Source organism: Aphidius gifuensis, linkage group LG1 (assembly GCF_014905175.1).
Source record: "Aphidius gifuensis isolate YNYX2018 linkage group LG1, ASM1490517v1, whole genome shotgun sequence".
NCBI classification, from domain to species: domain Eukaryota; kingdom Metazoa; phylum Arthropoda; class Insecta; order Hymenoptera; family Braconidae; genus Aphidius; species Aphidius gifuensis.
The window spans coordinates 22,562,888-22,783,017 of NC_057788.1; the positions used below are offsets into that span (position 1 = coordinate 22,562,888).

The 220,130-nt window shown below is 25.2% G+C and overlaps 26 protein-coding genes and 3 long non-coding RNA genes across 39 annotated transcripts; 18 read left to right on the forward strand and 11 right to left on the reverse strand.

Annotated features, from left to right (window-relative positions):
* Positions 1-327: 327 nt before the first annotated feature.
* LOC122860802 (probable WRKY transcription factor protein 1) lies at positions 328-4,588 on the forward strand. The gene is made up of 6 exons (XM_044164798.1): positions 328-689; positions 1,362-1,792; positions 1,876-2,364; positions 2,439-2,906; positions 3,124-3,333; positions 4,585-4,588. The coding sequence occupies exons 1-6, from the start codon at positions 543-545 to the stop codon at positions 4,586-4,588; spliced, it is 1,749 nt and encodes a 582-aa protein (XP_044020733.1). The 5' UTR covers positions 328-542.
* Positions 4,589-6,894: 2,306 nt separating this feature from the next.
* LOC122853281 (neurogenin-3) lies at positions 6,895-7,962 on the forward strand. Its single transcript, XM_044153647.1, has 2 exons — positions 6,895-7,218; positions 7,323-7,962. Exons 1-2 carry the CDS (start codon positions 7,033-7,035, stop codon positions 7,842-7,844), a joined length of 708 nt encoding a protein of 235 aa, XP_044009582.1. The 5' UTR covers positions 6,895-7,032; the 3' UTR covers positions 7,845-7,962.
* Positions 7,963-16,313: 8,351 nt separating this feature from the next.
* LOC122853167 (cadherin-23) lies at positions 16,314-24,625 on the forward strand. Its single transcript, XM_044153463.1, has 5 exons — positions 16,314-16,785; positions 18,514-18,827; positions 18,955-19,226; positions 19,307-24,048; positions 24,160-24,625. Exons 2-5 carry the CDS (start codon positions 18,524-18,526, stop codon positions 24,374-24,376), a joined length of 5,535 nt encoding a protein of 1,844 aa, XP_044009398.1. The 5' UTR covers positions 16,314-16,785; positions 18,514-18,523; the 3' UTR covers positions 24,377-24,625.
* Positions 24,626-30,269: 5,644 nt separating this feature from the next.
* On the forward strand, positions 30,270-33,586 carry LOC122853184 (vitamin K-dependent gamma-carboxylase). Of its 2 annotated transcripts, none has more exons than XM_044153497.1 (4): positions 30,270-30,417; positions 30,924-31,245; positions 31,323-33,264; positions 33,346-33,586. In XM_044153497.1, the coding sequence occupies exons 2-4, from the start codon at positions 30,951-30,953 to the stop codon at positions 33,521-33,523; spliced, it is 2,415 nt and encodes an 804-aa protein (XP_044009432.1). In that variant the 5' UTR covers positions 30,270-30,417; positions 30,924-30,950; the 3' UTR covers positions 33,524-33,586. The 2 variants fall into 2 exon arrangements, with proteins under 2 accessions (XP_044009432.1, XP_044009423.1); XM_044153488.1 differs by having other exon boundaries at positions 30,292-30,351.
* A 568-nt stretch (positions 33,587-34,154) lies between these two features.
* Positions 34,155-37,381, forward strand: LOC122853217 (organic cation transporter protein-like). The gene is made up of 5 exons (XM_044153547.1): positions 34,155-34,806; positions 34,875-35,114; positions 35,195-35,453; positions 35,541-36,005; positions 36,605-37,381. Exons 1-5 carry the CDS (start codon positions 34,618-34,620, stop codon positions 37,138-37,140), a joined length of 1,689 nt encoding a protein of 562 aa, XP_044009482.1. The 5' UTR covers positions 34,155-34,617; the 3' UTR covers positions 37,141-37,381.
* A 986-nt stretch (positions 37,382-38,367) lies between these two features.
* Positions 38,368-39,304, reverse strand: LOC122853293. The gene is made up of 3 exons (XR_006373901.1): positions 39,117-39,304; positions 38,703-38,803; positions 38,368-38,456 (listed from the first exon to the last, which is right to left on the reverse strand). It is a non-coding gene; the product is annotated as an uncharacterized LOC122853293 (long non-coding RNA).
* A 521-nt stretch (positions 39,305-39,825) lies between these two features.
* LOC122853175 (protein lin-54 homolog) lies at positions 39,826-45,613 on the reverse strand. The gene is made up of 6 exons (XM_044153477.1): positions 45,132-45,613; positions 43,589-44,271; positions 42,706-43,503; positions 41,802-42,619; positions 41,287-41,530; positions 39,826-41,196 (listed from the first exon to the last, which is right to left on the reverse strand). Exons 2-6 carry the CDS (start codon positions 44,207-44,209, stop codon positions 40,807-40,809), a joined length of 2,871 nt encoding a protein of 956 aa, XP_044009412.1. The 5' UTR covers positions 44,210-44,271; positions 45,132-45,613; the 3' UTR covers positions 39,826-40,806.
* A 713-nt stretch (positions 45,614-46,326) lies between these two features.
* LOC122853240 (COP9 signalosome complex subunit 4) lies at positions 46,327-48,421 on the forward strand. Its single transcript, XM_044153593.1, has 7 exons — positions 46,327-46,530; positions 46,604-46,680; positions 46,801-46,919; positions 46,984-47,120; positions 47,196-47,500; positions 47,576-47,953; positions 48,035-48,421. Exons 1-7 carry the CDS (start codon positions 46,448-46,450, stop codon positions 48,169-48,171), a joined length of 1,236 nt encoding a protein of 411 aa, XP_044009528.1. The 5' UTR covers positions 46,327-46,447; the 3' UTR covers positions 48,172-48,421.
* Positions 48,422-49,196: 775 nt separating this feature from the next.
* On the reverse strand, positions 49,197-51,264 carry LOC122853270 (voltage-dependent anion-selective channel-like). Its single transcript, XM_044153635.1, has 6 exons — positions 51,134-51,264; positions 50,125-50,448; positions 49,928-50,049; positions 49,731-49,839; positions 49,443-49,651; positions 49,197-49,334 (listed from the first exon to the last, which is right to left on the reverse strand). Exons 2-6 carry the CDS (start codon positions 50,442-50,444, stop codon positions 49,243-49,245), a joined length of 852 nt encoding a protein of 283 aa, XP_044009570.1. The 5' UTR covers positions 50,445-50,448; positions 51,134-51,264; the 3' UTR covers positions 49,197-49,242.
* A 450-nt stretch (positions 51,265-51,714) lies between these two features.
* LOC122860811 lies at positions 51,715-56,522 on the forward strand. Its single transcript, XM_044164811.1, has 11 exons — positions 51,715-51,980; positions 52,064-52,122; positions 52,296-52,515; positions 52,594-53,239; positions 53,323-53,533; positions 53,628-54,004; positions 54,248-54,383; positions 54,511-54,709; positions 54,790-55,311; positions 55,374-55,872; positions 55,929-56,522. Exons 1-11 carry the CDS (start codon positions 51,966-51,968, stop codon positions 56,192-56,194), a joined length of 3,150 nt encoding a protein of 1,049 aa, XP_044020746.1. The 5' UTR covers positions 51,715-51,965; the 3' UTR covers positions 56,195-56,522.
* LOC122853223 (protein 5NUC-like) lies at positions 56,214-59,096 on the reverse strand. Of its 3 annotated transcripts, none has more exons than XM_044153560.1 (7): positions 58,775-59,096; positions 58,563-58,701; positions 58,290-58,503; positions 57,458-58,225; positions 57,297-57,401; positions 57,057-57,209; positions 56,214-56,990 (listed from the first exon to the last, which is right to left on the reverse strand). In XM_044153560.1, the coding sequence occupies exons 2-7, from the start codon at positions 58,691-58,693 to the stop codon at positions 56,688-56,690; spliced, it is 1,674 nt and encodes a 557-aa protein (XP_044009495.1). In that variant the 5' UTR covers positions 58,694-58,701; positions 58,775-59,096; the 3' UTR covers positions 56,214-56,687. The 3 variants fall into 3 exon arrangements, with proteins under 3 accessions (XP_044009495.1, XP_044009514.1, XP_044009505.1); XM_044153579.1 differs by having other exon boundaries at positions 59,012-59,087; XM_044153570.1 differs by having other exon boundaries at positions 58,757-59,033.
* A 4-nt stretch (positions 59,097-59,100) lies between these two features.
* On the forward strand, positions 59,101-60,671 carry LOC122853246 (erlin-2-B-like). Its single transcript, XM_044153605.1, has 4 exons — positions 59,101-59,279; positions 59,359-59,500; positions 59,575-60,023; positions 60,103-60,671. The coding sequence occupies exons 2-4, from the start codon at positions 59,393-59,395 to the stop codon at positions 60,536-60,538; spliced, it is 993 nt and encodes a 330-aa protein (XP_044009540.1). The 5' UTR covers positions 59,101-59,279; positions 59,359-59,392; the 3' UTR covers positions 60,539-60,671.
* Positions 60,672-60,798: 127 nt separating this feature from the next.
* Positions 60,799-61,475, forward strand: LOC122853291 (ragulator complex protein LAMTOR3-A). Its single transcript, XM_044153659.1, has 3 exons — positions 60,799-60,936; positions 61,041-61,268; positions 61,338-61,475. Exons 1-3 carry the CDS (start codon positions 60,928-60,930, stop codon positions 61,473-61,475), a joined length of 375 nt encoding a protein of 124 aa, XP_044009594.1. The 5' UTR covers positions 60,799-60,927.
* On the reverse strand, positions 61,084-63,793 carry LOC122853256 (glyoxylate reductase/hydroxypyruvate reductase-like). 2 transcript variants are annotated; one of them, XM_044153626.1, is made up of 5 exons: positions 63,616-63,793; positions 62,951-63,216; positions 62,734-62,861; positions 62,472-62,661; positions 61,749-62,413 (listed from the first exon to the last, which is right to left on the reverse strand). In XM_044153626.1, exons 2-5 carry the CDS (start codon positions 63,019-63,021, stop codon positions 61,843-61,845), a joined length of 960 nt encoding a protein of 319 aa, XP_044009561.1. In that variant the 5' UTR covers positions 63,022-63,216; positions 63,616-63,793; the 3' UTR covers positions 61,749-61,842. The 2 variants fall into 2 exon arrangements, with proteins under 2 accessions (XP_044009552.1, XP_044009561.1); XM_044153617.1 differs by having other exon boundaries at positions 61,084-62,413; positions 62,951-63,793.
* Positions 63,794-64,080: 287 nt separating this feature from the next.
* Positions 64,081-73,111, forward strand: LOC122853299 (tudor and KH domain-containing protein homolog). Of its 3 annotated transcripts, XM_044153697.1 has the most exons (10): positions 64,081-64,100; positions 65,538-65,565; positions 66,293-66,395; positions 66,483-66,891; positions 66,963-67,178; positions 67,238-67,395; positions 67,490-67,710; positions 72,073-72,253; positions 72,318-72,554; positions 72,625-73,111. In XM_044153697.1, the coding sequence occupies exons 3-10, from the start codon at positions 66,300-66,302 to the stop codon at positions 72,868-72,870; spliced, it is 1,764 nt and encodes a 587-aa protein (XP_044009632.1). In that variant the 5' UTR covers positions 64,081-64,100; positions 65,538-65,565; positions 66,293-66,299; the 3' UTR covers positions 72,871-73,111. The 3 variants fall into 3 exon arrangements, with proteins under 3 accessions (XP_044009632.1, XP_044009616.1, XP_044009624.1); XM_044153681.1 differs by lacking the exon at positions 64,081-64,100 and having other exon boundaries at positions 65,442-65,561; positions 66,289-66,395; XM_044153689.1 differs by lacking the exons at positions 64,081-64,100; positions 65,538-65,565 and adding an exon at positions 65,950-66,077 and having other exon boundaries at positions 66,289-66,395.
* On the reverse strand, positions 67,712-71,473 carry LOC122853314 (speckle-type POZ protein-like). The gene is made up of 6 exons (XM_044153712.1): positions 70,943-71,473; positions 69,344-69,572; positions 68,976-69,274; positions 68,639-68,839; positions 68,137-68,287; positions 67,712-68,061 (listed from the first exon to the last, which is right to left on the reverse strand). Exons 2-6 carry the CDS (start codon positions 69,519-69,521, stop codon positions 67,793-67,795), a joined length of 1,098 nt encoding a protein of 365 aa, XP_044009647.1. The 5' UTR covers positions 69,522-69,572; positions 70,943-71,473; the 3' UTR covers positions 67,712-67,792.
* Positions 73,112-73,496: 385 nt separating the features above from the next.
* Positions 73,497-75,031, forward strand: LOC122853322. 2 transcript variants are annotated; one of them, XM_044153724.1, is made up of 3 exons: positions 73,497-73,589; positions 73,762-73,914; positions 74,678-75,024. In XM_044153724.1, the coding sequence occupies exons 2-3, from the start codon at positions 73,903-73,905 to the stop codon at positions 74,966-74,968; spliced, it is 303 nt and encodes a 100-aa protein (XP_044009659.1). In that variant the 5' UTR covers positions 73,497-73,589; positions 73,762-73,902; the 3' UTR covers positions 74,969-75,024. The 2 variants fall into 2 exon arrangements, with proteins under 2 accessions (XP_044009659.1, XP_044009668.1); XM_044153733.1 differs by lacking the exon at positions 73,762-73,914 and having other exon boundaries at positions 73,500-73,589; positions 74,678-75,031.
* Positions 75,032-75,455: 424 nt separating this feature from the next.
* On the reverse strand, positions 75,456-85,615 carry LOC122853336. The gene is made up of 8 exons (XM_044153744.1): positions 85,349-85,615; positions 82,939-83,462; positions 80,915-82,122; positions 80,443-80,800; positions 79,946-80,330; positions 79,592-79,854; positions 79,315-79,499; positions 75,456-79,100 (listed from the first exon to the last, which is right to left on the reverse strand). Exons 2-8 carry the CDS (start codon positions 83,089-83,091, stop codon positions 79,037-79,039), a joined length of 2,616 nt encoding a protein of 871 aa, XP_044009679.1. The 5' UTR covers positions 83,092-83,462; positions 85,349-85,615; the 3' UTR covers positions 75,456-79,036.
* A 222-nt stretch (positions 85,616-85,837) lies between these two features.
* Positions 85,838-87,679, forward strand: LOC122853344 (5-methylcytosine rRNA methyltransferase NSUN4). The gene is given in 6 exon segments (XM_044153757.1): positions 85,838-85,972; positions 86,037-86,814; positions 86,848-86,902; positions 86,904-87,093; positions 87,187-87,449; positions 87,527-87,679. Coding segments are annotated over 6 exon segments (1,518 nt in total). The 5' UTR covers positions 85,838-85,885; the 3' UTR covers positions 87,672-87,679.
* A 4,670-nt stretch (positions 87,680-92,349) lies between these two features.
* On the reverse strand, positions 92,350-95,997 carry LOC122853869 (sialin). Its single transcript, XM_044154283.1, has 7 exons — positions 95,349-95,997; positions 94,202-94,389; positions 93,891-94,124; positions 93,508-93,816; positions 93,135-93,417; positions 92,783-93,024; positions 92,350-92,704 (listed from the first exon to the last, which is right to left on the reverse strand). Exons 1-7 carry the CDS (start codon positions 95,371-95,373, stop codon positions 92,528-92,530), a joined length of 1,458 nt encoding a protein of 485 aa, XP_044010218.1. The 5' UTR covers positions 95,374-95,997; the 3' UTR covers positions 92,350-92,527.
* A 69-nt stretch (positions 95,998-96,066) lies between these two features.
* LOC122854187 (sperm flagellar protein 1-like) lies at positions 96,067-96,933 on the forward strand. The gene is made up of 2 exons (XM_044154638.1): positions 96,067-96,338; positions 96,428-96,933. Exons 1-2 carry the CDS (start codon positions 96,221-96,223, stop codon positions 96,931-96,933), a joined length of 624 nt encoding a protein of 207 aa, XP_044010573.1. The 5' UTR covers positions 96,067-96,220.
* LOC122854240 (U6 snRNA-associated Sm-like protein LSm3) lies at positions 96,844-97,937 on the reverse strand. Its single transcript, XM_044154723.1, has 3 exons — positions 97,591-97,937; positions 97,355-97,465; positions 96,844-97,277 (listed from the first exon to the last, which is right to left on the reverse strand). The coding sequence occupies exons 1-3, from the start codon at positions 97,609-97,611 to the stop codon at positions 97,095-97,097; spliced, it is 315 nt and encodes a 104-aa protein (XP_044010658.1). The 5' UTR covers positions 97,612-97,937; the 3' UTR covers positions 96,844-97,094.
* Positions 97,938-100,839: 2,902 nt separating this feature from the next.
* On the reverse strand, positions 100,840-105,562 carry LOC122854300. The gene is made up of 5 exons (XR_006373951.1): positions 105,450-105,562; positions 104,929-104,974; positions 104,280-104,499; positions 102,158-102,325; positions 100,840-102,042 (listed from the first exon to the last, which is right to left on the reverse strand). It is a non-coding gene; the product is annotated as an uncharacterized LOC122854300 (long non-coding RNA).
* On the forward strand, positions 105,465-110,653 carry LOC122853731 (wiskott-Aldrich syndrome protein family member 3). 3 transcript variants are annotated; one of them, XM_044154166.1, is made up of 8 exons: positions 105,465-105,738; positions 105,825-105,978; positions 106,070-106,184; positions 106,376-106,408; positions 107,206-107,504; positions 107,835-108,139; positions 108,218-108,526; positions 108,612-110,653. In XM_044154166.1, the coding sequence occupies exons 1-8, from the start codon at positions 105,465-105,467 to the stop codon at positions 108,791-108,793; spliced, it is 1,671 nt and encodes a 556-aa protein (XP_044010101.1). In that variant the 3' UTR covers positions 108,794-110,653. The 3 variants fall into 3 exon arrangements, with proteins under 3 accessions (XP_044010101.1, XP_044010086.1, XP_044010093.1); XM_044154151.1 differs by having other exon boundaries at positions 107,835-108,526; XM_044154158.1 differs by lacking the exon at positions 106,376-106,408 and having other exon boundaries at positions 107,835-108,526.
* LOC122854311 lies at positions 105,882-112,853 on the reverse strand. The gene is made up of 4 exons (XR_006373953.1): positions 112,550-112,853; positions 112,424-112,462; positions 111,977-112,203; positions 105,882-105,985 (listed from the first exon to the last, which is right to left on the reverse strand). It is a non-coding gene; the product is annotated as an uncharacterized LOC122854311 (long non-coding RNA).
* Positions 112,854-113,392: 539 nt separating this feature from the next.
* On the forward strand, positions 113,393-132,287 carry LOC122854032 (low density lipoprotein receptor adapter protein 1-A-like). Of its 2 annotated transcripts, none has more exons than XM_044154454.1 (6): positions 113,393-113,536; positions 128,360-128,568; positions 130,218-130,330; positions 130,420-130,667; positions 131,607-131,740; positions 131,841-132,281. In XM_044154454.1, exons 1-6 carry the CDS (start codon positions 113,494-113,496, stop codon positions 132,021-132,023), a joined length of 930 nt encoding a protein of 309 aa, XP_044010389.1. In that variant the 5' UTR covers positions 113,393-113,493; the 3' UTR covers positions 132,024-132,281. The 2 variants fall into 2 exon arrangements, with proteins under 2 accessions (XP_044010389.1, XP_044010381.1); XM_044154446.1 differs by lacking the exon at positions 113,393-113,536 and adding an exon at positions 118,876-119,191 and having other exon boundaries at positions 131,841-132,287.
* A 1,231-nt stretch (positions 132,288-133,518) lies between these two features.
* Positions 133,519-136,195, forward strand: LOC122853811 (venom metalloproteinase 2-like). Its single transcript, XM_044154234.1, has 10 exons — positions 133,519-133,600; positions 133,680-133,808; positions 133,878-134,083; positions 134,157-134,249; positions 134,320-134,712; positions 134,789-134,937; positions 135,024-135,079; positions 135,149-135,275; positions 135,369-135,509; positions 135,591-136,195. The coding sequence occupies exons 2-10, from the start codon at positions 133,685-133,687 to the stop codon at positions 135,853-135,855; spliced, it is 1,554 nt and encodes a 517-aa protein (XP_044010169.1). The 5' UTR covers positions 133,519-133,600; positions 133,680-133,684; the 3' UTR covers positions 135,856-136,195.
* Positions 136,196-136,709: 514 nt separating this feature from the next.
* LOC122860819 (venom metalloproteinase 3-like) lies at positions 136,710-139,059 on the forward strand. Its single transcript, XM_044164822.1, has 9 exons — positions 136,710-136,827; positions 136,898-137,109; positions 137,186-137,278; positions 137,374-137,760; positions 137,825-137,973; positions 138,057-138,112; positions 138,198-138,324; positions 138,410-138,544; positions 138,630-139,059. Exons 1-9 carry the CDS (start codon positions 136,710-136,712, stop codon positions 138,898-138,900), a joined length of 1,548 nt encoding a protein of 515 aa, XP_044020757.1. The 3' UTR covers positions 138,901-139,059.
* Positions 139,060-174,911: 35,852 nt separating this feature from the next.
* LOC122853912 (beta-1,4-N-acetylgalactosaminyltransferase bre-4-like) lies at positions 174,912-219,732 on the forward strand. The gene is made up of 7 exons (XM_044154323.1): positions 174,912-175,290; positions 210,378-210,668; positions 216,484-216,737; positions 216,834-217,070; positions 218,414-218,597; positions 218,677-218,889; positions 218,955-219,732. Exons 2-7 carry the CDS (start codon positions 210,514-210,516, stop codon positions 219,094-219,096), a joined length of 1,185 nt encoding a protein of 394 aa, XP_044010258.1. The 5' UTR covers positions 174,912-175,290; positions 210,378-210,513; the 3' UTR covers positions 219,097-219,732.
* The last annotated feature ends 398 nt before the right edge of the window (positions 219,733-220,130 follow it).

Consider the following 220,130-nt stretch of genomic DNA (forward strand, 5'->3'; position numbering starts at 1 on the left):
ATTTACATAGCTAATAATAGATCAATAGAAAAAAAAAATACTATTGATTGCATGCATATGATTGCTAGAAAATATATATTCTATTTTTTTCTTTCACTTCCAAAACATTATACCAACATGTTACATTGATTATTATGTTACATTCAAGTATGTAATTTAAACACTCATCAGATAATTAAACTGCAAAAATCATTTGGTAAGTAGCTCATGCATTTATCACGTATTCTCCTACCATTCAATATCCCCCCCGTCGAAACAAAAAAAAAAAGAAAAAGAAATAGAAATTTCATTTTTAACTGGATGTAACCATCAGTGAAAATTTTATGATATAGAATAGTCTATGCGTAGGAGTCAAGTGAATAGCATCACCATTCTTACAAGATCCATTAAAAAATAATTTATTTCAATTATTCATCGCTCAATAAAAGAAACAAAATACTATTTAAAATATTTAACAAAGTGACAAATCAATACAATCAGTAATGACTGATTGATTTAAAAAAGTGAAACGATTTGTTTCTTTTTTTATTTTTTAAAAAGAAATGTTTGAAACTGAACGAAGATCAGCAATAAGCAGTTCAGAGCTTGGTCTTTACTCTGATCGTGCTGATCGTTATAATAGAAATAATTACGGTTTTATTATAAGAAAATTTGTCATTGTTGTCATGGCAATTGTTGCTGTTATTTTGGTAAATATTTTAACAATATTATAATAATAATAAAACACGTTAATTACTAAAGCATTGATTTTTTTTAAATATATAGTTCAGTTACCAATTAGAGCTCTAATTAGCAGAACAACATTAACGTGGTTTTTTTTTTTATTTAATTTAATCTCTTATGAATATCATTATTTTTAAATCCATTCATTTCGTGAGAATTTTTTCGAACTTTCCTTTTTTAATTTTTATATGTCATCAATGGTCTTCTTTGTTAGCTTTTTTTTTTTTTTGTTTTGTATTAAAAAAATTGTTTAAAATCATGATGAAGTTGATTAATAAAAAATATAAAATTATAATTATCATGTTAAAATTGATAATCAGTAATCAAAACTGATAAATATTTTCTCCTAGTAAAATTATTTCACGCTTACAATGCATGACGATATATCATGATTAAAATTTTTAAAATTTCTGCAATGTTTAACATATAGGGCGTTAACAGTGCTTTGACACGGATTAAAAAGCTTTAAAACAATTGTTAATTTCAATTTTTATTTTTCATAAATATGTGTATATAGAATTGTGTGTTACTCTCACTATTATATTGTTAATTATTTACGCTTGCAATTTCACGCTATTGATGACACAAAAAAAATTTTAACGATATTGTTGTTAATAATATTTAAAATTGTCAACTAGGCTGGAATTTTCATTTACGATTTCGCTGCTGGTGCATCAGCGAGCAGCAAGGTCAGTCAAGAAACAAAACACATTTATATATTACAAAATGCATTAAAAAAATCAAATTATTTAACTAAAAAAACAACAACAACAACAACTTTGACACCTTTATTGTCAAGTGATTTACAAAAAAGATCTGATGATGATGTACAACAACTTGGTTTCATTGATAATGATGATGACAACAACAACAACAACAACAACAATAATAATGATGAAAAAAAAAGAAATTTTGATATTGATTTACCAGAAATGAGAGGTCAAAGTTTAGAAAATTTTAAATTAAGAAAAAAATTATTACAACCAAATGAAGTTGATGAAGGAGATGGAGAAGTTGAAGTAAAACAAACAGTCAAAAATCATGCTGTTGTTTATCGAGTTAAACAAATGTAAAAATATTTAATATTTTTTATATATTTAATAGCATATGATTACCAATTAATTATTTTTCTTTTTATAAATTTATTTCAAGGTATAAACCACCAAAAGACAATGAAAAAGAATCAACTGAAGAAACTAAACCAGCTCCATTTCATTTTGAATTTAGAGCTCCTCGTCCAGAGGCATTTAAACGTCCAAAATTTCCACAATTAACACAATACAGATATCCTCAATCATCAAAAAATATACAAGATATTATAAAATATCTTGCACATGATCCTGATGCTACAAAACGTGGTATAAAATTTACTGGTGTTTATATGAATCCACAAAAATATGATCGTCATTCAGAAATTGGAGAAACAATGTCAAATAGTGATAAAGCAGAATATTCATCATATTCACAAAATTCTGAAGAAGATAATGAAGATGAAGAAGAAAATAAAGAAGAAAATAATAATGAAAATTATCAATATTCACAACAAACAATTGGTGATTCATTTTTTCCATATAAACCAAGACATCCAGCTGATGTAAATCTTCTTGCTCCACCTGCAAGTTTTGTACCTTCAAATGTCAGGTAATAAGTAAACAAAAAAGAAAAGAAAATAATAATATATAATTATATTTAAATAACCGTTAATAATTTTATAGATTTTCACAAGAAATAAATCGTCATCATCCATATATAGAATCATATCATCATCGACCAATGTTAATTAAACCTCAAACACAAATTGAACAATCATATGAAACAAGTGCTTTACAATCATCAAATTATGGAAAAAAAAAATCAAAACCAAAACCAAAACCATTTAGTGTTATGCTTGATATATATCCAATGACTGAACTTAATGATCAATCAATAACAAATAATCAAAAAATATCAACAAGACCAAAAAATGTTATTAATACAGATGATTATATTGATTCAAGAAGACCTGGAGGTATATATGGTCGAGGAGGTAGATTTTATCCAGGTAATTTTGCTGTACCAACACAACCAATACCTATTGTTGCAATACCAACAAATGATCCAACTAATACTGATGATGATGAAAAACAACAAATGATATTTCATTTAAATTTATATCCAAGAAAAAAAAATAACAAACAAAATAGGTAATTGTATTTTTTGTTTTTAATCATCAAAAATTTGATATATATATATAAAAAGTGATAGAAAAAAATTCAAGTAGTAATTTTAATGATGAATCAAATACCATATAATTTTATTGATCAATTTGATTTTATTAAACTTTCACGGATTAGGTATAACAAAAAAAAAAAAAAAAAACCATATGGAATGACATTCATAAAATAACTTTGTTATTTTCAGAAATGATGCAGTGCAACGATCAGAGATCATACATGAAGATAGTCAAGAAAATTTAATGAAAAATATAATGCTACCATTTAATACAATAACTAAACAATTAGCTGTTCATTCAGCAATTGAAAATGCAAAATTTGAAAATAATGAAGAATTAAATGATGAAAATAAACAAACAAAAAATTATCAAGAAAATGAATTAAAAAATAATAATGATTATGAAAGAAAAAAATATCAAGTATCATTAAATCGTAAAAATGATAAAATTGATAATAATAATAATGAAATTGAAAAACCAGAATCTAATGATGATAAAAATAATATTAATAATCATAATCATAATTTAAATGTCACTGTGGATAAAGTTGAAAATTTTCAAAAGTATGCCGATGGTTTAGTCGCCATGGATTAAAATTATCATAAACTATACTAATTTAAAAAAAAAAAAAAAATTGACTGAACACAAGTGACCTTGGTAATTCGTCTTTGTCAGTGCACACAGAGTAAAAATTCAAGATATCATTTGATGATTAATCTTCATTAGCAATTGGTTTAATTGCTCAGTTTCACTTTATTAAAAATAATATAATTATATATATATATGTATGTGTGTGATATCGTGATTCTCTAGTTTCTTTTTTAATTTTTTACATTTCAAAGATAAAAAAAAAAAAAAACAAATAAAAAATAATAATAACATAAATATATTTATATGAATAAAATAATAAAATCATCATTGCATTAAATACTTGCACGAATATTTTCTTATTTTTTTTTTTTATACTTTTCAAATGTCAATTATATTTAATTATTTAATTGTATTTTATATTATTAAATGAGCATAAAATAAAAATTTAAATTATTAATTAAAAAAAAAAAAAAAAGCTCATGAGTTGTTTTTATTATTAATTTTTTTTTCGTCAAGTAAAATAAACAACTGGCTTATTTCAATGTCATCTATATATATTATATTATCTAATAAAATTGATTTGATAGTTTAAAAGAAAAAAAAAATATAAATATATTTTTAAATAAAGACCCTTGAGACTTTCTGATTAATCAGATGATCATACTCAATCAATATGGCCCATCCGTCAAGTAAATATATAATGTCAGGAGCAAAAAAAAAGCAGAAAAAAATCTAAAAATAAATATATAGAAAGTTAAAGTTAGTCCTTGTTGAAATGAGTGATCAATCATTCTTGACCCAGTGATCAAATTGCTAGGCTATTGTCAGAGGGCTCAATGACCTCATGCCAAACAATATACACATATTCAGGTAAAATACCAAAATAAATTTAAGAAAACAAATTGAAAATAAAATTTATGTATATATGAAAAATTATCATAAAGCATTATTTATTTTTTATGACAAATAACATGTCAAATAAAAACGTAAATAAAAACGACAACTGTCATCGGTTAGTCTTTTAAACATTTGAGTTGTTAATGTTTTTAAATATGTAGGTGATACAAACACACCTATGACCTAGATAATACCCACAATATTTCCTCTTTCACTTTGACTATGATTTTTCCAACTGTAAATATTTCCTTCCTCAACAAAATTTACACCAAAAAAATCATCATCACTTTTTATATAACACCAATTTTTATATTTATTTTGTAAAAAATTTTTCTATTTCTAACATCTGGCTAATCAATTTACACCCTTTAGGCCCTTTGGAAACCAATAAATTATCCAATCGGAGCGTATCATTTACAACACTAAAACTTAACATACATACCACCCTTTTTTTTATATATATATTTTCCATTTCCTTATTTATTTTTTTTTTTATTTAACAACGTGTATCATGCGAATATCTGTGTATACCTGACTGTCCTATTTGATTTTCAATTATTCACGCTAAACGAACAAATCTCTCGTGTAATTTCCAATATTTTTTTCATACCATGTGTCAACATGATCAATTTCACGCCCAATACTGATATCAATTTTTTTTTTCTTTTCACTTTTTGATTTTTTAACCATTATTTTCATAAAATTTATTGCAAAAAACGAATCGAAAAAAGGTCGTTTAAACCCTTTCTTATTTTTTCAAACTTTTGGAATTTTTTTTTTTTTAATATTAATAAATCGATAATAATAAATTATTTTTTAACAAAAATTTGTCTTAATATTCCTTTTGTTTAATACAGCTCTTCATTTTATATTATTTTTTTTTTTTTTATGAATAAATGCAATTTAATTAAATAGTGAAAGTAATTTTTAAATGAAAAAAAAAAATTAAAAATTTAGTAGGCTAATTACTGTAAATTTCATAACACCTTTTAAAATTATATAATTTAATAATACATGATTTTTATTTTTTTTTGTTTAATTAAGTAGAAAAAAAAAAATATTACACAAATGATTTGTTAAAAAATATATACAAGTATAGGCAACTTGATTTTACAGTAAAAATTCGTTACAGTATGTTCGAGTTTATATATTGAAATGGTACAGATGTTTTTTAAAAAAATTATTCATTTTATTTATATATTATTAATTTAATATATGAATAAATCAAATAAATCAGTTGCATGATAATGAAAACACTTGTGAAAAAACATGAAAAATAATTATGTTGAATGTTGCGATCAAGGGACTTGTTATAATAATACGAGGAAAATTAAATTTATGTAAATACCCCAATGTAAAACTTGTACTTCAAATAAATATATAAAATATTTATCTTTTTTTTTTTTTTTTGAATATATTAAATGCAAATATTTATCATTGATACTTGTCGTTATATATATTGATAAATAAAAAATTTTAAATATATAATAACAGTGATAACGATAAGACACCTACTTGATGTGAAAAAAAATAAATAAAACTCTTTTTTTCTTTTTTATTTCGAGGGTGTTGATTTGTACAGTGGTTGTTTCTATAGAAATTAGATAAAAAAATTTGATGAAACAGGACATATGGCATTTTTTATCAGATAATCTTTCACTTGTTTATCACAGGTTTTATTAAAATATCATTCGTGTCTAGTTAATCAAAAGAGTAACATCAAAAATATTTTTAATAAATTAAATAAAACAAATTAAAAAAAAAAAAAGAGTAAGTTAAATATTTTTAATTATAAAAATTTCATTACATTAAAAATTTTGTATGTATATTTAAATTATTACAACTAAATAAATCGATGAAAAAAAAATTAATATACTAATTCAACTGTAACAAGCGATTATCTCTGATTTTTTGAAAGGTAATAACAAAAATAAAAAAATAAATAAATAAAAAGAGGTCAGGTCCAATCGGGCAGGAAACCTCTAATCCTAAAACGAGGCGTCTCGATTTTGTGTGTTGGTTTGGCACGCGTCATAGATTCATACTGGTAAAAGTAGAGAGGGGTACACATAAAATAAAAAAAAAAAAAGCTAAAGATAGAAAGGAATAAAAAAAAAAAAAAAAAGGAAAAAAATAATGGGGCGGATACCCCTTGGACTATTACAGGGTAAATGCAAGATATTCGTGTCTTTTTTTAAAATATATTTATTTCTCTGTCTTATATTTTGGTGCCCCAATGTTATATGGACTCTATGTGGGGGCAAATATATAGGGATTTTTAAAATAAAAGTAGGGGGGGATTTCTACCCCCAATAATTCTGCATCTATATATGTATATATATCGCATAAGAACCCTTGGCACATTCACAGTTCTCAATTGTACCCTGTGATTGTCGGTTCGTGTGGGACTTTGTAACAAATAAACGACCTCATATAATTTATTTTTTTTTTTGAATAAATATAGAGTACATTATAGAGAAGTTTATCAAAGAGTTCAATAGAAAATAAAAATAATTTTTTTAAAGTGTTTTTTAATATAATAAAAAAAAAAAGAAAATAATTAATTTTATTGTGAAATTATTTGTTGGATTTTAAAGATAAAGAAAAATATGTCTTCTGAGTATTCATTCTGCAGTGAAAATGGATTTGATGAAATGTCAAGTTCATCAGATTCTGGTTTTGATGTTAGTTTTGAATCATCAAAACATGATATTAATGGAGAACAAGTATTTCAACAAACTAAAGATGAAAAAAAGAAAAAAACAAGAAATACACGTTGTAAAAGTCCCCAACAGGTAATAATCCAAAAACAAAAAAATTATTTAAACCTTTATTATTTATTTTATTTGTCAATGTTAATTAATAATAATAAAATTTATCTATTATTTATTTGTTTAAGGTACTTCGTTTAAAAAGAAATAGAAGAATGAAAGCAAATGATCGTGAACGTCATAGAATGCATACATTAAATGATGCATTAGAACGTTTAAGAATGACATTACCAACATTTCCAGAAGATACAAAATTAACAAAAATTGAAACATTAAGATTTGCACATAATTATATTTGGGCATTATCACAAACACTTGGTAATACTGATAATGGTGAAATAACAGTTAATGTTGGTAATGTAACAGTTAGTATAAGTGATAGTGGAAATATGATAACATCATCAACTGGTAGTTGTGCTGTTGCTGCACAAAAACGTCTTGGTCCTGGTTTAACAACATATCCATATCCACAAGAAAGATTTATGCCTGAATGGCAAGAATATGATTGTTATAGTGATCAAAGTGTATCACCACCAGTACAATATCAAAATTGTTATGATCATGGAATGTATAATCATCATCAACAACATCAAATGATGCCACAACAACATTTTATGGGACATCAAAGTAATATGTATCAGTGTCTTTGAAATTTTTTAAAGTGATTTTATATATATATTTTTTTTTTCTCTTAGTGTCAGTGTTAAATATCAACTTTTCAAACAATTATGTTAATTATTATTTCTTGTAATTTTTAAGTCAAACAGTCATTGGAGTCATTTTTTTACAAAAAACAGTGTAAAAAATAATGCGAATATCGTTAACTACTTTGTAAGAAAATGATTTTATTTAATGAAAAAATAATAATAATAATAATAATGATGAAAAAAAAAAATTAATAATAATAGTAGAAATTAGAAGTAGATTTAGACTGAACCAGCAATTTTTTTTTTTTAATTTTTTAAATATTTTAATTTGATTATTGCTATAATATTATTATTAAAAATTTTTAATTTAAGATAATATTTTTCAGACTGCATTTTTGTAAAATATCTAGTCAACTTAGTTTTTGTTTTTTACAAATAATAAGAAAAAAATTATTTTAATATTAAAGTCAATTTAAATTAATAATAAAAAAAAAATAAAAATAAAATTTTTTTTTCTGCTCATTTGAAAAGAATAATTAAAGTTCTAAATAGAATTATTTTTTTTATAAATATTAAGAAATTGCCTATTAATCAGTGCTCTTATGATAAATTTTATCAGGGAAATATTTTCGATAATATGTACAGAAAACTATATATAAATAAAATGATATTTTAAAAAAAAAAAAAATAAATAATACGCTATATTGTGAAATTAATTTTTAACTGTTATAATTTATTTCTTTGAATTTATTGTATTTTTATAATTCATTTTGCGGAAATGATTATTGAAAAATATAATTGTGGGTGGCTTGTGCCGACGGCACGTGTATCCATTTTAACGCTATTGTATTATGGCAATCATGATAATGTTAGACAGATGTATCAATTCAAAAAATAAAAAAAAGAATTTTATTGCTACATTTTATTCAAGTGTTAATCTTCAGGATTACATATTCCTCATGTTTTCAAAAAAATTCCACAATGAATAAAATTCCAAAAGATATCAAAAAAAAAAACATATATATTTTATACAAATAAAAGAAAATAAATTTTGAAAATAAAATTACTACCAAAAACGAGGGATTTAAAAGTACATAGATGCAGCATACAGATGAAGATTGCAAAAACACTCGAGTACGATGATACCCATGAAAGAAATATCGATCAAAAAAAAAAATATTAGAATAACAAGAGAAAACGGGTGTAACCAATTTCAAGTGTTAAAATAATAAACAACAAACGTCAGCCACTCAATCAGACTTTTCGATCAATCAAAATAATTTTCCCTATATATATTTTCAATAGAAATATGAGATCAATATTATTGCGCAATAATTTTATGCCTTACAAAAATTAGGAAAAAAAAAGAGTTTATCTTACAGCATCTGAATAAATTCAAAATATAATATTTCAAAAAATATAACTCAATTGTAATAATTCGACATAGTTATTTAACCCTCAATATACATATAATAATACAAAAAAAAAATTTATCATTTATTTGCAAAACACCGAGTGCAAGCTGCAACGAATCCGTTAGATACACACATTGAAAAATTTATTTTTATTCGTATATTTATTTATTTATTTTTTCCCTAAAAGTTTAGATTTTTCTCTTAGCTGTCCACTGGCTAATGCCAACGATATATATACACACAATAAATAGACGATATATCTTGTATGTACACACAAAAAAAAAATTTTAACAGACGGCTACTGTTTTGTTGTAAAAAGGTGTCAGGAATCTCCCTCTTATTATATATCCCTAAATATAAAAATGAAAAAGAAAAAAATATATATACCCCACCTATTTGATTGAAGTAAGAAAAAAAAATTGGCAATCGATAAAATATTGACTTTAAAAAAGAAGAAAATTTTAGAGGGAAATAAATTTAATAAATTTTATATATTTTTAATTTTTAAATATAGGTGCAACAATATATATTGTATAAATTTTGATTTTGATCAACCTCGAAAGTCGTTACCGTCGAGTGCACATATCGATCCTGATATAACTTCAATGCTCATTGTACAGGGGTGCTGTACTGTATGGTGACATACTGGTGGCATTGCCATATAACACATATATATACATGCACCCTATATATACGTATGCACAATTCATGTAGACAACTTATACAAAAGGGTCTCTACCAACACCAAGTACCATGTAGACCATGCAAAGTCGTTTTGGGGTGGAAAAAAAAAAAAGGAAAAAAAAATTTAACGTTTCCCTAATTCACGGAAATTCATGAAATTGGCCTGACCAATCGTTGAGCACTTAATCGTTGATTAATGACTATTTTTATTCTTGCAATAACAAATCAAAAAAATAATATTAAATAAAAAAAAATACCCAAGATTTAATGATGATATTTAAAAAAAGTCAAATAAATACTTTGATTTAATCGATATAAAAATTTGTAATCATAGAAAATCTTCAAAGACATTAAAGTCACTAACAAGCCTGACAAAAGAAAAAAATAAAAAACTAAATAAAAGATTGAAATAAAAATAAAATACAAAAAATATATATAAAGAAAACAAATAAAAAAAAAAACTGACAAGAATCTCAAAGCTTCGAATTTCTGCATCTGTTTGGTTGTTTAAATGATGATGAAAAAAGAATGGAAAAAAATAATAAAAAAAAATCAGAGATGATAAAGGGGCATATATATAGTGAAAAAAGAATAGTCGCGGCTTTTCACTGCAACTTTGGCATTTACAGGCTTTTGTGGTTTACCACGGAACAAAGAAACACACAGTAAGGCATTGGATGGACCACACGAAGCCTAGGGCAATGGCCATGATGTACATTCGATATCCAAAACTTACCCCCCATCAAATATACAAAAAAAAAAAAAAAATAGAAAAATAGAAAAAAAAACATACAAATTATGGAAAAATTCTCTATTTATTTAATGGATTGTCTTAATCCTGAATTATAATTTTTTTTGTGAATTATTCATAAATATATATGGCAAATTTGGTAAACAAATATAGTATATGAATTTATTTATTTTATATTTGTTAGTTTAGACTTATGATTTTGACTTCAATGAGAGCATTTTTGAAGAGACAGATGTCTGTATGAAGGGGGCAGGTGTAGACTATGAACGCGTGCCAACCAACCTCCCGTTGTGTCACCATTCAAGACTATAATTTACTTGAAGAATGCTACCCTATATACATTTGCAAAGGCCAGTATTCATTCATAATGACATTTGAAAAACGATCGTCATTCATTTATCAATATATTGATTACAATTTTTATCATATAAATTATTTTTAATCATGATAATATGAAAAAATAAAAATTGTTTTATATAATGATTAATGAAATACAATTTTTAATTATAATAAAAGCATAATATTATTTTTTTTTCATAACCATTGAAGTATATTGCTCTGTTGATTAAAAAAACAAATATCAATTGAGCAAATTAAATTCAACAAAATATATATACTTAATGAAAAAAAAAGATGGAAATTTTTTTTTTAATCACATGTAAACGAGTATTTAATCTAGTCGTATGAAAAATAAAATACAAAACAAATCGATGATTTTAGTCGGTGTGTCAAACGAGAGGGTGATATATATTTAAAGAGTAAAAAAAAAAAAAAAAACTGTTTTATTGGACTTGGTGTGGGGCTAGAATTGAACTTAAGCTGGATTACAAGCGGCTAGATTTTTATCTCGTATTGCACTGTATAAATTTTCAATGGAGATAATAAAAAATAAAATATATAAAGTACACGATAAAAAATACTGTGATGGGGAGTGATGAACTGGACAAATTTATTTCAACAAGATGAAAGAAAAATAAACTAAAGGATCAAATTTACAAGTAGAAATTGTATCTCTTAAAAAATTTAATTTTTTAAAATAACGCGTCCATCGAATGGTTTTTTTTTTCTATTTTATAACTGCGTTTTAGTCAAAAACAAATATTAAATTTCATTTTCAATTTTTGCATTCATATTTTATATAAAAATAAATATATGAATGAAAAAAAAAAAAAAAATTATAATATACAGTTGCAAAACTAAGTGGCGTTTACTTGGAAAATATTTGATTTCATAATTGGAAAAAAATTATTATATTGTAATATGAGATTTTCTTTTCAATTTATCTATTATTTTTTTTTTTTGCTTCATTCATCTTGTTGCTCTTTATTTCATCCTATTATTCTTTACTTCATCGCCTTATTTTTTCTTACAACTTAAGGTGATGAATGAATCAGTCAAATCTTGTTAACATCATGCTAAATATGTCCATTTTTTTTTTAAGAAGCTAATAAATACTATTTTTACTTAAAAAATTACCGAACAATTAAATGTATATTTTTGTTTTAAATATATCTTAACAAGTATGAGTCAGTCTGATGATACAACCCCCTATTAAAAATATCCCTCAATTATATATAATATTGTTTTAAAACCTAAATTTAACAAATAATAATTTTCAACGATAAATAATTTTTACCTTTGATAGCCGTAAAAAATCAAAATAATTTTTATTAATAATTCATGGAATGTTGTTTGAACACTTTACACGCAGTAGTCAAGTGTCATGCGTATATTCCTTCCGTCACGACATCCGTTTTCGCTACTATATATGTACATTTATACAAATATATATATACCCAAATATATATACTATATAGTTATATTATTTGAAAAATTTACCCTCAAGCAAGGCAGCTCATTAAACACCCACGGCACCCCTCAACCGACCCACACCCTGATTTAACTATTGTTTAGCGCTACAGCAAGTATTTTCCCCTTTTTGATATATCAACACACACACATACACAAATACATAAAGAAAATTTACATGTATATGTAAACTTACATTTATATATATGTACAATAATACTGGTGGTATAAGCCATGTCCTGAGGACGATGATGGGGTAGATGAAATGCTTTAGTTCATATATAGTTGGTATAGTTTTTAGTAGTAGTAGTAGTAGTGGCGAATAGACTCCCGATGAAGGATTGGGGGTAAAAAAAAAAAAAAAAAAATTATGCCATCTGTCCATATATATACACTGGATTGAGTTCATGACGTTGTACAAAATTACCAGTGGTTCTTGTTCATTCTTCTGTCAACGTTAAGTCAACTAGATTCTCTTAAATATTCATCAGTTGACACTAAATTTTAACTATACCCTAAAGAATTTTTTTTTTTCTATTATTTGTATTATATATTAATTTTAAATAAATATCAAATATAAAAAAATTAAAAATTTGTTATTTATTTAAAATTAGGTTTTTATTTTCTTTTAAAATGAGCACCATTATTATTGCAATATTGTAAATGTATATATTTTTTTTTTTTTTATTATTATAACTGTAACCACCCCTTCATTCTATCAATTTCCTCCCTCACAGTATACACTCAATTATTATTTCATAACAATTGCACCATCGTAAACCAAACGACATAACTGTTATGCTTTGGTGAAATCACACACTTACAAAATGAGTTCTGATATTTAATGTTAAAATGACAAAAAAAAAAAAAAATAAATAATTTTTATATTATTATTTTATACCAATTGACATCTGACAAAATGTATATCATTATTATTATTCTTATTGTTTTTAATTTTTTAATTTAATAAATTTTATTTAGCAAAAAGAAAAGAGAAAGAAAAAGAAAAAGACATAAATTTAAAAATTCTTGGAATATTGTTGACTAAAAAAATTATTTTCTCACAAAATATCATATTGCATTTATATATGAGAGAGGGTGTTGACTAGAATTGATAATTTTTCATGGATATTTTAAAGGACCACCATCAAATCCAAGTTGGTGGCAAGTGCGGTCATTTGTATGTGGGAGTTCTTATATGTAACGGTATACACACAGGAAAATTTTGTGGCGGTATCTTTTGAAAATTTATCACACGGCGGTAAAGATCCAAAGTTAGATACTATGAGGATTTTCGCACTCTTGAGTTTTTCTTTTTTGGGTAATTCATAAAATATATAAATAACATATTGAAAAGTTATTCAAATCCTTCAATATGTTAACTTTATATTTTTATTAGAAAAATTTCTTTATATATATAGGGGATTTTTATTTATAAAATTAAATACTATCAATATTATTTTTTTTTTATTAGATACTCGTTAGTCTAAGCGTGTGATTTCAAGGACCAACTTCCTTGGGAAATAAAAAAAAATAATAATTTTAATGCGGAAGTCCTGTCTATATCATTTTAAAAAAAAAAATTTTTTTTTTTTTATAAAGCATTGATATAAGTTTAAAAAAAATTTAGATACAAATTTTTTTTTAATTAATAGAATTTTAAAAAATGTGATTAATGACCGGAAAAACCCCATCTTGATTTTTTTTTTTCCATCCGGTTATGTGGTGAGAATAAAAAAAATACAGGTCTTGTAATTTTTGTTTTTTTTTATTTTCCCTTATCGTAATAATTTATTAAAAATTGTTTTTTTTTTTTTATCAATGATATAGTCGATGGGTAATATACTAAACATCAAAGAGCAATGTCAAATCAATTCGACAAGGTTTCACCCTAAATTTTATTCAACAACCAGCTTGTCTAATTTCAAGGTATTTTAGTATACAAAAATTTGTTATTCTCACTCATTTAAAAACCTCCCTCACTAAAAATATGGGAAATACAGTTTGACTATTATAAATGCATGAAAATTTCTAATATATATTAAAAATTAACTTAAAAAATTAAAGATAAATTTAAATGTGTAATATGATAATGGGATTTGTTTAATTTCGTTAGTGAGAGTGGCTTTTTTTTTTTTTTCAAAAAATAAATAGAAGGTACTGGTGGTATATAGTATTTTGAATCGACGCGTGACCGACACGTGTCCTTTTGCTAACAGGCACTTACTCTTGGTGTCAACCTCACACCATCATCAGTACGAAATACACTACATGTATGACACTTTGACACGTGTATGTTAATTTATTAAAATTGATAAAAATAATACAAAATTTAACCACAAATAAGAGGATTAAATACTGATATGATATCACTTGTTTTCACTTAAGAAAATATATATAATAAAAATAATATTAATCTTATATATCACGTGCCATTTTAAGAGGTATTTAGTTTAATAATATTTTTATTATATATTTTCATATATGTGAATACTTATCAACACATGTCAGTATATATATTTCTTGTTTTTTCGAGTAAAAAATAATAAACTTGAAAAAAAAAGAAAATATATATTTTTCATATTAAATTTAAATTAAGATTGAAAAAAATTTTAAATAATCCTCATGATGATAACTCATTACTGATAAAATAAAATATAAAAAAAATTAGACACAAAAGTAAGCCACTGTATTCCCTCAAATTATAGGGGGATGCGATGAATATAATTTTGTGTTTTTTTTTTTTTTGATATTCTTGATAAGTGAAACAAAAGATTGATGGAGCAAAATATATAATGATAATAGTATATTAATAAAAGAACTAATGTGGTAGATTTCAATCGTCAAGCTTATTGTTATAATCTCAAATATGAGTGTACGTAAAAAAAAACCCTATACAAAGCTTTTGATGGGCGTCAATGTCAAAAGGCGTTATTCGCTCGGATTGCCTCACCTGGTTTTGGCAACAATATCAATACCTATTTCAATACATTTTAATTTTATATGTATATATTTATTATTTATTTTACCCGTATTATCAAATGTAATCAAAAAAATAATATAACAATAATAAATACAATTGAATTTATTAAAAAATAAAAAATTATTATATTGTTTTTATTTATTTATGATAAAAATAAATATATACATATATCGCTGCTTGTAGTAGAAAAAAAAATAAAAATAAATATATCCAAAAAATATAAAGGGACTTGAAATTTGTTTAAGACTCATCTCTTGTTTGTGCTCTAATTGAATGACAGCAAATGTAAACGCTATAGGCTATTCACGTGGTGAACAAACATTTGCGGTGTTGAACAAGCCTAAATATCCTCTAGCCAATTTTTTATTCTATTTATTTTTTTCTTTGGCTGATTTAAGTTAATTCAACCATATAATTATATTCATTTGTTTATAAATTTAAAGATAAAAGAAAAAAAAAAATTATTTGATTATTTTAATTGAATTAAAAATAATAAAATAAATTTATTTTACTATGTATTATTGAATCGAAATTTTCGAATCATTTATCGAATTTCTAGTACCTATTTTTTCTATTCATTATTAAATTTTAATAATTATATATTTTTAAAAGGAGAATGATTTTAATATCACAAGTACAAATGATATTTATACCTCTCTATTTTTCATCCTTATTTCTACATGATAATTTAAATATTTCTTTCTTCTTTGCTCTTATAAATAACATGCAAGATAGAAATTCTCCATCACCACGAAGAATCGAAAGGTGTATAAAATATATATATATATATGTTACACGAAATGGTGTATAGTATAGAGTGACTTACCTTATTTTTCAAGCAAACAACTATTTCCCTTTTTTTTTCACCTCCCCTGTGTAACCACAGTCGATCCACTCCACCAAACTGTATATACAGTCACTGCATACCTCAAGACCTTCCTTCTTTCTTTATTTCAGGCCAGTGTCTGTCGGTCCAGTATGCTACATCGACATCACATTATAACTTTTACCTGCAACAAATAATTAAAACACACCTTGAATTAATAAAAAAATATTTACACTAATATTTTTTTTAAATATAAAAAATTTGTTTTTTAAAATTACAAAAAAATATCAATATCGTTTTTTTTTTTTTTCTTTTCTTTTAATATTTCATGATAAATATTTAAAAGGTCACTGTGTGTGCATGTGTGCATGTGTGTGTGTATAATTTTAATACAAAAAATGTGAGGTAAAAATGTTGCGATTAACGTGTTGGTTGTTTATTTGGATTTAAATATTATTAAACTTTAATTCAACACGGTAAGTTAAATTATTAATTTCAAATTGTTTTTTTTAAAAAAAAGATTTTTTTAAGGTTTAAAATATAAGCTACTCTTGGAAATACCAAGTGAGTAACGTAATCCAGTGCATAACGGTTTTTTTTTTATTTTTTCTATATAGATTTTTTTATATATATATTTTTCTCGTGACGATTAAAAAGTCTGGGACACGAGGTCGCAAAGCCGGTTGAAGACAGTTAGATGAACATGCCGTTAATCATTTCTCATGTATGTGATGTGTACTCTATGTTGCATTATGATGAGACTCGTTTTCATTGAATTATATATCATATGTTTTAGCGTATCACAGAAAAAAACATTAAACATTAAAATAATATATAAAAGATTTACAATCCGCGGTTTATATATGATTTTAAAAAATATTTAATTAATTTTTTTTTTTTACTCATTTTAAAAACATCCGGGATGATGTTTTTATCTTGGAACGTAAGTCGAACGATGAGTCAAAATATAATACGTGACCTGGAGATTTTAATGCTTATAAGAAATAAAAAATTTCCATAACAAAATGAAATATATTTATATATTTTTTTGTTATAAATTTTTCTTTAGTTTAAAATAATCTTATTTCCCTTTTTTCAATTTTACTATTTTTTTTTTTTTTTCGGCTATGGAATGTCACGGTTTGAACAACTTCCTTACAAAAAAAAAAAAAATAATAATAAGAATTGTAAATTTATAAACACATCAGGTTTAATAACGGGAAATTTTGTTATAAAATTCGTTACGTTTCGTTGATTTTATGCTTCTTTACTTGCAGTCTGTATAATTATTATTTTTTAATATTGATATAATATTTAACTAGTAGTATTATTATAAGTTAAAATATTATATTGTCTAATAAATGAATATATTTGTTTTTAGTTGTGTATATAGGCTACATACTAAATGCTAATAATTACGCGAATTTTAATAAACACATAGAAAAAAACTCTCACCACAAGAAGTGAGAGCCTCATCGAGTCAGGGAATAATTTTTTCATTATTATTTTTTTTTTTTTCACCTAATCTAGACATGAAACACTACTGTACATATAATACACGTCTTCTGTTTACATCCAAGTACAATTACAATTGCGAATTATGCAACACTGTTACCTTTACAGCGTGTAGTTTTCATAAACCATTCATTAGAAAGCTAAATAAGATGCGTCTTCAACAATATAATTATTTTTCTTTGTTATAACAAGTACAAATCATTGCAAAAATCAAAAAGAAAAATATATATTAATCATAGTATTTGTACGCAAGCATTGTCATCCATAATAATTTATTATATTTGTCAAATTTTATTTTATTATATTTTTCTCTCACGAGTGAAATCTCTTAGAAAGTTTAGTAAACATTTTTCAAAATATGAATATGTTCGACATATATTATCACTAATGATAATATATTTTATCGTTTATTCTTTTATTTTAAAATTGAAAATATTGATCAACAATCTAGAAATGGAATCTGATTTCTAACGGCATTTTATTTTTATTTTTATTTTTTTATATAAAACATTTAGCCTTTTTTTCATGGCTAAGTAATCAAACCGGTAGCAAATTTTTTTACTTGTTTTTATACTATTAAAAATGCAGTTTATACAATATTGGAAAATTGCTGTTAAATCATCATCTCAGTCAACATTGTTTCCAGTTTAGTTATTATAAAATTTATATAATTATTTTTTAATTTTCAGGATAATAAAAATGAAAATAATTTATTTACTGTGGATATTCAGTGTAATAACAACAACAGGATGGAGTCAAGTGATAAATCGTGCACCTCATTTTATACAAGGTGGCGATATGGCACGTCTTGCTGTATCAGAAGGTACACAACCAGGTATTGCTGTTTATACACTAAAAGGTGAAGATCCAGAAGGCTCAAAACTTCATTATTCCATCAGCGGCGAATATTTTCGTGTTAATCGAGAAACTGGTGTTGTTACACTTAGAAAATCATTGGATCGTGAAACTCAGGATCTTATTGAAGTCATTATAAGCATTACCGGTAGTTAAACTTCATACAGATCATTAATTTTTATTATACAATTATTTTTTTTTTTTTAGTTGGAAACTAAAGTATTGCGAGTTTAAATTATAATTTTCAATTATTTTTTATTTTATAAAAACAATAGATGAAGGTGTTGCTGGCTCTGAGCCAAATACAGTATCTTTGAGACGTGAAATTGCTGTACTAGATGAAAATGATAATCCACCAGTTTATCAGGGACGACCTTATGCAACAAGAATACCAGAAAGTGCTAAAATTGGTGGTTTATTATTAGATGAAGGAACAATAATAGTTAGTGATCTTGATGGTGGTGTAAATGCTGATGTAGATGTAAAATGTATACCAACATCATTTGACGATGATACATGTGCTGTGTTTGACATAGTTACCGAAAAGGTTTGAATTAAAAGAATAAAATAAGTAATTTGTCGTGTTGTTTTTCTTTTTTCTAATTATTTAATATATTATAATTATAGATATCTGAAGGAACCTACGATGTAAAAATTACACTGAGTCAACCATTAAATTATGAACGTAGAAATTCTTATCTTATAACATTACTAGCAACTGATGGTGCAAGTGATCCAACAAAAAGACTACAAGCACGTGCAACAGTTGCTGTTGATATACTTGATGTTCAAGATCAACCACCAATATTTTTAAATGCACCATATAGTGCAGCAATACCAGAAAATACATCACCAGGACATACTGTATTAACAATACGTTCACGTGATGGTGATACTGGTGAATCACGATCAATTTTATTAAGTTTAGAGGGTGATGATTTAAATCATTTTGATTTAAAAACATCACGTGAAGGTGACATCACTGTGGGAACATTAGTGACAACGGATGTTGCATTAGATCGTGAAGAAACAAGAATTTTACATGATGGTGGAATTTATACATTTAAAGTACGAGCAACAGAATTAATTAATGATGAAATACCAGCTGACTCAACATTGTCTGTAATAACAATTGTCGTAACTGATGTTGATGATCTTTTTCCAGTATTTAATGAGCCATTTTTTCATGTAAAAATTTTTGAAGATATTGGTTTTGATACACCACTACCAGGACTCAATATGGTAGTAAGTGATGATGATGTTGGTGATAATGCAAAATTTAAATTAGCTCTTAGAGATGCACCAGGTTATCCTGGTATAAGTAGAGCATTTACTGTAACACCAGAAAATGCACAAGGACGAGTACCTGTTGTAATAAGACCACGTAATCTTCAAGTTCTTGATTACGATGTTCATGATATATCAAAACGTGAATTAGAATTTGATGTAACAGCATCAGTTAATAATCATGTATCAGCATTTTCACGTGTTCATATTAAACTACTTGATGCTAATGATCATAGTCCATTATTTTCAGAATCAGTTTATAAATTAACTGTTCGTGAAGATGCTAAAATTGGTACTAAATTTGGTGATATTATTGCAACAGATATGGACAGTGGTTTATTTGGAGAAATGACATTTACACTTCGTGGATTTGGTGCTGATAAATTTAAAACTGATTCAAAACAAGGAGGTATTTGGGTTGCTAAAAGTCTCGATTATGAAACACAAAAATCTTATTCATTGACAATGGAAGCAAGAGACGGTGGTGGTAAAGTTTCAACTGTAAGTGTACTTATTGAATTAGCTGATGTTAATGATAATCCTCCAGTTTTTGAACAACAAGAATATTCACGAACTGTAAGAGAAGGAGCAACTAGTTTTGATCCACAAATGTTTGTTAGAGCAACAGATATAGATGGTCCTACTCATGGAAATGGAAAAGTAACTTACTCAATTAGTCGACACAATGGTATGTCTGAGGGTATTTTTAAAATAAATCCAGAAACTGGTGAAGTAATAATAAATTTACCAGCAAATTCTGGAGATACAGAACGAGGTATTTATGAATTAGATATCAGAGCAACTGATCATGGCTATCCACCTTTGTATTCAGAAGCTAAATTTTTTGTACGTGTTGGTGTACCGGGTAATCAAAAGCCAATATTTCGTGGTAATTACAAAGGAGCACCAGGACCAAATAATTATCGAGCAAAACTACTAGAAAATGCAACACCAGGAACAGAAGTAATTAGAGTTGTTGCTAATGATCCAGATGGCCGAGATAGTTTATTACAATATTACATTGCATCAGGGGCTAAAGATAATTTTGTAATTGACTCAAATTCTGGAATAATTACAGTTTCACCTGACACAAGATTAGATCTAGAAACTGGTGGTGATAAATATGATGTTATTGTTTATGCAGTTGATTCAGGAACACCCGTACGTGAAACAGCAACAACAACTGTTTCAATAAATATTCTTGATATTAATAATAAACCTCCAAAGTTTAAATACTCAACCTACTCAGTTTATGTTTTAGAAAGAGCTCCAATTGGAGAAACTGTTTTAAGAGTATTAGCGATTGATCCAGATTCAGATGCAAATATTGAATACAGTATTATTGAACCAATAAATGCATCTGATAAAACTGGAGTGGCATTAAAAAGTACAAATCCTTATGATTACAAATCAGCATTTAAAATTAATTCAACAACAGGCTCAATTACTGTTAATAAAGTATTAGATTATCAAGTTGCTGCTGTAATTATTTTGACTGTTCAAGCAAAAGATTTAAATGCCATAATTGATAAGGAAAATCAAGTGGATAAAGTTGAAGTAACAATTTACATTCAAGCATTTAGTGATGATAATCCAATTTTTTTGAATTCTGGATGGTCAGCTAATAATCCTACAATTAAAGTCACTGTTCCTGAAGAACAACCACTTGGTACAACTGTATTAATGCTATCAGCAAAAGAATCAAGTGGTCGACCAGTACAAAGATTTGAATTAATGCGTCAAGAAAATGATGAAGGCTATGTAAACGTTGGTGTACAAAGTGGAAACGTTGTATTGAGCAAACGACTTGATTACGAAACATTAAAAGATAAATTAATTAAATTTAAAGTACGTGCACTTGCTAGGGATTATGAAATAACTCGAAAAATGTCTGAGACAACTGTGATTGTAGAAATTAATGATATTAATGACAATAGCCCTGTTTTCGATCAAAAAGATTATAAAATTTCAATATTAGAAGATTCAAAACCTCACAAAACTGTATTAAATGTGAAAGCCATTGACATTGATAGTTCAAATAATGAAGAAGAAACTACACGTGGATATGGTGAAGTAAGATATTCGCTAACTGGTGAAAATGCAAATTTATTCGAAATAAACTTAATCAATGGAACTATTTCAATAGCCAATGATGTTAAACTCGATAGAGAACATCAATCTGTGTTACGTTTTTACGTTATCGCTTCAGATATGCCTCAAGGTGGTGCAGAACAAAGAACAACAAGAGCATTAGTCACTGTTAATGTTCTAGATGTCAATGACAATGCACCAAATTTTCCTCAAGATTCTTATACAGCAGTAATTCCTGAAAATGCACCACTTGGAGTAAGTGTTGTAAATATATCAGCCTCAGATCCTGATGAAGGAAAAGGAGGTCAAATACACTTTGAAATTATTGATGAAGGTGAAGCAAATGGACTTTTTAAAATAAACCACACGAGTGGTGAAATATTTTCAAATAAAAAATTAACTGGAAAAGGAAGAACTGAACCATATATTATGAGAATAAGAGCACAAGATGGAGGTCAACCTATTCTTCATTCTGATGTTTTATTAACACTATATATTGGTGATGTTGTTAGTAATGATGGTGTACCACTTTTTATTCGACCAACTCTTGAAGAAATTGCATATATTTCTGAAAATTCAACAATTGGAAGTCCAGTTTTTCAAGTTGTTGCTTCAGATCCAGATGATCCAAATCTTCCAAATGGAAAAATAACATTTAAATTTTTAGAAGATGGTAATTTTGGAAATGATGCAAGTTCTTTTAAAATTAATGGAGAGACTGGTTTAATAACAACTAGAAAACTTTTAGATCGTGAAACAAAAGATAGTTATACTCTTATTTTAGTTGCTCAAGATCTTGGTGAGCCACCACAGCAAGCTTCTAGAGTTCTTCAAGTTGTAATTAATGATATTGATGATCATAAACCTCATTTTAAAAGAAAACTCGACAGTCCACCAGTAGAATTATTTGTCGAAGAAGAAGTAATGACAGGAACAAAAATTGGAATCATAGAATCAATTGATGAAGACATTGATGAAAATGGAAAAATTGATTATGTAATTATTTATGGTAATGAAAAAGGGTTATTTGAGATTGAAAGACTTGAAAATAATTCAGCTGTTATCAAGACTGTCGGTAGAATTGATAGAGAAATTTCTGATCGACATTTATTGACAGTAAAATGTTTTAAGTATCCAGCAAAAAATACTGATATTATTTTAAAGCCATACAACAGACAAGATCCATCAGAACGACAAGTGTTAATACGAGTTATTGACATTGATGACAACTTGCCAAAATTTCGAAAAGACAATATAACTATTGGAGTTCGATTGAATGTTCCAATTGATACAAATGTGATTACTTTGGAAGCATACGATGAAGATGTAAGTGCAAATCCTATCAACTACATAATGGGAAAAGTATTTTTTACATCACTTGCCGAATCAAGTATGTTCAAAAGAGAAATACCTTCTTATTTATCATTGAATAATCAAACTGGTGAAATACGAACAACTGGATCTATGGCTGGTTATGCTGATGGCTTTATGGAAATTCCAATCATTGCAAACAATACTCAATCAACCGATAGACAAACGCATATGATTCTTCGAATATTTTTACTTCGAGACAGAGATATGTTAAAATTTGTATTTTCAAAACCACCAGTTGAAGTTAGAAAAACGTTAGAAGAATTTGAAAAAGCTGTACAACAAGCATTATCACTTCCAATTACAGTCAATGTTTATGATACACAATTTTATGCTAAAGATGATAATTCATTAGATTTTTCATCAACAAGTTCATGCTTTCAAATGGTCGGACGTGAAGCATATGATCTTGATGAAATGAAAATATTATTAAGAGATCAAACAAATGAAGAATTAAGAAAAGTATATCAACAATATCATGTTGAAAAAGTACAACATTGTGCAACACTAGTGACACGTGCTGATGCATCAAAGACACAAAAATGGGTACTTTTTATATCTGTATTCATTGGTATTGCTACAATTATTTCAAGCTGTACACTTTGCTGTATGCACTCAAAGTAAGATTTTAATAAAAATTAATTTTCTATATTATTCAAATAACAATTTAATCGACTCTATTCTCGATTCAAATTTACTTAATTTATTTTTTTTTGTTTGTCTTAATCAAGGTATAAAAAAAAAGTTAAACATGCTCGATTGAGAGAACAAACAAGACCTCCATTGAGTTATGTATCATCAGGACCAGGAATGATTAATGCTCAATCACACACAACTTTGGGTACTCTTGGACCTGGGACAATTGTTACACTTGGACCTCATGATGGCTCATATGAATGGGGAGCTGATACAACACTTTATCATCCAAGTACTTTATCAAGAGCGTGATTTTAATTTATATAATTGTTGATGATAATAATAGTAAAAAAACTTTATATTTGGTGCTGATATAATTTTCAATATATTCGGCTTTTTAATGTATATTATTTTCAAGTAATTGAGTGATTTGAATTAAATTAAATTCTTGAAAAATATATGTTACTGAATAGAGATTAGTTCTCAATAAATTTGTATATTATATAATATTATATAAATTATGGTAAATATTTTTTTTACCATTTAAATTGTTGCCAATTTTTTAGTAAATAATTTTAAACTAATAAAGATATTTTATAGTAAAATAATAATAATTTTATTATTTTAACATTAAGAATAAATTATTAATGACTGATGGATATATTTTTTTTCATTGATTTTTCTCATCATATTATCATTTAAAATAAAAAAAAATTAAACGCCACGTGACTTGAGTAGGCGTGATAATTTGTGGCAAAAATTATACTTGAAGGAAAAAAAAACTGTTCTATTTATGACACGTGTTGTGGATAAAATACACAAATAGAACGATGAAAACGATAATGATATCTCAATTATACTTGAATAATAATACCAGTGAGGTGAATCTATTTTATTTTATGTATAACACTTTGCCACGCGTTTAATATCGATTACAGAACAAAACTAACACCATAACGAATAAAATTGTGCCACGTGCTTAACACTATTCAACCATGTAACATCACTGTTTGGTCACGTGTTATACATATCGTTGCATAAAATATTTATTAACGTATGATTGATCAGCTATAACAAATTATTAAATAATATATTATGAGAAAAGATAATGAAAACAAAGCTTGTCACAAATGTAGGTTATCATAATTTTGTTTTTCAAATTTTTATAATAATAATAAATACGGTGAGAAAGTTTTGTAATTTTATCGCATATACAAATACTAATCTCTGTTGTGTGTAAATAAATAATTTAATATATAGATCACATTTAAAAAATAAAATAATAATCGTTATATATATTTTTTTGAATTTTAAATTATACTATAAATTTGATTTTAAGAAAATTGTTTTCAACTACACCCTCACTACACTCTTCTTTTATTTTATCCCTTTCTTTTACTGTAGATTACTACACAATCATCCCCAATAGTCCCCGGGGACTTTTAACACAGTAAAAACCTTTCTATCAAAAAAATACTGATCACTATCAATCTCGATCAAAATCCTCAAGTACCAATGACGCGTATCATCAAAGCATATATACATTTTTTCCCTTGCTCATTCAAATCTTCTAATTTACAGATATCTTATCAAAGACCTTTGAATAGACATAATGCATTTGTTGAACTAAATTTTATCTCATGACTCATCAACCAATAAATTAATTCCCTCGAGTGTACTACTGTCATTATATTTTTTTTTTTTTACATTAAAATTTTATTATTATTTCATTTAATTTTCAAGTACATATATATATAATTTTATCCTATTTATACTAGATGATTTTTCTAAATATTTTTTTGACCTTTTAAAAGAAAAAAACAAACTCCCACCTGGTTAATGTGCAATGAGGCTTAAAGACAAGTACATTTATTTACATTCAAGAACCATTCGATCATCCCAGATGCATCATCAACATCATCCAACATGAATAACAACACTTAAATAATAAGTGGAGCATCAAAACGTTTTTACTTTTATATATATATACCGGTTTGCAAGTTAAACAGTTGCCATAAAATAATACAAAGTAACAAAACATTTTTATAAAGCACGCGTTATTGCTCACTCCCTCTCTATTTTTTATTTTGCCCTTCAAGTATATTTTTTTATTACTTTTACTATTTTTTTTTTTTTTTTTTTACTTGTAGAAATATATAAATAAATAGTTTTCCCCTTTTTCTTTTTTATATTTTAGTCTAAGGGGTATTCCCGAAGGATTTTTTTTTCCCTTTCCTCAAAATGACACACACAAACAACACATACAAGGGAAAAAAAAAAAAAATAGAATAATAATTTTAGCTCGAAGGGAGAAGATAGGGAGTTACCTGCACATCCCTAATGCACTGGTCTAGTCTACTGTACAATTGTTATCATTATTTTGTATATAAAATATAACGTTGTTCCCCACATTGTAAATGGATGGGATTCACTGTACCTTGGAACATGTCTTTACGGACGAACACCCAGGAATAATAAAATTGGCAAAAATACGAATGACACAGAGGGTGGAAAAAATATATATTTTTAATCTTATTTTTTATATCATGATGCCTAGTTATCTTAACAAGCTGTTAATACGTTTTTAAATCAAATTTATTTACAAGTATAAATAAATTTTTTTTATTTTAAAATTGATTGCAAACAATATTTTATATTATTTTCGTCATCGAAATATTGATTTATTTTATAAGAATAATTAAACAATTAGTGTGATAATTTTAGCTATTATTTTTCTGAGAAAAATTATCAAGATTGATTTGATGGAATAAAAAAAAAAAAAAAATATCTACGTGAATGAATAAAATAGGAATAACAATGTGTTTGATCAGCTGGAGACGCAATTGGATGATGATTAAAATTTAACGATGAAATTACTGGAAGACTGAGCATAATATTATTCAAATAAATTCAAAGAATATTAATAAGCTGTTTACTATTTTATATTACAGTGATAATCGGATAAACATATTTTTATTTTAAATAAGTCATTTAAGATCAGTGAATCTTCCAGGTCATAAGACAATCTATTCAAGTGAAAAATTAAAAATAAAATTTTTATATATACCTAATTGTACATTTTTCAGGAAAAAAAATGTTTTTGTTTTTTAATTTTTTATAATTTAAAAATAAAGAAAAAAGATAATTTATTATATAAATGTTTAAAGGGTCAAAAACCACTATGAAAAATCAACTAACCAACTCATCGACCCCAAAATAAATGTACATACCACCGTCACGGATTTTGAAGGATTACACGTCGATTACAAGGATTAATTTTTTAACTCTCAAGCATCAACCCCGAATTATTGTTCATGTTTTAAAAAAATAAAATGAAAAAAAAAAATTTTATATAAAATAAAAAATGAAGAGTAAAGAAAGACAGATAAAAAAAAAAAAAAAGAACCCCTTTTTGCGGGTTACTCTATGGTTTTACAATCAGTCATCCATGATGTGACACAGTGAAGGGGTTGCCTTTACTTCTAAAAAGCCGGATTAAACCAGCATGCACATCCTCCAACTCACATGATACACGTTAAAATATTTTATGTCCATTTTTTAAATCTTCAACTAATACACATAACCCAACACACATTATATATTTTCAAAATTTAAAATCATCATTTATTATTTCTACCCTTTTTTTTTTTTTTTCTTCATTTTTTATAATTCTTGCGTATCATTGTTTACGTTACGCTTCAACCATGTCACAAGAGTTTGTTTGAAAAATTATTTGACCCTTAAAAATAATTTTTTAAAATTACTCAACGATGATAATTTCGTTTCATGTTCAACAGTATAAAAAAAAAAAAAAAATAAGGAAAAAAGCAAAGCTGTTGAATATAATTTTAAAAAAAAATAAAAAATAAGCATTTTAACGTAGTTAGTGCTCTGTTTTTACTACCTCAAAAATTATTTAAAAATTACTGAACGTTAATTGCTTCGTGCTCAGCAATATCGGACGAAAAAAAAAGGGTCAACATTGTTAAATATTAATGTTTTTATAAAGAAATAATAAATGAGGATTTTTACATTGTAAAAACAATAATATTTTACAGCATAAAAAATAATAATCGGATCATTAATAAATAGTGCAAAAAAATTCATTTAAAAAATTGATTATTCTTTTAAAATGTTAATTTGTATATATATATTTTTTTTTTATTTTGATTTTGAATAAAATATAACACGGGTACCAGCAGAAAGTGTCAAAAGCATTTCAGGTACTTGTGCAAAATATTCTCTCTCTTTTCTCTCTGTCTATAAAATTTCCCCCGTCTTTCATTTAAGAGTTTTTTTTATATTTTTCAATTTTTTTTTTTTTACAACAAACCAGCATGAATGATGATGTATAGATGCTGGATTGCTTGAAGGGAGAGGGAGCTCGGTAAAGGGTTCTATTGTTGCACCTAACCCGTCAAATGCAAAAAAAAAAAAACTACCCTTACTGAAATAATGCTGGGCCCCGTGGGCCTCGTAAAATATTGCTTGGCTAAATATATAACGGAAGTTGTTTTCTACCCTTCATTTATCTCTTAGTACCATTTAATTTTTTTTCTTTTTTTCATCATCAAACATCAACAGCAACAACAAAAACAACAACATAATATTGAAAACAATTTTTCACTAATAATAATAGCTCCAAAAAAAAATATCCATAAGACTTATTTTTTTCAACTAAACATTAAAATAAAAATCATCAAATAACTTGATAATAATGAAAATCATAATACAATGAACACCCACAATTAATAGCCCTTGAAATCGGATACTCATACACGAAAGAAAAAAGAAAAAATACATTTATAATATGCAAATCCATTTGGACATGGTTTTATAAATTCTCCATTACACTCTCCATGTTATATAGCATATATAAAAAGTGCGCCCATTCGTTCATTTATGTGTTTTATTTTTTATTTTATTTTTTCACCCCCTACCTTTCGGGGTTGTTCATTATATACACAAGAGGCAAGAAAATCAACAACAATAGATGACTCCAAGCCTACGCTCACCAATCAACAATGCAAAGTAATAATAATAATAAATAATAAAGTAGAATAATAATATTTAAATAAAAAAAAAAAAAACCGTGATAAATGGGCAAGCAAATAGTGCTGATTTAACTATACCAGGTGCATCACTATATATACACATGAACATTGGAACTTCTTCGTCAAGTAAATATTCGCCCTTTGTCGGTTTAAAAATTTTGATATGCCAGAGAGAATTGTCAATTATTATATTTATTTAAATAAAAATAAAAGGGGGGTAGTTTTTTAAAATCCATATATAGTTTACTTATTTGACTTGTATATTAATTTGACACATGAATGATTTTTTATTTTATCTCTTTTTAAATGTCAAGTGATTTGAAAATTTAATTTTAAAAAAATAAAAATAATACAAAACTAAAATTATATTTTTATCAAAAGCTTTTTTTTTTTTTTGTTTTTTCTTATATTTTTTTAAGTGAGAATGTCGATTAAAAAGTGGTCTACGCAGACAGATTGAAGGGCGTGCTGAAATAAATCATACTATTGTTTTGCATCCCTGAAAACGGCTGTTGAGGACTTTTTTTTTTTTTCAATTTCTTCTTTTTGTTATTTGTCTATGGGACTTTGTATTTTGTTTGAGAGTAAAGTGACGGGTATATTCATTAAGATACCATGCCATTTAAAAAAAAAAATACAGCTTTACAATTTATTATTAATTTTTAATATAAAATAAATAATAATTATTATAAAATTTATATTTTTATATATAAATTAATTATTGAAAGGTAATATATATGACTGTGATAAATTGAGTAAAAAAAAAGGGTTGAAAATTATATGGTTTACTTGCATATATAATATTGGAATTTATGAGCCATTAGTTTCTTTACCTCACCAGACATGTTTCATCATTTTCCTTTTATTTTTTTTCGTAATTATTATCATTTTTATTATAAAAATAATTTTGATAACCCTATTTGTTCAACAAAAATATTAATAAACTTTATTTTAGTATTTTATAAATTAATTGATGGAAAATTTATTTGTTTGATATATGTCAAATAATTAATTGATATATATATATTTAAATAAAACAAGTACAAAATGCACACACACGCATCAACGAGAGATGAGGTATTGGAGATAAAATATATAATTGCGCTGGCGCGGGTCAATAATCGCCGGGTGCACGTTGCCGGGGCGACGATAGTAAAGGCAGAAAGGTTCCTTCCTCGATACCCGTGACTTACAGAAAGCCGCAGGCATTCAAACTGAGCATCTCAAGTCAAAGTTAAGTGTCACAAGTATAACAATAATATTTTAAAAAAATAATAATATTCATTTTATTATTAACAGGTAAAAATATAATTGAATGTTTTTTTTTTTTTTTATTCATTATTATTTTGTGTTAAATTATATTGCAAGGGTAATTTATTTCATTAAATTATTTTTTTATTTTTCTCGAGGATGTTTGTGTCGAGATGATGATGATGATAAAGGTGGTAATTTACATTAATCTGGGTGAAATATTATTTTTAACTTTGATTGAATAAAGCTATCGTCCTCGTTGAGTCATTAAATATATTATTTTTTTTTTATTATTATTATTTTTATTCTTTGACACATAAAGTATATATAAATCAAAGTCATGTGTCCATCATCATAATTAATAATTATATATATTGGCAAGAAAATTATTGTGAATAAAGCGACCTTAACTTGAATAAACGAAAAAATAATTAATTAAATATTTATTTTAATTATACGAAATTACTGCTTTAATATATTCAAAGTGTAATTTAACAATAAAATTTATCAAATTTACATAAAATCAATAATAATACAATTTTTATTTTTTTCAGAGTTTAAGTGATATATATCTCAATAAAATGCGGAAAAATAGTGCTAAAAAAAGAGAAACAAAAAATTTAAATGAAATTCTAATAAAACAACAACAACAACAACAACAACTGCCACAACAACCACAACAACCACAAGTGCAACAACAACAACCAAAAAATATAAAAAAATGGAAATTAATATTATCATCAATTGATAAATTAAAAAATAAATTTGAAAATTCATTAAATTTAAAATACGATGAAATATCATTTGATAAATTTGTTAATTATATGTATAAGCCAACTGATGCAGCAAGTCTTGGTGTTTGTCGTGCACTATTTGGTAAGTTAAAAAAATTAATTAAAAAAAAATTATTTATAAAAAAACAAATGATAATAATATTGATAATTTATAAATAGGATTGTGCATGGTACTTGATGTCGTTGAAGAACGTGGTCTAGCAGATATTGATCTTAAATGGGGTGATCCTTATGGTTGTCATTTTCCATTAATAAATGGTATGAAACCACCATCATTAGCATGGATGATTGTAATATATACAATAATGTGGATAGGTTCATTTGGTATAATGCTAGGTTTTTTTTTTAAACTATCATGTGCATTATTTTTAATACCATATTGGTATATATTTTTACTTGAAAAAAGTTATTGGAATAATCATACGTATCTTTATGGTTTAATATGTTTATTATTATGGGGAACAAATGCAAATAGGTATTTTTCAATTGATGCAAAATTAAATAATAAAAATAATGATGATAATAATAGTGTACCATATTGGAATTATTTTATAATTAAATTTCAATTTTTTATACTTTATTTTATTGCTGGATTAAAAAAATCAAGTAAAGAATGGCTTGAAGGTTATTCAATGACAAATTTATCACAACATTGGGTATTTGATCCATTTAAATTATTTTTAACAAATGAACAAACTGATTATTTTATTGTTCATTGGTTTGGTTTTATATTTGATTTAACTGTTGGTTTTTGGATGTTATTTGATAAAACAAGAGCACCAGCAATGTTTTTTTGTGCTGCATTTCATTTTATGAATTCACGTTTATTTAGTATTGGAATGTTTCCATATGTTTGTTTAGCAACAATGCCATTATTTTGTAATGTTGAATGGCCAAGAAAAATTCATTTATATATTAAAGATATATTGACATTTAATAATAATAAAAGCACAAATATTTGTGAAAATGAAAAAGAAATAAATGCTGATACTTTATCATCAAGAACAACAACAATACTATCATCAACATCATCATCATCATCTTCATCAACATCATCAGTTTATGATGAAAATTTATATCAAGAAAAAAAACCAAGTGATGGTAGAATGTATGATAAAATACAAAAAGAATTAAAAACTAAAAATGATAATAATAATTGTTTAAAACCAATAATACCATGGTTACCAAGACCAGAAGGTTATACTATGAAAAAAAATGATAAACCAACATTTAAAAAAAAATTTGTTGTTGTATTATTATTATTTTATATTGGTATACAATTTTTTTTACCATATTCACATTTTATAACAAAAGGTTATAATAATTGGACACCAGGTTTATATGGTTATTCATGGGATATGATGTTACATTCATGGGATCCAATATTAATTGTTGTACGTGTACATGATAATAAAAATAATGAAGATCATTTTATTGATTCACAAGCATGGGTACCAAATGATCGTTGGACAAGACACGGTGATATGGTTATACAATATGGACAATGTTTAAAAAAAAATATATTACGTAGAAAAAATGAAACATTAAAATATAATAATAAAAAAATAACAACAACAACAACAACAACAACAAAAACAAAAACAATTGATGAATGGAATAAAATATCATCAAATATAAGTATTTATGTTGATATTAGATATTCATTAAATGGAAGATTTCAACAACGTATATTTGATCCAACAGTTGATATATTAAAAGTTAATTGGAATCCATTTAAAAATGTAAATTTTTTAATGCCATTATTAACACAATTTAGTTCATATAGAAAAAAAATGAATGAAATAACAAAACATGTTTATTCATGGTCAAATTATACTGATGTTATATTTGTTGCTGATTATCCTGGTACTAAATTTGAAAATTTTTTTAATAAAGAATTTACAAATGTATCATTACAAGTATTAACTGGTGAAGTAACATATTCAGAAGAATCATGGAATGATAAAATAACTGTTAATAAAAATCAACGTGTTATTGTTGCAACTGATAAATTACATTATATTACAACAACAAGTGTTTATCCTGCTTGTTATATGTATACATATACAAATAGAACAAAAGAAGAATTAGAAATAAATGGGTAAATTATAATATACTACTATTATTTTTTTATATATTTTTAATATGATTTTTTTCAATTTGTTTTTTGTTTTTTTTTTAGAACTACTGAATCACCAAAAAAACGAACTGGTTTTCCATTGTTAAAAGAATTAAAATATAGAATAAACAATTGGTGGCAGGCACTTGGCCAAATTGCAAATGCCTTTCTTCATCTTATTTACGATGTACCAATGATGAGACGTGTACCAAAAACTCCAAACTACCATGACAATTACTAAAAATACTAATCATCCAAAAAAAAAAAAAAAAAAATCATTTATCGACCAAAACAGTATTTTTTACACCACATGCAGCATCATCGCTGTGATTTATTTTTAAAAAAACAAAAAAATAATAAAACTATGTAATTTTTAAGTCAAGTCTGCGTCGTGGTGTTTGTCATATTATATTTATTTGTCAGCTAATTTATTATATTATTTAATTAATTTGATAAATCAGTGAAACAAAAAAAATAAACAACGTAACGTAACAAGAAAATAATTATAATAATATATATGTATATTTTATACGCGTTGTAGATAAATATATATATATATAAATGAGAAAAAAAAATAAAAAATCAAACAACGCGAGTTAATAGGAAATGAAAAAAAAATTAATTAATATTAATTTAATGTTTAAGCATATTTGATTTTTTTTTTCTTTAAATCCCAATTAGTCAAATGAAAATTAAAAAAAAAAAAAATTAAAACTGTTATTTTAAGTGATAAACAATCATGTCTTGAATGTTATATAAAAAAAATAAAAATCATACGATATTATTATCAAAAAAAAAAAAGAATCAATTAATTATAGATAATTAAGTTTAAGCTTTAATTCTTTAAATTTAATTATATTATTGGACCCACTTGTAGTGAATGATAAAAAATAATTATCAGTATGATATTTTTTTTTTTTTGAGACAACAATCATTTGGTAAAAAGATAACGGAAGTTCAAGCACAACTCTCTCACATGGTCTCATTTAAATGGAGTAAGTGGTGAACACAAGAGGGCTTTTACTATCCCAGTCAATTGCAATCACTAGTGTCATACAGACGGATGTAAACGTTCCATTAGTTTTACTTTAGTAACAACAATGACACGGAAATGACAAATACGATTAAATAAATTTTTTGAGACAACTAAAATTATCATCATTATCATCATCATCATCATCACCATATTATTATTTGTACTTGAAATATTTTATCACGAGTGTTTTATATTTTTATTATAAAAAGTTATAAATAGAGATTAGATATTTTTTTTGTTTTATATTAAATATAGTGCAGTATAAAAATATATTAAAAATTAAAAAACATTTTTTTAATATGGCAAAACAAGATAATGATGAAGAAAAAGCTTCATCATCATCAACAACAACACCACCAGATCATTTGTTAAAAGCACTTGATGAACTTAGTGAAGGATCAAAATTTTTATGGATTGTTTTTTGTTTAACTTTTACTTCACTTATGTTTAGTGGAATGCAATCAATGTCTTATGTTTTTACAACTGAGGTATGTCTATTATTTTTTTATTTAAAAAAGAAGAAAAAAAAATACTAAAATTATTTTTTAATAAAAAGATACCACCACACTGGTGTGAAATACCAGATTTAATAACAGCAAACTGGACACAAGAACAAATTAAAAATATATCATCAAAAGATAAATGCAACAAGTACGACTATGACTATGAATATCTAAGTCAGTTGGGCTATGAGGCAGCACTAAACTATGTTAAACGTCTTGGCAAACGTCCAAATTCATCTAGCTGTGATTCATTTAGCTATGGTAACACTGATAGATCTTCAATTGTTGCTGAAGTATGTCACTAATAATAATAATACAAAATATTATTATTAATTTAATTTAAAATATTATTTATATGTATTTTTGTTTCAAGTGGAATTTAGTTTGTGATAGAGCAACTGATAGAGCAAATACTTATATGGCATTAGCATTGGGTAAATTATTGGGTGCAGCAGTATTTGGTGTTATTGCTGATAAATATGGAAGAAAACCAACACTTGTTATTGGAATAATAATGCAAATAATATCAGGACCATTGAGTGCAATTGTACCTTGGTTTTGGGGATATATGTTTTTACGTATGGTAACTGGAATAAGTTTATCTGCTGTTGGATATCCAGCATTAACAATGTGTAAAATTAAATGAATGATATAATAATAATTAATAATTTTGTTTTTTTAAATAAATTATTAATATATTTATTTTTTTGTTTGTTTAGTAACTGAAGCAAGTGGAAGTCGTAATAGACAATGGCTTGGAATAGCATTTAATATTGGTTTTCCAGTTGGTATAATAATGCTATGTGGTGTTGCAATGTTTTTTTATAGTTGGAGACAATTACAAATGGCAATATCAATTGTAACATTAATATTATTATTTCATGCATGGTATATGCCTGAATCACCAAGATGGTTAATATCACAAAATCGTCGTAAAGAAGCAGAAAAAATTGTTACTAAATTTTATGGTGAACTTGAAGAAACAACAGCAATACCAATGATTGAATCAAATGATGATAATAATAAAAAAGATTTAATAAATGGTGATGGGCCAATCAAAGATACATTTGTTAAAAATAAATTAATGGGTTTTACAATTATTTATACAAATCCCGAATTAAGAAGTCGATTATTTATCATGTGGATATCTTGGTTATCATCGTCAATATCATATTGGGCTTTAGGTATGATCAAATAATTTTTTTTAAATAATATTAACAACAAACTAACAAAAAACAAAACTATAATTTGTTGGAAAATAAATAATAAAATGTTTGTTTACTTTTGTTTTGTTTTTCATTTTTTTTAACGTCAATAATAAATTGCGGTTAATGAACTTGATATATAATCATAAAATTAATACATTCATAAAATGTTGACTGGTTCATGGTTACACTCTCAATGTCATTTGATACTTTGATCGACACAATTGACCCTACTGACTTTACACTATCATATATCAAACGGGTCACATACATTACTTGTTTTATAAATCAAACAAATTACCATCACAACAAAAAAGAGACACATTAATATTATTATGATGATAAAGTTTTGTAAAATAATTTCTTGACGCATGTTGAAACAACCGACGTAATGTTTATATTATGATTGAATGATAAAATGTATATACAAAGTAGAAGTTAAAGTTTCCCAATCAACTAACCAACGAACCAACCAAACAAACATTCACCCACTTACCAAATATCTCAAGAAAATTTTACTTTTAATTCGCGTAAATGTACCATGTAATAATGTATCTTTTAATAATTTTTTTTTCTAGCTTTGAATGCTGATAATTTTACACAAGATCGTCGTATTTATGTTTTGATAATGGCGCTAACGGAAATACCAGCTTATATACTTCCCTCGATAATGTTGATGTTTATGGGAAGAAGACAAGCTGGTGCATTGTTATATTTAATTGGAGCAATATGTTTATTATGTATATTGGGAATTCCAAAAACAAATAATAATGCAATAATGGCTGTTGCTGTTATTGGACGTTTTTGTTTAGCAGCTGTTTATGGAATTATTATATTATATACATCAGAATTATTTCCAACAGTTGTTAGAAATTCAGCAATTGGTACAACATCAGTTATGGCACAAGTTGGTACTGTATCAGCACCTTATATTGCTGATCTTTTAGGGGCAATTGCATGGTGGGCACCAAGTACTATTTGTGGTGCATTAGCACTTGTTGCAGGATTATCATCATTAGCATTACCTGAAACACGGGGACGACCTTTGGCTGATACAGTTGAAGAAGAAACTGCTCCAGATAGGGAAGGAGTATCATTTCGAAAATGCTGCTAGTATTATTGACAGTGACGTTTTTTTTTTTTTTTTACGTTTTGTTTTTTTTTTTTTTTATCGATATTATTAAATAAATATTAATAGTTCAAAACTTTTTATAATTAAATGAAGATGCAGAATAAAAAAAAAAAATGTAAATTTCAACGACAAATTAAATAATACAAAATAATATTAATATAATTTGTGTTGTTTGGCTACTTAATTTAAAAAAATAAAAAATAGAGCTGAAAAAAAAATACATGTATCCTACTTATCCCTATCGATGTACAGTTTGATAGATCTATTTTGACCTATGATTTATCTACTACTACTATTTGCTATTAGAATAACGAGTCGCATAAAGAAAACATATATACAATTGATACAAAACAATGTGTAAGAACAAAAAGACTTACCTTTTGAAGTCTCAGGCAACAAGTTTGATAAAAGCTGCAATGTGATGATGTCCAGATGTTTTTAGGTAGCCCCAGGGAGTGGTTGATGTCTTCACACAGGTACCACTAACACACTCACTTACTCTACTACTACTATTTAACTTTGAAAATAACTTACGAAAATTCAAAACTCGCGCATTTAGTATCATCAGTTCACGTTGAACACTCTTAACGAACTTTTACAAACACACAATCTGTAAAAAAAGAATGAAAACAAAATTATTATTAGTTATAAATAATATTAATAAATAAATTGAATCAATCACTTTAAATTGTTGGACATTTTGATATGCTCAAATTGAAGTTCATGATTAAATATTAATATGTTAATTATGAACTGTCAATTGATCAAAGTACTTAATCAATTTTAAAAATATTTATTGAAGACAAATCAAAGTTAACTTACCACTTTACACTTTATCAGCACCATCAACATATATATTAACTAAATTTGCCATTCAATACAAACAGTTGTTGTTTTAATTGACATAACATGTTGGATTTGAGCTTCCGCAAACTAATTGAGATACCTAAAAAATATAAAAAATCAATTATTAATATTTTTTTGTATATAAAAAACAAAAACACATGACAATTATTTAATTAATCAATTATTATTATCATTTAACATTAATAATAATGATAATGTTTGATAGATAATTATTGTTTTAATCATTTTTATGAGTTAAAAACTTTTTGTCAAACAGCCATCTTGTTTTTGGAAAAATAATAAATAAATAATTGAATAACTAGATAAATATTTAAATAAATAATTAATTTAGCATCGATTTACCTTTAATATCATCATGTTTAACAGTTTTCTTTGTTATTGCTCCATTTATGGTCAAAATTGTATTGCCATTTTTTAGCATTTGTTGTAATCTGAAAATTAATAAATAAATACTAATTATTACACTGAAAATATTGTTAATGTTGTAAAAATTGTTTGTTAACATGAAATCAACACAATCCCGGTCTTTTTGAGTATTTTGTTTTCATTAAATTTCATTAAATAAAATAATTCATTGGTAGACAAAAAAAACAAAGAGGTTAGATTGCCGGCTAATACAAAGTTGACTCATATTAACTTTAATAAATAAATAAACTATTATTATAACATTGATTTACCTCAAATATCATCGTGTTCAACAATTTTTTCCATTATTAGTCCGTTCAAGCTGATTTATGGTCAAAATTGTATTGCCATTTTTGGAGCATTTTGTTGGAATCTGAAAATTATAAAATAAAGGCTAATTATTGCTCTGAGATTATTGTTAATGTTGCAAAAATTGTTTGTTTACATGAAAACTGCACAACCCCCCACTTTTTGATCATTTTTTTTTGTTTTTTTTTTTTCAGCAAATAAGTTCAATGTTAATCAAAATGACACAAATAGGTTAGATTGCCTGTCATTATAAAATGAAATTAATAACACATTTAATTGTTTGCTATCATGTTAATTATTATAAATAATTGTTCTAATAATTAATTTGAGCTTGTGGAATGCAAAAATAAATCGCAAAACGATATACGTATACTTACATGTCCATTTTTGTCAGCGTCATTTTGTCGACAACTTAACTTGCCGACATCCATTGTTTAAAGCAAAATTGAGCAACAAAAATGTACTCAAAAGATTCGCGAGAGTTTATTCAACAATAATTACATCAATTAATAATTATTTGAACACTTTTATACCCGAAAAAGTCGAGAGTTGCGACGGACGTTGCGTACCGTGGCTCATCAAAAGGAAAACTGAAACTTAGCAACACATCCGCCAGAGAGCACCACATCCGGAAAAAATTTTTTAAAACAGACAGCATTTATTTCTGATGGTAATTTTGATAATAATAATAATAAAAAATTAATAAACAATTATCAATAAATTATTATTATTATTATTATTATAAAACAACAATTCAATATAATAATATTAAGTAATATCTGGAGAAATTGTTTGTAAAAAAATGACAAAATAAAAGCGGTGATTAGATAAATAATAATTATTATTAATAATAATAATAATTAATAATAACTGTAACAATAAACATATCCACAATGTTGAGAATTAATTAAAAAAATTAGCAATTGTTTCAAACAGAATTGAACTGTAAATTCATAGATAATTTTGAAAAAAATTTTAGATATAATTTTTTTATTTTAATTAACAAATTAATTATGTAATTTTTGTGAATATATATATTTTATCTTTTTTTTGAAATATAATAAATGAATTTATCAATAATTGCAAATTTTTCCTTTTTTTTTTTTGTATATTAATTTTTTTAAATAATTATTAAATTTTTATTTTCTTAATTTAATTATTTTTTTTTCTATTAACCACTTCAATAAGACGTACATAGTAAACATGTGCAAATAAAAACTGAAAAATATTCTTATTAATAATTAAAAACATTACGACAAAAATTTTGTACAATATTCATTTTATGTTTTTTTTTTTTTAAATAATGAACACACCACTTTATCTTAAAGATTTTTTTTCTTTTAAAAATTAAAGTTTTATTTTATTCTACGACTTAGCATGTTATTTAAATCTTAATATTATTTAAAAAAAAAAAAAAAACTTTTAATTTCATTAATATATTTAATATATATTTATATCTTATTTTACATTTATTTATTTTTTATTATTATTTTTTTTTTCCTAGCTTAATTTTAATTATCATTCCAATAAATCTTCTTGTATTTCATTTATGCACATTTATTTATAAGCACATTTTCTTCCTTTTTCTTCATAACGCATATTCACATATATTATATAACATAAATTTCTTTTGCTAACAAATATTACTGCTAATTGATTAAACTGATAATTTATTTTTGTGTTAATCATTATGACGTTTAATCAAATGAAAGAAACAAGAAAAAGTCTACTCGTGTTGAGAATGAATAAAATAAATAACTCATTATTATTAATAATAATGAAATACACTAATATCAACTGAATTGATTGGTAGAAAAAAAAAAGAAAAAGAAACGAATAATCCAACAATTATTTTGATGTGAATTAAATTGATATTATAAATTTTTATTTTTAAAAAAAGTGATTGTTTTAATGAAAATTGAATTTGTAAATTGTTAATTATTATCATTTTAAAAATTGATATTAATTAAATAATAAAAAACATACTTGATAAATGAAAGGTGCTTATGTGAATCAACTTATTGAATTTTTTTGAATAAATGAGAAACGATTATTTGTAATAATCTGCTATGTATTTGTTGATTCAACTTTTTGAGCAGTTTCAATAATTTCCTTGAAACATCTACCAAATTCTTCAATAATCAGTCTTTGTGATGTTTCTTCATCAAACATACCACGTTCAGCATCTTCAGCTTGTGCTAATAAACATTGACAAGTTGATTCTATAACTTTATCAGTCAAGAAATTAAAAGGTTGTCTTAGTCCAGTATTTGATGAAGCTGATGGTCTAAATGCTGATGGAAATTGTCTCATTCTTGCATTATCCATCATAATTTGTGTTGTTCTTGCTTCAGCAGCATCAGCAAGATCTTTTAATGCTTTATTATCCTGTATCACTGGTTCTTCAACATTTCGACATCCTATACATTTACAATTTCCTGAACATGCTATTTTAGCCTGTAATTGAAAAAAATTTACATTAATTTATATTAACAAAAATAAAACAACAAATCATATATTTTATGAAATTATTATAACAATTATTACCTCATAACATTCACAATAATTTTTTAAACAACCAGATCGTTTACAATTACATCCTTTATTATGTCTACGTATATCATCACCACTTTCACGTGCTTTACCAATTTTTGGACGAAAAGCATTTGGATTTCTTTCGAGACATAATTTAATAGCTTTTTGTCGTTCTTCTTCATTTACCAAATTATTTGAACAATTTGTACAATTACATGAATTACAAAATTCACCATTTGCAAAACAATCACAATATCTAAAAATAAACATTTTAAAAATATTATTAATTAATTAATTTTTTAGAATTAATATTATTCGATGAAAAACGCTCTAGAAGGCGATTGTCTTTTCTTTTTCTTTTTTTTTTTTACAATAACAATATTAAAACATCTTTAATAACGTCAATTTTTTTTTAATCAAAATAAAAAAAAAAAATTGACGAAAAAACAATTGATAGTTTATTCGAAAATAGAATAAAAGTATTGCTTGCTTTTTTTTTTTTTTTTAATAAAAAATTATTTACTTACAATTTAAGACACTGTGATTTTGTACAGTTGCATGGTTTTCTTTGTCTAACACCATTTGAATCAACTGGTGATGATGGTGTTTTTGATGATTTTGGTGTTGGTGTTGATGGTGCTGAAATAAGTGATGATTCAGATGTTGTTGATAAATTTCCAGCAATTGAACTTGATGAATTTTTTGGTGATAATGATTTATAAATATTTGTTGTTGTTGTCGTTGTCGTTGGTTTATTTGGATCCAAAAAATCTTTAGGTGGTGGTGTAAATGCTGATCTATGTTTAAGTTGTTTATGTTGTTGATTTTGAGAATGTTGTTGTTGCTGTTGTTGTTGTTGCATAAAACCAGATGGTAAAAGAACAATATTACCAACATTTGAATTTGTTGATAAAATTGTTTGACCAGATGTTAATTGACTAATACGAGATGCTGGTATACCAACTGTATTTTTATTTTGTCCACTAACATTCATTGATGTTGCTGGTATTAATATTCTTTGTGTACCAGACATTGTTGTTTTTGGTGCCACGTGTCTTAATTGTTGTTGATTTGATGCATTTATTGGTACAACTTTAAGAAGTTGTTGTGGTACACATCCCATTCTTTGTGTAACACCCATTGTTTGAGTTTTTGGTTTACTTGTACTTGGTGATGATGATGATGATGATGATGATGATGAATTAACAATTCTAACTAATTGTACTTGTTTACCACCAGGTATTTGTTGTATTTGATGTACTTGATTTGAATTAATAATATTTTGATTTGATGGTATTCTTATAACATGACCACTTCCAAATACTGTTCCTGGTTTTAATGAAGCCTGTGAAAAAACAAAATATTAAAAATACATTTAAATAATTAAATATTTATTAATTATTATTAATAATTTTTTTTTTTTTTTCATACCTGTCTTATAAAAACTTTGTGTGGATTTTGTTGTGAAGGATTTTTGGCTGTTGTAAATTGCATTTGTTGTGAATTTGATATATTTGCTGGTCTTATTTGTGTTGTCATAATTGGTGCTGGTAGTATTTTAGTTGGTAATGATTTACTTGGTATTACTGATAGCTTTGGTGGTTGAGCTGTTGATTGTCCAATTTTATGACTGTACACATATTGTTTTGGTGTTGTTGTCATTGGTATAATATTTTGAACTTTAGAAACTGTATGTTGTTGTTGTTGTTGTGGTTGTTGTTGAACAAAACTCATTTGTGGTTGATTAATAGACATTGATTTTGTTGAATTTGTATTATCATTACCACTTGATGATGTTGTTGTATAATATTTATATGTTTGTTGTTGATTATCTTTACTATTTGCTGGAACATATATTTCTTGTCCTTGTTGATTTCCACTACTTAGTAACATTTTAGTATATAAATTACGATTTTGTTGTTGATTTGTATTTTGTATTGTTCTTTTAATTGTGTTTGTCATTATTTTTGGATTTTGTACATTTTGAATTGTTACATTAGCACCTTGACTTGTTGCAACAAGAGGTTTACCAGTTTGAGCTGATCGTAAATGTATAATATGACCATCAGGTGTTTTTGCTGTTATTATTGATTGTGCAATTGATTGTAATTGACTTTGTGTTGTACCTGATGCATGTGATATTTTTAATACTTGATTTGAACCTTGTCCATCAGGTACAATCATGAATGTATTCTGACTTTGAGATGATTGTGATGGAATTGGTTTTACCTTGAAAAAAAAAAAAAAAAAAAAAACATCATTAATATTTAAATTTTATTATTTATTTTATAAAAATATAAAAATTAATACTTACAGATATATTTGGAGTTGAAATTTTTTGAAATGTTGGTTTTGCTTGAAATACTATATTTTGATTACTTGTATTTGTATATGAAACTTGTGGACTTGATATTTCATCAGCATCTAATTCATCTGATTCATCTAGTCCTTCTTCTTCTTCTTCTTCTCTTTCTTCTTCTACTCTGTCTTCTTCTTCTATTAATTCTTGATTGCGTGGTTCAGTCATTACTACATCATCTTGTTCTTCATCAGCTTCAAAATCAGCATCAAGGTCAGGATCAAGTGCAGCCTCAACTTCATCAGTTTCATACTCAATTTCATGATTATCATATTCATGCTCAATTCCTTCATCACTTTCACGTTGAAGTTGTTGTATAATATCATGTTCAGCTTCTTGATCAGGATCATTATCAATTTCAATATGTTCCATTAATTGATGATCTGATCTTTCCATAATAATTGTCTCTTCTGTTGTCATGACTTCTTCATTTGTACAATCTAAATCTTGATATTCAATTTCTTCAAAATTATTTGTTGGATATTCATCAGATGAATGAGACATACGAAATTCATTTATGTCATGTTCATCAAGCATTAATGAATCCGATAAATGATGTGTTGGTGAATCAGACATTTTGCCTCAATTAAATAATAATTTAAAAAAAAAAAAAGTATATATATATTTAAAAACAAAATCTGAAACAAATAAAATAAACAACATTAGTAAATATTTTTTTAAATATATTTTGAGGTTATTGGTCAATACTTGATATTTATTTTTAATAATAATTTCAAACAAAATTAAATAATTTAATAAAAAAATTAATTTAAGACAAATTTTAATATGACAAAATAAAAAATATATATAAAAAAATTGAAAATATTGTTACGATGATTTGCCTTGACCCCCTCAAGCGTAATTATTGTGCCATCAAAAATGAAGTCATTCATTGGGCCTAAATTTAAAAATTCAAAAATTCAAATAATTTATAAAAAAAATAAATAAACCTTTTTCCAAATCTTGTATATATTATACTTAAAATTATTAAATTAATTAAAGTATTGTTTAACAATAACACTAATAACAATGAATATATACAGTAGATTGAAAACAGAATAAACATAAAAAAATTCGTTGTCTATCTGATATGTTGACCATTAGCGCCATTTATTGTTGGAACGCGCCATTTTCCACATAAAAATAAAAAAATTTGGAGCCAAAATAAAATAATAAATATGAATATTTTCAACTAAATTTGTTTAAACAACAAACACAATTACCAATTATTTAATAAATAAATTGTTGTTAATGTACAACAGAACAAATAACAACATGAATTAATTAACAACTGATTAATTTAACAAATATATACGTAAACTTAACCTCAAAATTTTAAGATTCATATGGATTAGTAATTTTAGTAACTCGGGGCGTGTGCCATTTTAAACATTTGTACAATGATAAACTGTTGATTAACTATTCAATGTTTATAATAATATTATAAACACATTACAATGAAAAATTAATATAATATTAATAGATAAATAATACAAACCTCAATTGAAATGTTAATATGTTTATAAATTTGTTTAAAATCACGCGCCCACCATTGATAACCCAGTGCCTGCGCGCCACATTGGTACTTTAGGTATAAACATCAGCCACACACTAAAAAATATATTTCACACTATTTTGTTGTTGACAAACAATATATTATAACCACACTTAATTTATTATCACGTATTAATTAACAATAGTCTTATTGTAATACACCATATAATAACATAGACAATAATTATTTAACAATTGTTAATATGAAGCTTTACAACAACACCAAGTATCGAATGTTTCCGCGCACTTCTAAATTTTCGATTTCACCATATTTTTTTCATGTCCGCGGCTAAAAACACGTCAGCCTATTAACGCCCTCTTGGATTCACAATCAAACTGACACATAATATTTTTATCTTTTTTTTCTCTCGATTTTTTTTTTTTACAAACAAGTTATTTACTTTTTTTTATATTTCTATTTAAATTATTGATAATATAACAATTATCTGTACTTAATAATTTATTTATTTCGCTTTTTTTAATAACATTAATACGTGGTTTTATTTGTTTATTAATATTAATTATAATTAATTTAGGTTCAGAATTGGACGCTGTTCTCGCGGGAAACGGAAAAAACAATAAAAATAGAGGGGATAATTATTATTTTTTTTTTTTTTTTCATATCAGGTATGGTTGGGTTTTGTTTATCGAAAATTTATCAAGGTCGATCTATTCGATAAATATATATCGAAATTGTTTATATTATTTTTCAAATTCAAACAAAAATATGTGTTATATTTAAATTGAATAATTAAATAAATAAATAAATATTTGATTAATTATCTTTTTATGAACAATTTACTTGACTGATGATTGTTATATATTGATAAATATGTTTTATTACAATTTCAATTTGAAACGAGATACATCGTCCGGGGATTCAAGGATTTTTTTTGTTTTTTTTTTTTCATTTGTTTGAAATACACTGTCAATTATCATTTTTTGTATTCTAATTAATTAATCGTATTCGCATCGTTGAATTGTTAAATAATCATTGAAATGTAACGTCATTTCAATAAACAATTATTCAAATATTGATAAGTTTTAATATTGTTATTATTATTATTAATTTTTGTCGTTGTATGGTGCTGCCATCTCGTCTATTATTATTTTTGTTTCTCTCTTTCTCCCTCTCTTGCTCTCTCTCTCTCTGGGGGTGTTATTTTCAAGAAGACTAGATAGAAAAAAGAAAAAAAAAAAACAGTCATATTGAAAAGGCTGAAAAATAAATATATAAATAATATAAATAATTGTATAAAAATGGTGGTGACCGTTGCTTACGTTCGCCAACAATTAACAAATTTACATAATTCTGGTGGATCTCATAAAGATCAAGCTGAAAAGTAAGTTTAATTTGTATTATTAATTCATTGATTAATTGAATCTTGTAATAATAATTGACTGTCAATCTCATAGATACCGAACAATTTTGGAAGAAATATTAGCATCACCAGAGGAACTTGTTGAAACATTAAAAGTTCTTATTGAAGCAAGTAAGTTGTTATCAATATAATACACTAATTATTCCATATTTTACAATGATATTTGTTTGTTATAAAAATTGAATAATTAAAATGAGATATAACCTTAAATAAAAATATATATTTTTACAGTTGTTAATGAAAATGTTAGCCTTGTAATATCAAGACAAGTTTTGACTGATGTCAGTCATAAATTACAACATCTTCCTGATGAAATATCAAAAGCTGTTTCTCATTATACACTGGAAAAGGTAATTAACCTATAAACTAAATGTTTTATTCGTACAGATTTATAATGAGTATATATTTTTACAGGTACAACCTAGAGTAATTTCATTTGAAGAACAAGTAGCCATTATTAGACAGCATTTGGCTGATATTTATGAAAGAAATCAAGTATGGAGAGAAGCTGCTAATGTTCTTGTAGGAATACCTTTGGAAACTGGACAAAAGTAATTAAACAAAGATAATATATAGCTTTGTTAAATTACAAATTTTATAATAATAATAATCTATATTTTTTTTAGACAATATGCAGTTGATTACAAACTTGATACATACCTTAAAATAGCAAGATTATATTTGGAGGATGATGATCCAATTCAAGCTGAGGCATTTATAAATCGTGCATCATTACTTCAAGCTGAATCAAAAAATGAACAATTACAAATTTATTACAAAGTTTGTTATGCAAGGGTACTTGATTATCGAAGAAAATTCATTGAAGCTGCACAAAGATATAATGAATTATCATACAGATCAATTATTCATGAAGATGAACGTATGACTGCTCTTCGTAATGCTTTAATTTGTACAATTCTTGCATCAGCTGGTAATTATTAAAAATAATATTATTATTTATCTGTTAAATTTTAAATTAACAAAATTTTAATTAATATTTTTTTAGGACAACAAAGAAGTAGAATGTTAGCAACACTATTTAAGGATGAACGTTGTCAACAATTACCAGCTTATTCAATACTTGAAAAAATGTATTTGGATAGAATAATTCGTCGTTCTGAACTTCAAGAATTTGAAGCACTTCTTCAGCCTCATCAAAAAGCTTCTACAACTGATGGACTTGGTTCAACAATTCTTGATCGTGCTGTTATTGAACATAATTTACTTTCAGCAAGTAAACTTTATAATAATATTGCCTTTGAAGAACTTGGTGCATTATTGGAAATTCCACCAGTTAATGGTGAAAAAATTGCCAGTCAAATGATTGTTGAAGGCCGTATGAATGGATACATTGATCAAATTGATTCAATTGTTCATTTTGAAAGTAAGATTATTATTTTTCCATCATCATCATTATCATCATTAGTCTGTACTTGATAATTAATATTTATTTTCTTGTTTACAGCCAGAGAAATGTTACCAACATGGGACAAACAAATTCAATCACTTTGTTATCAGGTTAATCAAATAATTGAAAAAATTGCTCAAACAGAACCAGACTGGGTGGCAAAATGCACTGAAGAAAACAAACTGGTTAATTAATTATAATTAGCAATCAAATAAAAAATTTTTCTAAGAAAATAACAAAAACAAAAAAAAAAAAAAAAAAAAAAACTAAGCAACAACGAACAAAGCTTAATTTTAATTCAGTGCCTGTTCGTTGATAACATTCGTTAATGATTTTTCACGCATTTTTAATGAAATCAAAGAAAACAAAAAGAAAGAAAAAAAAAAAAAAAAACTTATTGTAAGCTTGTTTTCTTTCAATGTAAATAAACATTATCCATAAAACTTGTAGTAACAATCATTTTTTCATAATTTTATTTAATCAACTGGTCCAAGTTGCTCTACAAGCATTAATACAATTCAATGATGATTATTATTTTTAATTTAAGTATTGATTATACTTGACAAATTATTTATTTTGAAAAATATTTAATCAACAAAGGAAGGATAATGTAGCCAACAAAAAAGCATATTTTAACAATTACAAATAGTTTATTTTAATTATTGATTCAATTGAATTCGATAATTGTACTAACTGTTTTATGTTGTTACTTATTAATTAAAAAAAAAGAGTTAATTTACGAGTATTTATGACAGATCAAGGTGAAGGAAAAAAAAGTTATTGCAGTTTTTAAAATAATCATATTGTTAATAAACAATACTCGTGAATTAATTTTAGATTAATATTAATACAATGACAAAAATCAATATTGATTAAAAATCATGACAGATCAATTTTATTAATAGTTTTTATAATTTGCAAGTAAATTTATCCTGCTAGTTAATTATTATTCAAACACCAGTTTAACTGGATTATTAAAATTTTTTATATTTCACATAATAATCAACGTGTTGTCCCAACTAGATTTCGTGATATTTGATTAAAATATTTATCCAATAAATTAATGATTAAACTATCTTTCTAAGTGCGCAATTATCATCATGGTGATATGATTTAATGTTCACCATAATTTAATTTAAATAATAATCATTCGAGCAAGACATGATATAATAATCAACTTTTCATTTTATTTTGTTTCCTTTATTATTAATTGATAATGTTTTTTTTTTTTTTTCTTTTTTTTATTTCAAGATGAATGATAATATTTAAGCCTCGAGTTCGAGAGCAACACCAATTTTGTGGCCACCAGATCCAAAGTTCTTTCCATCAATGTTTGTTGAAAGACTGAGTGTAACTCCTAAAAGTAAAAAAATAAATAATTAAATAAATATTTAAAGAAAAAAAAGAAACCAACATCATCTTGGTATGAAAAAACTAATGCTGTTTAAATAAAAATTAAACTTACCATCACGTAATTTTTGTTGATATCCCAAACCAATTTGGAGTTGTGAGTTAACCTTGGCCCTCAATGAAGCATCATGATCAAGATCATACTTGGTACCAAGACCAAATTGTGTTGCATTATTACCAGCATTCCATGCAAGATTAATTGCACCCTCTAGACCAGGCTTAACTTTGTGATAAATTGAGCCATTGAAGTCACGACCATTGTCACTGTAATTTAAAATAATAATATATTGTTTGATCAATAATAAAGTTAATACAGTTGTTTTAATAATTTAAATTAACTTACACTGATGCATGCATAGCAAAGTCTTTTGCAGTGAAGCCAAGGGCAAAGTTATTTTTAGTGATTTTGCTTCTCTGGGAATCAAATGATGTCTGGTAACCAGCGAGCCATCCTAATTACATAAAATAATATGAATTAATTAATATTCAAGTCATTAAAAATAATTAAAATTTAAATAATGTTGTTTAGGTATTTTTTACCTTGATATCCAACAACAGCTGTTGAGTGAATCAATGGACCAGCATTAAGATTGAGGTCAAAATCGGCAGTGGCTGATACGAGATCATGTTTGTAAGTTGTCTTCAACTTTCCAGTCTTGTTTCTAAATAACATAGGTATATTTTAAATTAAACAAAGTTTGTTTGTAAATATAAAATATAAGCTAAATAATAATTACCCAGTTTGTGGTGAGAATGTACAATTAAAACCAACACTAAGTCCTTGTACTAATTTATCAGCAATTGTTATATCAGTACCAAGAAGATTATCTGTATTCCATTTTTCCGAAAATGTCAAACCATATTCTTTGATCTTATATTTTGTCTCCAAATTACCAACAACAACACCAGTATCTTGGTTTGAAAATCCACCACTTGAAAATTCAACACCTGATTCAGTTTTAGTTTTAACATCTAATTTTAATAAACCAAAATGAAATCCTTTTCCAAATACATCACGTGCATTTTTTCCCAAATCACCATATGTTGGAGGTGCCATTTTTCTATAAAAAATAAACAAATTAAAATTAATAAATTATTCATGATTATTTATTATCTTGTTGTTTTAATCTTTAATAAGGAAATATTTAAAAAAATAAATAATCAGATCATGGGACAATTTAGCCAAGTTGTTTGTCCTAATTTTTATATTTTGACCTTGACAACAAAAAATTGATTATTGCATCACTCCAATTTTCATCAAAAACTGCATAAAATAATTGTTAAAAATAAAATAGTATTGTTAATAATAATATTTATATATTAAGTAATAAAATAAAAAAATTATACAATTATTATTTGTCGTCACATAGGCGCCGACAAATATCAAGGCGTTATTGACTTGGAAACTTCATACACGTATTACATAAGGCGTAAATCAAGATTTTTTTTTTTTATAATTTTTTCATCACTGTTTGTTTTAAAATGAAATAATTAAAATTATTATAAATTATTTAAACTAAAATAAACAAATAATTATTAATTATTTAATGAAAATGAGTGATGATTTTAATGATTATCTAGATGATAAAATTGTTTGAGATCTTTTCATGGTGTCGACATTGCCAGGGCCATTCTTCTTCGTACCGGCATTTTTAATTTACTCGTTATCAATTTTAATATTACAAAAATATATAATAAATAATAATAAATTAATTTTTTATATTATAGGTTAATAAATAGACTCACCTTTGTTTTAATTGTTAACTGATTCACCCTTATAAAAATGAAATTCACTCAGATGCCTGTGTGTCTGTATGAAAAGCTTTCTGCCGGTCAAGGTTCTGTACTTAGTGGTGCACTTTACTACGCATGCGTTAATTTTTTTCTCCCCTCTTTCCGCCCATAAATTTATTAATAATTGTTAATAATAATAAAAAAATTATAAATAATATATATTCATATTTAGACAATTAAAATAAATGAAAACAAAAATTAATCAATTATTTAAATGTTATTTATTTATCATTTTTTAATATTGAAATTTTTTTAAGGGGAAATTGGTTCAATTCCGGTTTCCATTAAAAAATAATAATAATAATAATAATAATAAAAACATGTTTATTATTATTAACAATTTTATTCAAAAATATAGATAAAAATTATAAATGAAAAATATTTTTAATAAAACCAATGTATTTTTTAAATCTAGAGAAAAAAAATATTGCTGTTGTTGTTGTTGTTGTTGTTGTTTTGATTTGATTTTTTTTGTGTGTTTATTATTTTGATTTTTGATATAAACACTCAATGTAAACAACTTGTAAGGAACATCATATAGGAGTAAAATTAAATATTGGTTCCTTGTGCAAAAATTTATATTGTATTAAAGAATACAGTAGAATATATTAGTAAATTCTAGATGTTACTTTTGGCAATCACTGTACTGGCTTATTTTTAATTTTATCCAACATATATAAAACCAAGCAATGATTTCATTTATTCAATCAGTCCAACAAAAAGTGCCAAACTTGAAAGCAAACATTTTCAAACATTCTAAAAAGAAAAGAAAATATTATTAATCATGTCAGAAGAAAAGGTATTTTCGAAAAATATAAACTTGAGTAATAAGTAACTGTTAAAAAAAATATAAAATACTTATAGATCTATTTTGTTTTTTAGAATTCAGTTGAATCAGTTGGTGAGACATTTAAGATTCTTCAAAATGACCAAGTTGGAAAGTAAGTTAAACAACAGTAGTTCATTGTCCTCATCAGACTGTTTCTATTTATTACACATCTAATTTTACTTTGAAACAAATGCTTTTTTTATTTTTTTTCTCCTGGAGTAACTGTTGACTAAAGTCACTTAAAATTCTTGGTAATAAAATTAATAAATAAACGAATAATTTAAGGTACATGGTAGCTGATAAAGATCTTGAACCTGGTGATGTTATTGTTAGTGAAAAACCATTTATTGTTGGACCAAAATCATCAACATATCCACTCTGTTTATCATGCTATACACCATGGCCACCAACTGAAGATAGTCAACCACTTTGTTCAAAATGTGGCTGGCCAGTTTGTGGTGAAGAGTGTGGAAATGCACCACAACATTGTGACTACGAGTGTTCAGTGAGTAAATAAACAATAACAAAATTATCAACAATATGTTTTCTTAAATACCAATACATTTTTCCTTTTTTTAAACAGATATTTGCAAATGCACGTGAAAAATTTAATGTAACTGAAATATTAGAAGGTACATATGAAAATGGAATTCCTCATTTTGAATGCATAACACCACTTAGATTACTTTTGGCATCAGAAAAATATCCAGATAAATGGAATAATGAAATTAAAAATAAAGAATCACACAATGAAAAAAGATCAACAAAAAATCAATGGAAAACAGATCATGTTAATATTGTAACATTTATCAGAGATCGTTTAAAACTTGATAGATTTACAGAGAATGATATACAAACAGCATGTGGAATACTTGAAATAAATACACATGAAGTTAGAACAAAAAGTGGCTATTCAGCAAGAGCACTATATCCAACAGTTGCATTGACAAATCATTCATGTGTATCAAATACAAATCATAGTGTTTATCCTGATGATTATAAAATTGTATTAAGAGCATCAGTAAAAATACCAAAAGGTAGTGAAATATATGGTAGTTATGTATCATCATTGTTACCAACATTATTAAGAAGAGAACAATTATTAGAAGGAAAACATTTTTCATGTGCTTGTAACAGATGCTCAGATCCAACTGAACTTGGTACACATTTGTCATCATTAAAATGTAGCAAATGTGATAATGGAATTGTCATAACTCTTGATTCACTTGGTAATTTTATTTATTAATTTACATTTGAAATTGTTTTTAAATTGATTTAAAAATAATATTGATAATGATGATGATGATTATAGATCCAGAAAGTATTTGGAAATGTACACACTGTGAATTTACAACATCAGCAGCTGCTGTTAAAAAAGTATTTACAATAATAAATAATGAAATTGACAATGTTGAAATGATAACAATGGCTCATGGTCCAGAAGCTATTCAAGCTAGAGAACAAGTTATTAAAAAATATCATTCTGTTTTACATCCACGTCATGCATTTCTTGTTATGCTTAAGTAAGTCTAATTGAAAAAAAATACAGTAATACTTGATAATTAAATTTAAGCATGCTTTCATTTATCAATTAACACATATTTTTTTTTATTTTAGATACTCATTGGTACAATTGTATGGACGTGTTGATGAATACATGCTTGATGATCTACCAGATATTATATTAGAACATAAAGTAGAAATGTGCCATTTAATTCTTCAAGTATTAAATTCTGTTGAACCAGGATATACAAGAATGAGAGGATTAACATTGTATGAATTACATGCTCCACTTTTATTTATTGCAAAATCACAATGGAATGCTGGTGTTATTGATAATGATGGTTTAAAACCAAAAATGATTGAAGCTGCTAATATTCTTAAAGAAGCTGCAACAATTTTATCTTTAGAACCTGAAGATACTCCAGAAGGACAAATTGGAATTGTTGCTAAACAATCCCTGATACAACTTGAACAATCAATTCAAGAACTTTAAAAACATATATTTCAAATGAAAATTATTGTTTTTTATTGTATCAAATTTATATAATAAATATATATAAATAACACTAAAAATTGTTTTTGATTTATTGTTATTTTAAAATACCCAATTGCTATGTACAAAATAAAATTGCAAGACTGTATTTATTTTAGTTTATATTTAGTTTATAGTTTATCTTGATGAAAGTGCAGTCATTCAGAGCAGTTAAGTTTCTAATTTTAAAATTAAACTTACTTGTTATATTTGGTACCGAGACTAGAAGAGCAGTCGTATTACTTTCTCAATGTACAAACAAACTGTTTCATTATGAAAATTGAAGAAATTTTTAATATCAGCAAATACAAAGAATCCCACTCTGAAAAATATGGAAGGTAAATTTTTTCATTTATATTATTTTGATTCCCAGATTTATTCAGTTGAATAAATTTAAAACGAATCAACTTTTTTATTCTTGATTTTTAATATGAAATTCATCCATGTATATATTTTTTGTTCCAGGTATTTAATAGCAGCAAAAAAATTATTACCAGGAGAAGTAATTTTACGTGACAATCCAATTGCCATTGGACCAGCTGTGTTCAATTCAAATTCACTTTGCTTTGCTTGCATCAGGGTCATCCCTCGTATTGACATTATTGATTTTAAATATCTATGCAATGATTGTGGGGTTGCTTTCTTTTGTTCATCATCCTGCAAGGTCATACTAAACAATATCCTTTATTAAATACCAAACTAATTGATAATAAATATTAAAATTTAATTAATATTTTATAATAGGAAAGAAAAAATCATCATACTACTGAAGAATGTGAATTATTTAAATTAAAAAATTCTAAAAAAGTACTTTCACAAATGACAATACATGAAACTCGATCAATTCTTTTATTTTTACGTTTGTATTTAGTAAAAAAACGTGATCCAAGTGTTTGGAATAAAATATTAAAATTAGAAGGACACTTGGAGACAAGAAGAGACACAAAAATTTGGTTTGAAAGTCAAAATAATGTTATTGACACCTTGAAAAAATATGATTTAATTGATAAAAAAGATGAGGAAGATGAAGAACTTTTACAAAAAATTTGTGGTATTATTGATGTTAATTCTTTTGAATTACGATCACCTGGTACTCTTGATGAATCACCATTGCGTGGTTTGTACACTGAGGCATCATTGATGGCTCATGACTGTCGAGGAAATACACATATAACTGTTGATGATGATTTTCAGCTAACTGTTTATGCTAGTTGTCCAATTGATGAAGGACAAGGAATTTTTTATCATTATACTTCAGCTCTTTTGGTAGAAAAAAAAAACATAATCTATTTTAAAATTACACTTGTTGATAATATATTTATTTGCAGGGTGTTGTTGACAGAAGAGAGTATCTTCGTGAAGGAAAATATTTTGATTGTGAATGTAAATTATGCAGTGATCCATCAGAACTTGGTACAAATTTAAGTTCAATTAAATGTCCATGTTGTAAAATAGGATTAATACAACTTAAAAAATTAATTAAAAATCCATATGATAAAGATAAAACTTGGCAATGCTCAAAATGTTTAAAATATTATTCTGGAAGTTTAATTAAAACAACATTATATTTAACTAATGAAAAAATTAATGAATTTATCAATAATACAAATACAAAAGATTTAGAAAATTTATTAAATAAATTATCATTTACTTATCATTCAAATCATTTTATTATGATTAATTTAAAACAAAAATTACTTATGAATTATAGAATGGAATTAATTTCATTAAATCCACAAAAAAAAATTTTAAAAAGAATGCTTGAACTTTATGAAGATATACTTGATGTTCATGAAATTATTGAGCCTGGAATTTCAAGATTAAAAGGTATTTTAAAATGTATATTAATTTAATATAGATATTAATTTGTTTTTTTTAATTAGGAATAATTTTGTATGAAATGCATTTGCCAATTGAAATTTTGGCTGATCGTGATTACATGTCCGGTGAAATAACACCAGATGAATTGTCAAAACGTCTACAAAAATCAATGGATTTATTAAAAAAATCCCTGAGCATGTTGCTGCTAGAACCATCAACAAATCCAGAAGGTTTATTAGCTAAAAAGGCACTTGAACAATATAAAAATATCAGAGATAAAATTGAAGATGTTAAAGCACTTGCACGTGTTGATAAATTGAATCAATAAATGCTCGATGATGTAGAAATATCGTATTTATTAATTTTTTTATTCAATTGAATTCCTACGAATGTAAATATATTAATGAATGATAAACCTTGACTATAATCAAGTCAATGCTAATCATGAGAATCATTTATCTGTTTCATAGAAATACTTGCAATATTAAATAATATTTCATCAAAGTGTTATTGAAATTTGTATTATGACTTTCGGCCAAGGACATATCTGTTAAATTGGAATATCGATACTGTGAGTTCATCCAGGATTTTCATGGGAATACCTGGGAAAATTTATTGACAAGCTTTCAATGTCAGTATGAACGATTAAAACTTTTTCTATTTAATAATAATAATAATAATAAATCAAGTTTTTTATGATTTTAAATTCAAATTATCTCTTCCAATAAATTTTAGTATTAAAAAATAGATTATTTTTTCTTAATAAATTGTACGATAGATTAGTAATTTTTAAGGCAAAAAAAAAACAAAGATTGCTTTGATTAATTGTTAGTTGAGTTTTGAGTAGAAACAAAGTTAATTCTTGATTCAATACCCGGATACACAGGGCTGTGTATTTGTAAATATTGAGCAAGAACTTCAGCTCCTGTTATATTCAATGAATACCATTCTAAGTTTTTAAACATTGTGTAACCATCACCACCAGTATGAATATAATCTGTGGTAATTGTAGTATAATTTTTATCCTTGTCAATATCTTCAAAGTGGGGAATTCGTCCTTTAAAAGAACGTACCTGTGCTGAAATAACTCTCGAACCAAAAGGATTTCCTAAATTATATGTCACCTAAAAAATAAACATGACATATATATATATAGATATTTTGTATTATAAATGCGCATCATCTGTTACCTTGATACCGGATAACTGCAGAAAAGCATAGTTGGATTTAAAAGCGTTATATGCACTCCATTCGAGTGCATCGAGAAGTAGTTTACCAGGAATTTCAACAAGTAAAACTGTATCAACAAATGGAAAAACTGTTAAAACTTCACCCATTGTTATCTACAAAATAAATAAAATAATTAAATCATGGTAAAATAATTTCTTTAAATATTAAATGTCTAAGGTCAATACAAAAAAATAATATACCTTATGACTTGGAAGCTGATCAATAGAATCTCGAATATAGCCGGCTCCTACAAATGCAACTAATGGATATTTCCATTTTCCAGTCAAATTATCTTGTCTATTTGCCTGAAAAAACAAATAACTTTGAACTAAATCATAAACATTAACATTTCAATACGTACATAGTCAATCATCGCATCAGTTATAAGATTTCCAAAGTTACACTCTTTAAGTTGACAATTTTTTAATTTTCCATCAAGGAGAACTAAACTAGAGCCAACAATTTTTTCTTCTACATCTTTTATTGGCAAACGAAATTCTTCAAATTCAGCCACAGCATCTTTGTCATTTTCAATGCTATCATCAACTAAAATTGGACTTCCTGTAATATTTATTACTTTTTTTTCTTTCTCATCATAATTAACGACAACATGTCCCATGTACTTGGTGTAAGCTGAAGCCTGGACAACATAAACAATTTTACCATTTTTTTGTTTGATTTTAGTTGGATATGGTCCTTCAGGTGTATCATAATTTGACTGATTTCCACTGTATAAAAAAGTATGTGAATGGCCACCAATTACAAGATCAATACCATCAACTTGTTCAGCAATTATTTTGTCCAGTTTGTAGCCAGAGTGACCCAATGCTATCAGAATATCTATACCATCAGCTTTAAGTTTATTAGCTTCTTCTTGAATCACTGTAACTTCATCAAGAAACTTGACATTTCTAGAACTAGAAGTTAGTTTTGTTTGGTTTGTCAGATAACCAATTATGCCAATTTTATAATCATTTACTGTTAGGATTGTACTATTTTTTATTCCAGTTACAGCTAATTCAGGTTCTTCTGTTAAATCCAAGTTTGCTGCAAGTACAGGATATGATGCATTTTCAAGAAAAGGAATAAGCCCATTTATACCATTGTCAAATTCATGATTTCCAAGACACTGAAAATATTTTATTTTTATTATCAATTGTTGTAATAATAATATTGTGATAATATTAACTTACCATTGCATCAGGTTTTAACATATTTAAGCCTCTTGCAACAACTTCCCATTTGTATTTTGTAAACCAGTAAGTACCTTGATATGTATCACCAGCATTTAAAAATATTGTTGAATTATCAGACTTCTTTGCTTGATTTATGAGAGTTACAAGACGAGGAAATCCACCATAGCATTTTTCATTTGATGTATTTTTATTTATACAAGTTTCCAAAAATCTAAAAAAAAAAAAAAAGAGATATAAACAAAGCATTGATTTTATATTATCATATTTTACCTGGAGTGCATATCATTTGTGTGCAAAATATTGAGTTTAAATGATTGAACATTTAATGGTGCTTCAAAAAATATACCACTCAATAAAATGAATAACAAGATGGCCCATTTGATTCCTTGTATTAGAGACATATCTGATACTGAAAAATATAATTTATTATTAGTACTTATATATTTAAGAGAGTCAAAACTAACTTGTTTGTTTTTTTTTACTTCAAAGAATGATAAATTATCATTGACAATATACAAAATCTTCTTTTCCTTATTTATTAAAAATTAATGAGAAAAAAAAAAAAGTTGCTGTGTTGCCAAGGCGTGTCTCTCAAACTTTAGCCTTGACTATTTGTCATTTTAATGATAGTTATAATGTTATATCACATTGAATCCAATTAAGGTACTTATAAATAAATAAAAATAAGTTGTCAATAATAAAAATAATCAAATGCCAACGTGTTTGTCACATGGAAAGCACCGGATCTCGAAAATATTCGAAGAATTATCGGGTTTCTCCGTAGTTGATAATAACAAATGTATAAGTGTAAGTTCATGTGTTTGTATAAGTGATTCGTGGTCAATGGCGACTGGTTAAACTACCTAAAAATTATTATTTATCAATTTATAATAATTATGTATTAATACAATAATTAAATAGACAAAACAACATTTATATTACTATACAATCATTTAAATTTATATACTTTCAATAATCATCAATCAGGTTTGTTAATTTACATATTTTTAAAAAATATTAATAAAATAAATAGCCTTGTGTATAAATAAATATTTATTGTTTTTAGATTTAGACAATTGAAATAATAATTTCAATAAAAAATGATTAATCAAAATATTGTTGGTGTCACTTTATTAATTGGTCTGGCTTCTGTTTTTAATTTTGCCATTCATCGAATTGATGAAGGCCACGTCGGTGTTTACTTTAGGGTATTTATCATTTTGTTGTTATTCTTTTTTATTATTGTTATTAATTATTAATAATTGTATGTTATAAATTATAGGGAGGAGCATTATTGCCACATGTAAGCAATCCTGGTTTTCATATGATGATTCCATTGTTGACAACATATAGATCTGTTCAAGTAACTCTACAAACTGATGAAGTTAAAAATGTACCATGTGGTACTAGTGGTGGTGTTATGATTTATTTTGATAGAATTGAAGTTGTTAATATTCTTGATTCAAATGCTGTTTATAATATGGTCAGAAATTTTACAGCTGATTATGATCGTACATTAATATTTAACAAAGTACATCATGAATTAAATCAATTTTGTTCAGTTCATAATCTTCATGAAGTATATATTGATTTATTTGATCAAATTGATGAAAATTTAAAGACAGCATTGCAAAGAGATTTAAATGAACTTGCACCAGGTTTAAATATTCAAGCTGTTCGTGTAACTAAACCAAAAATACCAGAAGCAATCAGAAAAAATTATGAACTAATGTAAGATTAATAATAATTAAAAATAATTATTATAATGGTTTTGTTTAAATAATTTATTTAATTATTATTATTATTTTAGGGAAGCTGAAAAAACAAAATTACTTATTTCTGTACAACATCAAAAAGTTGTTGAAAAAGATGCTGAAACAGATAGAAAAAAAGCAATTATAGAAGCTGAAAAAGAATCAGAAGTTGCACAAATACATTATAATCAAAAAGTTATGGAAAAAGAATCATTACAACGTATTGCACTTATTGAAGATGAAATGCATTTAGCAAAAGGTAAAAGTCGTAGTGATGCTGATTTTTATCAAATGCAAAGACAAGCTGAAGCAAATAAATTATTATTAACTAAAGAATTTTTAGAATTAAAAAAATATGAAAGTTTATCAACAAATTCTAAAATTTATTATGGACAAGATATACCAAAAATGTTTTCAATGGGTAGTTGTTCAGATTCGACAATTGAAAATTACAATGATAAAAACAAAAAATTACAAGAAACAAATAAATAACATTATTTAATTGTATTTTTATTTCAATTAATTGTGATAACATTCATTTTAATTTTCATTACATTTTATTATTAATTTACATTATTCAATTTAATTTATATATTAATAAATAAATTAAATTAATTTAAATTTAGCTATACTTTATTTATTTTTCATTATTATTATTAACAAATTATTTTTGTTGTTAAACTATGAGGAAAGAAAAAAACAAACAAATATACATATGTGTGAGTCACAGCGGTGTATGTGTGTATTATAAAAAAAAAAAAAAAATAATAAAAAACATTTGTCACTGCACAATAATAAAAACACAATTGTTTGTCATTAGATTAGTTGTTAATTATTTCATTGTTTTGTACATTTAAATAATATAGATTAATTTATTAAAAATGACAGTGGTAAGTTGATGTTCAAGATCAACGTTATAATTAAAAAAAAATATTTGACAATTAATTTTTGATAATAATAATAAGGTTATGTTTTATTTTTATTTAAACAAAAGGAGTTGAAAAATTTTTTACAACAAATTATGCAAAGTGTTGATGGTCTTCATGGTATATTGATAACAGACAGAGATGGTGTACCAGTTGTATCAGTTTCGAATGACAATGTACCAGATGTAGCAACAAGACCAAGTTTTTTATCAACATTTGGAATGGCAACTGATCAAGGCAGTAAACTTGGCCTTGGAAAAAATGAAACAATTATTTGCATGTACACTGGTTATCAAGTAATAATTATTATAATTAATTTAATAACTTGATGATGATAAAATATTTTAATATTTAATTATTTCTAGGTGGTACAGATGAATAAATTGCCTCTTGTTGTCAGTTTCATAGCATCAATTGAAAGCAATACAGGTCATATATTATCACTTGAAGATAGAATTGATCCTATTCTTTGTAAACTTAAAAATGCTGTTGTAGAAGCTTGATGATTATCAGTGGTTTATTATCGGTGATAAGTTAATTAAATCGCACGACATCCCAAAAGCATTATGTGATTTAACATATTTTAAATCTATAATAAATATTGTAATCATAAAAATGAGGCTGATACTATGTGGAAAGACAATTGTTCCAAAAATTAAAAAAAAAAACAAAAACAAAGCTGTTTATCAAATAATATAAATTTTTTACTCAATTGTAAAAATAGTTGAAAAAAATAATCATAATTTTTAAATTTTATGCTTTAAGTTATTTTTATTATTATAATGGTATATTAAATATGTATATTATAAAAAAAAAATATTCATAGCATTTGGAATGATTGAGGTCAGAAAAGTTTTTTTTAATTTTATTTTAAAGTGGATAAATTAATGGAAGACCATCTAAACCATTTAATATATTTTTTGCAGCAACAGTTGACATGTCATTTCGTGTTTTGATAGTTGCACTTCCAAGATGTGGAATAATTTCAAAATTAGGCAAGCTCAATAATTCATGATCTCTTGGTAAAGGTTCAGGATCAACAACATCTAATCCAGCAGCAAAAATTGTTCCATTTTTAAGTGCTTTAAGTAGAGCATCAGTTTTAACAACACCACCACGACCAACATTTACAAAAATAGCATTTTTTTTCATTTTATTAAACATGCTATCATCAAATAGTCCACGTGTTTCAGCTGTCAAAGGTGTTGCTACAATAATAAAATCACTTTCTTCTAATAATTGATCTAATGATACAAATACAGCACCCAAATCATCACCAGCTTTTTTCTTTGAATGACCAGTATATAAAAATTTTTTAACTTCAAATGGTATTAATTTTTTAACAGTTGCTTGTCCAATACCACCAAGACCAACAATTCCAACAGTTGAACCACGTAAATCGTGACCCAATAACCATGATGGACTCTTATTTATTTGACCACTTGAATAAAAATAAACAATTTAAATTTAATTTTTAAATTAAATATTCTATTACTTACGCTTCAAGAAGTTTTCGACCTTCATGTGCACGTCTTGCAGCATTTAATAAAAGCATCACAGCAATTTCTGATACTGCAGCATTTAGTACATCTGGTGTATGTCCAACTTTAATACCTCTACGTTTTATTTCAGGTACATCAAGATGATCATATCCAGCTGACATTGTTGACACTACTTTGAGACTTGTTCCTTGAGAAATAATAGAAAAAAAAAACAATTATACAAGTTTAACAAAATACGACTAGCAATGAAAAAAATTACCGGCAGCATTGAGAAATTCAGAGTTAATTGTCTCATGAACAGCAAGAAAAATAGCATCGTGTCCTGGAATAGCATCTAAAATTTGTTGACGTGTTGGATTACAATCTGGAAGAATAGTTAAATCACACCTGAAAAAATAAAACATTAAAATAACTTGACAATATTTTAATGTTCTTGTTGAAGAAAAAAATATATATTTCTTATTTATTTAAATTACTTGGTACGAAGAAGATCAAGACCAGCTTGTGGTGCATCACAGCTATTAACAAGAACTTTTGGTTTTGTCATAATGATGTTTAAAATTTATAAATTATTTTATTAACTTTAACAAAGTAAAAGTTATATTTCTCAAGTATGTATCTCTTGGCTATCAGTATAACTTTATAAAACTGTTAACTGATATCAAAGTATCAACCCGGTGTATTTATATAACCACTCGTGAATTAATCAACGTCAAACAAGGATTTACCACGCAGGCGTATACTGATAACAAAAATAAAGAAAAATAAAATAATTAGAAGTGGTTTGCCACACTAATATCTTGGTTATTCCAAAAATATCAAAATAATATTTTTGTTTACGAATATTTTTTGTTTTTACAAAAAAAAAAATGTGACTAAAGTATCATGTCCTTGTCCTGGATGATCATATTGATTTCACATATGTGTTCATTTAATATTAACTGGGTCTAACCCAATGATACGTATCACCAATAAAATGAATAAACAAATAATGATCTGATTTTTTAAAAAATATCAAAAATAAATATCAAACAGTATTATTTATTGAACAAAAATTAATATCAAAATTAATAAATATTATTTGTTTATTTAACAAAATATTATCAAGGTTATTTGAAAAATTTAATCGAAATGATTGTACATGCTGTTGTTGTAGACGTTAATCAAGCCACTTTCTCGTTGTCATGTCCAACTGGTCCAAGAAGACGTTACTTTTCTCTGAGTGACGGACATTTCACTCAGTAAAATTCATTCATCATTAACATGTCACTTGACAAGCCAACAAAAAAACCAATAGAAATGGAAAAAAAAATCGAAATTTAAATAACAAAATAAAGCATATAATCGAAATAATTTCGAAAAAATATAATTTCTATTTTTTTTTCATTTAGTTTTTTTTATAAAACTATTATTGTTATTATAAAAAAATATATATATTATTAATAAAAAATTATATTATTATATTATTACTGATGATAATTTTGCTATTTGATAAGATAATAAAAGTCAAATAGATTTGACATTAATATTAATAATTTAAAATAATTTAAAATTTTTAATAATTTATTAATATTAATGTCAAATCAATATGACTTTTATTATCTTATCATATTGCAAAATTATCATCAGTAATTATAAACGATAGCTGTTGTTTGAAATGACGACGAATCGTTTCTATAAAATCAGGATAATATGCGAGTACAAAAAGCTCTTGCATTACTATTGACATAATTTTTATGATTTTTTTTTTCCACATATAGCATGTATGTGAACTGTGTGTTACAAAATAGGATATATAACATAATAAATGTATACCTATTGTGGGTGAATTGTAACGCTTCATAGACATTTCGAAACGTCGCGTAACAGGAAAACAGAAGCCAATGGGTCTAGAATAAATTCCATTGTTACAACAACGACGAAATCGAAACTGTATTTTTCGTTGTAGAAAAAATAAAAAAACATTAGCCCAACTGCAAATAATTGATAAGAAGAAAATTAAAAAATCGAAATTTCGAAATAACTTGAACTAAGATTTTGAATGATATTATTTATTTATTTATTTATTTATTTATTCATTTATTTTTTTATTTTTTTATTTATTTTTTTACTTATTAAAATGTCAATTGATTTTGATATGTTTGTGGGATACTTGTACGATAGAAAAAAAAATTTCTATCTACTACAATACAAGGAGAGCAAAATGCAGGTATTGAACTGACTCATGATAGACCTTAACAGGACAACATAGAATAAAAAGAGTTGTAAATTATTAGTACATAGGTACCCACAAATATATTTATATATATAAAACTAATACACACTTTTTTTAAACATAAGTATATGTTAGTCTATGATGTGTATTGTAGAAGAGTTGGTACATGCAAAAAGTATTTTATTTACATTATTATACAGTGATGTGTAAGCACAAATGCTTAGACATTATCAGGAAAACAGAACAGCGAAATAACTATTTATATATACATGCGTATATTTTATCTTATAAATGATTGAAGTTTGAAAATTTATTTATAATTAAAATGATACTTGAATAAATTTTTTAAAAATATATAAAATCGAAATTTTATAATTTACTATTATTATTATTTTAAGCTCTAATATACATTTAAATTATAATTTTTTTTCTTCTTTTGATGTATTATTTTAACAACAACTAAAAATAAATAATTAGGTCAAATTAATTTTATATATTTTGCATAAATATTAATGATAATTTAAAAATAGAAAAAATAAAAATAAATTAAATATTTTTAAACTCAAATAAAAACAATTAATTATATATTATAATATTATTTTTTTAAAGCTATTTTAAGGCTTCTGGTTAATTTTAAAAATAAACAAATCAATGGGTATTTTGATTGATGGATTAGTTGAGCCAAATAAAAAACGAAAAAATAAATAAAATTAAAATGTGTGTGTTGTGTGTGTTTTAAAATTTTTTTTTTATCTTGGAACTCGTCTTGGGAAATGGTTTACTTGAGGTTGCTAGTAAGATTCTAAACTTGTTTATTACGTCAGGTGTATTCATTGCAAAATTATCATTAACATCAACTAGATAACTTGAATGTAAGTAATAAAATAATAAATTCATAAATTCACTGCGTTTTGAATAGAAATTTTTTTACTAATTTAATTACATGAATGTACTTGAAAAAAAAAACAATTTAAACAATTCAATTACATATAGGTATAATCAAATTTATTTATTTATAAAAAGTGTTTAGTTTAATGACTTATGATGTCATAATTTATGACTCATTTAAATGACTCAACGTTCGTAGACTTTTACATTATTGTTGTGGTTATTTATAAATTTTTTTCAGCACTCATTACTCATTATTAATAAGCAATATAAAAAAAAGAGATAATACATTGAGGAAAAAGGGAAAAAAAAAATTTTCATAATAATCACAATAATAATAATAAAGTCCCGCGCGCGGATGAGTCAAGGCCATTGGCAGCACTGTTCACTTTCAAACAAAACGGTTTTATGTTTTCATTTTTTTTTCTCTCCTCTTGTTAATATTTAAAACAATAAACAATAATTCAACAATTAATTGTCAACTTTGAGTAATTAATTTGGTAGGTACTAGTAAATTAAATAATAAATATAAATTAATAATAATGTCTTTGTTGATTATTTATTTGATCAAATTTATTTGAAGTTTTTCGAATATTTTTGAGGTTACATTCAAATTACATCACCTAAAAATTATAAAAATTAATAAATTGATAGATTTATTATTGATATTATAAATAATATAAATATAATTAAATTTATTATTTTAATTAGGTAACAAAAAAATGAAGTTATTATTTAAACAAATAACTTTACCAATTTTAATTGGTATTTCATTGTCAGGCATTAGTGTTGGTGTACTTTATTTTCTCTTAAAAAAGGTAAATAAATATTTTATTATTATAATTTTTATTATTAGTGATAGTATTATTATTATAATAATTGTTTTTTTTTTTTAATTTTAATAGGATGAAAATGATTCGAAAAATTCAATTAGAACAAAATCAAAAAAAAGAGATCAAGTACTTTTGGAAGTTCCTATACTAAGACAATTTATACCAATGATTATTGGACGTGGTGGACAAACAATTAAAAATATTGAAAGTAATACATCAACAAAAATAAATTTTGCTGAAGATAATGTTGAAAAACCAACTCGTGTTTGTTATATACGTGGTGAACAAGAGGGTGTTAAATTAGCTGAAGCAATGATTAAAAATTTAATTAACAATCAGCCATTAGTCACTAATTATGATTTATATGTGCCAACAAAATTTTATTCAATTATGCAAGCTGATAGATGTCAAATGGCTAATGATATTCAAGCAATAACAAGAGCTAAAATAATATTGGATAAAAATTCAAGTCCAAATGATGGTAGACACTTTTAAAATAAATATATAAACCTCATTGTAAATAAATCATTTAATTTTTTGTTTTATTTTTAGATGATCAACGAAGATTAATTATCGTAGGAACAAAAGAACAAATAAAAAAAGCAACTGACTTGATTGAAGATAAAATTGAAGAATTTAATTTAGCTAAAAAAAAACTAGAAGCTGGACAATTATCACGACCAGTACGTGGTAAAAATTCAAGAAGAAATTCAGCTGTTAGTCAAACAGAGGCTCAAGTTCATTCTGAAGATAAATTGGATATACATGGTATTATTAATAATTATTAAATTAATGATTCAATTATTAATTCAATTTTTTTTAATCAGAAGGAACTATGGAAGTTTATGTAAGTGCTGTTACAACACCAAATCAGTTTTGGATTCAAGTTGTTGGTACAGGTACTTTAGCTCTAGATGCACTTGTCAAAGAGATGACAAGTTATTATGAAAACCAAGAAAATCAAGAGATGCACAATTTAAAAGATGTAAGAATTATAAAAATGATAATAATAATAATAATAGTTGTATTATACACAAGCTCAAAGATTTAATTACATAAAACATTATATTTTTTTTCAGATAACACAAGGTCAAATAGTAGCAACAAAATATACTTTTGATAACAAATGGTATCGTGGTGAAATAATGGACATTAAAGATGATGATAAATACGAAGTATTTTTTCTTGATTATGGTGATCATCAAATTGTCAAACGTGATTCAATCATGGAGCTAAGAACTGATTTTTTAAGTTTAACTTTTCAAGCAGTTGAATGTTGTGTTGCCAATATTAATCCAATGTAAGTTTTTAAATATATATTTACTTTATTTATACATACATTAACACAGTCATAAATATTTTTTTTATTTATTTAATTTTAATTAATTACTCAATTCACTGTCATCAATATTACTTGAAGTTGAACTTCCAATACCAGCTTCACATACTTCATTAAATAATTCTGGATTAACTTGTTCCATAATTTTCCATGTAAAATTTTTATGAATACACATTGCATTTTCTTCACAATATGCAAGACTAGCACGTTTTAAAGAGTCACAACTAAATTCATCAGCAATTAAAAGTAATGATGCTACATTATCTGGCACCAATGATTCGATTAAATTTCTCTCACAGTGTTCTTTAAGACCTATATCATTATAACACGTCTGTATTATATTTTTATCTCTATAAAATTCTGGAATCCTGATAATATTGATTTTACCTTCTATATGAAATCTCTCGGCCAAGGACAATAGTTGACTTGCCAAGTTATCCAAGTTATCAATATGATCACTGTAAATATATCTCAGCAATTCCTCAGTTAATTCACGTGAAAGATCAGGTAGTGCCAAAGTAAAACGATAGGAAGAAACCTGATAGGATTCAGTAAAATTTAAACAAAATTCTCTCTCTTAAATTTAATAAAATAAAATAAAATAAAAAACCTTTTGAATCGTCTTCACACATAACACTGAACAACAAACAAAGCCAATAAATTCAATTAAACAAGCACATATAATAATAAAAAAGAAAAAAATTCGATAATATTTTTTTTATTTGAAATGCAATTTGAAAAAAAAAAAAAAATAGAATAGCACATGCTAAAAATTTTTATTAAATTATTAAATTATCAATGATAAAAATTAAATTCAAAGAAGATGAAATAATAAAAAACATATTTATAACAACAAAATGAAAAGTAAAATCCTGTATCATATATTCACTCGTTCGTTTGATTCATCATCCTCTTTATTATGACAATTACTTGCAATACCAATATCATCAACAGGTATAATCATATCAGCAAGTACATTGCTACGTGCAACAATAATACTTCCATGAACAGGAATTTCTATGTGACTTGATCCACCACATGTTAGCTTTGTATCAGCAAATTTTGGATGTTTAAGCAATCTTGCCATATCCTAAATTAATATTCAATGTCATTTTTTATTTAAAAAGTAAATTATCATAAAATATTTGACCCAATTAAATTATACTTGAAATTATTTTTAATTATAAATCAAAAATTCATTAATTTTTTTTTAATTTTTATTATACCTGTGATAAATTGTGCTTTTCATTGTCACATTGTATTATTTGAATTTTAACTGTTAATAATACATCACCATTCTTTTTAAAATGTTTATCAACAATTGATAAATCACGATAACCAAGTGATATTATATTTGATGTTGTTTTTAATTCTAATATTGTACGACTAACTTGACAATATTCCCAATGATTTGTTGCTGTATTAAATATACCAAATTGAAAACGTATATTTGCCTGTTCAATCTCATCAACTGTACAATTTAACATATTCAAACACAATACAACTGGATTTGTTATTCTTTTTCCTGTAAATGAAAAAATATTTATTGCTTTATATGTTTTCTTAAATTTATAAAGGTTTTTTCTTTTCATACCTTCGGGTCCTTTCCAAAATCTTATTGACAAACTCCAACTGCTGCTTATATTATTCACATTAATATCGAAATTTGGACTATCAATTGTATGGTTTTTCGATATTGTTTTTTTATAATTTTTAATTGTCCATGAGTATTTAAAAATAATATCAGATACTGTTGGTACTAATAATTCCATTGTTGATATTTATTCTAATTAATATACAGTGTTTATTTAATAAACAAATATCTGGAATATTAAAAATTTTATTATTTCATATTTCAGTGAATTCTATGTTGTTTGAAATATAGTAGACTTTATTGGCAAATAATTTTTTTACATTCTATCAACCTTGAGTAAACATAGTGCACAATTTTCACTCTAAAAAAAAAAAAAAAATATTTATACACTCTATTAAATATAAAAATTGAATAATAATTATTATCGAGTATCAGATGGTATTTTTTTTAAAAGTGTTTTTTTATTTTTTTATGGAATTATATGGGGATGGATAATTTGAAGAGTAAAATTTTGATTTTTAGTGGGTCGAATACATGAGAGGTAAAATTATTTCGGTCATGCATGATTGTAGTGTAATTGTAAAATCATCAAGTTTGAACTAGTGTATTAGTGAATAGTAAAACACATCGTGTTTTGGCACGCGCAGTAATTAAACCGGCTTAACTTTTCGTGCCTATCACTAAGAGTGCCAACAACCACACGATAAACTTTTGAAAATTAAAATTGCTTATCAGACATTATAATAGTTGTTGGTTTTTTTTTTTTCTTTTTTCATTATCATTTTATTTTATGCTTTTTCTCAATACCTTCATAAATATTAAACCACTGTTTAATTTATTTAAAAACATTTTTTTTTTTTTTTTTTACTGCTTCAGTCATATCTAAATAAATAAATATTATATTTTTTAATTTTATTATTGAATCAGGAAATGCGCACAATGCGATTATTATAATATTATTTAGATTAATTTATCAGCTTTTAAATATCATAAATTTCATTCTTGTTTTTTATGTTTGGCTATATTCCAAATAACTCTTTGGCAATTGAAATGTATGCAAATGTAGTTTACAAATATTTTTTTTTTCTATTTTCTATTTTATTTTGAAAAAATATATATATGTATTTATTTTTCTCTGATTGCTTTTCTTTTCTATAAATTTTTTTATTTAGTTAATTTTAAATTTACATGAGTTTATTATTTTTAGAAATTTAATTTAACAAAGTGCATTCCATTGTATTTAAAAAAAAAAACAGTTCATTTATTTTTAATTTAATTAAAAAATTACTATTCACAAAATAACGATATTAATTCAAGGAAAATTTGATTAAAAAACACAATATGAAAATAAATTGACACAGTATTTTTCAGTGAAAAGATAATAATAATTTATCAGCGAGGAAAAATGACAAAAAAAAAAAAAAAAAACAGGTGGTAGATAAAGCATGCTAAATAAAAAAAATAAAAATGCAATAATCTATTAGATGTTCATGTGCTGTTGATTTGATATTTAAAATAATTAATATATTTATTTGTTAAATTTAATTATCAAACAAATACACCATAAAGAATAATAATTATGTGTAGTCCTTGACTCACCTCGAATTAAAATTACTGTTGTTGTGGTTGGATCGATTCCACACACCACAAATTAATCGCTGATTTTAGAATAATTTATCAAAAGCGTCACTGAAATTCAATGAGGCATAATCTACCTCGATATATTAAGCTTTGTGGTTTTCACTAATTTTTAATCAACAAATATATAAACATATATTCTCATTCATCAATCACAATATTTGATTGAAATTAAAATAAAAACAAATTAATTATTCAATGATAATTATAAATAATTAAATTATTATATATATTTTATTGATGAGTTTTTTGATGAATCTAATTAAAAAAAGGTCATGCTAACGTTTATGAGTTCAAAACACGACTGAAGATCAGCCTGAAATTCCAAGTCATTTTGTATTAAAAGACACTTGCTGAATACACGCATTTTCATTCTGGCACACACTTGAAATGAAGAAAAAAAAAAAAAGCATATAAAATACCACACACGAGATACTTGTATGCTTATTTTATAAATGGCATATAGTCAACCTCGAGGCATCATTTACCTGCCATTCACTCATTCTATTTATTTGTCATAATAAGGATTTATTCACTATTATTATCTTAAATAAATATATAATTTTCTATCATTTTTAATATCATTGTAAATATTTATTTCTTTTGATCTAATTGTTTTTTTTTTTTTACTTATATTCATATCATTTGTTTGTTTATTTTTTTTTTTATTAAAACTAAAATTGAGCTTCATATTAATTTAAAAAAAACTTTGATAATATATAAGAAACCTTGAGTATGCAAGTTTATTAAACAGCAAAAAGAAAATAAATAAATAAAATGAAAGAAAATAAAATAAAAATTAATTTTTTAAAGTTTTCAAGGTTTTTATATTATTTGAATAATTTTTATTTATTTTTATTATTAAAATATTTTAATTATAATAGTGATTTTCCACGTGTATTCTCGAGAGACAATGTATGTCGATGTATTGTTGGTTTGAGCAATCCCAAGAGAAATAATTATTCACAAATTTCATGATTTTCTATCAAACATTTATCATGAATTTGTGTTTTAAAAAATATATATATATTCAAATTTTGTTTTTTAATTTGTATATTAATATATTTAATTTAATTTTTTAATTTTTACAGATCTAAAACATGGAGTAATGATGCAATAACAGCATTTATGGATTTAACATGGTGTGCTGATTGGAAAGTGTTAATTGCCAAAGTTCGTAGATACAAAGAGCGTACATCAGGTGTTGGTTGTTCACGTAGAGAAGGATCACCAATACCTTGTGTTGATTTATATGATAAAAATGATGGACAAGTAAATAATAATAAATATTTTATACAATAAAATAATTGATATAATTTATTGATAATTTTTTTAGGATATTAATGTAGGAAAACAAATGGTTGATGATGGCTATGCTGTAGTGGAATCAGAAGGACTTTGGTCAACATCAAGTTCAACAATTTCATTATCTCGACGAAGTCATGAAGGTTCATTAAGTCCCACACCAATAAAATCTGATAGTAACAAAAATACAACAATGTTGGATAATGAAACACCAGAAAAATTAAAAAAATCAAAGGTCATTGAACATGTTGATCTTGTTACACCAAAGGTATTTTTATAATTTACTTAGTTATATTTTTTATTAAAAAAAAAATATTATTATTCATTATTTATTACAGAAGTCATATGACAATAGTGTTATTGAAGAAATTGACTTAGTAACACCAGTAAAATATTCTTCTCAACAATTGATTGAAGCTGAGAAAGAACAAAATATAAAGGATAATAAAATTTATAATAAAGATAGTGATAAAATTGAATATTCAACAAATGGAAATTCACAATGGAAGCCAACATCAAATGCAATACCAGGTGGTATGGAGTTTGAGGAAGAATCAGTGGAATCTGAAATGGAAATTTTCTAATGCTTCTTCAAAAGCTACCTTTATATTTTTTATTTTATTATTATTTATTTTTCTTTTCATTTTCATAAAAAAAAGTATGTATTGTCAAGGTCATCCACGTGTTGCGTATTTTATTTATTTATTTATTGGAAATAAATGTTGGATGCCCTTGATATACAAAGTATTTTTTTTTTTTTATCACTTAAATTGATATTGAGATAGAAATATTTTCTCGCTAATGTATAACTGTATTCTACACGTGCCTTAAAAATTATTGCGAATCGCAGTATACGTATTCTTAGAGTTTAAAGAAAAAAAAAAAAGAATTATTATATTAAAAAATGTTGAATATTATTAATAATTCAATTGAATAGCGTGTTATAAAGCTGCATATTTTCCAGAGATACAAATTTATTTTTTTATTTTTTATCTTTTCGTTCTCTGTGAAAAAAAGCATTATTATTTTTCATTTCTTATCATTTTCATGTCATTATACCCGGTTGACTTAATCATTAAATTATCAAATCATCGATCAATCTTAATAAGTAAGCTGTTGTTAAAATAAGAAGAAAAAAAAAAAAAAGACTCAACTTTGTTGATAATATAAATAAATAACAAATAAATATATATATATTGATTAAAAAACATTTTCAGAAAGTTTATTTAATTTTTCTTTATAATAATTTTTTTTATTATAAAATTATTTCCGGGAATTGAGAGTCGGGCTAGACAAACCACAGGTAAATAAAAAAAAAAAAACACAAAAAACATGATCATAAACAACGATACCATACAATAAATAAATAATAATAATATTTAATTAAATTTTTTTTTTTTTATATTTGAATATTTACTTGTTTTTCATGGTATTTTATATAATTTATTTTACGTATTGTTTTTTTTTACAAGTAGTATTTTACGAGAAATTCGTGAAATATAATTGAATAATCTGTGAAAGTAATATAGACAAGAAATTGTATAAAATCACTTGACTCAATGATTTTAAATTCAGTGCTAAACTCGTTGCTGCAGTGTTAAACAAATAATTGGAATATGAATTCTTTGGTAAATATATTTTTTAATTTACATTTACTTTTTTTGTTTTTAAATTAATTAATCTGTCAATTTTTATTTAATTAAAAAAAATGTTTACTAACAATAAATATTACACTGCATTGATGGCAATGAGTAAATAATTTACGTTAGCATTATTGAAACAAGCTGAAACAATTATTTAATTGAGTAAATTTGGTCTAATTATTTAATTAATTTTGACCATTTTGCCTTCCAGCATTTAACAAACATAATTATTTTTTTCTCTGTTTATCCGTGAGTAAATAATTCATCAAAATATATATGTCAAGTCAAAAATAATTAATTATCATGAATGACATTTAACATATGAAACTGATACTCGTAATAATTGTTTTTTTTTTTTTTTTTTAATTATTATATCATAATGGAATTGGGTTAACGTTCTTGTTGTATCAAGTTGTCTAAACTCAACTTGTTCAAGTGATATGTATGTGTTCAATGCTCTCTGTCTGTATAATTATTGTTGTTTCCATAACTACGTCATCATACAGGTAATCCAATGGGATTATTGTCCGGGGAATGAACCTTTATTTAAAATTGCATATCATGAACAAAATTGTTTCAAAACTAAAAACTTATAAATGAGAAATATTATAATATTAACTCATGAAAATTTAGTTTAGTTTATTTAATGTATATATATTTGTAGAATAAACTTTTGTTTTATTAATTTAATATAATTATTTACTTTTTAAATTATAAATTAATTAAAGTTTTTTTTAATTTTTTTAAGAGTTTTTTAGTATTTTTGATACTTGGAGTATCAATGACAATTGCTGGAAGAAAATATATTGCAATACCAATTGATGGACTTGATGTATTTGAATTAAGTCCAGTTGTACAACAAGTTCAAAGATTACCAAGACAAACTGAAGCCTATGTTGTTCATCAAAATGAGCCAGAAAGTCAAGTACCAAGAATTGAAAGATCAAATTCACAAATAATGGATTATGTTGATTTTGGAGCACAAACTGGTAATAATGGTGCATTCAGTTGGTTTGCTGATTATCCAGTTAATCAATGAATATAAATATTTAACAATATATTCTTGGTGTTTAAATAATTAATAATAAATCAATATATCTGTAAATAAAGGTTGTTATTAAATAAAAACATTTGAAAACAAGTTTTATTTTATTTTTTCATATATTTATTTTTTTTTTTCATCTTCGGTACATCAGTTCTTTATAAAGCCAAAACATATTCATTATCATTCAATTACATTATTCAATTTGTAGCATTTTTTTTTTTTTGTTTAAATTAATTTTCACAAACAAACTAAAATCACACACAATCAATAATTATTTTTCAATTCAATTATCTCAACACTCGTTTCGTATTCTAAATGTTTTAAATATTCAGCTTGTTTTTATTTTTTTTTTAATATTTAAATTACTGTTGATAGTTTTTTTTTTTTTTGAAAAATATATTCTTTTTTAATTTGCTGCAAGTTTTTTTTTTATTAAGTATCAGAGAAAAAGCTATTTGATGAAATATTTTCTGCTTAATAATCTGCATATTTATGTCTTTTATTTATTTATTTTTATTTCATTGTTCCATTTTTTATCTTTCATTTCAAAACCGCACAAATTAGAGAGCATTGTCAATATCACGCTTTGACAAACTTTCAAAGTTTCGAGATTGAAATCGACTAATTGAGAAAGTTTATAAGCCTTTATTATTCTCTGTCACAAATGAAAAAAAAAATAATAAATAATTTTTTAAATTTAATCATAAATTATATAAACGAAATCAATAATAATTAAGTATCATTTTAAATAATTTATCAATTATTTTTTCTATATTTTAAACTTTCTTGTTTGTTGTATAAATTTTTTATAGCATTATTATTATTAATTTTCATTTTTTTTCTTCTAAAAACTATTTCGATTTCTGACAAACTATCTCTTCTTACATAGTCAAATTTCAAACTCGAAAATACTTTTCCAATATCAAGCCTCACTACATTTATTATGACATTGAAATATATATATATATTTTTTCTTATATTTGTATTTATTTATTTTCTTTTGACATCAATATTTTTTCTCACAACTACTTTTTTTTTTTTTTTTTTTATAAACATATATTTTATTTATTTATTATTTTTGCATTAACATTAATAAAATTATTTAATTTGCATTCACAAATTTAATTATCATTTTAAGAAATGACTAATTAATTTGTTTTTAACTTGTTCTTTTTTTTTTTTTTTGTTCATAGAATCAACATCACAAATATTATACATTGATACGTATAATAAAGAGCGATTTAAAAATAATAATTTATAAGCTAGCAAAGTTTTGAATAAGATCAAAAGTAAGAAGGAGCTTTTATTCACAATTGTAAATTTTTTTTATAGCTTTTCTTTAATTTTTAAATGTATCAATAATATTTATACATTTATTTTTTTTGATCAATTAGAATTTTTGATTAATTTCAGTAATATTAAAAATTTTGGGCATAGTAGGTTCGTTAAAAAAAAAAAAAAAATTAACATGACTGAGTATAGATGCTTCTACTTGACTAAAAAATTTAAATGAGCAAATTATAAACATGCTTAAAAAGCTTTCCCAAAATATTTTAGATGTTTACACTATAGACCTTCACTACAAAAGCTCCTCGACCTACTTTTTACATAACGATGCTAGCTTATCTATCAATAATGATGATAATGATAATACAAATAATAATGAAATCTAAATATTGAAGGATAAACCGATCGTGACACTCTAAAATTTTTTTTAAATAATATAATCAATTGTGTACACGATCATCGGAACAGGTACACTTGCAACTTTTTTTTTTTTAAGAGCTTTTTTTTTCTTCCTAATATTCATTTTATTTTGTTAACTATATTATTTTTATTTTTTTTTACTCTATATTATTTCATTTTTATATTTATTTTTACACATTTATGATTGCCTGATATAATAGTAATAATAATTATTATCTATTTAATTAATTTACGGGGTTTAAATTTTATTTCAACCAATAAAAATAATGACAAGTATTAATTTTGAAAATACCAAGTATTAAATTTTTTAAATAAAAAAATAAATAAAAAGGATATGAAAAAAATCTACTGGACAATATTTGACCATTGTTATTTAGTGAATATATATTTCGATCGAAATGATTGAATGTTACGCCAAAGCTTTAATGTGACCTTGTAACAAATATTCTTTTTTATCATTTCACTCGATTGAATATCAACAAATACCTTCACTCGACTATAAATTTATTGGACAATAAAATAATTTATTATATCTGAAATATTTTTAAATACTGATGCAAAAAAAAAAAAAAGAAATTTACTCGAAATGTTCATTGAAAGTTTAATAATGACATAAATTTTTCATGATGAATCAAAAAAAAAAAAACCTACAGATCTTTCGATAAAAAAAAAAGAATATATAGATAAAAAATCCAATAAAAAAAAAAAGATTAAAAACATCCAATATAAGCCCGATTGTTTCGCAAATATTATACACTTTTGCACCATATAAAATATATAACTTTAAAACTTTACGTTGAATCTTAAAAAATAAAATAATAGTACCTCTTTTTTTTTTTTTTTTCTTTCAAATATAAGTAAACGTAAAAAAAATAATTAAAAAAAATTAAATATATATATATTCTTTGTAAGTCAATAGAAAATACTGCGTGTTGATGCTTTTTTTTTTTTTTTGTTATAATAATATAATTAAAGAATTTAAAATAAAAATAATAATAAAAAAAAAAAATAAAATTAATAAAGCACGATCACAATTGAATCATTGTACTAAATGATAATAGGTTGTACTAAAATGGCAATTTAAAAGAAGAAAAAAAAAAGTATATAATTAATTTATCATTATATACATTTTTTCCTAAAAATACCTAAATGTGTATTTTTATAAACATTTATTTACATCAATTTTTTAAAATTTAATTCTATTTTTATTAATTGATTCAAATTATTTGTGCATTTGTAATGCGTTTGTAATATATTTATAAATTATCTTTTACATGTATATTTTATGAAATTAAATTCACTCACTCATTAACAGGTGCTGTACGAAGTTGACATGCAAGATGGAACTTAATTTTGCACCCAGTGGAACGATAACGAATTTTGAATTGTTTTAAGTCGACAAGAGTTCGATATAGACAACGCGAAATTGGGATAAGAGGCGTACTATCAGTACAATTAATTGAGTTTGTAATATAACTACAGAATTTATTATATAACTTTTGAAATATCATACTAAATAAAAAATTGTATTTAAAAAAACCTAATTAAACTAAATTAAAAAAAAAAAAATACTAACATTGGAAATTAAATACTGTTGGATTATCAGAAAATACTAATTTCAATAAATAATAAAATCAAATTGTTATTTGCAAAAGAAAGAAATTATTAAAATTATTATATTCCATGGAAGCTAATACCCATTGAATTAGTCACAATTTGTGACAAATTAGATAGTAATTTTTTAATAATAAACACAATTGGCAATTGTTGGAATTTACCTGTGACATAGTTGGCAATAATTTAATATCAATAATAATATTGTACGTCCAACAATTCTTCTAATACTTTGTCTTTTATTATATATGTATTTATTTTAAATATATGTCATCATTAATTATCGAACTTTGCTGTGATTTGCCCGAAGCAAGAATCCTCAAACAATGTATTTTCTTGAAATTATTATTTAATTATCAAAGCTCTTTGATAATTCATAATTTTATAATATCTCAATTTAATTTTTCATTTAGCTTTTAATTTTTTTTGATTATTAATTTCACGAGTGAATAAAATTTAAAAATATTTACTACGTAATTTTGAAAATGATTTGATTGAAAAAGTAAATTTTATATTTGTCAATTATATATAATAAAATTGAGATATTTAGTTGTTTAATACTCACAGCAAATTTATTTTATTTTTTTTTTTTTCCCTTCGTTGACAAGCATATGCAATAAGTCGATTTATTTCCATTGATCCCAATTGCAGTTCAGTTGATATTGAAATATATTTTATGTTGGTTGAGTTGAAAATATTGCAAATTGGTTTTTCGATATATCAGAAGTTTGATGGTGAAGTTTAAATGGTACACCAGGCAAGTATGACTTTCTTGAATGGAACAAAGACTCCACAATCTTGTTCACTAGAAAATAAATAAAAAAAAAGAAACAAAGAAAGATATAAATTGAGTTAAAATCAAAGATATATATTTACTTTTTATTTTTACTATTTTTCTACTATTCCTTTTTTATTTTTATTTACTTTACTTTTCTCAATGCTTTTTTTTTTTTTTTAAAAAAAAAAGAAAATTGAATTCTTTTTTCTTTCAAATAAAAATAATAATAATATTTTATTACCAGTTGAAAAATCTTCGTCCATGAAAACTTCCATCTGTTGTGCCAGTGTCTGTTGGTAATTCAACACCAACATGAATATCTTCAGTGCCTGGAAGTGGCCCGACATATCTGACCTTGCCCTGAAGAACTTTTCCCTCAGGTGATATTACTTTCACGAGATTATCCAGTTTTAAATCGCGAGGATGCTTTGATAAAAAAAAACCAAGCAAACAAAAAAATAAGATTATTATAATAATAAAAGAATAATATTATATTTTTTTTACATTTTGATATTTACCTTTGGTAAAAATGGTCTTGCATTTTTTGGTAAAAAATCCTTACGAGTTACATCTGTTTCGGAATTTCTACGTGAACGTCTACGACGTGTTGATATTCCAGATAAACAATCACGATCTGGACTTGATATTTTAAGTATTGAATCAATACCACGTCGTAAATAAGCTTCAGCTTCATCAATTAATGATTCAGTTGAATCACTTGTCTCACTACAATTTATTTCAGATGGTAAATTTGGCATACTACCGCGTATCATTGGTCCTTCTGTAATAATTAAATTTATATTATTATTATTATGAAATTAAATAAATAAATAAATATACATATATGTGATAAAAGAAAATATATTAATTACCTTGAAATGTTACTTTTTGACGTGATTTTGTTGATGGATTTTTTGTAAATTTTTTATTACTTGAAAATGGACAAGTATGAGTTGGTGATGATGGTACTGATGACCATGTTAAACGTGATGTTGATGGCATATTACTACCATGTTTCCATGTTTCAAATGATGATGGATTTGTTGTACGCCAAGTTTGACGACGTGGTGGTGGACTACCACCAACTTCATAAACTGGTGAAGGAATTGATGCCAAAGAGCTACGAAATCTTGATGAAAATATTTCAGTTGATACACGACACTCACATGGACTATGTAAGCCAAGACGCATATTTGATTTTGGCCATTGATTACCAGTTGTTATCGGACAATCAGGTCGATGCCATTCAGGTGTTTGCTAAATTTAAATGGACAAAAAAAAAAAAACAAAACAATTTTTAAAAATCAATAATTTATTAGATATAATGTATGTCTATATATATTTTTTTAATAATTGATTAGTTAATTACCTGACATTTTAGATCAAGTGTTAAATGATCAGCGCTTCTAGATAATTCGGGTACCATACTTGTAAAACTAATATCAGAAAGCATAACACGTCTAGCTTCACGTGTTTTATCAGATAATTTTAAACGATTAGCTGAATTAATTGGTAAGGAAAATTTACTGGGTAATGTGGTAAAAGTATGTGCAACTTTATGGGCAAGATAACTTTCGGATTTCCAATGTGATGGTAATGCTGATATATCAGTTTGTACACCATTTTCTCTACGTGCACCATTTGCACAGTTATCCATAATTGGTCGCAATGGTATTAATGATTTTCGTCTTCCATAATTGCCCTGTGTCTCCCGATGTATGATCGGTCTAAAAAATATATAAAAATAAAAAGAAAAAAAAAGAAAAAAAAATGGGTCGAACTATTTTTTTTGATAATGAAATTGTACTATTTTTTTAAAATACACATTTATATATATTTACCTGTATGATGTTGATGGACCAGCAACAGTATTTCTACGTTCAGTATTGTGAACAATTGGATGATGATGATGGTGATGATGATAATGATGATGATCAATTTGATCCAATACACCACATTTTGATATATCAGTTTCAACTAAAACTGAGCATTGGGACCATATTTTTTGTAAACGTGGATTTGAGACACTATCAAAATGATCAGCATTTTCACCACGATCAACAGATGAATATTGTGATGAGCCAGCTTCGTCAACTGAGCTTGTACATGTTTTTGTTGTTATATTATTTGTTTGCTCATTGTTGTCATCGTCCTCGTCATCGTCGCCTTCATCATCATTATTATCAGCATCAGCATCTTCATCATCATCACATTCTAATTCAATGTCATGGGCAATTGTTTCATCCTGCTCTTGTGATGTTTGTAATACAATTTTTTTAGTTGGTTGTTGCCAATTTTCAGGTTCCGTTATAGATACCAGAACTTCTTGCATACTTATTTCACGACAATTTTCATCAGTTGTAAATATTAATTCAATGTCATCTAACTCTTCAGAATCATTTTCTGATTCACCAGTACAAATATTTCTATCATTGGTACATCCAGGAGATGGATTATTATCAAATCTTGAATCTGTTGTATTTTTTAAATTATCATCAATATTATTTTGATAAATAATACCAGCACATTCTTGTTCAGGAGATTCAACATCTTGTATCAATGATGTTGATGAATCTTCATTTATCTGTTGTTCAATATTTATAATTTCACATTTATTATTATTATTATCATCATCATCATTATTATTTGTTAGCACTTGTTGAACATCAGCTGTTGATAATTCAAGGATAACAGCTGATTCTTCATGAGTGACCTTGATCTTATCATCATTATTTATCTCTACTGTATTTTCCATAGTATGATCTTCTTGTTGATGTTTATCCTTTGACGTTGACGCATCAACTGACATTACTGGTATTGATACTTTCGATGTTGTACTATCGAGATTTTGTTCTGGACTGATGATACATGCACCATCAGTTATATTATCCCCACGCCTGATTATTTTCCGGCGCAGTACGTGATTTTCCAACGACAATCGTTCAACAATTTCACTGTATGTTTCACCCTTGTAATCTTTAACTATTTTACGAAGTTTATGTAATTCTTCACGTGATGATTCCAATGCTGATCTCAATGATATCACTGTCTATTTTTAACAATTAAAAAAATAAAAATTAAATACATTCAATTATTATTATTAGTTATATATTTTTTTTTTTTTTTTGTAATTATGTAACTGATATTTTCATAGCGTATATGTTACATATGAAATAAATAAGTTTAACAATATTCACAAGATAAAACTTGAAATTGTGTTTATTCATTTTTTATTTTGTATTTCGATTGACGATTTTTTTTTTTATTTTATTTTATTTTATTTATACCCAGGTTTTTAGAGTAAACGTCCTTGACTCTTGCGATCAAAGGGTAGAAATAAAAGTAATAGAAAATAATAAAAAAAAATATAAATACATATCCAACAAATGTTTTTTTTTTTTTATTTTTTTACCTGGGCTTTTACCGGAATTTTCATATGTATTATATTTTATATTATTTTGCATTTTATCTTCCAGGCATATGAACAAAAATAATATTTAAAAAAAAATGCATTATTATAAATAAATTTCTAGATGAAAATATATAAAATAAAAAATGATAATGAAAAATTAAAAAGACAATAGTGTCTATTTGTTTAATGACTTTCACTCTCAATTTAAATGTATATAGCTTAATGAGAATATCAAATAACTATTAAAAGCATTTTATGAGAATTTAATTTAATTTGATAAAAAGTAAAATAAAAAATATAAAATAAACTTGTTAATATTTTAAATTAAATATTTTTTATGTTAGTATTAATTATATAAATGTATATTTATTTATATTTTAATTTTTTTAATTAATAATTTTTTAAATATAATATATATATTTTTTTGTGTTGTTATTTATTTGAATGACGCACCTGATGCAGGGCTCTTACAACATCGAGTCCTGGTATACCAGTGTTGGATAGACTAAGTTGATGATGATTTTGTTGAATGTGATGATGATGTTCATGTTGATGATGATGATGATGCAGCCCCTGATGTGCCAACCGGCTATTTTCAGCTTCCATGCCTCCCCACCCAGTATTTTCAATAAACCATTACAATGATTCATTCCGAAATTTAAATTTTTTTTTATCTTTCGTTATTTTGATTAAAATGTTTTATATACATATGTTTATGTGTTTATTTATGTATCAATCAATATACCCTTTAATTAACTTTTCAAATATCTCGTTTAATAATTGGCTTCTTTTTTTTTTTCTTCTTCATTAAATGTTTTTTTTTTCTTTTTGTTTTCCAAAAATGAAACAAATAAATAATAAATAAATACTCGCCTGTTATTTGTATTGTCCAATGATGTTTTAGTCAAGATGTCATCTTGTTATATATTCATCAAATGTTAACTCCAAATATTTGATGATGATTTGCCTTATTTTATCTAAAAAAAAAAATAAAAAAAAAAATCATTATATATTCAAGGTCTAGTTTATGCGTTGCTATTGAGAAATTTATAATGAGCTTTTAAATGCAAATTTACACGGGATTACTTAATCAAATTGTTTGCTGGTGCATTGTCGACAATGTACACACATGAACCGATTGAAAATTTTATCTTTGTCCTGCAAAAGACCAGTAGCATTGATCTATATTTTTTTTTTACTATTAGTTAATATACTGAGCTTAAAATACTATGTTAAAAATCACATAAGCAACAGATTTTTTTTTATTGTTTTTTAATGTTTTTTAGATTGTTCAACATCAAGGTCATAAACAACATTGACCATGAACTTTTATATTATTAACATTCATGTTTGTATATAAATTTTATAGATTAATTTATTGTGATAAATTTATTAATGTTAATATGAATATTTTGTTTTATTGTTTATATATGACCTGATGTTTATTATTCAATATGGAAATTTTATTTGATACAATAAATTTATTGATGAATTGTAATATCATAAATTTGATTATATCAATTTATTTAATAATTATTTGCAATCAATAAAATTATGAATTATTGTTTGATATTTTTATGACTTTTATTATATAGAAAACAAAAATTAAATGTATATTTAATATTAACAAAAAATAACTGTTTATATTTTATTTTTAAAAAAGTCTCTTGTCATTATTTAGACCTACAAATGAGTTATCATTTTTAGTTTATAGTATTTTAAAAAATGCGGTGCATAGATATTTTTTTTTCAATTAAATTTTATAGGTAATAAATACTTGTATCAATTTGGAGCAACATAAAAATATAAATACATCTATTGTCGGTTTAAAAAGTCATAAAAAAAAACAAGATACTATTTTTAAAAACCAACTAAATTATAAAAGCAACACTCTAGTTCTAGTTCTAAAAGTTAAATAACAAATCGATTTATCATAAGTTAATATTTTAAAAAATTAATCTCTTTACACGATAATCCACCACAAACTTTACCCCTTGTACTTAAAATCCCCTCATTGTGTATCATATAAAACATCCATCAAAAATAGTTTTCCCCTTAAACAATTTAACTATCAACAACAAACTACAGCCTTCTTATATCAATCAAATTTTATTAAACAGTAATTCAACTGTCTACTCAATGACATGAAATTAAATGATCAAATAAACACTTACATCATTGTCATAGAAAAAAAACATAATACATAATTTTTGTGTCATAAATATTAACGTATGTTTTAAATTCAAAATAAGGAGTGGCCAAGTTTTAAAAACAAAAAAAAAAATAAATAAAAGGGGTTGGTGAGGAGAAAAAAAAATAGTAGAGGCAATATCGTGTTTTGTACTCACACTGTACAATGTACATAGTACTTGTAGGTACTTATGTACTTTGTATTGTATATAGTACATAAAATATATACACAAAATAATAATAGTAAAATTGTGGAAAGAGTTTTGAAGCATATTCGCACGATGCAATCCAGACAATACACAAAACACGAAATATATTTTAAATTTAATTTTTTTTTAAATTTATTATATTATTTTTTCTTTATATTTTTTAACTATTTATTATTATTTTTTTGTATGATAAGATTATTCATTTATTTTCAAATATATGCATGTATTTCAATGTAAAATTTAAAATCAATATGAAATTATTGGTAACATTTATAAATTGTAGATAGAAAATCTTTAAGTTTATGTATTACACTTGTTTTGTTTAAGATGAAAGAGTTTATTTTTTTTTTTATTTTTTTGTTTAGTTGATTATTGCGTTTAAGCTATTCATTGTTTGAGATAAAAAAAAAAAAAACAATGAAAATAGAGTAAAAAAAAATATGTAACAACAGTAATGAACTTACCTTGAATTTTTATTTTCTAGTTTTACGTGGTTTAATGTTATTGTCTTATTTATTATTAACATTTTTGATTATTTATATTGATGTTTTATTGTCTTTAAGAAGTATAACATATATGTCAACACAAACCGACACTATAAGAACCGCTAAGAACTGTCACTTTTGCGTGTAATGTTATTTTTTTTTTTTTTATTTTCTTTTTTTGTCTTTACTTAATATGCATGTGTGCGTGTGTGTGATGCTCTCTCTGCAACGAGAGGAGAGAGCACTGAACTCTTGCAGGCGTCGTCGCTGCAACGCAAAATTAAATCATCTGGTGTTTAATTATGACAACAGGTGGCAGATTACACTTACCGAGTGTCAATAATAACCAGCGAGTTATCATCAAATTACGACATTACCGACTAGAAAAATAATAATAACAATGTGTTCTAACCTTTAAATATTAATAACAAATGTGTGTGCATTCAAAACAATATATTTATACTTTAGATAAATATTTATAATTTTTATATTTAATTTAAATAATTAGCATTGATAATGTCACAAATATTTTGTAGAACAAATATAAATAGATTAATTAAAATATGTGTTAGAAATAGACATGGACATGGACCTGATCATTGGGTAAATATTTTATAATCAAAATTATCACAAACAATTGTTATTATTAAATTGTTAATTATTTTAGAGTATGGCTAAAAAAAAAGTACGTGCAAGAGACAAAGCACTTCATCATTTTGATGATTTTTATGCATCAGTTTATGCTGGAATATGGCCACACATTAGAGCAGCATTATTAAAAGAGGATTCAAAGTATGTTGCTGTTGTTAATAATTTTGGTGATGTTGAAGAAACTGTTGACAAGTTACAATTACTTGGTGCAATGAATATAAAAGATTTATACAATGCTCATAAACAGGCTAAAATTGAAAGAGACACAAGAAGTGGATTTATTAATCAAAAAAATAATGATGATAATGATGAATCAAATGATGAATCATTTGGAAGTTTACTTGAAAGAAAAACAAAATCTGAATTACAAACATTATTTCCAAGTGATTATGAAGCAACTTCAAATATGGTTAAACAAAAAAATAATAATAATAATGATGACGATGATGATATTATTAAAAAATCACATAAACCATTAGATCCAGTTAAAATGAGAGCATTAGAAAGTGATATTGCTACTGCTAAAATTGATGAACATAGAATTGTTAAACCGTCAATTGGTTTGACATCATCAAGTCTTTATGAATATATACCTGCAACAAAACTTAAAGGACTTGATGATTATGTTTTTGAATCAGATCATTATAATTATTATACTAAAAGTGCTGATTTTAATATAAATGTTGTTAAAGAAAATACATTAAATTTTCCTGAACATTTAAAAATATATACATTTGATTCTGATAATTATTCAAGATTTCCAATTCCAAAAAGAAGCAAAACTGATGTACTAAGTAAGAGCATTAATTTTATTATACGAAAGGTTGATTACTATTGCATGGATGGAGGATCAATATTACATTGCTACTACAATGCTGATATGTAAATCTCTTGTTGCACTTCAAACATTAATGCCAAAAGTTCTTGTTTCTAATGATAATAAATTGGGTAGAGTTAATCAGATGAATGTTGTGATGAATGAGTATCTTGGTGATTTAAATGTTTGGGAAGGAAGATTATTTATTACTAATGCAGATGGTCGTGATTTGGAAGATGTCAATGTATATAACAAAGTAAGAACATAATGAATTTAATTATTGTTAAAATTGCTACAAGATTGTAGTGATTTTTCTTTGTAAATAATATTTGTAAATATTTTTATACAGATTTTAGTTGATGTTCCTTGTACAACTGATCGTCATTCTTTACATGAAGATGACAATAATATTTTTAAACCTACGAGAATCAAGGAAAGACTTCAGTTACCAGAATATCAAGCTAAAATTTTACTCAATGCTTTGAAACTTATTGCACCAGGTGGTACTGTTGTTTATTCAACTTGTTCATTAAGTCCAATTCAAAATGATGGTGTTGTTCAAATGGCATTAAAACAACTGTGGGAGGAAAGTGATTCAGTCATGATTGTCAAGTAAGTAATCACCCATCAAAAAATCAAATTCATATGAAAGTTGATATTAAATTTATTTTATTTAAATTATTTTACAGAGATATGAAAGAAGCACTTGGACCATTAAGCTGTATTTATAAATTTGGCAATGATTTTGGATTGAAATATGGACAAATTGTTTTACCAGTTAAAAAACATAATTGGGGACCAATGTATTTTAGTAAAATAGTGAGAATTAAGTGAATTATTTGTAATTTAAATATTTCAATAATGTATGTGTTACATTAAACTTGTTGGCGATTTTAATTGTAAATAAAAAAATAAATATAAATATTTTCGATATAATTTAAATCCATTAGCAATTCTAGAGATAATATTAAAAGATTTAAAAGCTAATTGCTAAAAATGATTCTATGTTTCTGGTATAAATAGCGAAGTTCTTTTTTTTTTTTTCAAAAATGAGTTACTTGTTCAAAAAATTTCGAAAAATATCAAATACCTCTTTGCTCATTCTATGTTCCTGATACTCCAAAATTTTTTTTCCTATCAAATTTCAAAAAATTTGAGGAAAAAAAAATTATTCGGGTATCAGGAACATAGAATGACCGAAGAGGTATTTGATATTTTTGAAAATACCTCCTTGCTCATTCTATATTCCGGATACTCAAAAATTTTTTTTTCTATCAAATTTCAAAAAATTTGTGGAATAATCTTGGATTTGTATTAGGAACATAGAATGAGCAAGGAGGTATTTGATATTTTTAAAAATACCTCCTTGCTCATTCTATGTTCCTGATACTCGAAATTTTTTTTTTCTATTAAATTTCGAAAAATTAATGGTAAAAAAAAAATTTTGGAGTATCAGGAACATAGAATGAGCAAAGAGGTATTTTCAAAAGTTTTTTATAATAAATTTAAAAGATTTTATAGGATAATTCTCGGAAAAAACAATAGGTAGCGCTGAACTTGTTAACTCAAAAAATACCTCTTCTCTTGTTCTATAACCCTGATAAAACAGCTCTCCTCTATCAATGATATTTCAATGTGTTTACTCTATAGTTCCTAAGAAAAACAACAGATGGCGTTTCGTAGTGTGGCGCAAAGAATACCTCTTCTCCTGTTCTATAACCCTGATAAAACAGCCCTCCTCTATTTACGATATTTCAATGTGTTTACTCTATAGTTCTTAAAAAAAATAATAGATGGCGCTGAACTTCTTGACTCAAAAAATACCTCTTCTTCTGTTCTACAACCCTGATAAAACAGCCTTCCTCTATCTATGATATTTCAATGTGTTTATTATATAGTTCCTAAGAAAAACAGCAGATGACGCTAAACTTGTTGACTCAAAAAATACCTCTTTGCCTGTTCTATAACCCTGATAAAACAGCCCTCCTCTATCTATGATATTTCAAAGTGTTTACTCTATAGTTCCTAAGAAAAACAACAGATGGCGCTTCGTAGTGTAGCGCAAAAAATACCTCCTTACCTGTTCTATAACCCTGATAAAACAACCCTCCTCTATCTACGATATTTCAATGTGTTTACTCTATAATTCTTAATAAAAATAATAGATGGCGCTAAACTTGTTGACTCAAAAAATACCTCTTTGCCTGTTCTATAACCCTGATAAAACAGCCCTCTTCTATCTATGATATTTCAATGTTTTTACTATATAGTCCTAAAGAAAAACACCAGATGGCGCCAAACTTCTTAACTCAAAAAATACTTCTTTCTCTGTTCTATAATCCTGATAAAACAGCCCTCTTTTATCTATGATATTTAAATGTGTTTACCCTATAGTTCCTAAGAAAAACAACAGATGGCGCTTCGTGGTGTGGCGCAAAAAATACCTCCTTACCTGTTCTATAACCCTGAGAAAACAGCCCTCCTCTATCTATGATATTTCAATGTGTTTACCTATTATAGTTCCCAAAAAAAAACAATAGATGGCGCTGATTTTTCAAAAATATAGAATACCTCTTTGCTCATTCTATGTTCCTAATACAAATCCAAGATTTTTCTATAATTTTTTTTAAATTTGATAGAAAAAAATTTTTTTAGTATCCGGAACATAGAATGAGCAAGGAGGTATTTTCAAAAATATCAAAATACCTCTTCGGTCATTCTATGTTCCTGATACTCAAAAATTTTTTTTCTATCAAATTTCAAAAAATTTGTGGAAAAATCTTGGATTTGTATCAGGAACATAGAATGAGCAAGGAGGTATTTTCAAAAATATCAAATACCTCTTCGCTCATTCTATGTTCCTGATACTCAAAAATTTTTTTTTCTATTAAATTTCGAAAAATTATTGGTAAAAAAAAAATTTTGGAGTATCAGGAACATAGAATGAGCAAGGAGGTATTTTCAAAGTTTTTTATAATAAATTTAAAAAATTTTATAGGATAATTCTCGGAAAAAACAATAGGTAGCGCTGAACTTGTTAACTCAAAAAATATCTCTTTTCATGTTCTACAACCCTGATAAAACAGCCCTCTTCTATCTATGATATTTCAATGTGTTTACCCTATAGTTCCTAAGAAAATAATAGATGGCGCTAAACTTGTTGACTCACAAAATACCTCTTCTCCTGTTCTATAACCCTGATAAAACAGCCCTACTCTATCTATGATATTTCAATGTGTTTACTCTATAGTTCCTACGAAAAACAACAGTCGGCGCTGAACTTGTTGACTCAAAAAATACCTCTTTTCCTGTTCTATAACCCTGATAAAACAGCCTTCCTCTATCTACAATATGTCAATGTGTTTACTCTATACTTCTTAAAAAAAATAATAGATGGCGTTGAACTTGTTGACTCAAAAAATACCTCTTCTCCTGTTCTATAACCCTGATAAAACAGCCCTCCTCTATCTATGATATTTCAATGTGTTTACTATATAGTTCCTAAGAAAAACAACAGATGGCGCTAAACTTGTTGGCTCAAAAAATACCTCTTTTCATGTTTTATAACCCTGATAAAACAGTCTTCTTCTATCCATGATATTTCAATGTGTTTACCTTATAGTTTCTAAGAAAAACAACAGATGGCGCTTCGTGGTGTGGCGCAAAAAATACCTCTTCTCCTGTTCTATAACCCTGATAAAACAGCCGTCGTCTATCTATGATATTTCAATGTGCTTACTCTATAGTTCCCAAGAAAAACAACAGATGGCGCTGAACTTGTTGACTCAAAAAATACCTCTTTGCCTGTTCTATAACCCTGATAAAACAGCCTTCTTCTAACTATGATATTTCAATGTGTTTACTCTATAGTTCTTAAGAAAAACAACAGATGGCGCTTCGTGGTGTGGCGCAAAAAATACCTCCTTACCTGTTCTATAACCCTGATAAAACAGCCCTCCTCTATCTACGATATTTCGATGTGTTTACTCTGTAGTTCCTAAAAAAAATAATAGATGGCGCTGAACTTGTTGACTCAAAAAATACCTCTTCTCTTGTTCTATAACCCTGATAAAACAGCTCTCCTCTATCTATGATATTTCAATGTGTTTACTCTATAGTTCCTAAGAAAAACAACAGATGGCGCTTCGTAGTGTGGCGCAAAAAATACCTCTTCTCCTGTTCTATAACCCTGATAAAACAGCCTTCCTCTATCTACGATATTTCAATGTGTTTACTCTATAGTTCTTAAAAAAAATAATAGATGGCGCTGAACTTCTTGACTTAAAAAATACCTCTTCTTCTGTTCTACAACCCTGATAAAACAGCCTTCCTCTATCTATGATATTTCAATGTGTTTACTATATAGTTCCTAAGAAAAACAGCAGATGGCGCTAAACTTGTTGGCTCAAAAAATACCTCTTCTCCTGTTCTACAACCCTGATAAAACAGCCCTCCTCTATCTATTATATTTCAATGTGTTTACTATATAGTTCCTAAGAAAAATAATAGATGGCGCTAAACTTGTTGACTCAAAAAATACCTCTTTGCCTGTTCTATAACCCTGATAAAACAGCCTTCTTCTAACTATGATATTTCAATGTGTTTACCCTATAGTTCCTGAAAAAAATAATAGATGGCGCTTGGTAGTGTGGCGCAAAAAATACCTCTTTTCTTGTTCTATAACCCTGATAAAACAGCCCTCTTCTATCTATGATATTTCAATGTTTTTACTATATAGTCCTAAAGAAAAACAACAGATGGCGCTTCGTAGTGTGGCGCAAAAAATACCTCCTTACCTGTTCTATAACCCTGAGAAAACAGCCCTCCTCTATCTATGATATTTCAATGTGTTTACCTATTATAGTTCCCAAAAAAAACAATAGATGGCGCTGATTTTTCAAAAATATAGAATACCTCTTTGCTCATTCTATGTTCCTAATACAAATCCAAGATTTTTCCATAATTTTTTTTAAATTTGATAGAAAAAAAATTATTTGGGTATCAGGAACATAGAATGACCGAAGAGGTATTTTGATATTTTTAAAAATACCTCCTTGCTCATTCTATGTTCCGGATACTCAAAAAATTTTTTTTCTATCAAATTTCAAAAAATTTATGGAAAAATCTTAGATTTGTATTAGGAACATAGAATGAGCAAGGAGGTATTTTCAAAAATATCAAAATACCTCTTCGGTCATTCTATGTTCCTGATACTCAAAAATTTTTTTTCTATCAAATTTCAAAAAATTTTTGGAAAAATCTTGGATTTGTATTAGGAACATAGAATGAGCAAGGAGGTATTTTCAAAAATATCAAAGTACCTCTTCGCTCATTCTATGTTCCTGATACTCAAAAATTTTTTTTTCTATTAAATTTAAAAAAATTTGTGAAAAAATCTTAGATTTGTATTAGGAATATAGAATGAGCAAGGAGGTATTCGCTCATTAACTATTTTTTTTTTTATATTATTAACTAACTGGGACTGGGTAAATAAAAAGAAACCAAATAATAATTATTTTTATCTATAAAACTTTAATTCATTATTTTTAAAACTAGTACATAGCACTTGAATATTATTTTTTTATTATCTTATATAAGTATTGTTTTTTTTTTTTTTGTTTTAATATGTATTATAGATGTAATCGACGAATTTAAATAAGAAAACTCAATACTTTAGTTACATTTTAAATCTAATTGTCATTACTTTTATCTAAAGGTATTTCTTGATTTGATTCATATTTTTTATTTGACTTGTTCCACGGTTGTTCATCAGCTGAGCCCCAAATGCAATAAAATATAATCTCAATAACGTAGAATATTGAAATGGTAAAAAATACCATCCTCCATGTGAATATTTTTTCTTCATACTGTTGACAAAACATTATAATATTACCATACAATTATATTTATCGATATCATGTAGTTACATAACAAAAACAACTTACAGTTTTGGCAGAATGAGTTAATTTTCCAACTACAATTGGTATAACAACGCCAGGTATTGTTGCAAAAACATTTGTAAGTGCAACAAGTGTGCCAGCAAAATTAGGTGCAATGTCAATGTGATTTGCCAAAAAACCACTGTACATACCACCAATAAATGTAAGAGCTATGGTCATAAGAACAACAGCTCCAAATTGATCAGCATAAGAAACAACCATTAAACAAATCATCGGTACAAGTGATGCTGTAAAAAAATACATAAACATATTATATAGTATTATAATCAATGAAAATCAAGTCATTAATTAAAGTATCATATTAATTTCATAACAAAGGAATAAAAACATTATTTACCACAAATTGTTCCAATTTTTCTGGACATTGTCATGGTAATACATCCTTTCTTTTGAAATACTGCCAAGATATTACTACATATCATTGTAAAAAGCCACATGGAAATATATGGTAATGCTGATAATGCTGCATTATCTTTTAATTTGAAATTTAAAACTGTTGCCATGTATGAAGGCAATAAAGTTAACAGCATGTAAAATCCACAATTACTACAAAAATGAGCAATAAAAATTGCCCAAAATGGCTTTGACTTAGCTACTTCTTTCCAAGGAAATGCAATATTCTAAAATAAAAAAAATATGCATTAATTAAAATAAACTACATCTCAATTTACAAAATTAATTTTTAAAAATAATAAAAAATTATAATATACCTCATCTTGATGCTCAGATTTTCCAATTGAATTAAGAATATATTTTTTTTCTTCTTTAGTTATAAATAATTTTTGTTGTTGTGGTGAATCAGCAATAAAAATCCAAGCTGCACACCAAATAAGACAAACACTACCCTCAACATAAAAAATTGCTTGCCATCCCATTTTATCAGCAATAACACCAGTACAAATAATAGCAATTGCTGTACCAAGTGCTGTACCAGCATAAATAATTGATGCAATAATATTACGTTCTTTTGTTGGTGACCATGCTGCAATCATAACGTGCATACAAGGAAAACTAGCACCCTAAATAAATAATTAAATAAATTAATAAAGTTAACAGACAATTATTATAATAAATTATTTAATTATTAACTTACTCCACCAAGTCCTTGTATAAATCTCATTAATGCAAAACCCATCCAATGAAAATTAGCTGCAAATGGACTTAACAATGATGCAACAATATTAGCTAAAACTGCAACATTCATGACCCATTTTGCTGATACTTTTTCAGCTAATTGTCCACTTGGAATCATTGATACTAAATATCCAGCAAAATAAGTTCCCAGTATATATCCTTGTATAGTTTCATTCCAATCAAATGGACCATCCTGTTTGGTAAATAATATAGTTTTTAATTTCAAATAATTGATTAATAAATAAATAAATTTACAATTAATATATTTACTTGAATATTTTTTGTTGTATTTGATTTTTTATCAACAGCAGTATGATTAACCATTGCAACAATTGCAATACTTGCATTGACCTTGAATCCATAAATAATTGCAAGACCCATTGAGCCCATTGCTGCCATAATATATCTCATGGGTATTGTAAAACGTGATTTCTTTTTATCACCTCCAATGTCATCATCTAGATAAAAACAAAAAATAAATATATAAGTATTATAACAAACATAATAGATGATATTTTTAAAAACAAATATTTCATTTTAGTGTCTTTCAATAGCAAGATGTATGACCTATTTTTTATTTTATATTTATGCGGGCCGGCTACGTGACTAACTGTACAAATTTCATCATTCATTGATGGTATAAAACTACGTGATTATTACCACGTTTTCAATCCTTTTTTTATTTTCAATATTTAATTTATATTTAAATTACATATATCAATGTAATGTTTGTTTCATTTGCTATAGTAAATTTATCCAATAGATGATGATGTTTTTCCCGCCACAAAATAAACTATTTTAAGAACAAAATCATAACTAATATTTTGCAAATTAAAAAGAAAAACACACATACAAACAGACTTACATCATATCTAAATTAAAAAATAAATAATTTATATTATTAATATTTATATTTTAACTATTTAACAAATGATGAAATTTATTTTGACATTGTGAGATAGTATGACACCCATCCACCCACTCAGTATGTACATGCTTTGAAAAAATTCCAAAAGAAATAATAGTAATTTAATTGATTGATATAATTTTTAAATGTATATTTTAAATTACATATATATTTTATTGATTTATTTTATTATTCAATTAAACACGTAAAATTTACGACATATAAATTGTATTTATTAAGCTGGAAAATTATATTGAATTTTCAAGGACAAAAGGTCACTGAGACACTCGAAAATATGTTATCCTTTTAGCTTATTAAAAAAAAATTGAAAATTCTATTTTCAATTAAATTTAGTCAACAATTATATGTTATAAATTTTTATATGTAAAACATAAAAATAAATAAATAAAATACATGATGTAAATTTTAAAAACTATTTCATAATTTTGATAAAATAAATAATTAATATTATTATAAAATTATTATTAATTATTTTTATAGTTTACTCACAGCCAGATGTAGATTCTACCGCCATAATTTAAACTTTTCACTATTACACTGTTAAACTGTTCTTATTTTAAAAATTAATTAAAATTTTTAATTATACCTGTGTATAATTATTTGAATAACCAATTTCCTATGAAAAAAAGAATTAATAAATATATTTTAAATAATTTTCAAGTATTAGAGAGCTCAAAAAATAACGTCTTGTTCCATCGAATGTCGACGAAAATTTGGTGGGTCTTTTCGACATTCAGAATGATCATTTCATTTGCCATGTGTTGAACACATCAGTATATGTTTGTGTTGTATAAATGTACCACCCATTCAACACATATACATTTTCCTCCCTACGATTGAAACTTGTTGGTTTATAATATTGTGTAAGTATTTTCTACAGTTCATCGATCCTTCCAGCTTGTAACAACCCTCGAAAATTGCAGCATTCAAAATAAAAGATAATACAATGATTTCTTTATACATCAAAAGCTATACTTAAGTATAAAATAAAATAAAAATTTAAAAAATAACAAGAGTTTATTTTTAGAATGACGAAAATATTTTTCGCATTATTTAGAAATAAATAATATCAAATTAAATGCCATCATATTTGATTCTATATAATTCTTTTCGTTAAACATTTTATATTTTCTAATAATTAATAAATTAATTATTAAAAAAGAAAATATAATTGTTTAAAAACAAGTATTTTGTCATTCTATTTTTAATTTATATAAATAAACTCTTTATGCTTAAAAATAAATATATATTGTCATTCTCTTATATATATAAAACCAAGTTCAAATAACTGGTTTCCATGGTAATTTAAATTATTTTTAAATATTTTATATAACAAACTTATTAATCATGTTTTTAACGATATGAGTTCCCATTCTGATGAAGAATTCAACGAAGTCATTGATGAAATATACACTTGGCTAGATCAACAGACATTTTCAAGGCCAAGAAAAAATATATCACGAGATTTTTCCAACGGTGGTAAGTTATCCAATCCAAAAATTAATATTATTATGAAAAAAAAGAAATTATGTAAATTAATAATTTAATTTACATTTTTTAACTTATAGTTTTTATGGCTGAAATATTAAAAAAATATTATCCAAAACTCGTTGATTTACACAATTATTCTCACAGCAATAGTTTGACAAAAAAAATTGACAATTGGTGTACATTAAATAGAAAAGTATTAAGTAAAATTGATTTAAAAATAAGTAACGATGTCATTAATCAACTTGCAAATTCACATGATAAAACAATTGAAACAGTATTAATAAAATTACGTTCAAAAATAATAAAAGATTGTAATGATGAAAGAAATTTACTATATGCTGATAGTATATCAAATGACACAAAAACAGAAGTTGAATCAGTACTTGATTTTGATGAAGTACAAAATAAAATGATACCACGTTCAGCATTTTTAAAATTACGTCAAGAATTACAAGATAAAAATGACATAATTAATTCATTAAATGATAAAATATCACATTTAGAAAGTTTAATTAAATTAAAAGATCAAAGAATTGCTGATTTATCAACACAAATTATAACACTAGATAAACAAGACATTTAAAATTAACAAAAACAAGTTTTTTTTTTTTTCTTTTGTCCAAAGACTGTTTGTATTATTATTAATATTTTTTAACAATTCTTTTTCTTTTAATGAGGTATTATGAAATTAAACTTTTATGAATATTACAAAAAAAAAAAAAAAATGAAAATTATATTCTTACTTTAAATTTGTGATCTTAAACTTGGTGGTGATACCAATATAACACCATCACCTCTTACAAAAAGCATTGCAATATTTCTTTTAGTTGTTTTATAAATTTCTTCATATGTTTCTTCATCAATTTCAATTGTTGTTACAGTCTCTTCAGCTTCACCAAGTACCATATTTAAATGTTGATCATATGCCTGTATAATATATCGAAATATATATAAACAATAAAGAAACAAAATAATTGTTTTCAAATTATTTAATTAATACATACGTGTAATCTTCCACGAATTTCTCTGTCATTTCTCATTTTGACATATATTCTTTCATCCAAACTCAGTTTAATAAGATCCAGAGGTTCTTTGACATGAATTGCCGGTGCCGGCTACAAATAAAACAAATATTTAACGATAAATAACAAATAGAAAATAAAAATTAAGGTTATAAAATATTGTTGATACTATTTTAAAGAAATTAATAACATTTTTAAATGTTAAAATTTAAACTAACCTGTTCAGCTGCTTCTGCCATTACAAATGTTATTAATTAACAAAATATATTTTGACAATAAATAACAATTGTTATTAATTAAAGCAAAAAAACTATCAACTATTGTGTACTGTTGTGTTGTTAACAAATAACAATAATAAAATGTATTTTTTTTTCTCTCTTTCTAATTTTAAAAATAGCCAAATATGGCGACACAAACGTTGTACTTTTAACACAACAGATGGCGCTGTTTTAAAATTCTCGACCGTTGATAAAACAGTTTATTAGTACATCAATTTGACGATAGAGTTTAATTTAATTTTTTTTTTTTTTCAATGCGCATTAACAACGCGCAGTTCACCAATAATCCTCATTGCCGTCATTTCTCTGCGTTGATGGCAGTTTTCTCTTCAACTTAGACATACATAAAACGCCATTTTCTGTTTGTTCGCGGTAATATAATCTAAAACTATCCACACTCATATTAATATGTATTATCATAAATTTTTATAATAATTAATTTATATAAAATGTGCTGATTATTGTCATATAATACACAACTGTTGAATTGTTTGTGAAAAAATTTTTTTCGGAGTAAACATAAGGAATATATAAAATTTGAAATAAAAAAAAAAAAAAAAATATATAGGCAAATAGTGTTTGTTGTGAATAGTGAATTTTGTGGTGTTAAAGTTTTGCTTTGAGGGCGATGCCCGGACACGCGACAACCGGGGGTGCGTCGGCGGATATGGTGAGTATTTTTAAAAAAATTTTTTTTTTTATCTGAGGAAGAGGTGTTCCCGGAAGATGTGATATCTTGTTATTGAATTTTTTTTTTTATTCCTTTTTCTTATTTTGACGTTTTCCTTGACCACATAATTCTGTCAAATATATATTTTTACATGCTCATTAATAATACATATTCAATATTACAAATTGATTGTAAAAAAATTTGACACTTACTGTTGAATGCTCCGTTAAATTACTCCAGTTTGATAGTGAAAATATTTTTCGAGGTGTGGCGTGTTTAAGGGTGGTGATTATTTACCCCTTAATTATTTAAAAAATAAAACAAACAAAATCTAATATAAATAATCTTGTTAGTATTTAGATAAATATTTTGGAGCTAAAAATATTTTTAAAGCTTTGATTTATTCATTGCTTTTTTCCATTTACAACAATGCCAAGGGTGTGTTTTAGAAAACTTTATTTTATCAAAAAAATTTACCTTAAATTCTTCAGTTTTTCCAGGGAGTCTGATGTCTATATTTTCATTTCTTTTATTATTTTTTCTACTAAGAAAAAAAACTTAAAGATATCACACATGGGTGCTTGTCTCTGTAGGGGGTGAAATTATTATTCTTATTTTTGTTTTATATATCGTCGAGTGGGTTGAACATTCTCATCTTAAAAAGCTTCTGTTGGTCTTAGTCAGTAAATATATTCTACATTTTTTTATCTTGGTAAATTTGTTGAGTAATATCATTGTTGTTGTGATTTTTATTCTTAAAAAAAAAACACAATGATTATTGATTAATCAGATTTCTTGTCTCAATTGATTAATTGTCTTATTTGTTGGAAAATAAAACTCTTCGTAGTTCAATTTACTATTTATTGATACTTGTCTTAAAATTCTTCTTCACTATATTTTTTTCATCATTTTATCTTTCATTTTTATGATCTATTGTTTATACTCATTTTTTAACACGACAATTTTTATCAAGCATTAACACATATTTAATTTTATATGTTCTAGTTTGTCAAACACTGAGTTATGTAATATTTAACACTGCCAGTTGAATCACATATAAAAAAAAAAATGAGTAAAAATAAATGACAAGGAAATAAAATAGAGAGAAGAAAATTGAGTTTGTTTGGCTTGACAGGTACTTGATTGTTGAATTATTATCAACAACACACTCGACAGTTTATTCATACATATTATCTCAATTCTATTTACTATAGATTAAAAATTAACTTGGTGGTAATTAAAATCGATATAAAAGCTAGACAAAGTAGCATACTAATTTTAAAATTACACATTATTTAATTCTTCAATAATTTTCACTTCACTAAACTTCTTTAAACACTGTATTATCATTTTTTTTTTTTAAATAAATTTCACAGTAATTTGTCCTGTCACATTTTCTTTTCTTTTTTGATAATAATTCTAAGAGTTTAGCTTGTCATCCGATAATAACAAAGTTGTCTAGATTGTTCCCTCGATATCCCCAATTTTCTTTTGCTTAAAAAATTAGAAAAAAAAAAAATGTCTATGCTCCAAGCTGATTTATTATAATCATTCGAAATTCTCAAGAAAAAAAAAAAACCAAAATAAATAAAACAAGTCTAGAGTAAATTTTTTTCTAGGTTACTAGAACAAATAAAACTAACTAACAAGTAAACACTAAAATTGATTTCTATGTTTACATAATATATATATTTTTTTTTCTATTACTGAATGAATGTTATTAATGAATCATGAGTAATGCCAAGCCGACCTTGGAAACTAGATAAGAAGCCTTTACCAGATTATACACACGAACCACCGCTTAGAACTTTACACTCAACCATTTTTCTTATATTTTTTTCTTATAATAACAATCTATATTTTTTCTATCACGTCATCATTTATTTATTTATTTATTATTATTATCACTCGTAAAAAAATGCGTGCAATGATAATTTTTTTTTTTTCTTTTGGCTTGCACGCGCTGCCTGATGGCTGTCAAGACTATTAAATAATAATAATAACAATAATAAATAAATGAATAAAATGTATATAATAATAATAATTATATAAAAAAATAAAATAGTTTTAAAAGGCATGCAATATGAAACGGTCTTGAGTTTACTCGTCCATGAAATATACCTCAACATCTGTACACATTTTGTACTAGAAGCATGACTTTTGGTTCAATAGCTCTATCATTTTGTTGCTTAAAGCATAGTAAAACTAATACAATAATAATTTTATTTTTGTAGTTATAACATTATTTTTTATAAAAATAAATAATTTAAAAACATAAAAAAAAAACATTTGTCATATAATATAATATATAATATTATTGTATAAAAAATATTTATATTTTTAAAACTTGGAAAATATTTTTTTTAAACAATAATATTAATTTTATAGTTATTTTTTTTTTATCTTTTTAATTATATATATTTTTTTACAATAGTATTAGTTTTATAAACACATTTTTTTTTATCTTAAATTTTATGGAATTATTGTTATTTTTGTTTAGATAAGAATTACTTTCTTGGGTATTGATGACATTTTATATTTCATCATCATCATCATCAATGTTAATACTTAGTATAGTCTCTCCCCACACATGCATAAATTTTTTTATTATTATCGATTAATAAGGTGTGTCTACAGACAACATTGTTTAATAAATAAAATTATCCGGTTATGGTTTTAAATTACCATTAATACAATGATATTTATTTTTAAATAATATATTAAGTAATTTTATCATGGATCATTAGAAACAATATCTTATAGACACTGTTTTTTCTATTCAATTAATATAAAAAAAATATCTATGCATGTAATTATTTTTTTTTTTAGAATAGATATTAAAAAAGAAACAGTTGCAAATGCATTGTTTTGTTAATGTTAAAAAAAATGGAAAAATTTTCTTTAAAATAAGGCCTCGAAGTTTATGATGATGATGATGGTGACACACTTGATGAAGAATTAATTCAAACGTAAACTAGTTTTTCTTTTTTCACGACAATATAAAGTTTTATATATATACACTATCCTGCGTGTTACTTTGTTTTTATTTTATTTATTTTTTTTTTTCCAAGACAAATTTATATTACCTTCGAGGTCGACGGCTTTTTGCAACACCATGACGAATGTTACTCGACACTTGCCCACTGAATTCATGTAATTTTTTTCATTCAACATTTTGTATTTCCGGCTGCTAGATACATTTCATTATTATTGTCTATATATAATATTCTAATTTCTTTTTATAAACTGATCAACAGCAGTATTTAAATATGATAAATAATATTCATAAAAAAAAGCAAACAAATCATATAGTTTACACCAAAACACATGGTATTATTTTTAACAAATAATATCCAAATAGATATACATCTATTTTAGAATAAAAAATAATATAAACTAACAGTTAAATTGTTTTTGTTTGAAAAAAAAAAACACACGTGTACATTTATCATTTTTTCTTTTCGACTGTAATCATTGATCCATAGTTGCGTGACGTTAAAGAAGAAAAAAAAAAAAAAATTGTACAAACAAGTTCATCGTGTATTGAACTTGATTTAATACAGATAATTTTTTTTTTTTTAATATTATTTTTAACTTGTGTGTTACATAGAACTGGTGAATGGTTTGTGCGGTCACTATGTTCACACACAGTAGACTTGAACAAAAAATTATTCTTGATTATTTGTATCAATTGATCCTGTTAGTCAACCTAGTTTTATTATCTGAAAAAAAAACCACAAATTCCAATTAAATATTATCAGATTGTAACCTAATTATTTTAATTAATTAACTATTATTTAGTTTACTAAAATATAATTAAATTAAAATGCTAATTACCTGATTTTTTTGATAGACAAGATCATGGTGTATAATATCCTGGTTTTTTTATTTTTATTTTTCATGTCTAGTGAGTCATAAATACCGAGGGGGTTGTTTTCCAGTGCGCCTGCCAAGCTTACTCTCAGCTTGATCAATAATTTCCAAGTCAGGCACGACATTGTCTCTCTGAAAAAAAAAGAAAAATTATAAAATATTTCATATAATGACAAAATAAAATATATCGTAGTACGTGACTGTTTTTTTTCAAGACTATTTTACTTGGCTCAACTTTTTTTTATCATCTTAATTTTCTTTGTTGTTAAATGATTTTTTTTTCTCTTGGAAATTATCCAAAAGAAAAAATGCTTGCAAAATTATTTTAAGAAAATATTAGGGAGACTAATATTGTGTAATTTGAAGAAAAAAAAAAAAAAAGGTTAAAGTTCATAAGGGTATTTTTAGTCTATATTACAATTTTCCAGATATCCGATTTCACCCTCAAATTGCAATAGGTACTCGGTGTTGATTTCCGCACGAAAGACCACCAAGAATTGCTTTTAAAATTGAGTATTATAATGAAGGGAATTGTGACATATACAGAATAATGGAAAGAGGAAAGAATGAGAGAAAGTTGATATATATATATAAACTTATGAATATACAATTCTAAATAACCCGCATAAAATTGGCCCCTACATTTTTTCTTATACTATTTCTTTGACAATTTTTTAAAATCGTTTTAATTTTTTTTTTTTTGCTAAAATTTTTAACATGGTGGCAATTGAATCTATGACTCACTCAAAATAAAAAATATTAAATTTGCTTCTGTTGAGGGAGAGGAGAGCCATATGGCCTACATGTGTTGACAGAGTTTTAAAATTTTATATAAATATATATGCAAAATGTCGGGGAGGAAACTGTTAACTCTTAGCATTGAAATAACATTTTTTTAAAAATTTAGTATTACTTCTTTGTTACAGAAAAAAAATAATATTTAAATAGTAAGCTTTTAAACAAAAAAAAAAAAAAAAAAGAAGAGACATCATACAAAGATATGAAAAAAAATTATCTACTTGTGTCTTTTTTTTTATTTTCTGCACTGAAAGATATATAAAAGAAAAAAAAAATATAAGTTATAAAAAACATCACAACCCACGATCTTGAAAAACCAAGAAAAATTAAAAAGTTCTTTGCAAGACTTCTCTTATTTCTCACAGTCTGAATAAGTGAGTATAAAGTTGTCTGGATAATTTTTTTTTCTACAACATCTTTATCAAATATTTAACGATAAAAAAATTAAATTATACTAGTGAGATATATAAAAATATCAAACACATCATATAAATATTATCCAAATATATATTCAACCGCATAACAGATGAATCCTTTCAAATATTTTATTTAAATATTTATACTTGTATTAGTATATTTATAATTTTTTTTTTCTTAAGCAAATAATATATTTTACTATGAGATTTATTTATACACGAACCAAGGCTTGATATATTTCATTGTTTAAAATCATAAACGTGAATAAAATTGAAGAAAATTGCCGATGGCATTGAACGCGTGGGAGACTTATTATAATTTTTTTTTTTTAAATTTTATTATTTTACTCAGTACAGGGCTCAAATCCAGATGGTAAAAAGAAAAAGTGTATGTAGTTGTAGTAGTTGCCCTTTGCAACAACTCACATGAGTCATAATTTCTATTTTTTTTTTTTAATTCTTTCCGTTGTATTTGTGCAAGTATTATATACATGAATGTAGAGTGTATACTGTGTACTTTAATCTAAAAGAGGGTGAGCCCTTTTTTATTTTTCCGTGGGTAGAACCCATGGATAAATCACAATAGCAATACTTATCAATTGGATAGAATTTATAAAGAAAAAAAAAAAAAAAAAACCAAGAGCCTTGGGCATATTCTCATAAACTTTTTGAATTATTGATCCATCAACAAATAAAAAAATTATATTATATTTAATTTTTTTATCAATCTCTTTGCAATAATATTTTGTATTTAATATAATTTATTTATGTATTTTTTAAATTTAAAAATTCACACACTGCAGGTGTTATTTATACTATCTGAAAGTTAAATGATGTAAAATAAAAAAAATTGACTTGTTTTTTTTACTCACCCTGACTGACTTGTAATAAAAATGCTAATTAGAGTAGGGCTCTTGATGATCATAATAGTACACGTACTCGTAACTTTTACTGTCGTGAGAATATGTATACTCAATGTTGTTTGTATTTTTCCATAATTTTCATTCATTTAAAAAATGAAAAAAAAAAACATTTCGATTTGGCCTTGATCAGAGAAAGCCTGTCGATGATCACCACTAGTAACACCACACACTAAAAAAAAAAAAAAAAAATGGAACAAGTTAATTGAGGGTAATGTTATTATGAAACAACCAGGGCAGAAAATTGACGTAATTTTTTTTTATCACAACATAAAATGAATGTGTTAAAAAACACAAAAAAAAAAACAGTAGTGAGAATAAAATTTAATTTAAAAACATAATTATTATTTAAATTTAAAAGTTTGCTAATATTGAGTAATAAAAATTTGACGAGTTTAGAAAGAAATTTAAATGTAAAAGTATCTTGTTCTTATATTGACTTTGAAAGAAATAATTTTATATTTTAAAATTGAATGTAAAAATAAAAAATTAAAAGTGATAGTTTAAAATGTGCGATATTATTCTTTCAACAGTATGTCGACCTTTCACTCGACACAACCTCCTTGTCTTGTAAATTATTATATATTTTTTTTTTGCTTACCCATAACAAGCACTGATCGAAATAGATAGGGTCAAAGATCAATCATCTGTAAATTAAAATAATAATAATTGTTATTTTCCAAAGCTAACCCTTTTTCTTTCAAGTGGGTAATGAATTATTGACTTCCTGGAACATTCAATCCAGATTTTTTTTTTTTTTTCTACTTTAAATTCTTCATGCTATATTATAATAAAAAAAAAAATCGTGAAATGAATTTTTAATTATACATTTCCGGATTCCAATCTTTTCTTTTTACTTGTTAAATATTATTTTATTTTTTGTTGATAAAGGAAGTAAATGTCATGGATATTTTGAGTTATAATTAAAAAAAAAACAAAATAATAATAATAATTAAAATAACAAATCATTTTTTAGATATTATAAGAAATGCTATTTATTATTTTTTTTTTTTAGTTGATTTTAAGTAACTGGAATTTGTCAATTAATTTATTTTATCTTTTTTAGGTCTCAAGAGAACGGTGAGAGGCCTTGATAACGGAGTTAAAGTAACTTAGACTTACCAGAAAAGTGTCAAGATGCCGCTTCCCAAGAGACTGGTTGAACCAGTCCATGTTGCACGTGGTACAATACCCGAGGCATTTCCATTACCATCAGAATTAGAAGCAGCAACAAATGGTACATTGGCTAATACCATAAGACAATTATCAAGTTTGTCAAGACATGCTGAGGATTTATTTGGTGAACTTGCTAGAGAAGCACATACATTGAGTGATCGTGCCAATTCATTACAAGCAAGAATTGATAGACTTGCTGTTAAAGTAACACAACTTGATAGTAATGTTGAAGAAGGTAATAATAATAATTATTTAATTTAATTTATATTTCAATAAAAATTAATAATTATTATTAATTAATTTTACCATTATCCTTTCTAGTTTCATTACAAGATATTCACATGAGAAAGGCATTTAAAAGTTCAATTATATTTGATCAGCAAGTTGTATCTCGTGACACAATGCCAACTGCAATGCTTGAAACATATCGGCAATGCGACACTCCTCCTCCACTTGATAAGCTCAATGTTTACAGGTTTGAACTGAAATCAATAAAAATAAAATATAAATTAATATATAATTATTTAACCAATATATTAATTTATTTTAAAATATTTTTTTTTCAGGGATGATGGAAAAGATGGTCTTAAATTTTATACTGATCCAAATTACTTCTTTGATTTATGGAGTCAAGAAATGCTCAAGGATACAGAAAAGAAAATTCATGATCGAGGGAAAAAGGTATTTATAATTTTAAATAATACATTAATATAATTATGCAAAAAGAGATTCTCTTGTTTTAAAAGCAAATAGTCAGTTTTTTATATTTTTTTAAAAATTATTTAAAAAAGGAAAAGTAATATGTAATTTTTTACTTTTTTTATCGACAATTTTAATGTTTCTAATTGTCAAAAATATACCCTTGTTTATAGACTGAATCTGAATATGACGAACCGTTCAGAAAGGCAAGTCGATGGTTTGGATCTTTGTAGTTTTACATATATATTTTATTATATATTTATTATATTTCAAGTCTTTGTCATCATCCCCATTGCTCATCCATCGATATTTTCATTTCTTAATATTAATGATGATTGCAAAAAAAAAAAAAATAAACCTACTCACATTCTGTGTGGATTATTTTCATTAACAGATAGTTTGAAAAATCTAAGTTAATTTTTTTGCGCTTTATAAAATTTTTTTTCATAGCCATTTGTTTTTTATTTTATTGTAGCTCTATTAGGTTTTTTAAAATGAATCGTTTTTTTGTTATTATGAACATCAATAAATCGATATCAAGTGACATTTGGCATTTTATTTAAAACAATGAAATAATTAACCAAACAAAAAATATATGTCACTTGATATCGTTTTACAATACATTTTGACATGTCATTTTTTTGATATATATATTAATTATTATTTTTTATTTTTACATCTGGATATTTTATTAATCATATATATATCATTTAAAATAAAAAACAACATAATTCATCCTCATATTTATTTGGACTTTTTTAGTATATAACTGCACATGTAGCATTAAACAACTATTAACTCTAAATCAGTAAGAGTCGTTGTTTGATGTTTTACACAAATTTAAATAAGTACTCACATAATTTTGATTTAAAAAAAAAATATAAAACTTTAGCTTGTCGTTTTTTTTTTTTTTCTCAATCTTAAAAATCACCTGTTGAGTTATCCTCATTTAATTACGTAAATTAAAACTGTTTAATAATATTTATATTAATAAATTTTATAGCCACATAGACCAAGAAACGACGGTGGAAGTGGTGGTGGTGGTGGAAGACACAAAAAGCGTGTAAGACAACCACACAATACACGTGAAAGACAACGACAAATTGCTGTTGGTCACGGTGAATATATAATGCCAACACAAAATGTGCAATATAGAGCTTCAAATAATATGCCAGAAGAATCATTATTGGGTATGGTTATGACTGATCCAAGACCACCAAGACCAAATAGCATTGAAATACGTAGAAGTTATCCAGAGGAACAACATATTTATAGTCCTCCAATTGGAAACGATCATTACAGGTATTTAATTTTTAAATTCAAACTTATATATGTAATTAGTTTAATTTAAACAAAAAAAAAAAACATCATCTGATTTAAAATCACCCTACTAATTTACGTATGACCCTGAATACTGGTTAATGCGTAAATAATTCTGCTTTTTCTTTTTTTTTTTTTTCTTAAAAACAGTCATTATTCATAAACCAGAAGGTAAAGTGACTATTTTATTATTTAAAACTAATATTTTTGCAGAACAATCATCATCCAAAAGTTTAAAAAAGAAAAAAACTTGTTTTAAAAAAATCGAAATTTTGTATTGAATGATTGAATGTATTTTTAATAATTTTTTAGGCCAAACTACGCACAACAAGGTTACGATGATGGAAGTATATATAGTTCTCACTATGCACCTGGACAAAGTGCAGCAGGTAGTGAAACATATCAATCACCAGGTGGTGGTACACCAAGTCGTAATAATAGACGTCCAGCTCAACCACCACCAGCACCACCAAGTAATGCATCAAGTAATTCAACACCAACAATATCATCAGCAAATAATACACCAACAAGAGGTAGATCAATGAGTACAGGTAGAGATACATTACCACCTCCACCACCACCACCTGGTGAAACAATGTCACCACCAGCAATGAATGGTACAATACCAGTAAATTTTATTAATCATAATGGCAGTAGATCAAGTAGTCCATTACCAACACATACAATGACAATAGGTATTGATGAACCAGATCCAGCACCACAGGATTTACCACCACCACCACCAACACCTGATCCAGTACCTCGTCCAGAATCACCACCTTGTAACATTCCACCACCACCACCACCTCCACCACCACCAGTACTCAATGATCCATTACCACCACCACCAATGACTAATGGAGATATTGCTAGAATGATTGCTGCTAATCCACCAAAATTAAAACCACTCAAGAGTATTAATGATGAACAATTTAGAAAAGGACAACTTCCAAATATTCCAATTGTTGATCCACGTAATGATTTGCTCAAAGCCATTAGAGATGGTAAGATATATTTATTAATTTATCTATTATTTATTATGTATTTAATCAATTGATTATTAATATTTTTTATATATTATTATTTTAGGAATTAAATTACGAAAAGTTGAAAAAAATGAACAAAAAGAAGTTGAACGTGTTAATGCACTTAATGATGTTGCATCTATATTAGCTAGACGTGTTGCACTTGAAGTTAGTGACAGTGATTCAGCATCAGAAAGTGAGTGTGACAGTGAGGGATGGGGTGAACAAGATTCAACTATGGCGTGACCCGTGTCATATCAATCGACTATTACATCTGTCACATAATTAACTAATAATAATTATATCAATTTGGAAAATATTACCAATCAATGCTCACAAACATTGTCAAGAATTTTAGGTATGCCAAGACATATATTATTTAATTATTTTTATTATTATTAATAAAAATAATAATAATAATACTAATGAAAGATAAATTTTTCATAAATTTTATGAATATAGTTAGAGAAACTGAATTTTATTATGAAAAAGAAAATTGAAAAAAAAAAGAATGCGCACAAACATAATTGCATGCAGAACTGATTTTTTTTTTTCTCTGAAAACCAAGAATTATATAAAATCATTTTTATATTTTATTATTATTTTTTTATTAAATTTTCTTTTTTTTTCTTTCTTTTGAACATTCCGCAATTTTCACTTTAACACATGTCTGAGAAATAAGAAAGAAAAAAAAAAATAAACAATTAAAATTATTCAAAGATTTTTCAAAGTTTATATATATATAAATAAATAGATAAAAATAATAATAATTAAAATATACATTTTTCTGATGCGGAAATGAAGCTCATTTTTAAAAAAGTTAAATTTTCATTTTTTTCATTACTTTGATAATATATATCCCGAAGCGGGGCTCGGTGGCGTAAAATGAAAAAAATTATATTTAAAATTTAAATTGTTGAAAAACCAAAATACTCCATTTAATCAATAAATTGTAAGAAAATTTTTTGCAACCAGGGAGAGTATCTTATCTTGGAATTTATTTTTAGAATTTTATTAATCTAAAAAAATTTAAAAAATTAAAATAAATAATGAATGAACGAAAGTAAGTAAATTAACATAATTTCTTCCAATTTACGAAGTCTCCTTGTCTCCGTTAAAAAAAGAAAAATAATAATTGTGATTTTATTTTTCATATAATATTGGTCAAGTACAACACTGATAATATATAAAATATAGAAAAAAAAAAAATTACAAAAGTATAATAGCATGTACATTGATCGTTAAGAATATGCATAATTATTTCAATAAAAAAAAATTTATATTATTTTTTTCAAAATTAAAAGCGTAATTTAATTAAAAATTGCATGTAAATTTTGAAAATTATTAAATTTTTTTTTTTTGTTATTATTATTTTAATAGATATTTTTCATTTTTATTTAAAAAAAAAATATAGCCATGTACTAAATACAAGGTTTAAATTAAAAAAAAAAAACAAAATAAAATTCGCCAAAATAATGCGATATTTACGATTTAATAAGCAACGACAACGTGTACATTTTTCATTTAAATTTTAAGCCTTAGTCAGATGTTAAATATAATTAATAAATAAATAATAATAAATAAATATAACTCTTTTATGTAACGATGTTTATATGAGTATATAAAATATAATGATACATAGCAATTTAAAAATTTATAATAGAAAAAAAAAGAAAATGATCGTCAAAATAGGATAATCTAGTGTCAAGTATGATGCAGTATTTATTCTGCTAAAAAAAAAAATACAATTTTCATCTTCGATTATTATAAATCTCGTATATATTATTTTTTTTTTTTAAATTCTTAAATCCGTTGTAATCCGATGAGATGATATATGTTTATTATGTTTATATATTACTTTATAAATTTTTGTTTCGATGAAAAAAAAAAATATACTTTGGGTGTGGCTATCATTAACGATTAATCGTACATTTAAAGAAAATAGTTGCGCACGCATGTTTAAATACATCTCTTCGTACTCATCAAAAAAAAAATAAATAAAACAAATACTAATTAACACGGTGATACTACCGAACCCTCGAATAACCAAACAAAATTTAAATAAAAAATAAACTTTAAAAATTGAAAATTTCTAATACAAAATATTTACTACAATTATAAAATAATCGTAAATGTATGTTATCAACTAATTAAATTTAAAAAAAAAAATAAAATTAAAAATTTGTAGTTAAAAAAACAAACAAACAATTGTACAGAACCAAATAAATCAAAAAAAAAAAAAAAAAAAAAAATTTCATAAATTTATACTGTTGACAGTCTTTGAAATTTCTTTATCCCTCATTTCGAAAAAAAAATGATAAAAAATGATAAAAAATAAAATAAGAATAAAATAGAAGAAAAAAAAAAAAGATGAAAAGTAAGCCAGATAATAGCAAGTGATAAGCAGCTTTGGCTCAACTGAAAATGGGTCTCGTGAGAATATAGAAACGCATATGCAATTTTAGAGCTGGTTATTTGAAATCGTATCTACCACAGGCGGTTACAATTCCCCAGCTTTAACACCCCTCAAATTTATGATTCTCGTTGGCAATGGATAATGTTTTCATGTATCGTATATACATGTACAAAATATGTTTTGTACAAAGAACATTTTGTATTTCAACTAATCAAGACTATTTACTTCATCAGCAACATACACACATATATATATATATATTTTAATAAACATTTGTTAATAAGTTTATCAGACTGTTTGTAAGTTTGTATTTGATATTGAGATAGCGATTGAAATTATAAAATTTAATTATTATAAAACAATATAGAGTGTAAATTTTCATTATATATGTGTGTATAAAATAGTTGACATTAAAGTTTTGACAAGTGTCTCATGTGTTTATTTGTTAAATATTTTAAATCAAAGTTTTATTAAAGTAGAACACAAATATCAACTGTTCTTTTCAACTGACACCTGTCATCTGCGTTAGTTGACAAATAATTTTCTTGAAAATTTTTAATTACATGAAATTTAATATGAAAAAGATTTATTTATTTAATTTAAGATGATGAAAATATTGCTAATTATAACGTGAAATAATTATGCTAATAAGTAAAAGCTTTTTATTTTAATATCAACAACTCAGCCTTTTGTTTTATTTATTTTTTCATTAGCTTAGAATTTGTGTAAAACATCCAGAAATTAAAAAAATATTCTGTCAGTAAGGATGATGAATATTATAATTTATTTTTTTGTCAACTTATAAATTTTGAATAAAGAAAAAAATTATTATAAATAATTGCACGAGTTTTAAGACAAGCAAGCGCAATTGATAAAACTTTCTTTTCAATGTTTTTTTTTTTTTTTTTTTTTCGTTTTAATTTTTAGGGATCTAAAAAGAACAGCTGACGTTTCTGTTGAAAAGTTTTAGAGTAAAAGTGTAGGTAATTTTGTGTAAAATCTTGGTTACTCACCATGTAGCCCCTGGGATGATGATGGTGATAAAGAAAAAACCAAGTAAAATGGTATGAGAGAGCATCTGTAGAAATTCGTGATACTTCTGTAATTGGCAACCTTCACATTTTATTTTTTTTTTCATTTCTTCAAGCAGCTTTTTATCTTTAAAAAAACTGAATGCTCGCTAATTTTCCAACAGCTAAATAAAAATCCAGTCATCAAGGTAAAGTATTTTTCAAACTTCCTTCATATGTTTTTTAAAAAAAAAAAAAATGCATTTAAATTAAATATAAAATAATATATAAAAATTAAATTTTAAATAGCAAAAAAAAAAAAATTATTATTAATAATATTTATTAATAAAATTCCAACATAAACTTGATAAACTTTCACGTTAAAAAAATTTGATTTTCTTTTTCTAATTTTGATTTTTAAGGATTTTTTTTATCAAAAGTTTTTGTTACCTCTGTCTTGGTAAACTTCCTGATGATGGCCTACCTCATCTACCAATAAAACAAAAAACAAAAAAAAAAAAAAACACATTAATAGAGTTAAATTCAACTGTATACTTAGATAAAAATTTTATTTACCCAATATTGGATGCATCTATGTATGTAAACGTCAATGTATGTGAGTATTGTCCAAGAGCTTTGTGATAAATTCAAACACTCTAGGTCATTTTACTTTGGAAAGAGAGTGTTCTATATATATTATATATCTATTATATACACTAAAACCAGTTGGTTCATTCTTGTTGCTCTCGGCGACCCAATTGAGTTTTCCCGCTCAATTATCTGTTCTCTGTATGGCATTTACGTTTATGGTCACATCCTTGGTTCTTGGATAAAAAATTTACACTACATTGTGCCGAGCTGAAAAGAAAAAAAAACAACAACTAAATTAAAAAGAGTGAAAAGAAAATTTAGTAACAATACTATATTTGACAATAGTTTTTCATTTAATTTAATTATTTATTTTTATATTTTTTAAATTTATTTTTATTCATTCAAATTATTATCTTATGATGCAAATTTTATTGTTGATATGAATGTTTTATTTTTGATTAAAATTTTTAAAATGAGTAAAAATTATCTCGTGTTTTGATGTGCCACTATAAAGTTTTGAGATATATAACGGTCGAGTGTGTAACCTCAAGACAACTTGAGCTATTGATACATGGTTCATGTATATAGTCGTGTAAATAAAATTGAAAAAGGAAGAAAAAAAAGTCGTGCAGACTCTTGGTGGAGACGAAAAAAACACTGCAGAATAAACGGGAAATTGTAAAATAATTGTGTGATGTTGAGTAAGATATAAGTTGTTGAGTCGTTCATTTATCAAGTGACTCTTACCAAGTACAGTTTATTTTGATAATTTTAAATTTATTTTTTTAAAAATTATTTATGATTTTAATATAAATACATATTTTTATTATTTTAATTATAAAAAATAATTAAAATAATTAAAATACATCAAGTGTTTGTTGATCTGTATAGTAACAGTGAAAATTTTATTTTTAATTTTTTTTTCAAGGATGCTATTTTTCAAGAAGTTAAACATCTTCGCTCGTAATAAAAGTAAGTTTTTTTTAAAATTAATTTCTCGTTGAATATTTACAAAAATTAATATTCAATATTACTAAGATAACAATTATAATATTAACGTTTAAATGAAATTAAAATTTTAATTATTTTCATCATTTTAAATCAGCTTTTAGAGCTATATCTCTGAATTTTTATTATTTTTGTATATTTTTTTATAGATATAATTTAATATGATGCTTAAGTCAAATGTAAAATTGAAAAATCAATTAATTAAATTGTGGAAAATTTGCTATAAAAAATTTCAAAATAAGATTAAACAAAAAATAAAAAAAAATAAAATATCTATAGAATAATTTTGCAAGACTTATTATTAACTATATCGGTTAAAACTTTCTCGAGATTAAGAGTTGCATCACGTGTGCCACAAGTGTGTGATTAATTTTTTTTTTTCTTCTCTAAGATTATTTTATTTTTTTTTAAATCGATGCACGTCTTAATCACGTTATGATTAGATCCTTTCACCCTGGCGTCAATCGACAACCTGGAGCATTTATCCGCTTCATTTATTTCACCGTTTTTTTTTTTTTTTGTCTTTTTATTTAAATATAGATATAAATAAAAAAAAAAAAAAATGTATATTTATATACTTTTATCTTTATGAAAATGTCAATTTAACTTAATCGAAAATATTTTCATGAAAATTTCAAATGTTTTTATACAATAAATTTTTTTTATATAAATAAATTTTCTTACAATTTTTTATCTCATATTTTGACATCTTGAAAGACGACACTTTTAAAGATTTATATTTTCATTCTATTTGCTTTTTTATTTGTATATATATTTTTATTCTTATATACCAATCTCAATGATTTTTTTTTTCTTTTTATTTATATATTAAAATTTAATTTATCAAACATTATATAAATGAAAAATGTTAAATTAAATAACAAATAAAAAAAAAAATAGTATAAAAACTTTAAAACGCAAACAGAATTATTTTTAAGTTTTTTATTTTAATCTTAGTCTTTGTTTTTACTTCAACATTTGTACGTGCGATTCAGCCATTCTAGTATTTTTTTTTTTGTTGAACTGATAAAGCAGATTTAGGTGAGTCTACCACCTCCTACCCTATACTAAAAATCCTCTTTCTCTTTACCACCCGGTACCTCCCGGACAGTACTCTCAAAGTATCGTTAACCTTTTATCCGAGGACCAAACTGAGGCGTGGCTAGCAAAGATAAAGTACCTAAAATTCTGTATGACTTCACTTGAGTCCACTATTATATGCCATTATTTAAAAAAAAAAAAAAACAAATATATACCTATATCTCCATCAAATGACTTGGAAAAAAAAGAAAAACAATGACTAAAAAAAAACGTGTACATCACCTAGTCATGTCAAAAATAATAATAAAAAAATAGTCGAAATTTTATTCTCAATTTGTCTTGTTTCGAGTGATAGAGTAGATAGTAATAAATGTATCACAGATGGATGCGGGTTGGCATGAGAGTTTTTGAGGTGATGAAAAAAAAAATAGAGTATAAAAAAACCAAAGAAAAATAAATAATAATAATAAATAAATGCAAGAGAAAGAAAAGTATATTCTTGATAAGAAAAAAGAGAGTTGTGTTGGTTGAATTGCATATAGTGACTTTTTTCACAATTCTATTTTCTCTCTTCTAGAGGAAAAGTGTAAAAGTGAAAAAAAAAAAGGTAAAACAACGACGTCGACGACGCCGACGATGACACACAACGACTGGTGCAATATTATTTGAAAAAAAGAAAAAATAAAAAAAAATTCAAGAGGCCAAGTAATAAAAGCAACGAGTATTATTTTTATTCAACTATCCAATTTTTTTTATATTTTATTATCATCATCTTGCTGACTTTGATCACTTATATAAAATATAATATAATGCTGAAATATAAAAAACAATTAAATCAAATTTTTAATAATTATATTATCTCATTTTATTGTTTTGAATTTTATTATTTTCGCAACATGAAATAAATAAAATAATAAGTATATATTGTTTTACTTTTAGCCAATAAAAATATATAAATTTATTTTTTCTTTTAATGATATTTTTAACTTTATATTTCCAGTGTTAAAATTGAATTATAAAAAAGTTTATTATATTTCATTCAATTATATAACTTTTATGAATAATAAGAATTTTGAAAGATTGACTAATAATTATTACATCAAAGCCGAAAGTTTTTATGATTTTTTTTTTTTTTTTACACAATATAGAATTGTAAAGATTCCAGATATCCACGTAGCTCAGTGTCTGACTTCAAACGGACCTCGATCACTGACCGATAAATGAGAAGCAAAATAGAAAGAAGAAGAAAGTAGAAAAAAAAGTATAACAAATTTTTTTTTCAAAAATAAATATTGAAAATAAAGAAAAGAAAAATGTTAAAGAATTGTGTGAAAAAGTAAAAAGGAAAAGATTTACGATGGCTTGTGCCTTTATGGTGCCCTTCAATGGATTTCTCAAGGGAAACGGAGAAAAAGCCAAACCATTAGTAAAAATTTCTCGTTAAGAAAACGCAAAAGAAAATAAAATACTCTGATAAAATATCATTTGTATACATGTTTTTCCATCACTACATACATATATTTTTTTTATCATCAACTCGTTATATATAAAATGAAATAAACCGAAAAAATAATAAATTTGGTTTTACGTTGCAAACCATATTATTTTACAAAAATAATACTATATATAAATTGATAAGTCATTGATATTGTTTGATAATTGAACCTTTTCATAAAAAAAAAAAAATGCAAAAATAAATAACTTTTTTCAAATATTATTATTACACTTTATATTTTTTCTTTTGACATTTTTCATCCCGAGGGCTTTCGAATTTTCTGCTGCAATTTCACGCGCAAACCAATCGTAAAAATTGCATCAGCCAATTCACATGGAAGATAAAAATAAAATGGTCATAAAAGAACTTAAATCGTATTGAGTTAGAATCACTCAACATATATATATATATATATATTATTGTAAAATATATATAAATATACAATAAGAAATAAAATAAGAAAAATTCAAATAATAATATAATAAATAAAAAAAAAAAAAGTCTGTGGTTGTTGTGGTTCGGCGTTTTACATGTTTAAAATGTTTTGTGGTTATTGTGGTTATTGTCTGAATATATATGCAAGTGTAAATACATATACGTATTGTTAACTAAAGTAACCAATAGCGTGACCATTAACGCCAACCTGATCCTCAAAAAAAAAAAAAAATTAAATCAAATAAAAATATGATATATATTTTTAAAATTGTCTCATTGGTTGATTAGTTACCAATGTCTTTCTCTTTCTCTTTTTGTTATAAAAGTACTCAATTTTATTCTTAAAAAATAATAATTATATTGATAAATTTATTATGTATTTTTTTTACATAAATTACATTCAAATGATATACGATTATGTCACACACACTCTACGAGTGAAAAAAAAAAATTTAATCAGGTTTAAAAAAATTAAAAATCAGTCTTAATTTTACATAAATTTTAATTTTTTTTTTTTTCGAATAAAAATACTTGTAAAAAAGAACGGAATAATTATTACTATCAAGTGTATAAATATTAATTGAGAAAAATTTAAAATAAAAAAAGCTTTTCGAAAAAAATAAAGATTTTCAAGGGAGCTGCATTACAAAATGGAATGAAACATTGAGCGAGTAATGAGAAAAGGTTGAATGTGTGCATGTACATATATGCAATTATACATATACGACATCAATAAATTGTATAGTACTTTGCTTAGATACTGACGAATGTGTGTATGTGTTGGTATTGTATATAAAGTCATGAGAGATTTCTGTCATTTAACTTCAGGAAAATTCAAGACGTGCTTGTCTTATCTTCCAACCTCAATCCTCATTTCAAAGTTTTAACTTAAAACTTAAATGTACATACGAATTTACGTTTTCATTCAGTTATTTTTGAAACTTTATATTTTTTTTTTTTTGTTTTTATATTTATTTTGATATTATTTTATATAAAAGAAAGACAAGAAAAGCTCTCAAGACTTTTACCGTAATTTCTTTGTAATCAAGTGTTTTGAAGAAATTGTTAAGAAAAAAAATTCTAAAAAATTATTTGTATAAAATGTTTTTATGCATTATACTATTATTTTATTTATTTAAAATTTCTATCACGTCACTCGATCATTCAAAGATATTGCTCAAGACCAAACATACCATCACACTGTGATGGACTTTGTCGTACATCTTTCACACACAATCTATCTAGAATAATATATATTTTTTTTTCATTTGTCAGCCTCTTTTACCTCTAAAACTATTTCTGGTACTTTCAATATATATATATTTTCTATCGATCCAACTCCATCAATGTTACCCAACCAGAATTTATTGAACTCGTGTCTATCCATAATTTTCCACTTGAATATCACCACGAACAGTACAATAATCCAAATAAAATAATAAAAAATTAAATAAACCAAAAAAAAAAAATAAAACAGATGGAATAAATAAATAATGTTATTAATAAATAAATTTTTTAAATAAAATACAAATATTGAAAAAATATAAAAAATGAATATTATAATGAGATTTTGAAATTGTATGAGTATTTTCAAACCCTTCGTGCTTATGTTAACCTTCCACAAAAATACGTGATGTTGTTCAAAAATTTTTTTATATGCGTATATACATGCTACGCTACATATATTTTTTTTTTTTATTATGTATATTATTTTCATTTTTCATACTTCCTCATATCACATAAAATAAACCTCTTTTTCCAGATTTTATAACATCCTGACGATACTCACGTAACATAGTGCAAAAAAATTTGTCAAGCATATAGGGTTGACACTTGGGATAAAGATAAAAATGTTCACCTCAGGTTACGTATATCTGATAATATATACGTATAAATAAAAAAAAATTAAAAATTAAACTTTTATGACAAAATAATATTTGCAAGTACTTCAAGGATATTTTTTTTAATTTTTTTTTCTTTTCATTTAATCATAATTTTGGAATGAAAAACTCAAGGGTTTACTGGATTACTATATGATGTATATATTTATATATTTATCTATGTAAAGAAAAAAATGCAATAAAGAAAAGATTAAATAACGTTTCAAGAGAGTAAGGTTCATGAGGTGGGTGGGAAAGGGGCAAGCAATCTTGATACGATATATAAAATTTGACCAGAGGCCATGAAATCATCAGGTTAAATATATATGGTGTAAATAAAAAATAGGCCAAAGGGAAGGGACATTCAGGAAATTTCAAGGGTCCAGTATAAACCTGCAGGGGATGCGCAAACGCAATTCAAAGATGAGAAAAAAAATTTTCGTTGTCAGTAGCAACGAAGCGCTACGGAATATTGTTGTTAGTCACATCGTGCTGTGATATCATCACGACAACACGTACTTAAAAATTATCAGTATATTTTTTAACTTTAAATAATAAATAAATAGCTATAAAAAATAAATAAAAAATAAAATAAAATAAAAAAATAATTAATAAATAAAATTTAATGAAAATTAATTAAATCAAAAAAAAAATAAAATAAAATAAAATAAAATAAATATTTCATTTTAAGTGAATTAATTACAATTAACATTCGAGTGATAATGTTGTTCTTTCGAGGACTCTGGAAGAGTAATTCAAAACATAAAAGTAAGTTTTAAAAAATTTATATTATATTTAAATTTTCCTTCAAATTTAAAATCATATTTGAATATGTAGAAAAATTTTTATATTGACTAAACGTGTTTGTGAATTTAAAATGAGATTGAAATATATAAAATTGATTGAAATAAAAGAAAAAAGAAAAAAAATATCTAAGAACAAACAGAATAAAAATGAGAGACAAAAAAAAAAAATTTAAAAAGAAGTGCATTCGTACCTGACAAAGTAAAGCCCAACTAGAACTTTGGCCATCGGTCCTTACACTATTTATTATTCATGAAGCTCTTGGTATTCGCGCGAAAAAAACGTGCACTGCTATACTGATCTACCGGACCACTTTTGCCACTCTGTAAAAAACAAAAATTTATTTATTTTTATACATGCAATAAAATGATACAAAAAAGAATAAAAATACCTATAAATATTTAAATATTTATAGCAAATTAAAATTCAAATATATTGACGAAATTTTCAATAATAAAATAAAATAGATTTTAGATAAATTGATTTTAGTTATAATTAATTAATTAATTTTTCTATGTTTAGAGATTTTAATAATATTTATTAAATATCAACTTGGTAAAATAATGTTTGACAAAATATTGGAAACTATGGTGATGACATGGTTCCTTGAATATTCAGTTAACACGATTACTTTAAATAATTTGTAACTTAAACTCCACGTCTGCCACCTGAAGATTATATCGATATACATAATATAACCACCCTTTGGCAAATTTCGATACATAACATGACCTTTTCAAACAAATCCAATTATCAATAATATTACTATTCACAACACAAGCTTTAATTTATTATTTTTTTTTTTTTTTCTAGTCATTTGCTAAAAAAGTTGTCTATAAAAAAAATATATTTCACTGTATTTTTATTTTACTATTATTTTATTATTTTCTTTAACTTAGGTAATAAAATTTTATGTTCTAACCCTGATAATATTCTCGGAAACAACTGCAGTTGTGAACTTGCATTTTTTTTTTCTGTAATTTTTTTGTTTTTTACAGTTTTTTAAAAAAAATAAAATTAAAAAAATTGTAAGAAAAACTTTGGCAATAACTTAAAAGTAATACATATATTTTTAAGTTTATTTTATTTTTTTTTTTTGAAAAACATTTTTATCATTGAAGTTGAATAGGTAAGAGTGTCAATGTAGCAAGATGAAATATGTTAAGTGATGAATGTTGCTGAGTGAATTTGTAATTTCAAGTAATCGAACATGTGCATGTATATAAATTTATATATATATTGTACATATGTACAATGAGCTTTAGATGAAGCCTCTAAATTTGTTTTCCACCATTGGGTATCCCAGAGCTTATGAATATTCAATGACACTCTAACAGACATATACACATACACTACAGTTTCACGCACAATTGAATTTATATATAACGTGTCCTTTTACCAGTTGTAAAAGCAATAAAATATCTTTAAACTCGTACACAACTATCAAGTACATTGGTAAGAGATCGTTAAACTCTTTTAATTAAATTGCGAGAGATAAAGTATAAAAAAAAAAAATAATAATTAAATTAAAACAAACAAAAAGTAGCATTAAAAAAATTATATAGAAAAAGTTTTCAATCTAAAAATAAAAAAATAAAATAATTGGAAAATAAAACAATACGGTATTGTTAAAAAAATTAATTATCTTGTTCACTGAGTATTTCATTAATGAATATCCCGAGAAAAGCTGCGTTATTGAGGATTGACACTGTGGAAATAAGATAAAAATAAAAAAAAATAAAATTTCTGCTCATTTCCTTGTTTTTGTTTTTAAAACTTTTTAACTTTTGCAGGTGTCATAAAAGTGTATACTTGTTTTTCCACTGTTTTTTTAAACTTTTATATATATACAAAAAATAAAAATGCAAAATAAGAAAAATATACTTGTTATTTTTTTGTAATAATAATACAGTCATTTTCATTGGAAAATTTGATTATAAAAGTTATTATTTTTCATATTGCTTTATCCACATAATACACCAAATATCAACGCATGAAAAATACATATAGCTCTTAATTTTAAAATAATATTAAAAAGTAAAAAAACAAAAACATCCAAAATAAAAAATAAAAAAATATCTCTATCACTAACGAACACACCTGCGTTGATGAAAAATGAAAAACAAAAATAGAAAATAATGAAAAAAAAAAACCAATTACAACATGTATTGGAAAAATAAAAATTCATCAAAATCTGTCACTTTGTATACATGGTTTATTTTGAAAATAAATTGATTATAAAAAAAAAAAGTAAATTAAATTTATAAATAGACAATAAATTAATATATACCTATATAAATGAAAATTAATTTTTTTATAATTTCAAGTGTTGTTAGCATTTTGTTTTCAACTTGTAAAACCAAAAGTTGAGTAGTTTTATACGGATGAAAACTCAATTTAAATACAAATTAAATGACACCCGGGTGCACCTGGAAGAGCGAGTAGTATAATTCTCCAGTACACATTTACCATGATCCACAAGAAAACTAGATGAGAGTTTATATATATAGCTTGATGGGGATGCTTGTTAGTCCCGGTAATTTAGCTTCATGACTTTCTAACTCAACGATCCTTATATTTTACGTAAAATTTTCTGAATAATTTATATATAAATTACATATTTTTTTATTTTTTATATTTACGTCAAAATTTAAAGAGCCTCTCTAGTCTCTCCCTATATATATACATCGACAACTACGCCTTGACAATATTCAAAGGTCTCTAATTTTTTTTTTTTTTTCATTTTAAAAAGCTGTCAAAAGCATGTAAACACTTATAGTGCTCTATCAAGAGTTGCGTTCATTAAACATCGGCCCCGTCATAAATTGAAAAAATAAAATACCTATTCACTCTTTAGTCCCTTCAACATATCAACATTAATAATTAAAATTTTCAAACTAAAAATTTCATATTTAATATATATTTATTTTAATTACATAAAACTAGATTAAAAATGAGTGCTTCATATTTAATAATAAATTTATATATAAAATATTCTTTGTCATAAATTTTTTCATGATAATCCAAAGTCACATATCAAATACTATTTTTTCTTTCTCTTCTTTTATCCAGTATGGTTAAATTAAAAAAATAAAAAATCAACATAGTTATTGTAATTCAAAAAGAAAGAAAAAAAAAAACGAAAATAATAAATTTAACGAGAAAAATTACAAAAAAAAAAAATAATAATTTAAATAAAAATGATATCCTCTTGTGGAATTTATTTTATAAAATTCTTTATATATTTTTTAAAATAATAAAAAATAATAAAAAGCAATATATTTACTTGTTCCGACTTATTGCTCGCTTAATGAAATTTTTGAACACCCTTGAGTGTAATTCTCAGAACGTCATGTACAAACTACCACTTTCATTAAATTCACTTTAAATGAATAATAAAATTAATTTTTATATGTTAATAAATTCATATCACAGCTAGACAAAATAACATTTAACTGTACATGTTTATAGTTTAAAATTTAATTGTTATGGAGGTCAGCTTTTTAAGTAATTATTAATGATTTAAAAATTTATAATCAAATAGACACATGTATACATCCAAGTAGTTAAGGTCAATCTACAGGCAGACTGTTTTCACGTCTAAATTGTCGTCTTAATGTATTTTGTACAATGTTCATTTTCACTCGGGAAATAGTTGGACAAAGCCAACAACAAAGTGAAGCTTTATGTACACTACACAATATATATATTACATAGATATTTTAACAATGTAACACAGACACATTTTGATACATGTCTGTAGTGCAATTTTCATGTGATATATAACATATATATGTACATGAAAAATTTATATATACATGTACACATTGTACATATATGTACAGGTGAAAATGTTTGTATCAGTGTGAACTGTTACGATGGGGCTCTTTCGACTTTTCTAGCAATAAATTTAAAACCGACCACATGCGATTTGCTGAGTGTCACTGTAAATTCTGGAATATACCTTTTCCTGTCTCACCAAACTTCTGTGTTATACTCGAGACACTTTTATACCATAATTTTAATATAAATTTAGCAATTTTTTAACGTTACATGTCAAAATGTACATTTTTTTTTTTCTAACATCAGTATAAATTTGTTTATTATTTTTTTTTTATCTATATAATTTCTAATTTACGTTCAACGTTTGCTATGTAATTTTATATTTTTTATATTATTCTTAAAATGTAAACCAACGAGAAAGTAAGCTACTTTAAAGTTGCTTTTAGTTACTCGTATATATATGAAAAAAAATAGAAAAAAAAAATCAAAAAACTTGCCACGAACATGGAAGTAAAAAAACTTTTTCTTTTACCACTATATTTTTATTTCAAAAAATTTGTTTTTTTTTTTTTTATTTTTAAATTTAAAAAAAAAAACCTTTTTAAATTCTTCAACTGATCTTTCTTGTTGTGATGACAAACATGATAAAAAACATGACAATACCCAAGGTACTATTCACTCTGTATATATATTTTAACAATATCACCAGGGCATATCTACTATCAAACACATTTGAATATAAAAGTTTATTTTATTTTATATTTTTTTTTTTTCAAGCAATCTAAATGGATGTATACTATTTTCCGATTTTGTATATATGTAAAATAACCAATTGCCTTCTTTGTTCGACGGATTCGACACGTTATTTTGTCCACGAATAAATAAATAAAAAAAAAAAAATAATAAAAAATAAATAAACCGAAAAACCCAATCTTTGATAAGAAAAACAGATAAAGAAAAAAATATTCTAAAAAATGACAAGTACAAAAAAATAAAAAAATAAATATACCGCAATATAAATATTTCTGCAAAGCTCCAAGAAAACAGAAAAGAAAATCGTTTATTTTTTTTATTTCAAAAATTTCATTGTCCTGATTTGTTTGTTTTTTTTTTTGTATGATTTGAATAAAAAAAAAGGAACTGATCGACAGTATTGATTTGATAATCCTTCAAGTGTAATAGGATCTGGTTGTATCGTTGCCTGGTTGTATTGTTAAAAGATTAGCCTGTTCCATGTGATATCACTTTCTGTCTAGATTTGTCTGAGACTGTGGATGAAAAGCTTTTATGTACAATGATATCAGAATATATATATGATCTGGGAAAACGTTGACTATATACGGAAGGATATAAACGGGTATGAAGACAATGACTATGGGCTAGATTAACGAGCAAAAGTTGAACAACAGTTGAGAGAGGATTACGTGAATATAGTTGGTGATGACATTGTCCACTGTTATCAATTCAATCCTGACGATTTGAAACATTAATAAATTCAACATATATTTTTTTATATAATAATAATTCAACTTAGATATGCTTATCATATTTTCAAATTTAATATTTTACATTATATATATCTAAATAGTAAAATTATACTTTAATCTTATTATCCAATTATATATTTTATTTTATCTTTATTTTTGGTTTCTTTATTTTTTTTTTTTTTTTGCTGATATTATATGATTCATAAATTCAGTGGGTATAATACTGCGGTCACATTTACCTTTTATGTTCTTTTTAACCGAAAAAACTCATCAAGTAAATGCTCCCTCAGGTTATACTGGGTTATATCATGAATTTTTTAGTTTTTTTTTTCGTCAATTGAATGTAAAATCTACTCTTTGTGTTCAATTTTTAAAAAGAATCTTTTGAATATATACTGATAAATGTCAAAAAAATGCAAAATATTCTATTTTAGTTATTTTTTTTTTTTTTACTTGAATTTTTTTTAATGAAAAATCTGATGAAATCCTTGAAAGAATGGATCTTGTATATACGTGTCCGTTATTTATTTATTTATTTTTTTCATTTCTGCATTTTTGAAAAACAAATAGAACATTCTTGATCCTGCGGGACATGCGAGAGACTTTGATATTGGAAAAAAAAAATACATGTTTGTATATATATATATATATATATATTATCTGTGAGAGACGGATGTTGCGAGTCTTTTTCTTTTTCTTAGCTACCCCTAGGGATTCGCTTATTTTTTTCTATTTGTTTTATTTGTTTTATACTCAAGAGATTCGACACTTAATTCGTCGACACTTTTCAAGATTGGGATACATAAACAAACAGCTCATAAAATATATATAAAAATATTTTTTTTAATTGATAAATTTATTAAAGAAATGAAAAAAAATGATTAATTATTTGCGCCCTTGAATGACAATAGTAATTGCATTTTTTTTTCATGAAATATTTTTCCATAAATTTTTTTATGTCGTTCTAATCATTTTTTTTTTTTTTCCTTTTATTATATAATTTATAGACGATCAAAGTATCTTGATAATTTCGAAGAAAATGATTTATCACATTCCATTTTTTTTTTTTTTTTATTCATATTATTTTTTATTACTTGAAAGCTTCTTATTGAGAGACATAAAAAGAAAACAGTCCTTTTGCAAGGTCTGTTATCTTTTTCCATTCATTCATTTATTCTTTCTTTTTATCGTTATTTCTTTATCATATTGATTTCCTTGAATTTGCTACAAATTGAAAAATGATTGATCACTTTGTTTGAAAATTTTTAAATAAATACTGACGCAAAAAAAAAAAAAAAATCAAATACTCACATGAATAAACAACTAAATAATAATATAATTAAATTTTTTTTTTATTGGTGAATAATAATAATTAAAATAAAACTCGTAATAATAATAAAAAAAAATAACACATGAGATTAGTAAGAATTGAAAATCAAGAAAAAACTATTTTATTTCATTTATCCTGCAGGTTTAATGATTATATGTTCATGAAATGCAGAATAGTAATATTTGTACGTTTCTATATATATACAAAATTCGTTGTATAATTAATTCAAAGAATCTCATTACTCATCAGAATTGTTCTCAACATTTTGGTCTTTCTCTAAAAACATTACTTGATTCTCTAATTCACTTCAACCAACTTAAAATCTTCTTCACATAAAAAGATCACTTTATTGTTGCTAATTATATACACACTGAAAGTTTTTTTATTTTTCATTGTGAAATTAGCTACAATAAAATAATTTTAGAGAAGATTTTGTTATTCTACTTTTTTTTTTTTTATAAATTGAAAAAAAGTTTTCAAGTTTATCTTGTGATTAAAGACTTTGTCTTGATTTTTGGTCTCCCGGTTTAACAAGATAACTAACCCATGTTATCAAATTGGTGTCTAAAAGTTGGTTGTTTTCAACTCAAAATTACCACTTAACAATCGAAAAACCTCTATATATATATATAAAAAAAAACGTTTATTAATAGAAGAATAAAAAATGTAAGAACTTTTAAAGTTTACATGGGATTTAAAATTTTGTGGGCTTGAAATTAAATCGATAAAAGTATTCTATGAGCTGAATGGATAAAGGTTCTTCTTTGTTATACCCCAAAGGCATTTCAACCACTCTTTTTTTATTTTTTTTTCTTATTTTCTGTCATTTTGGAAAGTATGAGAAAAACTTTTTCAAGGAATAAAAGTTTCAGTTGATGGCGATGAAGTTACTTTACCAATCATTATTATTATTTATTATTATTTTTTTATTAACAGAATTTACTTTCTTTTAACGACAATGCATTACAATTTTATTTATAGAAGATGTATTTTTTTTTTAAACTACCACTTGTGCTAATATATAAGAACAATATCAATGAGTTTAGAGTAGTAAAATCCCTGGGGAAATATTTTTGTCACGCTATAGCCTTATGAAAAATAATATATATTGTTGTTAATTTATGGTAATAATTTGTCATCAGGTGTATATTTTTTTTTTATAAATGTATATGTTGAATAGATAAATTTCCATTGATGCAAGATTAATGGCATTGAGGTGGTGACTTTTACCTCTTGACACTGACAACAAAATGCATCGTTTTAATATCTCAAACACACGACTGACATGCCAAGCATTCAACACCTTTTTAGACTTACTTTTTCATCCCTTATTTTATATATATTTTTTTCTATTTATTTTTTTACACTATGGCTTCAATTTATTTCCAAGTTTGCCATATATTTTTTTTCTCTTTATGTAACACATGCTACACCTGCATTCTTTTGGCACAATGTAAAAAATGTAAAAATTGTTCAACCTTTAATTTATGAGATTCAAAACTGCCTCGTTACTTTCACCACTTTGAGATTAATAACTTTGATAATATTATTTTTTTCTATTTAAAGTTTAAAACAAACTTAATGCTGTCAATAAGACAACAATATATAGTTGTGCTTGTTATTAAAATTTCAACTTGTTATCTATTATTTTATATCGTAAAATATCGTTTATTTTAATGAGCAAATAAAAATATAATACATGAATAATTTATAAATTGTTGTAGATTATTTGGATATACAATATATGACAACAATTTAAAATATGGTTCAAAGCATACTTGAGCTTTTTTTGTTGAAATATTTAAAGAATGATGACAAGGTGTAGACCAATTTTATCCGAGAATAATAAGAGACAAACTCAAAGAGGATTTTATTATCATTTTTTTTTTTTTTCTTTTACTTTGTCACGTCTTTAGTAATTTTTTATTCTTTGCGGTTTATTGAAGGAGGAAAAAGCATATGTTTTCGTTAAACTTTCAATAATAAAATCTTATAGCTATAAATTTTATTTTTTACCTCTTGAAAAATTAAAAAAACAAAAAACCACCACCGTAACCCAGATAACAAAATACCAATACATACCAGTATACACTTATGTGTTTATTGGTACATGCATACCACCGTTTATTATTTGGAAAGATAAAAGCTTTCTTTGCTCAATTTTTATAAGTTAAAAACATGCTATTTACACATAAACAATGTAAATTCTTTGACTAAAAAAAGATTTTTTTATTATTACACTGAAAAGTCGCTTTATAAATTTAAAAATTTCATATTTTTTATAATTTAAAAACTTTTTTATTTATTTAGATAAGCTACTTGATATAAAATACATATTTCGTTTCAAAGGAATAAGACATCAAAGTGTTTGTATACATATTAAAGTAAATGCTCCATTCCAATATTTTTATTTCAATACTGCAGCTCATGGGAATAAGGTCACGCAGAATCGTTGAAAAAAATATATAACTTTAGATAAATATTTTGTTAGATTCTTGTATTTATATTATTATGTTTATTTATGTTTTTCAGAACTTTGTGAAGAATGGGCTCTAGCAAGTAGTCGTGAATGTATTGAAATCGGAGAATCAATCGGACTTAATTCTAATAGTTTAGGACCATTTCCAGACGATGAAGAACATGAATCGAAATTTAATCTTAAATATCTTGGTAGTACACTTGTTGAAGTACCATCAAGTGAAGAAGCAACTGCCGATGCGATAAAAACAATTATAACACTGGTAAATGATCAACAAAATTATTCGAATAATTATATTTATTTTTAAATAAAACTAAACGAAAGAATAAAAAAAAAAAAAAGCGAGTAATTAAAACTACGATTGAAAAAGTAAAAAATCATAATAATATATAATTTCAATTATTTTATTGATTGACTGACATAAATAATAAATTATTTTCCAAAATGAAATTTTATGTGATTTGCAAATGGATAAAATAAATGAATTATCTATTTAATATAATTTGTTAAAATTTAATAACTATACAAATTGGATAGATAGAATATTTTTTTATTTAATTTTCATATATGAGTAGATATATTTTGATATTTAATCTACTTATTTAAATATTGATTTTTCATATTTTTCATATTTTTATTTAGTTATACATCTGGTAGTTTTATATATATATCATCTAACATAAACGACCAGAAAAGTAGTTTCATTGAGTATTCAATATTTGAGTTTCTATGATAAACCAACTTTCATTCAAATAAAAAAAAAATAAAAAAAAAGTGTATGAAAACTGTCTGAAATATATTCTGGTTTAGTCAGCTTTAACCGATGTCTGTATATTCGACAATAATGCAGCTTACAATTTTTATAAAGTCGCGAAAAGCATATACAAAAAAAAAAAAAAAAAACATTTATTCAATTTTATATCGTTCAGGTCAAATGTTCATGAATGAATCCAAATTTTTTATAAAAAAAAAAAAAAAAAAAAAAAAAAAGATATATAAATACAAAATAAAAAAATAGAAGCGACTGCAGTTTTAATTGAATTTTTTTTTCGTGTAAATCAATTGAAAGCACGTAATGAAAACATGATATTTTATGATATAGAGAGAATATTTAAATTACGTATGTATATATTGTATATATTATACGTCAAAAATTAAACATGTAAATGTTTTATGCTATTGCAGATATAGATTGCAAAAATTGTTTTGGTATCATATTTATTTTGAACAATATGTTTGCTGAATTATTTTCAATCGGATTAACCCATTCCTTTAATTTTTGCATTGTCAGTTATATACGCAAATATTTCTAATAATAAAAAAACAAAATCATGGTGAATTTGTTGAAATCAGTTTATACATGAAATAATTTTGAAATATAGATAAAAGAAATAAAGTTTTAAAAATATTCAACTTCAATCTCAAAAACTAGTTATCAACTTGTTCATTTTTTTTTTTTTCTTATTTTTATTCTGTTCAATAAATAAACAGGAGTTTTTTTATTTTTTTTTGTTTTCAACTCGTTGAAGTAAAATTTTTGGATAAACATTATTCAAAATAAACTCAATGAAAGAAAGAAAGAAAAAAAATTTTTCAAGATAAAAGTTTTCTTGTTATACAAGCCGGATGATACCCGCTTGTTGTTGTTGAGATAACTGTTCGTCACGTCAAGTCAAACATATCTTCTGGTCGAATCTTTAATTTAATGCAAACAAAGACAATGCAAGACCAGCAAAATCTTGTATCTAGCAAAACAAAAGCCCTTATATTTGAGCTATAAATTCAAAAAATCTTGTTTAACATTTTTTAAAAATATCATTTTCTTTAGAAAACTAATTTGAATTTAAAAAAAAAATAATAATAAAGAATACTTGAGGGCGCATATAATTAAAATATAAATTTTATTAACAGGCAAAAGCAAGTGGCAAAAAATTACGACGAGTAATTCTCGGTGTAAGTCATCATGGTATACGAATGACTGACATCTCAACAAAAGTGGAACAATTTCATATTTCCATTTACAAGTAATTTATTGAATTATAAATAAATATATCTAATATATAAAATATAATATTTTCACTGTACAAATTAATTAAATTTTGATTGATTTTAGAATATCATACTGTTCAGCGGATGCAACATATGATCATGTATTTGCATTTATTGGTACAAATGCAAATGAAACACTTGAATGTCATGCTTATTTATGTCCAAAACGTAAAATGGCACAAGTTGTGACATTAACTGTTGCTCGTACATTTAATTCAGCGTATGAATCGTGGCAAAAGACACAAGCTAATATGAAAATACGTGAATTAGAAGCAGCTGGTCCGTCAGGCTCATCAAAAATTTCTACAACTGGTGAGTGATATCTGATATTGTTGATGGCATACATGAATAACAATTTGAATTTACTATATATATATATATATATAATCGCATGACTTTAAAATTAATTATCTATTAATATTTGTTTATTAAACAATATAATATTTAAAGTAAATATATGTAACATGTTTACAAGTATTTATTAGCTTTGATAAAACATGTTAGATATAACCAAAATAATTTTGTAATTAATGTATAATTATTTAGATTGCTCAATATATTTGATAATTATTGTGTTGATGAAATGACTAAAACCATTGGTCATTGATTAATCAAGAGAGAGAGAGTCAAAAATAGAATTAGAGTGAGAAAGAATGAGCTCTTTAATCAAGTACATGTACATTTGTTTATTGTTTGATCAAATACAAAAGACTATGTACTGCTTTCAATTGATTACAAATTTATTGTACTTATAAAATAGGCAGTAGGTTAATTGGGCATGAATTTTGTTTATTATATTAACGAAACGAAAAAATATATATATAAATTCAAGTATTGATTTACATGAAATTAATCAATGACAAAAAGTTTTATTGTGTATATATATATTAAATCTATCAAATTGTTTGTCTGTCAACAATAATTTTATGTTAGTTGAGCTGTAAATTACCTTTGCTAGATTTAATATCTATTAGTATTTTCAGTATTTGAATACGGTCGGTTTGTAATTATACAAATGTGTACATAGCGATGAAATGGTCGAGTTTAAACTAACATCTAAATATATATTCTATACATGTTACAAAATATATATATACAGATGTACAAAGTATTATTCTCTTTGAATAAATATTATCGTAATAAGACACTTGTGTAAATAAACAATTTCTATAATAGTTACTACTAATAATTAATGATGCTTGTAAAAATGTTTTTTTTTAATAAATTTTAAATTTTTTTGTTTTCAATCAGATCATTTTAATGATATTGATGAAATAATGGATGAGGATGAAAATGCAATTGCTGGGCCAAGTGGTATAGCAAATGAAAAAAATTTACTTATTGATTTGGAGAGTGAGATGGAATCAACCGTTGAAAAATCTTGGGTAAGGAAAAAAAAAAAAAAAAAAACAAATAATAACCATGATGAAATTGATTGGTCATTTATATTGTTTTTTATATTTTTTTATGAAATTATTTGTCTAGGTTTCATTCGAGGATGATTGTATTGAGGAAAAATATATAACAAAATCAAGTGATACAAATAATATTGCCATGACGACAATTAAGGGTAATGCAAATTATCACGTTGTTCCACGACCAACAACTGGTTTAAAAATTCAAAATGCCTGGGGCGAGACACGTTCATCGGATCTTCGATGTTCATAGCAAACAATAACAAAGACCGATAGTTTTCAAGATGTACCATTAATCACTGGACTTTGGAAACATTTATCAAATAATACACCGAATTTTAAAGTTCCCGAAAAAATCAAAGAAAATAAGGGAATTAAAAAATAAGTCAATCTTTGTGAGGAAATAAAATAAAAAAAACGAAACGAAACTCTATATCAACGAGTTTTTTTGTTCAATCATCTATGATCATAAGTTTGTTTTTTTTTTTATCACATTTTAATTTACATTTACTTTTTTTATTTTATTTTATTTTATTTTATTTAATATTCAAATTATTTTACATATTTTTAATATTTCAATTATTTTATAATTAAATATAATTATTTTAAATATTTTTTATTGATAAATGATTAAATATAATGTGAAATCAAATTATATTATATGTAATGGATAAATCATAATAAAAAAAAAAAATAATATTATATAAATATGATGAATAATAAATATCTTATAAATAATGATTTATGAAAAATTAATATATGATAATAATGAAATAAATAAGTTAAAATTATGAAATATTTTAATATATAGATATATTAAAATATAATTATAATTATATTTTAAAAATATATGTTAATATGTATTGAATGATATTAAATATCAATGGTAACAATTAGTGATTAATGTAATGGAACAAAGTAAAAAAAAAAAAAAATATTATATTATGAGAAAAATGTATGTGAAAAATAATTGTTTGTGAAGAAATTAATTGACCTATAAACTCATAGTTGAGAAAAATAAGGCTGTGTTCAGTTACTTTATTACGTTAATTATTTTAAATTATATATATGAAAAAAATATAATTTTATTTTTTAATTTCTTCAAATTATATATATATTAAATTTAAATTATGTTAAGTTTATTACGTTGATAAAATACTGTTATCTTTGATTAAAAAAATAAATCATATACTTATTAAGTTTACTTTCTTCGCTAAAAAATTATTCATTAACATAATTATAAATATGTATCGAAAAAAAAAAAAAAAAAGAAAATGTGTTCTGAAAGCTAAAAATAAGTAAAAAAAACGAATAAGTAATGATTAGCGTTTCTAACGCAAACCTAAATAACGAAATCATATTTTCAATGTCACTGATATATATAAGCATATAAAAAAAAAAAAAAAAAAATCATTGTATCTAATAAATCGTAGTTCATCGATATGTAAAATAGAAATAAAAATACATATATACATATCTGTCACGCAACATAATCAATGTCTATAATTTTATTATTAAATTATCCTTTTGAAAATTTATATTTAATAAAATTTGAATTATATTATGTATATAACTTGTTGGCAATTGAAAAATATTTCAAAATTTATTTAGGCCAATGTTTTGGTATTGGTAAAACTACGAAGAAGAATTATATAAGTATAAATTATATTTTGAATACAATATTGATTTAAATTGTTGTATCAAGTGCGTATCATTAATTTATACAAAATAAATCCACCCGTGATGAGCTTTATAAAGAATTGATTACATTTGCTCATTTCATTTGCTTTGAAAAAATTTCAAAGTGACTATTGAGCTGTAAAATAAAACGTGAGTATAAGTATATTATATATAAATTTATTATTTCTAAAGATTAAAAATATTTTCAATAAAAAATATAATATTTCAGTCAAGATGATGATTAGTACATTGGTTGTACTTTTATGTTTTGCTAGAGCTAATCTAGCAGAAGATCTTTATCAACAATTGACACCAGAAGAACGAACTAATATTTTTCAAACATCTTCTCCTGATGACGGTAATGTAATATAGAATCGTAAAAAAAAAAAAAATTCATGTTCTAAATACATGTATAAAATAATTACAGTTCCCGAGTATGAAATTGTTCCAATTGTATGGCCAAAATCACAGAGAAAAGGTCAAGTGTCAAACACTGAACTAACTATAAAAGCTTTTGGTGAGGATATTAAATTACAATTAAATCCAACTGATGGAGTTTTAGCTGGCTATAATACACCCATTTATATGGCAAAAAAATATAAAGAAGAAATGCGTCTTGATAAATATTCAAATGTATGAAAAAAAAATTATTATAATTTAAATTGACAATTTGAATAATTAAAATATATTATAAAATTTATTACAGCTGTTGGAAACAATTCATACTCGATTGTTTGAAGATTTTGAAAAAGGTGCATCTTTAGTTGTCAGTTCAAAAGATGATGGAAATAAAAAAATTGTAAGTTTAAATAATAATATAAATCATTAATTTATTATCAATAAATTGATTTATGACTTTATATTTATAGATTGGTAGTATTATTAGTAAAAATTTAGCAATAAAACCAATTCCTGAACGTTTTAATGAAGAAATAATGAAACAAAGAAAAGTTATTGATACTATTCAATATCATGATGACTCAAATTATCATATTGTTCATAAAATTAAAGAACCAGTTGATAAAAGTAATATAAATATTTCAAAACTTTTTAAATCAACAAGTGTTACAACAACTGTACCAGATATAATTTATCCAGAAATATTAGTTGTTGTTGATGATTCACTTTATCAAAAATTAGGAGGTAATGTTTGGGAAGCAATTCCATATTTGCTTGCATTTTGGAATGGTGTTGATCTTAAATACAGAAGTCTTGATAAACCAAAATGGAGACTCAATATTGCCGGAATTGTTTTAGCTAAAGTAACATTTTATATATTTTATAAAAACATTTAAAAATTAATAATTAATACCGACATGTATATTACTATTATTTAAGGATTCTGTTTTAACTTATCTTGATGATAATAAAAGAGAACTTGTCAAAGTTGAGCTTGACAAAGCATTAGATCACAGTGGAGTATTTTGGTACAAACAAAATGATACTATTCCAATTGATAGTTATGATCTTGTTGCAACAATGACAGCGTAATATAATTTAACTAAAAATAATTAAAAAAAATATATATATATTACTTACGCGTTAAATTATAAATTGAGTTATATATTTTCAGTAAACAATTGTGCAGTGAGGAAGAAGGTTCAAAGTATTGTGATGGAGGAGTACTAGGTAAATTACTAATTAAAATTAATAATTATAATAATAATACAAATGATATTGAATAATTCAATATTTCAGGTGTTGCATATTACGCATGTGCTTGTAAAATAAATACTTATACTAAAAGTATGGCTAAGGTATCACTAATTACAGACAATGGAGCTTATGATGGTGTTCACACAGCAACACATGAACTCGCTCATTTGTAAAAAATAAAAATCAATTATATATATTTTTTCTTTATATAATTATTAGTTTTTAAATTATTATAATTATTGATTTTTTAAAAATTATTTAGATTTGGTGCTGATCATGATGAAGCTGATGAAGATGGTTGTTCATATTGGGATGGGTATATAATGGCAGCATCACCAATGGTAACAGATAAATCTCACTATTGGTCTAATTGTACTGTTAAAGAGTTTCAAAAATTTTTTGAGTAAGGTTTTTTTATATTTTATTTCGATTATTATTATTCAATTTGTTTTGTTTAATAATTTATATATAATTTTTATTTCAGTACTAATCCAACTTGTCTTTATAATAAACCAATTGTTGATAATAATCTGCCAACATTAATACCTGGAAAATATTTAGATGCAAATGCTCAATGTACCAGAGCTGGATATGGCAAGTCATGTGATTCAGGAAAAGATATTTGTAAAAAACTTAAATGTTATAATGAAAAAAATCGTACATGTGAAATAGTAGGAACAGCAGCAGCTGATGGAACAAAATGTGGTTACAATAAATTTTGTTTCCGAGGTGAATGCATTGATGGATAAATAAATTTTGCATTTATCATTTATGCATATAATGAAATAAATTAAAAGAGATTTGGGCGTTTTATATGGATACATTAATTATCATATATTTTTAAGATGATAAATTAATAAACGAGATTTTGGGAGTTTTATATATATTAATTATCATATTTTTAAAATGATAAATTGATTAAAGAGATTTTGGGAGTTTTATATACATTAATTTTCATATTATTTAAAATGGAAATATTTTTTTTTTCTTAAATAATAAGTTTGGGATATGATGGTGTTATTTGTTGAAGATTCATGTATTAATATTTTTTGTTAAAAATATATAAATAAAGATCTTTTTACTCATGAATAATTTGTATTTTATTTTTTTACTTTTATTATTACTACTATTATTATTAATATTATTATTTTTTAAATATTTGACATTTTTTGTATCATCGCATCTTTGTTTATTTAATTTCGTATATATAAATTTAAACTTCATTTAAAATACTTGCCTTATCAGATGACGTATAATATTATTAATTTATTGCAATCAACAGTCTGTATATAATTTTGTGTAAATATTAAAAAATATACTTTGAATTTTAAATTAAGTTTGTCAAGTGTTACTAATTAAAGATAAAAATTGTGTTACTAATATAAACTGATTGAATTTTATAAATAATATAATATTAATTTTTAATAAATTAAATTATTATTATTAATTAACAGTATATAAATTCACCTATACGTGATATTATATTTATCATTTTAAGTTTGTGCTTTTGGTTTTTTTTTACCTTACAAGTTAAGATATGAGACTGTGCACTTTGAAATTGAGTTATGTTTATAATTATTTTAATCAATATATTAAAAGTAAAATGTTGATGTTTGTTGTATTAATTTATTGTTTAATTGGAGTCATTTTATCAGAAGATTTTTATCAAAAAATTACAAAAGATGAAGAAATAAATGTTTTTCAAACATCAACTGATAAGCGTAATTTAATATTATATAGCCTCGATTCAATTTAATATTTTTTAAAATTTTAATTATAAATTAATTGTAGTTCCCGAGTATGAAATTGTTCCTATTTACTGGCCAAAATTACAAACTAGAAAAAAAGGCTCAACAGCTGAAGTAACTTTAACTGTTTTTGGTGAAGAAATTACACTGGAGTTAAATCCAGTTGATGGAGTTTTAGCTGGATATAATACTCCAGTGTATATGGCAAGAAACAACACAAAAGATGGAGGAATGCGTCTTGATAAATATTCATCTGTAATATTACCATCTTTTAAACTAATTATTAAAAAATTTAAAAATTAAATTTTAAATAAATTAAATTTTTTTATAGCTTTTAAAAGATGTTCATTACAGTATGATGGAAGATTTTCAAAAAGGTGCAACAATTGTTGTCAGTCAACAAGCAAAACTAGGAAAAAGATTAGTAATTGCTTTGATTTTTTTTTTCAATCAAGTGTATATATAATATGATAAATTTATTTTCAATTTTTAATAATTGGATAATTTTTTTTTAAATAGATTGGAACTGTCAGCAGTAAAAATATAGCAATAAAACCAATACCTGAACGACTCATTGAAGATACAATAAAACAACGAAAATTAATTGACAGAATAACATATGACGATGATTATCATTATCATGTTATTCACAAAACAAATGATTTAATGGAAAATAAAAAATCAAATATTTTACAACTTAAAACTTCATATAATGGATCAAAACCTGATATTGTTTATCCAGAAATACTAGTTGTTGTTGATCATACTTTATATCAAAAATTAGGAGGTAATGTTTGGAATGCAATTCCATATTTGCTTGCTTTATGGAATGGTATTGATATGAGATACAGAATTCTTAATAATCCAAAATGGAGATTAAATATTGCTGGAATTGTCATAGCTGAGGTAATTATTATAATTTTTAAATTTAAAAAAAAATAAATGAATAACAAAAATAATATATTTCTAGGATCCAGTATTGACATATTTAGAAAATAATAAACGTACTGGACCAAGAATTGAAGCAGCTTTAGCATTAAAACAAAGTGGATCATTTTGGTATTTGCAAAATAAAACAATTTCAGTAGAAAGTTATGATCTTATTGCAACAATGACAACGTAAATTTAATATTATTTATTATTTATTTTTATCACTAATACTTTGTTGTTAAAAAAATCATTTTTTTAACGATAATTTTCAGACAAGATTTATGCTATGATAATGAAGCAAAAGACGATTGTGAAGCAGGAATATTAGGCTAGTTAAAATAAATTTTATAAAAAAAAAAATATAACAATACTACTATGCATGATTAATATACTTATAATTTGTTTTTTAAAAGGTGTTGCATATATTGGATCTGTATGTCATGTTGATCATCCATATCAAGATATGTCAAAGGTAGCACTTATTCAAGATGATGGATTGTATTCAGCTATTTTTGTTGGTGCACACGAGCTTGGCCATGCGTTAGTTTTTGAATAAAAAAAAAAACTATATTTATACATCTATAACAATGATGATAAATAAAAATTATTATTTAAATTGTTTTAGATTTGGTTCAATGCATGATAGTAATGATATTTGTAAAATAACTGATGGCTACATTATGGCTGGATCACCAATAATGAATAATAATTCATATTATTGGTCTACATGTTCTGTTAAACAAATTAGTAGTTTTATAAAGTAAGATTAATTTATTCATTATATTGTATTTTGAGGTATATTTTTATTTTACTTATTCAATTATTATTATTTTTTTTTTCTTTAGCACAAATCCAACTTGTATATTCAACAAACCAAATACTGATATGAATCTACCAAAATTAATGGCTGGAAAATATAGAGATGTCAATGAACAATGTATGAAATCTCATTTGGAATCTAAAGCTTGTGATATTGATCATACTACTTGTCAACAATTAAAATGCATAAATAAAAGTAATAATCTTTGTGAGATTTCAAATGTAATGCCTGAAGATGGAACTAAATGTGGAGATAATAAATTTTGCATGTTTGGTCAATGTATTGATGAAATTTAAAAGAAAAATTTAAATAGTATAAATAAAATAAATTCTATATAATAATAAAATTATTGTAATTTTGAGAAATGATAATAAAGGGGATTTGTTGATGATATCTTGAATTTATAATCAAACACGATTATAATAAAAATAAATTATACAAATACGATGCTCTTGTAAGAATTAATTGTACTTTTAAATGACACTCAATGATTTTTTTTATCTGTTATTATTGTTAAGTTGTTCTTTGCGTTTAAAGCAACAATTTTTAATGGATTTAATAATAAAATACTTATGACGCTGAAGCTGGCCGCCCGATCGACCGCCAGTAGGCAGTCAACCCAGGGATCCATAGGGATAGTGTAGCGCCCCGCTCCATACAATAGGAAACACAACACAAGCCGGTTACCACGAGCTTTGTTCTTTTATTAATTATCAATTACACATACTAATACATCGAATAACTTTTTGAAAATTTGACCAGAGGTTTATTATTACATAACAATGATAAAACAATGTATATTGTAAAGTTATTAGACGTAATAGTTTATAATAATAATTATTTAAAATTAAATATATTAAAAAAAAAAATTTTTTTTTTGCTTTTTTTTTTTTTTTTCCGAGTAATTACGTCTAATAACTTTACAATGTTGATTGTTTTATTAATTACATGATGTAATAAACCTGTGGTCGAATTTTCATCAAGTTATTCCATGTATTAGTCTGTGTAAATGATTTTTCAAGTTGTATGTGTATGTATAGTTGACCACGTTGTACCGCGGTATTTTTATTTTTTTCTAACACTACTACATCGAATAACTGTTTGAAAATTTAACCAGAGGTTTATTATTACATGACAATGATAAAACAATAAATATTGTAAAGTTATTAGACGTAATAGTTTATAATAATAATTATTTAAAATCAAAAAAATTAAAAAAAAAAATTTTTTCTTTGCTTTTTTGTTTTTTTTTCCGAGTAATTACGTCTAATAACTTTACAATAATAATTGTTTTGTCAATTACATGATGTAATGAACCTGTAGTCAAATTTTTATCAAGTTAATCCGTGTATTAGTATGTGTAAATGATTTTTCAAGTTGTATGTGTATGTATAGTTGACCACGTTGTCCCGCGGTATTTTTATTTTTTTCTAACACTAATACATCGAATAACTTTTTGAAAATTTGACCAGGGGTTTATTATTACATAACAATGATAAAACAATAAATATTGTAAAGTTATTAGACGTAATAGTTTATAATAATAATTATTTAAAATCAAAAAAATTAAAAAAAAAACATTTTTTTTTTGCTTTTTTGTTTTTTTTTCCGAGTAATTACGTCTAATAACTTTACAATGTTAATTGTTTTATCAATTACATGATGTAATGAACCTGTGGTCAAATTTTTATCAAGTTATTCCGTGTAGTGTAAAATGATTTTTCGTTGTATGTAAGTATAGTTGACCACGTTGTCCCGCGGTATTTTTATTTTTTTCTAACACTAATACATCGAATAACTTTTGAAAAATTTGACCGAAATATATTATTTATTATGACAATGATAAAACAATAAATATTGTAAAGACGGATTGTTTATAATTAAAACAAAATTAAACATGCTTTTTCTGATATTGTTCTAATAATTTACAATATTTATTGTTTTATCATTAAATGTAATATTGAAAACCCCTGGTCAAATTTCAAAAGTTATCGATGTATTAGTGTTGAAAAAATAAAAATAAGTGGACAACGGTTAACTATACTTACACATACAACTTGAAAAAATCATTTACACATACATATACACAGAAAAACTTGATAAAAATTTGACCACAGGTTCATTACATCATGTTATTGATAAAACAATTAACATTGTAAAATTATTAGACGTAATTACATGGAAAAAAAATAGAAATAAGCAAAAAAAAAATTTTTTTCTATTTTTTTTTCACTTTAAATAATAATTATAATATAAAATTATCAATCTTTATAATATTCATTGTTTTATTATTGTTATATCATGATTAACATCTGGTTAAATTTTCAAAAAGTTATTCGATGTATTAGTGTTAGAAAAAAATAAAAATACAGCGGGACAATTTATTTATACACACTTACACATACAACTTGGAAAATTATTTACACAAGCTAATACATGGAATAACTTGATGAAAATTTGACCACAGGTTCATTACATCATGTAATTAATAAAACAATTAACATTGTAAAGTTATTAGACGTAATTACTTGGAAAAAAAACAAAAAAGCAAAAAAAAAATTTTTTTTTTTTAATTTTTTTAATTTTAAATACTATTAACTTTACAATATTTATTGTTTTATCATTGTTATGTAATGATAAACCTCTGGTCAAATTTTCAAAAAGTTATTCGATGTATTAGTGTTAGAAAAAAATAAAAATACCGCGGGACAACGTGGTCAACTATACTTACACATACAACTTGAAAAATCATTTACACATACTAATACACGGAATAACTTAATAAAAATTCGACTACAGGTTCATTACATCATGTAATTAATAAAACAATTAACATTGTAAAGTTATTAGACGTAATTACTCGGAAAAAAAAACAAAAAAACAAAGAAAAAATTTCTTTTTTTTAATTTTTTTGATTTTAAATAATTATTATTATAAACTATTACGTCTAATAACTTTACAATATTCATTGTTTCATTATTGTTATATCATAATGAACTTCTGGTCAAATTTTCAAAAAGTTATTCGATGTATTAGTGTTAGAAAAAAATAAAAATACAGCGGGACAATGCATTTATACACACTTACACATACAACTTGGAAAATTATTTACACAGGCTAATACATGGAATAACTTGATGAAAATTTGACCACAGGTTCATTACATCATGTAATTAATAAAACAATTAACATTGTAAAGTTATTAGACGTAATTACTTGGAAAAAAAACAAAAAAGCAAAAAAAAAATTTTTTTTTTTTAATTTTTTTAATTTTAAATAATTATTATTATAAACTATTACGTCTAATAACTTTACAATATTTATTGTTTTATCATTGTTATGTAATGATAAACCTCTGGTCAAATTTTCAAAAAGTTATTCGATGTATTAGTGTTAGAAAAAAATAAAAATACCGCGGGACAACGTGGTCAACTATACTTACACATACAACTTGAAAAATCATTTACACATACTAATACACGGAATAACTTGATAAAAATTTGACTACAGGTTCATTACATCATGTAATTAATAAAACAATTATTATTGTAAAGTTATTAGACGTAATTACTTGGAAAAAAAAACAAAAAAGCAAAGAAAAAATTTTTTTTTTTAATTTTTTTGATTTTAAATAATTATTATTATAAACTATTACGTCTAATAACTTTACAATATTAATTGTTTCATTATTGTTATATAATAATAAACTTCTGGTCAAATTTTCAAAAGGTTATTCGATGTATTAGTGTTAGAAAAAAATAAAAATACAGCGGGACAATGCATTTATACACACTCACACATACAACTTGGAAAATTATTTAAACAAATTTATTTGAAAGAAAGGAAAAAAAAATATTTCTAAAAAAAAAATAATATTTTACATTATAAAATCTATAGAATGAAAAAAAAAAAAAAAATCTATCTAATTTTTTTTTTCACTAAAATCTTGGGGCAACGGAGTTTGAGCCGGCCCTGCTAGAGCGGCCGATTCTGCGGCGAGCTTCAGCGTCATAAAATACTTGGTGTTTTTATATATACTGATGTACATGACACGCGTCATCTAATCGTTATGATAATTATCATAGAAATTAAATTATCACATAATATATATAGATCAAAGAAAAAAAAAAAAGCAGAATAACCTAAAGAATATATTACAGAGTATCATGGAATTTTAAACAAGATCATAAATGCAATTTCGTTATGACAATTATTAATTAAATAAAATCCTACCTTTTTAGCGGATGTTCATCATCCCAAGCTGGTCATCAAAATGCTCCAAGGCCATGTAGTAGTTCATGATGATTCTCCCTGATCAGCAACTTCATGTAATAATTTATGATGATTTTATCTGATCAGCACTACAGGTTAGATGATCACACTGAATCACACACACTAAACATGGAGGTGAATATACACCTCCATGACACTAAACAATGATCACTTTTCACCACCATCATCACCACTTTTACACAACCGAATAATTTGTATAGTTTATAAATTAGTTCAGTTATCTTTTTTTATATCAACTGATTTTTGTAATAAATTATTTTTAATAGTTCATTCTTATTGTCTTGATAATTCACTTTTTAATAATACATATTGTACTTTAAAAATAGTTTATTATTGTTATTATTATTTGAGAACGATTTATCACTTTGAAAAGAGGATCTCTCGAGCCAGCTGTTCATAAAATTTTTAGCATTCTTTCTAGTAGAGGCACAACTTTCTTCCAACTCTGAACCGCAACAGGCGGTTCTACTGTGCGCAACATCAGCGGCTTACATCAAAGAAAATGTCAATACATACACATGCATACACACTGATAGAGCTCAACACAAAAACAAGTTAATGTTCACCAATAACAACAATAAGTTGTGGTACATTGGAAAGAGCATAAAAATTAATAACACCAGCACCATGTCATCAATTTTGTACAAAAAACAAACATAGTTTTGTCATAAAATCATACTTCATCAACTTAATTATTTGTAAATCCAATTGAAGTTGAAATTCATAATAATTAAGGATTAATTTTTTATTATCAGAGATTTATCATTGTTGAAGCATAAATGGTCTTGATGCATTTTGTTTGGGGGTTCAAGTGTACCAGTATTTCATGATTGTGAATTATCAAATAGTTGATAAACATTTCACTTAATTTTTGTAGCACTTTTAACATTAACATCATTCACTTGGTATTTTTCATGTGATATTTTAGCATAAAAACAGCCTCAGTTGTCATAATTATTTTAAATAGGGAAGTAACTCTCTTTTCACGTTTTTCTTTTTTCATTATCTGCATCATTAAAGCTTTTGTACACATACATTAGCAACTGTAATAATAAATTAATAAATTGTTAGTGGATGAGAATGAGACTATATTTCAATTTTTAAAATGACAAACCAATTTAGTCACTTTTTTTTTTTTTTGGTCCCTGCTTCAATGATTGTGTAACAACAATAAGTGGTGGACTGGTGGTACAATTGAAAGAGCATAAAAATCGATAACACCAGCACCATGTCATCAAAGTGTTTAATTTTGTAGTAAAAAAAAGCATAGTTTTTTCATAAAATCATATTAAATAATTCATAAAGTGTTGAGACTCATTGCAACTTAATTATTTGTGAATCCAATTAAAGTTGAAATTCATAATAATTAAGGAATAATTTTTCAGTATCAGAGATTTATCATTGTTGAAGCATAAGATGATGTGGATGGTCTTGATGCATTTTGTTGGTGGTTCAAGTGTACCAGTATTTCATGATTGTGAATTATCAAATAGTTTATAAACAATTTACTCAATTTTTGAAGTACTTGGTAACACAAACTAAAGCCAACGTACTTTATAACACTTTTAACATTAACATCATTCACTTGGTATTTTTCATGTTACATTTCAGCATAAAAACAGCCTCAGTTGTCTCAATTAGTTGAAATAGTGACTCTCTTTGCACGTTCTACTTTTTTTCATTATCTGCATTAAAGCTTTTTTATATTTTATTTTACATAAATTAGCAATATCAATGCTTTTGCCATGGATGAATGTGGTACAACTGTAACAATAAATTATTAAATTATTATTAGATAAGTTTGAGACTATATTTCAATTTTTAAAAATAAAATAAATTAACTCACTTTACTCCAAAATGATTTTGGCTCCAATGACAAACCAATTTGGTCATTTTTTTTTATCCTAGTTATAATTATTGTATTTTATGAATTTCATAAACACATTAGACGTTTTAGCTACACTCTTTGTTATCTGTAAACATTAAAAATATTGAATAAACATTATGATATAAATTTTTTTCAAACTAGAGTAATTATTAATAACAATAAAGAGTAAATAAAAGTGATATCATTCAAGTTATGGTAAATTAATGAACAAATGATAATTAAATAAATAAAAAAATATTAAATGTATAAAAAATAGATAAATAAATAATAAATCAACAAATTAACAGTAAAAAAACAAGTCTCGAAGCAAAAAAATAAAGACTTAACACTGACAATAAAAACTGACAAAGGCCTCATACAAGGGAAAATTAATATTGAAATATTTCATGTTTTTTTGATTGTTATTAATGAAAAAACGATTATTATACAAGAAGGATGCTACAACAATGCCCTAAATAACAAATATTTATAAATAAATTGTCAAGTTCTGTGCCTTTGTAATCAATGATAATCTAACCTCAAATAATGATTTTTGTTTTTTGCTTAATTATTGATAAAAACAACGTAATTATGATTGTTTATGCGTTAAATAATTAATAACAGTGAAAAAACACGATATTTAGATACCATTTGTTCGCTGTTTAACAATTTAAGATTTGCCTTTGTCAGCTCCAAGGCCATTGACAGGTCCATTAATTTTTGACAAAAATCACGAATATCTGCAACAATTTATATCACAATGAGTTCAGAAAAATTTATTTAATTGATTTAATAACAATTTATAATTGTTTAACATTTATTATTGCAAAAATAAAGACTTTAACTTTGTCTAAAAATGACAATCTAACCTCAAAAAATTAATTTTTTTTTTTGCATAATTATCGATAAAAATTACGTAATTATGTTTGTTTATGCACTAAATAATTAATAACAGTGAAAAAACACGATATTTACATACCATTTGTTCGCTGTTTAACAATTTAAGATTTGCCTTTGTCAACTAAAACGTCATTGACAGGTCCATTAATTTTGGTCAAAATTCACCAAACTTTGTAATAATTTATATCACATTTTGTTTAGAAAAATTTAATTAATCGATTTAACAACAATTTATAATTAATTAACAATTATTATTGCAAATATAAGTGTAAAAAGTCACAACACTGAACGACACAGGTTCTCTCTCTAACAAAGGCGCGGCCATTTTGGATTTGAGAAAAAAATTCCTCGCGCCATCTAGCTGAAAAATTATCGACTATTTTTTGGTCGGTAAGTAGAAATTTATTGACAAGTAAAATATTTTTTGGAAATGAAATTTGAAATAATGCTTCGCGTGATATAAAATTTTTGTACAATAAACTAAGTACTTTGCGTGATTCTAAATTAAACAAATATCTTGAATAAAAGCCCCAAAAAAAATTAAATTATATATATTGAGTAATAAATGTTGCTATGATTAAAATAATTATTTGTGATGTAGTTGTAATTGAATAAAATATATGTATATATATACCTCCAGGCTCCAATACATATGTTCCAGCCATCCTGAGCTTCTGAGTCATCGTGAGTCGTCATCTGGAAAAGCGAGTTTTGACCAGTTTTGGCAGTCACATGACGGATAGACGACTGCGCCCTTCGATTTTTTTATTTTGTCAGTCCCATCAGTCCGCAAAACTTTCCGGTCAGTTCATCTTGGGCTCTTACGGAGTGAACAGCACTTGAAATTAGTCGGTCCTGTAAAATAATTTAGAAGTTTGGTTATTCGGTATTCAAAGCGTATATGCTGCACGTGCAGCCTCGTGGTTTTTTAATATAAAAAAGGGTTAAGAATTTTTTAAAGTTATTTTTTCAATGAGTTGAAATAATTTTAATAATTCAAAGAATATTTTAAGAATATTTTTTTGTTTTTACATTATTAAATATTAGTCTTTGAATTTGGTTATTCAGTTAAAATTTTTCGGTAGTTTTAAAATTATTTTAAAGGTTTAGTTGAGGGTAATTAAAACTACTGTACAAGCAGCCTCGTGGTTTTTTAATATAAAAAAAATTGTAAGTATTTTTAAGGTATTTTTTCAAATATTTTTTTTTTTAGCTTTTACATTAAATAATTTAAATAACATTAAAGCAAAAAAATCTTTGTCTTTATAAATTATTAAAATTATTTCGACTCTTTAAAATTATATTTGTAAAAGGGATGCTGGAACAGACAAGACCTCCACGTGGTGCATCCCGGGTCATGCTAAGAAGTCTGTTAATCACTCGAGTGATCATAGCGGGGTAGAAATAAGTTAAGGCGTGAATTAGTAATAGTTATATACCGAACGAGTACTCATCGCGATTTAAGTGTATAACCGTAACAAAAAATTAATAATTTATATATGTATTTATTTTCAAGATATTTCAGGGTTTTGTGTGTTTTAGGATTTTTTATGTTTCAGAATTTTCATGACCTTCTAGAAGACTTCCCTGGGGCGCAACTTGTTCGTGAAATTTTCAAGACTCTATGATTTTATTATTCTTAAGTATTGATGATATATTTATTTTTACCATTCACTATTTAATATTTTCACGATTTTAATATTAATAATTAATTTCCAGGATTTTCAAGGCCTTTGGAGGATTATATTTCGTATACAACAAGATCATCGTCGTCGCTATGCTGATGGAGGACTCCCAAGACAACTTCTTCGTGTGATAGCTGCCCAAGGATTACAGACTCATGGCTTTTAATATTTCAGGCATATATTATATTTAAAATGTTAATATTTTTGCAATTTGTATTATATTTTTCAGGTTCATCAGGATTTTCGAGGCTGCTGCTGCTGTGAATCATCTACTTGGATCATCATCTACATGGCTTTGCTGAGAGAACTTCACCGGATTGAATTACTGGGACCTATACTTCGACAACTTCTACATGGCTTTGCTGAGATTTGATTATTGGGACATATACTTCGACAACTTCTACATGGCTTTGCTGAGAAAATTTCACCGGACTGAATTGGATTACTGGAGCTTATACGTCGACAATTTCTACATGACTTTGCTGTTTTTTTGAGGGTTTTGCCTGTCATATGGTAAGTTCCTCTAGATCAAGACTGACTAGTTGTAATATTATATTAACCCATCCCGGAAAAGTGCTTTAATATCCTTGAAGTTACAAAAAAAAATTATTGATACATTTTTTTGTAGCTTCTCGTCGTTCCAAACTATTATTTTATTTTTTATTTGTTGTTTAGATTCATTTTGACTTAATTTTCAATAATAGTATTAATTTTTTTTATGTCAAATTTAATGGTAGTAGTGTAAAAGTCAAAATGGATTAACCCTGTCTTCCTCAAACAGAATAGACGGGGGTGATTAGGATGTATATTATTATCTATCGTGATAATTTATATTAGATAAATTATTACCCTTTTCTATTCGCGATGTATGTTAGTATGTAAGGTTTTTTTTTTAAATTGATATTAAACGCACTTTTCCAAAGAAAATTTAATAATTTTTGTAATATTAATATTTTTAAGACTTCATGTTTTTCAGGATTTTCAAGGCCGTTTTGTAAATCATATTCCGGATACGAGTGCACTCATTTAGGATGACCGGCGTGGCTATGCTGATGGAACTGGACTACCTGGACAACTTCTTCGTGGGATTGCTGCTCTTCAAGACCCAAGGATTTTTAGGCATTTATATAATATACAAGATTTTAATATTTTTACGATTGTATGTGTTTCAGGATTTTCAAGACCTTCAAAATGACTACTTGGGCCCAACTTCTTCGTGTAATTGCTGCTTTTTTAGGACTTGATGTTTTTATTATTTTCAGGTAGTTATATATATATTTATTTTTAATATTTAACATGTCAATATTTTCAAGATTGTAATATTAATTTTTAATTTTCAGGATCTACGAGAATTTCTACAGATGACCACCAGCAAGACGCAACTTCTTCGTGAGATTGGTGATTTTCGAGACTTGGGGCTGTATTATTTTTAGGTAGTTATATATTTTTTTCTAACATTTAATATTCAATATCTAGTTTTTAATAATTTCAAGGTTGTAATATTAATTTTTAAATTTCAGGATCTACAAGAATTTCTACAGATGACTACCAGCAGGACGTAACTTCTTCGTGTGATAGCAGCTTTTAAAGACTTCATTTTATTATTTTTAGGTAATTATATATATATTTATTATTTAACATTTAATATTTTTATGATTTTAATATCAATTATTAATTTTCAGGATTTTCGTTTACGAGTGCACTCAAGTAGGATTACCGGCGACGCGATGCTGATGGAGGACCTAGACGCAACTTCTTCGTGGGATTATCAAGACTCGAGATATAATTAAGGGTTTATAGTGATTGTTTTAATATTATTTTTAATTTTCAGGATCGTAGAGGACTACAGATGACAAGCAGCAGGACGCAACTTCTTCGAGGGACTGGTGATTTTCGAGACTTGGAGTTTTATTATTTTTAGGTATAGTTAAATATTTTTTTTTAACGTTTAATATTTAATTATTAATAATTTCAAGATTGTATTTATTTTTAATTTTCAGGTTCTTCTATTACGAGTGCAGTCAATTAGGATTACCGACGTCGCGACGCTGATGGATACCCGGGATGCAACTTCTTCGTGGGATTATCAAGACTCGAGATAGAATTAAGTGTTTATATAGTGATTTTACAGTGTAAAAGTGATATAGTTATAGTGATAGTGAAGTGATAGTGAAATGATGGTAATAGTGAAGTGAAGTGATAGTGAAGTGAAATAGTAATAGTGACATAGTGAATAGTGGTTTAGAAATGTCCTATTACAGTGAGTGAATATTTAAAATTTATGCATTTTTATACTGTTTTATTTTTTTTTATAATTTATTTAAAATATATCTGCAGCTATGAGCGCTCATAGCTAATGATATATTTTAAATAAATTATTAAAAATATACCTGCAACTATGAGCGCTCATAGCTACAGGTATATTTTTCGTTTTTTTTTTTATGCGTCGCGACGGATAAATACTTGCTGCTTTGAGCGCAATCGGAAATTAATAATCGAATCGAAATATTTCTAGCTGCAGCTAGAATACGGGCGAATCGCGTAATTTTAGTGGATTAGGTCTACCGGAGATACCACTTTAAAAAAAACGAGCCAATGTGTCTTACCTCTTGGGTGGCTGGGAAAAGACACACTCAATTTACAATTAATAATTAATTATTTATCATGTGTTTTTTAATTTAACTGTTATTTTTTTTTTTGTTTCTATAGGATGCGTTATAGTGAGTATCAATAATAACCGTGCACTAGTAGTTTTATTACAGCTAATTGAACTCCAGTTTAATTACCAAACACTCTTAAATTTAACTTTGCATTGACGCTACAATAATATTATTTATCTTTTTGAAAAAAGAAATTTATTTTGAATCATTTATTTGTCATTATTATTGTTTCATATTATTATAATAATTTTTCAGTAATTATAGATAATTATGAAAAACATGAGAACGTAAAGTAAATAATTTTCCAGCAAAAAAAAAAAATTTATAAACTCACACGATTTTGCCCTGGATGTGAGATTGATTTTTTAATTTTTTGTTCTTTTTTTTTTTTTATTTCAAAAGAAGATTAACGAGCTCTTAAAATAATTGTTATTAATTTAATAATTTTTTTTCTAATTTGAGTATGATGTTAAAGTGTCGAAAATTGATGGGTTGTAATGCCAATGTTGATCAAGGGAAATGTGCTATATATCAGACTTCAGTATTCTGTCATTTATTTTCTTCCGTTATTTTCGTATCCACTGACTGTCATCAAAACAACAAATTTCAAATACAGCGAAAAAAAAATCACATATACAAGGGCAAGTATGATTACTAAATAATATAATTATATTATCAATTTAAAATGAATTATTTTTAACACGTATAATAAATGCTTTCAGAAAAATGTATTAAAAGGAAAATTATTTTGGTTTTTATCGAGGATTATGGATAAGCAGTAAGACAAATTTTATCGAGTGTTCTTGATGTACATATCAATGTACAAGAGTGTAAATCATATACTGAGTCAATATCTATTTACATCAGAACAGTTTCACAAACAAATTATGGTAAATTATTTTTTGATAAAGTTATTATTGTGGATAAATATAAATTAGAAAATAAATGAAGAATTGTTATTAATAATGTAATGTCTTTTGTTCATCAACAGATGGGAATGACTCTACTTGGAACAAATTTATCACGTGCCTATTTATCAGCAAGCGTAGCTGTAAGATTGATTTATCAACGTAAAAGGATTTTAACGAGGACATGTTGATGCTCATGTTCCTGATGATGTACTTTGGTGGGGACTAAATATATTTGATCAAGGTAAATTATAGCTAGCTATTTTATATTTCAATAATTAACTATTTATGTCTTATATCTAGTTGGGTATCACATTTATTTATACAAGCCTTGGCTGGTATATTTGCTGATTTTGAAACAAATGATATAACAAGTCCATTGGATATTGTACAAGCTAGACTACATGTGCAACGATTTGATAGCATGTGTCAAGTATTTAAAATATTGAAAAAGATCTAAAAATGTTTGCCAAATGTTTATCAGCAAGACTTATACAATCACCATGTTTTTATTTTGCAATTATACTTGGATATAAAACTATCAAACGTTGGAGCAGTTATAGTGAATATAAACGGTGTATTCGTTGGTAAATTTCAACATTTATTTAGATATTATATGATTGAATTTAATTAATAAAACAATTTTTTTAAAGTCAGCAGTGAATAAATCAAACAGCAGTTATTACTTTGAAGTAATAGATCATTGATAAATTTATATTTGTGTTTAACAAATCACAATCGAGTAGCTTCAATAATAAAAATAACTATTTAATCATTAAATAATTATTATTACTTTATTTAAAATTATTTTAGCAATGTTGTCATTTGATTTATTATCTTTAAATTTTTATCTTTTTAATAGAATATATTTATTATTCCATTAAAAAGATCCATGATTTTTTTTGTTAATTAATTATTGTTGTATCGAATTTAATATAATATGTATACCTTTCAAACCGAGGAAATTAATTATTAATTTTAAAGCCTATCAATAAGGTTAATTGTTTGATATATTAATAAATTAGTTGCGCTCGAAGCTTCATGTAAAATAAAACCAAAATAATTTAATGGGAGAGTTTTTTTTCAGCAAAATCTTTGCCTGGAGCTAGAGTGGGTCTAAGTATAAATTTTTTTCTCTGAGTTAATGTATCACATAATACATAGATCAGAGTAAAAATAGAACCAGTGTAATAGTATTTTAAACAAGATCATAAATATACAATTATATCAATGCCATTATTAATGAAATAAAATTCTACCTTTTTAGGGGATGTTCATGTTCCCACGCTGGTTATCAAAATGCTCGTGCCATGCAGTAGTTCATGATGATTTTGTCTGCTCAGCAGTACAGGTTCAATGATTACACACAGCACAAACACTACATGCACAGAATAATCATCACTTTTCACCACTACCATCATAATTTTTACACCACAGTTATAAATTAATTTAGTTTTCTTTTTTTATATTAAATTTATTTTAATATTTTATTCTTGTTGGTTTGATAATTCACTTTTTAATATTATTATTAATAATTTGAAAACGATTTATCACTTTGAAAAGAAGATTTCAAGCCAGCTGTTTATAATATTTCTGGTATATCTTTCTGTTTATATCTTTCTGGTAGAGGCACAACTTTCTTAAAATTCTGAACAGCAACACGTGGTTTCTTTGTAAGCAACAACATCGGCTTATCAAAAGAAATTTTAATAAACATTGATAAAGCTCGATAAAAACAAGTAAATGTTCACTAATAACAACAGTACATTAAAAAGAGCATAAAATCAATAACACTAGCACCATGCCATAGTCTTCAATTTTGTAGTTGAAAAAAAGGTAATATAATAAAGTTTTCTGATAAAATCATATTAAATAATTCATCAAGTGTTGAGATTCATTTCAACTTAATTATTTTTAGATTCAATGGAAGTTGAACTTTATAATAATTAAGGAATATGTTTTCATTATCAGAGATTCATCATTGTTGAAGCATTATGTCATGTGGATGGTCTTGATGCATTTTGTTGGTGGTTCAAGTGTACGAATCTTTCATGATCGTTGAATTATCAAATAATTTATAAACAATTCACTCAACTTTTAAAACACTTGGTAAGATAAACTAAAGTCAACGTGCTATATAACACTTTTAACATTAACATCATTCACTTGGTATTTTTCGTGTTATATTTTAGCATAAAAAACAGTCTGAGCTGTCTCAATTATTTTACATAGTGCAGTAGCTCTCTTTTCACTTTCTTCTCTTTTCATTATCTGCATCATTGAAGCTTGTCATAGCTATATTTCATTTCAAATACTTCAACAAGACTAATGCATTTGAAATGAATGAATTTGATGATGCAACTGTAACAATAAATTATTAACTTAATATTGGATAAATACTTTTATTTATAAAAAATAGAATAAAATACTAGACTTATAAAAACTTACTAGACTCTAAAATGATCTTGGCTCCAATGACAAACCAATTTAGCCATTTGTTTAAACTCATTTTTGAGATTGTTGTTTGATTAATTGCATTAGCACATCAAATATTTTAGCCACACTTCTTGCCTATATATGTAAACAATAAAAATATTGAATTAATATTATGGTACAAGTATATTTCAAATTGGAGCAATTATTAGCAACAAAAATAATTAAGTAATGATTTTTCATTATCAGAGATTTATCATTGTTAAAGCGATTGTTTTGTTACTTTGTTGCTGGTTCAAGTGTACCAGTATTTCATGATTATTAAATTAACAAATGGTTTATAATAAATTTTTTAACCACTTGGTGACACAAACTAAAATCAACGTACCTTATTATATACTGATCATGAAAATCATTATCATCTTTGTATTTCAACATACAAGGAGTCTCAGTTGTTTCAAGTGTTTTAAATAATGCAGTAGCTTTCTTTTCTTCATTATTGAAGCTTTTGTATATTTTATTTTCATATTAGCAAAACTAATGCTTTTCCCATGAATGTTTGATGCAACTGTAACAATAAATTATTAAATTGTTATGGGGGTAAGTGTGAGACTATATTTCAATTTTTAAAGATAAAAAAATTGACTCACTTTACTCCAAAATGATTTTGGCTCCAATGACAAACCAATTTAGTCATTTTTTTTCATCTTATTTTTAATAATTGTGTTTTTATGAATTTTAATAACACAATAGACATTTTAGCATCTATAGCTGAAAATTTATCGACTATTTGTTAGTCAGTAAGTAGAAAATTATTGACAAGTAAAATAATTTTTGGAAATTAAATTTGAAATAATGCTTCGCGTGATATAAAATTTTTGTTCAATAAACTAAGTACTTTTCGTGATTCTAAATTAATAATATCTTGAATAAGTAACAGCCCCGAAAAAAAAATTAAATTATATATTGAGTAATAAATGTTACTATAATGAAAATAGTGATGTAGTTGCAATTGAATAAAAAATATGTATGTATACCTGTAATACATATGTTCCAGACATCGTGAGGTTTTGAGTCGTCGTGAGTCATCGTGAGTCGTCATCTGGAAAAGCGAGTTTTGGCAGTCACATGACTGGCTGACGACAGCATCCTTCAATTTTTCCAGTCCCCTCAGTCCGCAAAACCTTCCGGCCAGTTCATCTTGAGCTCTTGCGGAGTGAACAGCACTTGAAATTGGTCGGGTCTGTAAAATAATGTATAAGTTTAGTATAACGTATTTAAAGCGTATAGACTGCACGTGCAGCCTCGTGGTTATTCAGTTAAAATTTTTCGGTAGTTTTAAAATTATTTTAAAGGTTTAATTGAGGGTAATTAAAACTACTGTACAGACAGCCTCGTGGTTTTTTAATATAAAAAAAATTGTAAGTATTTTTGAGGTATTTTTTCAAAGAATTAAAATAATTTTAATAATTTAAAGACTATATTTTTTTTTTTAGCTTTTACATTAAATAATTTAAATAACATCAAAGCAAAAAAATATTTGTCTTTATAAATTATTAAAATTATTTCAACTCTTTGAAATAAAATTTGTAAAAGGGATGCTGGAACAGACAAGACCTCCACGTGGTGCATCCCGGGTCATGCTAAGAAGTCTGTTAATCACTCGAGTGATCGTAGGGGGGTAGAAATAAGTAAATGCGTGTGAATTAGTATACTAATTATAATTGCGGTTTAGCGAATGGGTACTCATATTGTTATATCGCGTGTATAAGTGTAAAAAATAATTAATAATTTATAATACATGTATGTGTTTTTAAGATATTTCAGGGTTTTATATTTTACAGGATTTTCAAGACCTTTGGAGGACCACGAGAGGATCACGAGTGCATTCATCTATAGGATCATCGTCGTCGCGTGCTGATGGAGGATTCCCGAGACCACTTTGTCGTGTTATTGCTGCTTTTCAAGGATTTTAATATTTTTAAACAATTAATATATATTTAAAATTTTATGTTTTTCAGGATCATCATCTAGACATCTACATGGCTCTGCTGTGATAATTTCACCGGACTGGACTGGACTGGACTACTGAGACATTTACTTCGATGGGATTTCAAATTTTTCAGACATTTGAAATAAGTATATTTAAAATTTTAATATTTTTATAATTTCATATTTTTCAGGTTCATCAGGATTTTCGAAGCTGCTGCTGCTGTGAATCATCTACTTGGATCATCATCTACATGGCTTTGCTGAGAGAACTTCACCGGATTGGATTGGATTACTGGGACCTCAACAACTTCTACATGGCACTGCTGAGAGAATTACACCGTGGATTGGATTGGATTACTGGGACCTATACTGCGACAACTTCTACATGGCTTTGCTGAGGGACTGGATTGAATTACTAAAGCTCATACGTCGACAATTACTACATGGCTTTGCTGTTTTTTTTTTGAGAATTTTGCTGTTAGCTGTCATACGGTAAGTTCCTCTAGATCAAGAATGACTAGTTGTAATTATTAACCTATCCCAAAAAAGTGCTTAAATATCCTTGAAGTTACAAAAAAAAATTATTGATATATTTTTTTGTAGCTTCTCGTCGTTCCAAACTATTATTTATTTTTTTTTTTTTTGCTGTTTAGATTCATTTTGACTTAATTTTCAATAATAATATTATTTTTTTTTTATGTCAAATTTAATGGCAGTAGTGTAAAAGTCAAAATGGATTAACCCTGTCTTCCTCAAACAGAATAGACGGGGGTGATTAGGATGTATATATTATTATCTATCGTAATAATTTATAATAGATAAATTATTACCCTTTTTTATTGGCGATGTATGTTAGTATGTAAGGTTTTTTTTTTAAATTGACATTAAACGCACTTTTCCAAGAAAAATTAATTAATTTTCGTGATATTAATCGAAGTTTGGGTATTTCAGGATTTTCAAGACCGTTAAAAGGACCATACTCCGGATACAAGTGGACTCATCGAGGATAACCGACGCTGATGAAAGGAATAAATGAAAGGATACCTGGACAACTTCTACGTGGAATTGCTGCTGTTCACAACTCAAGGATTTTTAGTATTTGCAATATTCAAATATATATAAGATTTTAATATTTGTACGTATTTCTTTGTTTCAGGATCTTCGAGAATTTCTACAGAATACTAGCAGCAGGACGCAATTTATTCGTGGGATTGTTGATTTTTGAGGCTTGGGGTTTTATTATTTTTAGGTAGTAATATATATTTTTTTGACGTTTAATACTTGATATTTAATAGTTGTGAAATTGTAATATTAATTTTTAATTTTCAGGATCGTCAATGACTTCTACAGATGACTGAGGACGCAACTCCTTCGTAGGACTGGTGATTTCGAGACTTGGGGCTTTCTTATTTTTAGGTAGATAGGTATATATTTTTTTTTAACGTTTAATATTCAACATTTAATATTTTCAAGATAATAAAATTTATTTTTAATTTTCAGGTTCTTCTATTACGAGTGCAGTCAATTAGGATTACCGACGTCGCGACGCTGATGGATACCCTGGATGCACCTTTTTCGTGGGATTATCAGGACTCAAGATATAATTAAGTGTTTATAGTGATTGTGCAGTGTAAAAGTGATATAGTTATAGTGATAGTGAAGTGATAGTGAAATGATGGTAATAGTGAAGTGAAGTGATAGTGAAGTGAAATAGTAATAGTGACATAGTGAATAGTGGTTTAGAAATGTCCTATTACAGTGAGTGAATATTTAAAATTTATGCATTTTATACTATTTTATTTTTATAATTTATTTAAAATATATCTGCAGCTATGAGCGCTCATAGCTAATGATATATTTTAAATAAATTATTAAAAATATACCTGCAACTATGAGCGCTCATAGCTACAGGTATATTTTTCGTTTTTTTTTTTTATGCGTCGCGACGGATAAATACTTGCTGCTTTGAGCGCAATCGAAAATTAATAATCGAATCGAAATATTTCTAGCTGCAGCTAGAATACGGGCGAATCGCGTAATTTTAGTGGATTAGGTCTACCGGAGATACCACTTTAAAAAAAACGAGCCAATATGTTTTACCTCTTGGGTGGCTGGGAAAAGACACGCTCAACTTACAATTAATAATTATTTATTTATCATGTGTTTTTTAATTTAACTATTATTTTTTTCTTTTGTTTCTATAGGATGCGTTATAGTGAGTAATGATAACCGTGCACTAGTAGTTTTATTACAGCTCATTGAATACCTGTTTAATTACCAAACACTCTTAAATTTAACTTTGCATTGACGCTACAATAATATTATTTATCTTTTTAAACAAACAAATTTATTTTAAATTATTTATTTATGTCATTATTATATTGTTGTAAATTATTATAATAGTTTTTTGTAATTATAGATAATTATGAAAAACATGAGAACGTAAAGTAAATATTTTTCCAGCAAAACAAAAAAAAAAATTTATAAACTCACACGATTTTGCCCTGGATGTGAGATTGATTTTTTAATTTTTTGTTCTTGTTTTTTTATTTTCAAGAAGACTCGCGAGCTCTTAGAATATTTCTTATTAATTTAATATTTTTTTCTAATTTTAGCATAATCTTATAGTGTCGAAAATTGATGGGTTGTAATGCCAATGTTGATCGAGGAAAATGTGCTATATCAGACTTAAGTATGCTGTCATTGTTTACCGTTTGTTGTCGTCTATATCTACTGACTGTCATCAAGACAGTGAAAAAATCCTATATACAAGGGCAAGTATAACTACTAAATAATATAATTTAAAATGAATTATTTTTAACACGTATAATAAATGTTTTCAGAAAAATATATTGCAATTCATGAAAGGAAAATTATTCTGGTTCTTATCGAGGATTATGGATAAACAGTTGGACAAATTTTATCGAGTGTTCTTGATGTACATATCAATGTATAAGAGTGTAAAACATATACTGAGTCAATATCTATTTACATCAGAACAGTTGCACAAACGAATCATGGTAAATTATTTTTTGATAAAGTTATTATTGTGGATAAATATAAATTAGAAAACAAATGAAGAATTGTTATTAATTTGTTATGAAATTTAATGACAATTATTCAGCAAAAATGTACAAATGTAAAAATGTAAATGTTAAAATAAAAATAAATTTTAACATTTTTTTAAGTAATGAAATTTAACATTTTTCATCTTTAACATCTAAAAAAATGTAAAAATTAGAAAATGTAAATTTGACATTTAAAAATGTCAATTTATTTACACATACCTAACACTTAAAAAATGTTAAATTTTGATTTGACATTTTTCGAATGTTAAAATTAGTTGATAGATGATCTTGCGAGTTGCGTTAATTATTTTCCCTCGCTTCTACCAGTGACGCCAAATAAAACTTAGTGTTACAGAAATAAGTTTAATACATATTATAAAAATAAATAATATAATTAAGAAGTTACAAAACATAAGTTATTTTTCAGTTCATCTTTTTGTTTTATCGAGATCATATCCATTCGAAATAAATAATTATTTACTTTTTATTACCAATGTGTCATACCTAACCTATGATTTTGTTCGTTTGTGTCAATTTTTTTATATATATCCATTTTACTACAAATAAATTTATTTTGTGAATATAAATATTATTATTAATATTTTGTGTGATTGTTTAATTTTATAATTAAGAAAAAGATTGAAATAAATAATTTGAAACATAATCATATTCATATGCTTTTTTTCAAGACAATTTACATTTTTCTTCAAGACATTTATTATTTTTAACAATTTTTAATATTTGGATGTCATGGTACACATTTTAAATGTTAAATTTTAAAATTTTTTCGAATGTTAATTTTTAACACTTAAAAAAATGTTGAATTTAACATTTAAAAAAGTGTAGACCGATTTTGACATCCAAAAAATGTTAAATTTTACATTTTTTTTTTTACTGTGTAGCTGTAAGATTGATTTATCAACGTAAAAGGATTTTAACGAGGACATGTTGATGCTCATGTTCCTGATGATGTACTTTGGTGGGGACTAAATATATTTGATCAAGGTAAATTATAGCTAGCTATTTTATATTTCAATAATTAACTATTTATGTCTTATATCTAGTTGGGTATCACATTTATTTATACAAGCCTTGGCTGGTATATTTGCTGATTTTAAAACAAATGATATAACAAGTCCATTGGATATTGTACAAGCTAGACTACAGGTGCAACGATTAGATAGCATGTGTCAAGTATTTGAAATATTGAAAAAGATCTAAAAATGTTTGCCAAAAGTTTATCAGCAAGACTTGTACAATCACCATGTTTTCATTTTTCAATTATACTTGAATATAAAACTATCAAACGTTAGAGCAGTTATAGTGAATATAAACGGTGTATTCGTTGGTAAATTTTAACATTTGTTTAGATATTATATGACTGTTTGATTTTTATATTACAGCAGTGAATAAATTAAACAGCAGTCATTACTCCTAAGTAATAGCTAATTGGTGTTAAACAAATTACAATAGAGTAGCTTCAATAATAAAAATAATTATTTATTTATTAAATAATTACTATTACTTTATTTAAAATTATTTTAGCAATATTATCATTTGATACTGTTGTATCGAATTTAATATAATATGTATGTATATCTTACAAACCGAGAGAATGAATTTTGAATTTTAAAGCTTTTGATCAATAAGGTGAATGAATTTCATGTATTAATTGATGAGTTGCGCTCAAAGCTGCATGCAAAATTAAAAAAAAATAATATAATGGGAGGATTTGGCAAAATCTTTATCTGGAGCTAAAGTGGGTCCAAGTATAAATTTTTTTCTTTGAAATAATTTGTCATAAATACATAGATCAGAGTAAAAATAAAAACAATATGATTGTATTTTAAACAAGACCATAAATGCAATTATATCAATACAATTATTGATTATTGACCCTACCTTTTTTGGGGGTTGTTCATGTTCCCACGCTGATCATCAAAATGCTCCAACACCATGTAGTAGTTGATGATGTTCTTCTCTGATCAGTAACTGTGGTTCAGTATCAGTATCAGTGGTTTATGATGATTGTATCTCATCAGCAGTGCAGCTTCAATGATCACTTTTCACCACTACCATCACCACTTTTACACTAGACTATAGTTTATAAATTAGTTTAGATTTCTCTTTTTATATTAAATTATTTTTAATATTTTATTCTTGTTGGTTTGATAATTCACTTTTTAATATTTATTTAATATTATTATATTTTTAAAATAATTTATTATTGTTTTTATTATTTGAAAACGATTTATCACTTTGAAAAGAAGATTTCAAGCCGGCTGTTCATAAAATTTTTAGCATTCTTTCTAGTAGAGGCATATTTTTCTTAAAACTCTAAAGAGCAACAGATAGTTCAATTGTAAGCAACAACAGCGGCCCACATCAAAGAAAATGTCAATAAAGCTCAACAAAAACAAGTAAATGTTCACCAATAACAACAGTAAGTGGTACATTTAAAAGAGCATTAAATCAATAACACCAGCACCATGTCATAGTCTTCAATTTTGTAGTTGAAAAAAAGGTAAAGTTTTCTGATAAAATCATATTAAATAATTAATTAAGTGTTGAGATTCATTTCAACTTAATTATTTTTAGATCCAATTGAAGTTGAACTTTATAATAATTAAGGAATAAGTTTTCATTATCAGAGATTCATCATTGTTGAAGCATTATGTCATGTGGATGGTCTTGATGCATTTTGTTGGTGGCTTAAGTGTACCAGTATTTCATGATCGTTAAACTATCAAATGGTTTATAAACATTTCACTTAATTTTCAAAGCACTTGGTAAGACAAACTAAAGTCCACGTACCTTATAACACTTTTAACATTAACATCATTCACTTGGTATTTTGCATGTTATATTTCAGCACAAAAACAGTCTCAATTGTTTTAAATAGTGCAGTATCTCTATTGAAGCTTGTCATAGCTATATTTTATTTCAAATACATTAGCAAGACTAATGCTTTTCCAATGGATGAATTTGATGATGCAACTGCAACAATAAATTATTAAATTATTATATAATAAATACTTTGTTTTATAAAAAATGGAATAAAATAACTCACTAGACTTAAAAATGATCTTGACTCCAATGACAAACTAATTTAGTCATTTGTTTAGACCCATTTTTGAGATTGTTGGTTGATTAATTGCATTAGCACATCAAATATTTTAGCCATACTTCTTGTTACATATCTGTAAACAATAAAAATATTAAATAAACATTACGATATAAGTATTTTTCAAATTGGAGCAATTATTAGCAACAAAAATAATTAAGTAATGATTTTTCATTATCAGAGATTTATCATTGTTAAAGCGATTTTTTTGTTACTTTGTTGCTGGTTCAAGTGTACCAGTATTTCATGATTATTAAATTAACAAATGATTTATAATAAATTTTTGAACCACTTGGTAACACAAACTAAAATCGACGTACCTTTATCATATACTGATCATGAAAATCATTATCAACTTTGTATTTCAACATACAATGAGTCTCAGTTTTTTCAAGTGTTTTAAATCGTGCAGTAGCTTTTTTTTCTTCATCATTGAAGCTTTTGTATATTTTATTTCCATATTAGCAAGACTAATGCTTTTCCCATGGATAAGTTTGATGCAACTGTAACAATAAATTATTAAATTGGTATTGGGTAAGTATGAGACTATATTTCAATTTTTAAAGATAAAAAAATTGACTCACTTTACTCCAAAATGATTTTGGCTCTAATGACAAACCAATTTTGTCATTTTTTTTTTTGTCTTTTTTTTTACCAATTGTGTTTTATGAATTTGAATCACACAATAGACGTTTTAGCATACTTTTTGGTATCTGAAAACATTAAAAATATTAAATAAACATTATGTTATGAATTTTTTTTAAGCTGGAGTAATTATTGACAACGAAAAAAAGAGTAATAAAAGTGATATTATTGAATTTATGGTAAATAAATAAATAAATAATAGTTAAAAAAATAAATAAATAGTAACTGTTTAAAAAATAGATAAATAAATAATAAACTAGTAAATAGAAAGTAAAAAATTGAGTCTTAAAGTGAATAAATGGATACTAAACACTGACAATAAAAACTGACAAAGACATTATACAAAAGAAAATTGATGTTTAAATTTTTTGATTGTTATTAACAAAAAAACTATTATTATACAACAAAGACGTGACAACAATTCTATAATTAATGAATGTTTACAAATATTTATAAATAAATTGACAAGTTCTTTGTGTTTATAAAAAATGACAATCTAACCTCAAATAATTAATTTTTTTTTTACGTTGATTATTGATAAAAATGACGTAATTATGTTTGTTTATGCACTAAATAATTAATAACAATGAAAAAAACACAATATTTACATACCATTTGTCCATTATTTAACAAATTAAGATTGTCCTTTGTCAGCTCAGACGCCATTGACATGTCCATTAATTTTTGTCAAAATTCACAAAAGTTCGTAATAATTTATATCACATTTTGTTTAGAAAAATTTAATTAACCGATTTAATAACAATTTATAATTGTTTAACAATTATTATTGCAACAATAAGTGTATAAAGTCACGACACACATTTTCACTCTAACAAAGCAGCGGCCATTTTGATTTTGTCACGCCATCTAGCTGGTAAATTACCGACTATTCTTTGTCGGTAAGTAAAACTCCACTGAAAAAAAAAAAAATGATAATAATAAATTTTTTATTTATAAATAAAAAATTAAATAAACAAAAATTAAACTAAATAATTTAATAATAAATTTTTTGCCGTAACCGATTGCGTTTACCTGGAGCTCTAGGTGTTTTATTTACAAATTAATTAATTTAATTAATTAATTAACCAGGTTTTTTTTATAACTAATTAGTTGCGATGACATGATACATATAATAAACTTCTAAGGCTATATATTTAAAATAAAATTGTGTAAATTTATTGAAGCATGATTGAAAATGCGTGACCTCGTGAAATCAAGACGCATGTTGGTGTTATGATATTGTGAAACAAAAAAAAAAAAAAAAAAAAATTATCCAATTAATGAACACGTAACGAATATAACTTCATGAAACTAATTCCTCGTCACCTTATTTTCACGGATTACCGATTTCTTAATGTTTATTGTATTTCTTATAACTACTCACAATTAATTAGCGCAAATTGGATTATAAAATTAACAAAAATTAAATTTATACTCGAGTGATTTTGTCAATGTTAAATCCAAACGTTTCACTAATTAATTTTATTATTTTATGTATTTCATAAAAATAAATATTCCACAAATAATAAATTAAATTGCAACGAAATAATTTTTGTAATTATTTAAATGCCACAATTTTTTTTTTTAATTTTATAGCTTATAAATTAATTACACCGAAATTCAAGAGAAAACTTGGTATAGTAAAAATTTAAAAGAAATTTAATGCAAAAGAAAATCCAATCTGTCGCACATTAGGATTAAAAAATAAATAAAAAAAAATGCATTCGTGACGGCTTATAAAGAGCTGGTCATTTCGTGTTTTTTATCTGCATATGCCGAGTTGCATTAATAAACGTTAAACGTGTCTAGGCAATAATGGATTTTGTCGTAATTAAAAAAAATTAATAAAACATTAACATATAAAATTAACACATAAAATAACATATTATTTTTTTCATTCACCATATGCATATGCTATTTGACTATTAATTATATTTTTAAATTACGACAATTGATTTAATTTGAAAAAAAAAAAAAATTAAATTACATATAAAAAAAATAAAAAAAAAAATACAGTTTAATTGACGTGTCGCTAATTTATTTACAAAAAAAAAAAATAAATTGTGGCTATTAAAAACAATGAAAAAAAAAAGTAAATACATAGAGCAAACAAAAATATAATACAGCAAAAAGAAAAATTTTAATGAATAATTTTTACCTCAACAATTTATCACGCAATTTACCACTTAGCCTCTTGCATTTCACATGTTTAACCATGATATTTAAAAATATCCGTTTGTGTGTATTATAAATTTAATATGAATACTTTTTTTTTCACAATAAGACAAAAATAAAATTGAACAAAATAAAAAAAACAACTGTGGCGCAAGCTTGAAAATTAATGCCTTTCATCATATTTACGGATCGATGTTTTTTGATAATAAAATTTACAACAATAATGCAAAGTAAATGACAGATATAAATCACTATTAAAAAAATCATTTTATGAATAACTTTTTAATTTTTATATTAATTTATATTTACTATTTTTTGTTTCATTTTTTTATATTATTAACGAAAAACAATGATGATAATAAAATGAAAAAAAAAATCAAAAGAATTAAACAATGTAATTTGCGCATACGTGAATATTTTTGAATGAATTAATGGTGTGTATTTCCATGAAATCAAGTCTACGTTAAATTTATTGTTTCGTTGTGGTGCTTGAGTACAATCTACATTATATTGTGTAAACCTTCATCAATTACAAAAGTAAATAAATGTCTGGCATATTCATGCTAAATATATTCAGATAATACAACTTTATTGAACAAGTTGTTGTTGCAAATATCTCGAAGTTTATTATGTTTACAGTTGCAATGTATATTTGTCAGTTAAATAATTAATATATATATTCATTTGAAAATTAATTGAGATATTTAAATGTGATTTACATGAAATTTTCAGTTTAATTAGAATTTTTTAGTTCGTTTAGAAAAATAATTTTAAAAAACAACTATAAATTACGTATAAAACCTTAATGATTTTTAATTTGAAAAAAAAAATAAATAAATAACTTAAGTTTCACTGTTAATAACGACTTTTCTTCCTTTTTCTTTTTTTTTTCTTTGAGTACAATTTTTATTTTTTAAATATGTAATTATACCCTGGGGAATATACACGACTCAGTAGTTTTGTTGAATGACTTAAACTTAAAAAATTAAAGTTAACTTTATTTTATTTGTATTCTACACTTGAAATGTATAGACTTTAAGAAGTAATAATAACGACCAACTCGTAAAGTCGCATTTTATATAAATGTTGAAAAGTATATACGAACGTGCCAACATAATATATATATATTGAAAATTATTTTATGTATGTGAATATATATATAGGTAATTTTGATTTATTATAATATCGTGATGTCCATTCTATAATAGTATTTGACCCATAATTTTACTTCCTCCACAAATTTATAAAAAATATAAAAAAAAAAAAAAATTATTACTTAAAATGATAAAAATCAAATGAGTTTATAAATCATTAGTTACTTTTTTTTTTTTAGCATATATAAAATCAATAATGTATAAAATTTACATAGCACATATTGTGTTGTACAATATATGTCATCTACTAAAATAAAATGTGCTGTCGTTAAAATGAAATGTGTCAATTTAATTGACACTATTCAAGGTATGTTTGAATGAAATTTTAAAATTAATATATACCTCAAATCCATTTATAAATTATATATATAAATTTTACAAAAATAGATTATTCCATATAGATTTAAGCTGGCAAATAAATTTTAAATTAATGACTCATAAAAACTCATTATTTAATGTGTTATAAGGTTGCATTGTTTCTATTTTTTTTTTTATTCTAATCTTGACGATGCAATCATTTTGATGGAATTAGGTTACAATATACGTTAACAGATTAGCATTAACCCTTTTATCTGTACTTGGTACTGATAATTTACGCGGTAGTTTAATCACCGTGAGACTGCTTAATTGCCCTTGTATGGTGCAACGAACGGAAACCAACAGTCAGTGATGATAACGATAATATCGTCAATTTTTTTCACATGCAAGTATATTATGGAGGAAATTAAAAATCAAATTGTAAATAGTTTTTTTTTTTTTTTTAATTATAATTATATATACACATACTGCAACTGGTTTCTCATTATTTTTTTTTTTTGCGTTTATTGGTTTTTTTTTTATTGGTCTGACCACATAGTAAGCTGTTTCTACTGATTGAAAAATGAAAAATTGAACAGTTACTTGAATATAAATTATTTAAAATAATAACAATAAATGTCAAATTGATATTTATTATAAATTTTATATATAAAAATTTATTTCAATTTATAAAGAAATAAAAATTTTAAAATAAAATTGAAAAAATAATAAATAAAATTCATTTTTCATCATTCAGTTTCCTTGAAGATTGAAACTGTCGATATCGAGAAGGATATCCATTATTGAGAAATATCCTCAATAAAATAATAAAAAAAAATTTTAACTCAATATTGTGGTATTATGAAATATATTTATAATAAATAAATAAAAAAATATTTAAATAAATAAAATTTCATATGTTGAGTATATTATAAAATGCAGCTTTATTGTTATAAATAACTGAGTGTAAAAAATTTCAAATGTGTTTTATCTGTGTGCGAACAAAGCTGATTATAAACCCCGTCAGCGAGTTTGAAAATTTTTAGGGAGTTGCAAGTATTGCGCAAATGGGTGAATGGGTGGTTTTTGAGTTCGGTTATATATAGATATATAGATGAAAAATATATGAAAAGATAATACTTAAAACTGACTGAGGTTTTCATTGTATTTTTTTCATCATCAATTTTTGTGCAAAACGATTTTTTTATATATCTAATTTTTAACGGACACAAAACTATAGAATGCAAAAATAAATCAATTTAAATATCAATAATTTTGAAAAGCATCAGTTTTAAATAATATTTAATTTTATTCATTTTTTTTTTAAATAATATTTAAATTTTAATAGATGATTAAAAAACTGTTTTTGGAAAATGATTCATTTTCATTTTTGAAGATATTTTTAATATTACACAGATAACTAAAAAGAAAACAAAAATAACCGATTAGGTGTTCAGTCCAAAGTCGAAATAAAAAGCCCCAAGAGCTACTGATAAGTCAAAATACGTCAGAGCAATGAGCATAGAACACGTCAACGCGTCAAATAGAGAAAAAAAAACCCTCAAATATGATAAACGAATAATATTTATGACTCATAAAAAATATTATAACTATTTGGGTATAATGATGAAATATTTTAAAACTAGATGATTTATCCATTATCAGTATCGACACGAAAAATAATTTTAAATAGTCATAAGTATTATTCGTTTATCATATTTGAGGGTTTTTTTTTTTTTTTCTATTTGATGTGTTGACGACGGCTCCGTGAAGTTGGCGCACAACTTCAACGTAGAAACTTCATATAGGGCTTAAAAGAAGGCTCTGATTTTGTAGTATTTTGTAGTAAAAAAATTAGAATTTGTAGTTCAAAAATAAAGGGTTAAAAAAAAGGGTTAAAAGCAATTTTCTTCAAAAAGTCGACTACGGACGTTGTATATACACTGTTAAAAATGTCAGTCCGAAATTTACTGTACATGTACAGGGAGCACTTGTACAAGCACATGTACACTAACTCGTTTTCTTGTACATGGTACAAGAAAATCATTTCTACTACTGTAGTGTAATTTTCGAGTAAGATGCTGAGATTTTAATGCACAGTTAAAAAATTTCAATTACTGTAGTGTAATTTTCCAGTATGACGCTAGATTTTACCCATTGTGTGTACCGGAAAAACCATTTACTATTGATCCACGCAAGTGACAGAAATTAAAGAAACTTAGCGTCTTAGATTAAAAATTACTGTACAGTATTGGAAATGGTTTTCAGTACCTCAAAAGTACTTAAAAATCCTAAGCATCTTACTTGAAAATTACAGGACAGTGCATGATTTAAAATTACAGTACCCAAACTTGAAATTTTACGTTCAGTACTGGAATTTTAGTGCATAACGTACTTGAAATGTGCATGAAATTTCATGTTTTTTTTCTAAATGTACAGTAAAGTTGCAGTAATACGCATAATATTTCAAATTTACACTACAGTAGTTGATTTTTTGATGTAAATTTACATTAAAATTTATTTTTTCACTGTAAATTTACAGGATTGTGCATGAATTGTAGTTTACAGCACAAAAAATGTAATTTTACATCAAAATGTACACGAAACATGTTGGAAATTTCTGTTTATTTTTAACAGTGTAGGTCAAAAATCTTTGTCAGAATTTGTAGTAATTTGTAGTGAAAAAATTAGAATTTGTAGTTCAATAGTTTTCCCGGACAAATAATTTATTTATTAAGGTATTTATAAAGTTTAAAGCAAATTTATTTTTCGTGAAAATTATCAAACTACAAATTATAATTTTTTCACTACAAATTGCAGTAAGTCTTTCTGCATTAAAAAAATATAACAATTTTCATTTTGGACAATAAAGAAAAAAGTTATGCATTTGTTTATTAATATATCAGATAATAATTATTAATTAACCTTTTTATTTATTGTTTAAAATACAAAAATTCTTCAATGCAAGGAGACTCTGTTATTTGTAGTAGAAAATTAGAATTTGTAGTTTGATAGTTTTCAAGAAAAATAAACTTGCTTATAAATACCTTAATAAACAAATTAATTTTCCGGGAAAACTATTGAACTACAAATTCCAATTTTTTTACTACAATTTTCTAAAACCATGTCTGCACCTAATTTACATCATAGAATCATATTATGATAATAATAAAAATAGTTATACGTTTTTTGAGTAAAGAAAAAAATAGAAAAAAAAACCTATCTTCTGGAGAAAATTTTTTTCCGGAAGATAGGTTCGATTACAAATTATAATTTTATCACTACAAATTGCAGCAGGGCTCCCTGCATCAAATAGACATTTTTATTTTGGTTTTGATCAATAAATAAAAAAGTTAATTAATATTTATTATCTGATATAATAATAAAAAATTGCATAACTTTTTTGTTTATTGTCAAAAATGAAAATTATAATATTTTTTTAATGCAGAAAGACTCACTGCAATCTGTAGTAAAAAAATTAAAATTTGTAGTTCAATAGTTTTCCCGGAAAATTAATTTGTTTATTAAGGTATTTATAAGCAAGTTTATTTTTCTTGAAAACTATCAAACTACAAATTCTAATTTTTCTACTACAAATTGCAGCAGGTCTCCTTGCATTGAATAGACATTTTTATAGAAAAATTATAATTTGTAGTTTTATAGTTCTCAAGAAAAATATACTTGTTTATAAATATTATATTATGTTACTAATAAAAATAGTTATACGTATTTAAACATTTTAGAGTATAAAAAATAATAAAAAAAAAAAACCTATCTTCCGAGGAAAATTTTTTTCCGAAAGATAGGTTCAACTACAAATTTGAATTTCTTCACTACAAACTGTAGCAGATCTCCCTGCATTCAAAAAATATTACAATTTTCATTATTAACAATGAACAAAAAAGTTATGCAATTTTTTGATATTATATCAAATATTGAATATTAATTAACTTTTTTAATTTTTTTATTAACGATTTTTAGTTGCCCAATTGATGGACGGTGGAGGTTCTGCAAAAAAGGAAAAAAGGAAAAAACAATTTTTAGTTGCCCAATTGATGGACGGTGGAGGTTCTGCAAAAAAGGAAAAAAGGATAAAACGATTTTTAGTTGCCCAATTGATGGACGGTGGAGGTTCTGCAAAAAAGGAAAAAAGGATAAAACGATTTTTAGTTGCCCAATTGATGGACGGTGGAGGTTCTGCAAAAAGGAAAAAAGGAAAAAACAATTTTTAGTTGCCGAATTGATGGACGGTGGAGGTTCTGCAAAAAAGGATAAAACGATTTTTAGTTGCCCAATTGATAGACGGTGGAGGTTCTGCAAAAAAGGAAAAAAGGATAAAACGATTTTTAGTTGCCCAATTGATGGACGGTGGAGGTTCTGCAAAAAAGGAAAAAAGGATAAAACGATTTTTAGTTGCCCAATTGATGGACGGTGGAGGTTCTGCAAAAAAGGAAAAAAGGAAAAAACAATTTTTAGTTGCCGAATTGATGGACGGTGGAGGTTCTGCAAAAAAGGAAAAAAGGATAAAACGATTTTTAGTTGCTCAATTGATGGACGGTGGAGGTTCTGCAAAAAGGAAAAAAGGAAAAAACAATTTTTAGTTGCCGAATTGATGGACGGTGGAGGTTCTGCAAAAAAGGAAAAAAGGATAAAACGATTTTTAGTTGCCCAATTGATAGACGGTGGAGGTTCTGCAAAAAAGGAAAAAAGGATAAAACGATTTTTAGTTGCCCAATTGATGGACGGTGGAGGTTCTGCAAAAAAGGAAAAAAGGATAAAACGATTTTTAGTTGCTCAATTGATGGACGGTGGAGGTTCTGCAAAAAGGAAAAAAGGAAAAAACAATTTTTAGTTGCCGAATTGATGGACGGTGGAGGTTCTGCAAAAAAGGAAAAAAGGATAAAACGATTTTTAGTTGCTCAATTGATGGACGGTGGAGGTTCTGCAAAAAGGAAAAAACAATTTTTAGTTGCCGAATTGATGGACGGTGGAGGTTCTGCAAAAAAGGAAAAAAGGATAAAACGATTTTTAGTTGCCCAATTGATAGACGGTGGAGGTTCTGCAAAAAAGGAAAAAAGGATAAAACGATTTTTAGTTGCCGAATTGATGGACGGTGGAGGTTCTGCAAAAAGGAGAAAAGGAAAAAACAATTTTTAGTTGCCGAATTGATGGACGGTGGGGGTTCTGCAAAAAAGGAGAAAAGGAAAAAACAATTTTTAGTTGCCGAATTGATGGACGGTGGAGGTTCTGCAAAAAAGGAAAAAACAATTTTTAGTTGCCGAATTGATGGACGGTGGGGGTTCTGCAAAAAAGGAGAAAAGGAAAAAACAATTTTTAGTTGCCGAATTGTTGGACGGTGGAGGTTCTGCAAAAAAGGAAAAAAGGATAAAACGATTTTTAGTTGCCCAATTGATAGACGGTGGAGGTTCTGCAAAAAAGGAAAAAACAATTTTTAGTTGCCGAATTGATGGACGGTGGGGGTTCTGCAAAAAAGGAAAAAAGGAAAAAACGATTTTTAATTGCCGAATTGATGGACGGTGGAGGTTCTGTAAAAAGGAGAAAAGGAAAAAAGGAAAAAACGATTTTCAATTGCCGAATTGATTGACGGTGGAGGTTCTGTAAAAAGGAAAAAAGGAAAAAACGATTTTTAATTGCCGAATTGATGGACGGTGGAGGTTCTGCAAAAAAGGAAAAAAGGATAAAACGATTTTTAGTTGCCGAATTGATGGACGGTGGAGGTTCTGCAAAAAAGGAAAAAAGGAAAAAACAATTTTTAGTTGCCCAATTGATGGACGGTGGAGGTTCTGCAAAAAAGGAAAAAAGGATAAAACGATTTTTAGTTGCCCAATTGATGGACGGTGGAGGTTCTGCAAAAAAGGAGAAAAGGAAAAAACAATTTTTAGTTGCCCAATTGATGGACGGTGGAGGTTCTGCAAAAAAGGAGAAAAGGAAAAAACAATTTTTAGTTGCCGAATTGATGGACGGTGGAGGTTCTGCAAAAAAGGAAAAAAGGATAAAACGATTTTTAGTTGCCCAATTGATGGACGGTGGAGGTTCTGCAAAAAAGGAAAAAAGGATAAAACGATTTTTAGTTGCCCAATTGATGGACGGTGGAGGTTCTGCAAAAAGGAGAAAAGGAAAAAACAATTTTTAGTTGCCGAATTGATGGACGGTGGAGGTTCTGCAAAAAAGGAAAAAAGGATAAAACGATTTTTAGTTGCTCAATTGATGGACGGTGGAGGTTCTGCAAAAAAGCAAAAAAGGATGAAACGATTTTTAGTTGCCCAATTGATGGACGGTGGAGGTTCGGCAAAAAGAGAAAAAAGGAAAGTTAGCAGAACTTTGTCAAAAATTGTTTGAGTTAAAAAAAGATGGGCTCATTTTCATGGGCTTTTTTTGGGTTTTTATTCTATCATAGTGAAATTTTTTTTTTAATACTATTTTTTTTTTAAGTCCATTTTTGTGCTACCTTATTACCTTAAGCCTAAGCTAGCACAACTTTGTCAATAATTGTTCAAATTAAAAAAAGGTAGGCTCATTTTTATGGGCCTTTTTGGGTTTTCATTCTATCATAGTGAAATTTTTTTTTTATTATTATTATTTTTTTTAATTCTATTGTTGTGCTACCTTAAGCCCAAGCTAGCACAACTCCTTTTAAAAAAAGAAAATTATAATATTTTTTTAATGCAGAAAGATTCACTGCAATCTGTAGTAAAAAAATTAGAATTTGTAGTTTAATAGTTTTCCCGGAAAATTAATTTGTTTATTAAGGTATTTATAAGCAAGTTTATTTTTCTTGAAAACTATCAAACTACAAATTCTAATTTTTCTACTACAAATTGCAGCAGGTCTCCTTGCATTGAACAGACATTTTTTTTTTTATTTTAAACAATAAATAAAAAGGTTAATTAATAATTATTATCTGATATATTAATAAACAAATGCATAACTTTTTTCTTTATTGTCCAAAATGAAAATTGTTATATTTTTTTAATGCAGAAGATTTATTGAATTTAGTAAAAATTATAATTTGTAGTTTGATAATTTTCACGAAAAATAAACTTGTTTTATAAATACCTTAATAAATAAATTATTTTTCCGGGAAAACTATTGAACTACAAATTCTAATTTTTTCACTACAAATTACTACAAATTCCGACAAAGATTTTTGACTTATATATACAACGTCCGTAGTCGATTTTTTGAAGAAAATTGCTTTTAACCCTTTTTTTAACCCTTTATCTTTGAACTACAAATTCTAATTTTTTTACTACAAAATATTACAAATTCAGAGCCTTCTTTTAAGCCCTATATGAAGTTTCTACGTTGAAGTTGTGCGCCAACTTCACGGAGCCGTTGCTCATTGCTCTGGCGTATTTTCACTTATCAGTAGCTCTTGGGGCTTTTTACTTCGACTTTAGACTGAACACCTAATCGGTTATTTTTGTTTTCTTTTTAGTTATCTGTGTAATATTAAAAAGATTTTCAAAAATGAAAATGAATCATTTTCCAAAAACAATTTTTTAATCATCTATTAAAATTTAAATATTATTTAAAAAATAAATAAATAAAATTGAATATTATTTAAAACTGATGCTTTTTTAGATTATTAATATTTTAATCGATTTATTTTTGCATCTATGATTTTTTTCATTCCCATAATAACCCCAATTATTTTTACCCAATCAACATAATTATTTCAATAACTATCATTCTTAAATATTTAAACTAAGTATTATGATAAACACGACTGCGCAAGCGGACCTGTAGTCTCGTAACAAATAAAAATTATATTAAATAAATAATTTGAAGACTTGAAAAATGATCACTGAGTCACTTTCATTTGAAATCGTAAAATCTATAAATAAATAATAATTTTTTATTTCATTTATGATTATATACTTATTGAATTTTTTATGACTTTTTCAATGCTTTCAATTACAGCTGATGAACTTGTACTTGATAATAGTCGTAATAGAAAAATAAAAAAAAATAAAAACATATGAATAAAATTATAATACAGATTAAGGCATATCAATAAAAAAAAAAAGGATATTTAATTTTGCCAGGAAATAAAAATAGGCTAAACCTATCGAGTAAATGCAAAAAAAATCTGGTTTTAACGAATGTAAATTTAGAAGGAAAAAAAAATTCTATTCATGGAATATTCATTTGGAATTCAAAAATGAAATTAAAAAATTGAAGCTTTTAAAATTACGTAGAAATTTTATGACTACAATTATTTATCAAAATTGTAATTTACTATTTTTTATGTCAACACATTATTAATTATTCATATAAGACTTGAAAATAAAAACACGAAGAATATGCTAAAATTTTATATACATCTAAATTTTCTGGTTCTAGAATATCCTGATAAAAAAAATTTCACAAGCTAACATCATAAAATTCACCTGCACTCTTAACAAATTTTTTTTTTCAATTCTTTTTTATTTTTTTTTGTGATGCTCATAGCAGTGCTCATGCACATCTGTCTAATACCTGCACTTTCCCACCTTCACGCTCTCGCTCCTCTGAATTTCAAGAAGGAAAAAGAAAAAAAATTTCATTTTTCCTTTTTTTTCGTAACAAAGAAAAAAATAATAAAGTTTTTTTTAGCATTTTTCTATTATGTAGTATTATCATTTGTTTGATATTTTATAAATTTATTTATATAAATGAGAATTTTTTCATATTTTTGGATCAGTATGAGGTTTTTTTTTATTTTTCATATCGAATTCAATTTCATAACATCACATGAAGGTTGTGTCAACTAATATCTAATGTGTTAAAAAAAAAAAAAAGCTAAAAAACTATAAATTGCAAAAACCGCAAAAAAAAAAAAAATATATGGATCACGAGGTGCAAGTTGCGTGTTGGAAAGTTGCATATAGGTGGACTTGGTCCCTGTCAAGTTTGTGGCCTTCTCACTTGCTCTTTCATTCTCTGATGCAAAATTGAATGGCGCGCGCGCATCTTAAATGTATACACCATGATTATGTTGATCGTGTGATTGCAAGTAAATGCTGTAATATGTGTTGGTTGAAATTTTGTCTGGTGGGAGCAGAGCAACGAAATGCGCGGTCATCAGTTTCGTCTGTCAAACGAGTAGTAGTCGACCCCGAGACACCGGTGAAACACAGATTTTTCTACTTTTAAATTTTGCTCTATATAAATTTTTTTTCTTTATATTTTTCATATCATTCAATAAAACAGCTAATATTTATTATTTATCTCATTTTATATTAATTTTAATTCACACAAAAACTAGTTTTATTATAAAAAAAAAACAAAAAAAAAAAGAAGCAAAATTTTCTAGTGTTATTTGTGTGTTAATTGTGAATTGTTTTTATAGTTGAAAAAAATATTCAAAATATTATTTTTATGACATGGAAAAACACGTGTTATTTATTAAAAAATAATACTCCAATTTTATTAAACTGGAAGCTGGAGTTATTCTGGACAGCTGATTTTCCTTATTGCAGGTCAGTTTCTTGTTATGTTTTTCTCTTTAAAAATTTACTTTTTTGTCTATTTTATTTATTTATGTTTTATTTATATTTTATTCTATCTACACTTGAAATAATAATATAAGAAATTATGATAAACTTTGTTGACATTTCTTTTGTTGAAATAAATTGTGTAGGATTTGAATTAATGGTAGTTGGACAACAGTGTCATACATATATCAAGTTGTCACTGAAATTAAATTATTATTGTCGTCAAAATAATGACAAACAATTGTCCAAAGATATGACTATGTATATATAACATATTATGTTTTTGAAAAAATAAAAAAAAATATTTATATATATTATTTATTGACCTTGTCTCGAGGTCTTTTCTTTTCAACCGGTTTTATATTTTTCTTCTTAATAATTGACCATTTCAAAATTATTATATCAAATATCGCATAATATAATATGTCAAGTTACAATTTATTAATAAAAAATTAATTTCTTGGCTCATGACAATTTAATTTTGATAGATAAAAAATTGTAAATGTTACTTTTTAATTCATAATTATACATTAATCAATTTATTTCATTCAACTCATATAACTCATTAACTTTTATTTATTCAACGAAATAATAAATGCATCATTAATTGTCAAATAATATGTATCGCAAAATCAGGAAAATTAAATATGCCAGATGAAACTGGTCCAACATAATATGAAAATAATATAATATTGAATTGCTAAACTCAATTATTAATGACAATAAATATATCTAATTTATATTAAAATTATTTGTAAATAATATAATAACTCTCGTTTATCAAAAATATTATTTAAAAACTATTTATTATTTTTTTTTTCCTACAAGTATATTTATTTATTTTTATTCCGATTTTATGATGAATACATTTTCTTGAGTTAATTGTTCAAAAATACCTTGAAACTCATTATATCTTGAATTATTATTTTTTTTTTTTTAATGAATTCATCAGTTCGTTAATTGTGAAATAATACTGTTAATGTATTTTCAATTGCCTGGACTTGAAAAAACTATTTTAATTATAAAACTATTTTTTTTTCTTTTTAATTATTCAAATAGCTTTTTTTTTTTGCTCGTATTTTGTTATATAAATTGTCATGAGAATCATCCTTTTGTGTTGAAATTCCCGAATCGAAGCACTGGTACATAGAAACAAAAGATATAACCCCTTACTTTACTCTACTAATACTCGTGTTTCATTGAAATAATTATATGAAAATATTCAACAGAAGACTCAAATTTAGCAGAATGGAAAATATTAAATTCATGAAAATCATAATTATTTGTATAAATACACAAATATATACTCATTCTTTGTAAAAAGAAATAACTAATCAAATATTATTTTTAAAATATACAAAGTAAATTGTTGACTAATTAATTACTGATAAAATATTTATATATTGAACTCATAAAATTTACAAAAGAGAAATCGAATGATAAAATCAAAGAAGAGTAAAGCTATATTTGATTTATCATTATTTTTTTTCTCATTGATATGGTAATCCACTAATTTGTGCATGACAAACAAATATTCAAAACAATGATAACAATTATATATTATATATTAGCAAATGGTGAAATTAGCAATTCAATAAATTATCTATATAATGGCTTTCCGGTTTATTTACTTGTTTACTTTTGTTTTCTTTTTACGCACTTGATTTTTCACTGATAAATAAAACCTCAGTGACATAAATACATACTGACATACACTAAAAGTAAATAGATTTTAAAATTAAATTGATATTTAAAGTAATAGACTTTTTTTTTAAACAAATTTTCATCTCAAAAGTAGTCACGTAATGATTTATTTATTTATTTATTTATTTTTATTCAAAGCAAAATATGATTTTTTTTTCATTTTCAATTTTCATCGATCATGTCATGTGATATGACACACACACACAAAAACATAGTCGTAAATAAAACTTATGTAACTGTTTGGCCAAGAGGCGATAATTTGTTGCTCAACAAAAAGAACAGCATAGATATATTGTTCCTTTTGTTAAACAAATTCAAAAGATAGGAAAAAAAAAAACTGTATTACTATTTTCAAAAAGATTTTTAGATATGCAATGCTTTTCATTGATATGAAAAAAATAAATAATAATGCGTATATATAACATAGAAAATTTAAACATGTAATATTCAAATAATTGAAAAATTTTCATTTAATTTTCTGGTTTAAATTTTTTAATAAAATTTAAATGGTATATGTTAGTCTTGCATTTTTCATTAAATTGTTTTTCTTTCATTCAAAAATGCTGATAGAAAAGTATACACTGAGTAGTTTTTATTTTTTACAACAACAAGTAGCTGTATATGTTTGTTTAATGCACTATCCACCTCAACAGAATATCTTAAATATTTTTTTCAATAATTAACATACAAACTTTGTTCCAGTTTGTATCTATAAAGGTGCTTTTAAAAACCCCAAGATTATAATACCGTTTTTACATAACTAATTTAATAATGGTTAAAATAAACAATTAAATTTTTATAATAATTAAATAAATGATGGAAAATTATCTGTGCAACAAATGTAAATCAGTGAGGGACAAAAACTAAATTAATTCAGCGTCATAATAAAATAAATGTATAACTTGATGTAAGATCAAGCATGGCAAAATGACGTTTTTTTTCCATCGCTACTTCCTACATTTTTTTTTTTTTCTTTTTTTTAATTATTATTATTTTCTAGCAAGCTTGTTGTATTATAAAAAAAAGTATACTTGTTTATAAAAAAATCAATAATATTCATCATGAAAATAATAATTGTACACGATTTTTTGTACTTTGTAAAGTTATAAAATACATATCGTGTAAAAAAAAATTGATCCATATATATCATCTCATCAAAACACATACACACGGTTATGCAAATATTTACCTTAGACTTTGAAACTTTGAACACAATCTTCAACATCGTATTCAATTGCCAGATTAATTTATTACGAGATGCTGAGTATAAAATTATAAATTTTGTATATGTTTTTTTTATACTATATATTCATTATTATATATAAAAATTTTAATGATAAAATACCCGGAAATGAAAAAAAGAAAATATATACAAGAAGAGGAAAATTATGAATAAATTTCAATGGATTATTAGAATATATATACAGCGTTAAAACTTATGTACGCCTTAAACTTATTATTATTTTTTGTATAAACTAGAAGCTATTAAATTTATCATCATCCTGTGGGAGAAGTGGAACAAGCTGCTCTATCGTCATTATATATAGGTATAGATATTTTTGCACCTGTGCACACCTGTTTAATATAAGCCATATACTATCACGATTGGATTATGACTCCCAACGGCGCAAAAAAAATAAATAAATAAATAAATAATAAAAAATTAGAAAAATAAAAATTACAATATATGTATAAATATGATAAGATACATAGTGAAAAAAAAGTCTCAAGTATATTCACACGAATGAGAAGAATAGAAGGATATTGTTGAGGAAGAAAAAAAAAAAAAGAGTATTTAAACCAAACATAAATTCTAGAGAAAAAAAAATTGCACAAAAGGTACATTGCACTCAGAATGTTTTGAGGTATATGAGAAGTTTTTTCGATAACCAGTCATTATTATTGAAGCCTGCAACTTATAAGTCAATATGCATTATACCTTTTTTTTTTCATTTTTGAAAAAGCATTGAAAAAGCAATAAAGATGAATAGATTTTTTCTTTTTTAAATATTTTAAAATGAATTTAAATGAAATGAGTTATATTCTGTAAATGACAAACTCTTTTTTTTTTTATGTAATTAATTTTTTCAAGTTTATTCCATTTTTAATTTGAATTTTTTCATAAAATTATTATTAAAGGTTAAAATAAAATTTCATTTTGATTATAATTTTAAACTTTTATTTTTTTTTTTATTCATTATATGAAAGTTAAATTAAATTCTCTTTATCGAGTCATTTGTAATATGAATTTGAGTTTAATTTATTTGATTTTTTAAAAATTAAAAAACTCTGTGATCATGGATTAAAAAATTTAAAAAATTATAAAGTTGATATAAAGTTTTAAATTGTCTCTATTTATCCAACATATTTTTTCTCAATAAGTAAAAGGATTTCAAGGTACTTATCGACCTCTCGACGTTGCCCGAAGAGGAAATGAAAATATAAAAACGCAATCAACTTGGAGCAAGGAGCATGACGTAAAGGAATTAAGTTGAAGTGGAAAGCACATTTCCGTTTATTTTCCTGCTGGTGTATAGGTAAAGCCAAGCAACTTGTACATATATATATATCACATAAAAATGTAACAATTTTTATTTTTCACAATAAAAATATCTGATATTAATACAGAATCATATTGATTCAGCTTGAAGCGCTATATACAACGACAAAATCTTGGCAATGTTTTACCAGTACTGACTCAGTGTTACAATAAAAGCACACCGCAAACAAAAATTTAAATCAAATTCGTTATTTAGTTTTAAAACAAAGAATCTTATTATTATTTTTATAAAAATGTAATTTAAAAAAAAAAAGATAACACAATATCCGCATTGATTATCAAAGTATTGTGTAAAATTAAGTAAAAGTGAAAACGCGAAAGTATGTAACTATATACAGTTTGTGATTTTATTTATTGTCATTAATTATATTTGCTCAATTATTATTATTTATTTACAAACTATTGACGGCACTTTCACAAGTATACAGCAATATATAATCTGATTAATGATACTTCAAGGGATGTGTTGGCAAAATTATGTTGAAAATTTAAAGGATTAAAACCCAGGTAGAATTTAGTGTCGATTTTCGACACGCAGTGTCCATTCGACGTCGAAATTCGAGCTCGAAACGACATCGAAAGGTGACGTTTTTCGACGTCGAACCGATGTCGATCCGACTGTGGCGCGTCATACGGTGATAATATTAACATATTTATGATAGGGCTCAGTAGATGGCAGAGTGAGTGATTTTCATCAGATTTATTTACGTATCATTAATTTGAGCAGGGATAGGCATACTGTGAGTTTTTGAGTTGTTTACAATTATCCAGAAATGAAACGTTTAAAACAGGATAAATTACATGTATTTCATTTGTTAAATAAATAAATGACTAAGGACAAGCAGTAGCTAAGGAAAAGACGTAGCTAAGGAATTAATGTGACTAAGGAATTATTTCCTTGAAACATAATTCTTTGGCAACCTCAATTCCTTAGCTACTGCCTCTTCTTGGAAATTTGTATTTTTAAAAAATAAATTTACATGTATTTTATTTATAAAATAAATAAAAAATGTCCAAGGAAAAGCAGTAGCTAAGGAAAAGATGTAGCTAAGGAATTAATGTGACTAATGAATTATTTCCTTGAAATATAATTCTTTGGCAACCTCAATTCCTTAGCTACTGCTTTTTCTTGGAAATTTGTATTTTTGAAAAATAAATTTACATGCATTTTATTTATAGAATAAATAAAAAATGTCCAAGGAAAAGCAGTAGCTAAGGAAAAGATGTAGCTAAGGAATTAATGTGACTAATGAATTATTTCCTTGAAATATAATTCTTTGGCAACATTAATTCCTTAGTAACATTAATTCCTTAGCTACTGCTTTTCCTTGGACATTTGTATTTTTAAAAAATCAATTAACATGTATTTTATTTATAAAATAAATAAAAAATGTCCAAGGAAAAGCAGTAGCTAAGGAAAAGATGTAGCTAAGGAATTAATGTGACTAATGAATTATTTCCTTGAAATATAATTCTTTGGCAACATTAATTCCTTAGTCATCAATTCATGCTTTACATCTTCATAGCTACTGCTTTTCCTTGGACATTTGTATTTTAAAAAATTTACATGTATTTTATTTATAAAATAAATTGAAAATGTCAAGGAAAAGCAGTAGCTAAGGAAAGATGTAGCTAAGGAATTGATGTGACTAATGAATTATTTCCTTGAAATATAATTCTTTGGCAACATTAATTCATAGCTATCTTCACTGCTAACTCTTGGACATTTGTATTTTAAAATCAATTAACATGTATTTTATTTATGAAATAAATAAAAAATGTCCAAGAAAAAGCAGTAGCTAAGGAAAAGATGTAGCTAAGGAATTAATGTGACTAATGAATTATTTCCTTGAAATATAATTCTTTGGCAACATTAATTCCTTAGTCACATTAATTCCTTAGCTACATCTTTTCCTTAGCTACTGCTTTTCCTTGGACATTTGTATTTTTAAAAAATCAATTAACATGTATTTTATTTATAAAATAAATAAAAATTGTCCATGGAAAAGCAGTAGCTAAGGAAAAGATGTAGCTAAGGAATTAATGTGACTAATGAATTATTTCCTTGAAATATAATTCTTTGTAACATTAATTCATAGTCAATTAATTCATAGCTACATCTTTTCCTTAGCTACTGCTTTTCCTTGGACATTTGTATTTTAAAAAAAAAAATTTACATCTATTTTATTTATAAAATAAATAAAAAATGGCTAAGGAAAAGCAGTAGCTAAGGAAAAGATGTAGCTAAGGAATTGATGTGACTAAGGAATTCTTTCCTTGAAACATAATTTTTTGGCAACATTAATTCCTTAGCTATACTTTTCCAACTTTCTACTTTCCTTGGACATTTTATTTTTAAAAATCAATTAACATGTATTTTATTTATTTATAAATAAATAAAAATGTCCATGGAAAGGCAGTAGCTAAGGAAAAGATGTACCTAAGGAATTGATGTGACTAATGAATTATTTCCTTGAAATATAATTCTTTGGCAACATTAATTCTTAGCTATCTTTTCATATACTCTCTTGGACATTTGTATTTTAAAATCAATTAACATGTATTTTATTTATGAAATAAATAAAAATGTCCATGAAAAGCAGTAGCTAAGGAAAAGATGTAGCTAAAGAATTAATGTGACTAATGAATTATTTTCTCGAAATATAATTCTTTGGCAACATTAATTCCTTAGTAACATCAATTCCTTAGCTACATCTTTTCCTTAGCTACTGCTTTTCCTTGGACATTTGTATTTTTAAAAATCAATTAACATGTATTTTATTTATAAAATAAATAAAATTGTCCATGGAAAAGCAGTAGCTAAGTAAAGGTGTAGCTAAGGAATTAATGTGACTAATGAATTATTTCCTTGAAATATAATTCTTTGGCAACATTAATTCCTTAGTCACATTAATTCCTTAGCTACATCTTTTCCTTAGCTACTGCTTTTCCTTGGACATTTGTATTTTTAAAAAAAAAATTTACATGTATTTTATTTATAAAATAAATTGAAAATGTCCAAGGAAAAGCAGTAGCTAAGGAAAAGATGTAGCTAAGGAATTGATGTGACTAATGAATTATTTCCTTGAAATATAATTCTTTGGCAACATTAATTCCTTAGTCACATCTTCCTTACTACTCTTGGACATTTTATTTTTAAAAAATCAATTAACATGTATTTTATTTATAAAATAAATAAAAATGTCCATGGAAGGCAGTAGCTAAGGAAAAGATGTACCTAAGGAATTAATGTGACTAATGAATTATTTCCTTGAAATATAATTCTGGCAACATTACCAGTCACATAATTCTAGCTACATCTTTTCATAGCTACTGCTTTTCCTTGGACATTTGTATTTTTTAAAAATCAATTAACATGTATTTTATTTATAAAATAAATAAAAATGTCCATGGAAAAGCAGTAGCTAAGGAAAGATGTAGCTAAGGAATTGATGTGACTAATGAATTATTTCCTTGAAATATAATTCTTTGGCATTAATTCATAGCTACATCTTTCCTTAGCTACTGCTCAGACATTGTATTTTAAAAAATCAATTAACATGTATTTTATTTATGAAATAAATAAAAATGTCCATGAAAAGCAGTAGCTAAGGAAAGATGTAGCTAAGGAATTAATGTGACTAATGAATTATTTCCTTGAAATATAATTCTTTGGCAACATTAATTCCTTAGTCATTAATTCTACTTAGCTACATCTTCCTGCTACTGCTTTTCCTTGGACATTTGTATTTTTAAAATAAAATTAACATGTATTTTATTTATAAAATAAATAAAAATGTCCATGGAAAAGCAGTAGCTAAGGAAAGATGTAGCTAAGGAATTGAATGTGACTAATGAATTATTTCCTTGAAATATAATTTTGGCAACATTAATTCCTTAGCTATCTTCAAGCTACTTTCACTGAACATTTTATTTAAAAATCAATTAACATGTATTTTATTTATGAAATAAATAAAAAATGTCCATGAAAAGCAGGTAGCTAAGGAAAGATGTAGCTAAGGAATTAGTGACTAATGAATTATTTCCTTGGAATATAATTCTTTGGCAACATTATATAGTCACATTAATCCTTAGCTACATCTTTTCATAACTACTGCTTTTCCTGGACATTTTATTTTTAAAAATCAATTAACATGTATTATAACTATAAAATAAATAAAAAATGTCCATCGAAAAGCAGTAGCTAATGAAAAGATGTAGATAAGGAATTAATGTGACTAATGCATTATTTCCTTGAAATATAATTCTTTGGCAACATTAATTCCTTAGTCACATTAATTCCTTAACTTCATCTTTTCCTCATAGCTACTCTTTTCCTTGGACATTTGTATTTTTAAAAAAAATTTACATATTTTATTTATAAAATAAATTGAAAATGTCAAGGAAAAGCAGTAGCTAAGGAAAAGATGTAGCTAAGGAATTGATGTGACTAATGAATTATTTCTTGAAATATAATTCTTTACACGGCAACATTAATTCCATCTTTTCACCAACTACTTTTCATGGACATTTGTATTTAAAATCAATTAACATGTATTTTATTTATGAAATAAATAAAAATGTCCATGGAAAGGCAGTAGCTAAGGAAAAGATGTACCTAAGGAATTGATGTGACTAATGAATTATTTGAAATATAATTCTTTGGCAACATTAATTCCTTAGCTTCATCTTTCATAACTACTCACTGGTTTATTGTATTTTAAAAAATCAATTAACATGTATTTTTATTTATGAAATAAATAAAAAATGTCTGGAAAAGCAGTAGCTAAGAAAGATGTACCTAAGGAATTAATGTGACTAATGAATTATTTCCTTGAAATATAATTCTTTGGCAACATTAATTCCTTAATCACATAATTCATAGCTACATCTTTTCCTGCTACTGCTTTTCCTGGACATTTGTATTTTTAAAAAATCAATTAACATGTATTTTATTTATAAAATAAATAAAAATGTCCATGGAAAAGCAGTAGCTAAGGAAAAGATGGAGCGAAGGAATTGATGTGACTAATGATTATTTCCTTGAAAATATAATTCTTTGGCAACATTAATTCATAGCTACATCTTTTCATTACTACTGCTTTTCTTGGACATTTGTATTTTTAAAAAAATCAATTAACATGTATTTTATTTATGAAATAAATAAAAAATGTCATGAAAAGCAGTAGCTAAGGAAAGATGTAGCTAAGGAATTAATGTGACGAATGAATTATTTCCTTGAAATATAATTCTTTGGCAACATTAATTCCTTAGTCACATTATTTCTTAGCTACATCTTTTCACTTAGCTACTGCTTTTCCTTGGACATTTGTATTTTTAAAAATCAATTACATGTATTTTTATTTATAAAATAAATAAAAATGTCCATGGAAAGCAGTAGCTAAGGAAAGATGTAGCTAAGGAATTGATGTGACTAATGAATTATTTCCTTGAAATATAATTCTTTGGCAACATTAATTCCTTAGCTATCTTCTAACTACTCACTAGTTTTTATTAATGATTTAAAAAATCAATTAACATGTATTTCATTTATAAAATAAATAAAAAATGTCAATGAAAAGCAGTAGCTAAGGAAAGATGTAGCTAAGGAATTAATGTGACGAATGAATTATTTCCTTGAAATATAATTCTTTGGCAACATTAATTCCTTAGTCACATAATTCCTTAGCTACATCTTTTCCTTAGCTACTGCTTTTTCTTGGACATTTGTATTTTTAAAAAATAAATTTACATGTATTTTATTTATAAAATAAATAAAAAATGTCCAAGGAAAAGCAGTAGCTAAGGAATTAATGTGGCTAAGGAAAAGATGTAGCTAAGGAATTAATGTGACTAAAGAATTATTTCCTTGAAACATAATTCTTTGGCATTAATTCCTAGTCACAATAATTCATTAGCTACATCTTTTCCAACTGCTGCTTTTCCTGGACATTTGTATTTTAAAAATCAATTAACATGTATTTTATTTATAAAATAAATAAAAAATGTCCATGGAAAAGCAGTAGCTAAGGAAAGATGTAGCTAAGGAATTAATGTGACTAATGAATTATTTCAGCGAAATATAATTCTTTGGCAACATTAATTCCTTAGCTACATCTTTCACTTAACTACTGCTTTCCTTGGACATTATTTTACAAAAAAAATTGAAGAATATGTCCAAGGAAAAGCAGTAGCTAAGGAAAAGATGTAGCTAAGGAAAAGATGTAGCTAAGGAATTAATGTGACTAATGAATTATTTCCTTGAAATATAATTCTTTGGCAACATTAATTCCTTAGTCACATTAATTCCTTAGCTACATCTTTTCTTTAGCTACTGCTTTTCCTTGGACATTTGTATTTTTTAAAAATAATACTACATCCATTGAATTTAAAAAATAAATAAAAAATGTCTATGGAAAAGTAGTAGCTAAAAAAACTAAGAATAATATTATAAAATATATTTCAAGGAAATAATTCATTAGTCACATTAATTCCTTAGCTACATCTTTTCATAGCTACTGCTTTTCATGGACATTTTTTCATTTATTTTATAAATAAAATACATGTAAATTTTTTTTTTAAAATAAAATGTCAAGGAAAAGCAGTAGCTAAAAAAAAATGTAACTAAGGATTAATGTAACTTTAATAATGTTGCCAAGAATTATATTTCAAGGAAATAATTCATTAGTCACATTAATTCCTTAGCTACATCTTTTCGCCAGCTACTGCTTTCATGGACATTTTTTATTTATTTTATAAATAAAATACATGTTAATTGATTTTTAAAATACAAATATGTCAAGAAAAGCAGTATAGGAAAGATGTAGCTAAGGAATTAATGTGACTAAAAATTAATGTTGCCAAGAGGTATATTTCGAAATAATTAATACATTAATTCACTGCTTATCTTTCTTACTCTCTGGACATTTGTATTTTAAAAAATCAATTAACATGTATTTTATTTATAAAATAAATAAAAATGTCCATGGAAAAGCAGTAGCTAAGGAAAGATGTAGCTAAGGAATTAATGTGACTAATGAATTATTTCCTTGAAATATAATTCTTTGGCAACATTAATTTCTTAGCTTCACTGCTACTATGAACATTAATGATTTTAAAAAATTTACATGTATTTTTTTTATAAAATAAATTGAAGATGTCCAAGGAAAAGCAGTAGCTAAGGAAAAGATGTAGCTAAGGAAAAGATGTAGCTAAGGAAAAGATGTAGCTAAGGAATTAATGTGACTAATGAATTATTTCGTTGAAATATAATTCTTTGGCAACATTAATTCCTTAGTCACCTCATATACATCTTTCTAACCTACTCTCTGGACATTTGTATTTTTAAAAAATCAATTAACATGTATTTTATTTATAAAATAAATAAAAAATGTCCATGGAAAAGCAGTAGCTAAGGAAAAGATGTAGCTAAGGAATTAATGTGACTAATGAATTATTTCCTTGAAATATAATTCTTTGGCAACATTAATTCCTTAGTCACATTAATTCCTTAGCTACATCTTTTCCTTAGCTACTGCTTTTCCTTGGACATTTGTATTTTTAAAAAATCAATTAACATGTATTTTATTTATAAAATAAATAAAAAATGTCCATGGAAAAGCAGTAGCTAAGGAAAAGATGTAGCTAAGGAATTAATGTTGCCAAAGAATTATATTTCAAGGAAATAATTCATTAGTCACATTAATTCCTTAGCTACATCTTTTCCTTAGCTACTGCTTTTCCATGGACATTTTCAATTTATTTTATAAATAAAATACATGTAAACTTTTTTTTTAAAATACAAATGTCCAAGGAAAAGCAGTAGCTAAGGAAAAGATGTAGCTAAGGAATTAATGTGACTAAGGAATTAATGTTGCCAAAGAATTATATTTCAAGGAAATAATTCATTAGTCACATTAATTCATATCTACATCTTTTCCTTAGTTACTGCTTTTCCTTGGACATTTTTTATTTATTTTATAAATAAAATACATGTTAATTTGATTTTTAAAAATACAAATGTCCAAGGAAAAGCAGTAGCTAAGGAAAAGATTTAGCTAAGGAATTAATGTGACTAAGGAATTAATGTTGCCAAAGAATTACATTTCAAGTGAATAATTCATTAGTCACATTAATTCATAGCTACATCTTTCCTTACTACTTTTCCATGGACATTTTTTATTTATTTTATAAATAAAATACATGTTAATGATTTTTAAAACTACAAATGTCCAAGGAAAAAAACAGCTAAGGAAAAGATGTAGCTAAGGAATTAATGTGACTAAGGAATTAATGTTGCCAAAGAATTATATTTCAGGAAATATAATTCATTAGTCATTAATTTCTTAGCTACATCTTTCCAACTAACTCATGGACATTTGATTTAAAATCAATAACATTATTTTATATAAAATAAATAAAAATGTCCATGGAAAACAGTAGCTAAGGAAAAGATGTAGCTAAGGAATTAATGTGACTAATGAATTTTTTCCTTGAAATATAATTCTTTGGCAACAAGAATTCCTTAGTCACATAATTCCTAGCTACATCTTTTCATAGCTACTGCTTTTCCTTGGACATTTGTATTTTTAAAATAATTACATGTATTTTATTATAAAATAAATAAAAAAAATGTCCATGGAAAAGCAGTAGCTAAGGAAAAGATGTAGCTAAGGAATTAATGTGACTAATGAATTATTTCCTTGAAATATATTCTTTGGCAACATTAATTTCGCCTTACCATCTTTCATAACACAGACATTATTTACAAAAAATCAATTAACATGTATTTTATTTATGAAATAAATAAAAAATGTCCATGGAAAGGCAGTAGCTAAGGAAAAGATGTACCTAAGGAATTGATGTGACTAATGAATTATTTCCTTGAAATATAATTCTTTGGCAACATTAATTCATACTTTCCATCTTTCGCCTTCTACTGTTTATTATATTAAAAAATCAATTAACATGTATTTTATTTATGAAATAAATAAAAATGTCATGGAAAGGCAGTAGCTAAAAAAGGAAAAAGATGTACCTAAGGAATTGATGTGACTAATGATTATTTCCTTGAAATATAATTCACAGCAACATTAATTCCTAGCTTCCTTCATAAACTACCATGGACATTTGTATTTAAAAATCAATTAACATGTATTTTATTTTGAAATAAATAAATTGTCCATGAAAAAGCAGTAGCTAAGGAAAAGATGTAGCTAAGGAATTAATGTGACTAATGAATTATTTCCTTGAAATATAATTCTTTGGCAACATTAATTCCTTAGTCACATTAATTCCTTAGCTACATCTTTTCCTTAGCTACTGCTTTTCTTGGACATTTGTATTTTTAAAAATCAATTATTTTATTTATAAAATAAATAAAAATTGTCCATGGAAAAGCAGTAGCTAAGGAAAAGATGTAGCTAAGGAATTAATGTGACTATTGAATTATTTCCTTGAAATATAATTCTTTGGCAACATTAATTCCTTAGTCACATTAATTCATAGCTACATCTTTCACTGCTACTCTTTTCCTTGGACATTTGTATTTTAAAAAAAAAAATTTATATGTATTTTATTTATAAAATAAATTAAAAAATGTCCAAGGAAAAGCAGTAGCTAAGGAAAAGATGTAGCTAAGGAATTGATGTGACTAATGAATTATTTCCTTGAAATATAATTCTTTGGCAACATTAATTCCCAACTATCTTCTTACTACTGCTGAACACTATGTATTTTAAAAAATCAATTAACATGTATTTTATTTATGAAATAAATAAAAATGTCCATGAAGGCAGTAGCTAAGGAAAAGATGTAGCTAAGGAATTGATGTGACTAATGAATTATTTCCTTGAAATATAATTCTTTGTAACATTAATTCCTTAGCTATCTTTCGCTTAACTACTCATGGACATTGTATTTTAAAAAATCAATTAACATGTATTTTATTTATGAAATAAATAAAAATGTCATGAAAAGCAGTAGCTAAAAAGATGTAGCTAAGGAATTAATGTGACTAATGAATTATTTCCTTGAAATATAATTCTTTGGCAACATTAATTCCTTAGTCACATTAATTCATAGCTACATCTTTTCATAACTACTGCTTTCCTTGGACATTTGTATTTTTAAAAAAATCAAATTAACATGTATTTTATTTATAAAATAAATAAAAATTGTCCATGGAAAAGCAGTAGCTAAGGAAAGATGTAGCTAAGGAATTAATGTGACTATTGAATTATTTCCTTGAAAATATAATTCTTTGGCAACATTATTCCTTAGTCATTAATTCCTTGCTACATCTTCCTAGCTACTGCTTTTCCTTGGACATTTGTATTTTTAAAAAAATTACATGTATTTTATTTATAAAATAAATTGAAAATGTCAAAGGAAAAGCAGTAGCTAAGGAAAGATGTAGCTAAGGAATTATGTGACTAATGAATTATTTCCTTGAAATATAATTCTTTGGCAACTTTTAATTCATAGCTATCTAACTACCTTGGACATTATTTTTAAAATAATTTACATGTATTTTATTTATGAAATAAATAAAAAATGTCCTAGGAAAAGCAGTAGCTAAGGAAAAGATGTAGCCAAGGAATTAATGTGACTAAGGAATTCTTTCCTTGAAACATAATTCTTTGGCAACATTAATTCCTTAGTCACATAATTCATAGCTACATCTTTTCATAGCTACTGCTTTTCCTTGGACATTTTGTATTTTAAAAATCAATTAACATGTATTTTATTTATAAAATAAATAAAAATGTCCATGGAAAAGCAGTAGCTAAGAAAGATGTAGCTAAGAATTGATGTGACTAATGAATTATTTCCTTGAAATATAATTCTTTGGCAACATTAATTCCTTAGCTTCACTGGACATTTGTATTTTAAAATCAATTAACATGTATTTTATTTATGAAATAAATAAAAAATGTCCATGAAAAAACAGTAGCTAAGGAAAAGATGTAGCTAAGGAATTAATGTGACTAATAAATTATTTCCTTGAAATATAATTCTTTGGCAACATTAATTCCTTAATCCTTACATCCTATTAGCTACATCTTTTCCTTAGCTACTGCTTTTCCTTGGACATTTGTATTTTTAAAAAATCAATTAACATGTATTTTATTTATGAAATAAATAAAAAATGTCCATGGAAAGGCAGTAGCTAAGGAAAAGATGTACCTAAGGAATTGATGTGACTAATGAATTATTTCCTTGAAATATAATTCTTTGGCAACATTAATTCCTTCCCTCTTTCATAACTACTAACACTGAACATTTAAAAATCAATTAACATGTATTTTATTTATGAAATAAATAAAAAATGTCCATGAAAAAGCAGTAGCTAAGGAAAAGATGTAGCTAAGGAATTAATGTGACTAATGAATTATTTCCTTGAAATATAATTCTTTGGCAACATTAATTCCTTAGTCACATTAATTCCTTAGCTACATCTTTTCCTTAGCTACTGCTTTTCCTTGGACATTTGTATTTTTAAAAAATCAATTAACATGTATTTTATTTATAAAATAAATAAAAAATGTCCATGGAAAAGCAGTAGCTAAGGAAAAGATGTAGCTAAGGAATTAATGTGACTAATGAATTATTTCCTTGAAATATAATTCTTTGGCAACATTAATTCCTTAGCTACATCTTTTCCTTAGCTACTGCTTTTCCTTGGACATTTGTATTTTAAAAAAAAAAATTTACATCTATTTTATTTATAAAATAAATAAAAAATGGCTAAGGAAAAGCAGTAGCTAAGGAAAAGATGTAGCTAAGGAATTGATGTGACTAATGAATTATTTCCTTGAAATATAATTCTTTGGCAACATTAATTCCTTAGCTATCTTTCACTACTACCTTTCACTGGTTTATTATTTTTAAAAAATCAATTAACATGTATTTTATTTATGAAATAAATAAAAAATGTCCATGGAAAGGCAGTAGCTAAGGAAAAGATGTACCTAAGGAATTGATGTGACTAATGAATTATTTCCTTGAAATATAATTCTTTGGCAACATTAATTCCTTAGCTACATCTTTTCCTTAGCTACTGCTTTTCCTTGGACATTTGTATTTTTAAAAAATCAATTAACATGTATTTTATTTATGAAATAAATAAAAAATGTCCATGGAAAGGCAGTAGCTAAGGAAAAGATGTACCTAAGGAATTAATGTGACTAATGAATTATTTCCTTGAAATATAATTCTTTGGCAACATTAATTCCTTAGTCACATTAATTCCTTAGCTACATCTTTTCCTTAGCTACTGCTTTTCCTTGGACATTTGTATTTTTAAAAAATCAATTAACATGTATTTTATTTATAAAATAAATAAAAAATGTCCATGGAAAAGCAGTAGCTAAGGAAAAGATGTAGCTAAGGAATTGATGTGACTAATGAATTATTTCCTTGAAATATAATTCTTTGGCAACATTAATTCCTTAGCTACATCTTTATCTTTCGCCGCTAACTCACTGGACATTTTATTATTTTAAAAATCAATTAACATGTATTTTATTTATGAAATAAATAAAAATGTCCATGAAAAAGCAGTAGCTAAGAAGAAAAGATGTAGCTAAAAAATTAATGTGACTAAATAGATTATTTCCTTGAAATATAATTCTTTGGCAACATTAATTCCTTAATCTATTAATTCTTAGCTACATCTTTTCATAGCTACTGCTTTTCCATGGACATTTGTATTTTTAAAAATCAATTAACATGTATTTTATTTATAAAATAAATAAAAAATGGCTAAGGAAAAGCAGTAGCTAAGAAAAGATGTAGCTAAGGAATTGATGTGACTAATGAATTATTTCCTTGAAATATAATTCTTTGGCAACATTAATTCCTTAGCTATCTTTCATAACTACTATTTGAACATTTGTATTTTTAAAAAATCAATTAACATGTATTTTATTTATGAAATAAATAAAAAATGTCCATGAAAAAGCAGTAGCTAAGGAAAAGATGTAGCTAAGGAATTAATGTGACTAATGAATTATTTCCTTGAAATATAATTCTTTGGCAACATTAATTCCTTAGTCACATTAATTCCTTAGCTACATCTTTTCCTTAGCTACTGCTTTTCCTTGGACATTTGTATTTTTAAAAAATCAATTAACATGTATTTTATTTATAAAATAAATAAAAAATGTCCATGGAAAAGCAGTAGCTAAGGAAAAGATGTAGCTAAGGAATTAATGTGACTAATGAATTATTTCCTTGAAATATAATTCTTTGGCAACATTAATTCCTTAGCTACATCTTTTCCTTAGCTACTGCTTTTCCTTGGACATTTGTATTTTTAAAAAATCAATTAACATGTATTTTATTTATAAAATAAATAAAAAATGTCCAAGGAAAAGCAGTAGCTAAGGAAAAGATGTAGCTAAGGAATTAATGTGACTAATGAATTATTTCCTTGAAATATAATTCTTTGGCAACATTAATTCCTTAACTATCTTTCACTAACTACTACTCATATTTTATTGTATTAAAAAAATTGAAGATGTCCAAGGAAAAGCAGTAGCTAAGGAAAAGATGTAGCTAAGGAAAAGATGTAGCTAAGGAATTAATGTGACTAATGAATTATTTCCTTGAAATATAATTCTTTGGCAACATTAATTCCTTAGTCATAATTCATAGCTACATCTTTAACTACTACTCACTGGACATTATTTTTAAAAATCGATTAACGTGTATTTTATTTATAAAATAAATAAAAAATGTCCATGGAAAAGCAGTAGCTAAGGAAAAGATGTAGCTAAGGAATTAATGTTGCCAAAGAATTATATTTCAAGGAAATAATTCATTAGTCACATTAATTCCTGAGCGACATCTTTACTAACTTTCCATGGACATTTTTCAATTTATTTTATAAATAAAATACATAATAATTTTTTTTTAAAATACAAATGTCCAAGGAAAAGCAGTAGCTAAGGAAAAGATGTAGCTAAGGAATTAATGTGACTAAGCAATTAATGTTGCCAAAGAATTATATTTCAAGGAAATAATTCATTAGTCACATTAATTCCCAGCTACATCTTTTTCATAATACTGCTTTCCATGGACATTATTTATTTTATAAATAAAATACATGTTAATTGATTTTTTAAAAATACAAATGTCCAAGAAAAAGCAGTAGCTAAGGAAAAGATGTAGCTAAGGAATTAATGTGACTAAGAAATTAATGTTGCCAAAATTATATTTCAGAAATAATTCATAGTCACATTAATTCATAGCTACATCTCATAACTACTCACTGAACATTTGTATTTTTTAAAAATCAATTAACATGTATTTTATTTATAAAATAAATAAAAAATGTCCATGGAAAAGCAGTAGCTAAGGAAAAGATGTAGCTAAGGAATTAATGTGACTAATGAATTATTTCCTTGAAATATAATTCTTTGGCAACATTAATTTCTTAGCTACATCTTTCTAACTACTAACATTTAATTACACACAAAAAATTTACATGTATTTTATTTATAAAATAAATAAAAAATGTCCAAGAAAAAGCAGTAGCTAAGGAAAAGATGTAGCTAAGGAAAAGATGTAGCTAAGGAAAAGATGTAGCTAAGGAATTAATGTGACTAAGGAATTCTTTCCTTGAAACATAATTTTTTGGCAACATTAATTCCTTATCTATTAATTCATAGCTACATCTTTCACTGCTTTCATTGGACATTAATATTTTTAAAAATCAATTAACATGTATTTTATTTATAAAATAAATAAAAATTGTCATGGAAAAGAACAGTAGCTAAGGAAAAAAGATGTAGCTAAGGAATTAATGTGACTAATGAATTATTTCCTTGAAATATAATTCTTTGGCAACATTAATTCCTTAGCTACATCTTTTCCTTAGCTACTGCTTTTCCTTGGACATTTGTATTTTTAAAAAATCGATTAACGTGTATTTTATTTATAAAATAAATAAAAAATGTCCATGGAAAAGCAGTAGCTAAGGAAAAGATGTAGCTAAGGAATTAATGTTGCCAAAGAATTATATTTCAAGGAAATAATTCATTAGTCACATTAATTCATAGCTACATCTTTTCGCCAGCTACTGCTCCATGGACATTTCAATTTATACATAAAATAAAAAAACATGAAAATTTTTTTTTTTAAAATACAAATGTCCAAGGAAAAGCAGTAGCTAAGGAAAAAGATGTAGCTAAGAATTAATGTGACTAAGGATTAATGTTGCCAAGGGTATATTTCAAGGAAATAATTCATTAGTCACATTAATTCATATCTACATCTTTTTCCTTAGCTACTGCTTTTCCATGGACATTTTTTATTTATTTTATAAATAAAATACATGTTAATTATTTTTAAAAATACAAATGTCAAAAGGAAAGCAGTAGCTAAAAGATGCTAAAATTAATGTGACTAAGGGAATATGTTGCCAAATTACATTTCAAGTGAATAATTCATTAGTCATTAATTCATAGCTACATCTTTTTCATAGCTACTGCTTTTCCATGGACATTTTTATTTATTTTATAAAATAAAATACATGTTAATTGATTTTTAAAACTACGAATGATCAAGGAAAAGCAGTAGCTAAGGAAAAGATGTAGCTAAGGAATTAATGTGACTAAGAGATTAATGTTGCCAAGAATTATATTTCAAGGAAATAATTCATTAATTCATTATTTCTTGCTTTACATCTTTTACTTAACTACTTTCACTGGACATTTATTTTTAAAATCAATTAACATGTATTTTATTATAAAATGTAAAAATAATCCCGTAAGGAAAAACAGTAGCTAAGAAAAAATGTAACTAAGGAATGTGTGCTAATAATTATTTCCTTGAAATATAATTCTTTGGCAACATTATTCATAGTCACATTAATTCATTGCTACATCTTTTCATAGCTACTGCTTTTCATGGACATTTGTATTTTTAAAATCAATTAACATATTTTATTTATAAAATAAATAAAAATGTCATGGAAAAGCAGTAGCTGAAAAGATAGCTAAAGGAATAATGTGACTAATGAATTATTTAATTGAAATATAATTCTTTAACATTTAATTTCATAACTAACTTTTCCAGCTACTGCTTTTCCTTGAACATTTGTATTTTTAAAAAAATTGAAGTGTCCAGGAAAGCAGTGTGTAAATGTAACTAAGAAAAGATGTAGCTAAGGAATTAATGTAGACTAATGAATTATTTCCTTGAAATATAATTCTTTGGCAACATTAATTCCTTAATCACATTAATTCCTTAGCTACATCTTTTCACTTAGCTACTGCTTTTCCTTGGACATTTTGTATTTTTAAAAATCGATTAACATGTATTTTATTTATAAAATAAATAAAAAATGTCCATGGAAAAGCAGTAGCTAGGAAAAGATGTAGCTAAAATTAATGTTGCCAAAAGAATTATATTTCAAAATAATTCATTAGTCACATTAATTCCTTAGCACATCTTTTTCATAGCTACTGCTTTTCATGGACATTTTCAATTTATTTTATAAATAAAATACATGTAAATTTTTTTAAAAAATACAAATGTCCAGGAAAAGCAGTAGCTAAGAAAAAGATATGTAACTAAATTAATGTGACTAAGCAATTAATGTTACCAAAATTATATTTCAGGAACATAATTCCTTAGTCACATTAATTCCTTAGCTACATCTTTTCCTTAACTACTGCTTTTTCTTGGACATTTTTTATTTATTTTATAAATGAAATACATGTCAATTTATTTTTTAAAAATACAAAGGTCCAAGGAAAAGCAGTAGCTAAGGAAAAGATGTAGCTAAAGAATTAATGTGACTAAGGAATTAATGTTGCCAAAAGAATTATATTTCAAAGTAATTCATAGTCACATTAATTCATAGCTACATCTTTTCATAGCAACTGCTTTTCCTTGGACATTTGTATTTTTAAAAAATCAATTTTATAATATTTATTATAAAATAAATAAAAATGTCATGGAAAGCAGTAGCTAAAGAAAAGATAGCTAAGAATTAATGTGACTAATGAATTATTTCCTTGAAATATATTCTTTAACAACATATTCTTCCTTTCCTTAGCTACTGCTTTTCCTTGGACATTTGTATTTTTAAAAAAATTTACATGTATTTTTTTATAAAATAAATTGAAGATGTCCAGGGAAAAGCAGTAACTAAGAGAAAAAAGATATAGCAATAGAAAAAAAAGATAACTAACTAAGGAAAGATGTAGCTAAGGAATTAATGTGACTAATGAATTATTTCGTTGAAATATATAATTCTGCAACATTAATTCCTTAATCACATTAATTCATAACTGCATCTTTCACTTAACTGCTTTTCCTTGGACATTTGTATTTTTAAAAATCAATTAACATGTATTTTATTTATAAAATAAATAAAAATTGTCCATGGAAAAGCAGTAGCTAAGGAAAAGATGTAACTAAAAATTAAATGTGAACTAATAGATATTTCCTTGAAATATAATTCTTTAGCAACAATAATTCCTTAAAGTCATAATTCTAGCTACATCTTTTTCATAGCTACTGCTTTTCCTTGGACATTTATATTTTAAAAAATCGATTACACGTGTATTTTATTTATAAAATAAATAAAAAAATGTCCATGGAAAAAACAGTAGCTAAAGGAAAGATGTAGCTAAGGTTTGTTTTAAAAGAATTATATTTCAAGGAAATAATTCATTAGTCACATTAATTCCTTCTACATCTTTCATAACTACTACTTTTCCATGGACATTTTCAATTTATTTTATAAATAAAATATATGTAAACTTTTTAAAATACAAATGTCAGAAAGCAGTAGCTAAGGAAAGATGTAGCTAAGGAATTAATAATGACTAAGGAATAATGTTGCCAAAATATATTTCGAAATAATTCATTAGTACATTAATTCCTTATCTACATCTTTTCACCTTCTACTTCCGCCAGGACATTTTTTATTTTAAATAAAATACATGTTATTGTTTTTAAAAATACAAATGTCCAAGAAAAACATTAACTGAGAAAGATGGCAACTGAAATATGTGATAAAATTAATGTTGCCAGAAATTTCAAAGTGAATAATTCATTGATACATTAGCATCTTTCACTATACATTTTATTTATTTTATAAATAAAATACATGTTAATTGATTTTTTAAAAATACAAATGTCCAAGGAAAAGCAGTAGCTAAGGAAAAGATGTAGCTAAGGAATTAATGTGACTAAGGAATTAATGTTGCCAAAGAATTATATTTCAAGGAAATAATTCATTAGTCACATTAATTTCTTAGCTACATCTTTTCCTTAGCTACTGCTTTTCCTTGGACATCTTCAATTTATTTTATAAATAAAATACATGTAAATTTTTTTTTTAAAAATACAAATGTCCAAGGAAAAGCAGTAGCTAAGAAAAAGATGTAGCTAAGGAATTAATGTTGCCAAAGAATTATATTTCAAGGAAATAATTCATTAGTCACATTAATTCCTTAGCTACATCTTTTCCTTGGACATTTTTATTCTTAAAAAATAAAATACATGTATTTTTTCAGAAATGATAACGTTCAAGAAAAAGCAGTAGCTAAGGAATCAATGTAGCTAAATATATTATGTGGTAGCTTAACATTAAATACCTTCCTGGTGGAAATATTTCTCCGCCGTTACTCCGGCTTTCTCCGGCATTACTCCGTTTTTGGCCCATTTCCGGAGCAACTACTCCGGCATGAGGTTGGTGGCGGAAAAATTACTTCGGCATGAAATTGATTGCGGAGAATCTACTCCGGCATGAAATTGATGGCGGAGAAATTACTCCGGCATGAAATTGATGGCGGAGAAATTACTCCGGCATGAGATTGGTGCCGGAATATTTTCTCCGCCATCAATTTCATGCCGGAGTAATTTTTCCGCCATCAACCTCACGTCGGAGTAATTTCTCCGGAAATGGGCAAAACGGAATGCCGGAGTAATGCCGGAGTAATATTTCCACCAGGGTTAGCTACATGTTTTCTTAGCTACATTTTTTCTTTGGAAATTTTTTTTTTTTAGAAATAAATGACATGTATTTCATTTGTTAAATAAATAAATGACTAAGGACAAGCAGTAGCTAAGGGAAAGATGTAGCAAAAAAAAAATTTTATGGTAAAAATTTGAGCTACTGAGAGATCACGTGGGTTTTATCCGTTTTATCCTGTTTCAAACGTTTCATTCATGGATAATTGTAAGCAACTCAAAAACTCACAGATGCTCATCCCTGCGTATGAGGTTATGGCATTTTTTTTTTAATTTATTGCTTTTAATGATATTGCTAATAAAAAAAATTGCCTTCTTTACCTATATATAGAACTTGACTCTACTGCCATCTATCAAAATTCAATGCAAGCGATTATTTTATGAACAAGTCCGAAACGACGTCGATCCGACATCGAATAGCGTCACCCTTCGACATCGTTTCGAGCTCGAAATTCGACGTCGAACGGAGCGTGGGCCTCGGAAATCGAGCGCTATTCGACGTCGAATAGACATTAGATTTCTACCTGGGAATATATATATGAGGGGTTAACTTGTCAGTTTTCAATATAATTAAAATATCACAATGGATATTAATTTAATAATTTAATAATAATAGTTAAAATGGAAATTCATTCATTCATTCTTTTGTAATGCGAAAAAAAAAAAACAAACAATTGTATAAATAATTTTTTAAATTAATGAAATGTTTTTTTTCCACGTACAAATATTCATTATTTTATACTTAATTTTTCTAAGTAGTTAGAATTAATTTAAATTGTTGTAAATGATTAAAATTAATAAATTTGTTTTTACATTTTTTAATTCAGGGACTAATTATTTATTAATAAATTTAATTTGTTGAAATTGTCTCAATGTAATTAAAAAAAAAATAAAAAATTAATTATCACAATATATTATTTGATTATAAGAGTATTGTTTTGTTTAGTTTGTTGTTTGTGTGTTATATTGTTGATTATTTTTGATGTGCAGTGGATTGGTTTGAACGATCAATAAACTAGGTATTGAGATAATTAACGCGATTACTGGAGAATCTCGTTCAGGGTTTTGCCAATAATTTGATAGAGAATCTGGCCTACCAAATTACCTCACATGAATTTGCATCGTTTACTTTTAGTAAATATACATATATACATGAAATATATCAATTTTTTATTGCGGAATTTTCAATTTTAAATATTTCTTTGAATATAAAAAATATATTGATATTATTAAATTGATGAAAAATAAAATCAATAAATTTGAATAAATAAAACTGAAAAATAAATGAAAAACTGCTATTTATGATTCGACTTTTCATTTATTTATTTATTTATTTATTTATATAGATTTAAATTATTATTTTTTTTTCAATATATTTATGTGTCATTCTGACTCGATTTAATTTAAAACTGAACACGAAACAATAAGTATAATGGATTGCTAAAGTTTTTTTTTTTTTTTTTTTTCACACAAAATAAAAAATAAAAACTTTATGGATAATCGATAATTTATATTTTATGCAACAGAAAAAAAAAAAAAATTAATTCTGGTTTCAACTGGCAACCGACTGATGAAATAAAATCAATATATTCTAAAATTTGAAATTCAATTATTTACATTGAGTATATAATAAATTTACCGATTTCCTAAACTCTTTCATAAATACATTACATACTTAAACCCATATTAAAACTAAAACTCCAATAAAATACTTAACTATTTATTTGAAATATTTGAAAAAAAAAGCCTGTTTTATTTGATAAAATAATGAATAAAAAAAAATTTATAATTCAATTTGTACTTTAATTGAGAACAAAAAAAAAAAAAAAAATGATGAAGTAAAAAAAAAATAAATATATTTGTTGTGCAATGTTACGGTTCTTTTAGCAAATAGCATGTATAGACTTTAATATGACGGAAAACGAGTTATGCAAATTATGTGCGTGATCATAATACTCGAGTTGAGAATAAAATCATCATCTACTTTTATCTCTATACGTCCTCTGTTCCTCATACATATTTCTTTCTTTTTAATTTTTATAAACTATCAAAAAAAAACTCATATACAAATAATACATCCAACTTAATTAGTTTAATCATCTCAATTTCATTAAAATGTATATAAATTTTTGTGTCATTGACTCATAAAACTATTATTTTTATATCAAAAATTTATTTGTTTTTAATTTTTACCCAATAAATAATTGTATATTGTAATAGCAATTATAATAAAAAATTATTTTTAACAACTGCAATTATTTAAAAGTTATAATTCCCCAAATTTAATTAAAAGTATATTTGCAATGCAAACATTATACTAATAATTAATTTAATTAACTCGAATTCAAACATATAAAATTTTCGTCATTTTGAATGAGAATAATTTTGCAATTTCTGTCAACTGTTGGTATTAACATTTGGCTTCTTCAACTACTCAGTTATTTTTTTCAATGACATGTATACATGAATCATCTATTTTGTAACTTGATATACACATGAAATATCAAAACCTTTGATGTATATGATTGATCATCCATCAATTTCACTTCTCATATCAATTTTCATCTATTTATCGAATTTAATAATTTGTTTATATCATAAAAAAAAAGGTTGACTCATATAAATGATAAAGTTTTCATGACAATGATAAAATAGTATGATAATCATAATTTTGATTATAATAGTAAAAAGTAACTGGAAATATAAAGACTGTCATATTTTTCCTCTGTTGAAAAAATTTTTACATTGCTTTTTATATAGCAAACCACTTCTATCTTTTCTTTAGCTACTAAAATTTTTTATATTTTAAATAAACAAATATTTTACGATGAATAATATATAAATCTGGTAAATGTATACACAGTACTTTTTATTTTTTTTTCTTTTGTGGTGGTTATTTTTTTTTTTCTGGTTTTTGTACAAGATATATTACAATCTACTGATATGAGTAACTAACTTTTGCTTCAAACTTGTTTATGAAAATTTTATGATTATTATATAATTTAAACTTGATACTAAATATCAAACAGCCTTGATGGATTATCATTATTATTATTTTATATTTAACCAATTTAAATTTGATGATATATAATCAGTTAACAATAAATTCATGTTAGTTATATGATATACAAGTAATATGTATTTGATAAAAGAGACAAAATCAAATTAAAATCATTGAAAAAATATAGTTTTTTTGTTTATACGAGTCAACGAGATAACTGAAGCACATCAGCCCGGAAATTTGGTGCTATTGAAACCGGAAATACTTGGAAAAAAAAGCGATAATTTTGTAAAATATTCCTTTTATAAAAATTTGTGGTTTAATAAATATAACGAATTATTTTTTGTCCACCAAAAAATCACCCCAATTCCGGTGCATGATTTTTCGGTGTTTCCGGATTGAATTTACAGTAGAACGAGACACTGACGTTTGATAGTAAATATATAAAAAAAAAACCAAGGGAAAAGAGGTGATATGGCTCGTATATACAATATGAAAAATCTCAAAAACAAACTGCAAGCGTGAAATTGAATGAGACATTTTTTTTTTAATATCCAATACATATACGGAAAAGATAAAAAAAAAAAAAGAAAAAGTATTTGAAAAAATAAGAAATAAATGAAACTGACAAATGTCAGTGCAGATTTCATAAGACTTCTATTTTATTTCGATATAAAAATACCAATTGAAAAAGAAAAAAAAAAAAGAAAAATACATGACATAAATAGTTTAACAAATGAAACATTTTAATTTTCATTTGTTGATGTTAATTATCGATAGGATTTTATGTGACATGCCTAAACACGGTCTGTATTTATGATTCATATGGATAATAGTTTGATATGGCAATTGTATTGATCGTAAACCTAAATCAATCATTGAATCCATTACACTTACAAGACGAAAAAAAATTTAAAAGGGTAACAAAAATTCCTCCGCACAAAATGACGTTAATAAAAATATAGTTTTTTTTATTAACCATTGTAAATATAGAAGAATTTTCAATTTTTTAAATTCTTTTTTTGGCTTATAGAAAGATAAAAAACAAAAGTATCAAAAGCTCAGAACAATGACTAAGCTTTTATTTACAAACAAATAAATAAATTTATATAAAATTCAATTTTCAATAGACTAATTACTTATTTATCGTTAATTATTATTTGTCGTAAATTTAATTATGTGATACTTTAGCTAAGAAATATATAAATAATTAAATTTCTTATTCTTTGTTATTTTTTTTTTCCCTTTCGCAATGGCAACAACAACAAACAAAACTAACTCAAATTTAATTTGAAACAGCTTGGGGTATTATATATATAATTTCCTGTCGAACCAATCAATATTGTATATGTACACGAATAATTTTTTATTTATCAAATTTCCCTCATAATGGACAAAGTAATTAGACTGCGTACTAATAAACTTTTTATTTTTTTTTTCCTATTATCCTAAATGAAAATTAATAAATTATTTATTTCGAGGATAAAGAAAATGTATATAATTATGCTCAAAGTATGCTCTAAATATATTTATTATTATCGATATTTTTGGTATAAATTAATTAACAGTAGAAAAGGTCAACACTGCACTATATTTCACTGATAATAATTTAAAAAAAAAAAAAAGAATCATCACAATATATGAGTGTAATATTAAATTAAAATTTTTTAATTTATTAAAATGACTGTTTATTATCATTTTTAAAATTAATAACTAAAAAATAATATTATATTTACGTGTATATGAATTTATTCTATGTATTTTATTCAATAAATTCATACGTTTTTGTAAACACGTCTTTTTTTTTTAACCGAGTACTTTTCGAAGATAAATTTACCAATGAGAATTCACGTTGCTCTATTATTCTCAGAGGACGAACGGACTCAAGTCTCTAAAGACCGACCTGATTATTCAGTTCGTACATTATCGTATATAGTATATGTAGAATATAGTACTGCTTTTTGAAAGAGAAAAGCTTCTCTACAGCATCATGCGCTACAGCATTAAGATAGTTGCTTCAAGTTGGCAAAGTCTTGTGAAAATCGATCGATTGGCGAGTGTTTGAGTCTCTACACTTTCAGCTGTATATAAGCATATATTCACGTATATATTTACAGTATATATATGTACATATTTTTTTGTGTTACTTGATTCACCACACAGGATGTCGATGACAATCTTCGAAGATTCTCGTTTGCAAATACCTTTGCATCAAACTTGACAATATTTTCTACTTACTGAATTGAAAATTTCAATATTTATATTTTATATCAAATATGAAACGTTGATAAATTATTTTAGTCAATAAAATAGAATAAAAAAAAATATACAAAAGCAGAGAAAGCTTTGTTTTAGATTTTCTTTCGATAATATTTTTTCATACTAACAAAAAATATATATATATCAACTGGGGTGCAATTGATGCCACATCAATCACGTCTTTGGTAAAAAAAAAAAAAAAATGCAAAACAAGAAGAAAATGTAACGACCCAGGTGCTTTGCTCTTTCACAAAAAAAAAGGGAAAAAGTCGTAAAAAAATACGATAGAATGAAGAAGTAAAATGAAATGAAAAATAAAATAAAAAAAAAATAATACGAAATTGCAGAAATGTTTCGCATTTCCTTTTCTCGTATCTTCCGGGTGAAAGCTATTATATACGTTGGCTAAATTCAACTTTATACATAAAGACTCACATATGTAATAGTATATATTGTTAATTTATTTTTTTTATCTTTTAATATTTCAAACAAATTTGATATATTTTTTAAATGCGTCACAAGATAGCCGGATTGATTGGCATGTGGCCAAATGGCTTTGTTGAATAAAGTGCAGTAAAATTGACAAGTTGGCGTATGGAAAATAAAAAAAAAAATAAATTAAAAAGGGGTAGCTGTCATGCAGATATCCAGGATACATCGAAGGACGTTAAAAAAAAAAAATGATCATAAAAAAGTGGAAAATTATTCGCTTCGTGCATTGAAATAAATGTTTTTGCATAAACATAAAAAAAACAAAATTAACCTTGGAATAAAACATCATTTTCAGAGTAAATTAACACCGGATGTTGATGACTATATATAATTCCCCAGTCTGTCATTACCTTAAATGTATTTTATTTATTAATTAGAAGATTGCTATCACAACCATCGAATAATGTTTTTTTTTTTTTTCAATTGAAAATTAAAAACGAGAATGTCATTAAAAAATTAACAAGAGCAAAATTTTTATTTTATTTATTGAATGAAAATTGAAGAGAGGCTTAGAGAGTTTTTTTTAAATAAATATATAAAAACTAATAAAATAAAATTTAAATGTTCATCATTGAAAGAGAATATTTAAGATGTTTTTTTTTTTAAGGTAAACTCAATACTAACGGCTACTTAGTTTCAATAGTCAAATAAATTGACCGTCACTAGATTCAATGGTATTTGATAAATCACATATTATACGGATAATAGTTGATGCACAAAGGGTGAAAAATAAGTTCTTCAAGGGGAGTATGATACGACACAGACTGTCATCATCATAACAAAACAAGATTGTGCTTTGCATCAATTCCCAGAGGGGATTATATGTCATTTACATTCTTGCAAAGCCATCCCAAAAACACCCACAACATCCGTTTGCCTTTTGGCAATTTGTATCTCTATTCTATATACGTTTTTTTTGTTTTCCAAACTAACTTGAAAACAAAAAAGTGAAAAACACGATAATAAATATTATCAGATAATTCATGTAGTGTTTGGATTCGCTTAAACTTAGCATCACGTCAATTTAATGTTTAATATTACAACAAGAGGTTCAGGATAATCAAAGAGTGATTTTTAATCATCCAGGATTGATCATTGTCTTTTATTTAGCCTTGTACTCAACTAAAGTATTTCATTAAATTGAGCGCATTGTTCGTCAGAAAGGCGCAAACGCCGAGTTTTTGTACCATCAACATAACATAATGATGTTCAAATTCTAATTAATCTCGTCATTATGTCTAAGTTGTACTACTAAAATAAATCATTATCAAAAACTTAAACGTTAAACTGAATGTAAATGATTGTTTTGATTTTCTTTTCATTAAAAAAAAAATATCAAATTGTTTTTCTTGATGGTTCAAGTGTATCACTATCTAATCGTCAAGTACACTCACTAATATTGTTTCTACTTTCACGTATTTTATATATTAAAATGATTCAGAATCAATACAACTGTTGATTAAAAAAAAACTAAAATCAACATACCTCATTATACACCATTATACACCTTTAGCATCATCAGCATTCTTTTAGTTTTTTATTTAAAAAAAACAATGTTGCAGTTGCTCAGTTACAATTGGTATGTAGTACTTTCAATTAATAGCACTGTTTTCCTCACGATTTTGACTCCAATGACAAACCGCAATGTAATCATTTTTTTACTTTTAGTCCTGGTACTAATGGTTGTGTTTGATGAATGACATCAGTACTTGCTAATTTAATCAAAATGATGGATTAGTTTAAGCAAGGTCATGGACAAATAAATAAACATACTCACCATCATGTCTTGTCAACTAGCGTCAAGACTTTTGTCATTTTTTTAGCCATAATTTTGCCAATTTTTTACGTACACTCTTTGTATAGCTAAAAACACAAAGAAAAAATATTAAATTAACACTTTATTATAAATATATTTTTCAAGAGACAATTAAAAAAAGTAGATAATTGAATTTATAGTTACATGACGCTATAGATATTTTTTTAACACAACTTACTATCTTACTATTTCATAATGTTTGCACACGAACCCAATGTCCTTGAAAGTTTTTGGCGTTCTTAGCTCCGATAATCTTGACATGACTATTTCATTTCGAAATACTCAAAAATCAGCACTAAATTGTTGCAAATTATATTGGCAATGCTATTATTAATCATTTCGATCAAAATTATTTATTGTTAGATAAGATTAAACTATTAAATAATTACGTAATAAAACTTTTGACAATAATGACTTGCAATGATGACGTGGCAAATTATGCGGCCATTTCGATGAAATCATAGAGTGGGGATAAGTTTAATGAACGATAACTGCGCCCTTAGCGCCAGCAATAGATACTATCAATTTTGGCGGTCAATTATTCAAAAATTCAAATTGATAGTACCTGATGCCACCGCTAAGGGCGTAGTTATTAATTAATTAGCTTATCTCCACTCTATTATTTTATCAGAGCGGCCGTATAATTTGTTACGTCATCATTTCAAGTCATTTGCTGTCAAAAGTTTTTTAATTATTTAATAGTAACCTTATCTAACAATAAATAATTTTAATCCAACTGATTAATAACAACATTGTCAATATAATTTGTAACAGTTAGTGCTGATTTTATTCGAATGAAATAGTCGTGTCAAGATTGTCAAAGCTAAGGATGCCAAAACTTCTAAGGACAATGGGTTCGGTGTAAATAGTGGAATAGTAAGTTGTATGAAAAATATGTGTAGCGTCAATCGTCATGTCACTATAAATTCAATTATCCACTTTGTCACTTAAATGTGTTTATAGCTATATACAAAAGTGTACGTAAAAATTGGAAAAATTATTGCTGAACAATATGACAATAGTCTTGATGCCAGTGGACAAGACATGATGGTAAGTATGTTTATTTATTTGTCCATGACCTTGCTTAAACTAATCCATCATTTCGAAAATTAGCAAGTACTGATGTCATTCATCAAACACAACCAGTACCAGGACTAAAAGTAAAAATGATTATGGTGAGTCAAAATCGTGAGGCAGTGCTATTAATTGAAAGTACTACATACCAATTGTAACTGAGTTAACTGCAACATTGTTTTTAAACTAAAAGAATGCTTAATGCTGGTATAAATAATGAGGTATATAGTTTTTTAATCAACAGTCGTTTTGATTCTGAATCATTTTAATATATAAAATACGTGAAAGTAGAAACAATATTAGTGAGTGTACTTGACAATTAGATAGTGATACACTTGAACCATCAAGAAAAACAATTTGACATTTGTATGCTAAAATATTTATTATACTTTGATCAGTTAAAAAAAATTAATTCAAAGTATCGTAATAACAGATTTTTTTATCAATTGAACTAAAATAAAACATTTTTTTTTTTGTGACATGTTTGCACATATTTTTTTTATCGAAATTAAAATAATGGGAAGCAAATGAAAAGTAGTAATAAAAAAAAATAGATTTTTTTTCAACTGAATAGCGAGAATAAAGAGTTGCAAAAAATAAAAATAAAAAATACTTTGATACAAATGGTCACCATGACGATGGCTATCGATTTCCTCATCCTCTTTTCAACAGTATCCTCAGTATTCTCCCAATTTTTATTTTTGACTTATCTTCTATTTTTTCATTTTACCTTTGCTTGATTTTTTTTTTTTATTCATTCTCCCGTCATAGCCGTCGTTACCGGTCTATTATTTTTCACGTTATAAAAAGTCACCCACTGGAATTCACTTTTACAATTAAAACATAAATCATTTTCAATGATATTTCAATCGAAATTCAAATCGGCATTTTCTTTTGTCATTTATAATTTTTTGCAATTGATGGTTTAAGCAAAGAATTTAATAACTTTTATATAATATATAGATTCATAATATATAAAAAGAAAAAAAAGGTTGAAATGGGATTTAGATTATAAATTGACATTAAATCGACATGAATCGGATTTTCATGTCTCAGGGCTATTTGAAAAACTTGATATATTTTATATCATAAAAAAAAAAGAAATTTTAACGATAAACCATCTTTTGCTGCTGCCCTTTGAGGGACCATTTTTTGTTTCCCTAAAATAACATTCACGAGATACTGATAAACTCCAAAAAAGTTAAATATTTGAAAAGCAAGAAGAAAAAAAAAATTCTGATAAAACCTATCAGTACTGTTAACACAGACGACAACTCTGTTTACACATCTCTCAACAGCTTTAAGCCATTTTCTTAATTAAGTCAACTTAAGTGCACTATCAACTGAAACAGTCAACTCGTTTACTGATGAATCTCAATCAAAAGTTTTTACCAAAATTAGCCATTTAATGTGATTGAAATAGAATAAATTTTTTTATTTTTTTTTTGCATATAGCTTATTATAGTATTAAATTTATTAAACTTTTTTTTTTTGCTCTTTAAATATTTGTCTTTTTAAAAAATTTCATATTAAATTTACAAATGAAAAAATGAATATTATTTTTTTGCTTTTAAAATTTATTCTATTGCATCGTTAATTTCCATTTTAATTTTTGTATATTTTCATTAACCTAATATTTTTAATTAAGTAATTAAAAAAAAAAAAAAATGTATGCTGGGTTATTTACTAATTGAAATGGCCCAAAAGCCCGAATCTTTTGTGTCTGCAATGCGTCGACAACTTGAAAAAGCACAGCTGCCACCTCAGCCCTCTTTATATGCCTCTCAGTCGACTCCATACTATATACCCTCCTCCTGATCTGACTCGCAATACACCCGGAAACTACCAAAACCCGTGCCAAGAATTTAAGATACCAAAAATCTATCTGAATTTCTACATTTAAGAAAATACTTTACGACAATGTACATTTACAATTTTTATTCATTTACATATTTTTATTATTATTGTCATTTGAAAATTGATTGTATAATTTAATTTTGTATTCATGAGCCAGAAATTTAAATTATTTCACTTGAGTTATTGATTTTATTTTATAAATATATTTATCAGTATATTTATAATAATTTAATGACCAAATTAATAATAAGAAATTCGATATTTTAAAATATCTTTGAATTGTCAATCGTGAATTAATTAATAAATTTATTTCAAGCATTTGAATTATTCATCAAGTATATTTATACTTACTTTTATTTTAATTTTAGATAATACTAAATTGTATAATATAAAAGATAAAAAACAATTGATATAAATTTAAATCAAAATAATTATACAAGATATAATTTAAGCAGAAAATAGTACAACTTTGTATTGCCTAGACTCTCGATATATATTAGTACACGCAATTTGTTGGTATGTGAACAAACCATTTACTTGGCTTGTCATAAACGTTACGTGCTTTCATGAGTTGGCTATTCAAGTGTTCAAATAAAATTAAAAATTCACAGTATATATTCTCAATCGAATAAATAGAGCAATGGACAGAAAAAAAAAGCAATTAAAAAAATCATATGACGATAAAATAATGCAAAATTTAAATTATAAAATTGATAGGTTTTTTTTGTCATTAATTGATATTTTTAATTTCACTTTTTTTTCTTGTCTATTTTCAAATGTAAAAATATGAATAGCACTTGAATGCTAGAAATTGCTCAATGATATAACGAGAAAAATTTTAGGAGACAGGTCACTTGCGTGTTTGACTGACTCCCACGAGTCTAAAGATATATTAACTGGTCTAACAACCTATAAAAACCACAACTGTGCCAATAAACTTTAACTCTATACCTACATACATGCATTATATTCACATACATTAAAATTTCAGAGATGCAAGTTCATTTACTATTCGTGAATTAAATTCACAACATACTAAAACTTATTTTTTTTACGAGGTTTACATAAATTCTTTTGAACTATACAAAGTCCTACGAGACACTTGCTTAATTTGAAAAAATAAAATTCTCAACATTTTATTTAACTTTTTAAAAATATAATAAAATAGTTGAAACTATTATTTTTTTTTTAATTACATCATTAAAATACAAGTGTGATTGTATGTTATTTTTTGTTTTAAATTACTTCTTATGCTGTTATTTAATTTAAATATAAAAAAAAACAATTTTTAACATGTTTTTTTTTTCTTTTTTTAGATATATACTCTAGATAAACTAAGCTGTTAACATAAGCAGTTTGATGGACACCAGAATAAATTTAAAGAGAGTATCCTGTGAAAAATTATCAACTAAAAAAATCATGTTGAATTGTTACCATAGATAGGAAGATGCAATGTCTAATGCTACAAAGGTGACACTGTCAAATCCATCACGTCTTTATAAAGCACTTGCTTGTCTTGTGCTTGCGTTAATTGCTTTACAATATATATTGAGTGGTGGACTTGACACACGGCCTATTGAAGGACTATTTTCAACAAACGGAACAAGGTTTGTGGAACATATATGTCTTTAATTTAATTAGCTCATTAAAATAATGAGTACAATTCGTTACAACTGCGTAGGTCATTGATATATTTAATTTTTTTTATTTCTAAATAAGTGGTAATAAATTAGCCAAGTTCATATGAAATGTTGATAATTTAATTATCTTGTTAATATTTGTCAAACAAATTTACCATATTGTTTTTACTTTATCATTCTCTCTCTTTCTATTTAAGTGTTTCCTTTTTTTTTCATGAGATTACTTCGTGTTTATTAATTGTTTATATAAAAATGTTTTTTCTCGCATTTATTATTTTTTCATATCTTTAAACTTTATTGTGCTCTTTTTAAATAAATATTTCCAGACTCTGATTGATAAAACAAATCACTTCCCTTTAATTTTCATATCAGTTGATAATTCAAATTAAGTTTTTATATTTTAAATACGCATGATAAAAATATTCAAGTATTTTTTTTTCCTTTTATTAATACATTATTAATATCTATATAAATAAATTAATTCGAATATTTTTTGTGTTTATTGATCCACGTAAATTTCGCACGACATGCTTCGAATTGACCACATCATCGCAATATAATTTATTAATTTATTATATGTGTACTGTGCGTGTTCTATAACACAAATTATATATATCATTTCCGTAGTAAAAGGGACGGGATATTATTTGACTAATAAACGAGATAAAAAAAAATTATGTACGTATATAAACTCTAGAGTAAAATACCAATACCGATTAGAGACAAAAAATAAAAATAACTCATAATTTGCTTTTTATCATCACCAGGTATTTTCTATTGTTCGAGTTTTATGGCTAAATGTTTTTTTTTTTTTTTCATTCTTGTATTTTACTGTTATACGATGAGAAATAATCGGAAAATTTATTTTAACGTGTAAAGTTATGATCTACTAGTGAAAATGGAAAACAAGGTGTATAAAAAAAAAAAAAAAACATACCATTTAAAGTTTATGTTAGTAAAAAAAACTTAAATAAATAGTTAAAAAAAAAAAAAAGAATATACACTATAGCATAGTAACAAAAACAAATAAATAAAAAAGGTAAAAAACGTGGTCAGAAAACTGCGTTTTGGACATCAGGCGCCAGTCTGACTCAACAAAATACTTTTCCACTTGTTTTTTTTTTTTTATTTTCTGGTTTTTTCCACTCAGACAACTTTACTCCTCCTCTCCAATATTTTCATCTGGTGAAAAACTTGTCTCGACAACTTGTTAAAGTCAATTTTTTTTTCCTTTTTTTCATGCAATATTTACTCTTGTAAACTATCAAGGTTTTCAACAAAAATTTGACAAGTGTAATATAATATATATTTGTATAAAATATATACACACCCAATAAACATTTTTAAAAAATTAAGAAAAAAGAGTTTGCGCATTGGCTGATGATTGAACACCAGAAAACATCGATTGGTATGATCCAATTAAATTAAATTCCATTAAGGGTTCATTGAACGTTCGTTCGTCTCGTTTATCTATATCAAAAGGTCCAAGCAAAGCTAACCATCTCTTTCCCACAAAAAAAAATAATTCATCTTTGTTAAAGAAATAAAAAAGAATTAACTTTAAAGTTATCATACAATCAATTTACATTAAAATCATAAATAACATAAAATAAATATAACTCATATTAACAATTAAAATTGATATTGCTAATAATAAAAAATTTTATAGACCAATCATGCAATAACATATAGTATTATTATATATATAATAAGAAAAAAAACTTTTATGACAAAATAAATAAATGAAAAAATGATAAACAAGTTCGGTTTTGATTTTAGATCGTTGGATGCTTATTGGCTATAGCAAGCTGTTTTGATATCACAAATATCAAAACAGCAAAGTTGCATATCTTTGTACACATTGATTATGTATAGAGAGAGAGAGGACATTTGGGTACCACAACTCTGAAAGCAATAGCTTGAATACCGCGACGTCGCAGACACCACAAATTGCTGGTTGTGTCGTCGTCCACCTTGCTTGTTGTGTACAGCACATTTCGGTTATTTGGCTCGATATATGCCATCGTTGCTTTTCTCCTATCACATCGCTATTTAAAAGCTCCTCATCATCTTGATGATATTACGTACATGTATTATAATATATTGAAGTTATCTAACAAGCGGCTGTTTACCAGTTATAACCATTCACTAATATTCATCGGATGAACCAAGTCAGCAGTTTACTCTGACACTCAACAAATGCCAATGTATTTGTGTCAATTTATATGTATATTTATGTACACTTTATATTTTGCATAGATATATTTTGCTGATATTGGTAAATTTGGGTATCAAAGGGTTGACTCTAAATAACTTACAAAATAAAATTTTATAACTGTATATAATATTGATCGAAAATTCATGAATATAAGAAAATTTTTTTCTTTTTTTTACTTTGAATTGAATTTACTGTGAAATTAAATATGAAAAAAGTAGAAAAAAATTCAAATCTAGGCGTTATTTACCAAAGACCATTCAAAGAACTTTTATTATTTTTTTTTTTTTTTTTAGATTTTTATTAAAATTTTTATTTTTCTTTTTTTAAAGTCAATTTTGAGTTTTTATGTGCTTGGTGTATTATATGAAGCTTGAGGCCTATATATATGTATAATGCATATTTTTTTTTCCAAAGAAATATATAAAATAAAATAAATAAAAATGATACAACAAAGTATAGTCAGGAAAATATTTTCTATACCTTTAAGGTATTTTCTATTTTGGATAAACATGTCATGTACTTTCAAGTTATGATTTTTTTATATTTTTCTCATAAATCTTGTATATATTTGAAATTTTCTTGAAAAGTAAAAGAAAAAAAAAAAAATAATAATAACAATACATATAGCTTTACTTTTTGTAAAGAATATTTTTTCGAGATGCATTGGAAATACCTATTGCAATGTCAAACTTTTATTAGATATGTTTCGATTTTTTTTTCTTCATTTTTCCTTGGGGTAAAGCCAGAACAAAATAGAACAAGACAATGACCATATCATATGACCTATGGCGTTAAAGATTCATAGATAAAAAAACCAAAAAAAAAAAAAAAATAGAAACAAACAAGAATATAAAATATCGTAAAAAAATATTATTTTTCATTTTTACTTTCGAGTGAAACATAAAGCAAGAGTTTAAAATATAAAAAAGATGTATTGTATACCTAGGCAGTTAACATCTCTACAATTACGATTATATGAACAAAGTTTTTCCAAGATTTATGACATTGCCGAGTAAAATTATATTTTTTATTTCATTCAAAAATAAACCAGTTAAATTTACAATGTATGTACACCAATGAATTTATCCTATTTTTATTTCTCATCCTTTCTACTGTACATATCCCTTTTTTTTTTTTTTTGTTTAAACCTCTTTCCCTTGATTAAATTACCCTAATCGGTAAAACAAAAACATAAAAGCAATTTTTATTATGTTGCTTTTGTTGTTCTACTTTTACTATAAACATTTGTAAATGAAAATATCATAAATAATTTTATGTGACTATTTGATGGACACATACACATATAGATCAACATATTTTACCCTCATTCTTTGTTAAAATAATAATAGCAACATGAATGAAATTTATTACAAAAGATATTTGTTCACGATTTCATCGACTGGGTATTTCATTATTTATATTTTGTTATTTTCATTATTTATTTATTTGGTTTATAATAATAATAAAAAAAGAAATTTCAGTAATAAATAAAATCAAGTATTGTATTTGACCTTGATATATTAAAAGAAAAACAAATATTAGGTGGAATAAAAATTGAAATATATTTTAGTTGGGGTAAAATGACATTTCATGTTGACTTTATGCAAGTTTTAAGTAAAATAAAATAATAGCAGAAAGATTATTCGTGCAATAAACTATTCGTGTATTCGATGGTATATATAGAATACAGAGATAAATAAAAGGACAAAGATGTCCTTTGTCTTATTAGTTATTTATTTATTTTTTTAACTATTTAAAGCTACTAGAAAATTATGTCATAGATAAAAAATGTAGGTGACCTCATGTAGTACTCATGAATACATACTTACATTTATGTAAAATGAGTGTACGTGTGTGTTGAAAGATATAAAAAGCTTCAGTTGCTTCCTGAGTGTACGATATTGACTAAAAGAAAAGGGAAAAGATATTATCATAAACCACTATAGTATATGAATACCCTTTGGGTTATAACTAGACGATGAACTATCTTTGTATGAATTTTTTGAAAACTGAATTTAAAAGTTTTAAAATATTATTATTTAAATTTAGATTAATACATTTAAATAGATGGCGCCAAACTTGTTAACTCAAAAAATACCTCTTTGTCTGTTCTATAACCCTGATAAAACAGCCGTCTTCTATCTATGATATTTAAATGTGTTTACCCTATAGTTCTGAAAAAAAATGGCGCTGCTTGTTCAAAAAATTTCAAAATATATCGAATACCTCTTTACTCATTCTATGCGTTCCTGATACACGAAAATTTTTTTTTCTATCAAATTTCAAAAAGTTTGTAGAAAAAAAAATTTTTTGAGTATCAGGAACATAGAATAAGCAAAGAGGTATTCGATATTTTTGAAAATACCTCTTAGCTCATTCTTTGTTCCTGATACTCAAAAAATTTTTTTTTCTACAAACTTTTTGAAATTTGATAGAAAAAATAAAATTTTCGAATATCAGGAACATAGAATGAGCAAGCAGGTATTTTCAAAAATTTTAAATTCGAAATTTTTTTTTTTTTCAAGTGAGTATCAGGCAAATATAAAATCGAGGAAGTAAATTTTTTAAAATACCGAATACTTCTTTTGTCATTCTATGTTCCTGATACGATTCAGTAAAATTTTTTTCTAAATATATCAGGCTAACAGAAAATGGAAAAAGTAATTTCCAAAGTTTTTAATTATAATTTATCAGAAATGTAGAATGATAAATTGAATTTTTCAAATACTTATTTAACATATAATACTTTTTATACTTAGCTTATGTTATTTTAATTATTCTATGTATCACTTTGAAATATTCTTTAAAAATCATGGTTTTTGACCAGGAATATAGAACAGGCAAAGAGGTATCTTAAGTTTTATTATTTAATTCTTTTTATATCTTATGTCATCTTAATTATTTTATTATTTTATATATAAATGGTTAGTGAGTAACGAAAAAAGTTGGACCTGTAACTACTTAATCAAAGCACAACTATCTTTCAGCTATATTATCTTTTTTCTTTATCTACATTGTAAATGTCAAACAATCCAATGTTTTTTTGGAATTGAAACACTTGTAAATAATTACTAACAATTTCTATTTTTATTTCACTCATAAATAGCAGTCTCTGATTAAAATAATTAATCATTTGATATAATATATAGCATAATATATAAAATAGCTCAAATGAAATTTATCTGAATGTATGTTTGATGAATTCAATTAAAATTGATCAATCAATTACTATCTGCAGACAGTCTCAATAGTCTTAGTTCATGCTGGTATATCCAACGATGCTTAATGATGCAATTATTGAGTGTCACATCATGCGCTAGTCAATCGACTGTGAGATACTATATTTGACTTTGAGAAATCAATCGTTTCAAGTATCATTAATATGACCTTGTTACTTTCTCAAAATAACAAACTTTGAATGTTGAATAATTTTTTTTCTAAATATTTTATATACATAAAAAGGTCATACCTAATCTATTTTTATATTTATTTGTTTTTTTGTTATTTTTATTTAAAATAAAACTTTATGTTAATTCTTTTTGTTATACTTTTTTCTTACTTCAGGTATCCTGAACATTCGCCTAGACATCATCAACGTGGTCTTATAATTTACGGAGCAGAAACAGTTCAAACATATCCAACAGTAAATGTAAACCACACATCAACAACAATAGTATCACCCCTTGTTGTTGGACTTCACGACGTCAATAATGCTACAAAGTTTGATACAAATACAACGAAATTTATTCCTCCTCTGAATAAAATAATTTTCAATTCAACTTTACAACAAAGATGTCCTCTAATACCTCCAAATCTTGGTAAACTTTTTATTTAATTAATTTTTAAATACATAACAATACTTATTATTTGCTATTGAAACAATTAATATTTATTAATTTATTTTAATTTAACAGTTGGACCACTTGCAATACTTAAAAATCCACCAGAAATGTCTGTACTTGAAACAAGACTTAAAGATGTTAATCAAGGTGGACGAGGAAACCCAAAAGATTGTGCATCACGTCATCGTGTTGCAATAATTATTCCATATAGAAATCGTTATGAACATCTTGTAACATTTCTCTACAATTTACATCCAGTACTATTGAGACAACAAATTGATTATCAAATATTTGTTGTCGAACAAGAAGGTAATTTTCTAATAATTTTATTATCGGCTATATACAAAGGAAAATAAATAATGTATTTATTTTCTTCTTTGTTTTCTCGTAAATGCAATTATGGGGAATTTTGTAAATACAGCTAGCGTCAAGATTGATAAACGATGTTGAGTAAAGAGGGTTTTAATTAGGAAGACAGAGGTCATATTGGCTAATGCCGGAAATGTCATGGGAGTACTCATTATTATTGTTAATACTTTCTCAACGTGATACAACTGATAAATGTCGAAATTTCATTCATCAATATGTTCTGTATACTATCCTAAACTTGTAATTAATTTTTGCTTAATTCGTGTTTATTTATTTTTTACTCAAAAAATAAATAACGACTGCAGATGACTGTGATAAATGTTCAACTTTCAGCACACAAATAAAAAAATATATTAAACATAACGAATACGGAAATAAATCAAGAAGCAAGTAGCGAATAATAAAAAAAAAAGAAAACGATCTTGAACTGAAAGAAAAATGAACCGAAAAAAAAATTATAATAAAGGCCATGTTCTTCTGATAAAAAAGAATGTCTGATCACGTCGTTGTAGAGCTCGTAAATCCCTGTGTAATCTTGAACTCGTTAACCAGCAGCGATCCAGTCTCAAAAGATCGTAAAATATTTAGTAGTTTTCATACTGTAATCTGAATGATAAAAAATAATTTTTTAACGATTATATAATAATTTTTTGATAACTATTATCTTTTGATTATTTACTTTTAAATTTATAATTTAATATGACAATTTAAAATTCCTATAAATATAAATTTACTAACAGTCAAAAAGCAAAATTTAAAAAAGAAAAAAACAATTTAAAATATAAAAAAATAAGAATGGTAGTATAAAAAATACTCAAGTTATTTTTACATGAAGATGAGGTAGTTTGTAACCCAGGTAAAAAATGAAAATAATAAGAAAAAAAAAAAAGAAATAAAAATCTCAAGAAACTAAGCTCAATGATGTGGTGTAAAAAAAAAAAAAAACTTGGCTTGGAGCTTTAACACACGCGCATGACCCACATTCAATAAAGGGTGACATAGCCGAAGCACTGCAGCATAGAATGAACTCAAAATTAAATGACAAACTTGAATAATATCACTATATAAATGAAACAATTTTTAAAATCACTACTGATGAAACTACATTGAACAGAGAATGTCATCTATATATTTTTTTATTTTTCATATCATTATTGTCTTAATATTAAAATTTACATAATAACATCATGTATATATGATGAATATTTCATGATATAAAATTATATAATAATATAGTAAAATAAAAATCAGTATTATAATATCAATGATAACAATAATTTCAGGTACTGGACAATTTAATCGTGCAATGTTGATGAATGTGGGCTCAGTTGAGGCATTGAAAGAACGTCAATTTGATTGTTTTATATTTCACGATGTTGATCTTCTTCCTGAAGATGATAGAAATCTTTACACATGTCCAGAACAACCAAGGCATATGTCTGTTGCCGTTGATAAATTTAGATACAGGTTTTTGTATTTTTTTATTAATTCTGAAATTAAAATTAAATATAGAGATTAATAATAATTGTTATTTTTAATTTAATAGATTACCATATGCAGATTTATTTGGAGGTGTATCAGCAATGTCTCGTGAACATTTTCAAATGGTTAATGGATTTAGTAATGCATTTTGGGGATGGGGAGGTGAGGATGATGATATGGCTAATAGAATTAAAGCAAGAGGTCTTTACATTTCTAGATATCCTGCAAATATTGCAAGATATAAAATGTTATCACATCAAAAAGCCAATCCCAAAAGGTAATATAATTAGCATTAAAATAGAAAATATAAAACTAATTTTTTGTTTTGATTTTTTATTTTAGATATGAAGTTTTAAGATCAGGAGAAAAAAGATTTACCACAGATGGTCTTAAAAATCTTCGCTATGAATTGATCGATAAGAAAAAATTCAAGTTATATACCTGGCTTCTTGTTCGATTAGCACCAATGAAAAAAAAAAGCTGATGGTTACCCTGGTTTGGTTGAAATCTCAAACCAATTTAAAACTTCTGCATTTATCTGAAAAAAAATAAATGAATCAAGTCAGTAATTATATAACACAAGAAAAAAACAATCCTCGGGTAAAAAGAAAAGACAAAAACTTTACTTAAAAAATCAAAAACGTCTAGCTGAGTGATTAAAAAGCAAGTAAACTATAAATGAATAATTAAATAAACAAAGAAAATTAAAGCGCTTCAAGAACAATAATAATAATAAAAAAAAAAAAAGTTGAGGGGATGTTTTTTTATATATAGCATCTCATTTTATCTTAAATCCCATATTTTTTTAACGTCCTAGTAGTTAGAATGTTTATTGAGTACCGTTTTACTTAGAGCGTGCCAAAGTTGCATTAAAAAATAATGAATATTATATATATATTTGAAAAAATAAAAAAACATAAGTCAATAAGACGAAAAAAAAAAAAAGAGCAAAAGGAAATGAACTGTATAGTGAATTTATTAAGTCATGAAGAAACAATGCTGTGGTGAAAAAGTCAATGAACCAAGAGAAATATTATTAGTTTTTCTTTTTTTAATTATTATTATAAACAGCCAATTAAATATATCATTGAGCATATTTTAATGTCTAGATAATAATTTCGTTGAGCGAATTATGTATATATTTTTTTTTTCTTTGTTGTGATTATATAATTATAAGTAATCTTTGATAAGTTAATTAACAGTCAAGTTCCTTTCTTTTTATTTATTCAACAAGTTCCAAGTATTTTTTTTTTTTTTCTTTGTAATACTCTGTTTGCATAAAAAAAATAAGTAAATAAAAATTTCAAAAATAATGCAAACACAATATAAATCTTCTTAATATCAATAAATAATTTTTAAGAATATAAATTATTTATAAGACAATTTTTTTGAAATTAATTATACAAATATTAATATTTATTTATATATTTTATTTTTTTGTAAAAATATAAAGAGCTTATTATAATTATTATTAGCTGTGAGATAATTCACGCTTAAATAACGGTTGGCAAAGACAAT

Excerpts from the sequence above, each read along its gene's own strand:
- LOC122860802 (XM_044164798.1), top strand. The coding sequence starts at position 543 with ATGTTTGAAACTGAACGAAGATCAGCAATAAGCAGTTCAGAGCTTGGT. Across the intron at positions 690-1,361 it reads CAATTGTTGCTGTTATTTTG|GCTGGAATTTTCATTTACGA; the intron begins GTAAATATTTTA and ends ATTGTCAACTAG. Across the intron at positions 1,793-1,875 it reads GTTTATCGAGTTAAACAAAT|GTATAAACCACCAAAAGACA; the intron begins GTAAAAATATTT and ends ATTTATTTCAAG.
- LOC122853281 (XM_044153647.1), top strand. The coding sequence starts at position 7,033 with ATGTCTTCTGAGTATTCATTCTGCAGTGAAAATGGATTTGATGAAATG. Across the intron at positions 7,219-7,322 it reads GTTGTAAAAGTCCCCAACAG|GTACTTCGTTTAAAAAGAAA; the intron begins GTAATAATCCAA and ends TATTTGTTTAAG.
- LOC122853167 (XM_044153463.1), top strand. The coding sequence starts at position 18,524 with ATGAAAATAATTTATTTACTGTGGATATTCAGTGTAATAACAACAACA. Across the intron at positions 18,828-18,954 it reads AGTCATTATAAGCATTACCG|ATGAAGGTGTTGCTGGCTCT; the intron begins GTAGTTAAACTT and ends TAAAAACAATAG. Across the intron at positions 24,049-24,159 it reads CTTTGCTGTATGCACTCAAA|GTATAAAAAAAAAGTTAAAC; the intron begins GTAAGATTTTAA and ends GTCTTAATCAAG.
- LOC122853184 (XM_044153497.1), top strand. The coding sequence starts at position 30,951 with ATGCGGAAAAATAGTGCTAAAAAAAGAGAAACAAAAAATTTAAATGAA. Across the intron at positions 31,246-31,322 it reads TGTTTGTCGTGCACTATTTG|GATTGTGCATGGTACTTGAT; the intron begins GTAAGTTAAAAA and ends ATTTATAAATAG. Across the intron at positions 33,265-33,345 it reads GAAGAATTAGAAATAAATGG|AACTACTGAATCACCAAAAA; the intron begins GTAAATTATAAT and ends TTTTTTTTTTAG.
- LOC122853217 (XM_044153547.1), top strand. The coding sequence starts at position 34,618 with ATGGCAAAACAAGATAATGATGAAGAAAAAGCTTCATCATCATCAACA. Across the intron at positions 34,807-34,874 it reads CTTATGTTTTTACAACTGAG|ATACCACCACACTGGTGTGA; the intron begins GTATGTCTATTA and ends TTTAATAAAAAG. Across the intron at positions 36,006-36,604 it reads AATATCATATTGGGCTTTAG|CTTTGAATGCTGATAATTTT; the intron begins GTATGATCAAAT and ends TTTTTTTTCTAG.
- LOC122853175 (XM_044153477.1), bottom strand. The coding sequence starts at position 44,209 with ATGTCTGATTCACCAACACATCATTTATCGGATTCATTAATGCTTGAT. Across the intron at positions 42,620-42,705 it reads ACAAAGTTTTTATAAGACAG|GCTTCATTAAAACCAGGAAC; the intron begins GTATGAAAAAAA and ends GTTTTTTCACAG. Across the intron at positions 41,531-41,801 it reads AAATCACAGTGTCTTAAATT|ATATTGTGATTGTTTTGCAA; the intron begins GTAAGTAAATAA and ends GTTTATTTTTAG.
- LOC122853240 (XM_044153593.1), top strand. The coding sequence starts at position 46,448 with ATGGTGGTGACCGTTGCTTACGTTCGCCAACAATTAACAAATTTACAT. Across the intron at positions 46,531-46,603 it reads CATAAAGATCAAGCTGAAAA|ATACCGAACAATTTTGGAAG; the intron begins GTAAGTTTAATT and ends TCAATCTCATAG. Across the intron at positions 47,501-47,575 it reads TACAATTCTTGCATCAGCTG|GACAACAAAGAAGTAGAATG; the intron begins GTAATTATTAAA and ends ATATTTTTTTAG.
- LOC122853270 (XM_044153635.1), bottom strand. The coding sequence starts at position 50,444 with ATGGCACCTCCAACATATGGTGATTTGGGAAAAAATGCACGTGATGTA. Across the intron at positions 50,050-50,124 it reads ACATTCTCACCACAAACTGG|AAACAAGACTGGAAAGTTGA; the intron begins GTAATTATTATT and ends TATGTTATTTAG. Across the intron at positions 49,652-49,730 it reads TTTGCTATGCATGCATCAGT|TGACAATGGTCGTGACTTCA; the intron begins GTAAGTTAATTT and ends TTTAAATTACAG.
- LOC122860811 (XM_044164811.1), top strand. Across the intron at positions 52,516-52,593 it reads ATTGTGACTACGAGTGTTCA|ATATTTGCAAATGCACGTGA; the intron begins GTGAGTAAATAA and ends TTTTTTAAACAG. Across the intron at positions 53,240-53,322 it reads CATAACTCTTGATTCACTTG|ATCCAGAAAGTATTTGGAAA; the intron begins GTAATTTTATTT and ends TGATGATTATAG.
- LOC122853223 (XM_044153560.1), bottom strand. The coding sequence starts at position 58,693 with ATGTCTCTAATACAAGGAATCAAATGGGCCATCTTGTTATTCATTTTA. Across the intron at positions 57,402-57,457 it reads CTGATGCGATGATTGACTAT|GCAAATAGACAAGATAATTT; the intron begins GTACGTATTGAA and ends TTGTTTTTTCAG. Across the intron at positions 56,991-57,056 it reads TGCAGTTATCCGGTATCAAG|GTGACATATAATTTAGGAAA; the intron begins GTAACAGATGAT and ends TTTATTTTTTAG.
- LOC122853246 (XM_044153605.1), top strand. The coding sequence starts at position 59,393 with ATGATTAATCAAAATATTGTTGGTGTCACTTTATTAATTGGTCTGGCT. Across the intron at positions 59,501-59,574 it reads ACGTCGGTGTTTACTTTAGG|GGAGGAGCATTATTGCCACA; the intron begins GTATTTATCATT and ends TATAAATTATAG. Across the intron at positions 60,024-60,102 it reads AGAAAAAATTATGAACTAAT|GGAAGCTGAAAAAACAAAAT; the intron begins GTAAGATTAATA and ends TTATTATTTTAG.
- LOC122853291 (XM_044153659.1), top strand. Across the intron at positions 61,269-61,337 it reads GCATGTACACTGGTTATCAA|GTGGTACAGATGAATAAATT; the intron begins GTAATAATTATT and ends AATTATTTCTAG.
- LOC122853256 (XM_044153617.1), bottom strand. The coding sequence starts at position 63,021 with ATGACAAAACCAAAAGTTCTTGTTAATAGCTGTGATGCACCACAAGCT. Across the intron at positions 62,862-62,950 it reads CTTGATCTTCTTCGTACCAA|GTGTGATTTAACTATTCTTC; the intron begins GTAATTTAAATA and ends TTATTTTTTCAG. Across the intron at positions 62,414-62,471 it reads GGTCGAAAACTTCTTGAAGC|TGGTCAAATAAATAAGAGTC; the intron begins GTAAGTAATAGA and ends TTTTTATTCAAG.
- LOC122853299 (XM_044153697.1), top strand. The coding sequence starts at position 66,300 with ATGAAGTTATTATTTAAACAAATAACTTTACCAATTTTAATTGGTATT. Across the intron at positions 72,254-72,317 it reads ATGATAAAAATGATGGACAA|GATATTAATGTAGGAAAACA; the intron begins GTAAATAATAAT and ends TAATTTTTTTAG. Across the intron at positions 72,555-72,624 it reads TTGATCTTGTTACACCAAAG|AAGTCATATGACAATAGTGT; the intron begins GTATTTTTATAA and ends TATTTATTACAG.
- LOC122853314 (XM_044153712.1), bottom strand. The coding sequence starts at position 69,521 with ATGGAATTATTAGTACCAACAGTATCTGATATTATTTTTAAATACTCA. Across the intron at positions 68,288-68,638 it reads ATGATGAATCAAACGAACGA|GTTTCTTCCTATCGTTTTAC; the intron begins GTGAATATATGA and ends GAATCCTATCAG. Across the intron at positions 68,062-68,136 it reads CGAGAGATTTCATATAGAAG|GTCTTAAAGAACACTGTGAG; the intron begins GTAAAATCAATA and ends ATAATGATATAG.
- LOC122853336 (XM_044153744.1), bottom strand. The coding sequence starts at position 83,091 with ATGGAAGCTGAAAATAGCCGGTTGGCACATCAGGGGCTGCATCATCAT. Across the intron at positions 82,123-82,938 it reads TTGTAAGAGCCCTGCATCAG|ACAGTGATATCATTGAGATC; the intron begins GTGCGTCATTCA and ends TGTTAAAAATAG. Across the intron at positions 79,855-79,945 it reads TCAAAAAGTAACATTTCAAG|AAGGACCAATGATACGCGGT; the intron begins GTAATTAATATA and ends TAATTATTACAG.
- LOC122853869 (XM_044154283.1), bottom strand. The coding sequence starts at position 95,373 with ATGGCGGTAGAATCTACATCTGGCT. Across the intron at positions 94,390-95,348 it reads GGTAGAATCTACATCTGGCT|ATGATGACATTGGAGGTGAT; the intron begins GTGAGTAAACTA and ends GTTTTTATCTAG. Across the intron at positions 93,418-93,507 it reads AATCTGAGCATCAAGATGAG|AATATTGCATTTCCTTGGAA; the intron begins GTATATTATAAT and ends TTTTTATTTTAG.
- LOC122854187 (XM_044154638.1), top strand. The coding sequence starts at position 96,221 with ATGAGTTCCCATTCTGATGAAGAATTCAACGAAGTCATTGATGAAATA. Across the intron at positions 96,339-96,427 it reads ACGAGATTTTTCCAACGGTG|TTTTTATGGCTGAAATATTA; the intron begins GTAAGTTATCCA and ends TTTAACTTATAG.
- LOC122854240 (XM_044154723.1), bottom strand. The coding sequence starts at position 97,611 with ATGGCAGAAGCAGCTGAACAG. Across the intron at positions 97,466-97,590 it reads TGGCAGAAGCAGCTGAACAG|CCGGCACCGGCAATTCATGT; the intron begins GTTAGTTTAAAT and ends TTTTATTTGTAG. Across the intron at positions 97,278-97,354 it reads AAATTCGTGGAAGATTACAC|GCATATGATCAACATTTAAA; the intron begins GTATGTATTAAT and ends TATATTATACAG.
- LOC122853731 (XM_044154151.1), top strand. The coding sequence starts at position 105,465 with ATGCCGCTTCCCAAGAGACTGGTTGAACCAGTCCATGTTGCACGTGGT. Across the intron at positions 106,409-107,205 it reads ATGACGAACCGTTCAGAAAG|CCACATAGACCAAGAAACGA; the intron begins GCAAGTCGATGG and ends TAAATTTTATAG. Across the intron at positions 107,505-107,834 it reads ATTGGAAACGATCATTACAG|GCCAAACTACGCACAACAAG; the intron begins GTATTTAATTTT and ends ATAATTTTTTAG.
- LOC122854032 (XM_044154446.1), top strand. The coding sequence starts at position 119,146 with ATGTTGTTCTTTCGAGGACTCTGGAAGAGTAATTCAAAACATAAAA. Across the intron at positions 130,331-130,419 it reads TTTCATATTTCCATTTACAA|AATATCATACTGTTCAGCGG; the intron begins GTAATTTATTGA and ends GATTGATTTTAG. Across the intron at positions 131,741-131,840 it reads CAACCGTTGAAAAATCTTGG|GTTTCATTCGAGGATGATTG; the intron begins GTAAGGAAAAAA and ends TTATTTGTCTAG.
- LOC122853811 (XM_044154234.1), top strand. The coding sequence starts at position 133,685 with ATGATGATTAGTACATTGGTTGTACTTTTATGTTTTGCTAGAGCTAAT. Across the intron at positions 134,084-134,156 it reads GTCTTGATAAATATTCAAAT|CTGTTGGAAACAATTCATAC; the intron begins GTATGAAAAAAA and ends AATTTATTACAG. Across the intron at positions 134,938-135,023 it reads CTTGTTGCAACAATGACAGC|TAAACAATTGTGCAGTGAGG; the intron begins GTAATATAATTT and ends ATATATTTTCAG.
- LOC122860819 (XM_044164822.1), top strand. The coding sequence starts at position 136,710 with ATGTTGATGTTTGTTGTATTAATTTATTGTTTAATTGGAGTCATTTTA. Across the intron at positions 137,761-137,824 it reads CTGGAATTGTCATAGCTGAG|GATCCAGTATTGACATATTT; the intron begins GTAATTATTATA and ends ATATATTTCTAG. Across the intron at positions 138,325-138,409 it reads GCACACGAGCTTGGCCATGC|ATTTGGTTCAATGCATGATA; the intron begins GTTAGTTTTTGA and ends AAATTGTTTTAG.
- LOC122853912 (XM_044154323.1), top strand. The coding sequence starts at position 210,514 with ATGTCTAATGCTACAAAGGTGACACTGTCAAATCCATCACGTCTTTAT. Across the intron at positions 210,669-216,483 it reads TTTTCAACAAACGGAACAAG|GTATCCTGAACATTCGCCTA; the intron begins GTTTGTGGAACA and ends TTCTTACTTCAG. Across the intron at positions 218,890-218,954 it reads CAAAAAGCCAATCCCAAAAG|ATATGAAGTTTTAAGATCAG; the intron begins GTAATATAATTA and ends TTTTTATTTTAG.